This window comes from Rutidosis leptorrhynchoides, chromosome 10 (assembly GCF_046630445.1).
Source record: "Rutidosis leptorrhynchoides isolate AG116_Rl617_1_P2 chromosome 10, CSIRO_AGI_Rlap_v1, whole genome shotgun sequence".
Lineage (NCBI taxonomy): Eukaryota > Viridiplantae > Streptophyta > Magnoliopsida > Asterales > Asteraceae > Rutidosis > Rutidosis leptorrhynchoides.
In genome coordinates this window covers 35095939-35384296 of record NC_092342.1, presented here as the reverse complement: position 1 = coordinate 35384296, position 288358 = coordinate 35095939, and the positions used below count along the sequence as shown (strand labels likewise).

Below are 288358 nucleotides of genomic sequence, written 5' to 3'. Positions count from 1 at the left end.
GAATCCCCAATTAGTTGGAATATTTAACTTCGGGTATAAGAATAATTTGATGAGGACACTCGCACTTTATATTTATGACTGATGGACTGTTTTGGACAAAAACCAGACGGACATATTAAATAATCCAGGACAAAGGACAATTAACCCATGGGCATAAAACTAAAATCAACACGTCAAACATCATGATTACGGAAGTTTAAATAAGCATAATTCTTTTATTTCATATTTAATTTCCTTTATTTTATATTTAATTGCACTTCTAATTATCGCACTTTTATTTATTGTTATTTAATCGCACTTTTAATTATCGTACTTTTTAATTATCGCAAGTTTATTTTATCGCACTTTTATTATTCGCAATTTCATTATCGTTATTTACTTTACGCTTTAATTTAAGTCTTGTATTTATTTTATATTTTACATTAGGTTTTAACTGCGACTAAAGTCTTAAAATCGACAAACCGGTCATTAAACGGTAAAAACCCCCCTTTATAATAATAATATTACTTATATATATATTTGTATTTTTAATAAAAGTAAACTAATATAGCGTTGAGTTTTGTTTAAAGATTTCCCTGTGGAACGAACCGGACTTACTAAAAACTACACTACTGTACGATTAGGTACACTGCCTATAAGTGTTGTAGCAAGGTTTAAGTATATCCATTCTATAAATAAATAAATATCTTGTGTAAAATTGTATCGTATTTAATAGTATTTCCTGCTAAAATTAATAACTATTTTATATACACCTCGCATAACATCAAGTTATTTTTGGCGCCGCTGCCGGGGAACTTATCTTAAAAGCCGGAAGCGCAACGCTAATATAAATAAAAAAAAAAGAAGATTTTTAGTTTACTTTTATTAAAAATTCGTTTTTGTAAAAATACGTTTTAATTATTCAAAAATATAAAAAGAAAAACAAAAATATAAGTATTTTTTTAGATTTTGTTAAATATTTAAGTTTTATAAGTTTCTTTATCTTTATTTTAATTTATAAAAATATAACTTTTATTAAATATCTTTTATATATAGAAAAAAAAAACAGAAAACAGAAAATAAAAAAAAAATAAAGAAAAAACGCGTCGAATATTCAAACCTGTCAGCTGAATTTTGGAACCCCGCGACTCGCGGGGTTTGATGTATTAATTACCGCAACTCGCGGAGCCTTTCTGACAGGCGACAAAAAACCCTAATCCTGCATTAATTACGGGTTATTATTAATTATAATTATTATTTAAACCTAATTATTATTATTATTATTAGTTTTATTTTTATTTTTACTTTTTATTTAATTTATGTATTTAGTATTAATTAGTTTTATTAAATTGTAAAATTAGTAGTTTTATTAAAAAAATAATATAAAAATAATATTTTTATAAAAATTGTACTTTTTACAACTTTTTGTATATTTTTATATTTTGTCCCTTTTTAATCGTTGTAGCATAACTTTTGTATTTTTAGCTCATATTTAATTTTAAACTTAGTTTTTGCTATAGTTATTTTTACTCCTAGATTTTTAGGCTTTGCCGTAGAATTCCTTAAGTGCTTTTTCTTTAGACTAAGATTTAGGTGCTTTAGAATTTTGCGACACCTTTTTAAGTTTTAGTTTCTTTTTAAGTTATTTCCATTTGGGATTTAGTTTTTCCTTGTAAGCTTTAATATTTTTAGACCTTTTACTATGTATCAATTATCATTCCAATTAGTAATCTCAATTTGCGATTATAATTTTAAGTTAGTTGTAGTAATAAGGTTAGGTTAGTCAAGTATTTTTAAGTTTTTATAAGTTTCTTTTATTTTTCCGTCACCTTTTATTTTTCAACCATTTTTTTTTCTTTTTCTACCTTTTGCGACGAACTCTTTTTCTCTCTTATTTCTCGCTATTCTAGTTTTTAGGACTTAGAATTTTTTCTACTTCTTATCTAAATTTCTTAAAATTACGAAAATTTATTTTGAGTGGTTAAATTGATAGACATCAAAAATTTTTGATTCGTAGTAATAGTTGGATTTGTACGTGGACCGGGTTATTGGAGCCAAACAGTCCTCAATTATATTGAGACCAAACGAATCCTGCCCCTCTGCTGCATCTTTTGGCTATTCGAAACGTGGGCAAAATCAGAAAAGTCTATTGATTGGATAACTTATTATAATTTTTCTTTCCTTTTAAAAACTAATAGGATATTCAGTGAATGCACCGAGCAAGACGTTCATCACCTTTTGTACGTTCACCACCTGTAACTAGATCAAGACATTTAGCAAATATAACCGTCGTTGATTTTTCTTTAGAATCGTCATCCAGTAGACCAAGTACTTCAGTTCAAATTTCCGATAATCCATTTTTTGAACCCGACCTCACAATTGAGAATCCGGAAAATATTCAGGAACGGTTCGTAGATCCTGAACCACTAAACTTTCCTCCGGAACCACCAATCATTCAAACAGAGATTGTTGAGGAACGAACCATTAAATCAGAATCATCTAGTGATACCGATTCAACAAATTCAATTATGGAGAATCTGGAACCTTTAAGTATGGAAGACTGAATGAGAGCTAAACGCACTGGCCAAGGTCACGCAATTACTCATCCAGACATTAATGCGCCAGATTATGAAATCAAAGGACAAATTCTACACATGGTGACTAATCAATGCCAATTTAGTGGTGCGCCGAAGGAAGATCCAAATGAACATCTACGTACCTTTAATAGAATCTGCACACTATTTAAAATCCGAGAAGTGGAGGATGAACAGATATATCTCATGTTATTTCCCTGGACTTTAAAGGGAGAAGCCAAAGATTGGTTGGAATCGTTACCTGAAGGGGCGATTGATACATGGGATGTTTTAGTTGACAAATTTCTTAAACAATTCTTTCCTGCATCTAAAGCCGTAAGACTTCAAGCAGAAATTGTTACGTTTACACAGAAACCAAATGAAACTCTATATGAGGCGTGGACAAGATATGGAAAGTTGTTAAGAGGATGTCCGCAACATGGTTTAGACACCTGTCAAATAGTACAAATATTCTACCAAGGATGCGACATCACTACAAGGAAAGACATAGATATAGCAGCTGGTGGTTCTATTATGAAGAAAACCGAAACTGATGCTTACAAAATTATTGATAACACTGCTTCCCACTCACATGAGTGGCACCAAGAAAAAGACATCATTAGATCATCTAAAGCAGCTAGAGCCGATTCTAGCCATGACTTAGATTCCATTTCCGCAAAGATAGATGCTGTGGAGAGACGAATGGAAAAGATGACTAAGGATATTCACTCAATACGAATTAGTTGTGAGCAGTGTGGAGGACCACATTTGACAAAAGATTGTCTCAGTATTGAATTAACAATGGAACAAAGAGAGAATATTTCATACATAAACCAAAGGCCTGGAAATAATTATCAGAATAATTATCAACCGCCAAGACCGATTTACAATCAAAACCAGAATTATAACCGAAATATTCCATACAACAACCAACAAGGTCCTAGCAATCAACAAGTATCCAATAATACTTACAATCAGCAAAGACCGAATTTTCAAAACAAACCACCACAACAAACCGATGATAAAAAGCCGAATTTAGAAGATATGATGACAAAGCTAGTTGAAACTCAAACACAGTTTTTCACATCTCAAAAACAAACTAATGAACAAAATGCTCAAGCATTTAGAAATCAACAAGCTTCTATTCAAAATCTGGAACAAGAAGTGAGTAACCTAGCAAGGTTAATAGGTGAAAGAAAACCGGGAAGTCTACCTAGTGATACAAATGCTAACCTGTCATAACCCGTCCTTAACCATAAGAACGTGTTAGATAACGTATGATTTCATTGCGAGGTATTGACCTCTATATGCGACATTTTTAAAAGAAACTGCATATATTATACATTACAAACCACAACCGTTATTTTTGTTACAAGCTTTAGACAATAAAAAGATGATTATCGTTTAGCGATAATCTTCGACTTACAAACTTTACAAATGATAATAACAACACGGTTTCTAGCATATTTTACAGTACAACATCTCGGATATGCAGTTTTATTTTTGACACAAACATGCGTACGCAAGATCCTGGTTAGATCCAACATGATGCAGCGGAAGCTTTAGAAATCACCTGAGAATAGACATGTTTTAAAAGGTCAACATAAAGTTGGTGAGATATAGGTTTAATACCGGCAGCAATATATATATAGACCACAAGATTTCGTATATAAACAGTTTAATAAAAGTATTCTAAGTGGTTGAGCACTTGGTAACCATACTTAACATTTTCACGTCGCATATTCCCTTTAATATGAAATCTTACTACACCGTACCAAGTGTAGTCACAAAACGAAGTACTGTGCAACCGTTGAATACTGGTCGTCCAGTCCGGTTGGGGTTGTCAGGCCCGATAGATCTATCAACAGGATTCGTGTTTACAATACCGCTGTAAATATTAGTTACCAAGCTACAGGGAAGTATGCCAGTGGTACAACTCAACGTAGAATATATTTTTCAGTTACTTGTGTCCATAATGTAAAACATAAAATACATGTATTCTCATCCCGAAATATTTAGAGTTTAAAAGTGGGACTATATACTCACTCTTGTCTTGATGATATAAATAATTTGACTCGGTCTTCCGGTTGATATCACGAACCTATCCATATATAATATATCAATATGTTTTCATTTTTAAACAAACGTTATAAATATATACTTGTTATACTTTTAATACTTTGAATAATTCCTTAGTCCGTAGTTAGCAGTCCGATGTTAGTAATTCAATTTTAATGGTTCATTTTTAGATGTTTAATATACCCGCAATGAAATAAATAAAACCCCCAACGAAATCAACAAAACCCCATCGTATATGTGTTGGTCGAGATTAATCTTGACCCACGGTACCGGTGTTGTCAAATGACGTGTTGCGTACAAACATGGGATCTTATGATTAATCTTCTCGTATTGTTTACGGGTGATCCTGAACCATATAAAATTGAATTATAAGTACATATATATAAAATATCATGTTATCTTAGAAATATGTGATTTATATCATTTTTTTCCAATTGATCCCGTAGTTGAAATGATCTAGGATAACCAATTTTGTTTCGGTCATAGTTTCTTCGTTACAAATCCGTTTTCGTTGATTCAAATTGCCATCTTCTTGGATCGAGTTCTTCTTTAAGACTATGAACTGTAAATACCTTGGTTTGTATTCAAAATCATACGGCATAAGTGAAACATTAGTGAAACATATGAAGTTAAACATTTTTGTTACAACAAAATCATTTAATGACCATTTTTCTAAAAATACTTATACTTTGAAAAACCAAGTTTTACCTTGTTAAATTAGCATATACATAAGTTATATTACAGGTCTTGAAGTATTTTAAAAGTTAAGTTAGAAGGATCTATTTAGTTTGCAAACAAGTTTGAAAACATTCAAACTATGTTCTTGTTGTTAAACTTTTGTACCACAAAATAAGATAGCTATATATATATGAATTGAATAAGGTTATGAACATAGATTCTACCTCAAGTTCCTTGGATAAGTTTGCTGTAAAAGAGGAGTAAGAAGCTAGAATCAAAAGGGTGATAGAAGTGGATGAAAGATTGGGAGTAAGTTGGTGTTCTTGGAGGGTTTTCTTGAAGTGTTTTTGTATGGTTTTCTTATGGTGTTTTAGTATGGTTTTTGAAGCTAGATCTTCTTGGAAACTTTGCTGAATTGATTAAGGGTTTTAAGGCTATGGAAGAGTGTGTGTTTTGCTAGAAAAATGAGAGTAATACTTGAATCAAAATGAGGTTCCCATGACCCCTTTAAAAACGTGATTATGGAAGATAAGAACAAAAATTTTGTTTGTTATTTTGTATAATTAGTCAATAAGCTTCCAAAATCAATTACCTTATACATAAGGCATTGAACAAGGCTGGTTAGGTGGTGATATGACATGTATATACCAATAGTAAATACGTATAGAAGCTAGGTATGATACGAGTACAAATACTCTAGGTATACGTATAGAAATTTTGTGAAAAATGGAATGAGGATTCAAATATAGCTATCTTTTGTGAATACACTTATATGGTTTTATGTATTTAAGTCTTTAAAAGTAATTAAATACATTACTTATACAATATATGTATAAACATTATAGGTTATAAGTATTTATGTCAAATAACGTTACGTATTGTTATCGTTTTGAAAACTTAAGTTAGTAGTTTCAAAATATACTTATAACTTGTTGTTATTAATACAAAATGAGATATTAAAACATTTATTAATCATGTTAAATATGTATATATACATTTATATACACAAACGTATAATTATCATATATTGTATAGTTCGTGATATCATCGGTCAAACTAGACGGTCAAACGTTGTGTAAAACTCTTTTCGGAAACATAAGTCTCAACAATTTGGATTGCTTATCAAGTTGGTAATGTTTAATTTATGTAAATATCAATCTTATAAGTATAGAACGATCGAAAAAGTGCGGGTCGTTACATTACCTCCCCGTTAAATAAATTTCGTCCCGAAATTTTAAAATTGTACCTATTTTGCGTCATCGAGAAACAAGTGTGGATACTTTTGCTTCATCTGATCCTCTCGTTCCCAAGTAAACTCGGGACCTCTTCTAGCATTCCAACGAACCTTAACAATCGGTATATTGCTCTGTTTGAGCTGTTTAACTTCACGGTCCATGATTTCGATTGGTTCTTCGACGAATTGTAGTTTCTCGTTGACATGGATTTCTTCAAGAGGAATGGTGAGGTCTTCCTTTGCAAGACACTTCTTAAGGTTCGAGACGTGAAAGGTATTATGTACTCCGGCGAGTTGTTGCGGTAACTCGAGTCGATAAGCTACCGGTCCAATGCGTTCGATGATCTTGAACGGGCCTACATATCTTGGGTTCAGTTTACCCCTTTTTCCGAAACGTATTACACCTTTCCAAGGTGACACCTTTAGCATAACCATGTCCCCGACCTGAAACTCTAATGGTTTTCTTCGGACATCGGCGTAGCTCTTTTGGCGACTACGGGCTGTTTTCAATCTCTCCTTGATTTGTACTATCTTCTCGGTCGTTTCGTGTATGATTTCGGGACCAGTTAAATGTCGATCTCCTACTTCATTCCAACAGATAGGAGATCTACACTTCCTTCCGTACAATGCTTCGAATGGCGCAGCTCCAATGCTCGCATGATAACTATTATTATACGAGAATTCTGCTAACGGTAGATATTTATCCCATCCGTTTCCAAAATCGATCACACATGCCCTGAGCATGTCTTCAAGAGTCTGAATTGTTCTTTCACTCTGCCCGTCGGTCTGCGGATGATATGCGGTACTCATATCCAAACGAGTTCCTAATGCCTCCTGTAGTGATTGCCAGAATTTTGAGGTAAATCTACTATCACGATCGGATATAATGGAAATAGGTATTCCATGCCTTGAAACAACTTCCTTTATATACAATCGTAATAGTTTCTCCATTCTATCCGTTTCCTTTATAGGTAAGAAATGTGCAGACTTGGTGAGACGATCAACAATCACCCAAATGGTGTCGTATCCCCAGGCAGTCTTTGGTAACTTTGTGATGAAATCCATGGTAATACCATCCCATTTCCATTCTGGGATTTCTGGTTGTTGAAGTAACCCTGACGGCTTTTGATGTTCTGCTTTGACTTTAGAACAAGTTAAACACTCCCCAACATATGTTGCAACGTCGGTCTTTAAATTAGGCCACCAATAACGTGTCTTAAGATCTTGATACATCTTTCCAACTCCAGGATGTATCGAGTATCTTGTCTTATGTGCCTCGTTCAATATCAACTTCCTTAATCCACCCAACTTCGGTACCCAAATACGATTTGCAAAATACCGAATTCCATCTTCCCGTACAACAAGTTGTTTCTCGTACTTTTTCATTATTTCATTCTTTATGTTTTCTTCATTGAGTGCTTCTCGTTGAACTTCTTTGATTTGTGAGTTGAGATTCATGCGAATTTTTATATTCATAGCTCGAACTCGAATTGGTTCTCGTTCTTTTCTGCTTAAAGCATCAGCCACCACATTCGCCTTCCCGGGATGATAACGAATTTCACAATCATAGTCGTTTATTAACTCGACCCACCTACGTTGCCTCATGTTCAATTGTTTCTGATCAAAAATATGTTGAAGGCTTTTATGATCAGTAAACACAGTGAATTTAACCCCATACAAGTAGTGTCTCCACATCTTCAATGCAAACACGACTGCTCCCAATTCTAGATCATGCGTCGTATAATTCCGCTCGTGAATCTTCAATTGTCGGGATGCAAATGCAATAACTTTCTTCCGTTGCATAAGAACGCAACCAAAACCTTGTCGCGAAGCGTCACAATATATTTCAAAATCATCGTTCCCTTCTGGTAACGATAAAATAGGCGCCGTAGTCAATTTCTTTTTCAGTAATTGAAATGCACTCTCCTGCTCCGAGGTCCATTCGTATTTCTTCCCTTTTTGCGTTAATGCTGTCAACGGCTTAGCTATTCGGGAAAAATCTTGAATAAACCTTCTATAATAACCGGCTAAACCCAAAAATTGGCGTATCTGTGTTGGTGTCTTAGGAGTCTCCCATTTTTCAATAGCTTCAGTTTTTGCTGGATCAACCTGAATTCCTTCGCTATTAACAACGTGACCAAGAAATTGCACTTCTTTCAACCAGAAAGCACACTTAGAAAATTTAGCATAAAGTTGTTCTTTTCTCAACAACTCCAGTATCAACCTTAAATGCTCTTCATGCTCTTGCTCACTCTTGGAATAGATAAGAATATCATCAATGAAAACGATAACAAACTTATCTAAATACGGACTACAAACTCGATTCATGAGGTCCATGAATACAGCTGGCGCATTCGTCAATCCAAACGGCATAACCAAAAATTCGTAATGACCATAACGTGTCCGAAAAGCAGTTTTCGGAATGTCCTCTTCTTTGACGCGTAGTTGATGATAGCCCGATCTTAAGTCGATTTTCGAATAAACACATGATCCTTGCAATTGATCAAATAAGTCATCAATTCTCGGTAGTGGATATCGATTCTTGATAGTTAACTTATTTAATTCACGATAGTCTATACACATCCTAAAAGATCCATCTTTCTTCTTAACAAACAAAATTGGAGCTCCCCACGGTGAAGTACTCGGTCGTATGAATCCACGGTCCAGTAATTCTTTTAACTGACTTTGAAGTTCTTTTAACTCGGACGGTGCAAGTCTATATGGAGCACGAGCCACTGGTGCAGCTCCTGGTACTAAATCTATTTGAAATTCTACCGATCTAAATGGAGGTAATCCCGGCAATTCTTCCGGAAAAACTTCAGGAAAATCTCTTGCCACAGGCACGTCGTTGATGCACTTTTCTTTCTTTTCGACTTTATTAACATGTGCTAAAATAGCGTAACATCCCTTTTCTAAACACTTTTTGGCTTTCAAACAGCTAATGAGTTTTAGCTTTGAATCACCCTTCTCTCCGTAAATCATCACCGGCATTTTATCCTTACCAGGAATACGAATTGCCTTCTTGGCACAAACAACTTCCGCTCCTACTTTGGACATCCAGTCCATGCCGACTATTACATCAAAACTTCCTAATTCTACGGGTATCAAATCAATCTTAAATGTTTCTCCGGCTAAATTTATCTTACAATCACGACAAATTTTATCGGCTTTAATTAGTTTACCATTAGCTAACTCAATCAAGTACTTAGCATCTAGAGGTAATGATGAACAATTCAATTTAGTGTAAAAATTTATACACACGTAACTTCTATCGGCGCCAGTATCAAATAAAATAGATGCTGATAAGTTATTAATGGTAAACGTACCCGTAACAAGCTCCGGGTCTTCTCGTGCCTCTCTAGCATTAATAACAAACGCTCTTCCACGTGCAGGTCCGCCATTCTGATTCGGGCACTGGCTCTTATAGTGACCTTGTTTTCCACACCCAAAACAAGTAATGTTAGCCAAAGCAGTTCTATTTGCGTTGGTAGCAGGAGTCTTGTTACCATTCGTAACGAGAGCCTTACAATCTTCAGCAAGATGACCCTGTCGATTGCATTTGGTGCACAACACACTACAGTAACCAAAGTGATGTTTGTGACAACGGTTGCATAAAGGACTTTGTCCTTTGTAACCAAAGCCTGAACCGCTACCCGCACCTTTCGGGGTTTCTGGTTTCTTAAAAGATTGCTGTTGGTAACCTCGATCATAATTTCCGTTCCACTTCCTTTTGTTACTCGATACCTTCACCTCAGTAGTGAATGCTTTCTTATCCAGAATGACCTGATCCATTAACTCGTTCGCCATGGTTATAGCTTCATGAATTGTCTTAGGTTTCGACGCCGTAACGTTTGCCTTGACCTTCTTGGGCAAACCACCTTTGTACATTTCAATCTTCCGTGCTTCGGTTGGAACCAATTCAGGACATAGTAAAACCAATTCCATGAATCGCTGATTGTAGTTGGTGATTTCAGTACCAACCACCTTCAAACTTCGTAACTCATCTTCTAACTTAATAACCTCATTCCTTGGACAATACTCGGTGATTATCATCGCTTTGAATTCTTCCCATGGAGTATCATAAGCTACATCTCCTCCTACCGCCTTCACATAATTCTTCCACCATGTGAGTGCACTATCTTGTAAAGTGCACGATGCAAACTTGGTCATGTCTTTTTCATCACAACCACTGATTTTGAACACCGTCTCCATCTTTTCTATCCATCGGGTTAAACCGATCGGTCCTTCCGTTCCACTGAATGATGAGGGCTTGCAAGCTTGAAACGTCTTGTAGGAGCATCCTACACGAGGATTTGGATTAACTGCAGCAGCTCTTGCAGCCTCAACCCATAACATTCTGTCGTTCACTCGCTGGTTGATGAGTTCCTCGAGTTCTTGTTCCGTCATTCGATTCAATCGCGCCATTTCCTAATGAAAGAAAATAATTATTCACATGGAATATTATAGATGTAGTGTGTATTTATAGTACATTTATAGCTTGTTAATAATATGAACCAGGTATTATTATAAAAGCCTTTTCTTCTTATTAGCGTTTTATAATTATATCTTGGGTAGTACCTACCCGTTAATGTTCATACTTAATAGCTTAGTACAGAATCAATTACTACAATCTAAATAATACTTAACCATGGAAAATTATTGCATTTCATACTTCGCTATTTTACATATGCTTACATCAAACTTTAAACAAACCACACTAATAATATTATACAAAACATTATGTGATTCCATGGTTTAATACGGCAGCGCATCATTTGGTCTATTTCCCAAAACATTTATGTCCAGGGAATCCCCCAACGCGAATCCTAGCTGTCTCCCTACGTTTTGGCTGAGGTGCCGAAGAACTAGATGCGGGGATAGCACTAATAGGAATAGCGGGGATAGGGGTGGTAGTGTTGAGTGGAATTGGTGCCACTTCATTCTCATTAAACTCGGGATTTGAATTTTCTAATTCATTAGCCTTTCGTTTCTTTCCTAGTTCGAACTCGTCTTTTGTAATTTCCTGTATTTCTTCCTCGGGTTCACTTTCCTCCTCGGGTTCACTTTCCTCCTCGGGTTCACTTTCCTCCTCGGGTTCACTTTCCGGGTTCTCTATAGTTGGTTCATCCGGAATTTGTGAGTCTTCCCCAAAAATACCACTTTCGTCATCGGATATGTTAATGACTGAAACACAATCTGAAGGTTCTGATTCGGAGTCGCTGAATGTGATAATAAGTTTCGAGCCCGACATCTATCACACAACAACTAACCCATTAGTACTTACATAATATTTACACATAAATTTTAACCAACAGTGATAAGCAATGGTTTTTTTTTTAAAATCAGACCCGGTCAAAGTCCAGACTTTACTAATGTATCCTAACGACTTCTCGGTTAGACACACTAATGCAAACCTGGTTCGCTAAGACCAACGCTCTGATACCACATGTCATAACCCGTCCTTAACCATAAGAACGTGTTAGATAACGTATGATTTCATTGCGAGGTATTGACCTCTATATGCGACATTTTTAAAAGAAACTGCATATATTATACATTACAAACCACAACCGTTATTTTTGTTACAAGCTTTAGACAATAAAAAGATGATTATCGTTTAGCGATAATCTTCGACTTACAAACTTTACAAATGATAATAACAACACGGTTTCTAGCATATTTTACAGTACAACATCTCGGATATGCAGTTTTATTTTTGACACAAACATGCGTACGCAAGATCCTGGTTAGATCCAACATGATGCAGCGGAAGCTTTAGAAATCACCTGAGAATAGACATGTTTTAAAAGGTCAACATAAAGTTGGTGAGATATAGGTTTAATACCGGCAGCAATATATATATAGACCACAAGATTTCGTATATAAACAGTTTAATAAAAGTATTCTAAGTGGTTGAGCACTTGGTAACCATACTTAACATTTTCACGTCGCATATTCCCTTTAATATGAAATCTTACTACACCGTACCAAGTGTAGTCACAAAACGAAGTACTGTGCAACCGTTGAATACTGGTCGTCCAGTCCGGTTGGGGTTGTCAGGCCCGATAGATCTATCAACAGGATTCGCGTTTACAATACCGCTGTAAATATTAGTTACCAAGCTACAGGGAAGTATGCCAGTGGTACAACTCAACGTAGAATATATTTTTCAGTTACTTGTGTCCATAATGTAAAACATAAAATACATGTATTCTCATCCCGAAATATTTAGAGTTTAAAAGTGGGACTATATACTCACTCTTGTCTTGATGATATAAATAATTTGACTCGGTCTTCCGGTTGATATCACGAACCTATCCATATATAATATATCAATATGTTTTCATTTTTAAACAAACGTTATAAATATATACTTGTTATACTTTTAATACTTTGAATAATTCCTTAGTCCGTAGTTAGCAGTCCGATGTTAGTAATTCAATTTTAATGGTTCATTTTTAGATGTTTAATATACCCGCAATGAAATAAATAAAACCCCCAACGAAATCAACAAAACCCCATCGTATATGTGTTGGTCGAGATTAATCTTGACCCACGGTACCGGTGTTGTCAAATGACGTGTTGCGTACATAAAGTACCGGTGTTGTCAAATGACGTGTTGCGTACAAACATGGGATCTTATGATTAATCTTCTCGTATTGTTTACGGGTGATCCTGAACCATATAAAATTGAATTATAAGTACATATATATAAAATATCATGTTATCTTAGAAATATGTGATTTATATCATTTTTTTCCAATTGATCCCGTAGTTGAAATGATCTAGGATAACCAATTTTGTTTCGGTCATAGTTTCTTCGTTACAAATCCGTTTTCGTTGATTCAAATTGCCATCTTCTTGGATCGAGTTCTTCTTTAAGACTATGAACTGTAAATACCTTGGTTTGTATTCAAAATCATACGGCATAAGTGAAACATTAGTGAAACATATGAAGTTAAACATTTTTGTTACAACAAAATCATTTAATGACCATTTTTCTAAAAATACTTATACTTTGAAAAACCAAGTTTTACCTTGTTAAATTAGCATATACATAAGTTATATTACAGGTCTTGAAGTATTTTAAAAGTTAAGTTAGAAGGATCTATTTAGTTTGCAAACAAGTTTGAAAACATTCAAACTATGTTCTTGTTGTTAAACTTTTGTACCACAAAATAAGATAGCTATATATATATGAATTGAATAAGGTTATGAACATAGATTCTACCTCAAGTTCCTTGGATAAGTTTGCTGTAAAAGAGGAGTAAGAAGCTAGAATCAAAAGGGTGATAGAAGTGGATGAAAGATTGGGAGTAAGTTGGTGTTCTTGGAGGGTTTTCTTGAAGTGTTTTTGTATGGTTTTCTTATGGTGTTTTAGTATGGTTTTTGAAGCTAGATCTTCTTGGAAACTTTGCTGAATTGATTAAGGGTTTTAAGGCTATGGAAGAGTGTGTGTTTTGCTAGAAAAATGAGAGTAATACTTGAATCAAAATGAGGTTCCCATGACCCCTTTAAAAACGTGATTATGGAAGATAAGAACAAAAATTTTGTTTGTTATTTTGTATAATTAGTCAATAAGCTTCCAAAATCAATTACCTTATACATAAGGCATTGAACAAGGCTGGTTAGGTGGTGATATGACATGTATATACCAATAGTAAATACGTATAGAAGCTAGGTATGATACGAGTACAAATACTCTAGGTATACGTATAGAAATTTTGTGAAAAATGGAATGAGGATTCAAATATAGCTATCTTTTGTGAATACACTTATATGGTTTTATGTATTTAAGTCTTTAAAAGTAATTAAATACATTACTTATACAATATATGTATAAACATTATAGGTTATAAGTATTTATGTCAAATAACGTTACGTATTGTTATCGTTTTGAAAACTTAAGTTAGTAGTTTCAAAATATACTTATAACTTGTTGTTATTAATACAAAATGAGATATTAAAACATTTATTAATCATGTTAAATATGTATATATACATTTATATACACAAACGTATAATTATCATATATTGTATAGTTCGTGATATCATCGGTCAAACTAGACGGTCAAACGTTGTGTAAAACTCTTTTCGGAAACATAAGTCTCAACAATTTGGATTGCTTATCAAGTTGGTAATGTTTAATTTATGTAAATATCAATCTTATAAGTATAGAATGATCGAAAAAGTGCGGGTCGTTACATAACCCCCGGAATGAAACAGCTAAAGCTATTACCACAAGAAGTGGTACAACACTTAAACCACCTGAAATACCTGTAACTTCTGATGAAACTATTCCTACTCCACAAGAACCACAACCTGATCAAGATAAGGAAAAAGAACCGGTAGTTGAAAAGGTTAATGAAAATAACACAGTTAAGGATAAACCTTATGTTAAACCATACCAACCACCACTTCCTTACCCGAGTAAAATGAAGAAAGAGAAACTTGAAGCCGAGCAATCCAAATTTTTGGATATGTTTAAACAGATAAATGTAAATCTTCCTTTCATTGATGTGATTTCAGGAATGCCAAGATATGCTAAATTCTTGAAAGATCTAATCTCAAATAGAAAGAAAATGGAAGAACTCTCGGCTGTTACTATGAATGCTAATTGTTCAGCGGTGCTGTTGAATAAGATACCAGAAAAATTATCTGATCCAGGAAGTTTCACAATTCCATGTTTTCTGGGTAGTCTTAGTTCAATAGAAGCATTGGCAGACTTAGGTGCTAGTATAAATCTAATGCCGTATTCACTATACGCTAAACTAGACCTTGGAGAATTGAAACCAACCAGAATAAGCATACAACTAGCCGATAGATCAATAAAATATCCTAGAGGGATAATGGAGAACATGCTAGTTAAAGTTGGTACTTTAGTATTTCCAGTAGATTTTGTTGTTTTGGACATGGAAGAAGATTCTCAAGTTCCTCTCATATTAGGAAGACCATTCTTAAACACGGCTAAAGCAATGATAGACGTGTTCGGTAAGAAATTGACCCTAAGTATAGAGGATGAGAGTGTTACCTTTTCAGTTGATAGAGCAATGCAACAACCACAATCTGCAGATGATACATGTTATTATATTCAAACTATAGATGCACATGCAGAATTATTAGAAGAATTTCCAGAATTACAAGGAACAGGAGAATGTTCTTTAGGAGAAGGTAATGAACCAATTGATGAAGCTGAAATGTTAGCTACACTTATAGCTAATGGATATGAACCAACAACAGAAGAAATTCAAATGCTAAAAGAAGAAGACAGATATCGATATAAATCATCGATAGAAGAACCTCCGAAATTAGAGTTAAAGCCACTTCCAAACCATTTGGAATACGCTTATTTACATGGTGAATCTGAATTACCTGTAATAATATCGTCTTCTCTTACTGAAAATGAGAAATCACAACTCATTTCTGTGTTGAAAGCTCATAAACCAGCCATTGCATGGAAGATTCATGATATTAAAGGAATAAGTCCTTCGTATTGCACACATAAAATCCTTATGGAAGAAGGTCGTAAAACGTATGTGCAACGCCAACGAAGACTAAATCCTAATATGCAAGATGTAGTTAAGAAAGAGATTATTAAACTGCTAGATGCAGGTTTGATATATCCAATTTCTGATAGTCCATGGGTAAGCCCAGTTCAATGCGTACCTAAGAAGGGTGGCATGACTGTCATTACAAATGAGAAAAATGAGCTTATTCCTACTAGGACTGTAACAGGATGGCGTGTATGTATTCATTATAGAAAATTAAATGACGCCACCAGAAAAGATCACTTTCCCTTACCTTTCATAGATCAAATGTTGGAAAGATTAGCCGGAAATAGTTACTATTGTTTTCTAGATGGATTTTCCGGATATTTTCAAATTCCAATAGCACCCGAGGACCAAGAGAAAACCACATTCACGTGCCCTTATGGTACTTTTGCTTACAAACGCATGCCATTTGGACTTTGTAACGCCCCTGCAACCTTTCAAAGGTGTATGATGGCGATTTTTCACGACATGATAGAAGAATGCATGGAAGTATTCATGGATGACTTTTCAGTCTTCGGTAATACATTTAAATCATGTCTAGTTAATCTGGAACGAATGCTAATTAGATGCGAAAAATCAAATCTAGTACTTAATTGGGAGAAATGCCATTTCATGGTTAAAGAAGGCATCGTTCTTGGACATAAAATTTCAAAAGAAGGAATTGAAGTGGATAGAGCTAAAGTAGATGTAATTGCTAAACTTCCACATCCCACCAATGTTAGAGGAGTTAGGAGTTTTCTAGGGCATGCCGGTTTTTACCGACGTTTTATAAAAGATTTTTCTAAAATTGCCACTCCTATGAATAAACTCCTAGAAAAGGATGCGCCATTCATCTTTTCAGATGAATGTATCAAATCTTTTAATATTCTTAAAGAAAAACTCACTAATGCACCTATCATGATAACACCAAATTGGAATCTACCATTTGAACTAATGTGCGATGCAAGTGATTTTGCAATGGGAGCCGTTTTAGGACAAAGGATTGAAAAATGATTTCAACCAATATATTATGCTAGTAAGACATTACAAGGAGCACAAATGAACTATACAACTACTGAAAAAGAACTCCTTGCTATTGTCTTTGCTTTTGACAAATTTCGATCATATCTCGTTCTAGCAAAAACGGTGGTCTATACCGACCATTCTGCTCTTAGATACCTATTTTCAAAACAAGATGCTAAACCAAGATTAATCCGTTGGATCTTACTCTTACAAGAGTTTGATATTGAAATCCGAGATAAAAGAGGAGCAGAAAATCTCGCCGCTGATCATCTTTCTCTTCTTGAAAATCCCGAATTAGAAGTTCTGAATGAATCGGCCATACAAGACAACTTTCCTGATGAATATCTATTGAAGATAGATTATAAAGAAATCCCATGGTTTGCAGACTATGCAAACTACTTAGTTTGTGGATTCCTTGAAAAAGGATTATCGTACCAAAGACGAAAGAAATTCTTCAGTGATATAAAACACTATTTCTGGGAAGATCCACATCTGTTTAAAAGTTGTCCCGATAGAATAATACGCCGATGTGTATTTGGAGATGAAGCTAGTAAAATTTTAAACCATTGTCACACAGGACCAACAGGAGGGCATTATGGGCCTCAACTAACAGCAAGAAAAGTTTATGAAGCTGGATTCTATTGGCCTACAATTTACAAAGACGCACACTTTCTTTGCAAATCTTGTGATGCATGTCAAAGGGCCGGAAAAATAAGTCGACGTGATGAAATGCCACAAAATGTCATCCAAGTATGTGAAGTATTTGACATTTGGGGTATTGACTTTATGGGTCCATTTCCAAAATCTCATAATAATCTATATATACTCGTAGCCATTGATTATGTATCTAAATGGGCGGAAGCACAAGCTCTCCCAACTAACGATGCACGAGTTGTAGTCAACTTTTTAAAACGTCTTTTTGCAAGGTTTGGAACACCGAAAGCTTTAATAAGTGATCGGGGTACTCATTTCTGTAATAATCAACTTGAGAAAGTTCTTAAAAGATATGGAGTAACTCATAAAATCTCCACCGCATATCATCCACAAACAAGTGGACAAGTTGAAAATACAAACCGAGCTTTAAAACGTATTCTAGAGAAAACCGTAGGATCAAATCCGAAGGAATGGTCCATTAAATTGGAGGATGCACTCTGGGCTTTTAGAACAGCCTACAAAACTCCAATTGGAACCACACCTTTTAGACTTGTTTATGGAAAAGCATGTCATCTTCCAGTAGAAATTGAACACAAAGCATTTTGGGCTTTGAAGACATGTAATCTTGATTTACATGAAGCCGGACGTCTACGATTAAGTCAACTAAACGAATTAGAAGAATTAAGACATGAAGCATACGAAAATTCGTTAATCTATAAAGAAAGAACGAAGAAATGGCATGATAAAAGAATCAGAAGTTCAAAAGAATTTAAAGAAGGAGACAGAGTTCTTCTTTTCAATTCACGATTCAAGCTATTTCCTGGAAAATTGAAATCAAGATGGTCTGGACCATTCATAGTCAAAAGAGTTTTCCCATACGGAACGATAGAATTGATCAATTCAAATGGGATTGAATTTAAAGTTAATGGTCACAGAGTTAAACATTACATACATGGTCCGATGGAAGTCGACAACGAAGTTAATCACAATTTCGACACCACAGCTAACTAAGTGTGGGGAGAATCAAGTCTTTAAAGGATAATATGTATTTCTGTTAGAGTTAGATTGTCTGTTTTCGTGTAGTTCTCGAAAATGGAACACGTATGGTCTTTCCCTAGCAGACCCTAAAGAACTAGTCTTCTCCCCCCATTCTGAATTTTTATTTTTTTTAGGTTTTTACAAAATGAAGACTGCCTGTGAACTAAACCATGGTCTAATGCTACACGCTTTGATCACTAAACGTAATAATGACATACTACCGAGTGAAATAGTATCAGTAATCAGAGAAAGAATGGACGGAGTTAGAAAAGAATCCAGATGCGAAGATAATAAGTTACAATTTGGTAAAGGAAAATCAAAATCCGCAGCGAAAAGAAGAGCACGACACTTAGAACGATGTCACAAATGCGGAAAATGGTCACATGGAGGTAAATGTTCAAATAATCAAACCTATTCAAATACCGAATTTGTTACTTTATGCAGGGACGGACCGTTCATATGTTTAGAAGAAAAGACACTGAATGCTCGAGGGGCGCATATTTTTGATAATATTTGATTGATTAAGGTGGGATAAAAAGACAAAAAAAAAAGATTTTTAAATTTATTTTTACCATGTTTTTAAAATTAATATTTAAATCTTAAATTAATATTGTAAATTTTGTAAAAACAATATAATTAAAATTGTAAATATTTGAACCATAATATAAGTTTGGTATGAATTTATAAATTTTTAAATTAAGTTTGGTGTGAATTTTTAATTTCTAAAATATAAATTTTTAATTTTATGCATTTCAAATTTTAAGTTTGGTGTGAACTTTTAATATAAATTTTGAATTTTATATTTAAGTTGTGTGAATTTAAAAACAAAAATTTACTTTATCTCATTAAGTTAAGAATATGATTTTTAAAATTCGTCGTAAGTTGAAGACTAGGTCTTTGAACCGAAATTGCTTTACCCGAGGGAGGGACGAGAACTTTTAATATCATTATTTTTAATCTTATTGAATTAGAGTATGCCAAAAACATTGAAAAAACCCAAAAATCTTAGCTTTTAAAACAATCGCTACAAAAAGACAAATTTTAAAATTTTGTCGAGGGACGGACTAGGACATCGATCCGAAACGACCTCGTCCTAAATAACAAGAGAAACAAAATTTTAAAATTAAGTACTTAATTGTTTCAAAAGTTAATGATTAAAAAAAAAAAAAAAAAAAAAAAAAAGCAGCGCCGCGAGTCGCGGAATTTGGAGGGTAAATCCCCGCGACTCGCGGAGGGGCCGGATTACAGAAAAAAAATAAAAAGAGCTGCACGATCAGTTTCAGTCCCCAACCCAAAAACTCAAAAACTGCTGCGAAAATAGACCCGAAAAACCCGAAAAACACCCCCAAAAATACCAATTTTTAACCGTTAATCACCAAATTTTTTGCTAAAATCATGTTGAGAAGGATGCTATCTAAGAATTACTCAAGAAAAACGGTAAATTTCTACACCTAAACACCATTTAATCCGAAATTTGATCTTCTTGAGCTATTTTTTCCCCAATTTGATTTTGATGCTTTTTAGTGTAATTAAGCTTAAATTGTTTATGTATTATGCTTGTATAACCTAGATTGATGCTGTTTAACATAATTAGAAGCCTTAAACTTCAAATTTTGAGTAATCTAGGGTTTGTGTTCTTGAGCAAATTTGGGGCTTTTTGATATAAACAGGTTATGGCCGATTTTTGTCATGAATTGTTGCTAAATTGAGTAGTGTAACATGTCTAGGTAGTTAAATGATCCAAACTTTGAGTCTAAACATGATTTTGAGAATTAAAGTGGACTTTTTCAAGTCTAAAATTCATGAACTTGATTTTTGAAAGATAATGCCATTTGAGACTTGTTTAATTGCTAGTAATGATTATTTTGACATGTTATTTGAGTTGAATGCTTATGAACTTGGCGAACATTTTCGTATATGCTTATTTGAAAAAGTGTAGATTTGATGAAAATATGAAAATGAGCTCAAGTTTGATATAAATTGATAATGTCATTGTAATTATTTTGATTGATGATTTTGCTGACACTAATGCATATTTGGATGCACAAAAATTGTGTTTGATGTGTTTTGCAGAATGAAAGGGGTGAATCTTCATCCCAAGCCCGCAATGCTCCTGCTGAGAATTTGGAACAACAGGAGGTGGATAACTACTACAAGCAGGATGTACCTCATCCAGTCATGACCTTTTCTGATATGCACTTGGAAGAGTTGCACCCGAACCTGAGATTTGACAGACTTTGGATAGATTATCCAAAATATCAAAGGGGTTTGCATACTCTTCATTCCAAGGTTGTTGAGATACCGAGGGTCATAGAATGGGGACCCTTAGAAGCTGTAGAATTGGCCAGGCCAATTAGGGAATTACTTGTACAGAGGTATGGTAATTCTTCTTTTAATGACTGGGTACATTTATTCACCATACGTAGACCTGTATATAAAGTATGGTGTGAAGAATTGTTATGTAGTATAGAGTTGAATGATCGGGTAGCTAGTTTAACCGATCGTTCTTTTATTAGATTTTTGTTAGGCGGTTCGATGCGCCACATGTCTTTACTGGACATGGCTCAGGCTTTACGTATATATACGCCTGAGGAATTAGCGTCTGCCGATTGTAGAGGATTGATACTAAACGGTAGAAAGATAGATGAAAATTTTGATACACACGGTGTGTGGAGTCAAATGGCAAGCCATCACCGTTTCAAAGGGGGAAATTACTCTTATTTGGATATAGATAGAGCCGAATTAAGAGTGATACATAGGTTTTTAGCTAATTCGATTACACAAAGGGGTAAAAACAAGGAAAAAGTAAATGAACAGGATTTGTTTTACCATATGTGTATTCGAGACCCACAAAGCGCTGTAAGTATACCATATTGTGTGGGTTATTATTTATCAGCTATGGTTCGAGGGATGCGACCACATAGCATAATAGGAGGTGGTATTTTTATTACTTTGATTGGTGAATATCTCGGTGTGAATATAAGTCGGGGGGGATTATTAGTAGAAGAACCAGAACCCCGCGATACTATAGGTTTAAATGTATACCATGGTGCGAAAGTTTTGAAGAGGCGAAATAACGCCGCAGTACGATACCATGGTAGACATCCACAGGTGGAGAGAAACCAGCAGCAAGGTAATGTAGGAGGGGGGAATGAGATGCAAGAAATGCATAGGTTTATAGCTTCTCAGGAATACGAAAATGCTAGACAGAGAGCATTTGAAGATTGGCAAGTTCATCAGAACCAAATCATAGCTCATTGCCAACATATAGGTAGAAACTATATTCCTACACCGAAACCTGTCTTCCCTCCTTGGTCTATAGAGATGCAGCCACCATATCCTACGTATGACCCTGCCGAAGCATTCTATAGCACTTATGGTTATGCCTGGAACCCCTATTGGTACCAATATCATCCTTAGTTTACTTATTATTTTTTTTTTTTGTAATTTGTAATTATTGATACGTTTAATACTTTTGTTAATATTGTAATCATTTTTATAATTATCTAACTTTTATTCTTAGATTTTAATAATTTTTGAATGTGGGGTAATATACCAAACTTCAAAAATATGTATATATGTTTGCAGTTTATCTTATGTACACAACAGGGTAAAACAACGCATTTTCAAAGACTGGCATTAAGTTCAGCAAAAGCAACTAATTTTGACGACAAGATGCAAAATATATGTGAAATAACAACAAGACGGAATGAACAAATGATGTGCACCATTTATCATTCAGCAAACAAACGCCAATATATTTGGAAACTTTGGTAAAATTTAATCATTTTCACACTAATCACCCTCAATAATTTAAATTGTTACTGATTTCTTGCAAATGAGGGCATTGCAAGATCTTAAGTGTGGGAAGGGGTTAAATTCTTTCGGATTTTAAATTTTTTTTTTTTTACTTTATACACTTGGTTACCATTAAAAATACTAGTAAAGCAGTAGTTGTATTAGAATCTAGTGCTCTCTGATAATAAAGAACAGCCCTAGTCTTATATACTGACTACCCAATTCTAGTAAAATTTTTCAAAATTTTCAATTAAATGAATTCAAAATCATGTTTATACATATTTATGAACGATAAAACTAGGTTTTAACACCGAAATTATTGTTACCTCGAAAAGGACATAAATTAAGAAACAAACTAAAATGTTAAAATTCATTTAAAATGGAATAGAGGACGATAAAAAGGAAAATAAAAGCCAAGTGTGGGAAAATTTACCAAGTTATCTTAAACATATGTCACATATATCTGTAACAAATAACTGAAAATACTTTTGCTTTGAACTAAACTAAACTGTTTTACCCAATGAAAGAAAAGAAGAGATGAATCAACACGATGAATCAATTCCATCATTAAAAGGAAGTAAAGTCTTCCGAAAAAAGACACGCGCTTCTTGATTTAGGTCATGAAGTTGTCGTCCAGACCAGCTGTAGGTTGACGAAAAATCTAGAAAAGTCATCACTAAAATCAGCAGGAAATCCACGGACCTCAGCATTAAACAGGGTCGCCAAGTGGTCAGATTTATCCTAACCATGAGAAGGATTTATCTCGTACAATGGGGGGGGCACCATGCAAATTAGCTGGATAAGACTAATGAATCAGATCCCCAGAAAGGATAATCTCCTTAAAGATTAAAAATCAGCTTTTAAGACTGATATTACTCAATCCTAGAGATTGACCTTAAAGATTGAGAATTACAAACTCATGGAATTCAATGATATCTAAACTCGAGCTTGAACGAGAAAATATTTTGATCAAAATTATAAACCGATTTGTTTTCTGAAAACCCTATTTTCAATGCGTTCATTACCATTGAACGTAAAATCCTAGGAATTCACCTGGAATTCATTAGGTCACCTGAACCAAATCGGGTGTCAACCGTAAGAATGGTGGTTGCATAGTGGTCAAAGACAGGACCTTGTGCCATACCGAAAAATTATAAGGGTGAGCTTTACTATTGCTCCTACCAAGGATAGTAATTGCGTCCGACACGTTATAGACCATAATCAAAAGCATGTCACGGGACATTGCCTTAACAGTTGCTTGTTCAACGCTTTCCTTTCAACCGGACGGTAGTTTACCGAAAGGTAATATACGGGACAAGTAAACTGGACGTGTTGCTTTCCAAATACAAGGTTAGCAAGTGGGTGACACAAAACCGTAAGTTTTGAGCTAAAATTTTCAAATCTGAAACCCACCAAACCCACAAAAATATTTTGCAAACACCGGTAAAGGGTTATTCCGGAAAACTTATCTAGGGTAAAAACTAGATTTAATTTTCAAAAGATCAAATGTTTTCATAAAGATCCAATTTCCTTAATGGATCTAAATTTTTATAGTCATGTGGGACTGTAAACCATATCGTTACTACCATTGTTTATACCGCCGTATAGAAATCATTGATGTACAAAGTGTGAAGAATAAAGAAGTGATTCTAGTATTTCAAGACGATATTGCTTGAGGACAAGCAACGCTCAAGTGTGGGAATATTTGATAATGCTAAAAACGAACATATATTTCATAGCATTATTCCTCAAGAAAGACAAGCTTTTAGTTGCAATTGTTCTATTTACAAGTGATATTCGTTTAAATAATAAAAGGTGAAGACAAAAGACAGATTCGACGAATTGAAGACGCAAACGACCAAAAAGCTCAAAAGAACAAAAGACAATCAAAGAGGTTCCAATTATTGATAAGAAACGTCTCGAAATTACAAGAGTACAAGATTCAAAACGCAAAATACAAAATATAAAATTGTACGCAAGGACGTTCGAAAATCCGGAACCGGGACCAGAGTCAACTCTCAACGCTAGATGCAACGGACTAAAAATTACAAGTCTACTATGCACAAGAATATAATATAATATATAAATAATTATATTAATTATTTATATTTTATATTTATATATAAAATCCGTCGGCAAGAAAGACTCCAAAAGACGTGAGCTGTAATTTCAATCTCCGCGACTCGCGGAGTTTGAAGGCAAAATTCACCGCGAGTCGCGGAGCCCCAAAAATCGAAATTCCCTATAAAGCCAACCGAATTCTGATCACAATTCATATCTTTTTCTTCTCTTATCATACGTAAAATTTATATATATATATAATTTATATTTTAATTTTAATTTTAATTCTAATAATAAGGGTATGTTAGCGAATATTGTAAGGGTGTAAGTCGAAATTCTGTCCGTGTAACGCTACGCTATTTTTAATCATTGTAAGTTATGTTCAACCTTTTTACATTAATGTCTCGTAGCTAAGTTATTATTATGCTTATTTAAAACGAAGTAATCATGATGTTGGGCTAATTACTAAAATTGGGTAATTGGGCTTTGTACCATAATTGGGGTTTGGACAAAAGAACGACACTTGTGGAAATTAGACTATGGGCTATTAATGGGCTTTATATTTGTTTAACTAAATGAAAGTTTGTTAATGTTAATATAAAGATTTACAATTGGGCGTCCCTATAAATTACCATATACACTCAATCGGACACGATGGGCGGGGTATTTATATGTACGAATAATCGTTCATTTAACCGGACACGGGAATGGATTAATAGCCACTAGAATAATTAAAACAGGGGTGAAATTACATTCAAGGGTAATTGGTGTAATTGTTAACAAAGTAGTAAAACCTTGGTTTACACGCAGTCGATAACCTGGTGTATTCATTAAACAAAGTATTAAAACCTTGTTACAATTCGAATCCCCAATTAGTTGGAATATTTAACTTCGGGTATAAGAATAATTTGATGAGGACACTCGCACTTTATATTTATGACTGATGGACTGTTATGGACAAAAACCAGACGGACATATTAAATAATCCAGGACAAAGGACAATTAACCCATGGGCATAAAACTAAAATCAACACGTCAAACATCATGATTACGGAAGTTTAAATAAGCATAATTCTTTTATTTCATATTTAATTTCCTTTATTTTATATTTAATTGCACTTTTAATTATCGCACTTTTATTTATTGTTATTTAATCGCACTTTTAATTATCGTACTTTTTAATTATTGCAAGTTTATTTTATCGCACTTTTATTATTCGCAATTTCATTATCGTTATTTACTTTACGCTTTAATTTAAGTCTTGTATTTATTTTATATTTTACATTAGGTTTTAACTGCGACTAAAGTCTTAAAATCGACAAACCGGTCATTAAACGGTAAAAACCCCCCTTTATAATAATAATATTACTTATATATATATTTGTATTTTTAATAAAAGTAAACTAATATAGCGTTGAGTTTTGTTTAAAGATTTCCCTGTGGAACGAACCGGACTTACTAAAAACTACACTACTGTACGATTAGGTACACTGCCTATAAGTGTTGTAGCAAGGTTTAAGTATATCCATTCTATAAATAAATAAATATCTTGTGTAAAATTGTATCGTATTTAATAGTATTTACTGCTAAAATTAATAACTATTTTATATACACCTCGCATAACATCAAAAGCACAGAAAAAGAGAAGGACTGGAACTGGAAAACGGATTGAGCAAACCCTGAAGGAGGCTGTGGACAAATCAGAAGGACTAAATCTGTCTTCAAAGAATCCAAATGATTTAGTGTCTGTTGAAGTCTTTAGCGAATACCTTGCTCCTTACTCTAAACCCTTGTGGACAATATTCTTCATCATCCTCTGATCTTAGATATTCTAAGATATCATCGTGACTTTCATTATAAATATCCTCCATATTTTTGAAGATATTTTCATAACTATTCTTATCTGAAATCTTTTATCTCTTCGCGCTATCAGTGTTACGTCATAAAGGAAACTGTTTTAGTTTCTAAATCTCAGAAAAATTTAAAATTTAAAATATGAATGTTGTTGAAGTTGTGTTGGGAAATGAAGCACGAGTTAGTATAATATAATGACGCCTGATCAACGTGATTATATTACAGTAAGTCATGCTGAGTTTCTAATGGAACATGCTGATTCATAGACCATACCGTCATCATGCTCTATGTTACACGACTCTTACATTCTACCTAATCTCTAAACGTATCAAGAACATATTTTCTTAATAGTTCTATCTTTTCTCTTGAATTCTGGTAATTTGACTAATCAAGATAGTGCTATTACAAATTCTCTCTTTGAACATTAGTCATGTTCATCTGAAACTTCATACCTACGAATTCCGGACCATTACTCGCTTTACTTAAAATTGAGAAGAGAAAACAAAAGCATGAAGCTTTGAAATAGGAATAGGAGTATAAATCACAGCAAATGGAAGAGAGCAATAACCATGAATGAAAATACACAAGCACAAGAGCTCCGAAATATAAGGAAAAAAATAAGCACGACAACAACACAGAGAATTACAAACCGTGTATATCAATGCGTATAGCAATATAAAGACACGGGAGAACTAAAAACACTATGAACCCAAGAGCATAGTAGAAGTAAACGATTTCCTCGGGTGGTAGATGAAAAAGAAGAATGACAGATGTGATAGTCAAGAATATATCAAGAATTAGAACTGGATGGAGCATATTGACGAATGTTTTGGAAGTATGAATTAAGGAACAAAGTATAGAAGATGAGAGATGTGGAAATAAGGAAATGAAGGGGGGTGTTAATTTATAGCAAAATATCAGACATAGCAATCGAGGCAGATTACGCATCTAATCGAAGAAAATTCTAAATTTCCTTAATTACTGAAGAATCAAATCTTACTAAGATTACAAAGATTTTCTTTAATCCGAAAATCAACCGTGACGACGTCAAAAGTTAAGACAAATCTTTACTTTCCTCATTTCACTATTTTGCGATAGCTTCACTCATACACTTCACATAATCGAATTGTTTTATCCATATTACTCACTAATGATAAAACTCTAATTTTCAACTCGTATTCGTCATGAAAACATACTTATTGTCAGCCATGATGATCTCGATCAAATTTCGGGACCAAATTTCTTTAACGGGTAGGTACTGTAACGACCCGGATTTTTCCGACTACTTGATTATACTATTTACATGATTTAAAAATTCCGACTTGATAAGCAATGAATTTTAATAAGTCTTGAACCTCTGGAAAGATTACACAAGCTTTTGGTCACCCTTTTATTCCGACGACTCACGAACGTCATAACTTGATTTAATTATTTAATTGTTTAATTATTGTGTATATATATGGATTTATATATATTTAACTTGAAAATATGATAATTAAATATCTCATTAAGTATATTAACAAAGTATTATATATATATTTTCATACTACTAATTTAAATAGTTTTTGAACAATATATATGTTACTATTTAAACGACGTAATTAACTTATGTTGAAATGTATTTACATATAATGTATTACGAGTGTAAATACATCCTTACAAGTATTGAATACACTTTATAATATACCAATACATATAAAGGATAGCTATACTCGTATTTTCGTTCAATTTCCTCAAGAATTTTACTCGAATTAATACGCTATTTTTACCCGTATTATACACAGCATCTAGAAGTATTTACTATTGGTACATACCAATAGAAATCTGCAATTATTTGTGTAATACGTCATCCATGACCTAATCAATTTAATATGTCATCCATGACTTTATACATTTTAACTTATCTTAGATATTTTCACTAAAACCCAAATTTTCAAACCTATAAATAAGCTCCATTTCTAACTCATTTTTACACATTCATTTTCCAAATTTTACTTCCAATTTTCACACACTTGCAAGAACTCTCTCAAGTTTTGCTCTAATACTTCTTTCCAGCAACTTTACATTCTAAACTTGAGGTAAAAACTCTACTTCAACTCTTATTCAATTCATATGTCTATAGCTATCTATATAAGAGTTTATAAACTAGAACATAGTTTAGTTAATTCTAAACTTGTTCACAAACAAAGTTAATCCTTCTAACTTAACTTTTAAAATCAACTAAACACATGTTCTATATCTATATGATATACTAACTTAATGATTTAAAACCTGTAAACACGAAGAACACCGTAAAACCGGACATACGCCGTCGTTGTAAAACCAGGGCTGTTTTGGGTTGGTTAATTAAAAACAATGATAAACTTTGATTTAAAAGTTGTTCTTCTGGGAAAATGATATTTCTTATGAACATGAAACTATATCCAAAAATCATGGTTAAACTCAAAGTGGAAGTATGTTTCTCAAAATGGTCATCAAGATGTCGTTCTTTCGACTGAAATGACTACCTCTTACAAAAATGACTTGTAACCTGTAACTCTGACTATAAACCATCACTTTTTCAGTTTAGTTTCACAAATTACAGTTTGTTATGAAACCATAACAATTTTATTCACTCAAAACGGATTTATAACGAAGAAATTATGGGCAAAACAATATTGGTTAGAAATGGATAATTTGATTACGGGATTAATTCATTAAAATCTATACTAACCATATCCTAGCTAACTTTTCTTGTATTATACATGTATCCTAACATGTCATGGTTACACAATACGTCGGATAAATCAAAAGACACCACATACACAATACGTGTAACTACAATAGCGGTATTGTGGGTCATGATTGAGTCTTATACAACACGCGTATACTATGTACTACTAATTATGGACTACTAACTGTGGACTACTAACTGTGGACTACTAATTGTGGACTACTAACGTTGGACTGCTAACTTGACAACTTAAACAATCACACGTGATTGAAAATATAAACTTAAACAATCACACGTGATTGAAAATATGAACTTAAACAATCACATATGATTGAAGATATGATATGAACTTGCTATATTATTTTTGTTCACATGTATTATTATCTGATCGTTATTATTGTTATAGGTTCGTGAATCCAAGGACGACGGCCATATTTTAATAAGTTGAAAACTTATTATTAATATACTTTTACTACCGTGAGTATATAGTCCCATTTTTAAACTCTAAAAATATTTTGGGATGAGAATACATGCATTTTATGTTTTACGTCATGGACACAAGTACTTAAAATATATTCTACGTTGAGTTGTACCACCTTGCATATCTTCCCTAATAGCTTGGTAACTAATATTTACATGTTGTAAGAACATGTAAGCGCGAATCCTATTGATAGATCTATCGGGTTTGACAACCCCAACCGGGCTAGTCGCTCTAGTATCGTAAACGGTTGCATAGTACTTCGTTTTTACTACACTTGGTACAGTGTAGGAAGATTTCATAATAAAGGGAATATGCTACATTAATGGTTAAGTATGGTTACCGAAGCGCTCAACAACTTATAGAATACTTTTATACACTTGCGAGTGTACATATACTTATAACTATGAAATCTTGTGGTCTATATTTATATCGATGCTAAACCTATATATCTCACCAACCTTTGTGTTAACTGTTTAAGCATGTTTATTCTCATGTCCTTAAGAAAGTCTTCCGCTGTTGCATTATCTGAGCAAGCTGTGCATGGAGTCTCATGTTTTTTTTAAATGAAGTGTTGCATTCAATAAAACCTTTGTCATGTATTATATTCGGCTGTTATGTCACGTGTGTAGTATTTAGAAACCGATGTATTATGGGAATTATTTCTTAAATAATCGCCCACTTGTTTAAAACATGCATTATGTATAATAATGGCGTGCTTTTTATGAAACGAATGCAATATTTTCTAAAACGTATCATATAGAGGTCAAATACCTCGCTATGGGACCAATGAATAACGTACTACGTTTATAGTAATATGGACAGATCGTTTCATGTCTATTAATCCATGTGAGTCCAACAAGATATGTCAATCATAATCTTAATAATTGGATAATTGTTATCAGTTTCTCACAAAACAAAACAAAAGAAAAATGAATACATCATAAATTATATCGTGCACTTTAAGCTTACCAATCAATCACACCTTAATAACGATTCTTATATAATATACATTCAATCTTACTCTCAAAAACTACAATTACCCGCATCGCCACCCTTTTTCCCTCGATGACAAGCCCAACCACATCACCTTCGGTTTTCTGACACCTACAACTATCAAAAACATCATGCATATTGATGCTACTTTTGATTCCTACGCTACCACCATCAACCATACACCATCAACTTGAACGATCACCAAAACACTCACTTGTTTCATTGCTATCCGAGAACCCCACCATCGAGCACATATTACTACCACCGGTCACCTTCTTTCTCTCCCTCTCTTCTATTTTCTTTTTTTCTTTCTTGAGCCCACCATAACCAATACCACCCTTCGACCCATTTTCTTATTCATTGTTGTTAGTTTTTGAAATCATCAAACAATCATCACCTTCTATCAGCCATCATATTCACCATTGACCACCACCACCACATAGCCATCGAGTTTGTTCAATACTTCCTGTTTCGATTATCTGTTACAACCGAGACCCAAACTGAATTCCATTCACTGCTTGTTGTTGTTTATTGCTGATGTACTTACTCGACCTGCAACTGCTCGATCTTCTATATTTCTCTTTCCAATCAACATCCCAAAAGCCAAACCCATTTGAATAACTACACAACCGTCACCATTTAAAACCATCACATAATCTACCATTGTTGCTACATGTTTCTGTTTTAAAACAACCATCAACCGAGCGTCATCTCCATCGAGTTCTTACTTCCTGCGACGGTTACAACCATGTTTCTTTGATTCAGTCACTATTGCTGTTATACACCTTCTATTACAGCCTAAGAACCAACCAATCATAGCTGCAATTGCCTTTTTTCTGTCTCCCTTTAAATCAGGAACATATCACTACCTTAAAACCAAACCTGGTATGTGCTACTACTATTCGAACGAACTTTTTATTGTTGCCTGTAGTTTATATTGTAAAACCACCACCAAACCACACACTATCATCATAAAATTTTGGAAACCACCACAACCACATTACAAATCACCTCCTTTCATCATCACCACTCATAACCGACTATCTTCTGCTACTTACTAATACTCGAAGGAAACCTGCTGCTATGATTCTTTATGTTTTCGGTTCAAAAGAACTCCAACATAAACCCATCATCTATTATTATATTTCTATCTTCTGTCCCTCTCCATGATCATCATCAAACAACACCACAACCATCTTAATACATGAATCCACTTAAATATTGATTATGATCCAATCACCTATATATTCTTCTTTGTTATTACTGCAATATCGCTATTACTTCTGTTTCCTTTCGAACTGATTATTGCTGGTGTTCGTCCGAGGATCACACAACACACACACTCATGTTTGATCTTGAATCCACAAACGCAATGTTTAAGGAAGATGATGAATGGTGATTAGAAGATGATAGGAATACGTGATGCTAGGTGATGAAACAATAATGTATGGATGCAACTAGTATTTTTTTCTCTGATTCAAACAAGTTACAGCTATCTCGTAGCCTTTTTCCTTGATTGGCCGACACCCTTTAACAAGTTACCCCCACTTGTGATTAAAATAATTCGACGGCTAAAGTCCTATCAAACCCTTTAAATCGTTCGTATAATTATTTGTATGTTGGGCCGAGATGTAATTAAATAGTTGGGCCAGGATATAGTTGCAATATTGGGCCGAACACTAGTCTCTCTAGTTGGACTGAGAATTAGTCTTTATAGTGGGCCGTGAATTTGTTTATAATTGGACTGGGAAGTATTATAATATTGATTCATGTTAAGTTGATGATGTATTAACATGAAAATATAAATAATGATTAAACATAGATGATTAAGTTATGATGGGTGATGAACAAGGTCGTTATAAGGGTGACGAGGAGATAATGATGATCTTATGATGATATGAACAATGTTGTGGTGATTCGAATAACATGATGAACGAGATCGACATGATGATGATAGAGTAGAGATGATGATAATAATGATGATACGAGTATAATAAAACGATGATTAAATTAATGGAGATAATAATCACGATCATGGTCATGATTATGGTATGATGATGATTGGATTATGAAAATGAAAACAGTTAAAGGTTAAAAGGAAGTTAGGAGATAATTAAATCAGAAAAAGCGGAGTCAGAGGAGTGGTTTAGGATGTTATTGGGTTAGCGGGAGGTCGCGGGTTCAAACCCGGACTTGGGCATTTTTTAAAGGGCTACTTCTTTGAGGTAGTTTACTTATTACTCATCATTATTATTATTATTATTATTATTATTATTATTATTATTATTATTATTATTATTATTATTATTATTATTATTATTATTATTATTATTATTATTATTATTATTATTATTATTATTATTATTATTATTATTATTATTACAACAACAACAACAACAACAACAACAACAACAACAACAACAACAACAACAACAACAACAACAACAACAACAATGCCCAATCCTACGAATGTGGGGTATGGGGGAGTTGGAGTGTAGACAATCATTCCTCGAGCTCTAGAGTAGAAGGAAGTCCCTACTCCACCCGCGGGTATAGAACCCGTGACTAGATAAGATCGTCCCTCCCTCTACTCGAGAGCCAAGAGATTACTTCCTAAAGGACCTCCGGCCAGGAATGCTCCTCAAAACGAAATAGCGCGGGCATACGTACCTGCAAGAGTTATGTGCACCTAGAAAGATGCAACTAAACAAAGTAGCCATAAAAGAAAACACATATAACAGTAATGCACAACAATAAGACAGATATCATGGCTAATATAATGCGCAGAAATATGTAAATCCAAGTAGACATGCAAACAATAAAAAAGCACAATCATACAACCACACGCGCACACACACACACTCTCACACCCACACACCAACACACACACACACTCATAATATATATATATATATATATATATATATATATATATATATATATATATATATATATATATATACATATATACATATATACATATATATATATATATATATATATACACACACACACTCTCTCACACATACATAAGCATGAATAAATACCTATACCTAAACATGTATACATAAAGAGACATTCATAGGTATATATACCTAAGTATAGATACAAACATGTTATTATTAATTATTATTGTTATTAGATTATTACAAATATTAAAAATATAATTATTAGTATCATTCATACAATTAATATTATTATCATTATTGTTAGTATTAGTAATATCATTATTAATATTATTATTATTACTCTTATTATTATTATCATCATTAGTAGTAAAGTTATTATTATTATAGTTATTATTATTATTAGTATTATTAAAATTATTATTATTAATTATTATTAATTATTAGTATCATTTTTACTAAAAACTATCATTTTTTAATAAAAGTATCATTTTTATTATTATTATTATTATTTTTAAAATGAGTATTATTATTATTATAACTACTGATATTATTATTATAAAGATATTACGACTTTTTATTTATTAGTATTATTTTAATCAACTAAATATTAGTTACATAAAAATATATCTAATACATATAACCTAACTCTATTATTATTATTTTTATAATAAGTAAGATATATAAAATAAATATATGTAAGATATTAATGGAATACATAAATCATTTAAATAACAAGTATATCACAAATAATATATAAATTCGTTTGATTACGAGTATATGTGTTAATGTATATATAAATGATATTGGTTCGTGAATCCGAGACCAACCCTGCATTGTTCAGTTCCGTCGTATGCATATTTTTACTACAAAATATCGTATCGTGAGTTCATTTGCTCCCTTTTTACTAAATATTTTTGCAATATATATTTTGGGGACTGAGAATACATGAAATGCTTTTATAAATGTTTGACACAATAGACACGAGCAAAACATTCCTTGAATGAATTATTATACATACAGAAGTTCTGTAAGTTATTATATCGAATATTTCCCCCTGATTATTATAGCTTGGTAACCTAAGAATTAGGGAAATGGCCCCTAATTTATGCGAATCCTAAAGGTAGCTACCGGGTTTAACCATCTCACCCAGAATGTTCACTAGACAGAAGAGCTAGTGGGCATGGTGTTTAGTACTTTGAGGTTTATATATTTATTACAGACTGAAAGTTCTGTTTATTTTTGGGGATATTCATGATGCGCATTAAATGTTAAGGTCGGTTATCAAGCAAAGGTTATATATAGAAGGAATGATTCTATACACAGGTTATGTGTATGTTATTTTATACACGAGATATGTGTACGGTTATTAAAAATCGCGAGGCAACCTACGGGGGAGAAAAGGATACGAACCTACTCTGCCAAGCATTTATGAAAAATGATTTCGTACACGAGATAGGTGTACTGTATTTAAATCTCGTGGTCTATCAAAAATTACTGAATTTTATTGTTTACGATAAACCTATGAACTCACCAACCTTTTGGTTAACACTTTTAAAACATGTTTATTCTCAGGTCTGAAAGAAATCTTTCGCTGTGCATTTTCTCATTTTAAGGATATTACATGGAGTCGCTCATGGCATATTTATGACAGTACCTCGCAATGGGACCAAATGTTGATGACTTCGTCCAGATGGATTAGGATGGGTCGCTTCACTTTCTACTCACATCCGGATCATAATCACCATCAACTCAAACTAAAACCCACTTGGTTTCACTGTTCGAACGACTTACTACTCGTTGCATGTTTTAGTATTGTTTTGGTTATAGCTCAACTCAACCAAACCCCCACCAAGAGCAACACCTTCTGTATTCGATCCTTTCAACTATTTTTTTTTGTTTATTGCTGTTAACAAACAGAAACATATGTAACCGCCATCATAACCAACGATAAATATAAATGTCTTTCTGTTTTTCATCTCGGCTATTACTAAAACGAGCCACACTATGCTTTACTGCAACAATGAAGTAACGATGAAGATGAGGTGAGATTTAATACATTAACGTGTTTTCAATTAAAGGTGGGACTAGATTCAAGCATAATGGCCGACACCCACTAATTAAAAGTGTATATAATAAAAACTATTTTTCTGTTTCAAGCCGTCATGATATATATTTTTTTTAAAACCGAACTCTTTTGAGTGAAATCTGGTTATTGGATCACCTATAATGGGCTGCTATTTATGTTGGATTGCTCTTGGACCGAAGCAAAAGCCCATTTGTTTTATGTTCTTAATCAAATCCCAATCCTCTTTTACTGCAAATGATTCCCTATGCAAAATGTTCATGTTTTCCTTCTTCTATTCGAAGTTCCTGCACTTCTGCTACCAGTTATATATTCCTGTTTCTGTTCGACTCACAACAGTCCCGTCATCACCACACACCAAAATACTGGTTGCTATTATTTGCTGTATTCCTGTTTCGGATTCTATTAAACAATGATGTTAGTGATGACCATGTTACAGTGATGATGTTATGAAGTTTGATGATGTTAATGAACCGAGGTCTAACTTTTTCATTTTTTATATCACCTTTACCTTGTTTATTTGAAACCCACAAAACCTCTTCAGTTTGGTTTACTAAGGTTGCAATTATCAACGAACACCACACATGAACGATATTTATTTCCATTTTCTGATCCGTTCTCCATCAACAAACCATAAAAATAACTTGCTACAACCTACTGCTATTGATCGAAATCTACCCCAATCACCTGTTACTATTTCAATGACTATATCAAAAGACTGAAACTTGCCTTCTGCTTACTATCGAATGAACCATTCAGATACGAACACCTTCTAATTTGTTACTGGACAGCTTAGTTGGTTAGTGGTGTTAGGTATTAGCATTCAGTTTTCATTTGGGCCGAAGCCCAATTGTAATTAGATGATGAGAGTGATTAAAAAAAGATGTACAGAACAGCTTAGTTGGTTAGTGGTGTTTGGTATTAGCGAGAGGTCGCGGGTTCGAGCCCGGGTTGGGGCACCATTATTTTTAAGCCATTTTCTTTTTGAGGTAGAATTTCTATTTATTATTGTTATTATTACTTTTATTATTATTATTATTATTATTATTATTATTATTATTATTATTATTATTATTATTATTATTATTGTTATTATTATTATTATTGATATTGATATTATTATTATCACATCATTATTATTATTAAAGATAAGTATTATTATTACCATTAACATTATTATCATTATGAGTATAAGTATTATTATTATTATCATGACTATTAAAATTACCATTTTTAAAGCTATCATTAGTATTATTATTAGAATTATCATTATTTTTATCATTATTATCTTTATTATTATTTTTATGAATACGATTATTATTATTATTATTATTATTATTATTATTATTATTATTATTATTATTTTTAACATTAATATTATTATTAACATTATTATCATTACTATCATTTTTACTATTACTAGTATCATTATTATTATTATAAAACTTGTAATATTATTATTAACAATATAACTATTAATTTTATTATTATTATTATTACAATTAAAATTGTTATTAAAATACTTATATAAAACATATATAAAAGTATATATATAGATATAAAAATATAAACAATTGAAATAATATATATATTAATATATAATTTGTTCAATTACAATTATGTGTGTTAATATATATATAAATGATATAGGTTCGTGAATCCGAGGCCAACCCTGCATTGTCCAGCATCGTCGTATGCATATTTTTACTACAAAATATCGTATCGTGAGTTCATTTGATTCCCTTTTACTCTTTATATTTTTGAGCTGAGAATACATGCGCTGTTTTATAACTGTTTTACAACTGTTTTATTTAAATGCTTTTGCAATCTATATTTTTGAACTAAGAATACTTGTGATGCTTTTATAAATGTTTGACGAGATAGACACAAGCAAAACATTCCTCGAATGAATTATTATACAGACGAGAGGTTATGTTATTTATTATATCTGAATTAGTTGGACGTTATAATTGCCATTAATTGATGTGAATGTTCCCCCTGATTATTATAGCTTGGTAACCTAAGAATTAGGAAACGGGTATGGCCCCTAATTCACGCGAATCCTAAAGGTAGCTACCGGGTTTAACATGTAGTGACCCGAACTTTTCCATGTTTATATATATTAAATGAAATTGATAATTACATGATTAAGTGTTTCCAATATGTTAAGCAATCAAACTTGTTAAGACTTGATTAATTGAAATAGGTTTCATATAGACAATTGACCACCCAAGTTGACCGGTGATGTTAAAACTTGTAAAAACTATATGATGACATATATATGGTTATATATATAGTTAACATGATATTATTATAAGTAATTATCTCATTAGGTATTTTAACAATGAGTTATATACATAAAAATGAGACTATTGATTTAAGAAACTCAAAAACGATATATATAACGATTATCGTTATAACAACATCTTACTACGTACATATGAATCATATTATGATATTGATAAACTTGGTTAATTATGTTAAATGATAAGTAAATATATCATTAAGTGTATTAACAATGAACTACATATGTAAAAATAAGACTACTAACTTAATGATTTCGAAACGAGACATATATGTAACGATTATCGTTGTAACGACATTTAACTGTATATATATCATACTAAGATATATTATATATTATAATATCATGATAATGTAACAATTTAGCATCTCTTTAGATATAATAAATATTGGGTTAACAACATTTAACAAGACCGTTAACCTAAAGGTTTCAAAACAACATATACATGTAACGACTAACGATGACTTAACGACTCAATTAAAATGGATTTACATGTAGTGTTTTAATATGTATTCATACACTTTTGAAAGACTTCAAGACACTTATCAAAGTACTTCAACTTAACAAAAATGCTTACAATTACATTCTCATTCATTTTCATCAACAATTCTACTCGTATGCACCCGTATTCGTACTCGTACAATACCTAGCTTCTAAATGTATTTACTATTGGTATATATACTCCAATGATCAGCTCTTAGCAGTCCATGTGAGTCAACTAACCATGTGGGAATCATCATTTAACATCTAGCATGAAATATCTCACAAAATTACAAACTAATGGAGACTATAATGCACCCCTAAATTCACGTGAAGCTAGACACACACAAACACTTTCATTTTGCAACTTACATGCATCAAACTACTCTCTCTCAAGTGTTCTTCCATTGTTCTAAGTGTTCTTCATCATCTTCATCAAAATATAGCTCAATCTAGTTCATAAATCCATACATAAACCAAGTTACAAAATAACTACTCAAGAACACACCAACAACACTTCCAAGTTTGCTAGCTTACTTCTAATCTTGCAAATCCACTTTGAGTGATCATCCAACCTCAAGAAATCTTTCTTATTTACAGTAAGATATCTTTCTAATATAAGTTAATACTCATATTCAAACTTTGATTCATTTTCTATAACTTTAACAATCTTATTTCAAGTGGAAATCTTACTTGAATTTGTTTTCGTGTCATGATTTTGCTTCAAGAACTTTCAAGCCATCCAAGGATCCTTTGAAGCTAGATCTATTTTTCTCATTTCCAGTAGGTTTATCCACAAAACCTGAGGTAGTCATGATGTTCTTAACATCATTCGATTCATATATATAAAACTACCTTATTCGAAGGTTTAAACTTGAAATCACTAGAACATAGTTTAGTTAATTCTAAACTTGTTCGCAAACAAAAGTTAATCCTTCTAACTTGACTTTTAAAATAAACTAAACACATGTTCTATATCTATATGATATGCTAACTTAATGATTTAAAATCGGAAAACACGAAAAACACCGTAAAACCGGATATACGCCGTCGTAGTAACACCGCGGGCTGTTTTGGGTTAGTTAATTAAAATCTATGATAAACTTTGATTTAAAAGTTGTTCTTCTGGGAAAATGATTTTTCTTATGAACATGAAATTATATCCAAAAATCATGGTTAAACTCAAAGTGGAAGTATATTTTCCAAAATGGTCACCTAGACGTCGTTTTTTCGACTGAAATGGCTACCTTTACAAAAACGACTTGTAACCTATTTTTTTGACTATAAACTTATAGTTTTTCTGTTTAGATTCATAAACTTAAGTTCAATATGAAACCATAGCAACTTTAAACACTCAAAACGGATTTAAAACGAAGAAGTTATGGGTAAAACAAGATTGGATAATTTTTCTTGTTGTAGCTACGTGAAAATTGGTAACAAATCTATATTAATCATATCCTAGCTAACTTATATTGTATTATACATGTATTCTAATATATTATGAAATCTTGGGATACCATAGACACGAATACAATGTTTTGACATATCATATCGACCCATCTATATATATATTTCGGAACAACCATAGACACTCTATATGCAGTAATGTTGGAGTTAGCTATACAGGGTTGATGTTGTTTCCAAAATATTATATACTTTGAGTTATGATCTAGCCTGAGGCTTGTATATACGAGGTTGTGGATTGATTCGAGATAACATATATTGCTTTATTTCTGTACATCTAACTGTGGACAACTAGTTGTAGGTTACTAACAAGGACAGCTGACTTTATAAACTTAAAACAGTAAAACGTATTAAAAATGGTGTAAATATATTTTAAACATACTTTGATATATATGTACATATTTTTTATAGGTTCGTGAATCGACCAGTGGCCAAGTCTTACTTCCCGACGAAGTAAAAATCTGTGAAAGTGACTTATAGTCTCACTTTTAAAATCTAATATTTTTGGGATGAGAATACATGCAGCTTTATAAATGATTTACAAAATAGACACAAGTACATGAAACTACTTTCTATGGTTGAACGATCGAAGCCGAATATGCCCCTTTTTACTTGGTAACCTAAGAATTAGTAAACCAGTCTACTAATTGACGTGAATCCTAAAGATAGATCTATTGGGCCCAACAAACCCCACCCGTTGTAGCGGATGCTTTAGTACTTCGATGTTGTTTTATCATATCCGATGGATGTCCCGGAATGATAGGGATATTCTTATATGCATCTTGTTAATGTCGGTTACCAGGTGTTCAACATATGAATGATTTTTATCTCTATGTATGGGATGTATATTGAAATATGAAATCTTGTGGTCTATTATTACGATTTGATAATTATATAGGTTAAACCTATAACTCACCAACATTTTTATTGACGTTTAAAGCATGTTTATTCTCAGGTGATTATTAAGAGCTACCGTTGTTGCATGCTAATATATGGACAAGATTTGGAGTCAGCATGCTTGTATAATATTGTTTAAAACTGCATTCGAAATTTACTTTGTTGTAACATATTAATATTGTAAACCAATATGTATTGGTAGTGTGTAAGTGTGATATTTTTAGATTATCATTTCTGATAATCTAGGTGGTGTCCTTTTAACCTTGTCGATAAAATAAAGGTTATGATTTGTTTTAGAAACGAATGCAGTCTTTGAAAAACGTCTCATATAGAGGTCAAAACCTCGCAACGAAATCAATTAATATGGAACGTTTTTAATCAATATGAACGGGACATTTCAGTTGGTATCCGAGCGTTGGTCTTAGAGAACGAGAAATTTGCATTAGTGTGTCTTATCGAGTTTGTTAGGATACATTAGTGAGTCTGGACTTCGACCGTGTTTTCTTTAAAAAACGATTGCTTAACACTTTTGTTGGAAACTATTAACATGTAAATATTATGTGATATATTAACCTCTTAATGTGTTTGATATTGTGTGATAGATGTCTACCACTAGTACAAATCCCATAGACTCACCTAATAATAATGAAGAGTCGAATATACTTTAGGAAGATTCACAAATTCCCGAAGAGGAACCGGAAGAATAGGAACCGGAAGAGGAGGAACCGGAAGAGGAGGAACCAGAAGAGGAGGAACCGGAAGAAGAAGAGGTTTCGGAGGAAGAAATATTGATACCTACTGTAAATCGATTAAATAAAAGAAAATCCTCAACCAACGGACCAAAGTCAATAATGGTCAATGGTGTTTCCGCCAATGAAGCAAAATATTGGGAAGATTACCAATTTTTCGATGAATCGGATCCCGATGAGGATTCCGATGATGTTATATAAATTACCTCGACCCAATTTAATATGGCAAAAGAAAATAATAAGGGAAAAGGTATAAAAATAAAGAAACCCGATTCCAACCCCGATGAACTTTATATGTATCGGCAACGTCCGTATTTCTTAAATTGTAACAATAACCCGGGAACCTCTAAACCACCAGGTTTTTCTAAACCATTGTGGAAAACGACGGCTCGTATTAGAGGAGCACCATATATCCCTAAAAAATTAGGAAAACGAACCAAGTCCGAAGAAGAAGAAATCAGTGATTCAGATTAGAGGGTTGTAATCATGTTGTGTATTATATGTATTATAGTGTGCTTATCCTTTTATGTTCTATGTAAAAATTGCTTGTATTATTTGTTAATTATCTTTTACGAATCTAATCCTTGTCTATTTTACAGTATAAAAACAAAATGGACATTAAGGGTAGACAACTGAATATTTTAGAAGACCTACCAGAGGGTATGATTGAGGAAATCTTGACTAGAGTCGGTCAGAATTCATCAGCACATTTAGTTATGGCGAAATTAACTTGTCAAACATTTGAAAGACTTTCCAGAAATGTCTTGGTTTATAAAAGGTTTTCCTTTGATAGGTGGGGTATATCACATTGGGGAGACTGTAAGCTACGCCGTGTTTTCTTTAAAGCGTTAAATGCGGGGAACCCAAATGCAATTTTACGCTACGGGTTAAGAACCTATTTTGACTCAACATATCTCAACATTGGATTTCGTGAGTTAGAAAGAGCTTCTAACATGCAATATAAAGAAGCATGTTATACTTACGGGTTAGTCATGTTCGCTTCTTACCAAAGTGAGAAAAAGAATATCGGGTTACAACTTTTAAATAAAACTTTTCCACAAGTGACGGATTCAGTAGTTGGGGTGAGAAACAAGGTTTTTAGATTATTGCGAGGCTGTTGGACATTGCGAAACCCTCGTCCTTTTGACGAAATTACAACATGCTGCCTAGCCAAATGTCATAACGGTTACTTTCTACAATACCAAGGATGGGAAGTCGTCTTAGTAAAACCTGAATGCATGACTTGTTTCTGGACTTATCAATTACATGTCTTTATTTCTTTTGCTGAACAACTTGCGTATTAACTAGAATAGCCTTTATAGCTGCCGAGTAGCAAAGATATTATGTGCTATATTTCATCCTATATGTATAATAGTGGTATTGTAAGTTTGTAAAATATTGTATAAAGTTTGAACGCGAAATATTATTGTAATAAGTTTTTCATATAGAATCGTAGTAGTTGAATTGTATAATAGCTGCTAAGTATGAACTTAACGGGTAGGTACTACTCGAATTAAAACTATAAAATGCTAATATGAAGAAAAAGCTTTTATAAATAAGTTCATATTATGCTATGAAATACTATTGACTACTCTTAAATTCTATATGATTAACTCATTTCTTTTGGCTATTTTTGAAGGAAATGGCACCGGCGACTAGTCAGAACTTGAACATGAGTGAGGAAGACTTCCGTGTTTTCCTTGCTGCGAACATAGCCGCAGTGCAGGCTGCGATGCAAAATAACAATAACTCTGGATCTAGCAGTGGAACTAATTCCGCAAGAAATCGTGTAGGATGCTCCTACAAAGAATTCACTGCCTGCAAACCTTTGGAATTTGATGGAACCGAAGGACCAATTGGATTGAAACGGTGGACCGAGAAGGTCAAATCGGCGTTTGCCATAAGTAAGTGTATTGAAGAGGACAAAGTTAAGTATGCTACGCATACCTTCACAGGTACGGCGTTAACATGGTAGAATACCTATCTCGAGCAGGTAGGACAAGATGCTGCTTACGCACTACCATGGACAGCATTCAAGCAATTGATGAACGAGCAGTATCGTCCCAGAAACGAGGTCAATAGGCTCAAGGTAGAGCTTAGAGGATTACGAACGCAAGGTTTCGATATCACCACGTACGAACGACGATTCACAGAATTGTGCCTATTGTGTCCCAAAATGTTCGAAGACGAAGAAGAGAAGATCGACACATTTGTAAAAGGGTTACCGGAAAGAATTCAAGAAGATGTGAGTTCGCACGAGCCCACCTCTATACAAAAGGCAAGTCAAATGGCTCACAAATTAGTGAACCAGATCGAAGGAAGGATTAAAGAACAGGTGACCGAAGAGGCTAACATAAAATAAGTCAAGAGAAAGTGGGAAGAAACCAATGACAAGAGTCACCAATACAACAACAACAACAACAATCATAACCACAATCGCAATAACTATCCCAATAACCGCAACATCAATCGCAACAACAACTTCAATAAACGTCCCAACAACAACTACAATAACCATTCCAACAACAATAACAACAACAACAGCAGCAACAATAACAATCCCAACAACAATCTCAATAACAACAATGGCAACAAAAACCAAAAACAGCCATGCCAAATATGTGAAGAGCATCACCTGGGGTTCTGCACGACATTTTGCAACAGGTGTAAAAGAAACGGCCATAGCGCGAAGAAGTGCAAAATCTACGGACCAATGCATAACAGAACTAAAGGAACAAATAATGTCGGGACCAATAACACCGCCATAGTTTGTTTTAGATGTGGAAAACCGGGCCACTTTAGTAGAAATTGCCCGAATCAGGGGAATACAAATGGGCAGGGCCGCGGAAGCTTTTTCAATATTAATACAGCAGAAGCGCAGGAAGACCCGGAGCTTGTTACGGGTACATTTCTCATTGACAATAAATCTGCTTATGTTTTATTTGATTCGGATGCGGATAGAAGCTATATGAGTAGAGATTTTTGTGCTAAACTAAGTTGTTCACCGATGCCCTTGGATAATAAATTTTTACTCGAATTAGCAAACGGTAAATTAATTACAGCAGATAATATATGTCGGGATCGAGAAATTAAACTGGTTAGCGAAACATTTAAGATTGACTTGATACCAGTAGAGTTAGGGAGTTTTGATGTGATAATCGGTTTGGACTAGTTGAAAGAAGTAAAAGCAGAGATCATTTGTTACAAAAATACAATTCGCATTATACGAGAAAAAGGAAAACCCTTAATGGTGTACGGAGAAAAGAGCAACGCGAAGTTAAATCTCATTAGTAACCTGAAGGCACAAAAACTAATAAGAAAAGGTTGCTATATTGTGCTAGCACACGTCGAGAAAGTCAATTCCGAAGAAAAGAACATCAATGATGTTCCCGTCCCAAAAGAATTTCCCGATGTATTTCCGAAAGAATTACCGGGACTACCTCCACACCGATCCATTGAATTTCAAATAGACCTTGTACCAGGAGCTGCACCAATAGCTCGTGCTCCATACAGACTCGCACCCAGCGAAATGAAAGAATTACAAAGTCAGTTACAGGAACTTTTAGAGCGTGGTTTCATTCGACCAAGCACATCAACATGGGGAGCTCCTGTTTTGTTTGTCAAGAAGAAGGATGGTACATTTAGGTTGTGTATCGACTACCGAGAGTTGAACAAACTTACCATCAAGAACCGTTACCCACTACCGAGAATCGACGACTTATTTGATCAACTACAAGGCTTGTCGGTTTATTCGAAGATTGATTTACGTTCTGGGTATCATCAAATGCGGGTGAAGGAGGATGATATTCCAAAGACTGCTTTTAGGACGCGTTACGGTCAATACGAGTTTATGGTTATGCCGTTTGGGTTGACTAATGCACCAGCTGTGTTCATGGACCTCATGAACCAAGTGTGTGGACCATACCTTGACAAGTTTGTCATTGTTTTCATCGATGACATACTTATTTACTCAAAGAATGACTAAGAGCATGAAGAACATTTGAGAAAAGTGCTAGAGTTGTTAAGAAAAGAAAAACTGTACGCTAAGTTTTCAAAGTGTGCATTTTGGTTGGAAGAAGTTCAATTCCTCGGTCATATAGTGAACAAAGAAGGTATTCAAGTGGATCCAGCAAAGATTGAAACCGTTGAAAAGTGGGAAACCCCGAAAACTCTGAAACACATACGCCAATTTTTAGGGCTAGCTGGTTATTACAGGAGATTCATCCAAGATTTTTCCAAAATAGCAAAACCCTTGACTGCATTAACGTATAAAGGGAGGAAATTTGAATGGAAGGATGAACAAGAAAAAGAATTTCAATTGTTGAAGAAAAAGTTAACTACGGCACCTATATTGTCATTACCTGAAGGGAATGATGATTTTGTGATATGTTGTGACGCCTCAAAGCAAGGTCTCAGTTGTGTATTAATGCAACGCACGAAATTAATTGCTTATGCGTCTAGACAATTGAAGATTCACGAGCAGAATTATACGATGCATGATTTGGAATTAGGCGCGGTTGTTTTTGCATTAAAGACTTGGAGGCACTACTTATATGGGGTCAAAAGTATTATATATACCGACCACAAAAGTCTTCAACACATATTTAATCAGAAACAACTGAACATGAGGCAGCGCAGGTGGATTGAATTATTGAATGATTACGACTTTGAGATTCGTTACCACCCGGGGAAGGCGAATGTGGTAGCCGACGCTTTGAGCAGAAAGGACAGAGAACTCATTCGAGTAAAAGCTATGAATATAATGATTCACAATAACCTTACTACTTAAATAAAGGAGGCGCAACAAGGTGTTTTAAAAGAAGGAAACTTAAAGGATGAAATACCCAAAGGATCGGAGAAGCACCTTAATATTCGGGAATACGGAACCCGGTATGGGGCTGAAAGAATTTGGGTATCAAAATTTGGAGATATAAGAGAAATGGTACTTAGAGAAGCTCATAAAACCAGATACTCAATACATCCTGGAACGGGTAAGATGTACAAAGATCTCAAGAAACGTTTTTGGTGGCCAGGTATGAAAGCCGATGTTGCTAAATATGTAGGGGAATATTTGACGTGTTCTAAGGTCAAAGCAGAGCATCAGAAACCATCAAGTCTACTTCAACAACCTGAAATCCCGAAATGGAAATGGGAAAACATTACCATGGATTTCATCACTAAATTACCAAGGACTTCAAGTGGTTTTGATACTCTTTGGGTAATAGTTGATCGTCTCACCAAATCAGTACACTTCCTGCCAATAAGAGAAGATGACAAGATAGAGAAGATGACACGTCTGTATTTGAAGGAAGTCATCTCCAGACATGGAATACCAATCTCTATTATCTCTGATAGGGATGGCAGATTTATTTCAAGATTCTGGCAGACATTACAGCAAGCATTAGGAACTTGTCTAGGCATGAGTACTGCTTATCATCCACAAACTGATGGGCAGAGTGAAAGGACGATATAAACGCTTGAAGACATGCTACGAGCATGTGTTATTGATTTTAGAAACAGTTGGGATCGACACCTTCCGTTAGCATAATTTTCCTACAACAATAGCTACCATTCAAGCATTGAGATGGAGCCGTTTGAAGCACTCTATGGTAGAAAGTGCAGGTCTCCGATTTGTTGAAGTGAAGTGGGAGATAGACAGATTACAGGTCCGGAGATAATACAAGAAACTACCGAGAAGATCATCCAAATTCAACAACGGTTGAAAACCGCCCAAAGTAGACAAAAGAGCTACGCTGACATTAAAAGAAAAGATATAGAATTTGAAATTGGAGAGATGGTCATGCTTAAAGTTGCACTTTAGAAAGGCGTTGTTCGATTTGGTAAACGGGGGAAATTAAATTCAAGGTATATTGGACCATTCAAGATTATTGATCGTGTTGGACCAGTTGCTTACCGACTTGAATTACCACAACAACTCGCGGCTGTACAAAACACTTTCCACGTCTCAAATTTGAAAAAATGTTTTGCTAAAGAAGATCTCACTATTCTGTTAGATGAAATCTAAATCAACGAAAAACTTCAATTCGTCGAAGAACCCGTCGAAATAATGGATCGTGAGGTTAAAAGACTTAAGCAAAACAAGATACCAATTGTTAAGGTTTGATGGAATGCTCGTAGAGGACCCGAGTTCACCTGGGAACGAGAAAATCAGATGAAGAAGAAGTACCCACACTTATTTCCAGAAGATACGTCAACACCTTCAACTGCTTAAATTTCGGGACGAAATTTATTTAACGGGTAGGTACTGTAGTGACTCGAATTTTTCCATGTTTATATATATTAAATGAAATTGATAATTACATGATTAAGTGTTTCCAATATGTTAAGTAATCAAACTTGTTAAGACTTGATTAATTGAAATAGGTTTCATATAGACAATTGACCACCCAAGTTGACCGGTGATTCACGAACGTTAAAACTTGTAAAAACTATATGATGATATATATATGGTTATATATATAGTTAACATGATATTATGATAAGTAAGTATCTCATTAGGTACTTTAACAATGAGTTATATACATAAAAATGAGACTATTGAATTAAGAAACTCGAAAACGATATATACAACGATTATCGTTATAACAACATCTTACTAAGTACATATGAATCATATTATGATATTGATACACTTGGTTAATTATGTTAAATTATAAGTAAATATATCATTAAGTGTATTAACAATGAACTACATATGTAAGAATAAGACTACTAACTTAATGATTTCGAAACGAGACATATATGTAACGATTATCGTTGTAACGACATTTAACTGTATATATATCATACTAAGATATATTATATATCATAATATCATGATAATGTAACAATTTAGCATCTCTTTAGATATAATAAACATTGGGTTAACAACATTTAACAAGACCGTTAACCTAAAGGTTTCAAAACAACATATACATGTAACGACTAACGATGACTTAACGACTCAGTTAAAATGGATTTACATGTAGTGTTTTAATATGTATTCATACACTTTTGAAAGACTTCAAGACACTTATCAAAGTACTTCAACTTAACAAAAATGCTTACAATTACATTCTCATTCATTTTCATCAACAATTCTACTCGTATGCACCCGTATTCGTACTCGTACAATACCTAGCTTCTAAATGTATTTACTATTGGTATATATACTCCAATGATCAGCTCTTAGCAGCCTACGTGAGTCACCTAACCATGTGGGAATCATCATTTAACATCTAGCATGAAATATCTCACAAAATTATAAACTAATGGAGACTATAATGCACCCCTAAATTCACGTGAAGCTAGACACACACAAACACTTTCATTTTGCAACTTACATGCATCAAACTACTCTCTCTCAAGTGTTCTTCCATTTTTCTAAGTGTTCTTCATCATCTTCATCAAAATATAGCTCAATCTAGTTCATAAATCCATACATAAACCAAGTTACAAAATAACTACTCAAGAACACACCAACAACACTTCCAAGTTTGCTAGCTTACTTCTAATCTTGCAAATCCACTTTGAGTGATCATCCAACCTCAAGAAATCTTTCTTATTTACAGTAAGATATCTTTCTAATATAAGGTAATACTCATATTCAAACTTTGATTCATTTTCTATAACTTTAACAATCTTATTTCAAGTGAAAATCTTACTTGAATTTGTTTTCGTGTCATGATTTTGCTTCAAGAACTTTCAAGCCATCCAAGGATCCTTTGAAGCTAGATCTATTTTTTTCATTTCCATTAGGTTTATCCAAAAAACCTGAGGTAGTAATGATGTTCTTAACATCATTCGATTCATATATATAAAACTACCTTATTCGAAGGTTTAAATTTGAAATCACTAGAACATAGTTTAGTTAATTCTAAACTTGTTAACAAACAAAAGTTAATCCTTCTAATTTGTCTTTTAAAATCAACTAAACACATGTTATATATCTATATGATATGATAACTTAATGATTTAAAACAGGAAAACGCGAAAAACACCGTAAAACCGGATATACGCCGTCGTAGTAACACCGCGGGCTGTTTTGGGTTAGTTAATTAAAAACTATGATAAACTTTGATTTAAAAGTTGTTCTTCTGGGAAAATGATTTTTCTTATGAACATGAAACTATATCCAAAAATCATGGTTAAACTCAAAGTGGAAGTATATTTTCCAAAATGGTCATCTAGACGTCGTTTTTTCGACTGAAATGGCTACCTTTACAAAAACGACTTGTAACCTGTTTCTCTGACTATAAACTTATAATTTTTCTGTTTAGATTCATAAACTTAAGTTCAATCTGAAACCATAGCAACTTGAAACACTCAAAACGGATTTAAAACGAAGAAGTTATGGGTAAAACAAGATTGGATAATTTTTCTTGTTGTAGCTACGTGAAAATTGGTAACAAATCTATATTAATCATATCCTAGCTAACTTATATTGTATTATACATGTATTCTAATATATTATGTAATCTTGGGATACCATAGACATGAATACAATGTTTTGACATATCATATCGACCCATCTATATATATATTTCGGAACAACCATATACACTCTATATGCAGTAATGTTGGAGTTAGCTATACAGGGTTGAGGTTGATTCCAAAATATTATATACTTTGAGTTGTGATCTAGCCTGAGGCTTGTATACACGAGGTCGTGGATTGATTCGAGATAATATATATTGCTTTATTTATATACATCTAACTGTGGACAACTAGTTGTAGGTTACTAACAAGGACAGCTGACTTAATAAACTTAAAACAGTAAAACGTATTAAAAATGGTGTAAATATATTTTGAACATACTTTGATATATATGTACATATTTGTTATAGGTTCGTGAATCGACCAGTGGCCAAGTCTTACTTCCCGACGAAGTAAAAATCTGTGAAAGTGAGTTATAGTCCCACTTTTAAAATCTAATATTTTTGGGATGAGAATACATGCAGCTTTATAAATGATTTACAAAATAGACACAAGTACATGAAACTACTTTCTATGGTTGAACGATAGAAGCCGAATATGCCCCTTTTTACTTGGTAACCTAAGAATTAGTAAACCAGTCTACTAATTGACGCGAATCCTAAAGATAGATCTATTGGGCCCAACAAACCCCATCCGTTGTAGCGGATGCTTTAGTACTTCGATGTTGTTTTATCATATCCGATGGATGTCCCGGAATGATAGGGGATATTCTTATATGCATCTTGTTAATGTCGGTTACCAGGTTTTTAACATATGCATGATTTTTATCTCTATGTATGGGATGTACATTGAAATATGAAATCTTGTGGTCTATTATTACGATTTGATAAATATATAGGTTAAACCTATAACTCACCAACATTTTTGTTGACGTTTAAAGCATGTTTATTCTCAGGTGATTATTAAGAGCTTCCGCTATTGCATCTAATATATGGACAAGATTTGGAGTCAGCATGCTTGTATAATATTGTTTAAAACTGCATTCGAAATTTAATTTGTTGTAACATATTAATATTGTAAACCAATATGTATTTGTAGTGTGTAAGTGTGATATTTTTAGATTATCATTTCTGATAATCTAGGTGGTGTCCTTTTAACCTTGTCGATAAAATAAAGGTTATGGTTTATTTTAAAAACGAATGCAGTCTTTGAAAAACGTCTCATATAGAGGTCAAAACCTCGCAACGAAATCAATTAATATGGAACGTTTATAATCAATATGAACGGGACATTTCATAACACCCCCACCCAGAATATTCACTAGACGGAAGAGCTAGTGGGCGTGGTGTTTAGTACTTCGAGGTTTATATATTTATTACAGACTGAAAGTTCTGTTTATTTTGGGGATATTTATGATGCGCATTAAATGTTAAGGTCGGTTACCAAGCAAAGAAAGCAAAGTGAATGTTATATATCGAGAGAATGATTTTTATACTCAGGTTATGTGTATGATATTTTGTACACGAGATATGTGTACGGTTATTAAGCATTTTGAAGAATGATTTCGTACACGAGATATGTGTACTGTATTTAAAGAAAATCGCATGTACATTACAGGTGGGTGTAGGATTCGGGCCCATTTGTACCATGCACATTTAAATCTTATGGTCTATCAAAATTATAAATTTTATTGTTTATGAAAAACCTATGAACTCACCAACCTTTTGGTTGACACTTTTAAGCATGTTTATTCTCAGGTTTGAAAGAAATCTTCCGCTGTGCATTTGCTCATTTTAGAGATATTACTTGGAGTCATTCATGACATATTTCAAAAGACGTTGCATTCGAGTCGTTGAGTTCAACAAGATTATTATTAAGTCATTTATAGTTTGGATATATTATGAAATGGTATGCATGCCTGTCAACTTTCGTTGAAATGAAAGTTTGTCTTTTAAAAACGAATGCAGTGTTGTGAAATGTATCATATAGAGGTCAAATACCTCGCAATGAATCCTATTATTATGTAACGTTTATAATCGATATGAACGGGGCATTTCACGAACCATTTCCAATGACTTATGTGAAAGACTTTGAAAATGGAACGCCAATCTCGTCAATCTTCGCACATGTTTTATTATATTCACCCAAGTAGTATTATTTGTAGAACATGAAGTGTTATCGAATTCACCCAACCCCCCCGATGACCCGTAAATGCTCGAAATAACTTTGACCCACAAAGAGGTGGGTTCGGTTTTGAACCTCCACCATCACTTGCCAATCAAAGCTAGATTTTTGCTTTTTAAGGAACGCAAGTTTAATCCCCTTCCCCATAAAGTAGTAAAACCTCATCCCATTTAACCCATGCAATTTTAGAATTTGTTCCCGTCCCGCCCAAAAAATAAGAACGTCTTACACTTTCGAGTTTGTTTAACACACAAGGCGGGGCACGGTAGAGCGAGAAGAAGTACAACGGGAGACTATCTAGCACCGATTTAGCAAGAGTCGCACGACCACCAAACGAGATCAAACGTGCCTTCCAATAACTTAACTTTGTTAACAATTTATTAGCTAACTAATCCATATTACTAAATTTTAGACCATTCGCAACTCAGAATAAATTTCTAAATTCAACTTTAATTCATTTAATGTTTTCGTATGTTCTGCAGCTCAATTACCCTATCTCTAATGATGCCCGGTAAGCTTGCTTCCCATTGGGCCACCCATTTAATACATCATTCTTATTGCGCCAAACACTGTTCAACTTTGTTTTTTTTTGAGCCGCTGTTTAATGGGAAAAAGAATAAATATGACACCGTATATTTTTTTTCCGCTGTTTAATGGGAAATTGAAAAACAAAAACACTATGTTTTTACTTAACCTTTGTCTTGCTGTAAAGGGTGATTGGACATCAGCAACGCATGCTCTCCACGTTTACACTTATCTATCATCTTTCAGCTTTTAATCATCCCTATTCTTAATTTTTTTTTGGCGCCAGAACAATCAGCTTTCTTGCTCTGTTTCAATTTCTTCTTCCCTTCAATTTTTACAGGTACTTAAAATTGCTCTTTTGATATGCTTTCTAATGCTTGCAATTTGTTTGCTGTACATACGGAATCCCGTGCTTAATTTACTGGTACATCGATTAGTTTTTTTTTTCTTTCTTTTTTTTTGGTTATTTTGTTATGATGTTCTATTGTTTTCATGCAGCTTTCGTATTTCTCGCTTTATCTGCAACTCAGGTACGATTCTTTCCTCTTTTTCATTGATGTTATTCAATACCTTTAATTGTTGTTTGTTGTCTTCTCTTATGGATACTATGGGCTTCCTTTTATTGATCGATTATTTCCTCCTTTTGGCGCTGTATTTTTTTGTCTTCGTAAATTATTTTGCTGATTTTCATAATGAGACCCTCGAGAAAAAGAAAGAAAGATAATGGTAAGGCGCATGCACTTGATAATTTTGTTCCTTTGTCAAGTGGATGGCCCGTATGGTCTGTTGTTTCCTCCGGACAGGTTGCTAAACGAGCCGCCTTGCATCGTTGCAACAATAATTAGTTGGTGTCGGCTTCTCTGGATTTTAATTATGTTGCCTATGTTAATGGTGAGAATTTTGTTAATTTTCCTTTTTTATGGCTACTTCGTTGTTCTGATTATTATTTTTCTATAATCATGTTTGTGTAGCTGCTGTTATTCTAGGCCTGATGTACAATTGTCTGTCATGTTTGCACACTGAGGAGTTGCGCCACTATACACTTTGTTCGCGTCGTTCGATTGTTCTGGTATGATATTCCGAATTTTTCTAATTCGCACGTACAGTTTGTATTGCTATTAACGGTTACGATGTTGGTTTTTCCCAAATTACTAGTATGTGGTAATTGGTGATTTGTTGTTTAGTATCCGTATTTGCATTTGTTTTTGTAGCTTACTCTTTTTTTTTCCATTATTGTGTCTTTAGTATCAACATATAATCGCCAGTTAGTAGATGGTGTATATAGTTAAACATGGTGTAATGACCCGCACTTTTTCGATCGTTCTATACTTATAAGATTAATATTTATATAAATTAAACCTTACCAACATGATAAGCAATCCAAATTGTTAAGATTTATGTTTTTGAAAAGAGTTTTACACAACGTTTGACCGTCTAGTTTGACCGATGATATCACGAACTATACAATATATGATAATTATACATACATATTTAACATGATCTAAGGATGTTTTAATATCTCATTTTGTATTAATAACAAAAAGTCATAAGTATATTTTGAAACTACTAACTTAAGTTTTCAAAACAATAACCATACGTAACGTTATTTGACATAAATACTGATGATTTATAATGTTTATACATATATCGTATAAGTAATGTATTTAATCATTTTTAAAGGGCTTTTATACATAAAACAATATAAGTATATTTACAAAAGATAGTTATATTTGAATTCTCGTTCCGTTTCCTCAATAATCCTATACGTATATCTAGGGTACTATACACAGCTTCTAGAAGTATTTACTATTGGTATATACCAATAGAAATCTTCAATTATTGGAATAATATGTCATTCATGACATAATAAATTTTAACTTATCTTAGATATTTTCACTAAAAACCAAATTTTCAAGCCTATAAATAAGCACCATTTCTAACTCATTTTTACACATTCATTTTCCAAATTTTACTTCCAATTTTCACACACACTTGCAAGAACTCTCTCAACTTTTATTTTACTACTTCTTTCCAGCAACTTTACATTTTAAACTTGAGGTAAAAACTCTACTTCAACTCTTTTTCAATTCATATATTTATAGCTATATATATAAGAGTTTATAAACTAGAACATAGTTTGAATGATTTCAAACTTGTTCGCAAACTAAATAGATCCTTCTAACTTAACTTTTAAAATACTTCAAGACCTGTAATATAACTTAAAAATATGCTAATTTAACAAGGTATAACTTGGTTTTTCAAAGAACACCTTAAAAACTGTTTTTATGACGTCGGAGTGCAACCGGGGGCTGTTTTGGGTTGGATAATTAAAAACCATCTTAAACTTTGAATTGGAGGTTTATTTTCTGGAAAAATGATTTTTACTATGAATATGATAACACATAAAAATTTCATGATTTAACTCAAAGTATAAGTATTTTTAGAAAAATAATCATTTAAGGTTGTTTACATGATGGAAAATGATTAACTTCATAAGTTTCACTAAAGTTTGACCTATGACCTGTGATTTCGAATACAAACTAAGGTATTTATAGTTCATAGTCTTAAAGAGGGACTCGATCCAAGGAAGTGGCAAGTTGAATCAACGAAAACGGAGTTGTAACGAAGAAACTATGACCAAAACGAGATCGGATATCTAAGACTAGTTTAGCTACGAAAATAATTGGAGAAAATTAAATAAATCACATCTTTTTAAAATAACATGATATTTTATATATATGTACTCATAATTTAATTTTATATGGTTCAGGATCACCCGTAAACAATACGAGAAGATTAATCATAAGATCCCATGATTGTACGCAACACGTCATTTGACAACACCGGTACTTTATGTACGCAACACGTCATTTGACAACACCGGTACCGTGGGTCAAGATTAATCTCGACCAATACATATACGATGGGGGTTTTTATTTATTTCATTGGGGGTTTATTAAACACCTAAAAATGAACCATTAAAATTGAATTACTAACATCGGACTGCTAACTACGGACTAAGAAATTATTAAAACTATTAAAAGTATAAAAAGTATATATATATATGTGACGATTGTTTAAAATAGAAATATATTGATAAACTATATATGGATAGGTTCGTGATATCAATCGGAGACCAAGTCGAAATTACATATCTTCAAGACAAAAGTGAGTATATAGTCCCACTTTTAAACTCTAAATATTTCGGGATGAGAATACATGTATTTTATGTTTTACGTTATGGACACAAGTAACTGAAAAATATATTCTACGTTGAGTTGTACCACTGGCATACTTCCCTGTAGCTTGGTAACTAATATTTACAGCGGTATTGTAAACGCGAATCCTGTTGATAGATCTATCGGGCCTGACAACCCCAACCGGACTGGACGACCAGTATTCAACGGTTGCACAGTACTTCGTTTCGTGACTACACTTGGTACGGTGTAGTAAGATTTCATAATAAAGGGAATATGCGACGTGATTAAATGTTAAGTATGGTTACCAAGTGCTCAACCACTTAGAATATTTTTATTAAACTGTTTATATATGAAATCTTGTGGTCTATATATATATTGCTGCCGGCACTAAACCTATATCTCACCAACTTTATGTTGACGTTTTAAACATGTTTATTCTCAGGTGATAATTAGAAGTTTCCGCTGCATTATGTTGAATTTGAGCAGGATCTTGCGTACGCATATTTGTGTCAAAAATAAAACTGCATACCCGAGGATTTGTGTTGTAAAATATACTAGAAATCGTGTTGTTATCATTATTTGTAAAGTTTGTAAGTCGAAGATTATCGCTAAACGATAATCATCTTTCTATCGTCTAAAGCTTGTATCAAAAATAAGATTTGTGGTTTGTAATGTAAAATATATGCAGTTTTCTTTTAAAAATGTCTCATATAGAGGTCAATACCTCGCAATGAAATCATACGTTATCTAACTCGTTCTTAGGGTTAAGAACGGGTTATGACATGTGGTATCAGAGCGGTGGTCTTAGCGAACCAGGTTTGCATTAGTGTGTCTAACTGATAAGTCGTTAGGATACATTAGTAAGTCTGGACTTTGACCGGGTCTGATTTCAAAAACCATTGCTTATCACTGTTGGTTAAAATTTATATGTAAATATTATGTAGTACTAATGAGTTAGTTGTGGTGTGATAGATGTCGGGCTCAAAACTTATTATCACATTCAGCGACTCCGAATCAGAATCTTCAGATGGTGTTCCAGTCATTAACCTATCCGATGACGAAAATAATATCTTTGGGGAAGACTCAGAAATTCCGGATGAACCAACTATAGAAAATCTGGAAAGTGAACCCGAGGAGGAAAGTGAACCCGAGGAAATTACGAAAGACAAGTTCGAACAAGGAAAGAAATGAAAATCTAATGAATTAGAAAATTCAAATCCCGAGTTTAGGGAGGATGATGTGGCACCAACTCCACTAAACACTACCACCCCTATTCCCGCTATTCCTATTCGTGCTGTCCCGGCATCTAGTTCTTCAGCCCCACCGCCAAAATATAGGCAGACAGCTAGGATAAGCGTTAGGCCATTCATTGGAACTAAACGTCCTAGAAAATAGACCAAACGATGCGCTGCCGTATTAAACCATGGGATCATATAATGTTTTGTATAATATTATTAGTGTGGTTTGCTTAATGTTCGATGTAAGATAAGTATATGTAAAATAGTGAAGTGTGAAATGCAATAATTTTCCATGGTTAAGTATTATTTAGATTGTAGTAATTGGTTCGGTACTAAGCTATTAAGTATGAACATTAACGGGTAGGTACTACCCTAGATATAATTATAAAACGCTAATAAGAAGAAAAGGCTTTTATAATAATACCTGGTTCATATTATTAATAAGCTATAATGTACTGTAAATATACACTACATCTATAATATTCCATGTGAATAATTATTTTCTTTTCATTCTTATAGAAGAATATGGCGCGATTGAACCGAATGACGGAACAAGAAATCCAGGAACTCATCAATCAGCGAGTGAACGACAGAATGTTATGGGTCGAGGCTGCAAGAGGTGCTGCAGTTAACCCAAATCCTCGTGTGGGGTGCACTTACAAAACTTTTCAAGCTTGCAAGCCCTCATCATTCAGTGGAACAGAAGGACCGATCGGTTTAACCCGGTGGATAGAAAAGATGGAAACTGTGTTCAAAATCAGTGGTTGTGTTGAAAAGGACATGACCAAATACGCATCGTGCACTTTACAAGATAGTGCACTCACGTGGTGGAAAAATTATGTGAAGGCTGTAGGAGGAGATGTAGCTTATGATACTCCGTGGGAAGAATTCAAAACAATGTTAATCAATGAATATTGTCCAAGGAACGAGGTTAGGAAGTTGGAAGATGAGTTACGAAGTCTGAAGGTTATTGGTACTGAAATCACCAACTACAATCAGCGATTCATGGAATTAGTTTTGCTATGTCCTGAATTGGTTCCAACCGAAGAACGGAAGATTGAAATGTACAAAGATGGTTTGCCCAAAAAGGTCAAGGCAAATGTTACAGCATCGAAACCTAAGACAATTCATGAAGCTATAACCATGGCAAACGAGCTAATGGATCAGGTCATTTTGGATAAGAAAGCATTCAATACTGATGTGAAGGTATCAGGTAACAAGAGAAAGTGGAATGGAAGCTATGATCGAGGTAATCAACAACAAACTTTTAAGAAACAAGAAACCCCGAAAGGTGCGGGTAGTGGTTCAGGTTTTGGTTACAAAGGACAAAGTCCTTTATGCAACCGATGTCACAAACATCACTTTGGTTACTGTAGTGTGGTATGCAACAAATGTAATCGACAGGGTCATCTTGCTGAAGATTGTAGGGCTCTCGTTACGAATACAAATGGTGCCAAGACTCCTGCCACCAACGCAAATAGAACTGCTTTGGCTACCATTACTTGTTTTGGGTGTGGAAAACAAGGCCACTATAAGAGCCAGTGCCCGAATCCAGAGAAGAATATCGGACCTGCACGTGGAAGAGCATTTGTTATTAATGCTAAAGAGGCATGTGAAGACCCGGAGCTTGTTACGGGTACGTTTACCATTAATAACTTATCCGCATCTATTATATTTGATACTGGTGCTGATAGAAGTTACGTGTGTAGAGACTTTCACGCTAAATTGAATTGTTCATCATTACCTCTCGATGCTAAGTACATGATTGAGTTAGCTAATGGTAAACTAATTAAAGCCGATAAAATTTGCCGTGATTGTAAAATAAATTTAGCCGGAGAAACGTTTAAAATTAACTTGATACCCGTAGAATTAGGAAGTTTTGATGTAATAGTCGGCATGGACTGGATGTCCAAAATAGGAGCTGAAGTTGTGTGCGCGAAGAAGGCAATTCGCATTCCTCGTAAGGATAAAACGCCAGTAATGATTTATGGAGAGAAGGGTAACTCAAAGCTAAAACTCATTAGTTATTTGAAAGCTCAAAAGTGCTTGAAGAAAGGGTGCTATGCTATCTTAGCACATGTTAATAAAGTCGAAACAAAGGAAAAAGTGAAGAGCATCAATGACGTGCCTGTGGCAAGAGATTTTCCTGAAGTCTTTCCGGAAAAGTTGCCGGGATTACCTCCATTTAGATCTGTAGAATTTCAAATAGATTTAGTACCAGGAGCTGCACCAGTGGCTCGTGCTCCATATAGACTTGCACCGTCCGAGTTAAAAGAACTTCAGAGTCAGTTAAAAGAATTAATGGATCATGGATTCATACGACCAAGTACTTCACCGTGGGGAGCTCCGATTCTATTTGTTAAAAAGAAAGATGGATCTTTTAGGATGTGTATAGATTATCGTGAATTAAATAAGTTAACTATCAAAAATCGGTATCCACTACCGAGAATTGACGACTTATTTGATCAACTCCAGGGATCATGTGTTTATTCGAAAATCGACCTAAGATCGGGCTATCATCAACTACGTGTCAAAGAAGAGGACATTCCGAAAACTGCTTTTCGGACACGTTATGGTCATTACGAATTTTTGGTCATGCCGTTTGGATTGACGAATGCGCCAGCTGTATTCATGGACCTCATGAATCGAGTTTGTAGTCCGTATTTAGATAAGTTTGTTATCGTTTTCATTGATGACATTCTTATCTATTCCAAGAGTGAGCAAGAGCATGAGCAGCATTTAAGGTTGATATTAGAGTTGTTGAGAAAAGAACAGCTATACGCTAAATTTTCTAAGTGTGCTTTCTGGTTGAAAGAAGTGCAATTTCTTGGCCACGTTGTTAGTAGCAAAGGAATTCAAGTTGATCCAGCAAAAATTGAAGCCATTGAAAAATGGGAGACTCCTAAAACACCAATGCAGATACGCCAATTTTTGGGTTTAGCCGGTTATTATAGAAGGTTTATTCAAGATTTTTCCCGAATAGCTAAGCCGTTGACAGCATTAACGCAAAAAGGGAAGAAATACGAATGGACCTCGGAGCAGGAGAACGCATTTCAATTACTGAAGAAGAAGTTAACTACGGCGCCTATTTTATCGTTACCTGAAGGGAACGATGATTTTGAAATATATTGTGACGCTTCGCGACAAGGTTTTGGTTGTGTTCTTATGCAACGAAAGAAAGTTATTGCATACGCATCCCGACAATTAAAGATTCACGAGCGGAATTATACGACGCATGATCTAGAACTGGGAGCAGTCGTGTTTGCATTGAAGATATGGAGACACTACTTGTATGGGGTTAAATGCACTGTGTTTACTGATCATAAAAGCCTTCAACATATTTTTGATCAGAAACAGCTGAACATGAGACAACGTAGGTGGGTCGAGTTAATAAACGACTATGATTGTGAAATTCGTTATCATCCCGGGAAGGCGAACGTGGTGGCCGATGCTTTAAGCAGAAAGGAACGAGAACAAATTCGAGTACGAGCGATGAACATAAAAATTCGCATGAATCTCAACTCACAAATCAAAGAAGTTCAACGAGAAGCACTTACTAAAGAAAATATAGGAAATGAAATAATGAAGAAGTATGAGAAGCAACTCGTTATGCGGGAAGATGGAATTCGATATTTTGCAAATCGTATTTGGGTACCGAAGTTGGGTGGATTAAGGAAGTTGATATTAAATGAGGCACATAAGACAAGATACTCGATACATCCTGGAGTTGGAAAGATGTACCAAGATCTTAAGACACATTATTGGTGGCCTAATTTAAAGACAGACGTTGCAACATATGTTGGGGAATGTTTAACTTGTTCCAAAGTCAAAGCTGAACACCAGAAGCCGTCAGGGTTACTTCAACAACCAGAAATCCCAGAATGGAAATGGGATGGTATTACCATGGATTTCATCATGAAGTTACCAAAGACTGCCTGGGGATACGACACCATTTGGGTGATTGTTGATCGTCTCACCAAGTCTGCACATTTCTTGCCTATGAAGGAAACGGATAGAATGGAGAAACTATTACGATTGTATATAAAGGAAGTTGTTTCAAGGCATGGAATACCTATTTCCATTATATCCGATCGTGATAGTAGATTTACATCAAAGTTCTGGCAATCACTACAGGAGGCCCTAGGAACTCGTTTGGATATGAGTACCGCGTATCATCCGCAAACCGACGGGCAGAGTGAAACAACGATTCAGACTCTTGAAGACATGCTCAGGGCATGTGTGATCGATTTTGGAAACGGATGGGATAAATATCTACCATTAGCAGAATTCTCGTATAATAATAGTTATCATGCGAGCATTAAAGCTGCGCCATTCGAAGCATTGTACGGAAGGAAGTGTAGATCTCCTATTTGTTGGAATGAAGTAGGAGATCGACAATTAACTGGTCCCGAGATCATACACGAAACGACTGAGAAGATAGTACAAATCAAGGAGAGATTGAAAACAGCCCGTAGTCGCCAAAAGAGCTACGCCGATGTTCGAAGGAAACCATTAGAGTTTCAGATCGGTGACATGGTTATGTTAAAGGTGTCACCTTGGAAAGGTGTAATACGTTTTGGAAAAAGGGGTAAACTAAACCCAAGGTATGTAGGCCCGTTCAAGATCATCGAACGCATTGGACCGGTAGCTTATCGACTCGAGTTACCGCAACAACTCGCCGGAGTACATAATACCTTTCACGTCTCAAACCTTAAGAAGTGTCTTGCAAAGGAAGACCTCACCATTCCTCTTGAAGAAATCCATGTCGACGAGAAACTACAATTCATCGAAGAACCAATCGAAATCATGGATCGTGAAGTTAAACGGCTCAAGCAGAGCAACATACCGATCGTTAAGGTTCGTTGGAATGCTCGAAGGGGTCCCGAGTTTACTTGGGAACGAGAGGATCAAATGAAACAAAAATATCCACACTTGTTTTCCGATGACGCAAAATAGGTACAATTTTAAAATTTCGGGACGAAATTTATTTAACGGGTAGGTACTGTAATGACCCGCACTTTTTCGATCGTTCTATACTTATAAGATTAATATTTATATAAATTAAACCTTACCAACATGATAAGCAATCCAAATTGTTAAGATTTATGTTTTTGAAAAGAGTTTTACACAACGTTTGACCGTCTAGTTTGACCGATGATATCACGAACTATACAATATATGATAATTATACATACATATTTAACATGATCTAAGGATGTTTTAATATCTCATTTTGTATTAATAACAAAAAGTCATAAGTATATTTTGAAACTACTAACTTAAGTTTTCAAAACAATAACCATACGTAACGTTATTTGACATAAATACTGATGATTTATAATGTTTATACATATATCGTATAAGTAATGTATTTAATCATTTTTAAAGGGCTTTTATACATAAAACAATATAAGTATATTTACAAAAGATAGTTATATTTGAATTCTCGTTCCGTTTCCTCAATAATCCTATACGTATATCTAGGGTACTATACACAGCTTCTAGAAGTATTTACTATTGGTATATACCAATAGAAATCTTCAATTATTGGAATAATATGTCATTCATGACATAATAAATTTTAACTTATCTTAGATATTTTCACTAAAAACCAAATTTTCAAGCCTATAAATAAGCACCATTTCTAACTCATTTTTACACATTCATTTTCCAAATTTTACTTCCAATTTTCACACACACTTGCAAGAACTCTCTCAACTTTTATTTTACTACTTCTTTCCAGCAACTTTACATTTTAAACTTGAGGTAAAAACTCTACTTCAACTCTTTTTCAATTCATATATTTATAGCTATATATATAAGAGTTTATAAACTAGAACATAGTTTGAATGATTTCAAACTTGTTCGCAAACTAAATAGATCCTTCTAACTTAACTTTTAAAATACTTCAAGACCTGTAATATAACTTAAAAATATGCTAATTTAACAAGGTATAACTTGGTTTTTCAAAGAACACCTTAAAAACTGTTTTTATGACGTCGGAGTGCAACCGGGGGCTGTTTTGGGTTGGATAATTAAAAACCATCTTAAACTTTGAATTGGAGGTTTATTTTATGGAAAAATGATTTTTACTATGAATATGATAACACATAAAAATTTCATGATTTAACTCAAAGTATAAGTATTTTTAGAAAAATAATCATTTAAGGTTGTTTACATGATGGAAAATGATTAACTTCATAAGTTTCACTAAAGTTTGACCTATGACCTGTGATTTCGAATACAAACTAAGGTATTTACAGTTCATAGTCTTAAAGAGGGACTCGATCCAAGGAAGTGGCAAGTTGAATCAACGAAAACGGAGTTGTAACGAAGAAACTATGACCAAAACGAGATCGGATATCTAAGACTAGTTTAGCTACGAAAATAATTGGAGAAAATTAAATAAATCACATCTTTTTAAAATAACATGATATTTTATATATATGTACTCATAATTTAATTTTATATGGTTCAGGATCACCCGTAAACAATACGAGAAGATTAATCATAAGATCCCATGATTGTACGCAACACGTCATTTGACAACACCGGTACTTTATGTACGCAACACGTCATTTGACAACACCGGTACCGTGGGTCAAGATTAATCTCGACCAATACATATACGATGGGGGTTTTTATTTATTTCATTGGGGGTTTATTAAACACCTAAAAATGAACCATTAAAATTGAATTACTAACATCGGACTGCTAACTACGGACTAAGAAATTATTAAAACTATTAAAAGTATAAAAAGTATATATATATGTGACGATTGTTTAAAATAGAAATATATTGATAAACTATATATGGATAGGTTCGTGATATCAATCGGAGACCAAGTCGAAATTACATATCTTCAAGACAAAAGTGAGTATATAGTCCCACTTTTAAACTCTAAATATTTCGGGATGAGAATACATGTATTTTATGTTTTACGTTATGGACACAAGTAACTGAAAAATATATTCTACGTTGAGTTGTACCACTGGCATACTTCCCTGTAGCTTGGTAACTAATATTTACAGCGGTATTGTAAACGCGAATCCTGTTGATAGATCTATCGGGCCTGACAACCCCAACCGGACTGGACGACCAGTATTCAACGGTTGCACAGTACTTCGTTTCGTGACTACACTTGGTACGGTGTAGTAAGATTTCATAATAAAGGGAATATGCGACGTGATTAAATGTTAAGTATGGTTACCAAGTGCTCAACCACTTAGAATATTTTTATTAAACTGTTTATATATGAAATCTTGTGGTCTATATATATATTGCTGCCGGCACTAAACCTATATCTCACCAACTTTATGTTGACGTTTTAAACATGTTTATTCTCAGGTGATAATTAGAAGTTTCCGCTGCATTATGTTGAATTTGAGCAGGATCTTGCGTACACATATTTGTGTCAAAAATAAAACTGCATACCCGAGGATTTGTGTTGTAAAATATACTAGAAATCGTGTTGTTATCATTATTTGTAAAGTTTGTAAGTCGAAGATTATCGCTAAACGATAATCATCTTTCTATCGTCTAAAGCTTGTATCAAAAATAAGATTTGTGGTTTGTAATGTAAAATATATGCAGTTTTCTTTTAAAAATGTCTCATATAGAGGTCAATACCTCGCAATGAAATCATACGTTATCTAACTCGTTCTTAGGGTTAAGAACGGGTTATGACACATGGTTATATGCTGGAACTAATTTGTTGTACGTATATGATATAGGATTTGATGTAATATAATTAGTTGTATGGTGTACTGGAGTACATATGATTATGATATATATGAACATAGTATATAATTTGTAGTCTGCTGACTGAATAGATTTTTAGTTTAAAGTTCAACTATGGTTTGTTGCAAGTACACCTACATTTATTCATGTGCAACTTGATTTAATTTCCCTTTCAATCAACGTGGTTGACCTACCGCGCCTATGATCATCTATATAAATACTATCATCTTCGAGAACAACGAGTCTATTTGTTTCTCATGTAACAAATGCCATATTCTTAGGTGTCTGCTGCGCTACTGTTGTCTTGCAACTTCACATACCACTAGCCTTCTTTTAGATATTGTATGTTTTAGTTTCAATTTTTTTTTCTTTTGTTTTTTTAGTTTTATTTTTCTTTTTCGTATAAAAAGCGTGAAAGTCCGATTTTCATCAAACATATTTACATGCCGCAAACGTGATATTTTTACTTATTTTGCTAGCTTATGTGTTTATGCGCATCTACATACCACCAGCTTTCTTTTGTACATAGTACAAACAACATCGTCAACTGCTTTGCGTCAAACACACTTGCATCACACAAATGTGACATATTTCCTGCTGTGCTAGCTTCTCTGTCTGTGTATCATCACTGTTAGTTATGTACATTGATCGTCTTCAGGCCGTTTACTTTGTTATTAATACCTACTGTTTTTGCTATGTTAAAGCTCTTTCACCGCTTTTCTGGTGAGTGTGTCCGCGTTTGCTCGCAATGTGGTGCTCTCTTCTGGCATGCTGAACGTATCAGGTCTAGCGTTAAAGACAAGCAAATACACTGTCATCGCTGTTGTGAAAACGGGCGTGTTTCGTTACCGCGTTATGAGGACCCTCCTGTATTGCTTAAACAGCTGTTGGAAACGCAAGTGTAACATGTACACTTCTGAAAAAATACCAGTAGTATAACCTGTAAATTATGTGTGTATGTGTTATGACCGTAAACCAACGACTCTGTAACTCCAAAAAACTGTCCGTTGTATGTGTGTAATGTAAATTATGTTTGTAATCTAAAGCCAGGGAACCGATCACTAGCAATTTTCAGCCACAACGCGCGCACCATATCATCTTGTTCTACTCAATAACTTATTCTTATGTAAAAAAATTTCATTGACAAAATTTTCTTTAAAAAAAAAAACTTTTAACAAGAAGGTAGAAGAAAATCACGGGAGGACTCCAATGGTAGTTGCATTGCCGATAATCGAAAACAGAAACACCACGACTACACCGAGACTTCTTCAGCTGCCACTAAAATGATCCCGCCCTCAAATACCAGTTCCACCAAAAGCAAAGAAACTCGATCTTCAATAGGGACATCGTCGCCTAGTCCAAGCTCAATGGCAGAACCGGAAAAGAAAGGACCCAAAGAAAATCACGGAAACAAATAACCAAGCCCGTAACCTAAACATCAACTACCACCTCTCCGGACCCCGATAACGACAGGCAACCACCACGAAAGTTTTTTAAAACTTGACTCAAGACTTCATTTAGCATACATTAAGTGTGAAATCATTTAGTGTGGAATCATTAAACATAAAATTAATTAGTTCATTGAAGACTATAATGACATTCTTTAATATTTCACACTACACTACATTACACAACTCTCAATTAAATATTGTAAAAAAAAAACTAACAAACGACTTAATTGAAACAAGGACAACGAAATGTGAAACAAACAAAATAATATTTATGTTACTTAATACTCTATGTCACTACATTACACAAGTCTCAATTAAATATTATAAATTATAAATAAACTATAAACAGACGTTGATTTAATCATGGACAAGACAGCGAACTATGTAACATACATTAATAATATTCTATGATTATTGGTTTATATAATAGATCGATGACAAACACAATCACATAAATACACTACACACAAATTAAAACAGATAGTACCGTAACTACGGTTAACTCATCAAGAACCAACGATGAACTAGTCAAATAGCATATTCTATTAAGTTAGTCAATTGAAGTTAAAATGCTAGTTTGAGACAATTCTTTTGACATTTTAAGTCGTTCATATGTAAAGAACTACATCACTTTGTAGTAAAAATGTTCTACGTAGTACTTAAGTTAATTTTATAGGATGTTACTAGAGCAATATGGAGTCCACCAAGAAAGGTTAGCCAAATCGATATTCGGTGCCATGTCACATGATTATAAATTGTCGAAAGAGAGTGGCTAGTATATGTTACTTTTAACTAAGGTGTACGTATCGATATCCAAGGTGCTTTTTTGACGTGTCACCTAAAGTACTAGACTAGGGATAGACACGGAGGCAGATATATACAAAGGATGCATACGAATGTTCTGCATCCTCCAACTTTTCAAATAAGCGAATTATAGTGTGTTAAAAATTATATATTAATTGTCAATATCTCCAAATAACAAACACATACATTCCTTAAATATCTCGTAGTTACGATGTATGTATGAAAATTTTATGTTTATTTTAATTTTTGAATTAAAATGAAGTAGGAGGGTAGCAAAATCTTAATGAGAAAAAATGTTTGGATTGATGCTAGACCTATTCCAAACACCTTTTACTCATTTTGGAGAGAAGATTATGTAGAGTAATATGTATTTTTTTTTTTATTTAAATCAAACCTTATATATATATATATATATATATATATATATATATATATATATATATATATATATATATATATATATATATATATTGGTAGGATCAAGAGGGAAGTAACCAATCGGGAGAAGCGGGGGGAAGCAATTTTTTTTTCGTTTTTTGAAAAAACTTTGTTCACGAACATTATAGATGAGATGAAAATATGAACATTTAGTAGAGACACTTTGTGATAAATGTTTTTATTTTGGCGGAAAAACGTTCGAAGAAGTAATATATAACAATTATCGTGTTTTTCGAGCGTATTTTGAGGTTTTAGCTATTGAGGTTTAGATATTAGGGTTTATAGGGTTTAGATATTAGGGTTTAGAAATTTAGGGTTTAGGGTTTAGATTTAGGGTTTAGATTTAGAATTTAGATTGAGTTTTTAACACGAACGGTTTAGGGTTTAGGGTTTGGTGTTTTGGGTTTATGGAATAAACCCAAAACACCAAACCCTAAACCCTAAACTCTAAATCGGGCTAAATTTTACTTCACAAAACATGAAGAAAAAAAACGTTCATATTCTTCATGAACAATATTATCTCGAATGTTATTTTTGTCGATCGTTTTTCGCCTAAATAATAACATTCATCACGAAGTGTCTCTTCTAAATGTTCATATTTTCGTGTGATCTTGATGCCGGAAAAAAAAAATTCAAAAAAAAAAACGAAAAAAAAAATTTGCTTCCCCCCGCTTTCCCCCGATTGGTTACTTCCCCATTGATCCTGTATATATATATATATATATATATATATATATATATATATATATATATATATATATATATATATATATGAGGGATCAAGGGGGAAGTGAACATGGACGGGGGAAGTAAAATTTTTACTTTATTTTTTGTTTTTTTCAAAAAAGAAATTTTTACAGACATTATTAAGATTAAGTGAAAATATGAACATTTAAAAAACACATTTTGTGATAAATGTTATTATTTTGGCTGAAAAACGCTCGAAAAAATTAAGATTGATCTTGAAGAATATTACTCCATCCGACCCATATTGATAGTCCAGTATTTCATTTTGGGTTGTCCCAAATTAATAGTTCACTTCTATAAATAGATAAAAATTATACGGTAAAGTTCTATTATGCCCTTAATGTATGTGGATTAGATTAGAAGAGAAAGAAAAAGTAAGGGTAAAACTGAAAAGTAAATAGGAAGTATAGTACTTTTATGACATTTCCTTAAACTGTGTGGTTTTTTGTCCGTGGACTATTAATATGGGACGGATGGGGTATTTCTTCGAGAGTTTTTTTCAGCTTATATGAAGTTTTTTTTTTTTTCAAAATATTGCCCGATTCAGAGTTCAGAGTTTAGTGTTTTGAGTTTAATCCCTAAACTCAAAACCCTCAACTCTAAATCGTTCGTGTTAAAAACTCAATCTAAACCCTAAACCCTAATTTCTAAACCCCAATTGTTAAACCCCAATTTCTAAACTCTTAAAAACGATTGAATAAATAACATTGTTCACGATGAATCTTAATTTCTTCGAGCGTTTTTCCGTCAAGATAGTAACATTCATCACAAATTGTCCTTTTAAAATGTTCATATTTTTGTGTTCTCTTAATGTTGGAAAAAAAAATAAAATTTAGTTTCCCCTTTCCCCGTCCATAGTCAGTTATACCACAACACCTTGGATCACCTTGGCGTAAGCCTCTTTTTATGGAGAATTCACGTGTTGGGCTCCCGTTAACAAGCACCGAAGTTCTAGCAGAGTTTATGCAACCCAAGATCCAGCCACACCAATGAGAAACAAAACCTAAGGATCTCATCATAACCAATAAGTAATCCCAGTTAATCGAATCATACGCTTTCTCGAAATCGACTTTGAAGAGAAGCATCTTATCTTTATTTTTCTTGTACCAACTAATTATTTCACTCAACATCAACGCGTCGTGTCTAAATTCAATTCCAATTCCTTCGGAATTCCATTGAATTTCGTGAGCCAAACGGGGCCTAACTGGTTTTCTAATGGAATTACCAGAGCTTCAAAAATTACCAAAGCTTCAGGGGACCTCTAGAGCCTTATTTCATTAAGCGAAAAAGTAGCACTGAGAAAAGATAATATTTACGCAGTTTAAGATAAGTATGTTAAAGTATGTTTGACTAAGGGCGCGTTTGATAAAACTGAATGATTTAGCGTTGAATCATTCATAATCTGAATGATTCAAATATTCTTAATGAAGTTACATCTGAATGAGAATTACCTGTTTGATAATCATTTTAAACAAATAATGTAAATGATGTAAAATTACCTTATTAACATTTGACAATAATAAAATTTACAATATAGTTGTTCGATGAGTGTTCTTGATATAATTTAAAGAGCATATTACATAAAATTTAGGCTCTTAATGGTTAAGAGATAGTTCCAACTTTGAATGGTTAAGCACTAAATACTGAACCGTTCAGCACCATCTGTCATTCAGAGGTCAGAAACAAACGCGCTGAATACTGAATGATTCATCATTCATCACTGAATCATTCAGTTAAGAGGTAAACAAATGCACCCTAAATATATTTTAAATATGATTGATTAAGAGTAAAAAGTAAGGATAAATTGAGAATTAAATGATGTTTAATACGGAGTAGTAGTTATTTTTTTATAACTAGATAGCAATGTCCGTGCATTGCACGTCTTGTTTTATATTTTAATATTATGTTATTCATGTGAATTGGTATAAGATAAAAATAAACTTGAGGTTATATAATAAGGTTTGGTAATATCATAATGAAGCTGGGGATGTTATAATATTGACTACGGGCAATGTTGATATGAAGTTTGTAAGTGATGAGTTATATAATGTTATGGAATTTGAGTTAAAGTAACTTAATATTCACATGTCATATCAATAGCAAAACCAAAAGTGAAAATTTGAAAAAAGCACAATATTTAAAAATATTTATAGTTATATTTATTGAGAAATTTTATGTATATCCTTACTCAAACTATTACATATTATTAAATACTCTACCAAAAATAGCAATTTAATATAGATTAAATAAAATTTCATTGCAAACGACATTAAGTAATGTATAATTACCTTTCCGTTAAAAAGTAAGAACTATAGATAATGTTTTAAATAAAATACATATATACATTACTTCCGTTACACTTATGTCAATTGATTTTTGTTTAATTTTAATTTATTTATATGTAAAAAGTTAGATATTCTAAATCAATCAAAATATTAGTTACATCCTAAATGTAATTCTTATACAATTTCAATCACCTAACATACAATTTAGATGTGATTAACCTTTTTGTCTCTCATTTTCACCATAGTTATTATTATTGTTGGGTAACCAGAATTGTTATTTATTATCTTTAAACTCCATTCATAAATACATCGTGATGCTTCTACAATATAATATACTAAGATTCAATTCTGATGTCCTTAAACTTTTTTTTGAAAAACATTTTTATCGTAAATTATTATAGGGTAAGCCACATGTATTATCTTTGAGTTCAATACAATATCAGTCTCTTAAGATTAAATGTTAATGTAGCTAAACTCTTTTTTTGTTATTATTTTTACCATAGTTATTATTATGGTGGGGTAAATTATGTTTTTTAAGCTTTAAATTCAATTTATAAATATATCATAATTGTAATTTTTATACAATTCTAATATCGGAAGAGCTTCTATTTTGCATATGACGATGATAATAAATACAAATCTAAAACACAGTACTAATATGTATATCAAAAGTGAACAAATAAATTTATGAGGATTGAAGAACTTACATTTTGCATCTGATGATCATGATGGACGATGACGATGATAATGATGATGATGATAAATACAAATCTAAAACACAACAATAATATTTATATCGAAAATGAACATCTAAAATTTAAACGAAAGTATGAGGACTGAAGAACTTACATTTTGAATATGATGACGATGATGAATACAAATCTAGAACACAATAATGATATATGTATATCGAACGTGAATAATTAAAATTTAAGCGAAAGCATAAAGAACTTACATTTTGCATACGTAGACGATAATGAATACACACCTTAAAAAGTATGAGAAACGATCATCATGAATTTATGAATTATGATTACAAAAATTGTTAGGATGCATCACATGTTAGAATAAATCCTACTATAAAACTGTAGTCTTCATATGGAATTAAATGGAACTATAACATAAATGGAAGCGTACCAGAATCCATAAGTAAAAGCTCCTTGATCCGGCTTGGAGATCGTTCGGGGTTAGGCTTTCCACTTGATATGCAAGCCAATTGTTACACTCTCTATTAATGGGAACTTGAGAGAATAGCGTTGCATACAAATGGGAACCATAACCCTATTTATAAGCATGTAACCATAGTTAGCCCATCATTAACTAAGGTTATTCTTTATGGGTATCTAAACAAAAGTTAAACTTTACACGTTGTATGACGATGTGCCTACTTAATAATAATATCCTAAAAGACCACTATCGAAAGATAGCACTAACATATAATTAATCCATATATTGTCCATATGTATGTAGTAAGTCCATATATCTAACAATCTCCCACTTGGATGATATACTCATGCATATGTACAAACCTTAGAATTATATGTTACATTACAACTTTGTGAGCTCAGTATTGCTATCAAATTAAAATTGTCATGATCAATTCGGTCCATCAATCATATCAACATAGGATCTAAGAGATCTTTGTTACTCTTGCGTAACTAGATCCAACATTGATCACATATATCAATATAACCAACGACATGGATCAAGTATATTTGTGTAGCATGGAAATAACATAAAGTGTGGTCTAAAATAGAATGTCTATTTCCAACTGGTTCATCTTATTGAGATCAATTATAACCATAAGAGTACATAAAATTTTAAGACCGAATATGTGCAGATAAAACCAAATTACCGAATGTACCGTACAATACATAATTGTATAACACAAACTCCCACTAAAACTTATAATCCTCAACTAATTTGACACCCATGCGAGCAACATGCTCATGAAATACTTTGGGTGGGAATCCCTTAGTAAGCGGATCTGCAATCATGGAGTTTGTACTGATGTACACTATGCACAATTGTCCATTTTGTACTCTTTATTTAACAACCCGAAACTTGACGTCCATATGCTTTGCCTTTGTCAAACTACTATTATTGTTAGCATACATGACTGCTGATCTGTTGTCGCACAATAGCATGAGTGGCCTTTTAATACTGTCCACTATACGCAGTCCAGTAAAAAAATTTCGCAGCTATAATCCCTCATTGGATGCCTCATAACATGCCATGAATTCAGCTTCCATGGTGGAAGTTGCCGTAAGAGTTTGTTTGATGCTTCTCCAAGAGGTAGCACCGCCAGCAAGCATGTAGATATAACCTGATGTAGACTTCAGGCTATCTTGACATCCAGCAAAATCAGAATCTGTATACCCGATGATCTCAAGTTGGTCCAATCTCTGATATGTGAGCATGTAATCGTTTGTTCTCTGTAAGTACCGCATGACTCTTTTTGCTGCCTTCCAATGGTCCATTCCCGAATTGCTGAGATATCTGCCCAACATCCCAACAATGTATGCGATATCAGGTGGTGTGCATACCTGAGCATACATCAGACTTCCTACAGCCGAAGCATAAGGTGTCTTCTCCATTTCCATGGTTTCAAAACTATTCTTTGGGCACTGTTTGAGACTAAACTTATCTCCCTTAGCAACAGGGGTGTTACCTGGTTTACAAACCTGCATGCCAAATATTTTAAGAACCTTATCGATATTGCCCTTTTGTGATAGACCGAGAACACCTTTAGAGCGATCTCGGTGTATCTGAATTCCTAATACATAATAAGCATCACCAAGATCTTTCATTTCAAATTTCTTTGAAAGAAATATCTTAGTTTCACGTAATAATCCTATATCATTACTGGCAAGCAGTATGTCATCGACATATAAAACCAAAAAAATATGTTTGCTCCCACTGAACTTATGGTATATACAGTCATCAGCAATATTTGGTTCAAAACTAAAAGATGTAATGATTTCATGAAACTTGTAATACCACTGACGGGAAGCTTGCTTGAGCCCATATATGGATATCTTTAATTTGCAAACCTTTTTCTTTGAATCTCCCGAAACAAAGTTTTCAGGTTGCACCATATAAATTGATTCCTCAATGTCACCATTGAGAAACGATGTCTTAACATCCATCTGGTGCAGTTCAAGATCAAAATGTGCTACTAGTGCCATTATTGTCCTGAAAGAGTCTTTCGATGAAACTGGAGAGAAAGTCTCTTTATAATCAATGCATTCCTTTTGAGTGTAGCCTTTTGCAACTAGGCGAGCTTTATACCTAATGGCATTGCCCTCTGAATCCCTCTTAGTTTTAAATATCCATTTGCAACCAATTGGTTTAATATCTTCGGGCAATGAAACAAGCTCCCAAACGCCGTTATCGCTCATAGACTTCATCTCATCATTCATTGCATCAATCCACTTTTGAGAGTTAGAACCTTTCATGGCTTGATGGAAGTTGATTGGATCATCTTCCTCAAGTCCAATGTCACTTTCTTGTTCTTGGAGAAATACAAAAATAATCATCCGGAATTGCACTTCTCCTCTCTCTAGTGGATCTCCTTAATGGCATTTCAGGTTCTTGAGGCTGTTGAGTTCGATTTTCATCGATAATATCAGAAACTTAATCAGGGAGATTATCAAGATTGTCTTGAACTGGAGTTGTGTGATCCGAGTCAGGAATGAGAACACCCTGATCAAGATCAACAACTGGAGGAAGAGATATTTGTTCTTCCTCAAAGATAAAATCTCTAACTTTATCTCCCCACTCCCCAAAATCAATATCCTCAAAGAATCGAGTGTTACCCGTCTCAAAAATAGTTCTAAAAGTGGGATCATAGAACTTATACCCCCTAGATCTTTCAGAGTATCCAACAAAATAACTACTAACTGTTTTAGAATCCAGTTTCTTTTCATTTGGCCTGTAAGGCCTTGCCTCAGCTGGACACCCCAAATGTGTAAATGCTTTATACCGGGCTTTTTTCCAGTCCAAAGTTCATATGGGGTTTTAATTGTAGCTTTATTTGGAACTCTATTTAGTATATATGCTGCGGTTTTCAATGCTTCTCCCCAGAGCAAGTCTGGCAAAGTAGTATGACAAATCATACTTCTCACCATGTCCTTTAGTGTTCGATTTCATCTCTCAGCTACACCATTCATAGTAGGACTGCCTGGCATAGTGTATTGAGGAACGATCCCGCACTCATCTAGGAATTTGGCAAATGGCACTGGACGTTGTTCACCTGAACCATCAAATCTACCATAGTATTCCCCACCACGACCAGATCTAATGGTTTTAATCCTTTTGCCTAGTTGATTTTCAACTTCGGCCATATATGATTTGAACACGTCTATAGATTGGGATTTCTCATGAATGAGATATAGGTATCTATAACGAGAGTAATCGTCTATGAATGTGATAAAGTATTGTTGATATTTCTACAAGGTGTAGGGAATGGCCCACATATATCTGTATGTATCAATTCTAAGACATTTGAAGCTCTCTGGGCACCTAATCTCCTCGTGTTTGTTTGTTTATCCTTGATACACTCAATGCAAATATTCGAATTTGAGGAATCAAGAGAATCAAGAATTCCATCTGACACGAGTTTCTGAATCCTTTGTTTGGATATGTGACCCAAACGCTTGTGCCATAGTGATAAAGAGTTTTCATTAGATAATTTTCTTTTGGTACCACACAAACTTGTATGCAAAGTTTCATTATGTGAGGTTATTATGTCAAACAAATATAGGATATCATATGCTGATAAAAGACCAGTACCAATAAGATCTGATCCTAGAAAAAGACTCACTTTATTATTATCAAATGAACAAGAATAACCAGATTTGTCCAATTTGGGAACATAAATTAAATTCCGTCTAAAAGACGGTACAACATAAGTGTAACGACCCGTCAAAATCGCTATTGACGCAGCACGTTAATCATTGATTCCACAGTGAGGTTTTGACCTCTATATGATACGTTTTGATAAAATATTGCATTCATTAAAATAAGTGACTTTCTAAACATAGAAAGTTATAAACATGTGGGGGAGTGCTTAGGTATAAGCAAAACCCCAAAATACATAAGTCTTTAATTTACAGGTTGACTTCACAGTCCAATTATTTATTACACAACGCAGTTTTATTTTGAATGCAATAAACTTTGTACAAAGCATGAGAGACTCCGTGCAGGCAACAAGCACATCACAGCGGAAGCATTCTAAGGACCTGAGAATAAAACATGCTAAAAAGTCAACACGAATGTTGGTGAGTTATAGGTTTAATTGCTCGAGTCATAAACATATATAAAGATAGACCACAAGATTTCATCAAAAGTTTATCAATAGATTCTACATAACAGAGCACCCTGGTAAATAAACTTAACGCTATAGTGATAATTACCCCATTCGTTTTAATACACGCAAACCAACGTGTCTTAAACTCAAATAACATACGTCCGTTAAAAGGCTAGCGCTCTAGCTCGGACGGGGATGTCAAGCCCTATGGATCCATATACAATTATTCGCGCCCACCAGTCCATATCCTATGTACTGGCAGCTACTAGTTACCAAAGCTAAGGGATTTTCGGTTTAACTCAGTGTAGAATTTTGTATGTACTTGTGTCTTATTGCGTTTAAAATAAATTGCATATATTCTCAGCCCAAAAATATTTAAAGTATTTAAAAAGGGAGACTATAACTCACAGTTCAATATTACGATTCAATATTGTAGGCAAATTGCATAGACGTAATGATAGTAGACGACTGTATGGTTGGTCTTGGATTCAAGAACAATACCCCAAACAATACCCAATATTTCCTTATTTTAAAACGGTTTGAAACCCGAATTAAAAATACCCTCGAATATACTTTATTATTATTAAACTTAAAATTAAAATTATAATTATAATTATAAATATAAAATATTTAGAGAAAGAACGTAATTGTGTGATATTTTCCGTCGAACAAGCTGGCCTTTTATAGTACTTTTCGATTTACTGTAGCTCATGCGATCGCATGAGTTTTCAGTGTTTTTGCCATGCGATCGCATGGCCGCCTTTTCCGTTTTTGTTTGCTAGTTCGTCCACATCAAATAGTGTTTACTGTAGCAAAGTAATTTTTACTGTAGCAAAATACGGTTTCACTGTAGCAAATAGTGTTTTACTGTAGCAAATAGTGTTTTACTGTAGCAAAGTAATATTTACTGTAGCAAATAGGGTTTTACTGTAGGAAAGTCGTTTTTACTTGTACATATATATATATATACATACATATAATTGTTCATGAATCGTCGAGAGTAGTCAAAGGTAATTGTATATATGAACAGTTCTAAAATTTTGAGACTCAATCTAACAGACTTTGTTTAACGTGTTAAAATAATAAATCGTATAGAGAATTGGTTTAAATAAGTCAAAAATTTTCGCTTCATCACAATAAGTCTCATTTAAATTGTAAGAATCCGAAACTAATCCTCCCGGACGGAGTCTTCAACAGTTGGTTCCATTACAATGATCGACTCTAAGTAATGTCCTTAGTACGAGCTAATGCACAGCGGAAGACTTAATTCGTACCTGAGAATAACATGCTTTAAAATGTCAACATAAAGTTGGTGAGATATATAGGTTTGATGCTAGCAGCGTTATAACTATGGACCACAAGATTTCATATATAAAAATATAATACACTCGCAAGTGTATAAAATCATTCTGCTTATGTTGAGGCCTCAGTAACCAACCTTAACAATAATATAATAAGTCATCTTCGCAAATATGGATATGTACACTCGCAAGTGTATAAATAATCCTCGAAGTACTAAACATCCGCCCACTAGTTCTTATGTCTAGTGCAGCCTACTGGATGGGGGTGTTAAACCCGATAGATCTATCTTTAGGATTCGCGCTTACATGCTATAATAACATATAACTAAATTACCTAGCACATCAATCCGCAGAATATCATTTTTAATCACTTGTGTCCATAACGTAAATCATTTATAAAAACAGCGCATGTATTCTCAGCCCAAAAATATTTAGAGTTTAAAAGGGACTATATACTCACCATACTGTATTTTGTAGTAAAAATACATATAACATCATTGAATAAGTGTAGGGTTGGCCTTCGATTCACGAACCTATATTATTCGTATACTTATTAATACACATAATTGAAGTCGGACAAAACTATATATTATATCTTAAATTGTATACTTTATATATTTAATTTGTATATATTTATTATAGTTATATACGTATACATATAACTATTTTATAAAAAAAAACAAGTTGTTATATGTAAATATTTATAAATAATTATAAATAATCTTATTATATTTAATTAAATGTATTATGGTGGTTGTAAATAATATTCTCTTATATAGAAAATATTCGTTTGTTATAATAATATTGTTAAAAATAATAATGATAATAATCTTAAATGACAATTTTTAGTAATATTGATAACTTTAATAAAAAAAATGTGAAACTTTAGTAGAATTGATATTTTAATGGTAATGATAATGGATTTAAAATGATATATATATTTTTTTTTTAATGATAAAATGATAACTTTTAAATAAAAAAAATGTTAATTTTCATAATAATGTATAATAATAATAATAATTCTAATAATAATTTTACTAAAAAATACTTTTGATAATTTTACTAATAATAATAATTCTACTAATACTTTTAATAATTCTATTAATAATAATAATAATAATAATATTAATAATATTAATAATAATAATAATATTATTAATAATAATAAAGATTTTGACATTAAAAACTACCTCATAGGGTCTTTAAAAAAAAATAGTTGCTGTCTGCAGGGTTCGAACCCGAGACCCCTTGCTACCCCATCACCTCTCTTAACCATTCAGCTAGTCTTACGTTTCTGATACAATATCCATTTTATTTATTTATAACCCGTATTACATGTCTTCTTCTTCTTCATGGTTAATAATCGACAATGAACCAACAAACACCTCATCCATTTTAAATCTCTGTCTCAGTCTTCTATACTAAACTAGATACGACTTATGTGATTAACAGAACAGAAAAAAAAAATTAACAGGAAGAACACCTGCTGCTATTTGCGACGGTTCAACAAAAAAAAAATTGATTTCACTTTTGAGCTAGTTTTGGACAAAGGTTATAACATGAAATAGGTTTTATATCAATCATATAAACTTCTCAAATCATCAATTGGACTTAAAACATTCAAAAGGTATTCGAATTTCTTGATAAACATTCAGTTTGACTTTTGGAACTTAAACTTTGACTCTCGAATTGAAACTTGATAGGACGATTGGAACCTTGAAACTCTACAGATAGATTACATAAATGATTCCTAACAAAATTGCATTTTTACATTTTGTTAATTCATTCAAATTCAAAGTTTTTGTAGATTGAGTCTCAAACAGGGACGACACCTGTTTCTTTTTTTCTTTTTTTTAAAACCGAATAGCAGCAAGTGAAGGGAATTGTTTTAATGTTGGAAAGATACCGTATATTATATAAGTGATAAATTTTTGGTTTGATGTGAAGAATTGAATTGACACTAGTTCACGTGAGGAATAGAAGGAAGAAGCAAAAAAAAATAGAACCGAAAGTGAAAACAATTACGCGTAATTATTGTATCTGTACTCAAAATATCTGCATTTTATATTCATCCGCTTTTTATAAGTTAATCTTAATATTTAACAAATATATTAATAATATTAATACTTTTAATATTATAAATACCAATAATAAAACAATAGTACAATGATAATAACAGAAATAATATTAATTAGTAATAATAAGTAACCATAATAATAAATATGAACATGATAATAATAATAATGATAATACTAATTATATAATTGTATGATAATAATGGTATAAATAATAATAATATATCAATTTATATATATATATATATATATATATATATATATAAGTTATATATTTATTGAAAATAATACTATTAATAATACTGGTTTTAATATTATTATTAATTTTTAACAATAATAGTAAAGGTAATAATAACAATATTAGTTCAACAACAAATTTTTAACTTGATAGTAAAATTTACCATACTAATTTTACACATTATTAAATAACATTATAATGTATTACAATATAATTATCAATTATGTGTTGTAACCTTATATATATATATATATATATATATATATATATATATATATATATATATATATATATATATATATATGTATATATATACAAATATTGTTTCAAGTATTAAGTTTTATTATTTAGATAATTTTATTAATTATTTATATTAAAACAAACAATTCAAGGTATACATTTAATTCTTTGCTACAGCTGACAATTCATGTTCAAAACCATTTATATTCAATATACTCTACATAATCAAATAACATGTTTTAATTATTTTATGTTATCATATAATAGTTCAGTAACATATTTAATTTATTATACATATAATTATTTACATGTATAATCATTCATATATACATTAAAGGTTCGTGAATCGTCGAGGATGGTCAAAGGGTAATTGATTACCTGAATATAGATTTCAAACTTTCTAGACTCTACAATACAGATTTTTGCTTATCGTGTCGGAAACCTATAGGGTTTAAGGTTTAAATTTGGTCGGAAATTTCCGGGTCGTTACAGTACCCACCCGTTAAAGAAATTTCGTCCCCGAAATTTGGTAGAGGTTGTCATGGATAACAATAGAAATGTGTTCATGACGAATATGAGGTAATAATGGAGTTTTATCAGTATTAAGGAATATAGATAAAACAATTTGATTAAATTAAGCGCACGAGTGAAGCTATCACAAAAGAGTGAAAGGAGTAAATAAATGTATTCGTTTCAACTAATGACGTAGTTACTATTGACTTCCTGGATTTAAGGGATTTAAATAAAATCTTACGTATTAAGATTTGATTCTTCGGCGATTTAGGAAATCAAGATCTTCTTTGATTAAATGCAAATACCTATTCCGATTTTTTTTTTTTTTTTTTTGTTGTTGTCGGATATACTACTATAAATCCACCTCTTCGTTTTTCTTATTTTTCACATCTCACATCTTCTATTCTCTCTCTCAATTCATTCCTTAATATGCTCCATCCAACCCTGTTTCTTGATATACTATTAATCCTCACATCTGTCTTCCTTCTTTCTCATCTACCACCGGAAGAATCTATTTACTTCTACTTTACTCTTGGGTTTATAGTGTTTCTAGTTCTCCCGTGTCTTTATATTGCTATATGCATTGATATATACGGTTTGTAGTTTCTGGTTGGTTGTTGGGTTTTATATCCTTCATTATTTTTCGGAGCTTCATGCTTTTGTTTTCTCTTCCCGATTTCGAGTCAAGCGAGTAATGGTCCGGAATTCGTAGGTATGAAATTCAGAATGAACATAGCTAATGCTCTTAGAAGGAAATGGTAATGACACAATTTTGATTTGTCAAATTACCAGAATATCCTGGGAAAAGACCGAGTCATCAAGAGAACATTTTCTTGATATGTTTAGAGATTGGATAGAATGTAAGAGCCGTGTAACATGGCATATGATGATGGTACTGTGAATCATCACATTCCATTAGAAATTCAACATGACTTACTATAATATAATGAAGTTGATCAAGTTTCATTATATTATACTAATTCATACATCAGTTCCCAATACTACTTCAAAACATTCATATTTTAAACTTAGAGATTTCAGAATTTAGAAACTAACACAGTTTCTTTTATGTTGTAACGCAGATATTACCGAGTGATAAATGATTTCAAATAAGGATAGTTATGAAAATATCTTCAGAAATATTGAGGATATTTATAATGAAAGATACGATAATATCTTGGAATTTCTAATATCGAAGGATGATGATGAAGATTTACTCGTAAGGGTTTAGATTCAAAAGCAAGGTGTTCACTAAAGATTTCATCAGAAACAGAATCATCAGGATTCTTTAAATACAGGGTTTGGTCCTTGTATTTGTCCTTGGTTTCCTTCATGGTTAACTCAATCCGATTTTTAGTTCCAAATTTTCTATCGAGTGTTTCTAACACTTCCTTCTTTATCATCAACTTTTGGCCATTAAAACCATCTACAACATGCTGCTTCGTCAGCATTTTCAAAGTTAACGGATCTGGGACATTGATTTTCAAACCGAGGTAGTTTCGGGAGAATAGTGTTTTTAGATGATTAAACGCTGATGGTAGTATGGTGGAACATAAAAGGTTCTACGGTAACGACGGCGAAAAGACAAAGTATATATATCTCGAGGTTATAATAAGGTTTATTCATATGAACCAATGAAGATGATTTGCTGGAGCTGTGACAAAAAAATGGCTACTTTGAAAAGGAGTCATAAGGTTGTTTTTGATAAAGAATTCGACGCGGTTACGGATTAAACTATGACTTTGGGTTCAAGAGTTTTTCATGTGCATAAATCTTTTCTTCCGTAGATGAAATATGGTTGGTTCAACCTTCCGATCGAGGTGTTTTCAAGAATCAAAGATTTGAACGCGGATTGTAACTGTCGAGGTACAATTGAGGTTTAGAATGAAATCAAGTGGCAAGCTTGAAGAATTATTTAGTTTCATATGTTATAATCAATATTTTAATTTAATTCATTTTAATTGTCCAAAGTTAGCAGTCCAATAGTCTGATGGTTCAATGATTCATATATAATTTAATATATAATATTCGAATTAAATAATACGTATCGTGACCCGTGTACCGGTCTCGGTGTCGATCACAACTCAAAGTATATATATATTTTGGAATCAACTCCGACCCTGTATAGCCAACTCCCACCTTCACATATAGAGTGTCTACGGTTGTTCCGAAATATATATATAGATGGGTCGATATGATAAGTCGAAACCTTGCATACGTGTCCCGTTATTTAAAGTGCGTAAGAGTAAATAACAGAAATTAAATGATGATATATAAAATTGCGAGAATGTAATTGCGATAAATTAAATGTTAATCAGTTAGCTGGGAACAGTTAGCCGGAACAGTTAGCGTGAAATCCTATCACAATTCCAATTAATTAATTCGTTTGTTTCTAACACTTTTTATTTTTGTCCAATGTTTTCTTCGTTATGCCACTTGTTGGATTCTGATAGGTCAAAATCCAAATATGAAATTTGAATAGAAATGGTTATTCTGTGGTGAACGGATACGTATATCGGTAGTTGTAAGTAGGATAGTAAATGATCGTTGAATCTGATTCGAAGAATGTACAGTGTAACTTATTAATGTGAATTCTAAATATTCCTCGGGTACTACCCACCCGTTAAAATATTTTCATCATTAATAGATTGTACGAAAGAATTTTTTTTTTTTTTTAATTACAATCTTTATGAAAATATACTTGCATATATATTTTCTTCGGATGTAATCATGGATCTAATGAGTCAATAAGATATTAAACTCATTTGATCTATCGTTAGCACTTGATTACATGATCTCTAAAACATTAGAGATTACATAATCGTCATGTCAAGCGAAGATAAATGAGGTAGAACGATATGTAGAACGAAGATCATACTTGAAGTATAGATGGTAGTATTGAGGTGTGTGGTGTTGATATTCGAGGTACAGATTGTGATATTGAGAGTTACGGCGCGGTTATGGTTTAGAGATGATAAGGGTACTGTCGACGTCGATGATGGTGGTACTGATTATGCTGCTGGTGCTGCTGCTGGTGTTTGTAACCTCCGCACCAGATTCTCCAAAGCTATTACTCGAGCATGTAGTTCGTTAACTTCTTATATTATGTCGAGATGATTGACGATTGAAACGAGCGAGTGGGTAAGATTCGAAATATAGGATATTATATAATCGTGATGGAATATTCTAGAAATGAGAGGGTAAATGATTTCTCGAACAAGTTCGCCAGTAAGTGCTTTCAGGTTCATCGCCAAACGAGTAGTTTGGTGGATGGAAGAGATCGTCGATATGAAATGATTTTCGGATATCAGATGATATTCTAGCTATATAGAATATCCATAACACCAAAGATTTCGTAGACTACAACGGAACCTACGGCATATATCAGGAAAGTCTACAGATACGCTGGGATAGAAATTATCAGATACGCTAAGATATGAAGTTCGTCTATACACTATCGATGCACTAAATGCAGTAGGACGAGTCTAGACTAAAGATTGATAAGCAGGCAATTTCCTAAGGATGATAAGCAGATGATTTCCGACTAGAAATGATAAGCAAAACTTTTGACAGGTAGACACGGTCAAAGTCCAGACTCACTAATGTATCCTAACAACTACCAGTTAGACACACTAATGCAAGGCCTGGTTCGCTAAGACCAACGCTCTGATACCAACTGTAAGAACAGTGGGGACAACCATCCCACCCAGTGCCGTCTCAGCTAACCGCCTTAGTGACCACTGAGCGTATCTCAGACACTGATTTTACAGCCCGCCTCTCGGCAGTACAGCCAACCCTAATAGGGACCGCGAGGGGCAAGAGCCAATGCTTCATCACAGGTAACACTGTGAGAACCCCCTCTACGATTAACCCGCTCATAAACGGCATTAAACCAGCTCTGATGCCAACTGTAAGAATCCGAAACTAATCCTCCCGGACGGAGTCTTCAACAGTTGGTTCCATTACAATGATCGACTCTAAGTAATGTCCTTAGTACGAGCTAATGCACAGCGGAAGACTTAATTCGTACCTGAGAATAACATGCTTTAAAATGTCAACATAAAGTTGGTGAGATATATAGGTTTGATGCTAGCAGCGTTATAACTATGGACCACAAGATTTCATATATAAAAATATAATACACTCGCAAGTGTATAAAATCATTCTGCTTATGTTGAGGCCTCAGTAACCAACCTTAACAATAATATAATAAGTCATCTTCGCAAATATGGATATGTACACTCGCAAGTGTATAAATAATCCTCGAAGTACTAAACATCCGCCCACTAGTTCTTATGTCTAGTGCAGCCTACTGGATGGGGGTGTTAAACCCGATAGATCTATCTTTAGGATTCGCGCTTACATGCTATAATAACATATAACTAAATTACCTAGCACATCAATCCGCAGAATATCATTTTTAATCACTTGTGTCCATAACGTAAATCATTTATAAAAACAGCGCATGTATTCTCAGCCCAAAAATATTTAGAGTTTAAAAGGGACTATATACTCACCATACTGTATTTTGTAGTAAAAATACATATAACATCATTGAATAAGTGTAGGGTTGGCCTTCGATTCACGAACCTATATTATTCGTATACTTATTAATACACATAATTGAAGTCGGACAAAACTATATATTATATCTTAAATTGTATACTTTATATATTTAATTTGTATATATTTATTATAGTTATATACGTATACATATAACTATTTTATAAAAAAAAACAAGTTGTTATATGTAAATATTTATAAATAATTATAAATAATCTTATTATATTTAATTAAATGTATTATGGTGGTTGTAAATAATATTCTCTTATATAGAAAATATTCGTTTGTTATAATAATATTGTTAAAAATAATAATGATAATAATCTTAAATGACAATTTTTAGTAATATTGATAACTTTAATAAAAAAAATGTGAAACTTTAGTAGAATTGATATTTTAATGGTAATGATAATGGATTTAAAATGATATATATATTTTTTTTAATGATAAAATGATAACTTTTAAATAAAAAAAATGTTAATTTTCATAATAATGTATAATAATAATAATAATTCTAATAATAATTTTACTAAAAAATACTTTTGATAATTTTACTAATAATAATAATTCTACTAATACTTTTAATAATTCTATTAATAATAATAATAATAATAATAATAATAATATTAATAATAATAATAATATTATTAATAATAATAAAGATTTTGACATTAAAAACTACCTCATAGGGTCTTTAAAAAAAATAGTTGCTGTCTGCAGGGTTCGAACCCGAGACCCCTTGCTACCCCATCACCTCTCTTAACCATTCAGCTAGTCTTACGTTTCTGATACAATATCCATTTTATTTATTTATAACCCGTATTACATGTCTTCTTCTTCTTCATGGTTAATAATCGACAATGAACCAACAAACACCTCATCCATTTTAAATCTCTGTCTCAGTCTTCTATACTAAACTAGATACGACTTATGTGATTAACAGAACAGAAAAAAAAAATTAACAGGAAGAACACCTGCTGCTATTTGCGACGGTTCAACAAAAAAAAAAATTGATTTCACTTTTGAGCTAGTTTTGGACAAAGGTTATAACATGAAATAGGTTTTATATCAATCATATAAACTTCTCAAATCATCAATTGGACTTAAAACATTCAAAAGGTATTCGAATTTCTTGATAAACATTCAGTTTGACTTTTGGAACTTAAACTTTGACTCTCGAATTGAAACTTGATAGGACGATTGGAACCTTGAAACTCTACAGATAGATTACATAAATGATTCCTAACAAAATTGCATTTTTACATTTTGTTAATTCGTTCAAATTCAAAGTTTTTGTAGATTGAGTCTCAAACAGGGACGACACCTGTTTCTTTTTTTTTTTTTTTTAAAACCGAATGGCAGCAAGTGAAGGGAATTGTTTTAATGTTGGAAAGATACCGTATATTATATAAGTGATAAATTTTTGGTTTGATGTGAAGAATTGAATTGACACTAGTTCACGTGAGGAATAGAAGGAAGAAGCAAAAAAAAAATAGAACCGAAAGTGAAAACAATTACGCGTAATTATTGTATCTGTACTCAAAATATCTGCATTTTATATTCATCCGCTTTTTATAAGTTAATCTTAATATTTAACAAATATATTAATAATATTAATACTTTTAATATTATAAATACCAATAATAAAACAATAGTACAATGATAATAACAGAAATAATATTAATTAGTAATAATAAGTAACCATAATAATAAATATGAACATGATAATAATAATAATGATAATACTAATTATATAATTGTATGATAATAATGGTATAAATAATAATAATATATCAATTTATATATATATATAAGTTATATATTTATTGAAAATAATACTATTAATAATACTGGTTTTAATATTATTATTAATTTTTAACAATAATAGTAAAGGTAATAATAACAATATTAGTTCAACAACAAATTTTTAACTTGATAGTAAAATTTACCATACTAATTTTACACATTATTAAATAACATTATAATGTATTACAATATAATTATCAATTATGTGTTGTAACCTTATATATATATATATATATATATATATATATATATATATATATATATATATATATATATATATACAAATATTGTTTCAAGTATTAAGTTTTATTATTTAGATAATTTTATTAATTATTTATATTAAAACAAACAATTCAAGGTATACATTTAATTCTTTGCTACAGCTGACAATTCATGTTCAAAACCATTTATATTCAATATACTCTACATAATCAAATAACATGTTTTAATTATTTTATGTTATCATATAATAGTTCAGTAACATATTTAATTTATTATACATATAATTATTTACATGTATAATCATTCATATATACATTAAAGGTTCGTGAATCGTCGAGGATGGTCAAAGGGTAATTGATTACCTGAATATAGATTTCAAACTTTCTAGACTCTACAATACAGATTTTTGCTTATCGTGTCGGAAACCTATAGGGTTTAAGGTTTAAATTTGGTCGGAAATTTCCGGGTCGTTACATAAATCCAAATAAAAACCAGTCTTGAATAATAGCCTAAAATTTCCAATAGCCTCAACTTCGACCCTTTTTCCGTCACCAACATAGATGTATCTTTCACCATCACTTGTTTTCGGAAGTTCAAGCAACCCTGCATAGATATACTTATGTGAGTAGTAGCACCAGAATCTACCCACCAAGTATCTTTAGGTACCGAAATTAAATTAACTTCAGAACAAACAAGAGTAGGAGATATACCCTTTTTCGCACACCAAGCGTGGTATTTGGTACAATCCTTCTTCTTGTGATTAGTCCCCTTACAGAGTAAACAACCTGATTCTGTAGTTTCAACCTTATTTTCTTTGTGTTGCTTCTTCTGGGCCTTGAGACCGCAACTACCTTATTTTTTCTTTTCTTGTTGTCTTTAGAAAATGATGCCAAATGAGCACTTTCTGTCTTATCTTGCTTTATTCTCTCTTCCTCTTGCACACAGTGTGAAATGAGTTCATTAAGAGTCCATTTTTCTTTTAGGCATTTGTAACTGACCTTAAACTGATTAAAGTGTGCAGGAAGAGAGATCAAAAGTAAGTACACAAGCAGTTCCTCAGGTAATTCTAACTTGAGTGACTTTAGTTTTGAAGCAATATGAGACATTTCTAAAATGTACTCCCTTATGTTTCCTTTGCCTTTATACCTCATGGAAACAAGTTTACTCAAAAGAGTACTAGTTTTCGCCTTTTCGTTTTGTGCAAAATGCTTTTCAAGGTCCTCAAGGAAAACTTTGGCATTATTTTCTTCAGTCATAGTGCCCCTAAAAGATTCTGGAATTGCACGTTTCATGATCATAAGACTCATGCGATTTGAGCGTTCCCACTTCTCCATCTCCTTCTTTTCATCAGAAGAAGATGTATCCTTAAGAGCAGTAGGTTTCTCAATCCGAAGTGCAAGGTCTAGATCCATGCAACCGAGAACTATCATAATGTTTTCTTTCCATTCCTTAAAATTTGTGCCGTTAAGCACAGGGATGCTGTTAATATTCGCAGATATTGTAGCAGCTGAAGAATTCACTGAAAATTGAAAAAATACAACTTAAAACATGCTTACAATTATTTGTTTGTTTTTTATTTTTTTATTTTAGTTTACGGATTCAAAACAGGCAAATCCCATTACAAGATACCTAGAACAACATTGATTTTAGTCTTTGGACTGAAAATCAACTTGTAATTGGTACTCTTGGTGTAGTAATCAAATATTGACAATAAACTCCTGTCAAATATCAAGCCTTCCATTGGGCCGACTTAATATTCACATGGAAAACTGAATAATTGTCACATATTTATCACCACAAGCATGTTCGAATTCCTGCCAAATAACAACCTTCCTTTAGGCCGGTGTTAAACGCATGGAATACGAACACACATAGTTATCTAATATTTTAAAATTAATCAATCTCCACAAAAGAGGTTACTTTGGCAACATATTGTTTCAATCGACCAGTCTCAAAAATTAGACACAAATAATCAATGCCATATATTGAATTTAAACCGAATAATACATATGGGCCATGTATTGAATATTAATATATATATATATATATATATATATATATATATATATATATATATATATATATATATATATATATATATATATATATATATATATATATACACACACACACACACACGCACCAAAAAATAATCAGTGCATTATCAAACATAAATTGAATTGAATTAATATTATAATATATTATAAGCAAAATACGTTTGTATATTCTTATGTGTTAAATCTTATAATATTAATATTGCAACTAGTATTGATAATTCCATACAAGTGCAATTATGTCTCCAGTAGTGCCCATTAGTCAATGATGAAATAAAGTTTACTTTAGTTGTGGACCAAAACAAAAAACAAAAAAACAAAAAAAAATTCTTTAATAATTGACAAGACACCATTATTTCCACTTAACAGTGATCATTTTGTCTAAATTAATAGTCATAAATAAATTTTGCTTTTAAAGTTAAGTACCTTTTGATAATGGCATGAATCGCATGGCATGAATCGCAATATGCAGAATGTAATAAAATAATTATGGAGCAACTTTATTTTAGTTTATTTTAAGAGACATAATATAAAGGTGACCAATATTTTATATGGTCAACAAAGGAGTACTATACCTTTTGCTTTAACACTATAGTGGCCACATGTGCTTAGTCAAGTATAGTGACCTCAACAAGTCACTCAATACATTCAGAATTTATGGATTAAAAGCATAATTAAATACAATCTTAAATTAAATCATGATTTTAAAATGATAATTTAAAAAAAAAATTAACTCAAGTTACTTAAACTGATCAGGAACCTAGCAAAGATTTAATTGTGTTAAATTCAACTATTGACGAAATTTACACATGAATTATAGAAATAGTTGAATAAAGCAATTCATAATCATGCAATCATAATAAACCAAAACATGTATGGATATTATATAAATGAATTTCTTAAAAGAGAAAACATATAAACAAACAATTACAAGATTTGATTCTCTTAAAGTAATATATCATTTTATTTTTCATAACCGTAAAAATAATCTTTCTACAATATTATTATGAAATTATCTAGAATCGTATCCAAAATTTTACAGATTATTTTAAAAGCAATAAGCGGCAGGGACATAATACCATATGTAAATTGTAATCCATAAAATTATGGTAGTTTCAACTTTAAGAACCCCACACCCAAAACGAATATATTATGTTAATCAAATCACTATTTTGAATGATTTATATGCTATTCAAGAATCAATAAAACATTAAATCATGTCATCATATAATAAAATCCAAAACGTAGGCATGTAGTAAACTTAATTGGTTGATTGGGTTCTAAAAAAAAAATCTAACAATCCTAGATTAAACTTTAACAGTTTATTTTATAAGCAATTTGAATTTCAAGTAACCCAATATGAAGCTAGCTCCGATACCAATTGTTAGAATAAATCCTACTATAAAACTGTAGTCTTCATATGGAATTAAATGGAACTATAACATAAACGAAAGCGTACCAGAATCCATAAGTAAAAGCTCCTTGATCCGGCTTGGAGATCGTTCGGGGTTAGGTTTTCCACTTGATATGCAAGCCAATGTTTACACTCTCTATTAATGGGAACTTGAGAGAATAGCGTTGCATACAAATGGGAACCATAACCCTATTTATAAGCATGTAACCATAGTTAGCCCATCATTAACTAAGGTTATTCTTTATGGGTATCTACACAAAAGTTAAACTTTACACGTTGTATGACGATGTGCCTACTTAATAATAATATTCTAAAAGACCACTAAGTTAGGCCAAACCGAAAGATAGCACTAACATATAATTAATCCATATATTGTCCATATGTATGTAGTAAGTCCATATATCTAACATCACATTCCCCGTTCAATCCATGCCTCTTTTTCAATTCCACACTGATATACCATTCAATTTATGTATTCTCATTTCCTCTTAGTGTTGTCAAATATTTATATGTCATAATAATTGTTTATATGTTGAAGAATATTAAAAGTCACAAAGAGATTAGCCTCTTTTCATCATCCTTTTTTAACACTCATTAACAATTATCATTATTTAATAATGAAGTGACCTTTGGTTGAAACTTTTGGCTAAAACAATTGTTTCTGCTATAAAATATCTAGATTGTGTTATAAAATATCTAGATTGGATGTTAATTTTATTATTATTATATTTCTTGCATAGTAATATTTTATACTATAAATAGACATGTATGGTAACCATTTAAGGTACACCATTTCTCTTGAAATATCAATATCAATATTTCTTCTCTCCTTCTTCTCTCTTTTTCTCTCTTTGTTCTTATAACCATTAAAGGTAGTTATAAGCCTACTGAATTATAACACGTTATCAGCACGAAAAGCTTAGTGTAATTAAAAGATATCTCAAACGATCACGAATCACTAATCAAGGTATGAAATTATTAATAATTTTCAGACTCGAATATATCAAATTTTGGACTACTAACATTTATATTTATGTTATTTAAGTTATATATGGTCGGTTATACCACCTGAATTATATTTCTGTAATCTAACTTTTACTAACTTCACTAACATTTATATTTATGTTATTTAAGTTATATATGGTCGGTTATACCACCTGAATTATATTTCTGTAATCTAACTTTTACTAACTTCACTAACATTTATATTTATGTTATTTAAGTTATATATGGTCGGTTATACCACCTGAATTATATTTTCTGTAATCTAACTCTTATTAACTTCACTAACATTTATATTTATGTTAATAAGACCTCATGATTGTACGCAACACGTCATTTGACAACACGGTACTTTATGTACGCAACACGTCATTTGACAACACGGTACCATGGGTCGAGATTAATTCCGATCAATACGAATACGACGGGGTCTTTATATGTTATCTAACATTTATGATTACTTATGCAATTAATCATTATTTATTTCATGCATACTAATGTTTATTCTTAAATTTATAATTTTAAAAGTTAAAATAAAAAAATAGTTTGTATTTTTATTAAAAGTAAATCTTAAAAGTTAAAATAAGAAAAAGTAGTTTGTACTTTTATTAAAAGTAAATCTTAAAAGTTAAAATACAAAAAGTAGTTTGTATTTTTATTAAAAGTAAATCTTAAAAGTTAAAATAAGAAAAAGTAGTTTGTATTTTTATTAAAAGTATATCTTAAAAGTTAAAGTAAGAAAAAAAAGGGGATGGTAAAATGGAATAGTTTTTTGTCAAAAATGAAGTATTGAAAATGAAGTGGTCTCCTTCTATAACTAAAAAAATATATATACTTTTATCAAATGAATTTTTTTGTGGCCGACAATTTCAAACACGAGTCCGTGTTTAGTTTATCAAGAATATCTCTTGCTTTGGTGAAAGGTCACGATCACGATATCAGGTGTTGTGAAAGAATTAAAAAATTGGTCAAGTGGCCTTTTAAAAACTAGAAAAAAAATTTAAACAAAAAGTTTTTTTTATATATTTATAATTTACGGGTAACGTTGAAAAAAGGAGGTTGAATAATAAAACTTAAAAAATAAATTATTTTTTTAAGAGTGTGCATCAAAATGGCCCGTTTAATAATGGGGAGTAAAAATATAGTCAAATTGTTTCAACGAACAAGGGTTCAATTGGATGTCTCTTAAAAAAAATCCGCGGGTACGGGTGATGGATCCAATGGATCCGCATCCACGACCCGCGGGTGCTATCCCTAATTGTGACAAGTACAAATCAACTAAAAGTCTAAAAAATAAATGCTCTTATAGGGACCAAATGTTCACAATAATTGCCTAAGCTAGATATGAAACAAATAGTTCATAAAAAAAAAAAAAAAAAAAAAAAAGGTCGTTGTGCGTTTTCGGGATGATAGCCGAAATACACTTACAAAAGTAGGTCAGCCGTCAATTCTTTATGGCCATATCAACGTAGATCAATAAAATCATTTATGGTTTTGATAAAAGATTAATTAAAAATTAATTGTTTTTTGGTCTTGGATTCTCGGTAACAAAAGCAAAGGTTGTTTTTGGTTGCCACAACAAACAAGACAGAGGTTGTTGACTTTTGTTGTTAAACATGGCACAAGTGAACAATAACAATATATTATTGTTTTTGAAAAGAATAATGATGCGTTAATTTTATTGTATAAAATAAAATTAAAGAAAATGGTTTTCATTGATGACTATGAACAAACGCAAACAAAGTGTTTGTGGTATTTGGTGATTAAAAAAAAAGTGCATCTAAAGCTTCTACTGAAAATAATATGCATCTAAAGCTTCTACTGAAAATTAGTGTGCAAGGTACAACGTATAACTATATGGTCAAATTCATTTGAGCCTTCGGAGTCACAAGTATATGATGTATATATATATTACTCAATTAACAAAATAGTAAATCTAAATTAATTCATATGAATAGTAAAACGAAATTAATTAATTTACTATTCACATAAAAAAGCGCATATGATAAAAAGCGCATCGCATATGATAAGCGCATATGATAAAAAGCGAATATGATGAAAAGCACAACGCATATGATGAAAATCGCATATGATTAAAAGCGCATCTGGTGAAAAACACAGCGCATATGATTAAAAGCGTATATGGTGAAAAGGATATATGATAAAAAAAAACACATATGGTGATTAATGGAAAGCACATATGGTGATTAATGAAAAGTATATTGTGAAAAAGAATCACAAATGTTTCTTGAAAGAATTCAAGGTAAGATATATGAACCAATTCATCCATCATGTGAACCATTTTGATATTTCATGGTTCTAATAGACGCATCTAGCGGATGGTCTCATATTTGTATGTTATCAAGCCGTAATATGGCATTTGCAAAGTTTCTTGCACAAATTATTAAATTGAGAACACATTATTCTGATTACACCATTAAAAGGATGAGACTTGATAATGCTGGTGAGTTAACATCTCAAGCATTTAATGATCATTATATATCTACAGGGATTGTTGTTGAACATCCAGTTGCTCATGTGCATACACAAAATTAGTTTAGCTGAATCAATAGATAAACGCTTACAGCTAATAACTAGACAATTGATAATGAGTACAAATCTCTCAATATTTATATGTGGACATGTAAATTTACATGCTGCGACATTAATTCGCATTATACCATGTGGAAGTCGTAAATATTTTCACTTAATACTTGATTTTGGTCAAGAGCCAAATATTTTCTACCTTAAAACATTGGTTGTGCAGTGTATGTTCCAATTGTATCACCACAACACAATAAAATGGTTCTTCAAAGAAAGATGATAATATATTTTGGATATAAAACATCTTCAATCATAAGATATATTGAACCCATGATGGGTGATGTTTTTACAGCACGTTTTGCTGATTGTCACTTTAATGAAACATTATTCCCTAGATTAGGGGGAGAAATAAAAAATAAAGAAAATGATGTTTCATGGTGTGAACCTCAATTAATGTATCTTGATCCTCGCACAAAAGAATGCGAGATCGAAGTTCAAAAAATAATGCATATGCAAGAACTTGCAAATAAATTGCCTGATGCATTTACAGATACAAAAAGAGTGACTAAATCATATATACCAGCAGCAAATGCTCCAGCTCGAATTGAAATTCCAAAAACTGGCAATAATGTTATTCTTGAGTCTTTGTCACGCCAGAAACGTGGGAGACCAATTGGTTCCAAAGATAAAAATCCTCGGAAAAGAAAATCAGCTGATAATGAGGTAAAAGAAAGTGTTCAAGAAGAACTACAAATCAATACTCCTTCTGCAGAGGAGATTGATGATGTCAATACGGAATTTTCAATCAATTACGCACATTCAAAAATATTATGGAACCGAAATGAAATGAAAAATCTTGATGAGATATTTTCATATAATGTTGCATATGACATCATGAATGATGATGATGATCCAGAACCAAAATCCGTCATGGAATGTCAAAATAGACATGATTGGGATCATTGGAAAGGAGCAATACGAGCTGAATTTGAATCACTCAATAAAAGAAAAGTTTTCGGATCTATCATTCTCACACCTAAAGATGTGAAACCTGTGGGATATAGATGGGTTTTTGTGCGAAAAAGAAATGAGAAAAATGAAGTTACAAGGTATAAAGCTAGACTTGTAGCTCAAGGTTTTTCTCAAAGACCGGGAATTGATTATGAGGAAACTTATTCTCCTGTTATGGATGCAATTACTTTTAGATACTTAATCAGCCTGGCAGTTTCTGAAAATTTAGAAATGCATCTCATGGATGTTGTGACTGCTTATCTTTATGGATCACTTGATAGTGATATATATATGAAGATACCTGAAGGATTTAAGGTATCAGAAGCAACCAATGCAAAACTCAAAGAAATGTACTCAATCAAGTTACAAAGGTCTTTATATGGGTTGAAACAATCGGGTCGCATGTGGTATAAACGATTAAGTGATTACTTGATAAGCAAAGGGTATACCAATAATCTTATTTGCCCATGTGTTTTCATTAAGAAAACAACATCCGGATATGTGATCATAGCTGTTTATGTTGATGATCTTAATATCATAGGTACAAATAAAGATATCCATGAAGCCATTCAACTTCTAAAGAAAGAATTTGAAATGAAAGATCTCGGAAAAACCAAGTATTGCCTTGGTTTACAAATTGAACATATGCCTAATGGTTTACTTGTACATCAAACAACATATACTGAAAAGATTTTAAAACGTTTTAATATGGACAAGGCAAAACCATTAAGTACTCCTATGGTTGTTAGATCACTTAATGTTGACACTGATCCATTTCGTCCCTGTGAAGATCATGAAGATATCCTGGGACCAGAAGTACCATATCTTAGTGCAATTGGAGCTCTTATATATCTTACAAATTGTACAAGACCTGACATTTCTTTTGCAGTTAATTTGTTGGCAAGGTTTAGCTCAGCTCCTACCAAAAGACACTGGAATGGGATCAAACACATATTTCGATACCTTCGAGGAACTACTGATTTAGGATTATTTTATTCTAACGAATCAAAACAAGATTTGGTTGGTTATGCAGATGCAGGTTATTTATCTGATCCACATAAAGCTAAATCTCAAAATGGATATGTATTCCTAAATGGAGGTACCGCAATATCATGGCGTTCTCAAAAACAAACACTTGTTGCAACATCATCAAATCATGCCGAAGTAATTGCATTACATGAAGCCAGTCGGGAATGTTTTTGGTTGAGATCAATGACACAACTCATTACTGATTCTTGTGGACTAGAACGCAATAAAAGTTCAACAACTATCTATGAAGATAATGTAGCTTGCATAACACAGATGAAAGAAGGGTATATCAAAAGTGACCGAACAAAACACATACCCCCTAGATTCTTCTCATACACTCAAAATCTCATTAAGGACAACCAGATTGAAATGAGATATGTTCAGTCCAGCAAAAACTCTGCTGACCTTTTCACCAAAGCACTTCCAACTGCTATTTTCAGAACACACGTTCATAATATTGGCATGAGGCATGTTCAGAAGATGTAACAACTCAGGCGTTGCCTACTTGAGGGGGAGTCAACTTTATGCTGCACTCTTTTTCCCTTAGCTAAAGTTTTATCCCAATGAGTTTTCTTTAGCAAGGTTTTTAACGAGGCAGTACTAGTTATTCTCTAATAAAATTTTCATCCAAGGGGGAGTGTTATAAAATATCTAGATTGTGTTATAAAATATCTAGATTGGATGTTAATTTTATTATTATTATATTTCTTGCATAGTAATATTTTATACTATAAATAGACATGTATGGTAACCATTTAAGGTACACCATTTCTCTTGAAATATCAATATCAATATTTCTTCTCTCCTTCTTCTCTCTTTTTCTCTCTTTGTTCTTATAACCATTAAAGGTAGTTATAAGCCTACTGATGATGTAGCGTGAGGGTACGAAATAGTATTATTTTTAATACAAAATACTACAAAATATGACACAAGTTTTATTAATTTACGGATGGGATATACCTAAACCTTGCTACAACACTATAGGCAGTGTACCTAATCGTAGAGTAGTGTAGTTTTTAGTAAGTCCGGTTTGTTCCACAGGGAGCTGGTGATACTTACTATATTTTTAACTATATTTATACAAAATATATATAATTATATAAGTAGTAATATTATTATAAAAGGGGAGTTTTACCGTTTAATGACCGGTTTGTCGATTCTATATTTTAAGCGTAAAGATAAATGACGATAATTAAAGTGCGTAAAATAATGACAATAAATAAAATGACAGTAAATAAAATTGCGAGTAATAAAATGACAGTAAATAAAGATACGATGAGAAATATAATGAAAGAATTATGCTTATTTAAACTTCCGTAATCATGATGTTTGACGTGTTGATTTTAATTTATTACCATGGGTTAATTGTCCTTTGTCCTGGTTTATTTGATACGTCTATCTGGTTTTTGTCCATAATAGTCCATCGGTCATAAAAATAAAGTGCGAGTATCCTCGTCAAATTACCCTTATACCCGAAGTCAAATATTCCAACTGATTAAGGATTTAAACTGTGACGCAGTTATCACTTCTGTCAACAATTACACCAGTTATCACTGTATGTAATCCACCCCTGTTTTAATTAGTTTATGAATATTAATTCATCCACTTGATCAGAATGAATAATCAATTACCCAACCCAATTGATTAATTAAATGATTATAACAGATTCCATATGAACATCACTAAATAGGACAACCATAATCATTATTAATTATTAGGTTAATTAATTTGAAGATAGGTTCGACAGACTCCAATGAGTTGTCACTCAATTAGACAATACCCCCCATCTATTAATAGTCAATAGTTCAATTTCCACAAGTGTCGGTCTTTTGCCCAAACCTTAATTATGGTCCAAAGTTCAATAACCCCTTCTTAATATTTTAGCCCAACATCACGATTACTTCGGCTCAAATAAGCATAATAATAACTTAGTTACGATACATTAATGTAAAAAGGTTGAACATAACTTACAATGATTAAAAATAGCGTAGCGTTACACGGACAGAATTTCGACTTACACACTCAAACGATCTCTATCATAAATCTTATTATTATCATAATTTAAAATTAAAATTAAGATTATTGTTATATCTTATTAAGTTAACATTATGATAGAGATATAGAATATAGATATTGATAATTGATATTGATAAATAAGAAAAAGATAGAAAAAGGTGTGTTTTTACATTACGATTACAAAGCCTTTTATAGGCGAATTTAGAAATTGAATTTTCACTTATGACCCCTGAACTATGCTCAATTAACAACTTTTTATTATTTAATATTATTCTTATTATGAATTATTTAAATATTATATTTTATTCTTGTGCATAGTTGACTCGTAATTTTTACACCGTTGCGTCGAGCGTTGAGAGTTGACTCTGGTCCCGGTTCCGGATTTTCGAACGTCCTTGCGTACAATTTTATATTTTGTACTTTGCGTTTTGTAACTTGTACTCTTGTCATTTTTAGACGTTCCTCATCAATAATTTGAACCTTTTTGATTGTATCTTGTACTTTTGAGCTTTTTGGACCTTTGTGTCTTCAATTCGTCGTTTTCGCCTTTTGTCTTCGCACTTATTTAAAATAAACGAATATTACTTGAAAATGGAACAATTGCAACTAAAATCTTGTCTTTCTTGGGGGATTTTGCTATGAAATATATGTTCCTTTTTAGCCTTATCAATATCCCCACACTTGAGCGTTGATTGTCCTCAAGCAATACAGTCTTGAAATAATATAATACATCACACGAATCACTTCTTTATTCTTCACACTTTGTACATCAGTGATTTTGATAGAGCGGTATAAACAATGATAGTAACGATATGGTTAAAGGTGGGTGTGTCATCCACAATTGCCTTGGGTTTAGGACAACGACACTTGCAATCAAATAGCCGATTTACTTTCGGTTTCCAAAGCAAAGTGCACATTTGAAAGGCGGTTTACAGTCCCACATGACTATAAAAATTTAGATCCTTTAAGGAAATTGGATCTTTATGAAAACATTTGATCTTTTGAAAATTCAAGCTAGATTTTACCCTAGACAAGTTTTCTGATTTGATCCATCATCGGTGTTGCAAAATATATTTGTGGATCAATATTTTGGCTAAAACTTTTAGGTTCGTGTAATCCACTGCTATCCCGGTATCGGAAAGTACACATCCAGTTTACTTGTTCCGTATATTATCTTTCGGTAAACTACCGTCCGGTTGTAAAGGAAAGCGATGAACAAGAAACTGTTAAGGCAATGTCCCGTGACATGCAGATGATTATGGTCTTTTAACGTGTCGGATGCTAGAACTATCCTTGGTAGGAGCGATAGTAAAGATCATCCTATGATTTTTCGGTCTGGCACAAGGTCCTGTCTCCGACCATGCTATGCAACCACCGTTCTTACGGTTGACACCCGATTTGGTTCAGGTGACCTAATGAATTCCAGGTGAATTCCTAGGATTTTACGTTCAATGGTAATGAACGCATTGAAAATGGGTTTTCAGAAAACAAATCGGTTTGTATTTTTGATCAAAATATTTTCTCGTTCAAGCTCGAGTTTAGATATCATTGAATTCCATGAGTTTGAATTCTCAATCTTTAAGGTCAATCTCAAGGATTGAGTAATATCAGTCTTAAAAGCTGATTTTTAATCTTTAAGGAGATTATCCTTTCTGGGGATCTGATTCATTAGTCTTATCAAGCTAATTTGCACGGTGCCTCCCCATTGTACGAGATAAATCCTTCTCATGGTTAGGATAAATCTGACCACTTGGCGACCCTGTTTGATGCTGAGGTCCGTGGATTTCCTGCTGATTTTAGAGATGACTTTTCTAGATTTTTCGTCAACCTACAGCTGGTCTGGACGACAACTTCTTGACCTAAATCAAGAAGCGCGTGTCTTTTTCGGAAGACTTTACTTCCTTTTAATGATGGAATTGATTCATCGTGTAGATCCATCTTTCTTTCAAATATATTACAGTAAACCGGGTAAAACTGATTAGTATCATCCAAAACAAAAGTACCTGCAATAATCTTGTACAAAGATATGTGATAGATAATTTTTAATTGAATAACTTGGTACATTCTCCCCACACTTAGTTTCTTTCTTTGCCTTTTTATTCTCCTTTATTCCATTTTAAATGAATTCAAGCATTTTAGGTTGTTTCTCAATTTATGTCCTTTCCGAGGTAACGATAATTTCGGCATTAACACCTAGTTTTATCGTTCATAAATATGTATAAACATGATTTTGAATTCATTTAGTTAAAAAAATTTAAAATTTTCATAATATTTAGAAAATAAGCCAAGTATAAACCCGAGAGAATTTATAACCCTTCCCCACACTTGAGATCATGCAATGCCCTCATTTGCATGAAATCAGACTATAATTATTAATTCATGAGGGTGATTAGTGTAGAAAAGTGATTAAAAATACCCAGTTTGTAATTACAAAGCTCGTCGAATGATAGATGGCGCGCCTCATCGTTCATTCCTTCATTTATTATATCACATTTGTTGTTTTGCATCTTGTCGTCAAAATCAGTACCTTTTGCTGAACTTAATGTTAGTCTTTGAAAGTGCGTTGTTTTACCCTGTTGTTTACATGATAAAATACGAACATATATACATATTTTTAAAGTTGGGTATATTACCCCACGTTCAAAAATTTATAAAATCAAATATATTTTTTTTGGCATACTTTAAATCAATAAAATTAAAAATAATGATGAAAAAATTTTTCGCCCCGCCCTCGGGTAAAGTAATTTCGGCTCAACGGCCTAGTCTTCAACTCACGACGAATTTTAGAAATCATTTTTTTCAACTTAATGAAATAAAGTAAATTTTTGTTTTTAAATTCACACAAAACTTAAAAAGAAAACATATTAATTTCATATAAAACCTAAAAAACAAAAAAAATTCAGAATGGGGGGAGAAAACTAGTTCTTTAGTGTCTGCTAGCGGAAAAGACCAATCGAATTCCATTCTCGGAACTACACGAGAACAGAACAACTAACTCCAAATAGCATTTTCTTTTTAGAATATTTGAATCTCCTCACACTTAGGTAGATGTGGTGTCGAAATTGTGATTAACTTCATCGTCAATTTCTCTTGGACCATAATCAACTTGCATATCTGTGACTTTTGCTTTAAGCCAGTGACCAGCTTTTTCCGTAATATCCACAAATTCAACTAGCTTCGCCTTTTCTTTAGGCGATAGATTGGATACTAACCGGTTATATAACCTAAAGTTTCCCTTACTTTTAGCATCAATAACCCGTTTAAAAAGTTTCTTCATTGAACTGTTAATAACGGGGTTATTTAATTTCGTATCAACTATGGGGTTCTTTATTATCAAGTCATCATTAGGTGTTACTTCATTTTCCCCACACTTAGGCGTTCTATTATTGTTAAGCATTACCGTTGGAGTTGGTAAAACAACATGGTTCTTACCAATCGTTTTTGTCGGTTCAACGGTTTTGGTTTGTGGATATTTAGACTTTCGAATCATAAAGGTGATCGATTTCTCATCATTACTAAGTGTCATTCTACCCTTTCTTACATCAAATAACGCCCCGGTGGACGCTAAGAATGGTCGACCTAAAATTAGAGGAACGTTTGAGTCCTCTTCTATGTCAATGACAATGAATTCGACTAGAAAGGTTAAATTACCTACTTGAACGGGTAGGTTGTCAGCAATTCCAACTGGGTGCTTAATGGTTTGATCAAGGAGTCGAACACTCATATCCGTTGGAGTTAACTCACCTACACCTAATCTCTTATATAATGAAAGAGGCATAACACTCACACTTGAACCTAAATCTGCTAGTGCATCATACATGACACAGTCACTAAGTAGACAAGGAACAATAAATTCACCCGGATCACCTACCCTAGGTGGAGGATTTGGTGGAACTGTCTTCACCGGGTTTACTTCTACTGTTTTTGTTTCTTGCACTTTTTTATTCTTCTTCTTCTTCTTTCCAGAGGTATCACAAACTTTATTACCTATTACTTGCTCATACTCAACTCCTTTTCTTGGAAACGGGATGGGTGGTCTGTATGGTGCCACCACTGGCTTTACATACTCGGGTGGTGGTGGTGGTGTTACTTCTTCATTGTTACTTACATCTAAAACTTTCCCATCTTCTGGTATTGGTTTTTCAGAATTTGTTGATATCATGTTAACATTTTCATTCCGAGGATTTACTTCATTATTACTCGGTAGCTTTCCTTGTTCCCTTTCACTCATCAATCTAACAAGAGTACCTACTTGTTTTTCTAGATTCAAAATGGAAGCTTGTTGAGTTCTAAATGACTGCTCAAACCTCTCATTCGTTTGGGTTTGAGTTTCAATAAATTGTGTTTGAGATTCAACTAGCTTAAATACCACTTCTTCCAGATTTGACTTCTTCTCGTCGGTTTGTTGTGGTGGTTTATACAAGCCAGGTCTTTGTTGATTGAAAGTGTTGTTTTGAGTTGGTTGGTTATTCGGACCTTGTTGGTTATACGAGTTATTGTCGGGTCCTTTTGGATTGTAAAGAATGTTTTGATTTCGATTGAAGTTTGGCCTTGGCGGTTGATAATTATTCTGATAACTATTTTCCAGCCTTTGGTTCATGTAGACAACATTCTCACGTTGTTCCATCGTTTGTTCAATATGACAGTCTTTCATTAAGTGTGGTCCACCGCATTGCTCACAACTGATTCGTATTGCGTGAATATCTTTATTCATCTTTTCCATTCGTCTTTCGAAAGCATCTATTTTTGCGGAAACGGAATCAAAGTCATGGCTAGAATCGGCTCTAGCCGCTTTAGATGAACGAAAAATATCTTTTTCTTGATGCCACTCATGAGAGTGGGAGGCTGTGTTATCAATAATTTTGTAAGCTTCAGTTGCGGTTTTCTTCATAATGGAACCACCAGCTGTTATGTCGATGTCTTTTCGTGTAGCAACGTTGACACCTTGGTAGAATATTTGTACTATTTGATAAGTGTCTAAACCGTGTTGAGGACATCCTCTCAACAACTTTCCAAATCTTGTCCACGCCTCATATAGAGTTTCATTTGGCTTTTGCGCGAACGTAACAATTTCTCCTTGAAGTCTCACGGCTTTGGATGCCGGAAAGAATTGTTTAAGAAATTTTTCAACTAAAACATCCCATGTGTCAATCGCCCCTTCAGGTAACGATTCTAACCAATCTTTGGCTTCTCCCTTTAAAGTCCAGGGAAACAACATGAGATAGATCTGCTCATCTTCCACTTCTCGGATTTTGAATAGTGTACAAATTCTTTTAAACGTACGAAGGTGTTCGTTAGGATCTTCATTCGGTGCACCACTGAATTGGCATTGGTTAGTTACCATGTGTAGAATTTGTCCTTTGATTTCATAATCTGGCGCATTAACTTCTGGCTTAATAATGGCGTGACCTTGGCCCGTGCGTGTGGCTCTCATTCGATCTTCCATACTTAGAGGTTCCGTTACTTCCATAATTGAATTTGTTGAATACGAATCACTAGAGGATTCTGATTTAATGGTTTGTGGCTCAGGAGGAATAATTAGTGGTTCAGGATCTTGGAATTGTCCTTGAATATGCTCCGGGTTCTTAATTGTGAAGTCGGGTTCAAAAGATGGATTATCGGAAATTTGAGTTGGAGTTCTTGTTCGACTAGATGACGATTCTAAAGAAAAATCAACGGCGACAATATTTGCTAGATGTCTTGATCGAGTTACAGGTGGTGAACGTATGAAAGGTGGTGAACGTTTTGCTCGGTGCATTCACAGAATATCCTATTAGTTATAAAAGTAAGAAAAACTTATATAAGTTGTCCAATCAATAGACTTTTCTGATTTTGCCCACGTTTCGAATAGCCAAAAGATGCAGCAGAGGGGCAGGATTCGTTTGGTCTCAATATAATTGAGTACTGTTTGGCTCCAATAACCCGGTCCACGTACAAATCCAACTATTACTACGAACCAGAAAATTTTGATGTCTATCAATTTAACCACTTAAAATAAATTTTCGTAATTTTAAGAAATTTAGAGAAGAAGTAGAAAAAAATCTAAGTCCTAAAAACTAGAATGGCGAGAAATAAGAAAGAAAAAGATTGCGCGTCGAAAAAGGTCGAAAAATAAAAAGGTCGAAAAATAGGCGTCGAAAAATAAAAATAAGAAAGTAGTGCGAAATACGGCGTCGTAAAATTCTAAAGCACCTAAAACTTAATCTAAGGAATAAGCACTTAAGGGATTTTACGGCAAAGCCTAAAAATTCTAGAAGTAAAAATAACTATGGCAAAACTAAACTTAATACTAAAAGTTGCGACTATAGTCTAAAAATCTAAAGGTAATAAAACTAAAAAAAAAACAATTTTTTTTTATAGACAAAATCTTAAAAAAAATATATATATTTTTTTTAATAATTTTTTTTTTTTTTTACGTTTTTTTTTTTTTTTTTTTACGTTTTTGTTTTTTTTTTTTTTTTAAGTTTTTTTTTTTTTTTTTTTTTACGTTTTTTTTTTAAAACGAATTTTTTTTTCTAAAAAAAACGTTTTTTTTTACAATTTTTTTTTTTTTTTTTAAAAATGATTTTTTTTACAAATTAATACTTTTTTTTATAATTATTATTTTTTTTTCAAAACTTTTTTTTTAATTCATTTACTATTCATGAATAGTAAATGAAAAGAAATTAATTAATTTACTATTCACATGAAAGCGACATGATAGAAATTATTAATTACAATTTACATAATATACCCCTGAAGTATTTAATAAATACGACTTTTTAAAACTTTTACGATTCAAAATATATTCTAAAATATTATTATATTATTATATTCTATTTCAATATTATTATATTATTATATTCTATTTCAATATTATTATATTATTATATTTTATTTCAATATTATTATAATTAAAAATATAGCGTTTTAGCGCTCCCCGGCAGCGGCGCCAAAAACTTGATGATGTAGCGTGAGGGTACGAAATAGTATTATTTTTAATACAAAATACTACAAAATATGACACAAGTTTTATTAATTTACGGATGGGATATACCTAAACCTTGCTACAACACTATAGGCAGTGTACCTAATCGTAGAGTAGTGTAGTTTTTAGTAAGTCCGGTTCGTTCCACAGGGAGCTGGTGATACTTACTATATTTTTAACTATATTTATACAAAATATATATAATTATATAAGTAGTAATATTATTATAAAAGGGGGGTTTTACCGTTTAATGACCGGTTTGTCGATTCTATATTTTAAGCGTAAAGATAAATGACGATAATTAAGTGCGTAAAATAATGACAATAAATAAAATGACAGTAAATAAAATTGCGAGTAATAAAATGACAGTAAATAAAGATACGATGAGAAATATAATAAAAGAATTATGCTTATTTAAACTTCCGTAATCATGATGTTTGACGTGTTGATTTTAATTTATTACCATGGGTTAATTGTCCTTTGTCCTGGTTTATTTGATACGTCTATCTGGTTTTTGTCCATAATAGTCCATCGGTCATAAAAATAAAGTGCGAGTATCCTCGTCAAATTACCCTTATACCCGAAGTCAAATATTCCAACTGATTAAGGATTTAAACTGTGACGCAGTTATCACTTCTGTCAACAATTACACCAGTTATCACTGTATGTAATCCACCCCTGTTTTAATTAGTTTATGAATATTAATTCATCCACTTGATCAGAATGAATAATCAATTACCCAACCCAATTGATTAATTAAATGATTATAACAGATTCCATATGAACATCACTAAATAGGACAACCATAATCATTATTAATTATTAGGTTAATTAATTTGAAGATAGGTTCGACAGACTCCAATGAGTTGTCACTCAATTAGACAATACCCCCCATCTATTAATAGTCAATAGTTCAATTTCCACAAGTGTCGGTCTTTTGCCCAAACCTTAATTATGGTCCAAAGTTCAATAACCCCTTCTTAATATTTTAGCTCAACATCACGATTACTTCGGCTCAAATAAGCATAATAATAACTTAGTTACGATACATTAATGTAAAAAGGTTGAACATAACTTACAATGATTAAAAATAGCGTAGCGTTACACGGACAGAATTTCGACTTACACACTCAAACGATCTCTATCATAAATCTTATTATTATCATAATTTAAAATTAAAATTAAGATTATTGTTATATCTTATTAAGTTAACATTATGATAGAGATATAGAATATAGATATTGATAATTGATATTGATAAATAAGAAAAAGATAGAAAAATGTGTGTTTTTACATTACGATTACAAAGCCTTTTATAGGCGAATTTAGAAATTGAATTTTCACTTATGACCCCTGAACTATGCTCAATTAACAACTTTTTATTATTTAATATTATTCTTATTATGAATTATTTAAATATTATATTTTATTCTTGTGCATAGTTGACTCGTAATTTTTACACCGTTGCGTCGAGCGTTGAGAGTTGACTCTGGTCCCGGTTCCGGATTTTCGAACGTCCTTGCGTACAATTTTATATTTTGTACTTTGCGTTTTGTAACTTGTACTCTTGTCATTTTTAGACGTTCCTCATCAATAATTTGAACCTTTTTGATTGTATCTTGTACTTTTGAGCTTTTTGGACCTTTGTGTCTTCAATTCGTCGTTTTCGCCTTTTGTCTTCGCACTTATTTAAAATAAACGAATATTACTTGAAAATGGAACAATTGCAACTAAAATCTTGTCTTTCTTGGGGGATTTTGCTATGAAATATATGTTCCTTTTTAGCCTTATCACCTACTGAATTATAACAGTTTCGTACTTAATTTACTTAAAGCATTAAAGCTATTAAGTTAAAGTATTTTTTTACCAATAACTATTATCATGATTGATAACTTTTGTTTTTACTAATTTATTTATTTATCTTATATACTAATGAACATCTAAAATCAATCGGTTTTGCCCTCCCAAATTGATCAAACAACAAATCCCACACACCCCTTAATTTTCAATTTTCATCCCTCATACAGAGTCCAAATTGTACCGTCCTCATTTTCTCAAGGGCATAAAATGTAAAACTATTATTTTTATTAAAAAAACAAAAACAAACACCATCCAAATTTTTAACGGGACATATGTTCCTCCACACCGAGAGTTAAAAAAAATTTTCGCCACCGTTCAATTCGAAATAATTTTACGAACATAACACAACTCCCTATACGCGAAATGGACGTTTTTTGAAAATTGATAAATGTTGCGGGCTATTCCGTACACAACACACCCGGAGCATCGCGTTCTTGATTATGTAAATAAATAACGTCACGTTAAACATGAGTATGTAACCCGAAAGGCCCCGCAACAACGCGTGGGCCGAATTGTTTTCTATAATAAATTATAGTAAGAATAGTAAATCATATTTATTTTTCTACGACTCAACTTTTATATATATTTAGAAGATTTAGATTAGATTAGATTAGATTAGATTAGATTAGATAGATAGCTAGATATTTGATGGCCAAAATTAAAAATAACATAAGGTTTAAATTTAATAAATGAGATTAACATAAGTCTCTAAATCTAAATTAAATTCATAGATTCAATTACTATAGTAGATATATAGATTTCAAGTTTTTACTATTCTTTACCACCACAATAAATGTGATGGGGTAAATCATACTTAATGATCTAAAACTCAATTATTATATATATATATATATATATATATATATATATATATATATATATATATATATATATATATATATATATATATATATATATATATATATATATATATACTAGATTTTTGAGCCCGTGCGTTGCACGGGTGTGTAAAAAACTGTGCAAAAAACGAAATTTGTAGTTCATATTGCTATGTAAATAGCGATACCAAAAAAAATGAAAAGTATAAGAATTATTTAAGAGCCCGTGGTTTTAACAAATTTTTAAAAAAAAATATTGAGTTTAAGAGCCCGTGATGTTGACAAATTTTAAAAATTTCTTTTGAGTTTAAGAGCTCGCGGTGTTGACGAATCTATCAATGTATAAAATTAGTAAATTTATCAAAAACATTTTTGAAAATATTATCACCCAATAAATATTTATGGTGTGGTGAATGATGAATTTGTTAATGTACATTAATTAAATTAAATGGTCAAGAAATAAAAGGGTAATTAATCAAACTCAGAGGACTCATAATCGATGGTTTGATACCCGTGTATGTAAAATTTTGAACGTAATAATATGGGTAATAATAATATGGGATTTGTAACCAAAATTAGGTAGATCACGACATACCATATGATTTCTAATATAATTAATAATTTGTAATTAATTTAATAATATATATAATATAGATATATAGATACAAACATCCTAAAATAACTTTCAACCACCATTCACAAAAAAAATTTGGTTTATATATATATATATATATAATCTTTAGCTAGATATCAATAATAAAATGGAGAATTATATTTTAAAATAAACAAGGTAGTAAATTGTTAGAGAGAAAGTATAAAATTAAACCCTCAATATCATTGTTCTTGTAAGTTTTGTTTGGTTGTTAGCAAGGTTTTAGTATCGATTTGTTTGTTGAGATTCTCGGAAGTAACCAATATAAATACGCCCGGCCAAATTGAAGGTTGCTGCTACTCATAGTTAGTCAATCAAGGGTGCTGGTAACTTACACAACAAACACATTTTTCTCCGTATAACCATTACCGTGCTTCCTCCGGAGATACGCCCAAATTAAAGGTTGTCTCTCTTTTATCGTTTGTGTGGAAATTTAAGAAAATTGAATTAATTGCATCGATCCTTTATTGCTCATTCCTTACCCTTTTTTTTTTTTTTTTTTTTTTTTTTTTTTTTTTTTTTTTTTATCTTCAGTAACTCACTAGTAAGATATTCATGCACTAATAAAACGTTAATTTGATTGATTACTCATTTCTGCCATATAACTAATTGAATTTGAATTGTAGTAACTCGTAAGCGAATGATCATTACATCAGAATTACAGATAGAAAGTAGCTAGGTGTTTACACACAAAAACTGATCTCCTTTTCCAAGTTTATTATCTCGAGCTAGCTAGTACATATATATAGGACTAACAATCTGCTACTATTAGCTACTAGAGTACTAATCTTGATCACGTGCTAATTAAGCATATATGGTGTTTATATTGAAAGCAACTCATGTGCAGGAGACAGACCAATTGTATATCATATTCCAAGCGTATATGTGACTGTATAACTAAAGCACTTAACCGATATTTGGTCTAGTCTTTGGTAATGTTTATTAGTAGTGCATCATCTTGGAGAAAAATATTAAATTAAATTTCAGTTGATATATACAGTAAATGATTTTTGCATAACCCAAATTTGATTACAAGTCAAACTGCTTTGTTATTTTTTTAGAACAACAAATTTCAATAAAACTGCTTTGTTATTTTGATGTGGTTATAGTTGGCTTTTATAAAAACAAATGATTGTAGCTGTTCCCTTGATAAATTACAATAGCTCTAGCCAGTTGTTTATGGCTGAAACATTCGTGTTGTTTTTTTTTCTCAGGATTATTGTTTGAATCTTTAATCAGTCGTATTAATTACGTACTAATCATGGCTGATGAGCTTAAATGGAACATTCTTGGAGTTACTATTGGTGTTGAAAGAGAAGACCACCCGGTTATCAAATTTTTAGACATTGCTACAAAGACTAAGGCCCATCAGCAGATACATCATTTCGAAACTGAGAAAGAAGTGAATCGAAAGAAGGGAGAGCCTATCACTATTTTTATGTACGTGGGCATATCAAAATGGAACTTTGTCTTCTCTGTCTCCTCAATATGTTTGATAATTGAAGAATGGAAAGACAAGAAAAAAGACAACGGCGGCGTACTGCGCGTGTGGAAAAAATCTGTTGCTCTTGATGATATACCCAGACAAAATGTAGAGTATAAATTGAAAGCGGAACCAATATATGATGAAAGTACTGATTTGAAAACGAGTGGCGGTTACTGCATGTATCGTAGTGACGACGGGGAATTCCATGAGCTTAAGAACAGCAACGACAAGGTATGTACGTAGGCCGGTCGACCTACTCCTTTTTTTTTTTTTTCAATTAAATTTAATTAGAATAAATAATAATGTACATAAGTGCTCCGTATATTGTTAATGGTGAAATGTTTGGTACTTACTACTTAGGTACTATACATACAACAACAACACTAAAACCTTGAATATGAATGGTAATGGTAATGGTAATGGTAATGGTAATGGTAATAGTAATACTGCGTAGTAATAGTAAAGTTTACTCTTTCAAGAAATCACATTAATTACTGATAAGCTAGCTTAGCTTGATCTTTTCAATATCTTCACTTTAGCAGCTTACCTAATTGATATCTCTTGCTATTTTCAGTTACTTCCAAACGGGTTGAGTGATGTAATTCGAATTGCAGGATACGCTTCTTCTTCTTCTTCTTCTGATAAAGTATGGCTGACTGTAAATGCAGATAACCCCTCTGATGAACATGAGTATAAACATGATTTTTTTTTTTTTGAACGGCAAGCTCGCATCAGTCCGGACCGAAGTCTAGTCATCATTTGCACACACACACGCGTTCGGGCAGGAAACCCGAACCACACTCAGGGGATCCGACCCTTAAACCATCCCATACGGGACAGGCGGGCCGGACCTTAGTCCCGGAGCGGGTCGGTAAAACCTTCCCTTTGGGCCACCCTCAAGGAATTTCTTTCAAATAATATCCTTTGTAGGTGACAAGACTCGAACCTGAGACCTCTAGCCCGGCGGGGGTGCTAGGCACCACCACATGTCCACTGAGCCAAAGCTGCGGGGACAGAATATAAACATGAATATGTATATGATAATGGTATAGATAAGCATACGTATGAAATCAAGCTAAAGAGAAGTGTATACCAAGTTTTTTTTGGTTGTAAAGAACGCTGGATCAAGTTTACTGAATTCAAATATGGTGGACATGAAAATTGCAAGCTGTGTTATGGGGAATATAGTTCTCCATTTCATAATACCGTTCCCCAAGTTTCTAATCTTGGTACATATTTGGCCAAAGTTAAGCGTAATGAGGAGGACCGCTGTAACTTAGATGCCGATTCTAAGAGTATATCTAAGAAAGAAACCGTCCTTGGTACGATAATAGAAATGACATGGATTGTAAAAGGTCAAGAAGAAACTGTTGATGAGAGAGTTAAATTGGAGGGTTACAAAAATCACCATAATCATCCCAACATTTTAATTACACATCAATCCGATGACGAGTACTACTATCGTTATGGATCCGAAGATTTTTTCCGTACCTTAAGTGAGTTTCTAAACGACCCAGAGCTTATGAAACCTGATGAGTTGAAGGAAAAGTTTGTCAGGTTAGTAATAATACATCATATCTGTTAATTTCTTGACTAATTCCGAATTCTTATTCTTATTCTTAACTATTTTTACATAAATAATACAGTAGTTTTTACCCATTTTACAAATCCTTTTAAAAACTCCTTAATTAATTTAGGGACATTGTTGAAGGATTCCTGGCTTTGCATAAGCATCAGTATGAGCGTAAAAGGAATCACAAAAATTTAACAGAAAAGAGTGTCAAGATATGCAAAGTCGGTTCGGATACGAATTTCACTTACATTGCAAAGGTTGAAGACCTATCGTATAACTCAGATGAATGTAAGTCATTTTTTTTTTTTTTTTATTTTTTTTAAAGCTAGATAACAGACTGAATCATAATATAATTAACATATAGATTCGGAAGAATCGTTCGAGGGCGAATTAGTTGCTTTAGGGAAGGTGTGTTTCTTCGCTCTCACTGGAGTTGAACTTGGTGACCGCGTATGTTCTGAAAAAGACATAGAAGAATCCAAAAAGTACCCGGAAGCACACGATCTCATCTTTAACGTCCTTGTTCCTTCCAATGGGTATGATGTCTTGTATAGTTTTATTATTATATTATTATTAATTATTAATAATTAATGTCGTAACTAGCTACTCTCAATGTGAATATAATTTGGAATTATTGGACATTGATCATTAATTAATTGTAACTAATTTACATACGCTTTTGTTTGTTACTCCTTATTAGAAAAACAGTTGAACAGGTGGAAGCGCACTCATTCCGTTTTAATCAACTTGAGGCCACCGTTTTTTTTAACGAATCTCGTCATTACCTAGGTGATAAAGTAAACGAGGAAATGGAAGATAAATTGGCACGCAAACTTGGGCCTGAGGTGATATCGAAAGTGATCATTGAGGAAGCGTCGAGAGTGATTAAGGAGGCACCGATAGTGACTGAGGTGTTATTGAAACCAACTGAGGTGTTACCAAAAGTGATTAAGGTGTTATCGGAAATGAATGAGGAGTCATCGAAAGTGACTGAGGTGTTATTGAAAGTGACTAAGGAATTATCGAAAGTGACTAAGGGGAAAGCAATTGGGGTGTTAAAGGGAGTGTTTCAGAAGTTATCGAAAATGATTAAGAAGACACCGAAAGAGACTGAGGTGTTGTTATCAAAAGAGACTGAGGTGTTACCGGAAGAGACTGAGGTGTTATCGGAAGAGACTAAGGTGAAAGTGAGTGAGGTGTTATCCAAAGTCATTGAGGAATTACGTAAAGTGCTTAAGGAGTTACGGAAAGTGACTGAGGTGAAAGTGCCTGAGGTGGACGTGACTGGCGTGTTATCGAAAGTGATTAACGAGTTGCAGAAAATGACTGATGTGTCGTCGAAAGTGATTGAGGAGTTAGGGGAAGTGACTAAGGAGTTAGTGACTGAGGAGTTGTCGATAGTGACTGACGAGTTTGAGTACTTGTCTGAGTTACCGGGGTTTGACTCTGAGGAGTCACCGGAGTTAGGCTCTGAGGAGTTAGTGACTGATAAGTCATCGGAAGTGACTATGAAAGAATTTGAAGCGACTGATGTGTTATTGAAAGTAATTACGGTGTTATCGAAAATGATTGAGATGTTATCGGAAATGATTGATGACTCATCGAAAGTGATTAAGGAGTTAACGAAAGTGACTGATGATGTGGAATCCTCGAAAGTGAATGAGGAATCATTGAAAGCGAAACTGAATAAGGTTTTATCGGAAATGATTAAGGAGTCATCGAAAGTGAGTAAGGAGTTACTGAAAGTTACTAATTATTCGGAAGTGACTGAGGAATCATTGAAAGCGGAAATGATTAAGGTGTTATCGGAAATGATTAATGAGTCATCGAAAGTGACTAAGGAGTTACTGAAAGTGACTGATGATTCGGAATCATCGAAACAGAAAATGATTAACGCGTTACGGAAAATGAAAGTGACTGAGGTGTTATCGAAAGTGATTGAGAAGTTAGAGAACGTTGATGTTGCTTCCCTTTCAAATACTAAATTGAAAGAATGGGAAAAATTGAAAGGTTTTGTTGATGCGCCGGCTACCAGCTTGGTAATAGACGTTAGAAATAGTGTTTCTCACACTAGACATACTATAGAGTCTGCGGGGGAGGTACGTAAAAAGTACCCCACCCTACTTATCAAATTGTACAACGTCATGGCAGAAAAATGTGATGATGTAAAAATCAACAAGGCATATTTTTATTGGAAGCCTAAAAAGGAAGGATCAGCCGAGCCCGATCCCCATCAACTGGCACAAACAAATTAAAGGTAAAAAGGTGATGAAAGGCGGGAAATCAACTGGAAAGTTAATTGGAAACGAACAAGCAACCTAGCTTGTTTGCTTCATAACGATTGATGGATGTTAATTGTGTGGTGTGGAGTTAATTTATGAATTGCTTATCCCTACGTGTGAATGTTATTCTGGTGTTGTGTGAAGTTTATGAATTGTTTATCCCTACGTGTGTATGTTATGACTTAATTACGCCCTTGGTCTCTAAATTTTATTTTTTTTCATCTTTGTCCCTAAAGTATTTTTGTTTCATCTAACCCTTAAAGTTATGATATGGTTTCATTTAAGTCCACAGTTAACGGATTGAGTTAACGACAATTAATCCTGGGGACCTAAATGAAACCATATCATTAATTTAAGGGTTAGGATAAAACTAATATGTTCATTTAGTATATGTTATTCAAAATGATTAACAAAATGTTAATATTAAATATAGGCACACTTATACTGGCCATTGTGACCCATATTCTCAAATTTTGGTCAATTAGGTCAAGATTTCAGGTCAATTGGGTCTTGAGAAAAATTAAGCCCGACAATGTAAATCAAAACCCAAAAAAAAAAAAAAAAAAAAAAAAAGTTTCAATGAGTTTCTCTTTAACATTTTGGGTCATATACAAAATATAAAAAAAGGGTCAAATGGGTATGAAATCTTAAAGCTCAATAAAGACTGACAGGTCAAATTGGTCAAATGGGTCAACTATAACAAGTTCCATTTATGAAAGTATTCATGGTTACATCATTTATTATGTATATTTATACGTTTTTATGTATAAAATATATATAAATAATAAATAATAATAACTAAAATTTATTCTTTACGTGCGTTTTTTCTAAGCAAGTGTGGGATATGGTAAAGAATCATATGGATTTTCCTATCTTTAGTGATGGATGGAGAGATTTTTCGGTTATGATTAGCCCTTTTGCTTCTAGGAATATATCACGCATTACGGTTGTCAAGCTGTTATTTTCGGCTTTGGTGTACTTCATATGGCACGAGAGGAATAACAGGTTTTTTAAAAAGCGAAAGAGATCATGTAGGCAAGTGTATGATGTTATCTACTCTACGGTGTCGGTCAGATTGAAGCTAATGAGTTTTAGATGGAGAAGCTCGCCTCAAGTTCTTCGTCTAAAATCGGATTGGAAGATTTCTTATGTCATCTTTCATGTTAGTTTGTGAGCTATTTGCTCAAGGTGGCATTGTGTGACGCCCCGTACTAAATCATCATGTACGGACCATCATCAACAGGATCATTACAAGGTTAAGTACTATATGCGTTTTAAAAACAGAGTTTGCATTCATTAATAAAAGTGACGTCATAACATACGTCAATTGTTTTACAAATCAAAAGTATGCTTCACTAAGTAGAAGCATTAAATAAGTGTACGTGACCATAATGCTCGTTACATAACATAAGTTCATAAGTAAAAAGTTTGAATGCAACATAAGTAGTCATGCGATAACAACTCTAGGCAGCGGGTTCTACAGCACGACTAGTAAGATAGCGGAAGCGACTTCAAGCACCTGAGAAAATACATGCTTAAAAAGGTCAACACAAAGGTTGGTGAGCTATAGTTTAAGTATAACAGTAATGTAAGTAGGCCACGAGATTTCAGTGCTACAACGAGCGTTTCAAAAGTATGTAAAAGTATATGCTTAACCGTGGGCACCCGGTAACTAACTTAACGTTTAATGTACCCCCTTAAAGTGCACTTGGCAAGTGCGTATAACTTCGAAGTATTAAACACTCGTTAAATGCTAGCGCTACTAGCCCGAGTGGGGATGTCAAACCCTATGGATCCATATCTAAGATTCGCGTTCACGGTTCAAAAACCAATGATTAAACGTTACCGAGCTAAAGGGAATGTTTCTGCCGTTATATAACCCACACATATATAAAGTTTAAGTACTCGTGCCTAGTATGTAAAACATAAAATTCGCATGCATTCTCAGTTCCCAAAATAAGTTAAAGTAAAAAGGGAATGCTATAACTCACAATGATTAGTAGTAATGGTAAGGTAGTAGTCGGAAAGTGGTGTGCAAGTAACGGTCCAAACGTCCTCAACCTAAGTCAAATAGCACTAAGTCAATAAGTCGTCTCAAAAGGTTTACAAGTACGTAATTAAGGTCATAAGGGTCATCATCAATCATCATTAAACAAAAGGTAACAAGTAAGACTCGTTTATGAAAGTCGTTTAAAACAAAGGCTGACTTCGGTCAGTCACCACAGCCTCTACCCTTACTGAATTAAGGTGAGACCAGTGGTCATGGCTCCGTCTATGAGTCTCTTAAGTGTGGTAAAATTTACAGAAGCAAACTCGTCTTGGTTTGACCGTGGCGACGGTCTAAGTGCGAGTAGGTCAGAAATTTCTGCACAACGTTAAAGGACATGGTAACGATCGGAGGGCCATAAATCCTAAACCGTAACTCGGATTAAGACGAGTCCTATATGAAAAGTTATCTACTCGAAAAGTTCTATCTAAAAATCAAGGTTAGAACAGCCCAGGTCTACTGGTCTGTTCCAGAAGCATCAGGTCAGTAGGTTTTGGACAGAACAGTGGGTTTTGGAGAGTTCCGGTTGTCTCGGTGCTTGATGTTCATCACGGTTCTCATTCTTGATGCGTATAGCTTCAAGTGTACAACTCGTTGATGTGTTAACATCATTTTGACCAAGGTTTGTCCATCATAACTCAAGTGCAAGTGTTGTAAGTGTTTGATGAACCAAGGTTACATCAAGGCTTAGTTTCAACACTTACATGAACTTTAGAAGTAAAAACAAGTTATAAACTTAAATCAACAACTAGTAAAGTGTATGTAAGCTTTATAGCTTTTGTTTATGACAATTTAAGAAGACCATAAGCTAGATAACTTAGATCTTTCAAAGGTATTTGAAGTTGTAACTTGTAAGTTACACTTCTATGTTCTTGAAACTCATAAGTTAACTTTTAAGTTCAAGAAGATTATGAGATCAAGTCTAACTTGTAGTACTTGACCAAATAAACTAACAATATGTAAATAAAGTGCATAAATGGAGTAGTAACTTAAGTAAACAAGAAAATGATTCATAGTTGCTCATACTTTTAAAGATTCAACCAAAGTTGATCTTTAAGTGAAGTAACTTCAAAGTTACTTCAAGAACTACAAGTAATGAGTTTATACAACTATGAACTTTAATCTTTTGAAACAAAATATGTAGAACATAATTAGATAGATTATGTTCTTTGAATGTTCTTGTTATAACAAGATAAAGATGAAGAATTCAAACTAGTAAGTTTGTTCTTGAAAGCTAGAAAGTAAGTAACAAATAACAAACAAGTAATCAAAGACTAGTAGCAAGTAAACAAAAGAATGATGATGATGAATGTAGATTTTGGTTTTAAACAAAAAGAAAAGAAGAAGAAGTTGTTGATAATACTTACAAGTAAAGAGAGAAAAAAAAAGAGAGAAAGTAAGTTGTAAGTTTGAAGAGTTTTGTGTGTGTGTTTTTGAGAGAGGATTCTAATAAGTGTAGTAATGCAAAATTGAAACAAAAACACTCCTAAAGAGGAGCTTGGCCGTTGGTTTGGAGCCAAGGAGGGGGAGAGGGAAAGTTCATCATGTAATTGCAAGTAAAGCCTTCAAAAGTTGGTTAAAAGGGTGGTTTTCATGGGGATAGCAAGTAACAAGATTCTAAATGGATGTAACTAACTAGTTACACTTAAGTTTGATACTTGCAAGTCTTAATGGGCTAATTAAGTCCAACTAATAAGTAGGGTGGGCTCTCATAAGTCCATGTACATGTATAAAGCCCAAGTTGTATGCAAGTAACAAGTAAGTCCACTAAATGCCCAAGTAATTAACTAATAGTCTTAGTTAATTAAAATGATTAATAAAATTAATCATGAATGTAAATAATACTTGAAAATATTATTCGTGCAAGTTCCGGGTGTCACAAAGACGTTTCGGGCATTTAAAGTTCAAGTACGGGCAATTAAGGCAACATGTAAATGTAATAACATACATTCGTTTAATCAAGCGTATTAATAATAATAATTATTAATAAATAACGTTGGAAAAACCAGGGTCGTTACACATTGTCATTTTATTTGCTTAGCGTGATTGTTTGAGAGGTTATAGGGTATGTCCTATAGCCATTTTTTACTTATTGTATCTTTTTATATTATCAATATAATTTACCGGGTGATCCCATTACCAAAAAAATAAAAAAATAAAAAAAACTAAAATAATATAATAAATGTAAAAAATCCAATGTAAAAGTATATGACCCGTTTGACCCATTTGACCCATGACATGTTTCAACCCATTACCCAACCTGACCCAATCGGACCCGTTTAAAATTTTAACCGTTTTGACCCGTTACCCAAACCTACCCAACCTAACCCGTTTGCCAGGTCTACCGCACACTGCATATATGTGTCAACATTGTGGTGTCAACTTACGTATGAGATGTTAGATGGGATATGAACTATAATTTACAGGAAGTGTCATATATGGTTCTTCACAGTTCATCTTATATACACTTCCATGTTCTCCTCTGCCCCAACAACTATGTAGGTGACTCGTTCATCTATATCTATGATTAATGGCCGAGAATTGCCACTTTCCTTCAAAAACGCAAACAAATAGAATTAGTTCCATGTGACACTATAATAAGAAACTATCTTTACCTAGGAGAACTTAAAGTGGTTGAAGACCTTGAAGTAAACATTACAGTAGAACATCTGTAATTTAATACTCGATAAATTAATAACTTCGATAAAATTAATAATTTGTTCGGTCCCAACTTGAGACCAGTATAAAATTGGATCCCAATCAATAAAATAATAAGATAATATTTTTTTTTGAAATTCCAATGTAAATATATTGATCCCAGCGAAACTATAAATTAATAATCCTATTTTTTTTTTTTTTTTGAAATCCCAATGTACATTGAACTTGACAAGTTCATTAATGCGTGAATGTACATACATGGGAATTTTGAAGGTCCTTGTTTTTGTTTTATTCAAATAGGAAAAGTGAACGGACAATGGTAATTTCGAATGTCGATGCATTAATCTGAGACTTAATCACAAATATAAGCCAGTTTTTTAAATTAATAAAATATCTCGGTCCCAACATTCTTAATTTATTGAGGTTATACTGTATTTTTAATAGCTAGGTTGATTTGGCACATCTGGACCAATTTACACAATTCTCGTACTGAACCTATAATAAATATGAAAAGAGTGTTATATGAGTCATACTAACTAATGTCATCATTGAATGTAAATTAGTACCCGTTAGCAAATTTTGAAGCCACATTTCATAGAACAAATACCACAATTGCAAGAATTCCTAAACCAATAATGTGATACCGTTGAGCGTAAGGTTCCACGAAGTCCGAACGACCACGTGCACTTAGGAGTCCTGTTTTATTTGAGCCTTCAATGGTGACAAATATTTCATAAAAGAGCACCAGCCCATGATAAATTTAAAAGAGAAGCATTAGTTTTTATTGCTAACTGTATGAAAGTAAACGGAAAAAAGAACTACACATGGTCATTTATCTTCCGTGCTTATTTATGTCCATCATGTCAAAACATTGAGTGATGTCCTCCACCTCATCTGCTGATGTAGGCGTAGCAATTACCTGCAAGTTTGTTGGATAAAGATATTTTCATATTAAGTTATTAACTCATAATACAAAAGGCAACACATTGTTTCATAAACACAAGAATCATGATATAGTGTCCACCACGTCTTCATTCTAAAAGGTGATAGTTTTGGAAAAAACGTGAGGGTAGTCACATCAAGTTCCCGTTTTAGCCTTTTAATGGAACTAACCTGATAAATTCATATTTACAAACATTCAGTTTGCTACTCCACAATACTAAACTGTGTAAGATCTGACAAATATATACAAAAAAAAAAAAAGTTATAACTGTAGGGTGCCAGGTACAACATATAACTATATGGCCAACTTCATTTGAGCCTTCGGGGTCACACACATATTACACCGAGACGTCAAATAAAATATATATATATGATGTATATATATTACTCAAGTAACAAAATAGTAAATCGAAATTAATTCATTTACTATTCATATGAATAGTAAATGAAACGAAATTAATTAATTTACTATTCACATGAAAACGATATGATAGAAATTATTAATTATAAGTTACATAATATACCCCTAAAGTATTTGAGAAATACGACTTTGAAAAAGAAAATTACAAAAGAAGTTAAAACGCGTAAATCATAAATACGACTATCCAAAGAGACGGTCATACTTTTGATCGTAAGTTTCTCTCCGTCTCATCAATTCTCCAAGAAAGGTATATCGTTAACTCATCTTATGATTTAATATTCATGACAATTATTATGGTGTAACTGGATCATTGGGAAAGATTAATCGTGTGCATGTTTCATTAAATAAGTGAAAATTTAATCTTGTTAAATTTTGTGTGACAACCCGGAAATTTTCGAACAAATTTAAACTTGATCTTTATATGTTTCCGACACGATAAGCAAAGGCTGTAATGTTGAAATCTCAAAAAAAAAAAAAAACTTTGAACTATGTTCATGTATTCATTTACCTTTCGACTGCTCTCGACGATTCACGAACAATTATGTGTAAATAGATATAAATGAACATATATATATATGTGTGATTATTAAATTGAGAAATATTAATGAAACATTAAACGGTTTGATTAATATGAAAATAAGTTACGAAATCTATTATATGACTTGAGAACGTTAACAAGGTATTAGATGAATAATATTTTACATGAACGTAATTATTTCAAGATATTTTTCAACGGAATTAAAAGATAATATCAAATGATTGATTTATCAGATACATTGTATGATTACGAGTCTCTGTTGAAAGGTCCACTTTGATTTAGGAAACCTTTCCTTTTTAACGGTATTCGGAATGATTGGTAAAGTGATTTACAAGTAAGAACAAAAGTGTCAATTAACGGTAACTGGACAAAAGTTAGTAGAGATTCCTGCTTAATTTTCAATGCATGCTTTACAATAACTTTCTCGTGACTCTTGATAAGTTAATTATTTAACTTTCATAAAATTAATAGTAAGAACATGAAATGTAAATGGATGTCGATAAAATAAGCAAATGGATATGTTCATTTAAAACGATTTCATACGTTTAATTGTCCATTGGACTTAACCATACGATTCACGAATAAACTGTAAGTAAAAACTGGAAACCATTATGACTTATATATTATATGATTTTACTTTATGAAATGAAAATGTTTTATGATATAACAATTTCTATTATTTAAACCTTTGAATAAAATGATTTTGAATATAAGTAGTTTTGGAAAACTAAACCTTATAGTATTATTTGATTTAGTTTCAAACGTACGAAAACATTTTTTTTCGATATAATAGAATTTGATTATAAAATGTTTTTATGGATTTTCAATGATATGAAAATAAAAATAAAGATAAAATAAAGATTTTTAATGAGCACCAAAAGACTATAACATTTCATCTCAAGATTGCAAGTTAAAATGATGGAAATCACTAAACCTGCGCACTTGCACGAGAAAAATCATAACTAAATCATACTGACTCGAAAAAGGGTGATTCCAGTGTCCAAACGACCGTAACTCAAAAATCTACAACTTTTTTGAAGACACCATAAGCGGATCGCGTACTCATCTACGCGAAACGTGTAATGTTTCAAAACATTACGCAGAATTTGTAAACTTTACGCGAAACGCGTAATGTTTACATAATTGAGGCTGCTTTTGTTAATGTCTACAACTTTTGTTAATGTCGGTTACCAGGTGTTCAATCCATATGAATGATTTTTGCATGCATGCTATTTATGAGAAATGGAAATGAAATTCTTGTGGTCTATTAAAATGATGGAAATGAATGATTATGATAAACTAATGAACTCACCAACCTTTTTGATTGACACTTTAAAGCATGTTTATTCTCAGGTATTAAAGAAATCTCCCGCTGTGCATTTGCTCATTTTAAAGATATTACTTGGAGTCATTCATGGCATATTTCAAAAGACGTTGCATTCAAGTCATTGAGTTCATCAAGATTAATAATAAGTCATTCATAGTTTGGATATATTATGAAATAGTATGCATGCCTGTCAACTTTCGTTGTAATGAAAGTTTGTTTTCTAAAAACGAATGCAATATTTGTAAAATGTATCATTTAGAGGTTAAATACCTCGCAATGTAATCATATGTTATTGTATTCGTCCTTATGGATTAGGACGGGTCGTCTCATGTGGTATCAGAGCGGTGGTCTTAGCGAACCAGGTATGCATTAGTGTGTCTAACTGATAGTCGTTAGGATACATTAGTGAGTCTGGACTTCGACCGTGTCTGCATGTCAAAAGTTTTGCTTATCATTTTTGTCGGAAATTACCTGCTTATCATTCTTAGTCTAGACACACCTTATTGCATTGATTGCATGAATAGTGTATAGACAAAATTCATATCTTAGCGTATCTGCTAATTCATATCTTAGCGTATCTGTTACTGTAAACTTTGCCTGACATATTCCGTAAAATCCTCCGTAATCTACGAAATCTTTTGCTCTATATATATAGATATTCTATGTAATTAGAATACCACCCGATAGCTAAAAAATCATTTCATATCGAAAAATCCTTTATTCAATCGTACGAAATGGAATTCGTCATTAATTCAAGTCCCTCGGATTCTGAAATGGAATCCCACTCAAGCTCCGAAAGCAGTGTGACTGGAATGGATCAACCAATCAGCCATCATCTATTCTGGATGAATTGGGGATGGGTTCGTAGTCTCCTTAATCATTGGAGACAAGAAGAAGGCGATCCTTTTCATCAACCACATTGCCCTCTTGGCGAAGAACCTGAAGCACTTACCGGCGAACCTGTCTGAAACACCATTTTCTCTCTCATTTCCAGAGTATCTCGTCACGATTATATACTATATCAAATTCTAGATCTTATTTATCCTCTTGTCTGAACCGACAATCATCCCGGCGTAATAGAAGAAGTTAACGAGCTTCGCGCTCGGGTAGTGGCTTTGGAGAATATGGTGCAAAGGTTACAAACACCAGCAGCAGCACCAGCAGCATAACCAGTACCACCATCAACAACACTTACAGTACCATCACCACCATCAACAACAACATCTACATCCCATGCTTCAACATCATAAACTACCCCACTAACCTCAACGTCATACACACCATAAAGTACCAACAACAATGAATGATGAAGTATTGATTCATAACTTAATTGAAGAAACATTCCGCGGCGATTATGTAATCTCCGAAGTCTTAGAGATTACTTATTCTAGACCTAACCATAAATCAGATGAGTGGACCAAAATGATAAAAGAAACCCTGACAAGAATGATGCGTGATTTACAAGCTAGACTTGTTTTATCAACAACATCAACAGTACCATAGCATCACCAGCACAGTCAGTGCCGTCAATAACGTCAGAATCAGCAGCACCTATAACATCACAAGCTCCTCCAGTTCAAGGATCACCGTGGACATCATTACGAATCAATAACGTGTATATTGTATCAACGAGTTATGAAGTATTAACTCATTTCCTCTGAAGAAATTATATGTATATATAAATTTTGAGATCAAAATAAATCTTTTCGTACTAAGCTATTATGTATGAATTAAATAAGGGTAGATACTACTCGGTTAATTCATATTACTAATATGCTATAATCCTTCGATTAATGACTTAACCATCCTTAATTACCAAATCTGTTTCAATTCAATGAATTTCAGTTCATAATAAACCAAGTGTATTATTCAAATACATGTTTGATTTTACACCTTTATATTCGATGTACTCGAAACTTTCTAGAAAACATCATTCGTACCTTGCGAAGTTAGCAAGAGTTCTATGAGCATCAACATGATTCACTAAGGAAATATATATAAGAATAAATAATGAAGTATTGATCACATTAGTGAAATTATCTGTGAAGATTATGTAACCTCTAATGTTAGAGATTACTCATTTCTAATTCCAGCCTAAGATCAAATGAGCTTAATTGGGTATTAACTCATCAAATCTGTATTACATCTGCAGAAAATATACACATATATATTTTCATAAAGACTGTAATAAAATTCTTTCGTACAAAATATTAATTGTGAATTTTTTTAACGGGTAGGTAATACCCGAGAGATATATAAATTCACAATTAATATGTTATATTCTTCGAATCTGATTCAGTAATTCAGCAATTATCAACTATACTCACTATTTTCATAACAGTAGACATTCTTTCATAGAAATCAAAACAACCATACTCATTCAAAATCTAATTACATATTATGATTTTGAAATCTCAGAATTCAACTCGAGATATAACCAAAATCATCACTCTTAAATCCTTACATTTTTCGAAGTTATACTTTGACTTTAAAACTGTGTTAGAACATCATATGTATATTAACGATTACAATCTGTGTTCAAACCCTTCGAAATTCCTGAAGACACTTCAAATAATGAGCAATCGAGATGATGATCCAACCACATATTACCCATAGTTATGTACCTGAAAAGCTCTCGAAACCAAAGTCGTCATTCGACACGTATCCGTGTCAGACCCTTTGGCATTTATTAGCTAAAATGACTTTTCAATTCCATTCCAAAGTAGCCAGTTTTATCACAGCTTCAGCAAGTCAACTTCGATTTTTCAGTCGAAACAGCCTTATTATAACCTTGATATATACGTTTCCCTTTCATCATCGTTACCGGAGAATCGTTTATATTCCACCACATTAGCAGTAAACTTATCAACAACCGTAATGATCTAGGATTTTCTGAAAAATCATTATATTTATCAAAACCCCATCATTTACTCATCTGCATCGTGTAACGAGAATTGCCATACGAATCATCGGGAATTAGCAATCAGTATTTTGAAATCCCACAGCATGTCTACGCCAACAGTTATATGTGTATATATTACGTCTATCTTCTGGACTTACATACTTTGAATGTGAAGTTTCTGAAAAACACCCTAAACTGCGAACTAGTTCTTGAAATTTTGAAAAATGCTGATGAAGCAGCAAAAACTGTAAACGATCTTAACAGTAAAAAGTTTGATGATAAAGAATAGTGGGTTGGCAAAGCTCAGAAAGAGAGAAGGTTTGGAACTGGAAAACGGATTGAGCAAAGTATGAAGGAGGCTGTGGACAAATCACAAACATTAAACTTGCCTTCAAAGAATCCAAGTGATTCAGTATCTGCTGAAGTCATTAACGAATACCCTGCTCCTGACTCCAAACCCCTGCGGACAATATCCTTCAGCATCCTCTGATATTAGAAATTCTAAGATATCATCGTATCTTTCACTATAAATATCATCTATATTTCTGAAGATATTTCCATAATTATTCTTATCCGAAATCATCTACCTCTTCGCGCTATCTGCATTACATCATAAAAGAAATTATTTTAATTTCTAAATTCAGAGACCTTCGAGTTTAAAATAAGAATATTTTTGAAGTAGTTTTGGGAACTGAAGCATGAGTTAGTATAATATAATGACACTTGATCAACGTGATTATATTACAGTAAGTCATGCTGAGTTTCTAAATTGAACGTGATGATTCACAGACCATACCGTCATCATGTGCCATGTTACACGACTCTGGTATTCTATTTAACCTCTAAAAATATCAAGAAAATATTTTCTTGATGATTCATTCTTTTTCGAATATTCTGGTAATTTGACAAATCAAGATTGTGCCATTATAATTTCCTTCTTAGAACATTAATCATGTTCATTCCGAAATTCATATCTACGAATTCTGGACCATATTTAGCTTGACTTAAAGTCGGGAAGAGAAAACAAAAGCATGAAGCTTTAAAATATCAATGAGAGTATAAATCACAGTAAATTGGAGAGAGTATTAACTATGGATGTCTGATAAGGCTAAAAAGGAACATATATTTCATAGCAATATCCCTCCTAAATAATAGATTTTTATATGTAATTGTATTATATTTTCATTGTAATTGTTTAAATAAATAAATGTGAAGACGAAGCACGAAGATTAAAGAATTGAAGAAAAAGTGCCACTAAAGCCTGAAAAGTGCCACTAAAGCCATAGTACACTTAAAAGTGCCACTAAAAAGTGAGTAAAAGACTTGCACGGATTTTGAAATTTAAGGAGAACAATTTTTGTGCAAATTACAAATCGCGAAACGTAAAGTGCACGATATAAAATAATACGAAAGGATGTTCGAAAATCCGGAACCGGGACATGAGTCAACTATCAACGCCCGACACAACGGACTAAAAATTACAAGTCTACTATGCACAAGAATATAATATAATATATAAATAATTATATTAATTATTTATATTTTATATTTATATATATAAAACGTCGGCAAAGAAAATCCAAAAGGGTGTGAGCTGTATCCCATTTCCCCGCGACTCGCGGAGTTCTCAGGCACAAAGTGCCGCGACTCGCGGAGCACAGAAATTTCAGAATGCCTATAAAATCTCACGAATTCTGCGAGTAAAAAGAACATAATAATAATAATACTCCGTAGTATAATATAAATAAATATATAATATATATATATATATATATATATATATATATATATATATATATATATATATATATATATATATATATATATATATAATATAGATTAGTGTTATATTAGATTAGTTCGGGTTATGTAAAGGTTATTTTACGGGTTTTAAAGTCGGAGCTCTGTCCGTGTAACACTATGCGATAAATAATCAATGTAAGCTATGTTCTCCTTTTTAAATTAATGTCTCGTACTTAAGTTATTATTATGCTTATTTAAGATGAAGTAATCATGATGTTGGACTAAATATTAAAGACGGGGTAATTGGGCTTTGTACCATAATTGGGGTTTGGACAAAAGAACGACACTTGTGGAAATTAGACTATGGGCTATTAATGGGCTTTATATTAAATTAACGATACCTCGTTAATTTAATATAAAGGTTATGATTTGACGTATCTATATATAACCACGTACGCTTAATCGGACACGATGGGCGGGATATTTATAAGTACGAATTATTGTTCATTTGACCGGACACGGGGATGGATTAATAGTCAATGGACTCATTAAAACAGGGGTGGATTACATTCAAGGGTAATTGGTGTAATTGTTAACAAAGTATTTAAACCTTGGTTTACACACAGTCGATAACCTGGTGTATTCATTAAGCAAAGTATTAAGACCTTGTTACAGTTCGAATCCCCAGTTAGTTGGAATATTTGACTTCGGGTATAAGGTTAAATTTGCCGAGCAGTTTATAATTATGACCGATGAACTATTATGGACAAAAACCAGATAGGTTTCAAATACATCCAGGACAAAGGACAATTAACCCAGGACAATAAATTAAAATCAAAACGTCAAACACATGGTTACGAAAGTTTAAATAAGCATAATATATTTTATTTCATATTTCCTCGTACTTTTATTTATTGTCATTTTAATTATTATTATTTATTTTATATTGTTATTTAAATATCGTCATTTACTATACGCTTCGCTTAAAATATAAATCGACAAACCGGTCATTAAACGGTAAACCCCTTTTATATATTATTATATATAATTATATATATTTTGTACAAATATAGTTGTTTAAAAATATAGTGTGCAATAAGCCCGCTCCCTGTGGAACGAATCGGACTTCCTAAAAACTATACTACTCTACGATTAGGTACACTGCCTATAGTGTTGTAGCAAGGTTTAGGTATATCCCATTTGTAAATAAATAATTAAAACTTGTGTAAAATTGTAGCATATTTAATAGTATTTTCCTGCCAAAATTAATAGTATTTTATACCACTCCGCTACGATATCAAGTTTTTGGCGCCGCTGCCGGGGAATCGGCAAAACTCTATATTTTTAATTCATTTTTGTATAAATATATATTATTTTTAGAAACACAATATAAAATCCTAAAAAAAAAAAAAAAAAAAAAAACGCGTCGAATTTTAAACTGTACCTGAGTTGAAAATTGGAACCCCGCGACTCGCGGAGTTTGCAGCCTCGAATACCGCGACTCGCGGAGCCGCCCTGTCTGACGCGCCTGAAACCCTAAACCAACATTTATTGCGGTATATTATTATTTATTATTATTAATAAACCCTAAATTAGTTAATTAATTTATTAATTAGTTTTAGTTTTATTATTATTTTGTTTATTTAGTTTAATTAGTTTTATTAAATTATAAAATTAATAGTTTTATTAAATAAATAATATAAAAATAATATTTTTAAAAAAATTGTACTTTTTACGGATTTTAGTATATTTTTATATTTTGTCCCTTTTTATTTGTTTTTAGCGTAATATTTGTATGTTTTTCGCTCGTATTTAGTTTTAAGACATAGTTTTTGCCGTAGCTTATTTTTATTTCTAGATTTTTAGGCTTTGCTGTAAAATCCCTTAAGTGCTTTTTCTTTAGACTAAGATTTAGGTGCTTTAGAATTTTGCGACGCCATTTTTAGCTTTAGTTTTAAATAGATTTTAGTGCCTTTAAGTAATTGCCGTTTTCTGAATAAAATTGCATTTACCTTTAGACCTTTAGGCGCAACTTTTTAGATATAATTTTTAGACTTTTAAGTTACGACGCGCTATTTTCTTATTTTTATTTTTCGACGTTTTTCGACGCGCATTCTTTTTCTTTCTTATTTCTCGACGCTTTAGTTTTTAGGACTTAGAAATTTTCTCTATTTCTTATCTAATATCTCAAACGGAAAGAAAAATTATTTAAGTGGTTAAATTAATGGACGTTGATAATTTTCTGCTTCGTAGTAATAGTTGGATTTGTTAGTGGCTGAGTTGTGAGTTTCCGATTTAAAGGGTTCTGGCTCCCTGCTGCATCTTTTGGCTATTCGAAACGTGGACAAAAGCAGAAAAGTCTATTAATTGGACAACTTATATAAGTTTTTCTATTTTTATAACTAATAGGATAATTAGTAAATGCACCACATTGTAGCTAAAATTTGGCCATCGCAATAAAGTGGAAAATTTTGAAAACAAGGCTATGGAAACTCTTTTTGATATCTAAAATCAATTAAATCAATACTCTCAAACGGGTGTTGATGACAATTCGTTCGGTCAATCTTGGATCACGAATGACGAAACAATAACTAGTTGTGAAATCTGTGGAGATTATCACTCAACATGGAAATGTTATTATTACGTTCCTATGGAAAATTACGCACCCACGAAACCTGAATGGAATGATTATGAAGCATACAATTCTAATTGGGATTATTTCCAAGAATATTTCCAAACTCAACAACCAGTAGACGAGGAAAATTACGTGTCTGAAAATTTATTAGACAATATGAAAATCAAACTCGAAGAACTCAATGCTCAAAATGAACAAATGAGAGAGTTTGTAAACCGGCAAGCTGAAACTCTATCAGACTACACACCTGTTGATCTGAGGAGTATTGTGCAAGAAAATATCAGATCATCAAATTTTGATGAATTCGAGAGCTCCGAAATCACCAACTATCCCGATGATACTTTTTATTCAGCTTTACCAATTTCACAACATATCGACACATTAGCCTCTACCGACGAAATCAACGATCCATCAATGGATGAAGAAGAAGTAAGGGTGACAAATTGGTACTCATGGAAAAACGATAACGTTGAAAATTTTACCCCCGAGACCAAAATGGTGGGACCGATTAATGAAGAAGAATTTGCTTCGATCCCGAAATTCACTATTCAACAACCTTCCAACCCAATATTCTCAATAGACGAGTCATCTACCAAAGATGAACTACGAGCTTTAATAAATAATGACACCTCGGATTTCACCCAAATGGGTAATAGAGGTGAAAACTTTGATCCTGAGAATAAACGGAAGGAAATGTTAGGAATTGTCCACCCTATAGTATGTATGTCGGTGTATATCAATCCATTTGACCAAGAACCAGAAAAGAGACATATCCATTTACTAAAAGCTACACTTAAAAAAGAATTAAGTAGTGATAATCGGGCGAGTCTAAACTTTAAACCCATTGATATATTATACACCACCCGAGATGTAAATAACTGGCTCACTACTCTAATTCGTGGAACTTATTCTACCGACTTCACATGTCGTCAGCTAAGAGTGGGGAAGTTTAACCCCACTTAACGTTAAATTAGGGGTTCGGGTTAGTGCATAACTCGTTAATAAAAATGCATGATTAGGGTAAAAGACGCATTTTCAAAAATTATCAAACAGTTCAGAAAAGCAACCGTTTTTGAAGAAAAACATGTGTGATAAAACAAGAAGGAATGAACGATGAGGTGCACCATCTATCATCCTGCAATTTTATGGTATCTTTAACTACTTTCTACACTAATCACCCTCATGAATTTATAATTATAGTCTGATTTCATGCAAATGAGGGCATTGCATGATCTTAAGTGTGGGGATATTGGGAAGGGTTATAAATTCTCTCGGGTTTACACTTGGTTTTATTTGCCAAATTTTGTGAAAATTTGAAAAAATTTCAACTAAATGAATTTAAAATCATGTTTATATATATTTATGAACGGTGAAAACTAGGTGTTAATACCGAAATTATCGTTACCTCGGAAAGGACATAAATTAAGAAACACCCTAAAACGCTTAAATCCATTTAAAATGGAATAAAGGAGAATAAAAAGGCAAAGAAAGAAACTAAGTGTGGGGAGAATGTACCAAGTTATTCAATTAAAAACTATCTATCACATGTTTCTGTAAAGTTTATTGCAGGTGCTTTTGTTTTGGACTAAATTAACTGTTTTACCCGATTTACTGTAATGAAAGATGGATCTACACAATGAATCAATTCCATCATTTAAAGGAAGTAAAGTCTTCCGAAAAAGACACGCGCTTCTTGATTTAGGTCAAGAAGTTGTCGTCCAGACCAGCTGTAGGTTGACGAAAAATCTAGAAAAGTCAACACTAAAATCAGCAGGAAATCTACGGACCTCAGCATAAAACAGGGTCGCCATGTGGTCAGACTTATCCTAACCATGAGAGGATCTGTCTCGTAAAATGGGGAGGGCGCCGTGCAAATTAGCTTGATAAGACTAATGAATCAGACCCCCAGAAAGGATAATCTCCTTAAAGATTAAAAATCAGCTTTTAAGCCTGATATTACTCAATCCTTGAGATTGACCTTAAAGATTGAGAATTACAAACTCATGGAATTCAATGATATCTAAACTCGAGCTTGAACGAGAAAATATTTTGATCAAAATTACAAACCGATTTTTTTTCTGAAAACCCATTTTTAATGCGTTCATTACCATTGAACGTAAAATCCTAGGAATTCACCTGGAATTCATTAGGTCACCTGAACCAAATCGGGTGTCAACCGTAAGAACGGTGGTTGCATAGCATGGTCGAAGACAGGACCTTGTGCCAGACCAAAAAATTATAAGGGTGAGCTTTACTATTGCTCCTACAAAGGATAGTAATTGCGTCCAACACGTTATAGACCATAATTAAAAGCATGTCAGGGGACATTGCCTTAACAGTTGCTTGTTCAACGCTTTCCTTTACAACCGGACGGTAGTTTACCGAAAGGTAATATACGGAGCAAGTAAACTGGACGTGTTGCTTTCCTAATACAAGGTTAGAAAGTGGGTGACACAAAACCATAAGTTTTGAGCTAAAATCTGAAACCCACAAAACCCACAAAAATATTTTGCAAACACCAGTGAAGGGTTATTCCGGAAAACTTATCTAGGGTAAAAGCTAGATTGAATTTTCAAAAGATCAAATGTTTTCATAAAGATCCAATTTCCTTAAGGATCTACATTTTCATAGTTATGTGGGACTGTAAACCGCCTTTCAAATGTGCACTTTGCTTTGGAAACCGAAAGTAAATCGGCTATTTGATTGCAAGTGTCGTTGACCTAAACCCGAGGCAACTGTGGATGACACACCCACCTTTAACCATGGTTCTATCGTTACTATCATTGTTTATACCACCATATCAAAATCACTAATGTACAAAGTGTGATGAATAAAAAAGTGATTCATGTATGTTTTTATTTCAAGTTCTGTATTGCTTGAGGATAAGCAACGCTCAAGTGTGGGGATATTTGATAAGGCTAAAAAGGAACATATATTTCATAGTAATATCCCTCCTAAATAATTGATTTTTATATGTAATTGTATTATATTTTCATTGTAATTGTTTAAATAAATAAATGTGAAGACGAAGCACGAAGATTAAAGAATTGAAGAAAAAGTGCCACTAAAGCCTGAAAAGTGCCACTAAAGCCATAGTACACTTAAAAGTGCCACTAAAAAGTGAGTAAAAGACTCGCACGGATTTTGAAATTTAAGGAGAACAATTTTTGTGCAAATTACAAATCGCGAAACGTAAAGTGCACGATATAAAATAATACGAAAGGACGTTCGAAAATCCGGAACCGGGACACGAGTCAACTATCAACGCCCGACGCAACGGACTAAAAATTACAAGTCTACTATGCACAAGAATATAATATAATATATAAATAATTATATTAATTATTTATATTTTATATTTATATATATAAAATGTCGGCAAAGAAAATCCAAAAGGGTGTGAGCTGTATCCCATTTCCCCGCGACTCGCGGAGTTCTCAGGCACAAAGTGCCGCGACTCGCGGAGCACAGAAATTTCAGAATGCCTATAAAATCTCACGAATTCTGCGAGTAAAAAGAACATAATAATAATAATACTCCGTAGTATAATATAAATAAATATATAATATATATATATATATATATATATATATATATATATATATATATATATATATATATATATATATATAATATAGATTAGTGTTATATTAGATTAGTTCGGGTTATGTAAAGGTTATTTTACGGGTTTTAAAGTCGGATCTCTGTCCGTGTAACACTACGCGATAAATAATCAATGTAAGCTATGTTCTCCTTTTTAAATTAATGTCTCGTACTTAAGTTATTATTATGCTTATTTAAGACGAAGTAATCATGATGTTGGACTAAATATTAAAGACGGGGTAATTGGACTTTGTACCATAATTGGGGTTTGGACAAAAGAACGACACTTGTGGAAATTAGACTATGGGCTATTAATGGGCTTTATATTAAATTAACGATACCTCGTTAATTTAATATAAAGGTTATGATTTGACGTATCTATATATAACCACGTACGCTTAATCGGACACGATGGGCGGGATATTTATAAGTACGAATTATTGTTCATTTGACCGGACACGGGGATGGATTAATAGTTAATGGACTCATTAAAACAGGGGTGGATTACATTCAAGGGTAATTGGTGTAATTGTTAACAAAGTATTTAAACCTTGGTTTACACACAGTCGATAACCTGGTGTATTCATTAAGCAAAGTATTAAGACCTTGTTACAGTTCGAATCCCCAGTTAGTTGGAATATTTGACTTCGGGTATAAGGTTAAATTTGCTGAGCAGTTTATAATTATGACCGATGAACTATTATGGACAAAAACCAGATAGGTTTCAAATACATCCAGGACAAAGGACAATTAACCCAGGACAATAAATTAAAATCAAAACGTCAAACACATGGTTACGAAAGTTTAAATAAGCATAATATATTTTATTTCATATTTCCTCGTACTTTTATTTATTGTCATTTTAATTATTGTTATTTATTTTATATTGTTATTTAAATATCGTCATTTACTATACGCTTCGCTTAAAATATAAATCGACAAACCGGTCATTAAACGATAAACCCCTTTTATATATTATTATATATAATTATATATATTTTGTACAAATATAGTTGTTTAAAAATATAGTGTGCAATAAGCCCGCTCCCTGTGGAACGAACCGGATTTCCTAAAAACTATACTACTCTACGATTAGGTACACTGCCTATAGTGTTGTAGCAAGGTTTAGGTATATCCCATTTGTAAATAAATAATTAAAACTTGTGTAAAATTGTAGCATATTTAATAGTATTTTCCTGCCAAAATTAATAGTATTTTATACCACTCCGCTACGATATCAATGTCAATGATTACAGAAAGACAGAAGCAGAGACATCGAAATATAAGGGAAGATATAAAACCCAACAACAACCAAGAAGTTACAAACCGTATATATCGATGCATATAGCAATATAAAGGCACAGGAGAACTAAAAACATTATAAAACCAAGGGTATAGTAAAAGTAAATAGATTCTTCCGGCAGTAGATGAAAAAGAAGAATGACAGATATGAAAGTGAGGAGTATATCAAGAATCAGAACTGGATGGAGCATATTGATGAATGCTTTAAAGTATAAATTGGGAATGAAAGAATAGAAGGTGTGAGTTGTAAGGAAACAAAGGAGGTGGATTTATAGAAAAATATTCGACAGAGCAATCAAAACAGATGATCGTATTTAAAGCGGATCCTAATTTCCTTGATTTCCGAAGAATCAAATCTTATTACGAAGATTTTCTCCAAATCCTTTGAACTCTGAAAAATCAATCCTATCTACTGTAGTGACCCGAACTTTTCCATGTTTATATATATTAATTGAGATTGATATTTACATGATTAAATGTTTCCAATATGTTAAGCAATCAAACTTGTTAAGACTTGATTAATTGAAATATGTTTCATATAGACAATTGACCACCCAAGTTGACCGGTGATTCACGAACGTTAAAACTTGTAAAAACTATATGATGACATATATATGGATATATATATAGTTAACATGATATTATGATAAGTAAACATATCATTAAGTATATTAACAATGAACTACATATGTAAAAACAAGACTACTAACTTAATGATTTTTAAACGAGACATATATGTAACGATTATCGTTGTAAAGATATTTAATGTATATATATCATATTAAGAGATATTCATACATGATAATATCATGATAATATAATAATTTAAAATCTCATTTTATATTATAAACATTGGGTTAACAACATTTAACAAGACCGTTAACCTAAAGGTTTAAAAACAACACTTACATGTAACGACTAACGATGACTTAACGACTCAGTTAAAATGTATATACATGTAGTGTTTTAATATGTATTTATACACTTTTGAAAGACTTCAATACACTTATCAAAATACTTCTACTTAACAAAAATGCTTACAATTACATCCTCGTTCAGTTTCATCAACAATTCTACTCGTATGCACCCGTATTCGTACTCGTACAATACACAGCTTTTAGATGTATGTACTATTGGTATATACACTCCAATGATCAGCTCTTAGCAGCCCATGTGAGTCACCTAACACATGTGGGAACCATCATTTGGCAACTAGCATGAAATATCTCATAAAATTACAAAAATATGAGTAATCATTCATGACTTATTTACATGAAAACAAAATTACATATCCTTTATATCTAATCCATACACCAACGACCAAAAACACCTACAAACACTTTCATTCTTCAATTTTCTTCATCTAATTGTTCTCTCTCAAGTTCTATCTTCAAGTTCTAAGTGTTCTTCATATATTCTACAAGTTCTAGTTTCATAAAATCAAGAATACTTTCAAGTTTGCTAGCTCACTTCCAATCTTGTAAGGTGATCATCCAACCTCAAGAAATCTTTGTTTCTTACAGTAGGTTATCATTCTAATATAAGGTAATAATCATATTCAAACTTTGGTTCAATTTCTATAACTATAACAATCTTATTTCAAGTGATGTCTTACTTGAACTTGTTTTCGTGTCATGATTCTGCTTCAAGAACTTCGAGCCATCCAAGGATCCGTTGAAGCTAGATCAATTTTTCTCTTTTCCAGTAGTTTTATCCAAGGAACTTAAGGTAGTAATGATGTTCATAACATCATTCGATTCATACATATAAAGCTATCTTATTCGAAGGTTTAAACTTGTAATCACTAGAACATAGTTTAGTTAATTCTAAACTTGTTCGCAAACAAAAGTTAATCCTTCTAACTTGACTTTTAAAATCAACTAAACACATGTTCTATATCTATATGATATGCTAACTTAATGATTTAAAACCTGGAAACACGAAAAACACCGTAAAACCGGATTTACGCCGTCGTAGTAACACCGCGGGCTGTTTTGGGTTAGTTAATTAAAAACTATGATAAACTTTGATTTAAAAGTTGTTATTCTGAGAAAATGATTTTTATTATGAATATGAAACTATATCCAAAAATTATGGTTAAACTCAAAGTGGAAGTATGTTTTCTAAAATGGTCATCTAGACGTCGTTCTTTCGACTGAAATGACTACCTTTATAAAAACGACTTGTAACTTATTTTTCCGACTATAAACCTATACTTTTTCTATTTAGATTCATAAAATAGAGTTCAATATGAAACCATAGCAATTTGATTCACTCAAAACGGATTTAAAATGAAGAAGTTATGGGTAAAACAATATTGGATAATTTTTCTCATTTTAGCTACGTGAAAATTGGTAACAAATCTATTCCAACCATAACTTAATCAACTTGTATTGTATATTATGTAATCTTGAGATACCATAGACACGTATACAATGTTTCGACCTATCATGTCGACACATCTATATATATTTCGGAACAACCATATACACTCTATATGTGAATGTTGGAGTTAGCTATACAGGGTTGAGGTTGATTCCAAAATATATATAGTTTGAGTTGTGATCAATACTGAGATACGTATACACTGGGTCGTGGATTGATTCAAGATAATATTTATCGATTTATTTCTGTACATCTAACTGTGGACAACTAGTTGTAGGTTACTAACGAGGACAGCTGACTTAATAAACTTAAAACATCAAAATATATTAAAAGTGTTGTAAATATATTTTGAACATACTTTGATATATATGTATATATTGTTATAGGTTCGTGAATCAACCAGTGGCCAAGTCTTACTTCCCGACGAAGTAAAAAATCTGTGAAAGTGAGTTATAGTCCCACTTTTAAAATCTAATATTTTTGGGATGAGAATACATGCAGGTTTTATAAATGATTTACAAAATAGACACAAGTACGTGAAACTACATTCTATGGTTGAATTATCGAAATCGAATATGCCCCTTTTTATTAAGTCTGGTAATCTAAGAATTAGGGAACAGACACCCTAATTGACGCGAATCCTAAAGATAGATCTATTGGGCCTAACAAGCCCCATCCAAAGTACCGGATGCTTTAGTACTTCAAAATTTATATCATATCCGAAGGGTGTCCCGGAATGATGGGGATATTCTTATATATGCATCTTGTTAATGTCGGTTACCAGGTGTTCACCATATGAATGATTTTTATCTCTATGTATGGGATGTGTATTGAAATATGAAATCTTGTGGTCTATTGTTACGATTTGATATATATAGGTTAAACCTATAACTCACCAACATTTTTGTTGACGTTTAAAGCATGTTTATTCTCAGGTGAATATTAAGAGCTTCCGCTGTTGCATACTAAAATAAGGACAAGATTTGGAGTCCATGTTTATACGATATTGTGTAAAAACTGCATTCAAGAAACTGATTTCGATGTAACATATTTGTATTGTAAACCATTATGTAATGGTCGTGTGTAAACAGGATATTTTAGATTATCATTATTTGATAATCTACGTAAAACTTTTTAAACCTTTATTTATGAAATAAAGGTTATGGTTTGTTTTAAAAATGAATGCAGTATTTGAAAAACGTCTCATATAGAGGTCAAAACCTCACAACGAAATCAATTAATATGGAACGTTTTTAATCAATAAGAACGGGACATTTCAGTTGTTATCCGAGCGTTGGTCTTAGAGAACCAGAATTTTGCATTAGTGTGTCTTATCGAGTTTGTTAGGATGCATTAGTGAGTCTGGACTTCGACCGTGTTTACTTGAAAAATGATTGCTTAACAAATTTTGTTGGAAACTATATATTTTTAACATGTGAATATTATGTGATATATTAATCTCTTAACGCGTTTGATATTATGTGATAGATGTCTACCTCTAGAATAAGTCCCATTGACTCACCTAATAATAATGAAGAGTCAAATGTAAATTGGAATGATTCGTGGACTGATTCACAAGTTCCCGAAGAGGAACCGGAAGAAGAGTCGGAACCGGAAGAAGAATCGGAACCGGAAGAAGAATCGGAACCGGATGAAGAAATAGAACCGGTGGGGGAAAAAATAAAACGGTTAAGTAAAAGAAAATCCTCAACCAACCGACCAAGGTTAATTATGGTCAATGGTGTTTCCGCCAAGGAAGCAAAATATTGGGAGGATTACCAATTCTCCGATGAATCGGATTCCGACGAGAATTCCGATGATGTTATAGAAATTACGCCAACTGAATTTAAAAAGGCAAAAGAAAATAATAAGGGAAAGGGCATAAAAATAGAGAAATCTAATTCCAACCCCGATGAACTTTATATGTATCGTCAACCCCCGAAGTCCTTAAGTTGTAACAATGACCCGGGAACCTCTAAACCACCAGGTTTTTCTAAACCAATGTGGAAAATTACGGCTCGTATTAGGGGAACATCATATATCCCTAGAAACTTGGCAAAACGAACCAAAACCGAAAAAGAAGAAACAAGCGAGTTGGAATAAGATAGCTGTATTCGTGTGGTGTAATATATGTAATATAGTGTGCTTATGCTTTATGATATATGTAAAAATTGCTTGTATTAATAAGTATTTTTTTTTATGAATCTAACTCTTGTCTATTTTACAGTATAAAAACACAAAATGGATAGACAACCCAATATTTTAAGAGACCTACCCGGAGACATGATTGTTGAAATCTTGTCTAGAGTCGGTCAGAATTCTTCGGCAAAACTATTTAAGGCGAGATCAGTTTGTAAGACATTCGAAGAACGTTCCAAGAATGCCTTGGTTTATAAAAGGCTTTCGTTCGAAAGATGGGGGATATCACATTGGGAAATCCATAAGTTACGATGTGTTTACTTTGACGCATATATTGCGGGGAACCCAAATGCTATTTTACGCAATGGGTTAAGAAATTATTTTGAATCAATATATCCGAATATTGGACTTCGTGATTTAGAAAAAGCGGCTAACATGCAACATAAAGAAGCATGTTATGCTTACGGATTAGTAATGTTCGCTTCTCACCAAAGTGAGAACAAGAACATCGGCCTACAACTATTAAACAAAACGTTCCCACAAGTGACGGAGTCGGTAATTGGGGTAAGAAATGAGGTTTTTAGATTGTTACGGGACTGTTGGACATTACGTAACCCTCGTCCCTTTGACGACGTTACAACACGCTGTCTTATCAACGGCCATAACGGTTATGTTCCACAAGACCAAGGATGGGAAGTAGTCCTAGTAAAACCAGAATGCATGACTTGTTTCTGGACGTATGAATTACGTGTCTTTATTGCCTTTGCTGAACGACTTGTGTACTAGCTAGAATTATCTTCACAACTATCTTGTATCAAAGTTATTGTGTGCTATATTTCATGCTTTATGTAAAATAAGCGGTATTGTAAGTTTGTAAAATATTGTATAAAAGTTTGAACGCGAAATATTATTATAATCAGTTTTTCATATAGAATTGTAGTAGTTGAATTGTATATTAGCTACTAAGTATGAACTTAACGGGTAGGTACTACCCGAATTTAAACTTATAAAACGCTAATATGAAGAAAAAGCTTTTATAAATGAGTTCATATTATGCTACGAAATACTATTAACTACTCTTAATATTCTGTATGATTAACTTGTTCCATTTGACTATTTTGAAGGAAATGGCACCGACTACTCGACACACCGTGAATATGAATGAAGAGGAATTCCGTACTTTTCTAGCTTCAAACATAGCCGCAGTACAGGCTGCGCTACTTACCAACAATAACCTTGGATCTAGCAGTACAGGAAATCGTGTAGGATGCACCTACAAAGAATTCACTGCCTGCAAACCTTTGGAATTTGATGGAACCGAAGGACCGATCGGATTGAAACGGTGGACCGAGAAGGTCGAATCAGTTTTTGCCATAAGTAAGTGTACTGAAGAGGACAAAGTGAAGTACGCTACGCATACCTTCACAGGTTCTGTGTTAACATGGTGGAATACCTATCTAGAGCAAGTGGGACAAGACGATGCGTACGCACTACCGTGGTCAGCATTCAAGCACTTGATGAACGAGAAGTACCGTCCCAGAACTGAGGTCAATAAGCTCAAGACAGAACTTAGAGGGTTACGAATCCAAGGATTTGATATTACCACGTACGAAAGACGATTCACAGAATTGTGCCTATTGTGTCCGGGAGCGTTCGAAGATGAGGAAGAGAAGATCGACGCGTTTGTGAAAGGATTACCGGAAAGAATCCAAGAAGATATAAGTTCACACGAGCCCGCCTCCATACAACAGGCATGTAGAATGGCTCACAAACTAGTGAACCAGATTGAAGAAAGAATTAAAGAACAGACTGCTGAAGAGGCCAATGTGAAGCAAGTCAAAAGAAAGTGGGAGGAAAACGGTGATAAGAATCACCAATACAACAACAACAGTAATTACAACAATAATCGCAACAATTATCCCAACAATCGCAACATCAATCGCAACTACAACAAACGGCCCAACAACAACAACAACAACAACAACAACAACAACAACAGCAACTACAACAATCATCCCAACAACAATAATAACCGCAACAACAACAACAATCAGAAGCAGCTATGCCAAAGGTGTGAAAAGTATCACTCGGGGTTCTGCACCAAATTTTGCAACAAGTGTAAAAGAAATGGTCATAGCGCGGCGAAGTGTGAGATCTACGGACTAGGGGTTAATAGAACGAAAGGAACAAATGGTGTCGGAACGAGTAATGGCGGAGCAAGTAGTGTCGGAGCAAGTTATGCCAATGTAGTTTGTTATAAATGTGGAAAACCGGGCCACATTATTAGAAATTGCCCGAACCAGGAGAACACGAATGGACAAGGCCACGGAAGAGTTTTCAATATTAATGTGGCAGAGGCACAGGAAGACCCGGAGCTTGTTACGGGTACGTTTCTTATTGATAATAAATCTGCTTACGTTTTATTTGATTCGGGTGCGGATAGAAGCTATATGAGTAGAGATTTTTGTGCTAAATTAAGTTGTCCATTGACGCCTTTGGATAGTAAATTTTTACTCGAATTAGCAAATGGTAAATTAATTTCAGCAGATAATATATGTCGGAATCGAGAAATTAAACTGGTTAGCGAAACATTTAAGATTGATTTAATACCAGTAGAGTTAGGGAGTTTTGATGTGATAATCGGTATGGACTGGTTGAAAGAAGTGAAAGCAGAGATCGTTTGTTACAAAAATGCAATTCGCATTATACGAGAAAAAGGAAAACCCTTAATGGTGTACGGAGAAAAGGGCAACACGAAGCTACATCTTATTAGTAATTTGAAGGCACAAAAACTAATAAGAAAAGGTTGCTATGCTGTTCTAGCACACGTCGAGAAAGTACAAACTGAAGAAAAGAGCATCAATGATGTTCCCATTGCAAAAGAATTTCCCGATGTATTTCCGAAAGAATTACCGGGATTACCCCCACATCGATCCGTTGAATTTCAAATAGATCTTGTACCAGGAGCTGCACCAATAGCTCGTGCTCCTTACAGACTCGCACCCAGCGAGATGAAAGAACTGCAAAGCCAATTACAAGAACTTGTAGAGCGTGGTTTCATTCGACCAAGCACATCACCGTGGGGAGCTCCTGTTTTGTTTGTCAAGAAGAAAGATGGTACATTCAGGTTGTGTATCGACTACCGAGAGTTGAACAAACTTACCATCAAAAACCGCTACCCACTACCGAGAATTGACGACTTATTTGATCAACTACAAGGCTCGTCTGTTTATTCAAAGATTGACTTACGTTCCTGGTATCATCAAATGCGGGTGAAAGAAGATGATATTCCAAAGACTGCTTTCAGAACACGTTACGGTCATTACAAGTTTATGGTCATGCCGTTTGGTTTAACTAATGCACCAGCTGTGTTCATGGACCTTATGAACCGAGTGTGTGGACCATACCTTGACAAGTTTGTCATTGTTTTCATTGATGACATACTTATTTACTCAAAAAATGACCAAGAACACGGTGAACATTTGAGAAAGGTGTTAGAAGTATTGAGGAAGGAAGAATTGTACGCTAAGTTTTCAAAGTGTGCATTTTGGTTGGAAGAAGTTCAATTCCTCGGTCACATAGTGAACAAAGAAGGTATTAAGGTGGATCCGGCAAAGATAGAAACTGTTGAAAAGTGGGAAACCCCGAAAACTCTGAAACACATACGCCAGTTTTTAGGACTAGCTGGTTACTACAGAAGGTTCATCCAAGACTTTTCCAGAATAGCAAAACCCTTAACTGCATTAACGTATAAAGGGAAGAAATTTGAATGGAAGGATGAACAAGAGAAGGCGTTTCAATTATTGAAGAAAAAGCTAACTACAGCACCTATATTGTCATTGCCTGAAGGGAATGATGATTTTGTGATTTATTGTGACGCATCAAAGCAAGGTCTCGATTGTGTATTAATGCAATGGACGAAGGTGATTGCTTATGCGTCTAGACAATTGAAGATTCACGAGCAAAATTATACGACGCATGATTTGGAATTAGGCACGGTTGTTTTTGCATTAAAGACTTGGAGGCACTACTTATATGGGGTCAAAAGTATTATATATACCGACCACAAAAGTCTTCAACACATATTTAATCAGAAACAACTGAATATGAGGCAGCGTAGGTGGATTGAATTGTTGAATGATTACGACTTTGAGATTCGTTACCACCCGGGGAACGCAAATGTGGTAGCCGACGCCTTGAGCAGAAAGGACAGAGAACCCATTCGAGTAAAATCTATGAATATAATGATTCACACTAACCTTACTACTCAAATAAAGGAGGCGCAACAAGGAGTTTTAAAAGAGGGAAATTTAAAGGATGAAATACCCAAAGGATCGGAGAAGCATCTTTATATTCGGGAAGACGGAACCCGGTATTGGGCTGAAAGAATTTGGGTATCAAAATTTGGAGATATGAGAGAAATGGTACTTAGAGAAGCTCATAAAACCAGATACTCAATACATCCTGGAACGGGGAAGATGTACAAGGATCTCAAGAAACATTTTTGGTGGCCGGGTATGAAAGCCGATGTTGCTAAATACGTAGGAGAATGTTTGACGTGTTCTAAGGTCAAAGCTGAGCATCAGAAACCATCAGGTCTACTTCAACAACCCGAAATCCCGGAATGGAAATGGGAAAACATTACCATGGATTTCATCACTAAATTGCCAAGGACTGCAAGTGGTTTTGATACTATTTGGGTAATAGTTGATCGTCTCACCAAATCAGCACACTTTCTGCCAATAAGAGAAGATGACAAGATGGAGAAGTTAGCACGACTGTATTTGAAGGAAGTCGTCTCCAGACATGGAATACCAATCTCTATTATCTCTGATAGGGATGGCAGATTTATTTCAAGATTCTGGCAGACATTACAGCAAGCATTAGGAACTCGTCTAGACATGAGTACTGCCTATCATCCACAAACTGATGGGCAGAGCGAAAGGACGATACAAACGCTTGAAGACATGCTACGAGCATGTCTTATTGATTTCGGAAACAATTGGGATCGACATCTACCATTAGCAGAATTTTCCTACAACAATAGCTACCATTCAAGCAATTAGATGGCGCCGTTTGAAGCACTTTATGGTAGAAAGTGCAGGTCTCCGAATTGTTGGAGTGAAGTGGGGGATAGACAGATTACGGGTCCGGAGATTATACAAGAAACTACCGAGAAGATCATCCAAATTCAACAACGGTTGAAAACCGCCCAAAGTCGACAAAAGAGCTACGCTGACATTAAAAGAAAAGATATAGAATTTGAAATTGGAGAGATGGTCATGCTTAAAGTTGCACCTTGGAAAGGCGTTGTTCGATTTGGTAAACGAGGGAAATTAAATCCAAGGTATATTGGACCATTCAAGATTATTGATCGTGTCGGACCAGTAGCTTACCGACTAGAGTTACCTCAACAACTCGCGGCTGTACATAACACTTTCCACGTCCCGAATTTGAAGAAATGTTTTGCTAAAGAAGATCTCACTATTCCGTTAGATGAAATCCAAATCAACGAAAAACTTCAATTCATCGAAGAACCCGTCGAAATAATGGATTGTGAGGTTAAAAGACTTAAGCAAAACAAGATACCAATTGTTAAGGTTCGATGGAATGCTCGTAGAGGACCTGAGTTCACCTGGGAGCATGAAGATCAGATGAAGAAGAAATACCCACATCTATTTCCAGAAGATTCGTCAACACCTTCAACAGCTTAAAATTTCGGGACGAAATTTATTTAACGGGTAGGTACTGTAGTGACCCGAACTTTTCCATGTTTATATATATTAATTGAGATTGATATTTACATGATTAAATGTTTCCAATATGTTAAGCAATCAAACTTGTTAAGACTTGATTAATTGAAATATGTTTCATATAGACAATTGACCACCCAAGTTGACCGGTGATTCACGAACGTTAAAACTTGTAAAAACTATATGATGACATATATATGGATATATATATAGTTAACATGATATTATGATAAGTAAACATATCATTAAGTATATTAACAATGAACTACATATGTAAAAACAAGACTACTAACTTAATGATTTTTAAACGAGACATATATGTAACGATTATCGTTGTAAAGACATTTAATGTATATATATCATATTAAGAGATATTCATACATGATAATATCATGATAATATAATAATTTAAAATCTCATTTGATATTATAAACATTGGGTTAACAACATTTAACAAGACCGTTAACCTAAAGGTTTAAAAACAACACTTACATGTAACGACTAACGATGACTTAACGACTCAGTTAAAATGTATATACATGTAGTGTTTTAATATGTATTTATACACTTTTGAAAGACTTCAATACACTTATCAAAATACTTCTACTTAACAAAAATGCTTACAATTACATCCTCGTTCAGTTTCATCAACAATTCTACTCGTATGCACCCGTATTCGTACTCGTACAATACACAGCTTTTAGATGTATGTACTATTGGTATATACACTCCAATGATCAGCTCTTAGCAGCCCATGTGAGTCACCTAACACATGTGGGAACCATCATTTGGCAACTAGCATGAAATATCTCATAAAATTACAAAAATATGAGTAATCATTCATGACTTATTTACATGAAAACAAAATTACATATCCTTTATATCTAATCCATACACCAACGACCAAAAACACCTACAAACACTTTCATTCTTCAATTTTCTTCATCTAATTGATCTCTCTCAAGTTCTATCTTCAAGTTCTAAGTGTTCTTCATATATTCTACAAGTTCTAGTTTCATAAAATCAAGAATACTTTCAAGTTTGCTAGCTCACTTCCAATCTTGTAAGGTGATCATCCAACCTCAAGAAATCTTTGTTTCTTACAGTAGGTTATCATTCTAATATAAGGTAATAATCATATTCAAACTTTGGTTCAATTTCTATAACTATAACAATCTTATTTCAAGTGATGTCTTACTTGAACTTGTTTTCGTGTCATGATTCTGCTTCAAGAACTTCGAGCCATACAAGGATCCGTTGAAGCTAGATCCATTTTTCTCTTTTCTAGTAGTTTTATCCAAGGAACTTAAGGTAGTAATGATGTTCATAACATCATTCGATTCATACATATAAAGCTATCTTATTCGAAGGTTTAAACTTGTAATCACTAGAACATAGTTTAGTTAATTCTAAACTTGTTCGCAAACAAAAGTTAATCCTTCTAACTTGACTTTTAAAATCAACTAAACACATGTTCTATATCTATATGATATGCTAACTTAATGATTTAAAACCTGGAAACACGAAAAACACCGTAAAACCGGATTTACGCCGTCGTAGTAACACCGCGGGCTGTTTTGGGTTAGTTAATTAAAAACTATGATAAACTTTGATTTAAAAGTTGTTATTCTGAGAAAATGATTTTTATTATGAATATGAAACTATATCCAAAAATTATGGTTAAACTCAAAGTGGAAGTATGTTTTCTAAAATGGTCATCTAGACGTCGTTCTTTCGACTGAAATGACTACCTTTATAAAAACGACTTGTAACTTATTTTTCCGACTATAAACCTATACTTTTTCTATTTAGATTCATAAAATAGAGTTCAATATGAAACCATAGCAATTTGATTCACTCAAAACGGATTTAAAATGAAGAAGTTATGGGTAAAACAAGATTGGATAATTTTTCTCATTTTAGCTACGTGAAAATTGATAACAAATCTATTCCAACCATAACTTAATCAACTTGTATTGTATATTATGTAATCTTGAGATACCATAGACACGTATACAATGTTTCGACCTATCATGTCGACACATCTATATATATTTCGGAACAACCATAGACACTCTATATGTGAATGTTGGAGTTAGCTATACAGGGTTGAGGTTGATTCCAAAATATATATAGTTTGAGTTGTGATCAATACTGAGATACGTATACACTGGGTCGTGGATTGATTCAAGATAATATTTATCGATTTATTTCTGTACATCTAACTGTGGACAACTAGTTGTAGGTTACTAACGAGGACAGCTGACTTAATAAACTTAAAACATCAAAATATATTAAAAGTGTTGTAAATATATTTTGAACATACTTTGATATATATGTATATATTGTTATAGGTTCGTGAATCAACCAGTGGCCAAGTCTTACTTCCCGACGAAGTAAAAAATCTGTGAAAGTGAGTTATAGTCCCACTTTTAAAATCTAATATTTTTGGGATGAGAATACATGCAGGTTTTATAAATGATTTACAAAATAGACACAAGTACGTGAAACTACATTCTATGGTTGAATTATCGAAATCGAATATGCCCCTTTTTATTAAGTCTGGTAATCTAAGAATTAGGGAACAGACACCCTAATTGACGCGAATCCTAAAGATAGATCTATTGGGCCTAACAAGCCCCATCCAAAGTACCGGATGCTTTAGTACTTCGAAATTTATATCATATCCGAAGGGTGTCCCGGAATGATGGGGATATTCTTATATATGCATCTTGTTAATGTCGGTTACCAGGTGTTCACCATATGAATGTTTTTTATCTCTATGTATGGGATGTGTATTGAAATATGAAATCTTGTGGTCTATTGTTACGATTTGATATATATAGGTTAAACCTATAACTCACCAACATTTTTGTTGACGTTTAAAGCATGTTTATTCTCAGGTGAATATTAAGAGCTTCCGCTGTTGCATACTAAAATAAGGACAAGATTTGGAGTCCATGTTTATACGATATTGTGTAAAAACTGCATTCAAGAAACTGATTTCGATGTAACATATTTGTATTGTAAACCATTATGTAATGGTCGTGTGTAAACAGGATATTTTAGATTATCATTATTTGATAATCTACGTAAAACTTTTTAAACCTTTATTTATGAAATAAAGGTTATGGTTTGTTTTAAAAATGAATGCAGTATTTGAAAAACGTCTCATATAGAGGTCAAAACCTCGCAACGAAATCAATTAATATGGAACGTTTTTAATCAATAAGAACGGGACATTTCATCTACATCAAAAGATATGACAAATCTACACTTACTCATTTCACTCTTTTGTGATAACTTCACTCGTACACTTCACTTAAGCAATTTGTTTTATCCATATTACTCGCTGATGATAAAATTCTAATTTTCAGCTCGTATGCGTCATGAAAACATACTTATTGTCAGCCATGACCATCTCAATCAAATTTTGGGACAAAATTTCTTTAACGGGTAGGTACTGTGACAACCTGGAAATTTCCGAACAAATTTAAACTTGATCTTTATATGTTCTCGACACGATAAGCAAAGGCTGTAATGTTGAAATCTCAAAAAAAAAAAAAAAAAAACCTTTGAACTATGTTCATGTATTCATTTACCTTTTGACTTCTCTCAACGATTCACGAACAATTATGTGTAAATAGATATGTATGAACATATATATATGTGTGATTATTAAATTGAGAAATATTAATGAAACATTAAACGGTTTGATTAATATGAAAATAAGTTACGAAATCTATTATATGACTTGAGAATGTTAACAAGGTATTAGATGAATAATACTTTACATGAACGTAATTATTTCAAGATATTTTTCAACGGAATTAAAAGATAATATCAAATGATTGATTTATCAGATACATTGTATGATTACGAGTCTCTGTTGAAAGGTCCACTTTGATTTAGGAAACCTTTCCTTTTTAATGGTATTCAGAATGATTGGTAAAGTGATTTACAAGTAAGAACAAAAGTGTCAATTAATGGTAACTGGACAAAAGTTAGTAGAGATTTCTGCTTAATTTTCAATGCATGCTTTACAATAACTTTCTCGTGACTCTTGATAAGTTAATTATTTAACTTTCATAAAATTAATAGTAAGAACATAAAATGTAAATGGATGTCGACAAAATAAGCAAATGGATATGTTCATTTAAAACGATTTCATACGTTTAATTGTCCATTGGACTTAACCCTACGATTCACGAATAAACTGTAAGTAAAAACTGGAAACCATTATGACTTATATATTATATGATTTTACTTTATGAAATGAAAATGTTTTATGATATAACAATTTCTATTATTTAAACCTTTGAATAAAATGATTTTGAATATAAGTAGTTTTGAAAAACTAAACCTTATAGTATTATTTGATTTAGTTTCAAACGTACGAAATTTTTTTTTCTATATAATAGAATTTGATTATAAAATGTTTTTATGGATTTTCAATGATATGAAAATAAAAATAAAGATAAAATAAAGATAAAATAAAGATTTTTAATGAGCACCAAAAGACTATAACATTTCATCTCAAGATTGCAAGTTAAAATGATGGAAATCACTAAACCTGCGCACTTGCACGAGAAAAATCATAACTAAATCATACTGACTCGAAAAAGGGTGATTCCGGTGTCCAAACGACCATACCTCAAAAATCTAAAACTTTCGTGAAGACACCGTACGCGGATCGAGTACCCATCTACGCAAAACGCATAATGTTTCAAAACATTACGCAGAATTTGTAAACTTTACGCAAAAATTGAGGCGGCTTTACTGTTTTTCACCGTTTTTCACTATTTTACCACGTTATATATATATATATATATATATATATATATATATATATATATATATATATATATATATATATATATATATATATATATATATATATGCATATCGTCGAACTAGTGAATTCATAATTCACATTCATATCTCTCATTCTCTCTCAGTATACATATTAATATTATTATTATTATTATTATTATTATTATTAATTATTATTATTATTATTTTTAATATTAATCATACTATTATTATTATTATTATTATTATTATTATTATTATTAATATTAGTATTATTAGTATTTGTATTTATACATAAAATACTACGACGAGGTCATGAGCGAATTATTTTAAGATGGGTTTTTCGAGTAGGATAGGGCTAAGGAAATTATGGGTTATAACTATGGAGGTTATGGGTATAGTTCGTGGGCATGCTCGTGAGGTCAAACTAGTGTTTATCATCTCCGTTGCGTCTACGTACTTTCCTACAATATTGAATCTCAATATTGATACATGAGCACTCATAACTTATCTTTTATATATTAATAGTGTATCCCTGACTAGTGCTCGAGTATTTAGGATTATGCATGCTTGTATGTTTAATATTGTCGTTAGATAGTTTATGATGAATTTTGAATTTAATACATATGCTACTAGAATAAGTTATATGATATGCATGTCGTTGGAAAGCTAGCAAAAAATTAAGAATTCGTCATTTAGATATCGAATGGTTTCGATGAAAGGATTAGAAGTTATAGGCAACTGAATTTTAGTATTATTGTTAAAATGATTATTATTACTATCGTCGTTATTATTTTTAATAGAAATATCATTGTTATTATAAAATATCATTATTACTATTATGTTAGTATTATCATTTTATCATAATAACATTTTTAGTAAATATAAATATTATTATTTTTATAGAATAATAATAATTATTATTATTACAAAATAATACAACTTTTACTTATTATTATTATGATCAATATTTTTTTATCAAATAAATAGGGGATACACAGATATTTTTCACAACGCGTAATATAATTACATTAATAATACTTACCACTATAGTTTTACGATATTAAGTGAACTTTATAAATTTTACTACTTAAGATATATAAAAGTATATTTTATCATATATAAACGTTAATATAAATTTTTATTAATAAATGACTTTTATTATTATAAAATCTAATAAATATATTTAAATATATAAAACGACTATAGTTAAGTTATATAATAAACACGTATAAATTTTAGAAGTCATTTTGGGTCAAGTTGACTTTTGTTGACTTTTGCATATTAGTCTCGAGCATTAGGATTGTGGTACACTATGACTTGACCAAAAATTGTTAGACAAATATTGACCAACATATAAATATATATAATTAATATAGGTTCGTGAATCCGAGGCCAACCTTGCACTTGTTCAATGATGTCATATGTATTTTTACTACGAAATACAGTATTGTGAGTTTCATTACTCCCTTTTTAAATGCTTTTGCAATATATATTTTTGGGACTGAGAATACATGCGTTTTTATAAATGTTGGACGAAATAGACACAAGTAATTGAAACTACATTCTATGGTTGAATGATCGAAGCCGAATATTCCCCTTTTTGTTTGGTAGCCTAAGAATTAGTAAACCGATCTACTAATTGACGCGAATCCTAAAGATAGATCTATTGGGCCTAACAACCCCCATCCATGGTTGCGGATGCTTTAGTACTTCGATGTTGTTTTATCATGTCCGATGGATGTCCTGGAATGATAGGGGATATTTTTATATGCATCTTGTTAATGTCGGTTACCAAGTGTTCAATCCATATGAATGATTTTTGCATGCATGCTATTTATGAGAAATGGAAATGGAATTCTTGTGGTCTATAAAAATGATGGAAATGAATGATTATGATAAACTAATGAACTCACCAACCTTTTTGGTTGACACTTTAAAGCATGTTTATTCTCAGGTATTAAGGAAATCTTCTGCTGTGCATTTGCTCATTTTAAAGATATTACTTGGAGTCATTCATGGCATATTTCAAAAGACGTTGCATTCAAGTCGTTGAGTTCATCAAGATTAATAATAAGTCATTCATAGTTTGGATATATTATGAAATAGTATGCATGCCTGTCAACTTTCATTATAATAAAAGTTTGTCTTCTAAAAACGAATGCAATGTTTGTAAAATGTATCATTTAGAGGTTAAATACCTCACAATGTAATCATATGTTATTGTATTCGTCCTTATGGATTAGGACGGGTCGTCTCATTTTGTTCATAAAATAATAAAAGATTATTATTTTAACTATCCGCTGCGTTAATCTGATTTGGTAAAAGTACACACGGTTTTTCAACAGTGGTATCCGAGCCGCTTTTACACCATCTTAATTGTCGCGTGATTTTCTTTAGATTTAGCTTTGTGGTGAATTGGTAAAAGTCGAAACCTCTTTGGTTTTTAAAGTCAACACGGTTGATTTAGACTTAACCTTATGACGCTCAAATATGATTGAAAGAATATCACTATTTTAAATTGTAGACTTAATTGTTATGGCTTGAATATTTATTATAATTGTTGATTGTTTTATTCCATGGTAATACACATGCATTGTAACCATGGACAAGCCATATTTAAGTTTAATAATGTCGTTATTAAAATTATGATTGCATACATAGCCCATAATGCCCCGACCTATGTATGATTGTTGTGATTGTTGATTACGGCAATATTAAGTCATATTGATTATTTATTTTTTATAAGAAAGGCCATTTTGAAGCCAAAGTTGTATTATATTTATTTTTCATTTTCATAGTATTATATTTAAGTTTATTCTAAATTGTAAAAGTATTAGATTAGTTTTATTTTTTAATTTTAAATAAATGTAATAAGATGAAGATTAAAGATAAATATGCAACATGGAGTTTGACTTAGAAGATGGCGAACATGTCAAGTTGACAACGATGGCGTTTGTCAAGTTTTCACTTGATTCTTGAATTAAGTGGGAGCTACGATATTACCCTTAGTTTGACCTCTTGATCCCATGTCGGCTCATGGGATCAAGCATAGGATTTTTTTGGGCTAGGTTATGTGTGTGTGATGCATGGTATGGTTGTGTTTTATTTTTACGCATTTATATTTAATTGTTGATTATAATATATGCTAAATGTTTTTGATGAAAACATCAAATAGAACTAGTAACGAGTTTCAAAGGTTAAAATTGATAATTTTAAAAAGTTAAACTCTAACGAGTTTAAAGTTAAATATTTTTTGAACTCAAATAATATATATGGGCGACATCTTTTAAAAATGTTTTAAAATGATACACAATGTGTATTTGTTATTTTTTTTATATAAAATAAAATAACAAACTAGACGCATAAACACGATCGACATATATAAAATTGGTTAAAATGATTTTTAACAAATAGTGTAGCGAATCTTGTGTGCATGCATTATTCGTTAACACAAACATTTTCAAAATACCCGTCAAATTTACGTCATGCCATCCAATGAGCTTGCAAACACTCCTCGTTATTTTTGATTACTGTGAGACCTAATCGAATTATAGCCACGAGGTGAATTTTCAGTTACGAGTGAGACTAGGCTGAATTTCCACTATTTCTAAATTGGACGACTTAATCGTATTCACGGTGAGACCTGAGTTCGAGGCAAGGATGGGACAAACATGCCAATAGATAATAGTGGTTTGTTAGACTACACATCTCTCAAGGTCCCATAAAGATCTAAGAGTTGCACATGTGATGCAATTGGTACTCGCTACCTACCAGTAGACTCTATAACTGCTAGCTGATCAACAGATGTAGTTATGGAACCTCTATGTGGATCTTAGGCTTTCATAAATTAATTGTTTTTAAATATATTAAAACTTGGGTAATTAATTTATTAAAGTATTATATCAAAAATACTAAAATTGAACCTTGTTCTTTTATAGATGTCAAACAATCAAAACGTAAACCAAAACACCCTCCGTTCTTTGTTGAAGAAGGAGAAAATCAATGGTTCAAACTTCCTCGATTGGTACTGCAACCTGAGAATTGTTCTCAAATATGAAGGGAAGTTAAACAAAATTGAAGAACCCTTACCCGAAGCTCCTCTTGAGACAGCTACTGCTGCTCAAAAGAATGCTTATCAGAAGTTGTTTGATGAGCAAGAGAAGATAGCTTTAATCATGCTTGCTAGTATGACTTCTGACCTTCAAAAGGAAATGGAAGATCGTACAGCATATGATATGATGACTGAGCTGAAAAATATGTTTCAGAAACAGGCTAGTCAAGAGTTATATGAAACTTATAAGCTTCTTCAAACATGTAAAATGGAGGAGGGTCAATCAGCGAGCTCTCATGTCTTGAAAATGAAAAGCTACATTGACCGATTGGAAAAACTTGGAATTACCTTGCCGCCTAACTTGGCTGTGAACACGGTTTTGGTTTCACTACCAAAATCGTATCACCAATTTGTAACGAATTACAATATGCAAGATTGGGAGAAATCTCTAGCAGGGGTGCACTCGATGCTCAAAACTGCTGAACAGGATATTCCATATAAGGTTTCCAATCCAGGTGTCCTGATGATTAGGGATGGTAAGGTGAAAAAGAATAAGCCGAAAACTTGGGGAAAAGGAAAGTCAATTGCTAAGAAGAAAATTCCACCACCTCCCAAGAAAGAAAACCCAGCGAAAGACGCCGAATGTTTCCACTATGGAAAAGTTGGCCACTAGAGGAGGAATTGTCCTTCCTACCTATCTGAGTTGAGAAACGGCAAAGCTGGCCAGACCAGCAAATCAGGTATATTTCATATACAGTTATATACTTTTTCTAGTGATTCCTGGATTTTTGATACTGGTTGTGGTACTCACATCTGTAACAATATGCAGGGAATGAGAAGAAGTAAGAGACTGAAGAAAGACACACTAGACTTAAGAGTGGGCAATGGGGCTCGGGCTGCTGTTGAAGCTATTGGCACCTATGAGCTTACTCTACCTAGTGGTCTTATTGTTTTATTGAAACAATGTCATAATGCTCATAGTATTACGAGCAATGTAATTTCAGTTTCTCTTTTGAAAGATGTTGGTTTTGAACTTACATTTACGCACTTTGGTATTTCAGTTTCTAAGAATAATGTATTTTATTTTAATGCTATTCCACATGATGGTATTTTTGAAATTGATATGCATGGTGTTATTTCAAATAATAATTATGTATATACCTGCACTGCCAAACGAATCAAGCAAGACTTGAATAATACCTATCTATGGCATTGTCGTCTTGGTCATATAAATAAACAGCGCATTTCAAAACTCCAATCGGATGAGATTTTGGAATCAACTGGCTCTGAGTCATTTGATTTATGTGAGTCATGTTTATGTGGAAAGATGACAAAGGCTTCTTTCTCCGGTTTAGGTGAGAGAGCTGAAGATCTTTTAGGACTAATACATACTGATGTATGTGGCCCTTTTAGAACTATGTCTAGAAATGGGGAATCATACTTCGTTACATTTACTGATGATTATAGTAGATATGGTTATGTTTACTTGCTGAAACATAAACATGAAGTTTTTGAAACATTCAAAATCTTCCAAAATGAAGTAGAGAATCAACTTGGAAAGACCATTAAAGCCCTTCGCTCTGATCGGGGAGGGGAATATATGAGTCAAGAGTTTTTAGACCACCTGAAGAATCGTGGGATTGTCTCACAATTCACTCCACCTTATACACCACAGCACAATGGTGTGTCGGAGCGGAGGAATCGAACTTTACTTGATATGGTTCGATCTATGATGAGTCTAACTACTCTACCGATGTCTTTTTGGGGTTATGCGTTAGAGTCTACTGTACGCATACTCAATATGGTTCCAACCAAGAAGGTAGAGAAGACACCATATGAGTTATGGCATGGAAAGAGTCCTAAGTTGTCTTATTTGAAAGTCTGGGGTTGTGAAGCGTATGTGAAACGTGACACTTCAAACAAGTTAGAACCCAGAGGTATCAAATGTCACTTTGTGGGATACTCAAAGGAAACAATGGGTTACTACTTTTACTATCAAGCTGAAAACAAAGTGTTTACTGCTCGGTTTGCTGAATTCTTTGAAAGAGATCTTCTCTTACAAGAAGTCGGTGGGAGTAAAGTAGATCTTGAGGAAATTCAAGAATCACAAAGTAACATACCTTCTGAAGGCACTAACCAACCGCACGTTGAAGCTGGACACACTGTTGGTGAGCCAGAACGTGTTGCACCTATACTTCGTAGATCTAGTAGAACTCTTTATCAACCTGAGAGGTTAAATCTTCTGATTAATTCAGATGAACCTCATCTAGGGGATTATGATGAACCCTCTAGCTATGGTGAAGCCATGTCAGATCCATAATCTGACAAATAGGGATATGTTATGAAGGCAGAGATGCAGTCCATGAAAGATAATCAAGTATGGGACTTGATTGATCTTCCACCCAATTGCAAGACAGTAGGCAGTAAATGGGACTTCAAGAAGAAGGCTGACATGGACGGTAATGTAAACACTTTTAAGGCTCGATTGGTGGAAAAAGGTTATACTCAAACTCAAGGAATTGATTATGAGGAAACTTTTTCACCAGTCGCGAGCATTAAATCAATTAGGATACTTATTGCCATAGCTACTTTTCATGATTATGAAATATGGCAAATGGATGTCAAAACTGCTTTCCTAAATAGCGACCTAAGTGAGGACGTATATATGGTTCAGCCAGAAGGGTTTGTAAATCCTAAGCATCCTACTAAAGTATGCAAACTTCTAAAATTTATTTATGGATTAAAGCAAGCATCCAGGAGCTGGAATCTTAAGTTTGATCAGAAAATCAAAGAGTTTGGTTTTTCTCAAAACCAAGATGATCCCTGTGTTTACATTAGAGCTAGTGGGAGAAAAGTTGTCATCTTGATCTTGTATGTTGGTGACATACTACTTATTGGAAATGACATTCCAACTTTGCAAGATGTCAAATCTTGGCTTGGAAAATGTTTTACCATGAAAGATCTTGGAGAAGCTATGTATATTCTAGGAATCAGGATCTATAGAAATAGATCTAAAAGGCTTATTGGTTTGAGTCAAAGTACATACATTGACAAAATCTTACGAAGATTTAACATGCAAAACTCCAAGCGCGGAGCATTGCCCATGCAAAAGGGCATAACCTTGAGCAAGTCTCAAAGTCCTATCACACCTAATGAGATAAGACGAATGAAATGTGTTCCGTATGCTTCAGCTATAGGATCCATTAGGTATGCCATGTTATGTACTAGACCTGATGTCTCGTTAGCCTTGATTTTAATGAGTCGTTATCAATAGAATTCAGGTGAAGAACATTGGATTGCTATTAAGAGCATTTTTAAATATTTACGGAGAACTAAAGATATGTTCTTGGTTTACGGTGATTTGGAAGAAGAGTTGAGTATTGGATGTTATACAGATGCTAGTTTCCAAACTGACCGAGATGATTCTTGATCCCAGTCAGGTTATGTCTTTGTCATGAACGGCGGGGCAGTTGATTGGAGAAGCTCAAAGCAGAGCACAGTTGCATAATCTACAACGGAAGCAGAATACATTGCTGCCTCAGAAGCTGCTCAAGAAGTTGTCTGGATTAGGAAGTTTATTGCTGAACTCGGAGAAGTTCCTAGCATTGAATCCCCTATGGAAATGTACTGTGATAATTCAAGTGCTATTATACTTGCGAAAGAATCACGTGTACGAAAAGGTAGCAGACACATTCTTCGAAAGTTTGACTACATTCAAGAAGTCGTTGAGAGGAATGATATTAGTATTCTTAAGGTTCATACAGATGATAATGTGGTTGACCCGTTCACGAAGCCCATGACACACAACAAGCATGATGATCATGCTAGTAGTATTGGACTTCGTTATGCTACTGATCGTTTTAATTTGTAATTTAGTATTTGGATATTTTTGGAACATTGAACAGTTTCATCATAATGAATTGATATATTGATGATATGATCATTTTCATTTATATCACTGTGTTCTATATTAGCATGTTTAATCCATGAGTAATTGTTGATTATTCAAAATCTCCATAATCAATCATGTTATGGGAATAGCATGAATTAAGATTAATATGAAGTTTTGGTTATATTTATTGATGATAAATAGTTAACTTGTTGAGACCAAAATTCATATGTATTCATTGATGATGAATATTGGAATGACCTAACCATGAGGTGTCACTACATGGATCGTAGTCAGTAGTGAATCTTTTAGTGATTATGTCTTTGTGTCCTTAGACTTGAGATGCACGCCCGTCTTGATGAGTGTAGCTGATAATGCTAAAAACGAACATATATTTCATAGCATTATCCCTCAAGAAAGACAAGCTTTTAGTTGCAATTGTTCTATTTACAAGTGATATTCGTTTAAATAATAAAAGGTGAAGACAAAAGACAGATTCGACGAATTGAAGACGCAAACGACCAAAAAGCTAAAAAGTACAAATTACAATCAAAGTGGTTCCAATTATTGATAAGAAACGTCTCAAAATTACAAGAGTACAAGACGCAAAACGCAAAATACAAGATATTAAATAGTACGCAAGGACGTTCTAAAATCCGGAACCGGGACCAGAGTCAACTCTCAACGCTCGACGCAACGGACTAAAAATTACAAGTCAACTATGCACATGAATATAATATAATATATAATTAATTCTTAAAATTATATATATATATATTATATTATTATATAAAACCGTCAGCAAGAAGAAAACAACAACATGTGAGCTCTCCCAGCTGGCCATGCGATCGCATGGCCAGGAAGTAGAAATGTCATGCGGTCGCATAACCCCAATATGCTGGCCACATCTATAAATTTCGCAGTTTTTGGCCAAATAAAACACATCTTTTTCTCTTCTCACTCTCACGTATTATATATATATATATATATATATATATATATATATATATATATATATATATATATATATATATATATATATATATATATGTATATATATATATATATATATGTATATATATATATATATATGTATATATATATATATATATATATATATATATGTATATATATATATATATATATATATTTTAATTTTAATTTTAATTTTAATAATAATAAGGGTATGTTAGCGAATGTTCTAAGGGTGTAAGTTGAAATTCTGTCCGTGTAACGCTACGCTATTATTAATCATTGTAAGTTATGTTCAACCTTTTAAATTAATGTCTCGTAGCTAAGTTATTATTATGCTTATTTAAGCCGAAGTAATCATGATGTTGGGCTAAATATTAAAATTGGGTAATTGGGCTTTGTACCATAATTGGGGTTTGGACAAAAGAACGACACTTGTGGAAATTAGACTATGGGCTATTAATGGGATTTATATTTGTTTAATTAAATGATAGTTTGTTAATTTAATATAAAGATTTACAATTGGACGTACCTATAAATAACCATATACACTCGATCGGACACGATGGGCGGGATATTTATAAGTACTAATAATCGTTCATTTAACCGGACACTGGAATGGATTAATAGTTAATGGACTTATTAAAACAGGGGTGATGTCAAAGCTAAGGTATACGAAATAGTTTATATTTTACTAGGAAAAACTATTAAATACGATACAATTTTACACAAGATATTTATTTATTTATAGAATGGATATACTTAAACCTTGCTACAACACTTATAGGCAGTGTACCTAATCGTAAAGTAGTGTAGTTTTTAGTAAGTCCGGTTCGTTCCACAGGGAAATCTTTAAACAAAGCTTAACGCTATATTAGTTTACTTTTATAAAAATACAAACATATATATAAGTAATATTATTATTATAAATGGGGGTTTTTACCGTTTAATGACCGGTTTGTCGATTTTAAGACTTTAGTCGCAGTTAAAACCTAATGTAAAATATAAAATAAATACAAGACTTAAATTAAAGCGTAAAGTAAATAACGATAATGAAATTGCGAATAATAAAAGTGCGATAAAATAAACTTACGATAATTAAAAAGTACGATAATTAAAAGTGCGATTAAATAACAATAAATAAAAGTGCGATAATTAGAAGTGCAATTAAATATAAAATAAAGGAAATTAAATATGAAACAAAAGAATTATGCTTATTTAAACTTCCGTAATCATGATGTTTGACGTTTTGATTTTAGTTTTATGCCCATGGGTTAATTGTCCTTTGTCCTGGATTATTTAATATGTCCGTCTGGTTTTTGTCCATAACAGTCCATCAGTCATAAATATAAAATGCGAGTGCCCTCGTCAAATTATTATTATACCCGAAGTTAAATATTCCAACTAATTGGGGATTCGAATTGTAACAAGGTTTTAATACTTTGTTTAATGAATACACCAGGTTATCGACTGCGTGTAAACCAAGGTTTTACTACTTTGTTAACAATTACACCAATTACCCTTGAATGTAATTTCACCCCTGTTTCAACAAGTTTATTAGCTATTAATCCATTTCCGTGTCCGGTTAAATGAATGATTATTCGTACATATAAATACCCCGCCCATCGTGTCCGATCGAGTGTATATGGTAATTTATAGGGACGCCCAATTGTAAATCTTTATATTAACATTAACAAACTATCATTTAGTTAAACAAATATAAAGCCCATTAATAGCTCATAGTCTAATTTCCACAAGTGTCGTTCTTTTGTCCAAACCCCAATTATGGTACAAAGCCCAATTACCCATTTTTAGTAATTAGCCCAACATCATGATTACTTCGTTTTAAATAAGCATAATAATAACTTAGCTACGAGACATTAATGTAAAAAGGTTGAACATAACTTACAATGATTAAAAATAGCGTAGCGTTACACGGACAGAATTTCGACTTATACACTCAAAACACTCCTTAACATAACCTTATTATTATTATTAATTAAAATTAAAATTATAATTAAATTTATTTATGTATTACAAAAGAGAGATAGAAAGATATATTATGGTGTACATAAAATGGATCACGAACTCGCTTTAAATAGAATGTGGCCTGGAAAAGCCCCTCATGCGAGTCGCATGAAAATGGGCATAGGGCCATGCGAGTCGCATGGCCATGAATTCCAGCTCACATTCGTTTGGCTCCTAGCTTGTCGACATAATTTAATAATAATAAATATATAAATAATTTTAATAATTATTTATATATTTATATTATATTTATATGCATAGTTGAGTAGATATTTTTAGTCCGTTACGTCGGGCGTTTCTTCTAGGCTCAGGTCCCGGTTCCGGATTTTAGGACGTCCTCGCGTACTATTTTATATCGTGTACTTTGCGTCTTGTAACTTGTATTCTTGTTATTTTGAGACGTTCCTCATCAATAATTTGAACCTTTTTGATTGAATCTTGTACTTTTTAGCTTTTTGGACCTTTCCGTCTTCAATTTGTCGAATCTGCCTTTTATCTTCACTTTTTAATATTTAAACGAATAGTGCTTGTAAATCGAACAATATCAACTAAAATCTTGTCTTTCTTGGGGAATAATGCTGTAAAATATGTGTTCATTTTTGGCATTATCAATATTCCCACACTTAAGCGTTGCTTGTCCTCAAGCAATATAGTCTTGAAACACTTGAATCACTTCTTTATTCTTCACACTTTGTACATAAGTGACTTCAATACAGCGGTATAAACAATGATAGTAACGATGTGGTTTAAAGGTGGGTGTGTCTTTTATAGTTGCCTCGGGTTTAGGTCAACGACACTTGCAATCAAATAGCCGATTTACTTTCGGTTTCCAAAGCAAAGTGCACATTTGAAAGGTGGTTTACAGTCCCACATGACTATAAAAATTTAGATCCTTAAGGAAATTGGATCTTTATGAAAACATTTGATCTTTTGAAAATTCAAACTAGATTTTACCCTAGGCAAGTTTTCTGATTTGATCCATCATCGGTGTTGCAAAATATATCTGTGGATCAATATTTTGGCTAAAACTTTTAGGCTCGTGTAATCCACTGCTATCCCTGTATCGGAAAGCACACATCCAGTTTACTTGTTTCGTATATTACCTTTCGGTAAACTACCGTCCGGTTGTAAAGGAAAGCGATGAACAAGAAACTGTTAAGGCAATGTCCCGTGACATGCAGATGATTATGGTCTTTTAACGTGTCGGATGCTAGAACTATCCTTGGTAGGAGCAATAGTAAAGATCATCCTATGATTTTTCGGTCTGGCACAAGGTCCTGTCTCCGACCATGCTATGCAACCACCGTTCTTACGGTTGACACCCGATTTGGTTCAGGTGACCTAATGAATTCCAGGTGAATTCCTAGGATTTTACGTTCAATGGTAATGAACGCATTGAAAATGGATTTTCAGAAAACAAATTGGTTTGTAATTTTGATCAAAATATTTTCTCGTTCAAGCTCGAGTTTAGATATCATTGAATTCCATGAGTTTGAATTCTCAATCTTTAAGGTCAATCTCAAGGATTGAGTAATATCAGGCTTAAAAGCTGATTTTTAATCTTTAAGGAGATTATCCTTTCTGGGGATCTGATTCATTAGTCTTATCAAGCTAATTTGCACGGTGCCTCCCCATTGTACGAGATAAATCCTTCTCATGGTTAGGATAAATCTGACCACTTGGCGACCCTGTTTGATGCTGAGGTCCGTGGATTTCCAGCCGATTTTAGTGATGACTTTTCTAGATTTTTCGTCAACCTACAGCTGGTCTGGACGACAACTTCATGACCTAAATCAAGAAGCGCGTGTCTTTTTCGGAAGACTTTACTTCCTTTTAATGATGGAATTGATTCATCGTGTAGATCCATCTCTCTTTGATAGTTTCATTGGATAAAACAGTTGATTATCGTTCAAAACAAAAGTATTTTCAATTGTTTGTACAAAATATGTGATATATGTTTTGAATGACTTGGTAAACTTTTCCCACACTTGGCTTTTATTTATGTTTTTCTTTGCCTTTTTCTCTTCTATTCCATTCTTATTAAATGAATTCTAACATTTTGGTTGTTTCTCAATTTATGTCCTTTCCGAGGTAACGATAATTTCGGCTCAATGACCTAGTTTTCATCGTTCATAAATATGTATAAACATGATTTTGAATTCATTTTGTTAAAAATTTTGAAAAATTTACTAGAAGTGGGTAGTTAGTATATAAGACTAGGGCTATTCCTTGTTATCGGAGAGCACTGGATTCTAACACAACTACTGCGTTACTAGCATTTTTAATGGTAACCAAGTGTTTAAATCAAAAATTTTTATAAATCCGAAAGAATTTAACCCCTTCCCACACTTAAGATCTTGCAATGCCCTCATTTGCAAGAAATCAGAAACAATTTATTGAGGGTTATTAGCGTAGAAAAATGATTAAATTTTACCAAAGTTTCAAACATATTGTTGTTTGTTTGTTGAATGATAAATGGTGCACGTCATTTGTTTATTCCGTCTTGTTTGTTATTTCACACATATTTTGCATCTTGTCGTCAAAATTACTTGCTTTTGCTGAACTTAATGCCAGTCTTTGAAAACGCGTTGTTTTACCCTGTCTTGTAAGATAAACTACAAACAAATATATACATACTATTTTTTTTATTTATAAAACCTTTAACTTATAAAACAAATATTAATTAATTTTAAAAATTTGTTTCTTTTAAGAATGAGGGCGTTTCGGAACGATGCCCTAGTCCGTCCCTCGACAAAATTTTAAAATTTGTCATTTTCAAGCAATTGTTTTAAAAGCTTAGATTTTTGGATTTTTTAATTTTTTTTTGGCATACTTTAAATCAATAAGATTAAAAATAATGATAATAAAAGTTCTCGTCCCTCCCTCGGGTAAAGCAATTTCGGTTCAATGACCTAGTCTTCAACTTACGACGAATTTTAAAAATCATATTTTTAACTTAATGAGATAAAGTAAATTTTTGTTTTTAAATTCACACAATTTAAATATAAAATTCAAAATTAATATTAAAAATTCACACCAAACTTAAAATTTGAAATGCATAAAATTAAAAAATTCATATTTTTTAAAAAATTAAAAATTCACATCAAACTTAATTTAAAAATTCATATTATAAATTCACACCAAACTTATATTAATTTTTCAAATATTTACAATTTTAAATATATTGTTTTTACAAAGTTTACAATATTAATTTAAGATTTATATATTAATTTTAAAAATATGGTAAAAATAAAATTAAAAATCTTTTTGGCTTTTTATCCCACTTTAATCAATCAAATATTATCAAAAATATGCGCCCCTCTTTTGGGTAAAGCAATTTCAGTTCCGTAACCTAATTTTACTCATGATGAATTTTTGAAATATTTTGGTTTGATTGATTAAAGATATTTATACCTTAAGAATAAACGTTAAATTTCGCAGTGATGTAATAAATTTTTGAATGATATCAATAATTTCGGTGGCCAAACCTAATTTTATTCAATACCAATTTAATACTTTTTAGCGAACAAATTAGCGTTTATTATCAAAAGGTTAAAAAATAAAAAAAAATAAAAATAAAAACTGTACAGACATACCTGTGAGATAGATTTCTTAGTTATATGATCTATCCCATTCATAAGATAGTCGGTTTAATTGGTTTTCCATGGCTACATAGGCGTAACCTCGAGCATTCAGTGTCTTTTCTTCTAAACATATGAACGGTCCGTCTCTGCATAAAGTAACAAATTCGGTATTTGAATAGGTTTGATTATTTGAACATTTACCTCCATGTGACCATTTTCCGCATTTGTGACATCGTTCTAGGTGTCGTGCTCTTCTTTTCGCTGCGGATTTTGATTTTCCTTTACCAAATTGTAACTTATTATCTTCGCATCTGGATTCTTTTCTAACTCCGTCCATTCTTTCTCTGATTACTGATACTAATTCACTCGGTAGTATGTCATTATTACGTTTAGTGATCAAAGCGTGTAGCATTAGACCATGGTTTAGTTCACAGGCAGTCTTCATTTTGTAAAAACCTAAAAAAAATAAAAATTCAGAATGGGGGGAGAAGACTAGTTCTTTAGGGTCTGCTAGGGAAAGACCATACGTGTTCCATTTTCGAGAACTACACGAAAACAGACAATCTAACTCTAACAGAAATACATATTATCCTTTAAAGACTTGATTCTCCCCACACTTAGTTAGCTGTGGTGTCGAAATTGTGATTAACTTCGTTGTCGACTTCCATCGGACCATGTATGTAATGTTTAACTCTGTGACCATTAACTTTAAATTCAATCCCATTTGAATTTATCAATTCTATCGTTCCGTATGGGAAAACTCTTTTGACTATGAATGGTCCAGACCATCTTGATTTCAATTTTCCAGGAAATAGCTTGAATCGTGAATTGAAAAGAAGAACTCTGTCTCCTTCTTTAAATTCTTTTGAACTTCTGATTCTTTTATCATGCCATTTCTTCGTTCTTTCTTTATAGATTAACGAATTTTCGTATGCTTCATGTCTTAATTCTTCTAATTCATTTAGTTGACTTAATCGTAGACGTCCGGCTTCATGTAAATCAAGATTACATGTCTTCAAAGCCCAAAATGCTTTGTGTTCAATTTCTATTGGAAGATGACATGCTTTTCCATAAACAAGTCTAAAAGGTGTGGTTCCAATTGGAGTTTTGTAGGCTGTTCTAAAAGCCCAGAGTGCATCCTCCAATTTAATGGACCATTCCTTCGGATTTGATCCTACGGTTTTCTCTAGAATACGTTTTAAAGCTCGGTTGGTATTTTCAACTTGTCCACTTGTTTGTGGATGATATGCAGTGGAGATTTTATGAGTTACTCCATATCTTTTAAGAACTTTCTCAAGTTGATTATTACAGAAATGAGTACCCCGATCACTTATTAAAGCTTTCGGTGTTCCAAACCTTGCAAAAAGACGTTTTAAAAAGTTGACTACAACTCGTGCATCGTTAGTTGGGAGAGCTTGTGCTTCCGCCCATTTAGATACATAATCAATGGCTACGAGTATATATAGATTATTATGAGATTTTGGAAATGGACCCATAAAGTCAATACCCCAAATGTCAAATACTTCACATACTTGGATGACATTTTGTGGCATTTCATCACGTTGACTTATTTTTCCGGCCCTTTGACAAGCATCACAGGATTTGCAAAGAAGGTGTGTGTCTTTGTAAATTGTAGGCCAATAGAATCCAGCTTCATAAACTTTTCTAGCTGTTAGTTGAGGCCCATAATGCCCTCCTGTTGGTCCTGTGTGACAATGGTTTAAAATTTTACTAGCTTCATCTCCAAATACACATCGGCATATTATTCCATCGGGACAACTTTTAAACAGATGTGGATCTTCCCAGAAATAGTGTTTTATATCACTGAAGAATTTCTTTCGTCTTTGGTACGATAATCCTTTTTCAAGGAATCCACAAACTAAGTAGTTTGCATAGTCTGCAAACCATGGGATTTCATTATAATCTATCTTCAATAGATATTCATCAGGAAAGTTGTCTTGTATGGCCGATTCATTTAGAACTTCTAATTCGGGATTTTCAAGACGAGAAAGATGATCAGCGGCGAGATTTTCTGCTCCTCTTTTATCTCGGATTTCAATATCAAACTCTTGTAAGAGTAAGATCCAACGGATTAATCTTGGTTTAGCATCTTGTTTTGAAAATAGGTATCTAAGAGCAGAATGGTCGGTATAGACCACCGTTTTTGCTAGAACGAGATATGATCGAAATTTGTCAAAAGCAAAGACAATAGCAAGGAGTTCTTTTTCAGTAGTTGTATAGTTCGTTTGTGCTCCTTGTAATGTCTTACTAGCATAATATATAGGTTGAAATCGTTTTTCAATCCTTTGTCCTAAAACGGCTCCCATTGCAAAATCACTTGCATCGCACATTAGTTCAAATGGTAGATTCCAATTTGGTGTTATCATGATCGGCGCATTAGTGAGTTTCTCTTTAAGAATATTAAAAGATTTGATACACTCATCTGAAAAGATGAATGGCGCATCCTTTTCTAGGAGTTTATTCATAGGAGTGGCAATTTTAGAAAAATCTTTTATGAAACGTCGGTAAAAACCGGCATGCCCTAGAAAACTCCTAACTCCTCTAACATTTGTGGGATGTGGAAGTTTAGCAATTACTTCTACTTTAGCTCTATCCACTTCAATTCCTTCTTTTGAAATTTTATGTCCAAGAACGATGCCTTCTTTAACCATGAAATGGCATTTCTCCCAATTAAGTACTAGATTTGATTTTTCGCATCTAATTAGCATTCGTTCCAGATTAACTAGACATGATTTAAATGTATCACCGAAGACTGAAAAGTCATCCATGAAAACTTCCATGCATTCTTCTATCATGTCATGAAAAATTGCCATCATACACCTTTGAAAGGTTGCAGGGGCGTTACAAAGTCCAAATGGCATGCGTTTGTAAGCAAAAGTACCATAAGGGCACGTGAATGTGGTTTTCTCTTGGTCCTCGGGTGCTATTGGAATTTGAAAATATCCGGAAAATCCATCTAGAAAACAATAGTAACTATTTCCGGCTAATCTTTCCAACATTTGATCTATGAAAGGTAAGGGAAAGTGATATTTTCTGGTGGCGTCATTTAATTTTCTATAATCAATACATACACGCCATCCTGTTACAGTCCTAGTAGGAATAAGCTCATTTTTCTCATTTGTAATGACAGTCATGCCACCCTTCTTAGGCACGCATTGAACTGGGCTTACCCATGGACTATCAGAGATTGGATAAATTAAACCTGCATCTAGCAGTTTAATAATCTCTTTCTTAACTACATCTTGCATATTAGGATTTAATCTTCGTTGGCGTTGCACATACGTTTTATGACCTTCTTCCATAAAGATTTTATGTGTGCAATACGAAGGACTTATTCCTTTAATATCATGAATCTTCCATGCAATGGCTGGTTTATGAGCTTTCAACACAGAAATGAGTTGTGATTTCTCATTTTCAGTAAGAGAAGACGATATTATTACAGGTAATTCAGATTCACCATGTAAATAAGCGTATTCCAAATGGTTTGGAAGTGGCTTTAACTCTAATTTCGGAGGTTCTTCTATCGATGATTTGTATCGATATCTGTCTTCTTCTTTTAGCATTTGAATTTCTTCTGTTGTTGGTTCATATCCATTAGCTATAAGTGTAGCTAACATTTCAGCTTCATCAATTGGTTCATTACCTTCTCCTAAAGAACATTCTCCTGTTCCTTGTAATTCTGGAAATTCTTCTAATAATTCTGCATGTGCATCTATAGTTTGAATATAATAACATGTATCATTTGCAGATTGTGGTTGTTGCATTGCTCTATCAACTGAAAAGGTAACACTCTCATCCTCTATACTTAGGGTCAGTTTCTTACCGAACACGTCTATCATTGCTTTAGCCGTGTTTAAGAATGGTCTTCCTAATATGAGAGGAACTTGAGAATCTTCTTCCATGTCCAAAACAACAAAATCTACTGGAAATACTAAAGTACCAACTTTAACTAGCATGTTCTCCATTATCCCTCTAGGATATTTTATTGATCTATCGGCTAGTTGTATGCTTATTCTTGTTGGTTTCAATTCTCCAAGGTCTAGTTTAGTGTATAGTGAATACGGCATTAAATTTATACTAGCACCTAAGTCTGCCAATGCTTCTATTGAACTAAGACTACCCAGAAAACATGGAATTGTGAAACTTCCTGGATCAGATAATTTTTCTGGTATCTTATTCAACAGCACTGCTGAACAATTAGCATTCATAGTAATAGCCGAGAGTTCTTCCATTTTCTTTCTATTTGAGATTAGATCTTTCAAGAATTTAGCATATCTAGGCATTCCTGAAATCACATCAATGAAAGGAAGATTTACATTTATCTGTTTAAACATATCCAAGAATTTGGATTGCTCGGCTTCAAGTTTTTCTTTCTTCATTTTACTTGGATAAGGAAGTGGTGGTTGATATGGTTTAACATAAGGTTTAGCCTTAGCTGTGTTATCTTCATTAACCTTTTCAAATACCGGTTCTTTTTCTTTATCTTGATCAGGTTGTGGTTCTTGTGAAGTAGGAATAGCTTCATCAGAAGTTACAGGTATTTCAGGTGATTTAAGTGTTGTACCACTTCTTGTGGTAATGGCTTTAGCTGTTTCATTTCGGGGGTTAGCATTTGTATCACTAGGTAGACTTCCCGGTTTTCTTTCACCTATTAACCTTGCTAGGTTACTTACTTCTTGTTCCAGATTTTGAATAGAAGCTTGTTGATTTCTAAATGCTTGAGCATTTTGTTCATTAGTTTGTTTCTGAGATGTGAAAAATTGCGTTTGAGTTTCAACTAGCTTCGTCATCATATCTTCTAAATTCGGCTTTTTATCATCGGTTTGTTGTGGTGGTTTGTTTTTGAAAATTTGGTCTTTGCTGATTGTAATTGTTATTAGATACTTGTTGATTGGTAGGACCTTGTTGGTTGTTGTATGGAATATTTCGGTTATAATTCTGGTTTTGATTGTAAATCGGTCTTGGCGGTTGATAATTATTCTGATAATTATTTCCAGGCCTTTGGTTTATGTATGAAATATTCTCTCTTTGTTCCATTGTTAATTCAATACTGAGACAATCTTTTGTCAAATGTGGTCCTCCACACTGCTCACAACTAATTCGTATTGAGTGAATATCTTTAGTCATCTTTTCCATTCGTCTCTCCACAGCATCTATTTTTGCGGAAATGGAATCTAAGTCATGGCTAGAATCGGCTCTAGCTGCTTTAGATGATCTAACGATGTCTTTTTCTTGGTGCCACTCATGTGAGTGGGAAGCAGTGTTATCAATAATTTTGTAAGCATCAGTTTCGGTTTTCTTCATAATAGAACCACCAGCTGCTATATCTATGTCTTTCCTTGTAGTGATGTCGCATCCTTGGTAGAATATTTGTACTATTTGACAGGTGTCTAAACCATGTTGCGGACATCCTCTTAACAACTTTCCATATCTTGTCCACGCCTCATATAGAGTTTCATTTGGTTTCTGTGTAAACGTAACAATTTCTGCTTGAAGTCTTACGGCTTTAGATGCAGGAAAGAATTGTTTAAGAAATTTGTCAATTAAAACGTCCCATGTATCGATCGCCCCTTCAGGTAATGATTCCAACCAATCTTTGGCTTCTCCCTTTAAAGTCCAGGGAAATAACATGAGATATATCTGTTCATCCTCCACTTCTCGGATTTTAAATAGTGTGCAGATCCTATTAAAGGTACATAGATGTTCATTTGGATCTTCCTTAGGCGCACCACTAAATTGGCATTGATTAGTCACCATGTGTAGAATTTGTCCTTTGATTTCATAATCTGGCGCATTAATGTCTGGATGAGTAATTGCGTGACCTTGGCCAGTGCGTTTAGCTCTCATTCGGTCTTCCATACTTAAAGGTTCCAGATTCTCCATAATTGAATTTGTTGAATCGGTATCACTAGATGATTCTGATTTAATGGTTCGTTCCTCAACAATCTCTGTTTGAATGATTGGTGGCTCCGGAGGAAAGTTTAGTGGTTCAGGATCTACGAACCGTTCCTGAATATTCTCCGGATTCTCAATTGTGAGGTCGGGTTCAAAAAATGGATTATCGGAAATTTGAACTGAAGTTCTTGGTCGACTGGATGACGATTCTAAAGAAAAATCTACGGCGGTTATATTTGCTAAATGTCTTGATCTAGTTACAGGTGGTGAACGTACAAAAGGTGGTGAACGTCTTGCTCGGTGCATTCACTGAATATCCTATTAGTTTTAAAAAGGAAAGAAAAATTATAATAAGTTATCCAATCAATAGACTTTTCTGATTTTGCCCACGTTTCGAATAGCCAAAAGATGCAGCAGAGGGGCAGGATTCGTTTGGTCTCAATATAATTGAGGACTGTTTGGCTCCAATAACCCGGTCCACGTACAAATCCAACTATTACTACGAACCAGAAAATTTTGATGTCTATTAATTTAACCACTTAAAATAAATTTTCGTAATTTTAAGAAATTTAGATAAGAAGTAGAATAAAAATCTATGTCCTAAAACTAGAATAGCGAGAAATAAGAAAGAAAAAGAGTTCGTCGCAAAAGGTCGAAAAAGAAAAATGGTTGAAAAATAAAAGGTGACGAAAAAAAAAAAAAATAAAAGAAACTTATAAAACTTAAAAATACTTGACTAACCTAACCTTATTACTACAACTAACTTAAAATTATAATCGCAAATTGAAATTACTAATTGGAATGATAATTGATACATAGTAAAAGGTCGTCTAAAAATATTAAAGCTTACAGGAAAAACTAAATCCCAAATGGAAATAACTTAAAAAGAAACTAAAACTTAAAAAGGCGTCGCAAAATTCTAAAGCACCTAAATCTTAGTCTAAGGAATAAGCACTTAAGGGATTTTACGGCAATCCTAAAAATCTAGGAGTAAAAATAAAAACTACTGCAAAAACTAGACTAAAATCTAAGTACGAACAAAGAAAATACAAAAATTACGCTAAAAACGACTAAAAGATAAAATATAAAAGAAATTAAAAAGTTAATAAAAATTGTTAGTTTTTATAAAAATATAATTTTTTTATATTAATTTTATAATAGTATTAAGTCTTATATATAATAAAACTTAAATATAAAAGTAAATAAAACTAATAAAATTAAAAGACTTAATTATAATAATAGTAAATGGTTAGGGTTTAAAATAATAATAATAAATAATACGTAATTAATGCAAATTTAGGTTAAAAATGTGGCCTTGTCAGACCCCTCATGCGACTCGCCTGGATTCAGGGGAAAAGGTCATGCGAGTCGCATGACCTGCTGAGCCGGTTCAAATGGGGGTTCAAACAACAGGTTCAGTTCGTAATATTTTAAATATTTATTAATTGTATTAATATTTTCTGTTTTAAATTTAAAATAAAATATATATATAATTTAAATAAAAAATTAATTTTAAAAAAAAACTAAAAAAAAATAATACTTTATAATTTTATAAATAATAAAAAAAACTTAAAAATAGATTTTAATATATATTTTTTTTTTCGGTTTTAATAGATTTTAAATTTTTATATATTTTTTTAATTAAAAACTAATTAAGACTTAATAAATTTTTTTTTATATTGACGTTTCGCTTCGGCGTTCCCCGGCAGCGGCGCCAAAAATACTTGATGTCAAAGCTAAGGTATACGAAATAGTTTATATTTTACTAGGAAAAACTATTAAATACGATACAATTTTACACAAGATATTTATTTATTTATAGAATGGATATACTTAAACCTTGCTACAACACTTATAGGCAGTGTACCTAATCGTAAAGTAGTGTAGTTTTTAGTAAGTCCGGTTCGTTCCACAGGGAAATCTTTAAACAAAGCTTAACGCTATATTAGTTTACTTTTATAAAAATACAAACATATATATAAGTAATATTATTATTATAAAGGGGGGGGGGGGGGTTTACCGTTTAATGACCGGTTTGTCGATTTTAAGACTTTAGTCGCAGTTAAAACCTAATGTAAAATATAAAATAAATACAAGACTTAAATTAAAGCGTAAAGTAAATAACGATAATGAAATTGCGAATAATAAAAGTGCGATAAAATAAACTTACGATAATTAAAAAGTACGATAATTAAAAGTGCGATTAAATAACAATAAATAAAAGTGCGATAATTAGAAGTGCAATTAAATATAAAATAAAGGAAATTAAATATGAAACAAAAGAATTATGCTTATTTAAACTTCCGTAATCATGATGTTTGACGTTTTGATTTTAGTTTTATGCCCATGGGTTAATTGTCCTTTGTCCTGGATTATTTAATATGTCCGTCTGGTTTTTGTCCATAACAGTCCATCAGTCATAAATATAAAATGCGAGTGCCCTCGTCAAATTATTATTATACCTGAAGTTAAATATTCCAACTAATTGGGGATTCGAATTGTAACAAGGTTTTAATACTTTGTTTAATGAATACACCAGGTTATCGACTGCGTGTAAACCAAGGTTTTACTACTTTGTTAACAATTACACCAATTACCCTTGAATGTAATTTCACCCCTGTTTCAACAAGTTTATTAGCTATTAATCCATTTCCGTGTCCGGTTAAATGAACGATTATTCGTACATATAAATACCCCGCCCATCGTGTCCGATCGAGTGTATATGGTAATTTATAGGGACGCCCAATTGTAAATCTTTATATTAACATTAACAAACTATCATTTAGTTAAACAAATATAAAGCCCATTAATAGCTCATATTATAATTTCCACAAGTGTCGTTCTTTTGTCCAAACCTCAATTATGGTACAAAGCCCAATTACCCATTTTTAGTAATTAGCCCAACATCATGATTACTTCGTTTTAAATAAGCATAATAATAACTTAGCTACGAGACATTAATGTAAAAAGGTTGAACATAACTTACAATGATTAAAAATAGCGTAGCGTTACACGGACAGAATTTCGACTTATACACTCAAAACACTCCTTAACATAACCTTATTATTATTATTAATTAAAATTAAAATTATAATTAAATTTATTTATGTATTACAAAAGAGAGATAGAAAGATATATTATGGTGTACATAAAATGGATCACGAACTCGCTTTAAATAGAATGTGGCCTGGAAAAGCCCCTCATGCGAGTCGCATGAAAATGGGCATAGGGCCATGCGAGTCGCATGGCCATGAATTCCAGCTCACATTCGTTTGGCTCCTAGCTTGTCGACATAATTTAATAATAATAAATATATAAATAATTTTAATAATTATTTATATATTTATATTATATTTATATGCATAGTTGAGTAGATATTTTTAGTCCGTTACGTCGGGCGTTTCTTCTAGGCTCAGGTCCCGGTTCCGGATTTTCGAACGTCCTCGCGTACTATTTTATATCGTGTACTTTGCGTCTTGTAACTTGTACTCTTGTTATTTTGAGACGTTCCTCATCAATAATTTGAACCTTTTTGATTGAATCTTGTACTTTTTAGCTTTTTGGACCTTTCCGTCTTCAATTTGTCGAATCTGCCTTTTATCTTCACTTTTTAATATTTAAACGAATAGTGCTTGTAAATCGAACAATATCAACTAAAATCTTGTCTTTCTTGGGGAATAATGCTGTAAAATATGTGTTCATTTTTGGCATTATCAAGGGGTGAATTATATACAAGGACACTTGGTGTAATTATAGTTTAAGTCCCCAATTAGTTGAAATATTTGTCTTCGGATATAAGAATAAGACAAAATTACGCGCGTCGTCCCTGAACTTGTTTCCAGCCTTCTCACGTCATCCTGATTCTTTTTTTTTTGCTTGCGTCATCCCTGTTCTTGTAAAATATAACATAGGTCGTCCTTCTGTATACATTCCGTCCAATATCTCCGTTAAAGTCAATCATGTGCGAATCATGTGAGGGTATTTCAGTCTTTTAGTAACTTGAGGGATGACGCGCGTAATTTTGTCTAATAATAATAATTTGAGGGACGACGCACGTAATTTTATTTAATAATAATAATTATAATAATAATAATAATAATAATAATAATAATTGTTATTATTATTATTATTATTATTATTATTATTATTATTATTATTATTATTATTATTATTATTATTATTATTATAATTACTATAATAATAATAATAATAATAATAATAATAATAATAATAATAATAATAATTATTATTATTATTATTATTATTATTATTATTATTATTATTATTATTATTATTATTATTATTATTATTATTATTATTATTATGTGCTTATTATAATAATTGTTTTTCGACACGCAATTTCGACGCGCGATTTCGACGCGAGTTTTAGAGGTGTGTTTTTCGACACGCGATTTCGACGCGCGTTTTTCAGGCGTGTTTTTCGACGCGCGTAATTTTGTCTTATTATTATTATGTGCTTTATTATTATTATTATGTGCTTATTATAATAATTGTTTTTCGACACGCAATTTCGACGCGCGATTTCGACGCGAGTTTTAGAGGTGTGTTTTTTGACACGCGATTTCGACGCCCGTTTTCGAGGCGTGTTTTTCGACACGCGATTTTCAGGCGTGTTTTTCGAGACGCGTCGAAAACGCGTGAAAAACACGCATTGAAAACGCACGTCGAAATCGCGTGTAGAAAAACACGCCTCGAAAACGCGCGTCGAAATCGCGTGTCGAAAAACACAGCTCTAAAACTCGCGTCGAAATCGCGCGTCGAAAAACACGCCTGAAAATCGCGTGTCGAAAACGCGCGTCGAAATCGCGTGTCGAAAAACACACCTCTAAAACTCGCGTCGAAATCGCGCGTCGAAAAACACGCCTGAAAATCGCGTGTCGAAAACGCGCGTCGAAATCGCGTGTCGAAAAACACACCTCTAAAACTCGCGTCAAAATCGCGCGTCGAAATTGCGTGTCGAAAAACAATTATTATAATAAGCACATAATAATAATAATAATAATAATAATAATAATAATAATAATAATAATAATAATAATAATAATTATTATTATTATTATTATTATTATTATTATTATAGTAATTATAATAATAATAATAATAATAATAATAATAATAATAATAATAATAATAATAATAATAATAATAATAATAATAATAATAATAATAATAATAATATAATAACAATTATTATTATTATTATTATTATTATTATAATTATTATTATTAAATAAAATTACGTGCGTCGTCCCTCAAATTATTATTATTAGACAAAATTACGCGCGTCATCCCTCAAGTTACTAAAAGACTGAAATACCCTCACATGATTCGCACATGATTGACTTTAACGGAGATATTGGACGGAATGTATACAGAAGGACGACCTATGTTATATTTTACAAGAACAGGGATGACGCAAGCAAAAAAAAAAGAATCAGGATGACATGAGAAGGCTGGAAACAAGTTCAGGGACGACGCGCGTAATTTTGTCTAAGAATAATTTGACGAGGACACTCGCACTTTATATTTATGACTGATGGACTGTTATGGACAAAAACCAGACGGACATATTGAATAATCCAGGACAAAGGACAATTAACCCATGGTAATAAACTAAAATCAACACATCAAACATCATGATTACGAAAGTTTAAATAAGCATAATTCCGTTATTTCATATTTAATTGCACTTTTAATTATCGCACTTTAATTTATTGTCATTTTAATTATTGTACTTTTTAATTATCGTCATTTTATTTATCGTCATTTTATTTATCGCACTTTTATTTATCGCAATTTCATTATCGTTATTTACTTTACGCTTAAAATTAAGTTATATTTATTTTTAATATTTTACATTATGTTTTAACTGCGACTAAAGTTTTAAAATCGACAAACCGGTCATTAAATGGTAAAAACCCCCTTTTATAATAATAATAATAATACTACTCATATATATATATTTTTATACAAATATAGTTTTTAAAAATATAGCGTTTAACTTGGCGAGTTCCCTGTGGACGAACCGGACTTACTAAAAACTACACTACTGTACGATTAGGTACACTGCCTATAAGTGTTGTAGCAAGGTTTAGGTATATTCACTCTATAAATAAATAAATAATTTGTGTAAAATTGTATCGTATTTAATAGTATTTTGTAGTAAAAATATAACTATTTTGTATACACCTCGCATAACATCAAGTATTTTTGGCACCGCTGCCGGGGATAAACAACGCCGAAAGCGAAACGCTATATATATATATAAAAAAAAGATTCTTAGTTTACTTTTGTAAAAATACGTTTTAATTATTAAAAATACAAAAATATAAAAACAAAAACAAAAAAATTATATATTTTTAATAGTTTGTTAAATATAAATAAAATTATAAAGTTTCTTTATTTTTATTCTTAAAATATAAGTTTTTATTTATATAAATATTTTATAAAAATAGAAAATTAAATTTAAATAAAAAAAAATATAAGTAATCACTCGGCCTGGTACTGTAGAAGCCCAACTTCTGAACTGGATCCGTGCACCATGCGACCGCATGGATTTACAACATTCAGCTCATGCGATCGCATGATCTGATCTGACACGCCACATCTGACCTGGTACTGCAATAATTACGAAGTATTAATTATTATTATTATTATTCTAAACCCTAATTAGGGTTAATTAATTAAATAATTAATTTAGTTTTTAGTTTTAATTTGTATTTTTAGTTTAACTAGTTTTATGAATATATAAAATTAATATTTTTATAAAATAAATAATATAAAAATAATATTTTTATAAAAATTGCACTTTTTACAACTTTAAGTTTATTTTTATATTTTGTATATTTTTATTTGTTTTAGCGTACTATTTGTATTTTTCGTTCGTATTTAGTTTTAAGTCATAGTTTTTGCCATAGTTATTTTTATTTCTAGATTTTTAGGCTTTGCCGTAAAATCCCTTAAGTACTTTTTCTTTAGACTAAGATTTAGATGCTTTAGAATTTTGTGACGCCGTTTTATAAATTTTAGTACTTTTTAAGTTATTGCCGTTTTGGAGATAGTATTTCTTTTAAGCTTTAATACTTTTAGACGCAACTTTTAATTCTTAGTTTTTAGACTTTGAAGTTTCGACGCGCTACGTTTTTTTTATTTCTCGATGCTCTAGTTTTTAGGACATAGAATTTTCTATTTCTTCTCTAAAATTTCTTTAAATTTCAACGAAAAATTATTTTAAGCGGTTAAATTGATAGACATCCAAAATTTTCTGGTTCGTAGTAATAGTTGGATTTGTTAGTGGCGAGTTGTGGACTTCCGATTTAAAGGGTCCTGGCTACCTGCTGCATCTATTGGCTATTCAAAACGTGGGCAAAATCAGAAAAGTCTATTAATTTGATAACTTATATAATTTTTATTTTTATAACTAATAGGATATTCAGTGAATGCACCGAGCAAAACGTTCACCACTTTTCGTACGTTCACCACCTGTAACTCGATCAAGACATCTAGCCAATATTGTCACCGTTGATTTTTCTTTAGAATCGTCATCCAGTCGACCAAGTACTCCAATTCAAATTTCCGATAATCCATTTTTTGAACCCGACCTCACAATTGAGAATCCGGAGGATATTCAGAGACAATTCAGAGATCCTGAACCATTAATCTTTCCTTTGGAACCACCAATCATTCAAACGGAGATTGTCGAGGAACAACCCATTAAATCAGAATCCTCTAGTGATTCAATTTCAACAAATTCAATCATGGAAAATCTGGAGCCTCTAAGTATGGAAGACCAAATGAGAGCTAAATGCACTGGCCAAGGTCACGCAATTACTCAACCAGACATTAATGCACCAGATTATGAAATCAAAGGACAAATCCTACACATGGTGACTAATCAATGCCAATTTAGTGGTGCGCCGAAGGAAGATCTAAACGAACATCTTCGTACCTTTAATAGGATCTGTACTATATTTAAAATAAGAGAAGTGGAGGATGAACAGATATATCTCATGTTATTTCCCTGGACTTTAAAAGGAGAAGCCAGAGATTGGTTAGAAACATTACCTGAAGGGGCGATTGATACATGGGACGTTTTAGTTGATAAATTTCTTAAACAATTCTTTCCGGCATCTAAAGCCGTAAGACTTCAAGGAGAAATTGTTACGTTCACACAAAAGCCAAACGAAACTCTATATGAAGCGTGGACAAGATTTGGAAAGTTATTGAGATGATGTCCACAACATGGTTTAGACACTTGTTAAATAGTACAAATATTCTACCAAGGATGCGACATCACTACAAGAAAAGACATCGATATAGCAGCTGGTGGTTCCATTATGAAGAAAACCGGAACTGACGCTTACAAAATTATTGATAACACTGCTTCCCACTCACATGAGTGGCACCAAGAAAAAGATATCGTTAGATCATCTAAAGCGGCTAGAGCTGATTCTAGCCATGACTTTGATTCCATTTCCGCAAAGATAGATGTTGTCGAGAGACGAATGGAAAAGATGACTAAATATATCTACTCAATACGAATTAGTTGTGAGCAGTGTGGAGGACCACATTTAACAAAAGATTGTCTCAATATTGAACAAACAATGGAACAAAGAGAGAATGTTTCATACATGAACCAAAGGCCTGGAAATAATTATCAAAATAATTATCAACCGCCAAGACCAATCTACAATCAAAATCAAAATTATAACCGAAATGTTCCATACAACAACCAACAAGGTCCTAGCAATTAACAAATATCTAATAATACTTACAATTAGCAAAGACCTATTTTTCAAAATAAACCACCACAAACCGATGATAAAAAGCCAAATTTAGAAGACATGATGTCGAAGCTAGTTGAATCTCAAACACAGTTTTTCACATCTCAGAAACAAACGAATGAACAAAATGCTCAAGCATTTAGAAATCAACAAGCTTCTATTCAAAATCTGGAACAAGAAGTGAGCAACCTAGCAAGGTTGATAGGTGAAAAAAACCGGAAAGTCTACCTAGTGATACAAATGCTAACCCCCGGAATGAAATAGCTAAAGCCATTACCACAAGAAGTGGTATTACACTTAAACCACCTGAAATACCTGTAATTTCTGATGACGCTATTCCTACTCCACAAGAACCACAACCTGAACAAGATAAGGAAACATAACCGGTAGTTGAAAAGGTTAATGAAGATAACACAATTAAGGCTAAACCTTATGTTAAACCATACCAACCACCACTTCCTTACCCGAGTAAAATGAGAAAAGAAAGACTTGAAGCCAAGCAATCCAAATTCTTGGATATGTTTAAACAAATAAATGTTAATCTTCCTTTCATTGATGTGATTTCAGGAATGCCTAGATATGCTAAATTTCTGAAAGATCTAATCACAAATAGAAAGAAAATGGAAGAACTCTCGGCTGTTACTATGAATGCTAATTGTTCTGCAGTGCTGTTGAATAAGATACCAGAAAAATTATCTAATCCAGGAAGTTTCACAATTCCATGTTTTCTGGGTAGTCTGAGTTCAATAGAAGCATTGACAGATTTAGGTGCTAGTATAAATTTAATGCCATATTCACTATACGCTAAACTAGACCTTGGAGAATTGAAACCAACACGAATAAGTATACAACTAGCCGATCGATCAGTAAAATATCCTAGAGGGATAATGGAGAACATGCTAGTTAAAGTTGGTACTTTAGTATTTCCAGTAGATTTTGTTATTCTGGACATGGAAGAAGATTCTCGAGTTCCTCTCATATTAGGAAGACCATTCTTAAACACGGCTAAAGTAATAATAGACGTGTTCGGTAAGAAACTGACCTTAAGTATAGAGGAAGAGAGTGTTACCTTTTCAGTTGATAGAGCAATGCAACAATCGCAATCTGCAGATGATACATGTTATTATATTCAAACTATAGATTCACATGCAGAATTGTTAGAAGAATTTCCAGAATTACAAGGAACAGGAGAATGTTCTTTAGGAGAAGGAACTGAACCAATTGAAAAATCTAAAATGTTAGCTACACTTATGGCTAATGGATATGAACCAACAACAGAAGAAATTCAAATGCTAAAAGAGGAAGACAGATATCGATATAAATCATCGATAGAAGAACCACCGACATTAGAGTTAAAGCCACTTCCAAACCATTTGGAATATGCGTATTTACATGGTGAATCTGAATTACCTGTAATAATAACGTCTTCTCTTACTGAAAATGAAAAATCTCAACTCATTTCTGTGCTAAAAGCTCATAAACCAGCTATTGTATGGAAGATTCATGACATTAAAGGAATAAGTCCTTCGTATTGCACACATAAAATCCTTATGGAAGAAGGTCATAAAACGTATGTGCAACGCCAACGAAGACTAAATCCTAATATGCAAGATGTTGTTAAGAAAGAAATTATTAAACTGCTAGATGCAGGTTTAATTTATCTAATCTCTGATAGTCCATGAGTAAGCCCAGTTCAATGCGTACCTAAGAAGGGTGGCATGACTGTCATTACAAATGAGAAAAATGAGCTTATTCCTACTAGGACTGTAACAGGATGGCGTGTTTGTATTGATTATAGAAAATTAAATGACGCCACCAGAAAAGATCACTTTCCCTTACCATTCATTGATCAAATGTTGGAAAGATTAGCCGGGAATAGTTACTATTGTTTTCTTGATGGTTTTTCCGGATATTTTCAAATTCCAATAGCATCCGAGGACCAAGAGAAAACCACATTCACATGCCCTTATGGTACTTTTACTTACAAACGCATGCCATTTGGACTTTGCAACGCCCCTGCAACCTTTCAAAGGTGCATGATGGCGATTTTTCACGACATGATAGAAGAATGCATGGAAGTTTTCATGGATGACTTTTCAGTCTTTGGTGATATATTTGAATCATGTCTAGTCAATCTTGAACGAATGCTTATTAGATGCGAACAATCAAATCTAGTACTTAATTGGGAGAAATGCCATTTCATGGTTAAAGAAGGCATCGTTCTTGGTCATAAAATTTCAAAGGAAGGAATTGAAGTGGATAGAGCTAAAGTAGATGTAATTGCTAAAATTCCACATCCCACCAATGTTAGAGGAGTTAGGAGTTTTCTAGGGCATGCCGGTTTTTACCGACGTTTCATAAAAGATTTTTCTAAAATTGCCACTCCTATGAATAAACTCCTAGAAAAGGATGCACCATTCATCTTTTCAGATGAATGCATCAAATTTTTTAATATTCTTAAAGAAAAACTCACTAATGCACCGATCATGATAACTCCAAATTGGAATCTACCATTCGAACTTATGTGCGATGCAAGTGATTTTGCAATGGGAGTCGTTTTAGGACAAAGGATTGAAAAACGATTTCAACCTATTTATTACGCTAGTAAGACGTTACAAGGAGCACAAACGAACTACACAACTACTGAAAAAGAACTTCTTGCTATTGTCTTTGCTTTTGACAAATTTCGTTCATATCTCGTTCTAGCTAAAACGGTGGTCTATACCGACCATTCTGCTCTTAGATACCTATTTTTGAAACAAGATGCTAAACCAAGATTAATACGTTAGATCTTACTCCTTCAAGATTTCGATATTGAAATCCGAGATAAAAAGGGAGCAGAAAATCTCGCCACTGATCATATTCTCGTCTTGAAAATCCTGAATTAGAAGTTCTAAATGAATCGGCCATACAAGATAACTTTCCTGATGAATATCTATTGAAGATAGATTATAGTGAAATTCCATGGTTTGCAGACTATGCAAACTACTTAGTATGTGGATTCCTTGAAAAAGGATTGTCATACCAAAAACGAAAGAAATTCTTTAGTGATATAAAACACTATTTCTGGGAAGATCCACATTTGTTTAAAAGTTGTCCCGATGGAATAATACGCCGATGTATATTCGGGAATGAAGCTAGTCAAATCTTAAACCATTGTCACACAGGACCAACAGGAGGGCATTATGGGCCTCAGCTCACAGCAAGAAAAGTTTACGATGCTGGATTCTATTGGCCTACAATTTTCAAAGACGCACACCTTCTTTGCAAATCCTGTGATGCATGTCAAAGGGCCGGAAAAATAAGTCAACGTGATGAAATGCCACAAAATGTCATTCAAGTATGTGAAGTATTTGACGTTTGGGGTATTGACTTTATGGGTCCATTTCCAAAATCTCATAATAATCTATACATTCTCGTTGCCATTGATTATGTATCTAAATGGGCGAAAGCACAAGCTCTCCCAACTAACGATGCACGAGTTGTAGTCAACTTTTTAAAACGTCTTTTTGCAAGGTATGGAACACCGAAAGCTTTAATAAGTGATCGGGGTACACATTTTTGTAATAATCAACTTGAGAAAGTTCTCAAAAGATATGGAGTAACTCATAAAATCTCAACCGCTTATCATCCACAAACAAGTGGACAAGTTGAAAATACCAACCGAGCTTTAAAACGTATTCTAGAGAAAACCATAGGATCAAATCCGAAGGAATGGTCCATGAAGTTGGAGGATGCACTCTGGGCTTTTAGAACAGCCTATAAAACTCCAATTGGCACCACACCTTTTAGACTCGTTTACGGAAAAGCATGTCATCTTCCAGTAGAAATTGAACACAAAGCATTTTGGGCTTTGAAGACATGTAATCTTGATTTACATGAAGCCGGACGTCTACGGTTAAGCCAACTAAACGAATTAGAAGAATTAAGACATGAAGCATATGAAAATTCGTTAATCTATAAAGAAAGAATGAAGAAATGGCATTGTAAAAGAATCAGAAGTTCAAAAGAATTCAAAGAAGGAGACAGAGTTCTTCTTTTCAATTCACGATTCAAGCTATTTCCTGGAAAATTGAAATCAAGATGGTCTGGACCATTCATAGTCAAAAGAGTTTTCCCATATGGAACAGTAGAGTTAATAAATTCAAATGGGATTGAATTTAAAGTTAATGGTCACAGAGTTAAACATTACATAGATAATCTAATGGAAGTTGAAGATGAAGTTAATCACAATTTCGACACCACAGCTAACTAAGTGTGGGAAGGTTCAAATATTTTTAGGATAATATATATTTCTGTTAGAGTTAGATATTCTGTTTTTGTGTAGTTACCGAGAATGGAATCCGAATGGTCTTTCCCTAGCAGACCCTAAAGAACTAGTCTTCTCCCCCTATTCTGAATTTTTATTTTTTTTAGGTTTTACGAGATGAAGAATTTCTTTGATCTGAACCATGGTCTAATGCTACATGCTATGATTACTAAACGTAATAATGACACACTTCCGAGTGAACTGGTATCATTCATAAGAGAAAAAATGGACGGAGTAAGAAAAGAACTCAGAAAAGATCATCATAAGATACATTTCGGTAAAGGAAAATAAAAATCTACAACAAAAAGAAGAGCACGACACCTTGAAAGATGTTATAAATGCGGAAAATGGTCACATGAAGGTAAATGTTCAAATAATCAAACATATTCAAACACCGAATTTGTTACTCTATGCAGAGAAGGACCATTCATATGTTTAGAAGAAAAGATATTGAAGATTCGAGGTTATGCTTATGTAGTTATGGAAAACCAAATCACACGACTCTCCTATGAGTCGGCTAAAGCAGGTCTCTGAGAATTCTTTCTCATAGGTAAGTATGTACAGTTTTTATTTTTTATTTTTATTGATTTTAACCTTTTGATAATAAACGCTGAATCGTTCGCTATAAAGTATTAAATTGGTATTCAATAAAATTAGGTATGTATAATCGAAATTATTGATATCATACAAAAATTTATTACATCACTGCGAAATTTACCGTTTATTCTTAAGGTATAAATATCTTTAATCAATCAACCCAAAATATTTCAAAAATTCGTCAGGAGTAAAACTAGGTTATGGAACCGAAATTACTTTACCGAAAAGAGGGGCGTATATTTTTTGTAACATCCCGCCTTTTTTCGTCTACTTTTCCGTTTAACTATTTTAAACTCCGTTATATGTTTATAACATCTCCCGTTAATACGCGTTTCAAATTATCTCGTTCAGGTAATTTAACGCACCCGACTACAACTTGAGGGACTTGTTTTGCCAAAACCCCAAAATGGTGACTAGCACTTGACTAGTCAACCATCTTCCACCTCCATTTTTCATTTTCTTTTCTCTTTTCATTCTCTACTTTCATATTTTCTTTAAATTCATCAAAAAGCAAATCATCATCCATACTAAATCGATCAAGCTTCGAGCCAAACAAATTACATATTTGAACTCCTCGTGATCTCCTCTTCGATTCCATACCAATCTCATTGCATTTTGGTAACTTTCTAAAATCACTAATTTTTGTGTTCTTGAGATTTTTTGAGTTACAAGGTTGTTAATTAGTGTCTATGGCTCTAGTCTAACAAGATTATGTGTTTGAATTGCTTGATTTGTTGTTTGGAAGTAACTTGCATGAACTAGCAAAATGGGTGTGTTTAATCTTGAGTTTTAGATGATTAAATGTTGTTAAATGTTATAAATGCATGTATTAAATGTGTTCCTAGTGTTACTAGCTTCATTTTGATGTATAGGTTGCATGAGAAAACTCTAAGAACTTGTTTAGTGATTTTTGGTGGAATTGAGCTAGGGTTTAATGAACTTGAAATGATTATTTGATGCATTGATTGCCATGATTTGTTGTTAGTAAGTTGTTAGTTGTATTGTATGCTCAATTACCTACAAAATGGCATGTCATATGTATGCATTGAATGCCTAAATCATTAAATGTGCATTGGTGAGTTTGAAGCATTAATGTGTGCATTGAATGATCACTTGGTTTGAAAACTCGGTTGTTACAAATGAGGTTTTTGATTGATGAATTGTGTTTAGTTGCATTCTACGTCAAAAGAGCTTTCCAACGATATAAGGTGCGAGTCCTAAGTGTTAGCGGTTTGTGTTTTATGCACAAAAAGGTTTTGGATTGAGACTTGAACATTTGGGACTGGCCAGGCACCAGCACCCGGCCTTTGCCGCGGCGCGGCCCTTTCCTGTCGCGGCGCGACATATAAGGGGGCCAGGTTCTGACCTCCTTGTCCCAAATGTGAAAAATGTTTGGCCCGTTCTAGACCTCCAATTCACATGCAACTTGTTCTAACATGCTTATATATGAATAATTAGCATAGAAAATTTGTTCGGGACCCGACCCGAACATGTTGACTTTTTCGTTGACTTTGACCGACCAAAGTTTGACTTTTTTTCAAACTTAACCAATTGATTATGCAATCTTTCTAACTTGTTTCTATACATGTATCTTGCATGAAACTTGACTATTTGCTTCACATGCTTCATAATCGAGTCGTGTTGAGCCATAGGACTAATTGAGCAACTTTGACCCTTCGTGACTATCGTTATTGATACAACCTATTTGTTTAGGTCGAGACTAGCGTTGTCCTTTGCGCACATTACTTGTTGAAGTACTTATTTACTCTTGCAATCAAAGGTGAGATCATAGTCCCACTTTTACTCTTTTATACTTATATTTGGGATGAGAAAACATAAACGTTTCATTTTACAAAGTGAACACAAGTACGAAAACAAACATTCTACGTACGAGTTAGAACAAAAAGCCTCAATTCAATTATCATTAGTTACACTTGCAGGGTGTAAGCGAGAACTTATGTTGTGTGGCCATACGGGTTTGACAAACCCTCATTCGGACGGTTCGCTACCGTTAATCGGATGAAATATATTTTCGGGGATAAGTGTATGTTCTGACACTATATTAATGGGGTTTCGTGATAGTTAAGCCTTGATAATTGAGTGCTCGTGATATCAACTTTTAGAATGGTTTATTATTATTTCAACGTGACAACACTTGTGGTTCAACTTACTTACTCACTTACTTACTTACTAAACCTATGATTTCACCAACGTTTTCGTTGACAGATTCTCTATGTTTTTCTCAGGTCCTTGAACTTAGGTGATACATGCTTCCGCTCATACTTTTGATACTTGCATTGGATGTCGAGTATACTTGCATACGTGGAGCGTCTTTTTGGCTACTTTAAACTATGTCGCACGTGTTTCATATGAACTATAACTTTTGATATGTACTTGTCTTGGGAATTACTTTTGTAAACATTGAAACATCCTTTTATGAAATGAATGCGACATATTTTGGTCAAAAGTCATAATAAAGACTTATGACCACGCAACGGGACCGAAGTAGACGGCGCCGTCAAACATGATTTGGTCGGGTCGCTACATTTTTGATAATATTTAATTGATTAAAGTGGGAAAAAAGACCAAAAAGATTTTGAATTTTAACTTTTTTACCATGTTTTTAAAATTAATATATAAATATTAAATTAATATTGTAAAACTTTTTAAAATCAATGTAATTAAGTTTGTAAATATTTTAAAAATTAATATTTTTAATATAATTTTGTATGTATAAAAACAAAAATATAATATAAATTTGGTGAATTTTTAATTTTAAAAATATGAATTTTTAATTATATGCATTTTAAATTTTAGTTTGGTGTGAATTTAAAAACAAAATTTACTTTATTTTGTTAAGTTTAAAATTCGATATTTAAAATTCGTCGTGAGTTGAAAACTAGGTCGTTGAACCGAAATTACTTTACCCTAAGGAGGGACGAGAACTTTTATTATCATTATTTTTAATCTTATTGAATTAAAGTATGCCAAAAACATTTAAAAAACCCAAAAATCTTTGCTTTTAAAACGACGCTTAAAAAGTAACAAATTTTAAAACTTTGTTGAGAGACGGACAAGGACAACGATCCGAAACGCCCTCACTCCTAAAAAGAAACAAATTTTTAAAATTTTATTAATTTATATTTCAAAAGTATAAGGTTTTTATAAAAAAAAAAAAAAAAAAAAAAACAGACCCCATGCGATCGCATGGGGTTTCCCCTTAAAATCCATGCGGTCGCATGGACTCAAAAAACTGGACAGAATCAAATAAGTCAGCGAGCTGCTCTGTATCACCACAAACACACACATACTCGAACACACACTCAAATCCTCACCAAAAATTCTCATTTTTTTTTACCAAATTCAACCAAATTTCTCGTTATAATCCGCTCTAATCATGAATTTGATAAGAAGTTTATCAAGAAGGGTAACAATTACATCCCTAAACCTCTTTAAATTTGATTTTTAGTGTTCTTGAGCTATAATTTACCTAATTTGATTTTGTTAATTTCTAGTGTAATTAGAGTTAAATTGTTAGTATATTATGCATGTATAACCTAGATTGATGCTATTTAACATGATTTGAAGCTAAAAACTTCAAAATTTTTAGGAATATAGGGTTTGTGTTCTTGAGCAATTTGGGGCTTTTTGATATAAACAGGTTATGGCCGATTTTTTTCTGAATTATTGCTAAATTAAGTAGCGTAACATGTTTAGGTACCTAAATGATCCAAACTTTGATCCAAAACATGATTTTTGAGAATTAAAGTGGACTTTTTAGGTATAAAATTCATGAACTTGATTAAATTGATTTAAATGCCATTTGAAACTTGTTTAATTGCTAGTAATGATTGTTTTAGCATGTTATTTGAGTTGAATGCTTATGAACTTTGTAAACATTTTCATATATGCTTATTTGAAAAAGTGTAGAATTGTTAAAATTGTGAAAATGTGTATAAGTTTAATTTTGATTAAACATGTTATTGTAATTGTTTCAAGTTGTTATTTTGCTAACACTAATGCATATTTGGATGCACAAAATTTGTGTTTAATGTGTTTTGCAGAGATTTACTAATACTGATGGTGCATCATCATCATCATCTAGACAACCTGCTCCAGAACCTGAACCAGAAATGCAATATGAACCTGAACCGGAGCAACAACAGGAACAGCAACAACAACCTGATCAACACGTTCCATATTATGATCCGCAACTAGAATATATTGATGCCTACGTAGTATTTCCGATGCATCCGATAGTACAACACCCAATGATTCATGAAGAACAGTTGCATCCTAATCTGAGGTTTGATCGAAGTTGGAGAGATTACCCGACATATCAAAGTAACAAATTCAAACTGGTAACGAAAAATGTAGAAGTGCCGAGAGTAATCGATTGGGAGCCTTTGGAAAGGGTCCAACTTGCTAACTCAGTTAGACAGCATCTGATCCAAAGGTATGGCAGCTCTTCTTTTCCCGATTGGGAATGTTTATTAACTATTCGTAGGCCTGTATATAAGGAATGGTGTGTTGAGCTTATGAGTACTATTTCACTTAATGCGAATGTAGTTAGATTAGATGATAGAAGTTTTATTAGATTTATACTTGGCTGTAGGATGTACAGGATGTCCATGCTGGACATGGCCAGGGCTTTACAGATATATACGCCCGCTGAATTACTACTACCCGAGTGTATGAATTTGATTTATCATGGTGAAAGGGTAAATAGGAATTTTGATGCTAACGCCGTCTGGAGGCGTATGTCAGATTATAATATTTTTGGGCGGGCAGAAACACATACCTACTTACTGTAGTGACTCGAACTTTTCCATGTTTATATATATATTAAATGAAATTGTTATTTACATGATTAAGTGTTTCCAACATGTTAAGCAATCAAACTTGTTAAGACTTGATTAATTGAAATAGGTTTCATATAGACAATTGACCACCCAAGTTGACCGGTGATTCACGAACGTTAAAACTTGTAAAAACTATACGATGACATATATGTGGTTATATATATAGTTAACATGATTTTATTATAAGTATGTATCTCATTAGGTATTTTAACAATGAGTTATATACATAAAAATGAGACTATTAATTTAAGAAACTCGAAAACGATATATATAACGATTATCGTTATAACAACGTCTTACTAGGTACATATGAATCATATTAAGATATTGATACACTTGGTTAATTATGTTAAATGATAAGTAAATATATTATTAAGTGTATTAACAATGAAATACATATGTAAAAATAAGACTACTAACTTAATGATTTCGAAACGAGACATATATGTAACGATTATCGTTGTAACAACATTTAACTGTATATATATCATACTAAGATATATTATATATCATAATATCATGATAATATAACAATTTAACATCTCATTTGTTTAGGTCGAGACTAGCGTTGTCCTTTGCGCACATTACTTGTTGAAGTACTTATTTACTCTTGCAATCAAAGGTGAGATCATAGTCCCACTTTTACTCTTTTATACTTATATTTGGGATGAGAAAACATAAACGTTTCATTTTACAAAGTGAACACAAGTACGAAAACAAACATTCTACGTACGAGTTAGAACAAAAAGCCTCAATTCAATTATCATTAGTTACACTTGCAGGGTGTAAGCGAAAACTTATGTTGTGTGGCCATACGGGTTTGACAAACCCTCATTCGGACGGTTCGCTACCGTTAATCGGATGAAATATATTTTCGGGGATAAGTGTATGTTCTGACACGATATTAATGGGGTTTCGTGATAGTTAAGCCTTGATAATTGAGTGCTCGTGATATCAACTTTTAGAATGGTTTATTATTATTTCAACGTGACAACACTTGTGGTTCAACTTACTTACTCACTTACTTACTTACTAAACCTATGATTTCACCAACGTTTTCGTTGACAGATTCTCTATGTTTTTCTCAGGTCCTTGAACTTAGGTGATACATGCTTTCGCTCATACTTTTGATACTTGAATTGGATGTCGAGTATACTTGCATACGTGGAGCGTCTTTTTGGCTACTTTAAACTATGTCGCACGTGTTTCATATGAACTATAACTTTTGATATGTACTTGTCTTGGGAATTACTTTTGTAAACATTGAAACATCCTTTTATGAAATGAATGCGACATAATTTGGTCAAAAGTCATAATAAAGACTTATGACCACGCAACGGGACCGAAGTAGACGGCGCCGTCAAACATGATTTGGTCGGGTCGCTACAGATGGTATCAGAGCGTTGGTTGTAGGGATTTAGAGTTCATTGGTGTCAACCCCGAGTCATAGGGTACATTGGTGAGTCTAGACTACAACTGGCATATAGACTTGAAGTAGGAATTACTTGACTATTTGTGCATTTATACTCGAACGCTTCTACTCATATCTACTCTTATTTCATCTAAATCTCACGTTGTTTAATTTGATTGACACGCCACCTTGACTATATGAAATAATGTCGAATGCACATATGAATCAGGGTAATATAATTTCCGGGATTATTTTACGGTGACTCATATGAACATTCCGACATTATGACATAAAGAATTTAAGGCGAGTCAAGGAAAATTTTCTCTCTATCTTTATTCCATATCACGGTTAGTATTATTTAGAATACTAACCAACGGTATTCTTTTGTTTTGAAGGAACAATGCCTCCTCGTCGTGCACCACGCCGTGAAACACTCGAACAAGCTCTACAACGCATGATAGCCACCGCCGTAGATGCGGCCATGGCCGGTCACTCATCCAACAACAATAACAATAATAATAACAACAACCAAAACAACAACAACAACAACAATGGAGCCGGTAACTCAAACGAGGGATGCTCCTATAAAGCCTTCATGGGGTGCAAACCTCACACTTTTGATGGAACCGGGGGACCGGTTGTGCTCACCCGATGGTTTGAGCAAACGGAAGCCGTCTTTAGCATAAGTGGTTGTCGGGACCAAGACAAGGTCAAATACTCCACTCACACTTTCGCCGGTGTCGCTCTTACATGGTGGAATACTTATGTACAATCGGTGGGTACCGATGAAGCTCACGCCCTCTCTTGGGCCGATTTAAGGGAAAAGATGGTCATCGAATATTTCCCTCGCGAAGAAACCCGAAAGCTCGAACAAGAGCTAAGAACCTTGGAGGCGGTCGGAAACGATCTCAATGCCTATAATCAACGATTCGCCGAACTATCCTTGATGTGCCCAAACCTCGTGAACCCCGAATCTCAAAGGGTCGAACTTTATATGTATGGTCTTCCAAAGAGCATCAAACAAGGGGTGATGTCATCCAAACCCGCTAACCTACAACAAGCTTTGAACATGGCCCGCCAATTGATCGAAACGGTTGACGAAATCGTAGTACCGGCGCCTAAAGCCGAGGACAAGTCGGGTAACAACAAAAGAAAATGGGAAGCCCCTCAATCAAGCAACAACTACAACAACAACTTCACCAAAAAGCCTTTCACCTCCGACGCCAAGAAAAGTTATGGCGGAAATAAACCCTTTTGCAACAAATGCCACAAACACCACTATGGTGAATGTAGCAATCTATTTTGCCACCGGTGCCAAAGGGGTGGTCATGTGGCCAACGATTGTAGAAGTGCCGCCCCCGTCGCTCAAAAGGTGCCCAATGCACCAAAATCGGGTACTTGTTATGAATGTGGCCAAACGGGTCATTTTAGAAATGCCTGTCCGAAGAAGAAAGCCAACCCCAACACACGCGGCCGAGCTTTCAACATCAACACCGAGGAAGCCCGAGATGACAATGAATTAGTCACGGGTACGTTTCTCCTCAACAACACTTATGTTACTTGTTTATTCGATTCGGGTGCCGATAAGAGTTTTGTATCCAAGACTTTGACTCATTCTTTTAGCACTCCACCACTTCCACTAGATACCACTTATACCATTGAAGTGGCTAACGGGAAACTATTAAGTGCCGACACATATTACCGGGGGTGTACGTTAAACATTTTGGGTAAGGAATTTGAAATTGACTTGATACCCATGGAACTAGGAAGCTTTGATGTAATAATCGGTATGAATTGGTTAGTCAAAACGAAATCTCACATCCTTTGTGATCTTAACGCAATCTGAATTCCTATCGAGAATGGTGAACCTTTGATTTTTTATGGCGATAAGAGTTGCACCAGACTCAACCTCGTTTCGTGCCTTAAAGTTAGAAAACTACTCCGTAAGGGTTGTTTTGCGATCCTTGCCCACGTTAAGAAAGTCGAGTTCGATGAGAAGCATATCGATGATGTGCCTATTGTTAGTGACTTTTTCGATGTATTTCCCGACGAATTGCCGGGTCTTCCACCCCATCGACCGGTTGAATTCCAAATCGATCTTATTCCGGGAGCCGCACCCGTAGCACGTGCACCATATAGACTCGCTCCATCCGAAATGCAAGAATTGCAAAGTCAAATCCAAGAACTACTTGATCGTGGTTTTATCCAACCTAGCCATTCACCTTGGGGCGCTCCGATTTTGTTTGTTAAAAAGAAAGACGGATCCCTACGAATGTGCATTGATTATTGTGAACTAAACAAATTGACGGTTAAGAACCGATATCCTCTTCCTCGCATCGATGACCTCTTTGATCAATTACAAGGGTCTTGCGTATATTCAAAAATCGATCTCCGCTCGGGTTATCATCAATTAAGGGTTAAGGGGGAAGATGTCTCCAAAACCGCTTTCCGAACTCGTTATGGTAGTTATGAATTTCTTGTAATGCCATTTGGTCTCACTAACGCACCGACGGTGTTCATGGATCTTATGAACCGCGTGTGCAAACCGTATCTTGACAAATTCATTATCGTGTTCATCGATGATATTTTGGTCTATTCAAAAAGCGAAGAAGAACACGAGGAACACCTCCGACTTGTGCTTGAACTTTTAAGACAAGAAATACTCTATGCCAAATTCTCCAAGTGTGAATTTTGGTTGAAGGAAGTTCAATTTCTTGGTCATGTTGTAAGTGACCAAGGTATTAAAGTCGATCCATCAAAAATCAAAGCCATTAGTAAATGGGAAACTCCTACTACTCCGACTCACATTCGTCAATTCTTGGGTCTCGCCGGGTACTATCGTAGATTCATCGAAAACTTCTCTTTGGTTGCACGTCCTCTAACCGCATTAACTCACAAGGGAAAGAAATTCATTTGGGCGACCGAGCAAGAATCCGCGTTCCAAATCTTGAAGACAAAGCTTACCACCGCTCCTATCTTGTCACTTCCCGAAGGCAACGATGATTTTGTTGTGTATTGCGACGCCTCGAAACATGGTTTTGGGTGTGTGTTGATGCAACGAACGAAAGTCATTTCTTATGCTTCTCGACAACTCAAAATTCATGAACAAAACTACACGACACATGATCTCGAACTCGGAGCCGTTGTCTTTGCACTTAAAATGTGGAGACACTATCTTTATGGAACCAAGAGTACTATCTTTACCGATCACAAAAGTCTCCAACACATCTTCGATCAAAAGCAACTAAACATGAGACAACGAAGGTGGATTGAAACCTTAAACGATTACGATTGCGAACTTCGTTACCATCCCGGGAAGGCAAACATAGTAGCTGATGCCTTAAGTCGAAAAGAAAGAGCGGTGCCTCTTCATGTCCGAGCCTTAAACATCACCATCCACACCAACCTTAATAGCCAAATTCGGGTAGCCCAAGATGAGGCTCTCAAGGATGAAAACGTTTCACACGAGCTCTTGAACATTCTCGTCTCTCGATTCGAAACTAAGGAAATCGGACTCCGATATTTCGCCGGAAGGATTTGGGTGCCTAGTTATGGGAACCTACGAAGTCTCATTTTAGATGAAGCCCATAAGTCACGATACTCGATCCACCCCGGAGCCAATAAGATGTACCATGACCTTAAAGAACAATATTGGTGGCCGAACATCAAAAAGGAAGTTGCTAGATACGTTGCCAAATGTTTGACTTGCGCAAAAGTCAAAGCCGAACACCAAAGACCGTCCGGGTTACTTCAACAACCCGAGATCCCGCAATGGAAGTGGGAAAGGATCACGATGGATTTAATCACCAAACTACCAAAAACGTCGGGCGGTTATGATACTATTTGGGTCATTGTCGATCGCCTCACCAAATCCGCGCACTTTCTCGCCATGAAAGAGACCGACAAAATGGAGAAACTTGCACGACTTTACATTAAGGAGATTGTAGTCCGACACGGTGTACCTTTATCGATTATCTCCGACCGAGATGGTCGTTTCGTTTCTAGATTTTGGCGTACTTTACAAGAAGCGTTGGGAACGCGTTTGGACATGAGCACCGCATATCATCCTCAAACTGATGGGCAAAGTGAACGTACAATACAAACCTTGGAAGATATGCTACGAGCTTGTGTTGTTGATTTTGGAAAAGCTTGGGACAAGCACTTACCTCTCGCCGAGTTCTCTTATAACAATAGTTATCACGCGAGTATTAAGGCCGCACCTTTTGAAGCATTATATGGCCGAAAATGTCGCTCTCCTCTTTGTTGGGCCGAAGTGGGTGACGTGCAAATTTCCGGGCCCGAACTCATTCATGAAACCACCGAGAAGATCCTTCAAATCCGAGATAGGCTTCGGACGGCCCGGAGTCGTCAAAAATGCTATACCGACAAAAGACGTAAAGACCTCGAATTTCAAGTCGGTGACCGCGTCATGTTAAAAGTCGCACCTTGGAAAGGTGTCATCCGTTTTGGGAAACGTGGGAAACTAAATCCACGGTATGTTGGTCCTTTCGAAATCTTAGAGCGTGTTGGAACCGTTGCGTATCGTTTGGATCTTCCGCCTCAACTAAGCTCCGTCCATCCTACTTTTCATGTATCTAACTTGAAGAAATGTCTTGCCGAGCCTGATATCGTCGTCCCTCTCAAGGAACTTACTATTAATGACAAACTTCATTTTGTGGAGGAACCGGTTGAAGTTGTGGACTACGTCGAGAAGGAATTAAAACAGAGCCGGATCCCGATTGTTAAGGTCCGATGGAACGCCAAAAGAGGACCCGAGTTTACTTGGGAAAGGGAAGATCAAATGCGAAAGAAATACCCTCATCTATTTCCGATTCCGGAATCGTCGGATTCAGAGGAAGAGATAACGATTACTACGCATGCTTAATTTCGGGACGAAATTTCTTTTAAGGAGTAGGTAATGTAACATCCCGCCTTTTTCCGTCTACTTTTTCGTTTAGCTATTTTAAACTCCGTTATATGTTTATAACATCTCCCGTTAATACGCGTTTCAAATTATCTCGTTCAGGTAATTTAACGCACCCGACTACAACTTGAGGGACTTGTTTTGCCAAAACCCCAAAATGGTGACTAGCACTTGACTAGTCAACCATCTTCCACCTCCATTTTTCATTTTCTTTTCTCTTTTCATTCTCTACTTTCATATTTTCTTTAAATTCATCAAAAAGCAAATCATCATCCATACTAAATCGATCAAGCTTCGAGCCAAACAAATTACATATTTGAACTCCTCGTGATCTCCTCTTCGATTCCATACCAATCTCATTGCATTTGGGTAACTTTCTAAAATCACTAATTTTTGTGTTCTTGAGATTTTTTGAGTTACAAGGTTGTTAATTAGTGTCTATGGCTCTAGTCTAACAAGATTATGTGTTTGAATTGCTTGATTTGTTGTTTGGAAGTAACTTGCATGAACTAGCAAAATGGGTGTGTTTAATCTTGAGTTTTAGATGATTAAATGTTGTTAAATGTTATAAATGCATGTATTAAATGTGTTCCTAGTGTTACTAGCTTCATTTTGATGTATAGGTTGCATGAGAAAACTCTAAGAACTTGTTTAGTGATTTTTGGTGGAATTGAGCTAGGGTTTAATGAACTTGAAATGATTATTTGATGCATTGATTGCCATGATTTGTTGTTAGTAAGTTGTTAGTTGTATTGTATGCTCAATTACCTACAAAATGGCATGTCATATGTATGCATTGAATGCCTAAATCGTTAAATGTGCATTGGTGAGTTTGAAGCATTAATGTGTGCATTGAATGATCACTTGGTTTGAAAACTCGGTTGTTACAAATGAGGTTTTTGATTGATGAATTGTGTTTAGTTGCATTCTACGTCAAAAGAGCTTTCCAACGATATAAGGTGCGAGTCCTAAGTGTTAGCGGTTTGTGTTTTATGCACAAAAAGGTTTTGGATTGAGACTTGAACATTTGGGACTGGCCAGGCACCAGCACCCGGCCTTTGCCGCGGCGCGGCCCTTTCCTGTCGCGGCGCGACATATAAGGGGGCCAGGTTCTGACCTCCTTGTCCCAAATGTGAAAAATGTTTGGCCCGTTCTAGACCTCCAATTCACATGCAACTTGTTCTAACATGCTTATATATGAATAATTAGCATAGAAAATTTGTTCGGGACCCGACCCGAACATGTTGACTTTTTCGTTGACTTTGACCGACCAAAGTTTGACTTTTTGTCAAACTTAACCAATTGATTATGCAATCTTTCTAACTTGTTTCTATACATGTATCTTGCATGAAACTTGACTATTTGCTTCACATGCTTCATAATCGAGTCGTGTTGAGCCATAGGACTAATTGAGCAACTTTGACCCTTCGTGACTATCGTTATTGATACAACCTATTTGTTTAGGTCGAGACTAGCGTTGTCCTTTGCGCACATTACTTGTTGAAGTACTTATTTACTCTTGCAATCAAAGGTGAGATCATAGTCCCACTTTTACTCTTTTATACTTATATTTGGGATGAGAAAACATAAACGTTTCATTTTACAAAGTGAACACAAGTACGAAAACAAACATTCTACGTATGAGTTAGAACAAAAAGCCTCAATTCAATTATCATTAGTTACACTTGCAGGGTGTAAGCGAGAACTTATGTTGTGTGGCCATACGGGTTTGACAAACCCTCATTCGGACGGTTCGCTACCGTTAATCGGATGAAATATATTTTCGGGGATAAGTGTATGTTCTGACACTATATTAATGGGGTTTCGTGATAGTTAAGCCTTGATAATTGAGTGCTCGTGATATCAACTTTTAGAATGGTTTATTATTATTTCAACGTGACAACACTTGTGGTTTAACTTACTTACTCACTTACTTACTTACTAAACCTATGATTTCACCAACGTTTTCGTTGACAGATTCTCTATGTTTTTCTCAGGTCCTTGAACTTAGGTGATACATGCTTCCGCTCATACTTTTGATACTTGCATTGGATGTCGAGTATACTTGCATACGTGGAGCGTCTTTTTGGCAACTTTAAACTATGTCGCACGTGTTTCATATGAACTATAACTTTTGATATGTACTTGTCTTGGGAATTACTTTTGTAAACATTGAAACATCCTTTTATGAAATGAATGCGACATATTTTGGTCAAAAGTCATAATAAAGACTTATGACCACGCAACGGGACCGAAGTAGATGGCGCCGTCAAACATGATTTGGTCGGGTCGCTACATTTTTGATAATATTTAATTGATTAAAGTGGGAAAAAAGACCAAAAAGATTTTGAATTTTAACTTTTTTACCATGTTTTTAAAATTAATATATAAATATTAAATTAATATTGTAAAACTTTTTAAAATCAATGTAATTAAGTTTGTAAATATTTTAAAAATTAATATTTTTAATATAATTTTGTATGTATAAAAACAAAAATATAATATAAATTTGGTGAATTTTTAATTTTAAAAATATGAATTTTTAATTATATGCATTTTAAATTTTAGTTTGGTGTGAATTTAAAAACAAAATTTACTTTATTTTGTTAAGTTTAAAATTCGATATTTAAAATTCGTCGTGAGTTGAAAACTAGGTCGTTGAACCGAAATTACTTTACCCTAAGGAGGGACGAGAACTTTTATTATCATTATTTTTAATCTTATTGAATTAAAGTATGCCAAAAACATTTAAAAAACCCAAAAATCTTTGCTTTTAAAACGACGCTTAAAAAGTAACAAATTTTAAAACTTTGTTGAGAGACGGACAAGGACAACGATCCGAAACGCCCTCACTCCTAAAAAGAAACAAATTTTTAAAATTTTATTAATTTATATTTCAAAAGTATAAGGTTTTTATAAAAAAAAAAAAAAAAAAAAAACAGACCCCATGCGATCGCATGGGGTTTCCCCTTAAAATCCATGCGGTCGCATGGACTCAAAAAACTGGACAGAATCAAATAAGTCAGCGAGCTGCTCTGTATCACCACAAACACACACATACTCGAACACACACTCAAATCCTCACCAAAAATTCTCATTTTTTTTTTTACCAAATTCAACCAAATTTCTCGTTAAAATCCGCTCTAATCATGAATTTGATAAGAAGTTTATCAAGAAGGGTAACAATTACATCCCTAAACCTCTTTAAATTTGATTTTTAGTGTTCTTGAGCTATAATTTACCTAATTTGATTTTGTTAATTTCTAGTGTAATTAGAGTTAAATTGTTAGTATATTATGCATGTATAACCTAGATTGATGCTATTTAACATGATTTGAAGCTAAAAACTTCAAAATTTTTAGGAATATAGGGTTTGTGTTCTTGAGCAATTTGGGGCTTTTTGATATAAACAGGTTATGGCCGATTTTTTTATGAATTATTGCTAAATTAAGTAGCGTAACATGTTTAGGTAGCTAAATGATCCAAACTTTGATCCAAAACATGATTTTTGAGAATTAAAGTGGACTTTTTAGGTATAAAATTCATGAACTTGATTAAATTGATTTAAATGCCATTTGAAACTTGTTTAATTGCTAGTAATGATTGTTTTAGCATGTTATTTGAGTTGAATGCTTATGAACTTTGTAAACATTTTCATATATGCTTATTTGAAAAAGTGTAGAATTGTTAAAATTGTGAAAATGTGTATAAGTTTAATTTTGATTAAACATGTTATTGTAATTGTTTCAAGTTGTTATTTTGCTAACACTAATGCATATTTGGATGCACAAAATTTGTGTTTAATGTGTTTTGCAGAGATTTACTAATACTGATGGTGCATCATCATCATCATCTAGACAACCTGCTCCAGAACCTGAACCAGAAATGCAATATGAACCTGAACCGGAGCAACAACAGGAACAGCAACAACAACCTGATCAACACGTTCCATATTATGATCCGCAACTAGAATATATTGATGCCTACGTAGTATTTCCGATGCATCCGATAGTACAACACCCAATGATTCATGAAGAACAGTTGCATCCTAATCTGAGGTTTGATCGAAGTTGGAGAGATTACCCGACATATCAAAGTAACAAATTCAAACTGGTAACGAAAAATGTAGAAGTGCCGAGAGTAATCGATTGGGAGCCTTTGGAAAGGGTCCAACTTGCTAACTCAGTTAGACAGCATCTGATCCAAAGGTATGGCAGCTCTTCTTTTCCCGATTGGGAATGTTTATTAACTATTCGTAGGCCTGTATATAAGGAATGGTGTGTTGAGCTTATGAGTACTATTTCACTTAATGCGAATGTAGTTAGATTAGATGATAGAAGTTTTATTAGATTTATACTTGGCTGTAGGATGTACAGGATGTCCATGCTGGACATGGCCAGGGCTTTACAGATATATACGCCCGCTGAATTACTACTACCCGAGTGTATGAATTTGATTTATCATGGTGAAAGGGTAAATAGGAATTTTGATGCTAACGCCGTCTGGAGGCGTATGTCAGATTATAATATTTTTGGGCGGGCAGAAACACATACCTACTTACTGTAGTGACTCGAACTTTTCCATGTTTATATATATATTAAATGAAATTGTTATTTACATGATTAAGTGTTTCCAACATGTTAAGCAATCAAACTTGTTAAGACTTTATTAATTGAAATAGGTTTCATATAGACAATTGACCACCCAAGTTGACCGGTGATTCACGAACGTTAAAACTTGTAAAAACTATACGATGACATATATGTGGTTATATATATAGTTAACATGATTTTATTATAAGTATGTATCTCATTAGGTATTTTAACAATGAGTTATATACATAAAAATGAGACTATTAATTTAAGAAACTCGAAAACGATATATATAACGATTATCGTTATAACAACGTCTTACTAGGTACATATGAATCATATTAAGATATTGATACACTTGGTTAATTATGTTAAATGATAAGTAAATATATTATTAAGTGTATTAACAATGAAATACATATGTAAAAATAAGACTACTAACTTAATGATTTCGAAACGAGGCATATATGTAACGATTATCGTTGTAACAACATTTAACTGTATATATATCATACTAAGATATATTATATATCATAATATCATGATAATATAACAATTTAACATCTCATTTGTTTAGGTCGAGACTAGCGTTGTCCTTTGCGCACATTACTTGTTGAAGTACTTATTTACTCTTGCAATCAAAGGTGAGATCATAGTCCCACTTTTACTCTTTTATACTTATATTTGGGATGAGAAAACATAAACGTTTCATTTTACAAAGTGAACACAAGTACGAAAACAAACATTCTACGTACGAGTTAGAACAAAAAGCCTCAATTCAATTATCATTAGTTACACTTGCAGGGTGTAAGCGAAAACTTATGTTGTGTGGCCATACGGGTTTGACAAACCCTCATTCGGACGGTTCGCTACCGTTAATCGGATGAAATATATTTTCGGGGATAAGTGTATGTTCTGACACGATATTAATGGGGTTTCGTGATAGTTAAGCCTTGATAATTGAGTGCTCGTGATATCAACTTTTAGAATGGTTTATTATTATTTCAACGTGACAACACTTGTGGTTCAACTTACTTACTCACTTACTTACTTACTAAACCTATGATTTCACCAACGTTTTCGTTGACAGATTCTCTATGTTTTTCTCAGGTCCTTGAACTTAGGTGATACATGCTTTCGCTCATACTTTTGATACTTGCATTGGATGTCGAGTATACTTGCATACGTGGAGCGTCTTTTTGGCTACTTTAAACTATGTCGCACGTGTTTCATATGAACTATAACTTTTGATATGTACTTGTCTTGGGAATTACTTTTGTAAACATTGAAACATCCTTTTATGAAATGAATGCGACATAATTTGGTCAAAAGTCATAATAAAGACTTATGACCACGCAACGGGACCGAAGTAGACGGCGCCGTCAAACATGATTTGGTCGGGTCGCTACAGATGGTATCAGAGCGTTGGTTGTAGGGATTTAGAGTTCATTGGTGTCAACCCCGAGTCATAGGGTACATTGGTGAGTCTAGACTACAACTGGCATATAGACTTGAAGTAGGAATTACTTGACTATTTGTGCATTTATACTCGAACGCTTCTACTCATATCTACTCTTATTTCATCTAAATCTCACGTTGTTTAATTTGATTGACACGCCACCTTGACTATATGAAATAATGTCGAATGCACATATGAATCAGGGTAATATAATTTCCGGGATTATTTTACGGTGACTCATATGAACGTTCCGACATTATGACATAAAGAATTTAAGGCGAGTCAAGGAAAATTTTCTCTCTATCTTTATTCCATATCACGGTTAGTATTATTTAGAATACTAACCAACGGTATTCTTTTGTTTTGAAGGAACAATGCCTCCTCGTCGTGCACCACGCCGTGAAACACTCGAACAAGCTCTACAACGCATGATAGCCACCGCCGTAGATGCGGCCATGGCCGGTCACTCATCCAACAACAATAACAATAATAATAACAACAACCAAAACAACAACAACAACAACAATGGAGCCGGTAACTCAAACGAGGGATGCTCCTATAAAGCCTTCATGGGGTGCAAACCTCACACTTTTGATGGAACCGGGGGACCGGTTGTGCTCACCCGATGGTTTGAGCAAACGGAAGCCGTCTTTAGCATAAGTGGTTGTCGGGACCAAGACAAGGTCAAATACTCCACTCACACTTTCGCCGGTGTCGCTCTTACATGGTGGAATACTTATGTACAATCGGTGGGTACCGATGAAGCTCACGCCCTCTCTTGGGCCGATTTAAGGGAAAAGATGGTCATCGAATATTTCCCTCGCGAAGAAACCCGAAAGCTCGAACAAGAGCTAAGAACCTTGGAGGCGGTCGGAAACGATCTCAATGCCTATAATCAACGATTCGCCGAACTATCCTTGATGTGCCCAAACCTCGTGAACCCCGAATCTCAAAGGGTCGAACTTTATATGTATGGTCTTCCAAAGAGCATCAAACAAGGGGTGATGTCATCCAAACCCGCTAACCTACAACAAGCTTTGAACATGGCCCGCCAATTGATCGAAACGGTTGACGAAATCGTAGTACCGGCGCCTAAAGCCGAGGACAAGTCGGGTAACAACAAAAGAAAATGGGAAGCCCCTCAATCAAGCAACAACTACAACAACAACTTCACCAAAAAGCCTTTCACCTCCGACGCCAAGAAAAGTTATGGCGGAAATAAACCCTTGTTACTTTGTTACTAAATCCATTCCAAGTAATCACCAAAAAGCCTTTCACCTTCACCAAGTTTATTTCCAAGTTTTCTAAATCCATTCCAAGTAATCATCCAAGATCAAGAAACCTTTGTTACTTATAGTAGGTTATCTTTCTAATACAAGGTAATAATCATATTCAAACTTTAATTCAATTTCTATAACTATAACAATCTTATTTCGAGTGGAAATCTTACTTGAAATTGTTTTCGTGTCATGATTCTGCTCCAAGAACTTTCAAGCCATCCAAGGATCCTTTGAAGCTAGATCCATTTTTCTCATTTCCAATAGGTTTATCCAAGGAACTTGAGGTAGTAATGATGTTCATAACATCATTCGATTCATACATATAAAGCTATCTTATTCGAAGGTTTAAACTTGTAATCACTAGAACATAGTTTAGTTAATTCTAAACTTGTTCACAAATAAAAGTTAATCCTTCTAACTTGACTTTTAAAATCAACTAAACACATGTTCTATATCTATATGATATGCTAACTTAATGATTTAAAACCTGGAAACACGAAAAACACCGTAAAACCGGATTTACGCCGTCGTAGTAACACCGCGGGCTGTTTTGGGTTAGTTAATTAAAAACTATGATAAACTTTGATTTAAAAGTTGTTATTCTGGGAAAATGATTTTTATTATGAACATGAAACTATATCCAAAAATTATGGTTAAACTCAAAGTGGAAGTATGTTTTCTAAAATGGTCATCTAGACGTCGTTCTTTCGACTGAAATGACTACCTTTACAAAAACGAATTGTAACTTATTTTTCCGACTATAAACCTATACTTTTTCTGTTCAGATTCATAAAATAGAGTTCAATATGAAACCATAGTAATTTGATTCACTCAAAACGGATTTAAAATGAAGAAGTTATGGGTAAAACAAGATTGGATAATTTTTCTCATTTTAGCTACGTGAAAATTGGTAACAAATCTATTCCAACCATAACTTAATCAACTTGTATTGTATATTATGTAATCTTGAGATACCATAGACATGTATACAATGTTTCGACCTATCATGTCGACACATCTATATATATTTCGGAACAACCATAGACACTCTATATGTGAATGTTGGAGTTAGCTATACAAGGTTGAGGTTGATTCCAAAATATATATAGTTTGAGTTGTGATCAATACTGAGATACGTATACACTGGGTCGTGGATTGATTCAAGATAATATTTATCGATTTATTTCTGTACATCTAACTGTAGACAACTAGTTGTAGGTTACTAACGAGGACAGCTGACTTAATAAACTTAAAACATCAAAATATATTAAAAGTGTTGTAAATATATTTTGAACATACTTTGATATATATGTATATATTGTTATAGGTTCGTGAATCAACCAGTGGCCAAGTCTTACTTCCCGACGAAGTAAAAATCTGTGAAAGTGAGTTATAGTCCCACTTTTAAAATCTAACATTTTTGGGATGAGAAAACATGCAGGTTTTATAAATGATTTACAAAATAGACACAAGTACGTGAAACTTTATTCTATGGTTGAATTATCGAAATCGAATATGCCCCTTTTTATTAAGTCCGGTAATCTAAGAATTAGGGAACAGACACCCTAATTGACGCGAATCCTAAAGATAGATCTATTCGGCCTAACAAACCCCATCCAAAGTACCGGATGCTTTAGTACTTCGAAATTATATCATATCCGAAGGGTGTCCCAGAATGATGGGGATATTCTTATATATGCATCTTGTTAATGTCGGTTACCAGGTGTTCACCATATGAATGATTTTTATCTCTATGTATGGGATGTGTATTGAAATATGAAATCTTGTGGTCTATTGTTACGATTTGATATATATATATATATAGGTTAAACCTATAACTCACCAACATTTTTTGTTGACGTTTAAAGCATGTTTATTCTCAGGTGAATACTAAGAGCTTTCGCTGTTGCATACTAAAATAAGGACAAGATTTGGAGTCCATGTTTGTATGATATTGTGTAAAAACTGCATTCAAGAAACTGATTTCGATGTAACATATTTGTATTGTAAACCATTATGTAATGGTCGTGTGTAAACAAGATATTTTAGATTATCATTATTTGATAATCTACGTAAAGCTTTTTAAACCTTTATTTATGAAATAAAGGTTATGGTTTATTTTAAAAATGAATGCAGTCTTTGAAAAACGTCTCATATAGAGGTCAAAACCTCGCAACGAAATCAATTAATATGGAACGTTTTTAATCAATAAGAACGGGACATTTCAGTTGGTATCCAAGCGTTGGTCTTAGAGAACCAAAAAATTTGCATTAGTATGTCTCATCGAGTTTGTTAGGATGCATTAGTGAGTCTGGACTTCGACCATGTTTTCTTTAAAAATGATTGCTTAACATTTTTGTTGGAAACTATATATTATTAACATGTATATATTATGTGATATATTAATCTCTTAACATGTTTGATATTGTGTGATAGATGTCTACCTCTAGCACAAATTCCATTGACTCACCTAATAATAACGAAGAGTCGAATATATATTGGACTGATTCACAAGTTCCCGAAGAAGAACTGGAAGAAGAATTAGAACCGGAAGAAGAATCAGAACCGGAAGAGGAGGAACCGGAGGAGGAAATAGAACCGGTGGGGGAAATAATAAAACGATTAAGTAAAAGAAAATCCTCAACCAACCGACCAAGGTTAATTATGGTCAATGGTGTTTCCGCCAAGGAAGCAAAATATTGGGAGGATTACCAATTCTCCGATGAATCGGATTCCGACGAGAATTCCGATGATGTTATAGAAATTACCCCAACTGAATTTAAAAAGGCAAAAAAAAAAATAAGGGAAAGGGCATAAAAATAGAGAAATCTAATTCCAACCCCGATGAACTTTATATGTATCGTCAACCCCCGAAGCCCTTAAGTTGTAACAATCACCCGGGAACCTCTAAACCACCAGGTTTTTCTAAACCGTTGTGGAAAACGACAGCTCGTATTAGGGGAACATCATATATCCCTAGAAACTTGGCAAAATGAACCAAAACCGAAGAAGAAGAAACGAGCGAGTCAGAATAAGATAGTTGTATTCGTGTGGTGTAATATATGTAATATAGTGTGCTTATACTTTATGATATATGTAAAAATTGCTTGTATTAATAAGTATTTTTTTTTTATGAATCTAACTCTTGTCTATTTTACAGTATAAAAACACAAAATGGATAGACAACCCAATATTTTAAGAGACCTACCCGGAGACATGATTGATGAAATCTTGTCTAGAGTCGGTCAGAATTCTTCGGCACAACTATTTACGGCGAAATCAGTTTGTAAGACATTCGAAGAACGTTCCAAGAATGTCTTGGTTTATAAGAGACTTTCGTTTGAAAGATGGGGGATATCACATTGGGAAACCCATAAGTTACGATGTGTTTACTTTGACGCATATATTGTGGGGAACCCAAATGCTATTTTACGCAACGGGTTAAGAAATTATTTTGACTCAATGTATCCGAATATAGGACTTCATGATTTAGAAAAAGCGGCTAACATGCAACATAAAGAAGCATGCTATGCTTACGGGTTAGTAATGTTCGCTTCTCACCAAAGTGAGAAAAAGAACATCGGGCTACAACTATTAAACAAAACGTTCCCACAAGTGACGGAGTCGATAATTGGGGTAAGAAATGAGGTTTTTAGGTTATTACGAGACTGTTGGTCATTACGTAACCCTCGTCCCTTTGACGACGTTAAACACGCTGTCTTATCAACGGCCATAACGGTTATGTTCCACAAGACCAAGGATGAGAAGTAGTCCTAGTAAAACCAGAATGCATGACTTGTTTCTGGGCGTATGAATTACGTGTCTTTATTGCCTTTGTTGAACGAATTGTGTACTAGCTAGAATTATCTTCACAAGTATCTTGTATCAAAGTTATTGTGTGCTATATTTCATGCTTTATGTAAAATAAGCGATATTGTAAGTTTGTAAAATATTGTATAAAAGTTTGAACGCGAAATATTATTACAATCAGTTTTTCATATAGAATTGTAGTAGTTGAATTGTATATTAGCTACTAAGTATGAACTTAACGGGTAGGTACTACCCGAATTTAAACTTATAAAACGCTAATATGAAGAAAAAGCTTTTATAAATGAGTTCAAATTATGCTACGAAATACTATTAACTACTCTTAATATTCTGTATAATTAACTTGTTCCATTTGACTATTTTGAAGGAAATGGCACCGACTACTCGACACACCGTGAATATGAATGAAGAGGAATTCCGTACTTTTCTAGCTTCAAACATAGCCACAGTACAGGCTGCGCTACATACCAACAATAACCTTGGATCTAGCAGTACAGGAAATCGTGTAGGATGCACCTACAAAGAATTCACTGCCTGCAAACCTTTGGAATTTGATAGAACCGAAGGACCGATCGGATTGAAACGGTGGACCGAAAAGGTCGAATCGGTGTTTGCCATAAGTAAGTTTACTGAAGAGGACAAAGTGAAGTACGCTACGCATACCTTCACAGGTTCTGCGTTAACATGGTGGAATACCTATATAGAGCAAGTGGGACAAGATGATGCTTACGCACTACCGTGGTCAGCATTCAAGCACTTGATGAACGAGAAGTACCGTCCCAGAACCGAGGTCAATAAGCTCAAGACAGAACTTAGAGGGTTACAAACCCAAGGATTTGATATTACCACGTATGAAAGACGATTCACAGAATTGTGCCTATTGTGTCCGGGAGCGTTCGAAGATGAGGAAGAGAAGATCGAGGCGTTTGTGAAAGGATTACCGGAAAGAATCCAAGAAGATATAAGTTCACACGAGCCCGCCTCCATACAACAGGCATGTAGAATGGCTCACAAACTAGTGAACCAGATTGAGGAAAGAATTAAAGAACAGACGGCTGAAGAGGCCAATGTGAAGCAAGTCAAAAGAAAGTGGGAGGAAAACGGTGATAAGAATCACCAATACAACAACAGCAATTACAATAATAATCGCAACAATTATCCCAACAATCGCAACATCAATCGCAACTACAACAAACGGCCCAACAACAACAACAACAACAACAACAACAACAACAACAACAACAGCAACTACAACAATCATCCCAACAATAATAACAACCACAACAACAACAACAATCAGAAGCAGCTATGCCAAAGGTGTGAAAAGTATCACTCGGGGTTCTGCACCAAATTTTGCAACAAGTGTAAAAGAAATGGTCATAGCGCGACGAAGTGTGAGGTCTACGGACCAGGGGTTAACAGAACGAAAGGAACAAATGGTGTCAGAACGAGTAATGGCGGAGCAAGTAGTGTCGGAGCAAGTTATGCCAATGTAGTTTGTTATAAATGTGGAAAACCGGGCCACATTATTAGAAATTACCGAACCAGGAGAACACGAATGGACAAGGCCGCGGAAGAGTTTTCAATATTAATGCGGCAGAGGCACAGGAAGACCCGGAGCTTGTTACGGGTACGTTTCTTATTCACAATAAATCTGCTTACGTTTTATTTGATTCGGGTGCGGATAGAAGCTATATGAGTAGAGATTTTTGTGCTAAATTAAGTTGTCCATTGACGCCGTTGGATAGTAAATTTTTACTCGAATTAGCAAACGGTAAATTAATTTCAGCAGATAATATATGCCGGAATCGAGAAATTAAACTGGGTAGCGAAATATTTAAGATTGATTTGATACCAGTAGAGTTAGGGAGTTTTGATGTAATAGTTGGCATGGACTGGCTGAAGAAGGTGAAAGCAGAGATCGTATGTTATAAAAATGCAATTCGCATTGTACGAGAAGAAGGAGAACCCTTAATGGTGTACGGAGAAAAGGGCAACATGAAGCTACATCTTATTAGTAATTTAAAGGCACAAAAACTAATAAGAAAAGGTTGCTATACTATTTTAGCACACGTCGAGAAAGTACAAACTGAAGAAAAGAGCATCAATGATGTTCCCGTCGCAAAAGAATTTCCCGATGTATTTCCGAAAGAATTACCGGGACTACCTCCACATCAATTTGTTGAATTTCAAATAGATCTTGTACCAGGAGCTGCACCAATAGCTCGTGCTCCTTATAGACTCGCACCCAGCGAGATGAAAGAACTGCAAAGCCAGCTGTAAGAACTATTAGAACGTGGTTTCATTCGATCAAGCACATCACCATGGGGAGCTCCTGTTTTGTTTGTCAAGAAGAAGGATGGTACATTTAGGTTGTATATTGACTACAGAGAGTTGAACAAACTTACCATCAAAAACCGTTATTCACTGCCGAGAATTGATGACTTATTTGATCAACTACAAGGCTCGTCGGTTTATTCGAAGATCGATTTACGTTCTGGATATCATCAAATGCGAGTAAAGGAGGATGATATTCCAAAAACTGCTTTTAGGAATCGTTATGGTCATTACGAGTTTATGGTTTTGCCATTTGGATTGACTAACGCACCAGCTGTGTTCATGGACCTTATGAACCGAGTGTGTGGGCCATATCTTGACAAGTTTGTCATTGTTTTCATCGATGACATACTTATTTACTCAAAGAATGATCAAGAGCACGAAGAACATTTGAGAAAAGTGCTATAAGTATTGAGAAAAGAAAAACTGTACGCAAAGTTTTCAAAGTGTGCATTTTGGTTGGAAGAAGTTCAATTCCTCGGTTACATAGTGAACAAAGAAGGTATCCAGTGGACCCGGCAAAGATCGAAACCGTTGAAAAGTGGGAAACCCCAAAAACTCCGAAGCATATACATCAATTTTTAGGATTGGCTGGTTACTACAGAAGATTCATCCAAGATTTCTCCAAAATAGCAAAACCCTTGACTGCATTAACGCATAAAGGGAAGAAATTTGAATGGAAGGATGAACAAGAGAAGGCGTTTCAATTATTGAAGAAAAAGCTAACTACAGCACCTATATTGTCATTGCCTGAAGGGAATGATGATTTTGTGATTTATTGTGACGCATCAAAGCAAGGTCTCAGTTGTGTATTAATGCAACGAACGAAGGTGATTGCTTATGCGTCTAGACAATTGAAGATTCACGAACAAAATTATACGACGCATGATTTGGAATTAGGCGCGGTTGTTTTTGCATTAAAGACTTGGAGGCACTACTTATATGGGGTCAAAAGTATTATATATACCGACCACAAAAGTCTTCAACACATATTTAATCAGAAACAACTGAATATGAGGCAGCGTAGGTGGATTGAATTGTTGAATGATTACGACTTTGAGATTCGTTACCACCCGGGGAAGGCAAATGTGGTAGCCGACGCCTTGAGCAGGAAGGACAGAGAACCCATTCGAGTAAAATCTATGAATATAATGATTCACACTAACCTTACTACTCAAATAAAGGAGGCACAACAAGGAGTTTTAAAAGAGGGAAATTTAAAGGATGAAATACCCAAAGGATCGGAGAAGCATCTTAATATTCGGGAAGACGGAACCCGGTATAGGGCTGAAAGGATTTGGGTACCAAAATTTGGAGATATGAGAGAAATGGTACTTAGAGAACTCATAAAACCAGATACTCAATACATCCTAGAACGGGGAAGATGTACAAGGATCTCAAGAAACATTTTTGTTGGCCGGGTATGAAAGCCGATGTTGCTAAATACGTAGGAGAATGTTTGACGTGTTCTAAGGTCAAAGCTGAGCATCAGAAACCATCAGGTCTACTTCAACAACCCGAAATCCTGGAATGGAAATGGGAAAACATTACCATGGATTTCATCACTAAATTGCCAAGGACTGCAAGTGGTTTTGATACTATTTGGGTAATAGTTGATCATCTCACCAAATCAGCACACTTCCTGTCAATAAGAGAAGATGACAAGATGGATAAGTTGGCACGACTTTATTTGAAGGAAGTCGTCTCCAGACATGGAATACCAATCTCTATTATCTCTGATAGGGATGGCAGATTTATTTCAAGATTCTGGCAGACATTACAGCAATCATTAGGAACTCGTCTAGACATGAGTACTGCCTATCATCCACAAACTGATGGGCAGAGCGAAAGGACGATACAAACGCTTGAAGACATGCTACGAGCATGTGTTACTAATTTCGGAACCAGTTAGGATCGACACCTACCGTTAGCAGAATTTTCCTACAACAACAGTTATCATTCTAGTATTAAGATGGCGCCGTTTGAGGCACTTTATGGTAGAAAGTGCAGGTCTCCGATTTGTTGGAATGAAGTGGGGGATAGACAGATTACGGGTCCGGAGATAATATAAGAAACTACCGAGAAAATCATCCAAATTCAACAAAGATTGAAAACCGCCCAGAGTCGACAAAAGAGCTACGCGGACAGTAAAAGAAAAGATATAGAGTTTGAAATTGGAGAAGTGGTCATGCTTAAGGTTTCACCTTGGAAAGGTGTTGTTCGATTTGGTAAACGGGGGAAACTAAATCCAAGGTACATTGGACCATTCAAGATTATAGATCGTGTCGGACCAGTAGCTTACCAACTGGAGCTACCTCAACAACTCGCAGCTGTACATAACACTTTCCACATCTCAAATTTGAAGAAATGTTTTGCTAAAGAAGATCTCACTATTCCGTTGGACGAAATCCAAATCAATGAAAAACTTCAATTCATTGAAGAACCCGTCGAAATAATGGATCGTGAGGTTAAGAGACTTAAACAAAACAAGATACCGATTGTTAAGGTTCGATGGAATGCTCGTAGAGGACCCGAGTTCACCTGGGATAGTGAAGATCAGATGAAGAAGAAATACCCGCATTTATTTCCAGAAGATACGTCAACACCTCCAACTGCTTAAAATTTCGGGACGAAATTTATTTAACGGGTAGGTACTGTAGTGACCCGAACTTTTCCATGTTTATATATATATTAAATGAAATTGTTATTTACATGATTAAGTGTTTCCAACATGTTAAGCAATCAGACTTGTTAAGACTTGATTAATTGAAATAGGTTTCATATAGACAATTGACCACCCAAGTTGACCGGTGATTCACGAACGTTAAAACTTGTAAAAACTATACGATGACATATATATGGTTATATATATAGTTAACATGATTTTATTATAAGTATGTATCTCATTAGGTATTTTAACAATGAGTTATATACATAAAAATGAGACTATTAATTTAAGAAACTCGAAAACGATATATATAACGATTATCGTTATAACAACGTCTTACTAGGTACATATAAATCATATTAAGATATTGATACACTTGGTTAATTATGTTAAATGATAAGTAAATATATTATTAAGTGTATTAAGAATGAAATACATATGTAAAAATAAGACTACTAACTTAATGATTTCGAAACGAGACATATATGTAACGATTATCGTTGTAACGACATTTAACTGTATATATATCATACTAAGATATATTATATATCATAATATCATGATAATATAACAATTTAACATCTCATTTGTTATAATAAACAATGGGTTAACAACATTCAACAAGATCGTTAACCTAAAGGTTTCAAAACAACATTTACATGTAACGACTAACGATGACTTAACAACTCAGTTAAAATATATATACATGTAGTGTTTTAATATGTATTCATACACTTTTGAAAGACTTCAAGACACTTATCAAAATACTTCTACTTAACAAAAATGCTTACAATTACATCCTCGTTCAGTTTCATCAACAATTCTACTCGTATGCACCCGTATTCGTACTCGTACAATACACAGCTTTTAGATGTATGTACTATTGGTATATACACTCCAATGATCAGCTCTTAGCAGCCCATGTGAGTCACCTAACACATGTGGGAACCATCATTTGGAAACTAGCATGAAATATCTCATAAAATTACAAAAATATGAGTAATCATTCATGACTTATTTACATGAAAATAAAATTACATATCCTTTATATCTAATCCATATACCAATGACCAAAAACACCTACAAACACTTTCATTCTTCAATTTTCTTCATCTAATTGATCTCTCTCAAGTTCTATCTTCAAGTTCTAAGTGTTCTTCATAAATTCAAAAAGTTCTAGTTTCATAAAATCAAGAATACTTCCAAGATTGCAAGTTTACTTCCAAGTTTTCTAAATCCATTCCAAGTAATCATCCAAGATCAAGAAACCCTTGTTAATTACAGTAGGTTATCTTTCTAATACAAGGTAATAATCATATTCAAACTTTAATTCAATTTCTATAACTATAACAATCTTTTTCGAGTGGAAATCTTACTTGAAATTGTTTTCGTGTCATGATTCTGCTTCAAGAACTTTCAAGCCATCCAAGGATCCTTTGAAGCTAGATCTATTTTTCTCATTTCCAGTAGGTTTATCCAATGAACTTGAGGTAGTAATGATGTTCATAACATCATTCGATTCATACATATAAAGCTATCTTATTCGAAGGTTTAAACTTGTAATCACAAGAACATAGTTTAGTTAATTCTAAACTTGTTCGCAAATAAAAGTTAATAGTTCTAACTTGACTTTTAAAATCAACTAAACACATGTTCTATATCTATATGATATGCTAACTTAATGATTTAAAACCTGGAAACACGAAAAACACCGTAAAACCGGATTTACGCCGTCGTAGTAACACCGCGGGCTGTTTTGGGTTAGTTAATTAAAAACTATGATAAACTTTGATTTAAAAGTTGTTATTCTGGGAAAATTATTTTTATTATGAACATGAAACTATATCCAAAAATTATGGTTAAACTCAAAGTGGAAGTATGTTTTCTAAAATGGTCATCTAGACGTCGTTCTTTCGACTGAAATGACTACCTTTACAAAAACGACTTGTAACTTATTTTTCCGACTATAAACCTATACTTTTTCTATTTAGATTCATAAAATAGAGTTCAATATGAAACCATAGCAATTTGATTCACTCAAAACGGATTTAAAATGAAGAAGTTATGGGTAAAACAAGATTGGATAATTTTTCTCATTTTAGCTACGTGAAAATTGGTAACAAATCTATTCCAACCATAACTTAATCAACTTGTATTGTATATTATGTAATCTTGAGATACCATAGACACGTATACAATGTTTCGACCTATCATGTCGACACATCTATATATATTTCGAAACAACCATAGACACTCTATATGTGAATGTTGGAGTTAGCTATACAAGGTTGAGGTTGATTCCAAAATATATATAGTTTGAGTTGTGATCAATACTGAGATACGTATACACTGGGTCGTGGATTGATTCAAGATAATATTTATCGATTTATTTCTGTACATCTAACTGTGGACAACTAGTTGTAGGTTACTAACGAGGACAGCTGACTTAATAAACTTAAAACATCAAAATATATTAAAAGTTTTGTAAATATATTTTGAACATACTTTGATATATATGTATATATTGTTATAGGTTCGTGAATCAACCAGTGGCCAAGTTTTACTTCCCGACGAAGTAAAAATCTGTGAAAGTGAGTTATAGTCCCACTTTTAAAATCTAACATTTTTGGGATGAGAATACATGCAGGTTTTATAAATGATTTACAAAATAGACACAAGTACGTGAAACTACATTCTATGGTTGAATTATCGAAATCGAATATGCCCCTTTTTATTAAGTCTGGTAATCTAAGAATTAGGGAACAGACACCCTAATTGACGCGAATCCTAAAGATAGATCTATTGGGCCTAACAAACTCCATCCAAAGTACCGGATGCTTTAGTACTTCGAAATTATATCATATCCGAAGGGTGTCCCGGAATGATGGGGATATTCTTATATATGCATCTTGTTAATGTCGGTTACCAGGTGTTCACCATATGAATGATTTTTATCTCTATGTATAGGATGTGTATTGAAATATGAAATCTTGTGGTCTATTGTTACGATTTGATATATATAGGTTAAACCTATAACTCACCAACATTTTTTGTTGACGTTTAAAGCATGTTTATTCTCAGGTGAATACTAAGAGCTTCCGCTGTTGCATACTAAAATAAGGACAAGATTTGGAGTCCATGTTTGTATGATATTGTGTAAAAACTGCATTCAAGAAACTGATTTCGATGTAACATATTTGTATTGTAAACCATTATGTAATGGTCGTGTGTAAACAGGATATTTTAGATTATCATTATTTGATAATCTACGTAAAGCTTTTTAAACCTTTATTTATGAAATAAAGGTTATGGTTTGTTTTAAAAATGAATGCAGTCTTTGAAAAATGTCTCATATAGAGGTCAAAACCTCGCAACGAAATCAATTAATATGGAAAGTTTTTAATCAAAAAGAACGGGACATTTCACTTACATATTCACAGAGCCGAGCTTCGTATAATTCATAGATTTCTGGCTAACTCGATTACACAGAGAGGTCACAACAAGGAGAAAATTACCTTACATGATTTATTCTACCTTAAGTGTATTCGAGACCCAAGAGGCTTTGTTAATATCCCATACTGTGTTGGTTTTTATTTGTCTAAGATAGTGGAAGGAATATAGGAAGGGGGAATAATAGGAGGAGGTATTTTTGTTACTATCATTGGAGAGTATTTGGACGTAGATAGGGATCAAGGGGGTCCACTCTTGGTTTGTAGGGAACAGGATGATACTTTAGGATTGAAAGTCTATCAGGGTGCTAAGGTATTGAAGAGCAGACGCAATCAGGCAGTACCCTATGTTGGTCGTCATCCACAGGTAGAGAGAGGTTCAGATGAGGAAATGGAGGAAGCAGATGACATTAGGGATGTCATTAGGGAGGCTATGACTGACGTCTACCAGCGTATAGATGAGGTAGAAATGACAAACCAGGATAGACATAATCGATATGAGCACTGGCAAGCCCGGAATGAGTACGAGCATTACAGGCAACGACAGCATGATAGATGGGACTATCATCAGCGTTAGATCATGAGTCGGCTATCACCTCAAGATCACTACGTACCGACCCGACCCGCTTACTATCCTCCACACCAGCCCGAGATGAGACCACCATTTACTCTCTACGACCCTAACCAGGCCTACCAGTACACCTATCACCAACCATGGAACCCGACTGACGACATGAACTGGAACCCCTATCCAGATTGATATAGTTCCCGTTGGTGATTTCTATGATTTTTATTTTTTTTATTATTTCTATTTATTTATGTTTAAACCTATGATATTGTGATACTTTTATTGTAATGTTTAATATTTTTTTACTAATATTTCATATTTGATTTGAAAGTGATATGTTAAGTCCCATTTCAAATTATCATGCATGTTATTATTTGTATATATACATATTGTCAATTGTACACAACAGGGTAAAACAGCGCATTTTCAAAGACTGGCATTAAGTTCAGCAAAAGCTACTAATTTTGACGACAAAACGAAAAACAAATGTGATGTAACAACAAGACGGAATGAACAAATGATGTGCACCATTTATCATTCAACAAACAAACGCCAATATGTTTGGAAACTTTGGTAAAATTTAATCATTTTTCTACGCTAATAACCCTCAATAATTTAAATTGTTACTGATTTCTTGCAAATGAGAGCATTGCAAGATCTTAAGTGTGGGAAGGGATTAAATTCTTTCGGATTTTTAAAATTTTAACTTATACACTTGGTTACCATTAAAAATACTAGTAACGCAGTAGTTGTATTAGAATCTAGTGCTCTCTGATAATAAAGAACAGCCCTAGTCTTATATACTGACTACCCAATTCTAGTAAAATTTTTCAAAATTTTCAAATAAATGAATTCAAAATCATGTTTATACATATTTATGAACGGTAAAACTAGGTGTTAACACCGAAATTATTGTTACCTCGGAAAGGACATAAATTGAGAAACAACCCAAAATATTAGAATTCATTTAAAATGGAATAAAGGACAATAAAAAGGAAAAGAAGAGAAAATAAAAGCCAAGTGTGGGAAAAATTTACCAAGTTATTTAAAACATATATCACATATTTTGGTACAAATAACTGAAGATACTTTTGTTTTGGACAATTTTATCTGTTTTACCCAAATTTCTTATAATATATTTGAAAGAAAGATGGATCTACACGATATAGACCATAATTAAAAGGATAGTAATTGCATCCGACACGATATAGACCATAATTAAAAGCATGTCAGGGGACATTGCCTTAACAGTTGCTTGTTCAACGCTTTCCTTTACAACCGGACGATAGTTTACCGAAAGGTAATATACGGAGCAAGTAAACTGGACGTGTTGCTTTCCTAATACAAGGTTAGCAAGTGGGTGACACAAAACCGCAATTTTCGAGCTAAAATTTTCAAATTTGAAACCCACCAAACCCACAAAAACAATTTGCAAACACCGGTGAAGGGTTATTTCGAAAAACTTATCTAGGGTAAAAGCTAGATTTAATTTTCAAAAGATCAAATGTTTTCATAAAGATCCAATTTCCTTAAAGGATCTAAATTTTCATAGTCATGTGGGACTGTAAACCACATCGTTATTATCATTGATCATACCGCCGTATAAAAATCACTGATGTACAAAGTGTGAAGAATAAAGAAGTGATTCTAGTATTTGTATTTCAAGACTATATTGCTTGAGGACAAGCAACGCTCAAGTATGGGAATATTTAATAATGCTAAAAACGAACATATATTTCATAGCATTATCCCTCAAGAAAGACAAGCTTTTAGTTGCAATTGTTCTATTTACAATTAATATTCGTTTAAATAATAAAAGGTGAAGACAAAAGACAGATTCGATGAATTGAAGACGCAAACGACCAAAAAGCTAAAAAGTACAAATTACAATCAAAGTGGTTCCAATTATTGATAAGAAACGTCTCAAAATTACAAGAGTACAAGACTCAAAACGCAAAATACAAGATATTAAATAGTACGCAAGGACGTTCAAAAATCCGAAACCGGGACCAGAGTCAACTCTCAACGCTCGATGCAACGGACTAAAAATTACAAGTCAACTATGCACATGAATATAATATAATATATAATTAATTCTTAAAATTATATATACATATATATTATATTATTATATAAAACCGTCGGCAAGAAGAAAATAACAACATGTGAGCTCTCCCAGCTGGCCATGCGATCGCATGGCCAGGAAGTAGAAATGTCATGCGTTCGCATGACCCCAATATGCTGGCCACATCTATAAATTTCGCAGTTTTTGGCCAAATAAAACACATCTTTTTCTCTTCTCACTCTCACGTATTATATATATATATATATATATATATATATATATATATATATATATATATATATTAATTTTAATTTTAATTTTAATAATAATAAGGGTATGTTAGCGAATGTTGTAAGGGTGTAATTCGATATTCTGTCCGTGTAACGCTACGCTATTATTAATCATTGTAAGTTATGTTCAACCTTTTTAAATTAATTTCTCGTAGCTAAGTTATTATTATGCTTATTTAAGCCGAAGTAATCGTGATGTTGGGCTAAATATTAAAATTGGGTAATTGGGCTTTGTACCATAATTGGGGCTTGGACAAAAGAACGACACTTGTGGAAATTAGACTATGGGTTATTAATGGGCTTTATATTTGTTTAATTAAATGATAGTTTGTTAATTTAATATAAATATTTACAATTAGACGTACCTATAAATAACCATATACACTCGATCGGACATGATGGGCGGGATATTTATAAGTACTAATAATCGTTCATTTAACCGGACACGGGAATGGATTAATAGTTAATGGACTTATTAAAACAGGGGTGAATTATATACAAGGACACTTGGTGTAATTATAGTTTAAGTCCCCAATTAGTTGGAATATTTGACTTCAGATACAAGGATAATTTGACGAGGACACTCGCACTTTATATTTATGACTGATGGACTGTTATGGACAAAAACCAGACGGACATATTGAATAATCCAGGACAAAGGACAATTAACCCATGGTAATAAACTAAAATCAACACGTCAAACATCATGATTACGAAAGTTTAAATAAGCATAATTCCTTTATTTAATATTTAATTGCACTTTTAATTATCGCACTTTAATCTATTGTCATTTTAATTATTGTACTTTTTAATTATCGCAATTTTATTTATCGTCATTTTATTTATCGCACTTTTATTTATCGCAATTTCATTATCGTTATTTACTTTACGCTTAAAATTAAGTTATATTTATTTTTAATATTTTACATTAGGTTTTAACTGCGACTAAAGTTTTAAAATCGACAAACCGGTCATTAAACGGTAAAAACCCCCTTTTATAATAATAATACTACTCCTATATATATATTTTTATAAAAATATAGTTTTTAAAAATATAGCGTTTAACTTGGCGAGTTCCCTGTGGACGAACCGGACTTACTAAAAGCTACACTATTGTACGATTAGGTACACTGCCTATAAGTGTTGTAGCAAGGTTTAGGTATATCCACTCTATAAATAAATAAATAACTTGTGTAAAATTGTATCGTATTTAATAGTATTTTGTAGTAAAAATATAACTATTTTGTATACACCTCGCATAACATCAGTAGCATTGTATTTTGATATGGTTAAACGCTGTCCTGAATAAGGCTGTTATAAAGGCCATTATTGGGTATAATGTAAAGCTCGTGATAGACACGTGTATACAATATAGGATTTGTTCCTCTAAAATGTTTGGAGTTAGATACTTTTTGAGCTCCTCCATGAATGAATAAGATATTTGTGTGGCCGCACCCAGATATAATTAAGATGATAATTAATTTGGTGATCTAATTCAGTTCTAAGATCGAGAAACAAAATTGTTAAACAAATGAGAATGACGGATGATCCATATCTCAAGTTTAACTAAAGTATCTGAAACAAAAGGACGAATGACATTTAAAACTTACCATAAACAGTTTCGAGAAACTACCCTCACGTGAATTTGGGGACAATGACGTGTTGCTAGACGCTTACCATTGTTTGTATAGTTACTTAGTCACATCAAGTTCTCGTTTTAGCCTTTTAATGGAACTAACCTGATAAATTCATATTTACAAACATTCAGTTTGCTACTCCACAATACTAAACTGTGTAAGATCTGACAAATATATACAAAAAAAAAGTTATAACTGTAGGATTAATGTGCAAGGTACAACATATAACTATATGGCCAACTTCATTTGAGCCTTCGGGGTCACACACATATACACCGAGACGTCAAATAAAATATATATATGATGTATATATATTACTCAAGTAACAAAATAGTAAATCGAAATTAATTCATTTACTATTCATATGAATAGTAAATGAAACGAAATTAATTAATTTACTATTTACATGAAAGCGATATGATAGAAATTATTAATTATAAGTTATATAATATACCCCTAAAGTATTTGAGAAATACGACTTTGAAAAAGAAAATTACAAAAGAAGTTAAAACGCGTAAATCATAAATACGACTATCCAAAGAGACAGTCATACTTTTGATCGTAAGTTTCTCTCCGTCTCATCAATTCTCCAAGAAAGGTATATCATTAACTCATCTTATGATTTAATATTCATGACAATTATTATGGTGTAACTGGATCATTGGGAAAGATTAATCGTGTGCATGTTTCATTAAATAAGTGAAAATTTAATCTTGTTAAATTTTTGATAATGCTAAAAAAGAGCATATACTTCATAGCATTATTCCTCAAGAAAGACAAGCTTTTAGTTGCAATTGTTCAATTTACAAGTGATATTCGTTTAAATAATAAAAGGTGAAGACAAAAGACAGATTCGACGAATTAAAGAGGTAAACGACCAAAAAGCTCAAAAGTACAAAGTACAATCAAAGTGGTTCAAATTATTGATGAGAAACGTCTAAAAATTACAAGAGTACGAGTCGCAAAACGCAAAGTACAAGATATTAAATAGTACGAAAGGACGTTCGAAAATCTGGAACCGGGAAATGAACCAACTTTCAACGCGCGACGCAACGGAGCTAAAATTACAAGTCAACGGAGTACAAGAATATAATATAATATATAATTAATTATATATAATTAATTATATTATATTATAAATATTATAAAAATCCAGCAGCCACGTTTTGGAAGCTTTGTGACCAGGAAAAAGTGGCCATGCGATCGCATGGCCAGGCAGTGTAAATGTCATGCAGTCGCATGGTGCACAGTATCAGCTCAGGTCCTATAAATTGCAAAGTTTGGTCGACGAATTTTGCATCCTTTTTCTATCATCTCACTCTTTACGATATATATATATATATATATATATATATATATATATATATATATATATATATATATATATATATATATATATATATATATATATATATATATATATATATATATTTTATAATTTTAATTTTAATTTTAATTTAATAATAATAAGGGTATGTTAGCGAATGTTGTAAGTGTGTAAGTCGAAATTCTGTCCGTGTAACGCTACGCTATTATTAATCATTGTAAGTTATATTCAACCTTTTTAAATTAATGTCTCGTAGCTAAGTTATTATTATGCTTATTTAAGCCAAAGTAATCGTGATGTTGGGCTAAAATATTAAGACGGGGTAATTGGGCTTTGTACCATAATTGGGGTTTGGACAAAAGAACAACACATGTGGAAATTAGACTAAGGGCTATTAATGGGCTTTATATTTGTTTAATTGAATGATAGTTCGTTAATTTAATATAAAGATTTACATTTGGACGTACCTATAAATAACCACATACACTCGATCGGACACGATGGGCGGGATATTTATAAGTACTAATAATCGTTCATTTAACCGGACACGGGAATGGATTAATAGTCAATGGACTTATTAAAACAGGGGTGAAGTACATACAAGGAAAATTGGTGTAATTATAGTTTAAGTCCCCAATTAGTTGGAATATTTGACTTCGGATATAAGGATAATTTGACGAGGACACTCGCACTTTATATTTATGACTGATGGACTGTTATGGACAAAAACCAGATGGACATATTGAATAATCCAGGACAAAGGACAATTAACCCATGGTAATAAACTAAAATCAACACGTCAAACATCATGATTACGAAAGTTTAAATAAGCATAATTCCTTTATTTTATATCTCATCGCATTTTTATTTACTGTCATTTTATTTATTGCACTTTTAATTATCGTACTTTTTAATTATCGCAATTTTATTTACCGTCATTTTATTTATCGCAATTTTATTTATCGCAGTTTAATTATTGTCATTTACTTTAAGCTTTAAAGTAAGTTATATTTATTTTTAATATTTTACATTAGGTTTTAACTGCTACTAAAGTTTTAAAATTGACAAACCGGTCATTAAACGGTAAAAACCCCCTTTTATAATAATGATAATACTACTTATTTATATATATATATATATATTTATACAAATATAGTTTTTAATATAGCGTTAAACTTGGCTAGATCCCTGTGGAACGAACCGGACTTACTAAAAACTACACTACTGTACGATTAGGTACACTGCCTATAAGTGTTGTAGCAAGGTTTAGGTATTTTCACTCTATAAATAAATAAATAACTTGTGTGAAATTGTATCGTATTTAATAGTATTTCGCAGTAAAAATATAACTATTTCGTATACACCTCTATGCACATCAATTTTGTTCATAAAATAATAAAAGATTATTATTTTAACTATCCGCTGCGTTAATCTGATTTGGTAAAAGTACACACGGTTTTCCAACAATAACAAACAGGTCAAATAATTTTTGATTATATAACAGGTCAACTAAGTTAACAACCGTATCAGACATGTCAAAAGTTTCTTAAAGCAAACTTTCAACGAACAATACCTCCTAATCCATCTCATTTAAAAAATTTGATTAAGACCCGCGAATTCATGAAAGTTTTTTTTTAGAATCGAATTTTTAAGTTGATTAGAAAGCAAAATAATATTAAAAAGGGTTAAATCCACAAATTGGCTATATACTTACTCAAATGTCCTGATGTCGCCTATATACCCATTTGCGTCTCACTGTCATCTACAAAATTTTAAAAAGTGTACCAATATCAACATTTTGTAGTTTTGACCTGTTAAATACTAATTTTGACCTTTATTATTATTATTATCAGCAGCCACATTCAGGAAGAAGCAGGCACCATTATACACCAACAATCATTTCCATTTTTCTTTTAAACACCTGCAGCTCCATTTGTATAGAAGGTGCAGGTCACGTGACCTACAGCTCGGCCTGTACAAGATCTAGGAGAAGAACGCTAAGTATCAAATCGCATATTCATCCTATATCTTCATCTTCCCCGATTCTAAACCCTAAAACTAATATTAAATTAAAACAACATATAAATAAAATCCATATAACTAGTTACGATACATAAATCAATTCAATATTCATACACATATAACTAGTTACCAATTTTAACATATGCAGAAATGTCTCAAGTTCAATAACTTAAAATCCATAAGAAAATCAACAATATCAAAGTTTCGTCTGATCACAATAAAGATCAATAAATCACCTTTAGATCAATATATATCTACAAATTCTAATGGAAAATAAAACGGATAATTGAAATCGATGGAAAAGAAATACCTACAGCTAGAAATCGATAATCGAAATCGATGAAAAAGAAAATCGGATTTGCCCTTTCGTTGGCCAGTCCACAAATCAATAAAAATGGAGGCAGGAGATGTTTTAAAGGTAAGTTTGTAAGGATCATATAGCCCAAACACAATGTCCTGCAATATAAGCCCAAGAGTCCATCCTTTATTAAAACCAATTGGTGATAGAGGGACTTCCCCTTAGACTTATATACATACATTTGTTTTGTCTCATGACCGATGTGGGACTTTAGTTTACACCCTTACAAACCTCCCCTCAAACCCAAGTCCATCTGGGCCTCCCCTCCAACGATAGTCTGGATCCAACCTTTACCGCCGCCAACTCGGAACTCTCAACCTGGTGGGAGGGCAGGGAGATTTCGATACAACGATTCCAGGATCAACTCATCGTGCCAGGGTTCCCTCGAACGATAGATGGGTCCACTCATCGCTGACAACACCGAGGGGTGCGCCACGTCACACCGTACGCTCAGGGGTGTGCCCTACTGTAACACCCGCGTTTTGGGCCTAGCTGAAATAACCCTTTTGACCTTGAGCGTGTTTGTATGTTATTATAATAATTATGTGTTATAATAATTATTTGGTTATTTAGTTGAGACCATTTTGTGACAAGGGTCACAGAACAAGTTCGTTTGTTTAATTTGGACTCCGTTAGGGCCTCCCAGCGAGGTACGAAAGATATCAGATAATTGGTAAATACCCGTGTGTGATGGGGTATGAGATTTTAACCTCAAATAAGTGTAGCGAGCTACATTTTGTTACCAATTTCTCCATCCCTCTAGAATCTTCACCAAACACAGTACCTTCATCCCTCCCATCTACCAAACCCTAATCCTTAAACATTGATCTTGAGCTCAAATTGGTGTTAGAATCGTGTTTGTTAGCGTTTACTGAGTCTATCAAGGTAAGTAACATGTGTTTTTGTATTCAATTCTTTGTTAATTTCATGGTTTTGTGTGAGTTTTGTAAAAAGCTTGAATTTGTGTCAAAACAAGTGATTTAAGTGTTGTTATGGTCAAATTGTTGTGGGTTTTGAGTCTATAACAAGTAGTGAACAAGTTGTGGTCGATTTTGGTGTTTAAAACGAGCTCTAGATCGAGATTTGAGGATTTCATCGTGAAGTCCGTAGCCTTTGTTCAGTTTCTGAGGAAGATGAACACAGTCGGCCGACTGTCGGTCGACAGTCGACCAACTGAGGGTTCAACCGACCGATTGTTTAGTGAACCGACCGACTGAGATTTACCTTTGGCCGACTGATGTAATACCAAATGAATCGATCGACTGGAAAGGTCAGTTGACCGGTTGTGTCGATAGTCGACCGACTAAGTGTCCAGGGCAGAATATTTACCAAAGTGCCTTTTTCTAGCTGTTATGCTGCCCGTTTGTATTTTTGTGTTCAGAATGTAAATTTTGAAAGTGCATAAGTGTTAGGTGGACTTTTAGCGGCGCTTTTTGTGACTGATTTATGTACTGTGTTGTTTTGTGTTAACGGATAGAAACTAACTTGATTTGCCTTATGTTCAGGTGATAAGGATAAGGAAGAAGCTCAGTGATAGTTTATCTGAGCTGGTTGCTGGTAATCGGTGAGTGGGATTATCTCTGGGTGTAGTATAGAGTAGCAAGTTGCGCTACTATGTTTATATTGTTGATAGTTGCCATGATTAGTAGTTATGTTGTATAGTTGATCGACGTTAAGGTTGCCATGCTTTTAGTAATATTAGTTGCATGTAGTAGTAGTTGTTGACTGGTTGTATGTGCACAAGTTGTTGTTGTTGTTGTTGGAACCTATTGTTGTTAGGTTCAGCTCAGAGAGGTCAACCTAGTTGTGGTTGGGTCTAGTTGGCTACTGTTTGTTGAGTATAGTGCTGAATGACGCATCACCTGCGTGTGGATGACTATACTGGGGATTCAGTAGTAAAGACTATCGGTAGATGCTAGACTGATCAGCTAGTGGTCGTGTGCCCGTACAAGCCGCCGATCCTCTAGTTGGAGCACAGTTGCTAGTTGTTGTTTATTGTATGTGGTTGCATATAGCTGTTGATATAGAAGTACAGGCTGGTACTGTATGCTATACCTTTTGATAGTTCCATTCACTTAGCCTTGTGCTAACCCCTCACCTCCTCCCTTACAGGTTTTGGATCTTAGTGCTGGTAGGGACGGGAGTCGGGCTGACGATATGTTTGACAAGACGAACTCTGATGTTTTAAGTTTTGTAAATATGTAACTAGTCGTTTAACGTAACACCTGTGGTTTGTAATAACGTAATTAACTTATGATTTGTGATAATCATGTTTGTAACTAACTAAGGGTATTTATATAAACTCAGTCTTCCGCTGTGATTTAAAAAAAAAAATTAAGGTGTTACAACTTGGTATCAGAGCATAGGTTTGGCCGCATGTACATTGTGTTGAATGTCATGTTCCCAAACCTTGTGTTTTGTCAAACATATCTGACGGGACGGGTTAAGTGAATGTAGGGATTACATGCGTTAGTTGATAGGTACTAACATGTTTTCCACTAAGCGTTTGTGTGAGTTGTTGTGGTAGTGCAGATATGGCAGATAATACAGGAAACGCAACTAGTCCGTCAGCCCCCGGAACATTCAGAGCCCCAGATGAAGACGGGTATGTGTCAGAAGAGGATCCGCAGGAACAAATTCTAGATTTAGAAAGTAAGTTAAAGGAAGCACGTGACCGAATAAGGGAATTAGAACAACGCCAGTTAACAGTGAATCCCGGTGGTAGTGTACCGAATCAGATGTTTAGTGGGTATCCGATGCAGTCAAATATTTACCAGCAAACGGGAAGTGCTTTCCAACAACAACAACAATGGTTACCACCTCAGTGTCACTTTCCTCAACAGTATCAGGTGCCACCTCAGTTTAATCAACATTTTAAAAATTAGATGTGGGGTCAGTATCAGATGCCGATGTTTCAACAACTGAAGAAATGTACCTTCAAACAGTTTCAACAACCAATTGGTGATAGCAGGAAACTCACACGAAGCTTCCACGAAGTTGTTAGGAAACTCACATGTAGCTTCCACGAAGTTGTTAGGAAACTCACATGTAGCTTCCATGAAGTTGTGAGAAAATTCACATGTAGCTTCCACGAAGCTATCAGGAAACTCACATGTAGCCTCCATGAAGCTGTCAGGAAACTCACATGAAGCTTCAAGGAATTGTTTTTAGCTTACTCCTTAAACCATTCTATAAATAGACCCTCTTGTAACTCATTGTAAACACACCACAAATATTCAATAAATACATTCTCTAGTTGGTCTGTGGACTAAAGCAATCACAACGATTGCATATAACCATGTTATCTCTTGTGTTGATTTACATTTATTGCATTTATAATCTTTTGTTCATTAAGTGGGTTAGTAATATTGTAGAATTACTATCGGTGAGTGATCTTGTTGAATCACTTGCGTTGTTTTGGGTCCTAATATCCTTATAACTGGTATCAGAGCTCAAGGTTTTGACTTTGGGAATGATGGCGGAAGACGGAAAGTTTAGAATCGACCGATTCAATGGGAGAGACTTTGCCTTTTGGAAGATGAAAATTGAAGATTACTTGTATCAAAAGAAGCTACATCAACCTCTGTTAGAGACCAAGCTCGAAAGCATGAGCGATGCCGATTGGACGCTTTTGGATCGTCAAGCTTTGGGTGCGATTCGTCTTTCACTTGCTAAGAACGTTGCATACAACGTTATGAATGAGAAGACGACGTTTGCATGCATGAAAGCACTCTCTAACATGTATGAGAAACTGATATTGCTCAAAATGAACATATTTTTAGTCGCAATATCAACTCGAAACAATATGATTTTAATTGTAATTATGTAATTTTGAGTTGTAATTTATATAAAATAAATAAGAGTGAAGATGGAGTGCGAAAATGAAGATTTAAACAAGAAAACGTCAAAACGCAAGAGAGTATAAACAGCAGAGCATGACGTACAAGAGAATGAAGCTTAAATAAAAACCCATGAATTATTAGGTTTTGCACTTCATGTACGATTGAATAACATATATCAAATGTTAGGTCATGAGCTGGATTTGGAGTATTAAAATCAATAAAGGCAGATCAAGTTCAAGGGATTTGATGGAATATATTAATTGATGAGGGAGTATTATAATTCTCTACACTACACTAAACACTCAAGTGAGAAATATCATAATCTGAGACTTGCATCACTGTAATTTAAAAATCATAAAATTAAGTCATGGTGTGCTACTCTACAAATTATCATAATAAAAAAATTAAAAGTTAGGCCAAGGGTTATGATATTTATGTTTTCAAATGCAAAAGTGGAGAACTGGTGGGAGAATTCACAAGTTGAGGAGACCTAGTCAACATGTGCTTCTTGACACATTATATTGAAATTCAAATGCAAATTCAGAGATATATATATACTCCGTACGAACCAACAAAGAGGGGAGGGGGAGAAAACACACACAAGTTTGCTGTAATACTCCGTAATAGTAATATTTAGTAGTTTATTATTTACTCCATAGTACAAAGGGTGAAGGTTTCTAATATTGTTATTATTTGGTATTGTACGGGTGTTGAATTTGAAGTTTTCTACCGCGTTGAATTAATGGAAGCTAAGAAATTTTGTGTAAGTTTTATTTATCTTTTTACCATGTCTAGTAACTAATTTGTTATTATGCTTATTTAACCTAAGTAGTTATGATGTTTGACTAAAAATAGGAAATGGGTTAATTTATTTTGTACAACGGTTAATATTTAGATAAAGAACGACCTTAAGGAAGATTGGGGTTTTAACTATTAATGGGTATGGTAAAATAATTAAGTGACAACTTGTTAAATTACCACTATTTATAATTTACTATATGTATAAATAATCACATACGTTGACCGGACACGGAAGACGGGTTATTTACATATATGGTAAATTATTCATTGAAACGGACACGTGAATGGATTAATGGTTAAAAGACTAGTTAAAATTAAGGTGGGTTACATTCAGTGACAACTGGTGTAATTATTGACATACGTGACAACCGCGTCAAACCATCTAAATAGTAATTAGTTAGAATATTTAACTGTGGTTACAAGATAAAATGACGAGGACACTCACATTTGATGGTTGTCATCATAGGACTGCACTGGACAACTCCATGTGGACATATTAAATATTCTACGGGTATAAAGGAAAATTAACCCAGGGTAAAAAGTAAAAAGTAAAAAAGTAAAAGTCAAACATCGTAACTACGGAAGTTAAATAAGCATAATACTCTTTTTATTGTATTTTCATCTCGTTTAGTTAAAGTTACTTTTATTTATCGCAGCAATTTTTATTTACTTTATTGCTACAATCTAGTTTAAATTTACTGTCTTGTTGTCTGATTAAAAAGAAAAGCCAAAAAGACAAACCGATCGTTAAACAGTAAATCCCCCAAAGCTACCTATAATTACTATATATTACTAAATCTAGTTTAACTACTTAATTAACTAATTTAACCTAGTAAAGCACCCAATAAAAGTGTCCATGGATCGACCTCCCGGACTTTACCTTAGCTATATTACTATACGATAGGTATACTTGCCTAGTGTGTTTTAGTTTAATTTTAGGTGATTTCCTGTAGTAAATAATATAAAACTGATAACCGTTTCGTACACCACTAAAAAACACATCAAGTTTTTGGTGCCGCTACCGGGGACACTTTTAGTGTCTTAACGGGTTATTTTAGGAAATTAATTAGTTAAGTTAAATTGTGTAAAATATATTAACTTTAGGTAAGTTTAATTAGTAATTAGTAATTAGTAATTAATAAGTAAAACAGGTCATTTAAGTTTTATTGATAGATTGTGTAAAATATATAAAGTTTATATAATTGTAATTAGTAATTAGTAATTAGTAATTAATATTTTTTTTTTTAAAAAGGCTGAGCATGCACCCGGTTTCACACACCTCTAGTGTAGTAGTTAGATAAAGTTAGATAATTTTAAGACATAAAGCGCACAAGTTTCTAAAAAAAAAAAAAAAAGGTTTTGTATTAAATAAAATTAGACAACTAATATAGAAATTAAAATCAACTTGGACTCATTAAGTGTAAATTTTATTTTTGTTATCTTTATAGTTTTTGTATAAATTTAGTGTTAGTTTAATAAATTAGTTTAGATAGTTAATATTGTAGGCTAAATCTAGATAACTAAGTTAATTATAATTAGTGCATAAAATTTAAATCTTAAAAAAAAAATTACAAAAATACTATAGATTTAGAATTCCTTAGTTTTTAGTTTTTACGTAGTATTAATTGCCTTAGTTTTAAGATTAGTTTCCTAGACAATTTTAAGTAATCTAGACTATGCTCCTCACAGCCTATACTCATCACATTCGTACTAAAGAAATTCGATTATTTTTCTAAAACTCTATCAACGATTAGATACGTAGATACCGTTTTTTTCTTTTTCGTAGTAATAGCTTGGCTATTCAGACGTGGGCAAAAGTAGAAAATTTTTATATATTTATTTGAGAAATTGATAGAATTAGGAAAAATAGATATACGGATAGGTAATGAATGTACAAACTGAAACAATCACCATTACGTTCACCACCCGTAACACGATCTAGGAGTCTAGCTAATCCCAATAAGTTAAACTTTTCGTTAAGATCATCATCTAATAGTGCGTCCTCGCCGATTCAACTTTCCGAAAACCCGACTTTTGAACCAGAAGCAATCATTGAGCACCCGAAGGATATTCAAGGACAATTCAGAGATCCTGAACCTCTAATCATTACTCCTGAACCACCAATCATTCAACCAGAGGTTGTCGAGGAAGAAACCATTAAATCAGAATCCTCTAGTGATTCAGATTCAACAATTTCAATCATGGAAAATCAGGAACCTCTAAGTATGGAAGATCGAATGAGAGCTACACGCACTGGCCAACGTCATGCCATTACTCAAACAGATATTAATGCACCAGATTATGAAATCAAAGGACAAATCCTACACATGGTAACTAATCAATGCCAATTTAGTGGTACGCCAAAAGAAGATCCAAACGAACATCTTCGAACCTTTAATAGGATTTGTACTCCATTTAAAATCATAGAAGTTGAGGATGAACAGATCTATCTCATGTTGTTTCCCTGGACTTTAAAGGGAGAAGCCAAAGATTGGTTAGAATCGTTACCTGAAGGAGCGATTGACACATGGGATGTTTTAGTTGAGAAATTTCTTAAACAATTCTTTCCGGCATCTAAAGCCGTGAGACTTCAAGGAGAAATTGTTACGTTCGCACAAAAGCCAAACGAAACATTATATGAGACGTGGATAGGATTCGGAAAGTTGTTGAGAGGATGTCCTCAACATGGTTTAGACACTTATCAAATAGTGCAAATATTCTACCAAGGATGCGACGTTGCTACAAGAAAAGACATCGACACAGCAGCTGGTGGTTCCATTATGAAGAAAACCGCAACTGAAGCTCACAAAATTATTGATAGCACTACCTCTCACTCACATGAGTGGCACCAGGAAAAAGATATCCTTCGATCATCTAAAGTGGCTAGATCCGATTCTAGCCATGACTTTGATTCCATTTCCGCAAAGATAGATGCTTTCGAGAGACGAATGGAAAAGATGACTAAAGATATTCACTCAATACGAATTAGTTGTGAGCAGTGTGGAGGACCACATTTGACGAAAGATTGTTTCGGTGTGAGCAAACAATGGAACAACGTGAGAATGTTTCCTACATGAACCAAAGGTCGGTAAATAATTATCAAAATAATTATCAACCGCTAAGGAATAATTTCAACCGACCTTACAACACCCCTTACAATCCAAATGGGCCCAAAAATAACTCGTATAACCAACAAGGTCCTAGCAATCAGTAAAGACCCGGTTTTCTTAATAAGCCACCACAAACCGACGAGAAAAAGCCAAACATGGAGGAAATGATGACAAAGCTTATGGAATCCCAAGCACAGTTTGTTGCATCTCAAAAACAAACAAATAAACAAAACTCACAATCATTCAGACACCAACAAGCTTTTATCCAAAACTTAGAACAAGAAGTAAGTAACCTAGCAAGGTTAATTGGTGAAAGAAAGCCAGGGAGTTTACCGAGCGACACAAATACCAACCCTCGAAATGAGGCAGCCAAAGCAATTACCACCCGAAGTGGTTTGACGCTTACGCCACCTGTTATACCAGTCATTTCTGATTATCCTGTTCCATCACCACAACCAGAACCAGAGAAGGCGACTGAACCAGTAATTGAGAAAGCCAATGAATAACAAGCTGAAATCTCAGAAGGTTCAGTACGACCTAAACCATACATTAAACCATATCAACCACCGCTTCCTTACCTGAGCAAACAAAGAAAAGAAAGACTCGAAGCCGAACAGTCAAAGTTTCTTGACATGTTCAAACAAATAAACGTTAATCTTCCTTTTATCGATGTAATTTCAGGAATGCCAAGATATGCAAAGTTTTTGAAAGACCCGATCACAAACAGAAAGAAAATGGAAGAACTTTCAGCTGTCATAATGAATGATGCATGTTCGGCAGTATTATTGAACAAGATACCCGAAAAACTCTCCGACCCCGGAAGTTTCACAATTCCATGTTTAATGGGTAGTCTTGATTCAATAAGGGCATTAGCAGACTTAGGTGCTAGTATTAACTTAATGCCTTATTCATTATACGTTAAACTAGGCCTTGAAGAGTTAAAACCAACATGAATGAGCATACAACTAGCTGATCGATCAATCAAATATCTTAGAGGGATAATGGAAAATATGCTAGTTAAAGTTGGTACTTTAGTATTCCCAGCAGATTTTGTGATTCTGGATATGGAAGAAGATTCTCGAGTTCCTCTTATCTTAAGAAGACCATTCTTAAACACGGCTAGAGAAATAATAGACATGTCTGGTAAGAAATTGACTCTAAGTATAGATGACGAGAGTGTGACCTTTTCTGTTGATAAGGCCATGTAACAACCTCAATCTGCAGATGATGCATGCTATTATATGCAAACTATAGATGAACATCAAGAATTGTTACAAGAATTTCCAGAATTATAAGGAACAGGTGAATGTGAGATGACCCGTCCTAATCCATAAGGACGAATACAATAACATATAATTACATCGCGAGGTATTTGACCTCTATATGATACATTTTACAAACATTGCATTCGTTTTTAAAAGACAAACTTTCATTTCATCGAAAGTTGACGGCATGCATACCATTTCATAATATATCCAACTATAATTGACTTAATAATAATCTTGATGAACTCAATGACTTGAATGCAACGCCTTTTGAAATATGTCATGAATAACTCCAAGTAATATCTCTAAAATGAGCAAATGCGCAGTGGAAGATTTCTTTCATACTTGAGAATAAACATGCTTTAAAGTGTCAACCAAAAGGTTGGTGAGTTCATTAGTTTATCATAAACATTCGTTTCCGTCATTTTAATAGACCACAAGAATTTCATTTCCAGTTCTCATAAATATACGTCCCATGCATAGAGACAAAAATCATTCATATGGTGAACACCTGGTAACCGACATTAACAAGATGCATATAAGAATATCCCCTATCATTTCGGGAAATCCTTCGGACATGATAAAACAACATCGAAGTACTAAAGCATCCGCTACAACAGATGGGGTTTGTTAGGCCCAATAGATCTATCTTTAGGATTCGCGTCAATTAGTAGACTGGTTTACTAATTCTTAGGTTACTAAGTAAAAAGGGGCATATTCGGCTTCGATCATTCAACCATATAATGTAGTTTCGATTACTTGTGTCTATTTCGTAAAACATTTATAAAAATTGCGCATGTATTCTCAGCCCAAAAATATAAAGGGTAAAAAGGCAAATGAAACTCACAATCCAATATTTTATAGTAAAAATATTCATACGACGAAACTGAACAATGCAGGGTTGACCTCGGATTCACGAACCTATATCATTTGTATATATATATTAAAACATATAATCGTAACTGAACAAATTTATTTATTATAACTTTAATTTATATATTATGTATGTTTAATTTGTGTATATATTCATAATGGTTAATATTTATATAGTTATATTAATATATCCATATTTATATACATAATTATTTAACGTTATATTTAAAATCGATAATTTGTTATTTGTATGTATTTATATAAGTATTATTAATAGGTTTGATATATATATATTGTCATGTGAAATTTTAATATAATTATAATATATATGTAACAAGTATATTTTATGTACAAAATATTTATCTATTCAAAAGTAGTTTTTGATATTAATAATGGTAATATTAATAATCATATTACTTAATATTAATTCTTATACTGATAATAATATTAGTAATAACTATAATGATAATAATAATTATAATTGTAACTAGGGTTATGATAATAATAATAAATGATAACTAATACTTACATTAGTAATAATAATAACAATAATTAATGTTCGTAATACTTAATAATAATAATTCAGATACTTAATGATAATAATAATAATATCCTAATCATTAAAAGTACTTATATCAATATTACTAATACTAATAATAATAACACTAATAATATTTAATGATGTTACTTGATAACAAAATGATGATAGTATTAATCATAGTATTTATTTTTACATAATAATAATGATAGTACATATATTAGTCGTTAATAATAATACTAATAATAATAACAATAACAATATTCCTACTTATAACTATAATCATACTAATAATAATGATAATATCAATAATACTTGATAATGTTAATAATTGGTAACTTTTATGGATACACCTATATTAGTAATAATAATAAGGATAATAGTAATTATAACTATAATACTTGTAATGATAACAATTAATTAATATTATGAATAACAATAATAATAACAACAATAATAATAATGATTAATAATAATAATAATAATAATAATAATAATAATAATAATAATAATAATAATAATAATAATAATAATAATAACAATAATAATAGTATTAATAATAAAAACTACCTTAGAGACTCCACTTAAAAAAAATGCTCGAAGTGGGACTCGAACCCTTGACCACTCGCTCACCCGACACCCTCCTAAACCATTCTGATGTGCTTGTCTTTCTGGTTTATAATGCGAATCATATATCTATATCTAGTATCTGTTTGCAGTCTTATTCATCATCTCCTTCACTAAATCAATCGATTCAACACCATCTAAATCTTATTAACAATTACAAAATCGGTTTTAATATTTAACAGCTAACATTGAATCAATTATTTATGATCAATTGGATTGGGAAAAAAAATAACAACGAATACCACAAGAACAAAAGCTGCTGTCGCAGTTTTCTAAAAAAAAATATATAATGATTTTCATTTTAAGGAGTTTTTAGATCATGAGTTTAACATGAAATAGTTTTTAAATTATTTACAGAAACTGTTGGAATCCTTAATTTAATTGGAGAGGTTAAAACGAACCTGGATTTCATCAAGAACAAAACGTTTGACTTTTGACAATCTATCTTTGACTCGAAAATTTGTGTTTGATATAAAGAATTGGAATCGGGGACTTTGCAGAAAGATTAAAGGAAGGATTCCTAACATGATTGCATTTATAGATTTTGTAATTTGTTGAAAAATCGAGTTTTTTAGAAAATGAGGTTTGAACAGAGGAGACGACTGGTTCCTTGAGTTTTCTGTTTTAAGTTTTCGATTTGCATTGTAATGATAGAGTTATTTATGGAGAGAAATCGAATATTTGTTGCAGTAACCTTAATTGTCTGTATTGTAACTTGATTTTGACGTATAACCAAATTGAGACAAGAAATTCAATCAGTAAAAAAATAAATAAATAATAAAAAAAATTGTGATTACAATGGCTACCAAAATTCGTAGTTTACTGTTATTGATTTTTATCAAATTCAGACAAGAATCTAAATTGAATAAAGTTTGAAAGGAACGTGACTGATTCTTATCTCCAAATCCAGATTTACGAATTATTTTATATAAAAGATTTTAATAAATAATAATTATAATAATAATAATAATCAAAATACTAATAGTAACAATAGTATTTATAATTAATAATAATAATAATAATAATATTACTAATAAGTCTCAATAACTATAATATTAATGACGATAATAATAATATTATTAATGATTCTAATAATAATACTAATTACAATAATATTAGTAATGACAATATAACATTTTTCATTTATATCCATTTTCATAATAATATAACAATACTAATATAGATATTAATATTGAAAGTAATAATATTATTACTATAACAATTTATAGTTTAACTTATAATTAAATTTATTATATTAAATATTAATATTACATGTTATTAATTTTATGATATATATAATAACATTAATAACAATAATTCTTATTGACAATACTTAATATTAATAATCTTTAATTTAAATGATTAAATTTTTATTATTTCCAATTCCTACATTTATATTTATTTATATGTATGTATGTATGTATGTATGTATGTATGTATGTATATATATATATATATATATATATATATATATATATATATATATATATATATATATATATTTATAGTTATTTGCAACAATTGTCCGTGAATCGTCGAGGTTTGTCAAAGATTGAAGTGTATCCATGTAAATAGTTCCAAAGTTTTCGAGACTCGACATTACAGACTTTGCTTATCGTGTCGGAATCATATAAGATTAAGTTTAAATTTGGTCGGAAATTTCCGGATCGTCACAGAATGTTCTTTAGGAGAAGGAACTGAATCAATTGATGAAGCTGAATTATTAGCTACACTCATGGCTAATGAATACGAACCGACAACAGAAGAACTTTAAGTTCTAAAAGAAGAAGACAGATACAGGTACAAATCATCGATTGAAGAACCACCAACATTGGAATTAAAGCCACTTCCAAACCATTTGGAATACGCATATTTGCATGGTGAATCTCAATTACCTGTAATCATCTCATCCTCCCTTTCTGAAAACGAAAAATCTCAATTGATTTCCGTGTTAAAAGACCACAAACCAGCTATTGCATGGAAGATCCAAGATATCAAGGGTATAAGTCCTTCATATTGTACACACAAAATTCTCATGGAAGATGATTTCAAACCTTGTGTGCAACGTCAACGAAGACTAAACCCTAACATGCAAGATGTGGTGAAGAAAGAGATAATTAAACTACTTGATGCAGGTTTAATTTATCCCATCTCTGATAGTCCATGGGTAAGCTCGGTGCAATGAGTACCTAATAAAGGTGGCATTACCGTGATCACAAATGAAAAAGATGAGCTTATTCCTACTCGGACTGTAACTGGATGGCGTGTTTGCATTGATTATAGAAAATTAAATGACGCCACCAGGAAAAGATCACTTTCCATTACCTTTCATCGATCAAATGTTGGAAAGGCTAGCAGGAAATAGTTACTATTGTATGTGCACCCATTACGAATGGGCTGGATAACCGGTAGTGGTGGAGCTTGGGGGTTCATTTCCGCTAAAGCTGCGGCGACTCGTTCATTAATCATTTCCTCGATTTGGGCTGCGGTCGGTGTTGATCTTCCGTTGGCCATGATGTTCTAAACAAAAATTTTGACTCAAGTCAAAATCCATCATTCAAATAGTAATAATACAGTATATGGTAACCATCATGGAATCAACACAATACATGCTAATTAAGTAACGCAAATAGATTCAGATACCACAAAGTCATCACACAGTAACGTAAATAGAATACCGTGCAAGAATTAAACAACACAAAGTTCCATTCATTAATAATAAGTTGCATACATCCTCATAGGTTCGTACAATACATAAGTGAAACATAAAACTATAAATGAGATTACATAATGAAATCTACTACAAAAGGCCTAAGGTGACGGTGGGTGTAGGATGTCCAATACGTGGGACATCTGGTCCTCGAGCTCAGTTACCCGATCACGGAGGATCTCCACCTCCCTCATCAGTTCCTCGACAGAGGGAGATGGTGGGGCAGGCAGTGCAGTCGATACGGGTGGTGCTGGTGGAACTGGTGGTGCAGACAGTCCGGCTCCAGAAGTAGAGGCTGCAAAGCGGTAAGGCTTACGCATAAAAGGATTAGCAGGGTACGGCACAAGCCGCTTACGGGTGGTAACCCTACGACGCCAACCATGAGCGTCAATGAATGGTCGACCTCCATTAATCCCTGGAATGACGGTACCATCGAAACGATACCGCTTCTTCGGCGGGGTGGAGGGTGGCTGTACAGCTGCATCATCAGGGTCCTCATCTGAATCCTCGTCACTAGATTCGTCAGAGGATGAGTCGTCGGATGAAGAATCGACGGATGATGGGTCGTCTAGATTGGCTGAGGGTGGCTGCACGGGTGGCTCTCCTCGAGCGGCCATCATCTGTCAGTATCTGGTGGGTCCGATCGGCACGAGACGTCCATCAGGAAGGCGTCGGCACCAATGATTATGCTCATTATGGACTGGACCTTCCCCAAGTTCCGTGGGAATCACAGCACCACCGGGATGGTGCTGTGGCTCCGGAGGTAATGGGGCAAGTGGAGCTGGAATCTCTGGTGGGTCTACGGCGCCATCTGAGGTAATCACTGGGCCGGGTGCATGGCTACTAGCTCCGGAGGACGAAGCACCTGAGTCACTGGAGGGTGTCAACGACGGGATCTGAGAATCGGCAACGATGGCAGGTGAGGTGGCTGATGAGTCTGTGTCACTGTCCAAAATGATGACAGGTGGGATATCCGACATCTGAACAAGGAAAAATAACTTTTTACATGTCAGTAAGTCATAAAGCAAGCACGTATTAGGCAAAGTAACTACGACAGTCTAAATCATGTGTAACAGTAAGTAGCATGGCAATAACGGCAAGTATTGTAGTGACCCGAACTTTTCCATGTTTATATATATTAATTGAGATTGATATTTACATGATTAAATGTTTCCAACATGTTAAGCAATCAAACTTGTTAAGACTTGATTATTTGAAATATGTTTCATATAGACAATTGACCACCCAAGTTGACCGGTGATTCACGAACGTTAAAACTTGTAAAAACTATATGATGACATATATATGGATATATATATAGTTAACATGATACTATGATAAGTAAACATATCATTAAGTATATTAACAATAAACTACATATGTAAAAACAAGACTACTAACTTAATGATTTTTAAACGAGACATATATGTAACGATTATCGTTGTAAAGACATTTAATGTATATATATCATATTAAGAGATATTCATACATGATAATATCATGATAATATAATAATTTAAAATCTCATTTGATATTATAAACATTGGGTTAACAACATTTAACAAGATCGTTAACCTAAAGGTTTCAAAACAACACTTACATGTAACGACTAACGATGACTTAACGACTCAGTTAAAATGTATATACATGTAGTGTTTTAATATGTATTTATACACTTTTGAAAGACTTCAATACACTTATCAAAATACTTCTACTTAACAAAAATGCTTACAATTACATCCTCGTTCAGTTTCATCAATAATTCTACTCGTATGCACCCGTATTCGTACTCGTACAATACACAGCTTTTAGATGTATGTACTATTGGTATATACACTCCAATGATCAGATCTTAGCAGCTCATGTGAGTCACCTAACACATGTGGGAACCATCATTTGGCAACTAGCATGAAATATCTCATAAAATTACAAAAATATGAGTAATCATTCATGACTTATTTACATGAAAACAAAATTACATATCCTTTATATCTAATCCATACACCAACGACCAAAAACACCTACAAACACTTTCATTCTTCAATTTTCTTCATCTAATTGATCTCTCTCAAGTTCTATCTTCAAGTTCTAAGTGTTCTTCATAAATTCTACAAGTTCTAGTTACATAAAATCAAGAATACTTTCAAGTTTGCTAGCTCACTTCCAATCTTGTAAGGTGATCATCCAACCTCAAGAAATCTTTGTTTCTTACAGTAGGTTATCATTCTAATACAAGGTAATAATCATATTCAAACTTGGGTTCAATTTCTATAACTATAACAATCTTATTTCAAGTGATGATCTTACCTGAACTTGTTTTCGTGTCATGATTCTGCTTCAAGAACTTCGAGCCATCCAAGGATCCGTTGAAGCTAGATCCATTTTTCTCTTTTCCAGTAGGTTTATCCAAGGAACTTAAGGTAGTAATGATGTTCATAACATCATTCGATTCATACATATAAAGCTATCTTATTCGAAGGTTTAAACTTGTAATCACTAGAACACAGTTTAGTTAATTCTAAACTTGTTCGCAAACAAAAGTTAATCCTTCTAACTTGACTTTTCAAATCAACTAAACACATGTTCTATATCTATATGATATGCTAACTTAATGATTTAAAACCTGGAAACACGAAAAACACCGTAAAACCGGATTTACGCCGTCGTAGTAACACCGCGGGCTGTTTTGGGTTAGTTAATTAAAAACTATGATAAACTTTGATTTAAAAGTTGTTATTCTGAGAAAATGATTTTTATTATGAACATGAAACTATATCCAAAAATTATGGTTAAACTCAAAGTGGAAGTATGTTTTCTAAAATGGTCATCTAGACGTCGTTCTTTCGACTGAAATGACTACCTTTACAAAAATGACTTGTAACTTATTTTTCCGACTATAAACCTATACTTTTTCTATTTAGATTCATAAAATAGAGTTCAATATGAAACCATAGCAATTTGATTCACTCAAAACGGATTTAAAATGAAGAAGTTATGGGTAAAACAAGATTGGATAATTTTTCTCATTTTAGCTACGTGAAAATTGGTAACAAATCTATTCCAACCATAACGTAATCAAATTGTATTGTATATTATGTAATCTTGAGATACCATAGACACGTATACAATGTTTCAACCTATCATGTCGACACATCTATATATATTTCGGAACAACCATAGACACTCTATATGTGAATGTTGGAGTTAGCTATACAGGGTTGAGGTTGATTCTAAAATATATATAGTTTGAGTTGTGATCAATACTGAGATACGTATACACTGGATCGTGGATTGATTCAAGATAATATTTATCGATTTATTTCTGTACATCTAACTGTGGACAACTAGTTGTACGTTACTAACGAGGACAACTGACTTAATAAACTTAAAACATCAAAATATATTAAAAGTGTTGTAAATATATTTTGAACATACTTTGATATATATGTATATATTATTATAGGTTCGTGAATCAACCAGTGGCCAAGTCTTACTTCCCGACGAAGTAAAAATCTGTGAAAGTGAGTTATAGTCCCACTTTTAAAATCTAATATTTTTGGGATGAGAATACATGCAGGTTTTATAAATGATTTACAAAATAGACACAAGTACGTGAAACTACATTCTATGGTTGAATTATCGAAATCGAATATGCCCCTTTTTATTAAGTCTGGTAATCTAAGAATTAGGGAACAGATACCCTAATTGACGCGAATCCTAAAGATAGATCTATTGGGCCTAACAAACCCCATCCAAAGTACCGGATGCTTTGGTACTTCGAAATTTATATCATATCCGAAGGGTGTCCCGGAATGATGGGGATATTCTTATATATGCATCTTGTTAATGTCGGTTACCAGGTGTTCACCATATGAATGATTTTTATCTCTATGTATGGGATGTGTATTGAAATATGAAATCTTGTGTATTGATATATAATATATCTTAGTATGATATATAATCGTTACTTTTCTCGAGTCAACTTTACTACTACTTTTCCACTATGAGTTATAGCATCCATTTTTACTTTAACTATTTTGGGAACTGATTAAAAACATTCCATTTTAATTGATTTCGTTGCGAGGTTTTGACCTCTATATGAGACGTTTTTTAAAGACTGCATTCATTTTTAAAACAAACCATAACCTTTATTTCATAAATAAAGGTTTAAAAAGCTTTACGTATATTATCAAATAATGATAATCTAAAATATCCTGTTTACACACGACCATTACATAATGGTTTACAATACAAATATGTTACATCGAAATCAGTTTCTTGAATGCAGTTTTTACACAATATCATACAAACATGGACTCCAAATCTTGTCCTTATTTTAGTATGCAATAGCAGAAGCTCTTAGTATTCACCAGAGAATAAACATGCTATAAATGTCAACAAAAATGTTGGTGAGTTATAGGTTTAACCTATATATATCAAATCGTAATAATAGACCACAAGATTTCATATTTCAATACACATCCCATACATAGAGATAAAAATCATTCATATGGTGAACACCTGATAACCGACATAAACATGATGCATATATAAGAATATCCCCATCATTCCGGGACACCCTTCGGATATGATATAAATTTCAAAGTACTAAAGCATCTGGTACTTTGGATGGGGTTTGTTAGGCCCAATAGATCTATCTTTAGGATTCGCGTCAATTAGGGTGTCTGTTCCCTAATTCTTAGATTACCAGACTTAATAAAAAGGGGCATATTCGATTTCGATAATTCAACCATAGAATGTAGTTTCACGTACTTGTGTCTATTTTGTAAATCATTTATAAAACCTGCATGTATTCTCATCCCAAAAATGTTAGATTTTAAAAGTGGGACTATAACTCACTTTCACAGATTTTTACTTCGTCGGGAAGTAAAACTTGGCCACTGGTTGATTCACGAACCTATAACAATATATACATATATATCAAAGTATGTTCAAAATATATTTACAACACTTTTAATATATTTTGATGTTTTAAGTTTATTAAGTCAGCTGTCCTCGTTAGTAACCTACAACTAGTTGTCCACAGTTAGATGTACAGAAATAAATCGATAAATATTATCTTGAATCAATCCACGACCCAGTGTATACGTATCTCAGTATTGATCACAACTCAAACTATATATATTTTGGAATCAACCTCAACCCTGTATAGCTAACTCCAACATTCACATATAGAGTGTCTATGGTTGTTCTGAAATATATATAGATGTGTCGACATGATAGGTTGAAACATTGTATACGTGTCTATGGTATCTCAAGATTACATAATATACAATACAAGTTGATTAAGTTATGGTTGGAATAGATTTGTTACCAATTTTCACGTAGCTAAAATGAGAAAAATTATCCAATCTTGTTTTACCCATAACTTCTTCATTTTAAATCCGTTTTGAGTGAATCAAATTGCTATGGTTTCATATTGAACTATATTTTATGAATCTAAACAAAAAAAGTATAGGTTTATAGTTGTAAAAATAAGTTAAAAGTTGTTTTTGTAAAGGTAGTCATTTCAGTCGAAAGAACGACGTCTAGATGACCATTTTAGAAAACATACTTCCACTTTGAGTTTAACCATAATTTTTGGATATAGTTTCATGTTCATAATAAAAATCATTTTCCCAGAATAACAACTTTTAAATCAAAGTTTATCATAGTTTTTAATTAACTAACCCAAAACAGCCCGCGGTGTTACTACGACGGCGTAAATCCGGTTTTACGGTGTTTTTCGTGTTTCCAGGTTTTAAATCATTAAGTTAGCAAATCATATAGATATAGAATATGTGTTTATTTGATTTTAAAAGTCAAGTTAGAAGGATTAACTTTTATTTGCGAATAAGTTTAGAATTAACTAAACTATGTTCTAGTGATTACAAGTTTAAACCTTCGAATAAGATAGCTTTATATGTATGAATCGAATGATGTTATGAACATCATTACTACCTCAAGTTCCTTGGATAAACCTACTGGAAATGAGAAAAATAGATCTAGCTTCAAAAGATCCTTGGATGGCTTGAAAGTTCTTGAAGCAGAATCATGACACGAAAACAATTTCAAGTAAGATTTCCACTCGAAATAAGATTGTTATAGTTATAGAAATTGAATTAAAGTTTGAATATGATTATTACCTTGTATTAGAAAGATAACCTACTGTAAGTAACAAAGGTTTCTTGATCTTCGATGATTACTTGGAATGGATTTAGAAAACTTGGAAGTAAACTTGCAATCTTGGAAGTATTCTTGATTTTATAAAACTAGAACTTTTGGAATTTATGAAGAACACTTAGAACTTGAAGATAGAACTTGAGAGAGATCAATTAGATGAAGAAAATTGAAGAATGAAAGTGTTTATATTTGTTTTTGGTCGTTGGTGTATGGATTAGATATAAAGGATATGTAATTTTGTTTTCATGTAAATAAGTCATGAATGATTACTCATATTTTTGTAATTTTATGAGATATTTCATGCTAGTTGCAAAATGATGGTTCCCACATGTGTTAGGTGACTCACATGGGCTGCTAAGAGCTAATCATTGGAGTGTATATACCAATAATACATACATCTAAAAGCTGTGTATTGTACGACTACGAATACGGGTGCATACGAGTAGAATTGTTGATGAAACTGAACGAGGATGTAATTGTAAGAATTTTTGTTAAGTAGAAGTATTTTGATAAGTGTCTTGAAGTCTTTTAAAAGTGTATGAATACATATTAAAACACTACATGTATATACATTTTAACTGAGTCGTTAAGTCATCGTTAGTCATTACATGTAAATGTTGTTTTGAAACCTTTAGGTTAACGATCTTGTTGAATGTTGTTAACCCATTATTTATTATAACAAATGAGATGTTAAATTGTTATATTATCATGATATTATGATATATAATATATCTTAGTATGATATATATACAGTTAAATGTCGTTACAACGATAATCGTTACATATATGTCTCGTTTCGAAATCATTAAGTTAGTAGTCTTATTTTTACATATGTATTTCATTGTTAATACACTTAATAATATATTTACTTATCATTTAACATAATTAACCAAGTGTATCAATATCTTAATATGATTCATATGTACCTAGTAAGACGTTATAACGATAATCGTTATATATATCGTTTTCGAGTTTCTTAAATTAATAGTCTCATTTTTATGTATATAACTCATTGTTAAAATACCTAATGAGATACATACTTATAATAAAATCATGTTAACTATATATATAACCATATATATGTCATCGTATAGTTTTTACAAGTTTTAACGTTCGTGAATCACCGGTCAACTTGGGTGGTCAATTGTCTATATGAAACCTATTTCAATTAATCAAGTCTTAACAAGTTTGATTGCTTAACATGTTGGAAACACTTAATTATGTAAATAACAATTTCATTTAATATATATATATAAACATGGAAAAGTTCGGGTCACTACAGTACCTACCCGTTAAATAAATTTCGTCCCGAAATTTTAAGCAGTTGGAGGTGTTGACGTATCTTCTGGAAATAAATGCGGGTATTTCTTCTTCATCTGATCTTCACGCTCCCAGGTGAACTCGGGTCCTCTACGAGCATTCCATCGAACCTTAACAATCGGTATCTTGTTTTGTTTAAGTCTCTTAACCTCACGATCCATTATTTCGAAGGGTTCTTCAATGAATTGAAGTTTTTCATTGATTTGGATTTCATCCAACGGAATAGTGAGATCTTCTTTAGCAAAACATTTCTTCGAATTTGAGACGTGGAAAGTGTTATGTACAGCCGCGAGTTGTTGAGGTAGCTCCAGTTGGTAAGCTACTGGTCCGACATGATCTATAATCTTGAATGGTCCAATGTACCTTGGATTTAGTTTCCCCCGTTTACCAAATCGAACAACGCCTTTCCAAGGCGAAACCTTAAGCATGACCATTTCTCCAATTTCAAACTCTATATCTTTTCTTTTACTGTCCGCGTAGCTCTTTTGTCGACTCTGGGCGGTTTTCAATCTTTGTTGAATTTGGATGATTTTCTTGGTAGTTTCTTGTATTATCTCTGGACCCGTAATCTGTCTATCCCCCACTTCACTCCAACAAATCGGAGACCTGCACTTTCTACCATAAAGTGCTTCAAACGGCGCCATCTCAATGCTTGAATGGTAGCTGTTGTTGTAGGAAAATTATGCTAACGGTAGATGTCGATCCCAACTGTTTCCGAAATCAATAACACAAGCTCGTAGCATGTCTTCAAGCGTTTGTATCATCCTTTCACTCTGCCCATCAGTTTGTGGATGATAGGCAGTACTCATGTCTAGACGAGTTCCCAATGCTTGCTGTAATGTCTGCCAGAATCTTGAAATAAATTTGCCATCCCTATCAGAGATAATAGAGATTGGTATTCCATGTCTGGAGACGACTTCCTTCAAATACAGTCGTGCTAACTTCTCCATCTTGTTATCTTCTCTTATTGGTAGGAAGTGTGCTGACTTGGTGAGACGATCAACTATTACCCAAATAGTATCATAACCACTTGCAGTCCTTGGCAATTTAGTTATGAAATCCATGGTAATGTTTTCCCATTTCCATTCCGGGATTTCAGGTTGTTGTAGTAGACCTGATGGTTTCTGATGTTCAGCTTTGACCTTAGAACACGTCAAACATTCTCCTACATATTTAGCAATATTGGCTTTCATACCTGGCCACGAAAAATGTTTCTTAAGATCCTTGTACATCTTCCCCGTTCCAGGATGTATTGAGTATCTGGTTTTATGAGCTTCTCTAAGTACCATTTCTCTCATATCTCCAAATTTTGATACCCAAATTCTTTCAGCCCAATACCGGGTTCCGTCTTCCCGAATATAAAGATGCTTCTCCGATCCTTTGGGTATTTCATCCTTTAAATTTCCCTCTTTTAAAACTCCTTGTTGCGCCTCCTTTATTTGAGTAGTAAGGTTAGTGTGAATCATTATATTCATAGATTTTACTCGAATGGGTTCTCTGTCCTTTCTGCTCAAGGCGTCGGCTACCACATTTGCGTTCCCCGGGTGGTAACGAATCTCAAAGTCGTAATCATTCAACAATTCAATCCACCTACGCTGCCTCATATTCAGTTGTTTCTGATTAAATATGTGTTGAAGACTTTTGTGGTCGGTATATATAATACTTTTGACCCCATATAAGTAGTGCCTCCAAGTCTTTAATGCAAAAACAACCGTGCCTAATTCCAAATCATGCGTCGTATAATTTTGCTCGTGAATCTTCAATTGTCTAGACGCATAAGCAATCACCTTCGTCCATTGCATTAATACACAATCGAGACCTTGCTTTGATGCGTCACAATAAATCACAAAATCATCATTCCCTTCAGGCAATGACAATATAGGTGCTGTAGTTAGCTTTTTCTTCAATAATTGAAACGCCTTCTCTTGTTCATCCTTCCATTCCAATTTCTTCCCTTTATGCGTTAATGCAGTCAAGGGTTTTGCTATTTTGGAGAAATCTTGGATGAATCTTCTATAGTAACCAGCCAATCCTAAAAATTGACGTATATGCTTCGGAGTTTTTGGGGTTTCCCACTTTTCAACGGTTTCGATCTTTGCCGGGTCCACCTGGATACCTTCTTTGTTCACTATGTGACCGAGGAATTGAACTTCTTCCAACCAAAATGCACACTTTGAAAACTTAGCGTACAGTTTTTCTTTCCTCAATACTTCTAGCACTTTTCTCAAAAGTTCTTCGTGCTCTTGATCATTCTTTGAGTAAATAAGTATGTCATTGATGAAAACAATGACAAACTTGTCAAGATATAGCCCACACACTCGGTTCATAAGGTCCATGAACACAGCTGGTGCGTTAGTCAATCCAAACGGCATAACCATAAACTCGTAATGACCATAACGCGTCCTAAAAGCAGTTTTTGGAATATCATCCTCCTGTACTCGCATTTGATGATATCCAGAACGTAAATCGATCTTCGAATAAACCGATGAGCCTTGTAGTTGATCAAATAAGTCGTCAATTCTCGGCAGTGGATAACGGTTTTTGATGGTAAGTTTGTTCAACTCTCTATAGTCAATACACAACCTAAATGTACCATCCTTCTTCTTGACAAACAAAACAGGAGCTCCCCATGGTGATGTGCTTGGTCGAATGAAACCACATTCTAATAGTTCTTGCAGTTGGCATTGCAGTTCTTTCATCTCGCTGGGTGCGAGTCGGTAAGGAGCACGAGCTATTGGTGCAGCTCCTGGTACAAGATCTATTTGAAATTCAACAGATCGATGTGGAGATAGTCCCGGTAATTGTAAAGACCCGTCCTTATCCACCTGGACGAAGTCTTCATCATTTGGTCCCATTGCGAGGTACCGATCTAAATATGCCATGAATGACTCCAAATAATATCTTTCAATTGAGCAAATGCACAGCGGAAGACTTAATTCGTACCTGAGAATAAACATGCTTAAAAGTATCAACCAAAAGGTTGGTGAGTTCATAGGTTTATCATAACAATCTTTTCAATATATTAATAGACCACAAGATTTCATTATTTATAAACATAATACACTCGCAAGTGTATGTAAAGCATTCTAAGTGGTTGAGCACTTGGTAACCATACTTAACATTTAATCACGTCGCATATTCCCTTTATTATGAAATCTCACTACACCGTACCAAGTGTAGTCACCGAAACGAAGTACTGTGCAACCGTTGAATACTGGTCGTCCAGTCCGGTTGGGGTTGTCAGGCCCGATAGATCTATCAACGGGATTTGCGTTTACAATACCGCATGTAAATAGTAGTTACCAAGCTACAGGGAAGTATGCCAGTGGTACAACTCAACGTAGAATATATTTTTAAGTACTTGTGTCTATTTCGTAAACATTTATAAAAGCAGCGCATGTATTCTCAGCCCAAAAATATATATTACAAAAGTAATTAAAAAGGGAGCAAATGAAACTCACCATACTGTATTTTGTAGTAAAAATACATATGACAACATTGAACAAGTATAGGGTTGGCCTCTTATTCACGAACCTATATCATTTATATATATATTAACACAAAATAGTTATCGAACAAATTTTATATATATATTAAATTATATATTATATACATTTAATTTGTATGTATCTTTAAAAATGACTAATATTTATATAGTTATATTAATATTTATATATGATTAATATTATATTAAAAATACGTCATTTGTTATATATGAATGTTTATATAAAAATATGGTTATTATAAGTAATATTATTATAAGTAAAATTTTATATGCATAATATTTATTTGTTATAAAAATAATAATAATGATAATACTAGTAATAAAAATAATGATGATAATAATAATGATAATAATTTTTAATAATAATAATTCTTATGTTCATAATGATAATAGTAATAATCATAATAATAATAATAATAATATTGAAAACTACCTTTAAGCTTTTTCTAAAAATAAATGCCCATGCCTGGGCTCGAACCCACGAGATCTCCCGCTAACCCTCTAACCACTCAAACCATTACGCCATGTCAGGGTTTATGAATTAAATCATAACCCATTTATATATATAACGCGTTCTATCTATCTCAGCCCACTAATAAAACAGAATTCGGCCCACTAACAATTTCATGACCCAACTAACAAAACAGCCCAACATTAAAGCTTAGTGACCCAATTCATTTGACTTATAAATCGTAACATATTCGGTTTCCTGGTAACAGTCAAATAATGAGCCACTTTGATTCTTTAATCATCATCATCGCATCATCACTTACATTACATGAAGAATCACGTCACACTCCATCATTCTATAATACTTCAATCATTTTCTAATCCTAACCGCCATCATCATCATGGACATCATTTGGCACTTTCATAATTATAATCATAATCTTACCCTACCACTACAACAAAGGTACCAATTTGATAACACTACTACCTAATTCATCTAGGATTCGTTTAAACATGTCCCCACAATTCTCTATCATACAATTCATTCGGTGGTTTCAAGCATGTTTTGCTTTCTTATTATTTTATTTTATTTTGTTTTATTATTTTTTTTATACATGTCGACCACCATAAATAGACAGAATACGCAAAGTTGCCTAATACTATTACCACGTGTTCGGCCATACCAATTTACGTGGCCCAATCAACCGAACAAACCTATTTCTATATCCTAAAATTGGGCAGCAAGTTGGCAAGTGGGAATAGAAAATATCGGCCATAATTTGCCTTGTCCCACCAGATTAGTTATTAAATCCCATCATCCTAATGTAATCATTTAACAGCAACAAACACAGGAATAATCAGCAGTATCTGTCGACGATTTCTAGATGTGAAACTCAAATATATAGTGATGGTGTTGGTGATTAAATGGGTGATGATCCTCGGTGGTTTGTTATGGTGGTTCGAGAAGAGAGAGAGAAAGTGGTTGATGGATTGAGGGTGGCATCTGTGGTGGTTGTATTCCTTGATCGAACCTGAAACAAAATAGCAACGTAGCAGTGTTAGCTAATTATGGTTGCAGGTGGCGGTTTTGATAGGATGGTGGTTTCGTGATGTAAGGTGAAGGTTGTTGAAGGTGATGGTGATTGTGGTGATTAGCAATGGTGGAGTGGGTTTTAGATGGGTGGTGTGTGGGGATCGTTCGAACAGTAGTAGAAGACATAAGAGGTGTCGGTTGTAAAACTTGCAGCAACAAGTTGCAGTAATTTAATAGGTTCACTGTTTGTTTAGTGTTGGTGTTAATAGAATGATCCAAAAACAGATTAATAGTAACAATAGAACGAGGTGTTTGGCCTGAGGTTTATGGTAAAGGTGGTTGTTTATGGTTCTCGGTTATTGTTGTGGTTTAAGGTAGTAAAAGGGTGGCCGGTTGTAGGTGGTTAAGTGAATCGTGGTGTGAGGATGATATGGTGGTGTGGTTATTTCATGATCATCATTCGAAAGGAATAGGAACCCGTAGAAACATCAAGAGGTTCGAATTATAGCGTGGTTGGATGTTCTCGAGTGGGTTTAATCAGACCAGAGAAAGAAATGGGTACGGGACTGCATTAGCAAGTGATTAACATAGTAGTGGAGTGGTGGTTCGAATGGAGGACAGTGATGATGAAGTGGTTGTTTGCAAAGTGGTGTTGTGTTGTCCATGGTAACAGGAGGTGGTGGCGATTTGTAGCCCACGGTGGTTGACATGGTGGTGATATAAGGTGGTCGATCTAAGTGAGTGTGAGGTGAGTTTGATTTGTGTGTGTGCTTTATTGTGATTAATATAAAAGAAAACCGAGGTGGTGATGGTTCATCGATGGAATAGTGGTTTTAGGTGTCTCGATGATAGAGTTCTTGTTGAGATTATGTGTTGATGATTATGCGGTTGCAGCAGGGATGATGGTGGAAGATGGTTGAGGGTTCATGACGGTGATGAGGAGATGATGGTGAACTAGGTGACATGAGGGAGATAAGGATTCAACATATGTATATGTATATAAATATACATCTTTTATGCACATGTATTAAATAAGGATAAAAATTAAGATAGATAGAAAAAGTACTACAAAATCCCAATCTCAATTATCACGGATGAATAGTAAGCAGAGGAAAAAGAAAACATTTGATCTAGACAGTTAACAGATTTTGGATTCATATTAGTGTCTAATACTCTGATTTGTACGAAGAATTAATTATCTATAGTTAAATAACGACTTCAACTGGTTTCTGATCTTAAGTCATGCTATACAATTTATTTTTATGAATATTATCAATTAATAATTAATAATTAATAATTATAATTATATAATAATCTTAAATAAAAATAATACAGATTTCCTAATATATATATATCTATATTTAATTCGCAAATTTTAGAAATTAATTGGTACAATTATATTAAGGCTAATAATAATATTACTAATAACAATAATATTTTTAACAAAGGAATTAATAATAATATTTGGTAAATAATAATATCACCTGGTAATAATTAAATTACAATTATAATATATTCATAAAACTAATTTTGATATTGATATTAATATTAATAATGAAAGAAATGATAAGGTTATTATGATAACTATATTCTTAACTTGTCTTTATATTTAATACATGCAAATTATTTTTACATAATTAATTTCTAACAATTACATCATAAATTATATTTCAATTCATATATATATTTATTTAAATATATACATACCTATTTACAAATAGTTGTTCGTGAATCGTCGAGAACAGTTAAAGGTTAAATGAACATATGAAACAGTTCAAAATTTTGAGACTCAACCTAACAGCTTCTCTTCTTATCGTGTCAAAATATTAAATCGTATCAAGAGTTTGGTTTAAAATTAGTCGAAATTTTCCGGATCGTGACAGTACCTACCCGTTAAAGAAATTTCGTCCCCGAAATTTGAGTGAGGTAGTCATGTCTGACAATAAAAACGTTTTCATGACAAATATGAGTTGATAAATAAAGTTTTATCCTTGTTGATTAAGATAAACGATTCGATTATGTGAAGCGTACGAGTGAAGCTGTCACAAAAGATTGAGATAGAGATTTAACTTTTGACGTAGTCACGGTTGATTTTCGAAATTCAAGGAATTTAAGGAAATCTTCTTATCATAAGTAAATGTAATAGCACGATTTATTAGCAGACTGTTGGAATTACGGAAGAACAGAAATATCAAAGAAATATTTCCGTGATATGCTTAGAAATTAAGTAGAATGAAAGAGTTATGTAACATGGAACATGATGAGGGTGCGATCTATGAACCTTTATCACGTTCCATTAGAAACTCAGCATGACTTACTGTAATATGACCACGTTGGCCTGACGTCATTATATTATACTAACTCATGCTTCAATTCCCAACACTTCTCTAGGAAATTCATTCATAATTTTAACTCGATGGTTTCAGAATATAGAAACTGAAACAGTTTCCTTTATGATGTAATATAGATAGCACGAATAGATAAATAATTTCGGACAAGAATAGATGTGAAGGTATCCTCAGGAATATCGAAGATATTTATAACTAAAGATACGCTGGTATCTTAAAATTTAAAATATTTAAGATCAGAAGATGATGAAGAAATTCATCCGCAAGGATTTAGAATAAATAAGGAGTAAGGTATTCGCTAAAAATTTCATCAGCTTTTTCAAAACTCAGAAAAACTGATTCATAGACTAAAGCGCTTTTCAGAAATTCAGAATTGAAGATTTGTAAATCCAGGATATATATATATATATATATATATATATATATATATATATATATACTTATATATATATATATAATTGTTGTCGTAGAATCGCTGAGGAATTCGAGATTATCGATTGATGCCCCCCGGTATTTGGTATGGTAATTATCGTTACAAGATGCCGATGAGTTCATGATAAGACTTCAATAGATAAATATAGTGATTTGTCAGAGAGATTTAAACCAAGGTGCAACGAGGTTGCTTGTACATCTGCTGGTAATATGGGGGAATATAAAAGGCTCTCCGGTAACAATAAAAGAGCTTGCATATATATCAAAGTTATAATAAGATTGTTTCGAACGAAAAGTCGAAGTTGACTTGCTGGAGCTGTGACAAAATTTGCTACCTTGAAAAGGGATTGCAAAGTCATTTTCGGTAATAACAACACCAAAGGAGTTAGCACAGACATATTTTAAACGTTTACTCAGGTTCCGAGTGTTTTCAGGTACATAACTATATGCATAAATCTTTTCTTCCGTAAATGAAGTGTGGTTGGTTCATCCTCTCGGTTGAGGTGTTTTCAAGAATCATAAAAGGTTTGAGCGCAGATTGTAATCGTCAGGATACAAATAAGGTTTAAGATGAAATCAAGTGACAAACTTGAAGAATTGTTTAGTTTCATATGTTATAATCGATATTTTAATTCATTTTAATTGTCCAAAGTTAGTAATCCAATAGTTCATATATAGTTTAATATAACATTTGAATTAATTAATACGTATCGTGACCCGTGTACCGATCTCAGTATTGATCACAACTCAAACTATATATATATTTTGGAATCAACCTCAACCCTGTATAGCTAACTCCGTCATTTGCATATAGAGTGTCTATGGTTGTTCCAAGATAGATATATAGATGGGTCAATATGATATGTCGAAACCTTGTATACGTGTCCCGTTATTTAAAGTGCGTAAAAGTAAATAACAGAAATTAAATGACGATAAATAAAATTGCGATAATTAAATTGCGATAAATAAAATGTAATCAGTTAGCTAGGAACAGTTAGCTGGAACAGTTAGCGTGGATTCTTAACAAAATTTCAATTAGTTAATTCGTTTGTTTCTAACAAATTTTATTTTATCCAATGTTTTCTTCATTATGCCACTTGCTAGATTTTGATAAGTCAAAATCCAGTTATGAAATTGAATGAAAAGGGTTATTCTGCGGTGAACGGATACGTATATTGGTGGATGTAAGTAGGATAGTAAATGATTGTTGAATCAGATTCGAAGAATGTACAGTGTAACTTATTAATGTGAAATCTAAATATTCCTCGGGTATTACCTACCCGTTAAAATATTTTCACCATTAACAGTTTGTACAAAAGAATTTTTAATTACAATCTTTATGAAAATATACTTGCATATATATTTTCTGCAGATGTAATCATGGATTTAATGAGTCAATAAGATATTAAACTCATTTGATTTATCATTAGTACTAGATTACATAATCTCTAAAACTTTAGAAATTACATAATCGCCATGTCGAGCGAAGATAATCAATGTAGAACAATATGTAGAACGAAGATAAAGTAGATAGAACGATACGTAGAACGATGATTATGTTAGAGGTACAGAATGAGATGTTGAGGCATGTGATGTTGAAACTTGGGTTGTTGGTGGTACTGTTGGTGCCGGTGATGTTGTTGGAGCTGTTAAGTTTTACACTATATTCTCCAAAGTCACTACTCGAGCGCGAAGCTCGTTGTCTTCTTCTATTATTCCGAGATGATTGTAGGTCGGAACGAGCGGATGAATAAGGTTTAGAATTTAAGATAGAATATAATCATGACGAGATATTCAGGAAATGAGTGTGAAAATGATGTTTCGGACTGGTTCGCCGGTAAGTGCTTCAGGTTCTTCGCCAAGATGTGAATTTGGTTAGTGGAAAGGATCACCTTCTTCTTGCCTCCAGTGATTCAGTCGACTACGAACCCATCAGATGAATTGGTTGGTCCATTCTTGTCATACTGCTTTCGGTGCTAGAGTGGGACTCCATATCGGAATCCGAGAGGCTTGAACTAGTGGTGAGTTCCATTTTGCTCAGTTAGATAAAGAGTTTTTGGTATGAAATGAATTTCGGATATCGGATGATATTCTAATTACATAGAATATCTATGTATAGTACAGAAGATCTCGTAGATTACGGAGAGAATCAAGGAAACGTGTCAGACAATATTTAATGTGATGGGATATGAATTTGTCTGTACACCATCTATGCATTAAATGAAATAAGACGTGTCGAGACCGACAATGATAAGTAGATATTTTTCGACAAATGGTGGTAAGAAAAAACTCTTAACATGCAGACCAGGTTCAAGTCTAGACTCATTAATATAACCTAACAACTACTAGGTCGAAGTCCAGACTCATTAATGTATCCTAACAACTCCTAGTTAGACACACTAATGCAAGACCTGGTTCGCTACGACCACCGCTCTGATACCACCTGTAAAGACCCGTTCTTATCTACCTGGACGAAGTCTTCATCATTTGGTCCCATTGCGAGGTACCGATCTAAATATGCCATGAATGACTCCAAATAATATCTTTCAATTGAGCAAATGCACAGCGGAAGACTTAATTCGTACCTGAGAATAAACATGCTTAAAAGTATCAACCAAAAGGTTGGTGAGTTCATAGGTTTATCATAACAATCTTTTCAATATATTAATAGACCACAAGATTTCATTATTTATAAACATAATACACTCGCAAGTGTATGTAAAGCATTCTAAGTGGTTGAGCACTTGGTAACCATACTTAACATTTAATCACGTCGCATATTCCCTTTATTATGAAATCTCACTACACCGTACCAAGTGTAGTCACCGAAACGAAGTACTGTGCAACCGTTGAATACTGGTCGTCCAGTCCGGTTGGGGTTGTCAGGCCCGATAGATCTATCAACAGGATTCGCGTTTACAATACCGCATGTAAATAGTAGTTACCAAGCTACAGGGAAGTATGCCAGTGGTACAACTCAACGTAGAATATATTTTTAAGTACTTGTGTCTATTTCGTAAACATTTATAAAAGCAGCGCATGTATTCTCAGCCCAAAAATATATATTACAAAAGTAATTAAAAAGGGAGCAAATGAAACTCACCATACTGTATTTTGTAGTAAAAATACATATGACAACATTGAACAAGTATAGGGTTGGCCTCTTATTCACGAACCTATATCATTTATATATATATATTAACACAAAATAGTTATCGAACAAATTTTATATATATATTAAATTATATATTATATACATTTAATTTGTATGTATCTTTAAAAATGACTAATATTTATATAGTTATATTAATATTTATATATGATTAATATTATATTAAAAATACATCATTTGTTATATATGAATGTTTATATAAAAATATGTTTATTATAAGTAATATTATTATAAGTAAAATTTTATATGCATAATATTTATTTGTTATAAAAATAATAATAATAATGATAATACTAGTAATAAAAATAATGATGATAATAATAATGATAATAATTTTTAATAATAATAATTCTTATGTTCATAATGATAATAGTAATAATCATAATAATAATAATAATAATATTGAAAACTACCTTTAAGCTTTTTCTAAAAATAAATGCCCGTGCTTGGGCTCGAACCCACGAGATCTCCCGCTAACCCTCTAACCACTCAAACCATTACGCCATGTCAGTGTTTCTGAATTAAATCATAACCCATTTATATATATAACGCGTTCTATCTATCTCAGCCCACTAATAAAATAGAATTCGGCCCACTAACAATTTCATGACCCAACTAACAAAACAGCCCAACATTAAAGCTTAGTGACCCAATTCATTTGACTTATAAATCGTAACATATTCGGTTTCCTGGTAACAGTCAAATAATGAGCCACTTTGATTCTTTAATCATCATCATCGCATCATCACTTACATTACATGAAGAATCACGTCACACTCCATCATTCTATAATACTTCAATCGTTTTCTAATCCTAACCGCCATCATCATCATGGACATCATTTGGCACTTTCATAATTATAATCATAATCTTACCCTACCACTACAACAAAGGTACCAATTTGATAACACTACTACCTAATTCATCTAGGATTCGTTTAAACATGTCCCCACAATTCTCTATCATACAATTCATTCGGTGGTTTCAAGCATGTTTTGCTTTCTTATTATTTTATTTTATTTTGTTTTATTATTTTTTTTATACATGTCGACCACCATAAATAGACAGAATACGCAAAGTTGCCTAATACTATTACCACGTGTTCGGCCATACCAATTTACATGGCCCAATCAACCGAACAAACCTATTTCTATATCCTAAAATTGGGCAGCAAGTTGGCAAGTGGGAATAGAAAATATTGGCCATAATTTGCCTTGTCCCACCAGATTAGTTATTAAATCCCATCATCCTAATGTAATCATTTAACAGCAACAAACACAGGAACAATCAGCAGTATCTGTCGATGATTTCTAGATGTGAAACTCAAATATATAGTGATGGTGTTGGTGGTTAAATGGGTGATGATCCTCGGTGGTTTGTCATGGTGGTTCGAGAAGAGAGAGAGAAAGTGGTTGATGGATTGAGGGTGGCGTCTGTGGTGGTTGTATTCCTTGATCGAACCTGAAACAAAATAGCAACGTAGCAGTGTTAGCTAATTATGGTTGCAGGTGGCGGTTTTGATAGGATGGTGGTTTCGTGATGTAAGGTGAAGATTGTTGAAGGTGATGGTGATTGTGGTGATTAGCAATGGTGGAGTGGATTTTAGATGGGTGGTGTGTGGGGATCGTTCGAACAGTAGTAGAAGATATAAGAGGTGTCGGTTGTAAAACTTGCAGCAACAAATTTCAGTAATTTAATAGGTTCACTGTTTGTTTAGTGTTGGTGTTAATAGAATGATCCAAAAACAGATTAATAGTAACAATAGAACGGGGTGTTTGTCCTGAGCTTTATGGTAAAGGTGGTTGTTTATGGTTCTCGGTTATTGTTGTGGTTTAAGGTGGTAAAAGGGTGGCCGGTTGTAGGTGGTTAAGTGAATCGTGGTGTGAGGATGATATGGTGATGTGGTTATTTCATGATCATCATTAGAAAGGAATAGGAACCCGTAGAAACTTCAAGAGGTTCGAATTATAGCGTGGTTGGATGTTCTCGAGTGGGTTTAATCGGATCAGAGAAAGAAATGGGTACGGGACTGCATTAGCAAGTGATTAACATAGTAGTGGAGTGGTGGTTCGAATTGAGGACAGTGATGATGAAGTGGTTGTTTGCAAAGTGGTGTTGTGTTGTCCATGGTAACAGGAGGTGGTGGCGATTTGTAGCCCACGGTGGTTGACATGGTGGTGATATAAGGTGGTCGATCTAAGTGAGTGTGAGGTGAGTTTGATTTGTGTGTGCTTTATTGTGATTAATATAAAAGAAAACCGAGGTGGTGATGGTTCATCGATGGAATAGTGGTTTTAGGTGTCTCGATGATAGAGTTCTTGTTGAGATTATGTGTTGATGATTATGCGGTTGCAGCAGGGATGATGGTGGAAGATGGTTGAGGGTTCATGACGGTGATGAGGAGACGATGGTGAACTAGGTGACATGAGGGAGATAAGGATTCAACATATGTATATGTATATAAATATACATCTTTTATGCACATGTATTAAATAAGGATAAAAATTAAGATAGATAGAAAAAGTACTACAAAATCCCAATCTCAATTATCACGGACGAATAGTAAGCAGAGGAAAAAGAAAACATTTGATCTAGACAGTTAACAGATTTTGGATTCACATTAGTGTCTAATACTCTGATTTGTACAAAGAATTAATTATCTATAGTTAAATAACGACTTCAACTGGTTTCTGATCTTAAGTCATGCTATACAATTTATTTTTATGAATATTATCAATTAATAATTAATAATTAATAATTATAATTATATAATAATCTTAAATAAAAATAATACAGATTTCCTAATATATATATATCTATATTTAATTCGTAAATTTTAGAAATTAATTGGTACAATTATAGTAAGGCTAATAATAATATTACTAATAACAATAATATTTTTAATAAAGGAATTAATAATAATATTTGGTAAATAATAATATCACCTGGTAATAATTAAATTACAATTATAATATATTCATAAAACTAATTTTGATATTGATATTAATATTAATAATGAAAGAAATGATAAGGTTATTATGATAACTATATTCTTAACTTGTCTTTATATTTAATACATGCAAATTATTTTTACATAATTAATTTCTAACAATTACATCATAAATTATATTTCAATTCATATATATATTTATTTAAATATATACATACCTATTTACAAATAGTTGTTCGTGAATCGTCGAGATCAGTTAAAGGTTAAATGAACATATGAAACAGTTCAAAATTTTGAGACTCAACCTAACAGCTTCTCTTCTTATCGTGTCAAAATATTAAATCGTATCAAGAGTTTGGTTTAAAATTAGTCGAAATTTTCCGGGTCGTGACAGTAATTCTTTCGGAAATACATCGGGAAATTCTTTTGCGACGGGAACATCATTGATGCTCTTTTCTTCAGTTTGTACTTTCTCGACGTGTGCTAGAACAGCATAGCAACCTTTTCTTATTAGTTTTTGTGCCTTCAAATTACTAATAAGATGTAGCTTCATGTTGCCCTTTTCTCCGTACACCATTAAGGGTTCTCCTTCTTCTCGTACAATGCGAATTTCATTTTTATAACATACGATCTCTGCTTTCACCTTCTTCAGCCAGTCCATGCCAACTATTACATCAAAACTCCCTAACTCTACTGGTATCAAATCAATCTTAAATATTTTGCTACCCAGTTTAATTTCTCGATTCTGGCATATATTATCTGCTGAAATTAATTTATCATTTGCTAATTCGAGTAAAATTTACTATCCAACGGCGTCAATGGACAACTTGATTTAGCACAAAAATCTCTACTCATATAGCTTCTATCCTCACCCGAATCAAATAAAACGTAAGCAGATTTATTGTCAATAAGAAACATACCCGTAACAAGATCCGGGTCTTCCTGTGCCTCTGCCGCATTAATATTGAAAACTCTTCTGCGGCCTTGTCCATTCGTGTTCTCCTAGTTTGGACAATTTCTAATAATGTGGCCTGGTTTTCCACATTTATAACAAACTTCATTGGCATAACTTGCTCCAACACTACTTGCTCCGCCATTACTCGTTCCGACACCATTTGTTCCTTTCGTTCTGTTAACCCCTGGTCCGTAGACCTCACACTTTGCCGCGCTATGACCATTTCTTTTACACTTGTTGCAAAATTTGATGCAGAACCCCGAGTGATACTTTTCACACCTTTGGCATAGCTGCTTCTGATTGTTGTTGTTGTTGCGGTTGTTATTGTTGTTGGTATGATTGTTGTAGTTGCTGTTGTTGTTGTTGTTGTTGTTGTTGCGCCGTTTGTTGTAGTTGCGATTGATGTTGCGATTGTTGGGATAATTGTTGCGATTATTATTGTAATTGCTGTTGTTGTTGTATTGGTGATTCTTATCACCGTTTTCCTCCCACTTTCTTTTGACTTGCTTTACATTGGCCTCTTCAGCCGTCTGTTCTTTAATTCTTTCCTCAATCTGGTTCACTAGTTTGTGAGCCATTCTACATGCCTGTTGTATGGAGGCGGGCTCGTGTGAACTTATATCTTCTTGGATTCTTTCCGTAATCCTTTCACAAACGCGTCGATCTTCTCTTCCTCATCTTCGAACGCTCCCGGACACAATAGGCACAATTCTGTGAATCATCTTTCGTACGTGGTAATATCAAATCCTTGGGTTCGTAACCCTCTAAGTTCTGTCTTGAGCTTATTAACCACGGTTCTGGGACGGTACTTCTCGTTCATCAAGTGCTTGAATGCTGACCACGGTAGTGCGTACGCATCATCTTGTCCCACTTGCTCTAGATAGGTATTCCACCATGTTAACGCAGAACCTGTGAAGGTATGCGTAGCGTACTTCACTTTGTCCTCTTCAGTACACTTACTTATGGCAAACACCGATTCGACCTTCTCGGTCCACCGTTTCAATCCGATCGGTCCTTCGGTTCCATCAAATTCCAAAGGTTTGCAGGCAGTGAATTCTTTGTAGGTGCATCCTACACGATTTCCTGTACTGTTAGATCCAAGGTTATTGTTGGTATGTAGCGCAGCCTGTACTGCGGCTATGTTTGAAGCTAGAAAAGTACGGAATTCCTCTTCATTCATATTCACGGTGTGTCGAGTAGTCGGTGCCATTTCCTTCAAAATAGTCAAATGGAACAAGTTAATCATACAGAATATTAAGAGTAGTTAATAGTATTTCGTAGCATAATATGAACTCATTTATAAAAGCTTTTTCTTCATATTAGTGTTTTATAAGTTTAAATTCGGGTAGTACCTACCCGTTAAGTTCATACTTAGTAGCTAATATACAATTCAACTACTACAATTCTATATGAAAAACTGATTATAATAATATTTCGTGTTCAAACTTTTATACAATATTTTACAAACTTACAATACCGCTTGTTTTACATAAAGCATGAAATATAGCACACAATAACTTTGATACAAGATAGTTGTGAAGATAATTCTAGCTAGTACACAAGTCGTTCAGCAAAGGCAATAAAAACACGTAATTCATACGTCCAGAAACAAGTCATGCATTCTGGTTTTACTAGGACTACTTCCCATCCTTGGTCTTGTGGAACATAACCATTATGGCCGTTGATAAGACAGTGTGTTGTAACGTCCTCAAAGGGACGAGGGTTACGTAATGACCAACAGTCTCGTAATAACCTAAAAACCTCATTTCTTACCCCAATTACCGACTCCGTCACTTGTGGGAACGTTTTGTTTAATAGTTGTAGCCCGATGTTCTTTTTCTCACTTTGGTGAGAAGCGATCATTACTAACCCGTAAGCATAGCATGCTTCTTTATGTTGCATGTTAGCCGCTTTTTCTAAATCATGAAGTCCTATATTCGGATACATTGAGTCAAAATAATTTCTTAACCCGTTGCGTAAAATAGCATTTGGGTTCCCCGCAATATATGCGTCAAAGTAAACACATCGTAACTTATGGGTTTCCCAATGTGATATCCCCCATATTTCAAACGAAAGTCTCTTATAAACCAATACATTCTTGGAACGTTCTTCGAATGTCTTACAAACTGATTTCGCCGTAAATAGTTGTGCCGAAGAATTCTGACCGACTCTAGACAAGATTTCATCAATCATGTCTCCGGTTAGGTCTCTTAAAATATTGGGTTGTCTATCCATTTTGTGTTTTTATACTGTAAAATAGACAAGAATTAGATTCATAAAAAAAAATACTTATTAATACAAGCAATTTTTACATATATCATAAAGCATAAGCACACTATATTACATATATTACACCACACGAATACAACTATCTTATTCCGACTCGCTCGTTTCTTCTTCTTCGATTTTGGTTCGTTTTGCCAAGTTTCTAGGGATATATGATGTTCCCCTAATACGAGCTGTCGTTTTCCACAACGGTTTAGAAAAACCTGGTGGTTTAGAGGTTCCTGGGTCATTGTTACAACTTAAGGGCTTCGGGTTCTTCTTCGGGAACTTGTGAATCAGTCCAATATATATTCGACTCTTCGTTATTATTAGGTGAGTCAATGGGATTTGTGCTAGAGGTAGACATCTATCACACAATATCAAACATGTTAAGAGATTAATATATCACATAATATATACATGTTAATAATATATAGTTTCCAACAAAAATGTTAAGAAATCATTTTTAAAGAAAACACGGTCGAAGTCCAGACTCACTAATGCATCCTAACAAACTCGATAAGACACACTAATGCAAATTTTTGGTTCTCTAAGACCAACGCTCGGATACCAACTGAAATGTCCCGTTCTTATTGATTAAAAACGTTCCATATTAATTGATTTCGTTGCGAGGTTTTGACCTCTATATGAGACGTTTTTCAAAGACTGCATTCATTTTTAAAACAAACCAAAACCTTTATTTCATAAATAAAGGTTTAAAAAGCTTTACGTAGATTATCAAATAATGATAATCTAAAATATCATGTTTACACACGACCATTACATAATGGTTTACAATACAAATATGTTACATCGAAATCAGTTTCTTGAATGCAGTTTTTACACAATATCATACAAACATGGACTCCAAATCTTGTCCTTATTTTAGTATGCAACAGCGGAAGCTCTTAGTATTCACCTGAGAATAAACATGCTTTAAACGTCAACAAAAATGTTGGTGAGTTATAGGTTTAACCTATATATATCAAATCGTAACAATAGACCACAAGATTTCATATTTCAATACACATCCCATACATAGAGATAAAAATCGTTCATATGGTGAACACCTGGTAACCGACATTAACAAGATGCATATATAAGAATATCCCCATCATTCCGGGATACCCTTCGGATATGATATAAATTTCAAAGTACTAAAGCATCCGGTACTTTGGATGGGGTTTGTTAGGCCCAACAGATCTATCTTTAGGATTCGCGTCAATTAGGGTGTCTGTTCCCTAATTCTTAGATTACCAGACTTAATAAAAAGGGGCATATTCGATTTCGATAATTCAACCATAGAATGTAGTTTCACGTACTTGTGTCTAATTTGTAAATCATTTATAAAACCTGCATGTATTCTCATCCCAAAAATATTAGATTTGAAAAGTGGGACTATAACTCACTTTCACAGATTTTTACTTCGTTGGGAAGTAAGACTTGGCCACTGGTTGATTCACGAACCTATAACAATATATACATATATATCAAAGTATGTTCAAAATATATTTACAACACTTTTAATATATTTTGATGTTTTAAGTTTATTAAGTCAGTTGTCCTCGTTAGTAATGTACAACTAGTTGTCCACAGTTAGATGTACAGAAATAAATCGATAAATATTATCTTGAATCAATCCACGACCCAGTGTATACGTATCTCAGTATTGATCACAACTCAAACTATATATATTTTGGAATCAACCTCAACCCTGTATAGCTAACTCCAACATTCACATATAGAGTGTCTATGGTTGTTCCGAAATATATATAGATGTGTTGACATGATAGGTCGAAACATTGTATACGTGTCTATGGTATCTCAAGATTACATAATATACAATACAAGTTGATTAAGTTATGGTTGGAATAGATTTGTTACCAATTTTCACGTAGCTAAAATGAGAAAAATTATCCAATCTTGTTTTACCCATAACTTCTTCATTTTAAATCCGTTTTGAGTGAATCAAATTGCTATGGTTTCATATTGAACTCTATTTTATGAATCTAAACAGAAAAAGTATAGGTTTATAGTCAGAAAAATAAGTTACAAGTCATTTTTGTAAAGGTAGTCATTTCAGTCGAAAGAACGACGTCTAGATGACCATTTTAGAAAACATACTTCCACTTTGAGTTTAACCATAATTTTTGGATATAGTTTCATGTTCATAATAAAAATCATTTTCCCAGAATAACAACTTTTAAATCAAAGTTTATCATAGTTTTTAATTAACTAACCCAAAACAGCCCGCGGTGTTACTACGATGGTGTAAATCCGGTTTTACGGTGTTTTTCGTGTTTCCAGGTTTTAAATCATTAAGTTATCATATCATATAGATATAGAATATGTGTTTAGTTGATTTTAAAAGTCAAGTTAGAAGGATTAACGTTTATTTGTGAACAAGTTTAGAATTAACTAAACTATGTTCTAGTGATTACAAGTTTAAACCTTCGAATAAGATAGCTTTATATGTATGAATCGAATGATGTTATGAACATCATTACTACCTCAAGTTCCTTAGATAAACCTACTGGAAATGAGAAAAATAGATCTAGCTTCAAAGGATCCTTGGATGGCTTGAAAGTTCTTGAAGCAGAATCATGACACGAAAACAATTTCAAGTAAGATTTCCACTCGAAATAAGATTGTTATAGTTATAGAAATTGAATTAAAGTTTGAATATGATTATTACCTTGTATTAGAAAGATAACCTACTGTAAGTAACACAGGTTTCTTGATCTTGGATGATTACTTGGAATGGATTTAGAAAACTTGGAAGTAAACTTGCAATCTTGGAAGTATTCTTGATTTTATAAAACTAGAACTTTTGGAATTTATGAAGAACACTTAGAACTTGAAGATAGAACTTGAGAGAGATCAATTAGATGAAGAAAATTGAAGAATGAAAGTATTTGTAGGTGTTTTTGGTCGTTGGTGTATGGATTAGATATAAAGGATATGTAATTTTGTTTTCATGTAAATAAGTCATGAATGATTACTCATATTTTTGTAATTTTATGAGATATTTCATGCTAGTTTCCAAATGATGGTTCCCACATGTGTTAGGTAGCTCACATGGGCTGCTAAGAGCTGATCATTGGAGTGTATATACCAATAGTACATACATCTAAAATCTGTGTATTGTACGAGTACGAATACGGGTGCATACGAGTAGAATTGTTGATGAAACTGAACGAGGATGTAATTGTAAGCATTTTTGTTAAGTAGAAGTATTTTGATAAGTGTCTTTAAGTCTTTCAAAAGTGTATGAATACATATTAAAACACTACATGTATATACATTTTAACTGAGTCGTTAAGTCATCGTTAGTCGTTACATGTAAATGTTGTTTTGAAACCTTTAGGTTAACGATCTTATTGAATGTTGTTAACCCATTATTTATTATAACAAATGAGATGTTAAATTGTTATATTATCATGATATTATGATATATAATATATCTTAGTATGATATATATACAGTTAAATGTCGTTACAACGATAATCGTTACATATATGTCTCGTTTCGAAATCATTAAGTTAGTAGTCTTATTTTTACATATGTATTTCATTGTTAATACCCTTAATAATATATTTACTTATCATTTAACATAATTAACCAAGTGTATCAATATCTTAATATGATTCATATGTACCTAGTAAGACGTTGTTATAACGATAATCGTTATATATATCGTTTTCGAGTTTCTTAAATTAATAGTCTCATTTTTATGTATATAACTCATTGTTAAAATACCTAATAAGATACATACTTATAATAAAATCATGTTAACTATATATATAACCATATATATGTCATCGTATAGTTTTTACAAGTTTTAACGTTCGTGAATCACCGGTCAACTTGGGTGGTCAATTTTCTATATGAAACCTATTTCAATTAATCAAGTCTTAACAAGTTTGATTGCTTAACATGTTGGAAACACTTAATCATGTAAATAACAATTTCATTTAATATATATATAAACATGGAAAAGTTCGGGTCACTACACAGGTAATCTGATCAGACCCGAAAATAGTAGGTTTAGTGTTCCAGTGGGTTCTTGGTGCTCGATGCTCATCACGGTTCTCATCCTTGATGCGTATAGCTTCAAGTGTACAACTCGTTGATGGGTTTGTATCATCTTAGCCAAGTTTTGACCATAATAACACTAGTGTAAGTCTAAGATAAGTTGCACAACTCACTTAAGAGTTGTATGTAGTTTGATGAACCAAAGTTACATCAAGATCTTAGATCCGACACATACATGAACTCTAAAAGTAATATTAAGCTACAAACTTGAAAGTAAACTAACTAATCAAGATCTTAAGTTGTAGAACATAGTTCTTAGTAAGATCTTGAAGATCTAAGACCCAAAAGTCTAGATCTAAAATTCCTAAGTTAAATCCTAAGTCATAACACTTGAATCTTTACTTTAATGAAACCATAAGTTATGAAACTTAGATTCTCATCTTGTAAAGTGTATGTAAGCTCATAAGCCCTTGTTTACAACAAAAATAGAAGACCATAAGCCATATAAACTTAGATCCAACATAAGTATATGAAGTTATAACTAGAAAGTTATACTTCCATGTTCTTGAACTTATAAAGTTAACTTTTAGTTTCAAGAAATATGAGATCAAGATTAACTTGTAATACTTGATCGTTAAGACTAAAATCACGAATTCAAAAGTGCATAATATGAAGAGATAAACTAAATAAACAAGTAATAAGTTTATGGTTGTTCATACTTTTAAAGATTCAAGCCAAGGCTTTGATATTTAAGAAAGTAAACCTTAAGTTTACAAACATGAACACAAGTAATGATTTTACAACTCATGAACTTTCTTTCTTTAAAACATTAAATGTACAACCATAAACTAGAAAGTTTAGGTTCTTGTTTGTTCTTGAAATGACAAGATAATATGAAGAATAAACTAGGAAGTTTGATTCTTACAACTAGTAAGTAAACAATCAACAAACAACAAGTAACTTCAACAAGTAAAAGATGATGACGATGTATGAATATGTTACGGTTTTTACAAGAAGAAGGAGAGGAAAAGAAGCCTTGTAACTTACAAGTTTAGGAGAGAATGAAGAGTAAATGAAAGTGCAAGTAACTAGTGTGTGTAAAAATGAAATGATACTAGAGAATAAGTAATCAAAAAAAAATGACAACAAAACCTCCCTTTACCCACCTAAAGGGGACGGTTTCAAGGAGCAAAAGGGGAAGGGAAAAGCCCACTAGTTACATGCATGTATTGGTGAATATGCCATCTAAAAATGGTAATAAAGCAAGCTTGCATGGTAAAGATGTGTAATTGTATAAGTAACTAGTCTCCTTACAAGGTAATTAATCTTGTTAAGCCTTAAATGTAATACTTACATGAAAGATGGGTTAAATAGTCCATTAAGTGTGTAGGGTGGGCTTCTAAGTCCATGTACATTTATAAAGCCCAAGTATGTAAGTAAGTAACAATTAAATAAACAAAGCCCAAGTAATTAACTAGTAACCTTGGTTAATTAGAAATGATTAATAAAAATTAATCATGAATGTAAATAATATTTGAAAATATTATTCGTGTAATGTACGTGTGTCACAAAGATGATTCGGGCCATGTAAAGTCATGTACGGTAACAAGTAAATGCATAAAAATACATTTATTAAATCACAAGCATTAATAATAAATATTATTAATTAAACGTTGGAAAATCCAGGGTCGTTACATTACCCACCTGTTAAAGAAAATTTCGTCCCGAAATTTTAAGCTGGGGTAGATGGAGGAGTCGGGAAAAGGTGAGGATACTTCTGCATCATTTGATCCTCTCGTTCCCAGGTAAACTAAGGTCCTCGTTTGGCATTCCATCGAACTCGGACGATCGGAATCTTATTGTGTTTCAAAGTCTTGACCTCACGATCCATAATCTCGACAGGCTCTTCCACAAAGTGGAGTTTGTCGTCAATTGTAAGTTCCTCCAATGGTATGACATGTTCTGGTTCAGCAAGACACTTCTTCAAATTCGATACATGAAAAGTAGGATGAACGGAGCTCAATTGAGTTGGAAGATCCAAACGGTAAGCAACGGGTCCAACACGCTCCAAGATTTCAAAAGGACCAATGTATCGCGGGTTGAGCTTCCCACGTTTTCCAAAACGGATCACACCTTTCCAAGGTGCGACCTTCAACATTACACGGTCACCCACGTTGAATTCAAAGTCTTTACATTTTAGGTCGGCATAACTCTTTTGACGATCACGGGCAGTCTTAAGTCTCGCTTGAATTTGAGCAATCTTCTCCGTTGTTTCATGGACTACCTCGGGTCCGGTGATTTACTTTTCGCCTACTTCGGCCCAACAAATAGGAGATCGGCACTTGCGGCCATACAACACTTCAAAAGGTGCGGCATTAATGCTCGAGTGATAACTGTTGTTGTACGAGAATTCGGCTAGCGGCAATTGCCTTTCCCAAGCCTTTTCGAAATCAATGACACATGCACGCAACATGTCCTCCAATGTCTGAATTGTGCATTCACTCTGACCATCGATCTGTGGGTGATAAGCAGTACTCATGTCGAGACGAGTTCCCAAGGCTTCTTGCAAAGAACGCCAAAATCTAGAAGCAAAATGGGGATCACGATATGAGATGATCGATAAGGGTACACCATGACGAGATACAACCTCTTTGATGTATAGTTGAGCGAGTCTCTCCATCGTATCCATTTCCTTCATAGCTAGGAAGTGTGCAGATTTGGTAAGATGGTCAACGATAACCCAGATGGTATCGTATCCACCCACCGTCTTTGGTAGCTTAGTAATGAAATCCATTGTGATTCTTTCCCACTTCCATTGCGGGATTTTCGGTTGTTGAAGTAATCCAGAAGGCCTCTGATGCTCGACCTTAACTTTCGAACAAGTCAAACACTTACCAACATAAGTTGCAACGTCTTTCTTAAGATTAGGCCACCAGTACTGTTCCTTAAGATCGTGGTACATTTTGCCCGCTCCGGGATGAATCGAATATCTCAACTTGTAGGCTTCATCAAGTATAAGGTTTTGTAGATCTCCATAACAAGGTACCCAAATTCTTCCGGCGAAGTACCGAAGTCCTGTCTCCTTAACCTCGAATCGAGAAACGAGAATGTTCAAGTATTCATGAGATATATTCTCCTCCTTGAGAGCCTCATCTTGGGCTGCTCGAATCTGGCTGTTGAGGTTCGAATGAATGGTGATGTTCAGTGCTCGAACATGGAGAGGTGCCATCCTCTCCTTTCGGCTCAAAGCATCAGCTACAACATTGGCCTTTCCAGGGTGATAACGAAGTTCACAATCATAGTCGTTCAGTGTCTCGATCCATCGACGCTGTCTCATATTCAGTTGCTTCTGATCGAAGATGTGTTGGAGGCTTTTATGATCGGTGAAAATAGTACTCTTAGTTCCATACAAATAGTGTCTCCATAATTTGAGCGCAAAGACAACGGCTCCAAGTTTGAGATCGTGAGTAGTGTAGTTCCGCTCGTGAATCTTCAATTACCGGGAGGCGTAAGCGATAACCTTTGTGCGTTGCATCAGTACACAACCAAAACCACTCTTCGAAGCATCGCAATAAACGACGAAATCGTCACTGCCTTCACGAAGTGATAAGATAGGTACGGTGGTTAACTTCTTCTTCAAGGTTTGAAATGCTGATTCATGTTCGGGTTCCCAAATGAACTTCTTCCCTTTGTGAGTCAGCGCGGTTAAAGGACGCGCAATCAGAGAGAATCCTTCAATAAATCTTCGGTAGTAACCGGCGAGACCTAAAAATTGGCGGATATGAGTCGGAGTAGTGGGGGTTTCCCACTTACTGATAGCTTCAATCTTGGTGGAATCAACTTTGATACCCTGGTCGCTCACAACATGACCCAGAAATTGGACTTCCTTCAACCAGAATTCACACTTGGAGAATTTGGCATAGAGTTGCTCTTGTCTCAAGAGTTCAAGCACTAGTCGAAGATGTTACTCATGCTCTTCTTCGCTCTTGGAGTAGATGAGGATATCATCTATGAAGACGATAATTAACTTATCCAGGTATGGCTTGCAGACACGATTCATGAGGTCCATGAACACGACAGGTGCGTTGGTTAAACCGAATGGCATCATGAGAAACTCATAATGACCATAATGAGTTCTGAATGCAGTCTTCATCACGTCGCTCTCTTTCACCCTCAACTGGTGATAACCGGATCGCAAATTGATCTTAGAGTAAATGCTTGATCCTTATAGTTGATCAAAGAGATCGTCAATTCGGGGAAGAGGATACTGATTCTTGATCGTCAATTTGTTGAGTTCACGGTAGTCGATACACATGTGGAAGGATCCGTCCTTTTTCTTCACAAACAAAATAGGTGCACCCCAAGGCGAAAAACTTGGTTGGATAAATCCACGATCTAGCAGTTCTTGTAATTGGCTCTGCAACTCTTGCATTTCAGAAGGTGCGAGTCGAAAAGGTGCGCGAGCTACAGGTGCAGCTACTGGCACTAAATCAATCTGAAACTCTACTGCTCTCGGTGGCGGTAATCCAGGCAATTCCTCTGGAAAGACATCGGAAAATTCGTTCACAATTCGTACGTCATCCACGCTCTTCACCTCAATTTCTAACGTTTTCACATGTGCCAAAACAGCAAGACGTCCTTTCTTCATGATCTTTTGCGCTTTCATGCAACTAATGAGATTCAGTTTCGAGCTACATCTCTCTCCGTAAATGACCAGTGGTTCATCGTCTCCGTGTGGTATACGAAGAGCTTTATCTCCACAGATAATGTCAGCCCTTATCTTGGTCAACCAGTCCATACCGACAATAACATCAAAGCTTCCCAACTTAATGGGTATCAAGTCAATCTCGAAATCCACACCAGCTATGTTGATAATGGCTCCTCAGCTAATATGGTCAACTTTCTCAAGTTTTCCATTGGCTACCTCTACAAGCATACTCTCCTTTAAAGGAACTAACGACCAATTTATCTTATCGCAAAAGTGTCTACATACATAACTTCTATCGGCACCAGTATCAAATAGGACAGAAGCTAATAGATTGTTGATAGTGAATATACCTGTCACCAAGTCGGGGTTCTCACGAGCATCCCTTGCATTTACATTGAAAGCTCGTCCACTCAGTGGTCCGCCGTCCTTTCGCTTATTGGGACACTCATTTCTGAAGTAGCCCATCTGTCCGCATTCATAACACTTTCTCGGTCCATTGGGGTTCGGCTTCCCAGTCATGGTGGTGATCTTGCAGTCTCTTCCAATGTGCCCGGTCTTTTTGCACTTTTCACAAACAATGTTACAATACCCGGTATAGTGCTTGTAGCACCTCTTGCACTGTGGTAGAGTACCCTTGTAGTTAGGGTTCGAGTTGGTGTTCGGATTGGGGTTTCCACCATTGTTGTTTCCCTTAAAACCCTCATGTCGCTTTGCCGGGTTTTGATCATAGGCTCTCCCTTTATTGTTGTTGTCCCACTTGCACTTATCACTACTACCCGCTTCGGATTTTGCCTTCTCCGGTTCATCGATGATGATTTGGTTCATTAAGGTATGCGCCATGCGCATTGCTTCCGGGACATTGGGTGGCTTAGACGAGGTGACATTTCCCTTAATGGACTTAGGAAGTCCCCACAAATACCTTTCCATATGCTTAAACTCCGAGGTAACCATGGTAGGACACATCAGGGCTAATTCCAGATATCTACGGTTGTAACCATCGAGATCGTTCCCACAACCTTCAACTGCATAAACTCAATCTCCATCTTCTGGATCTTTGTCCTAGGACAATACTCTTCAATCAAGGCCCCTTTGAACTCCTCCCATGGGGTAGCAAATGCCTCATCAATACCCTTTGCTTGAGCCAATGTGTTCCACCAAGTTAGTGCGCCGTCAGACAGCGTACATGAAGTATACTTGGTTTTGTTCGCCTCTGAGCAGTTACTAACTCGAAACACAGATTCTAATTTCTCAAACCACCTAGTGAGACTAACTGGTCCCTCAGTTCCGCTAAAGTTATGGGGCTTGCAGCTTTGAAACTCTTTGTATGTGCACCCATTACGAATGGGCTGGATAACCGGTGGCGGTGGAGCTTGGGGGTTCATTTCCGCTAAAGCTGCGGTGACTCATTCATTGATCATTTCCTCGATTTGGGCTGCGGTCGGTGTTGATCTTCCGTTGGCCATGATGTTCTAAACAAAAATTTTGACTCAAGTAAAAATCCATCATTCAAATAGTAATAATGCAGTATATGGTAACCAGCATGGAATCAACACAACACATGCTAATTAAGTAACGCAAATAGATTCAGATACCACAACGTCATCACACAGTAACGTAAATAGAACACTGTGCAAGAATTAAAGAACACAAAGTTCCATTCATTAATAATAAGGTACATACATCCGCATAGGTTCGTACAATACATAAGTGAAACATAAAACTACAAATGAGATTACATAATGAAATCTACTACAAAAGCCCTAAGGTGACGGTGGGTGTAGGATGTCCAATACGTGGGACATCTGGTCCTCGAGCTCAGTTACCGGAGCACGGAGGATTTCCACCTCCCCCATCAGTTCCTCGACAGAGGGAGATGGTGGGGCAGGCTGTGCAGTCGGTACGGGTGGTGCTGGTGGAGCTGGTGGTGCAGACAGTCCGGCTCCAAAAGTAGAGGCTGCAAAGCGGTAAGGCTTACGCATAAAAGGATCAGCAGGGTACGGCACAAGCCGCTTACGGGCGATAACCCTACGATGCCGACCATGAGCATCAACGAATGGTCGACCTCCATTAATCCTTGGAATGACGGACCATCGAAATGGTACCGCTTCTTCGGCAGGGTGGAGGGTGGCTGTACAGGTGCATCATCAGGGTCCTCATCTGAATCCTCGTCACTAGAGTCGTCAGAGGATGAGTCGTCGGATGAAGAATCGGTGGATGATGGGTCATCTAGATTGGCTGGGGCTGGCTGCACGGGTGGCTCTCCTCGGGCGGCCATCATCTGTCAGTATCTGGTGGGTCTGATCGGCACTAGACTTCCATCAGGAAGGCGTCGGCACCAATGTTTATGCTCATTACGGACTGGACCTTCCCCAAGTTCTGCGCAAATCACAGCACCACCGGGATGGTGCTGTGGCTCCGAAGGTCCTGGGCAAGTGGAGCTGGAATCTCCGGTGGGTCCACGGCTCCGTCTGAAGTAATCACTGGGCCGGGTGCATGGCTACTAGCTCCGGAGGACGAAGCGCCTGAGTCACTGGAGGGTGTCGACGACGGGATCTGAGAATCGGCAATGATGGCAGGTGAGGTGGCTGATGAGTCTGTGTCGCTGTCCAAAATGATGACAGGTGGAATATCCGATATCTGAACAAGGAAAAATAACTTTTTCCATGTCAGTAAGTCATAAAGCAAGCACGTATTAGGCAAAGTAACTACGACAGTCTAAATCATGTGTAACAGTAAGTAGCATGGCAATAACGGCAAGTATCATGCAATCAAAAATAGATAATAGCATGTAGTAGCGAAGTCATGTAGTAGCATACGGCATATAGCAGTAAAAGTAAGCAGCATCATGCAGCAAGTTCCGCAGAAACAAGTAAACTAGCAAGTTGTAGATTAGTCCTATTAGTGAATCCTACTCGGGTCGGTCCAGACTCACTAATGCAACCTAATTCCCTACAACTAATGCTCTGATACCAAATGTGATGCCCCGTACAAAACCATCATGTACGAATCATCAACAACAGGATCATTACAAGGTCAAATACTATATGCGGTTTCAAGAGAAGTTTGCATTCATGAATAAAGGTGATGTCTTAACCAACATCAAATGTCTTACAACAAAAGTATGCTTCAATGAACAGAAGCAACTAGTAATAGTACGTGACCCAATGGTCATTACAATTCATTGTTTCAAAAGGTAACATAGTTTGAATGCAAATAAAATATTTCATGCGGTGACAACTCTAACAAGTGCAGCGGGTGTCTACAAGGCATGACTAGTACAATAGCGGAAGCAAGCAACCTTAAGCACCTGAGAAAAACATGCTTAAAAACGTCAACACAAAGGTTGGTGAGCTATAGTTTAAGTATAACAGTAATGTAAGGTAGGCCACGAGATTTCAGTGCTGCAAACAGCGTTTCAAAACAGTATGAAAAGTATATGTATAACCGTGGGCACTTGGTAACTAACTTAACGTTTATCACCCCCTAAAAGTACACTTGGCGAGTGCGTATGTTTACGAAGTATTAAACACCCGTTAAATGCTAGCGCTACTAGCCCGAGTGGGGATGTCAAACCCTATGGATCCATATCTAAGATTCGCGTTCACAGATTCAAAGACCAATGACTAAACGTTACCGAGCTAAGGGGAAAGTTTATGCCGTTGTATAACCCACACATATATAAAGTTTAAGTACTCATGCCTAGTATGTAAAACGTAAAATACGCATGTATTCTCAGTTCCCAAAATAGTTAAAGTAAAAAGGGATGATATAACTCATAGTGGAAAAGTAGTAGTAAAGTTGACTCGGGAAAAGTAAGCAAGTACGTTTGTCCAAAAGGTCCTCAACCTAATTCAAAAGTTACTAAGTCAGTAAATCGTCCCAATAGGTTTAAATGTATGTAAATTAGGTCTTAAGTATCATCATCATTCATCATCAAGAAAAAAGTATAAAGTAAGGTTCATTCTAGAAAAGAGTTTAAAACAAAGGCTGACTTCGATCAGTCGCCACGGCCTCTATACAAACTGAATTGAGGTGGGACCAGTGGCCATGGCTCCATATATGAGTCCTTTAGTTTCTGTAAAAATTCCGGAACCAAACTCGTCTTCGTTTGACCTTGGCGACGGTTTAAGTGCGAGTAGGTCAGAATTTTCAGCACAACGTTAAAAGGACATAGTGACGTTCGGAGGGCCATAGATCCTAAACCGTAACTAGGATTAAGACGAGTCTTAAACAAAAAATTATCTACTCAAACAGAACTAACTGAAAATCAACTTTATAGTAGCCTAGGTATTCTGATCAGACCCGAAAACAGTAGGTTTAGTGTTCCGGTGGGTTCTTGGTGCTCGACGCTCATCACGATTCTTATCCTTGATGCGTATAGCTTCAAGTGTACAACTCGTTGATGGGTTTGCATCATTGATGTTAAAGCGAAGGGGTACAAAATAGTAGTATTTTTATTACGAAATACTATTAAATACGATACAATTTTACACAAGTTATTTATTTATTTATAGAGTGGATATACCTAAACCTTGCTACAACACTTATAGACAGTGTACCTAATCGTACAGTAGTGTAGTTTTTAGTAAGTCCGGTTCATTCCACAGGGAGCTAGCCAAGTTTAACGCTATATTTTTAAAAACTATATTTGTATAAAAATATATATATAGGAGCAGTATTATTATTATAAAAGGGGGTTTTTACCGTTTAATGACCGGTTTGTCGATTTTAAAACTTTAGTTGCAGTTAAAACCTAATGTAAAATATTAAAAATATAAAAGACTTAATTTAAAGCGTAAAGTAAATGACAAAAATTAAAGTGCGATAAATTAAAGTGCAATAAATAAAATGACAATAAATAAAATTGCGATAATTAAAGAGTACGATAATTAAAAGTGTAATTAAATAAAATGACAGTAAATAAAAGTGCGATAATTAAAAGTGCAATTAAATATGAAATAAAGTAATTATGCTTATTTGAACTTCCGTAATCATGATGTTTGACGTGCTGATTTTAGTTTATTACCATGAGTTAATTGTCCTTTGTCCTGGATTATTCAATATGTTCATCTGGTTTTTGTCCATAACAGTCCATCAGTCATAAATATAAAGTGCGAGTGTCCTCGTCAAATTATCCTTATATCCGAAGTCAAATATTCCAACTAATTGGGGACTTAAACTATAATTACACCAAGTGTCCTTGTATGTAATTCACCCCTGTTTAAATAAGTCCATTAACTATTAATCCATTCCCGTGTCCGATTAAATGAACGATTATTAGTACTTATAAATATCCCGCCCATCGTCTCCGATCGAGTGTATATGGTTATTTATAGGTACGTCCAATTGTAAATCTTTATATTAAATTAACAAACTATCATTTAATTAAACAAATATAAAGCCCATTAATAGCCCATAGTCTAATTTCCACAAGTGTCGTTCTTTTGTCCAAACCCCAATTATGGTACAAAGCCCAATTACCCAATTTTAATATTTAGCCCAACATCACGATTACTTCGGCTTAAATAAGCATAATAATAACTTAGCTACGAGACATTAATTTAAAAAGGTTGAACATAACTTACAATGATTAATAATAGTGTAGCGTTACACGGACAGAATTTCGACTTACACACTTACAACATTCGCGAACATACCCTTATTATTAAAATTAAAATTAAAATTAAAATTATAATATATATATATATATATATATATATATATATATATATATATATATATATATACACACGTTTGAGAGATGGAGAAAGAAAAAGATGTATTTTTGTTCGACCAAAACTGCGAAATTTATAGATGTGGCCAGCATATTGGGGCCATGCGATCGCATGGAAATTGCACTGCCAGGCCATGCGATCGCATGGCCTGCTTTTCCAGCTCACATGGATTTGTTTTCTTGTTTGCCGACGGTTTTATTAAATATATATAATATATAAATAATTTTAAGAATTATTTATATATTATATTATATTTATGTGCATAGTTGACTTGTAATTTTTGCTCCGTTGCGTCGCGCGTTGAAAGTTGACTCTGGTCCTGGTTCCGAATTTTCGAACGTCCTTGCGTACAATTTAATATCTTGTATTTTGCATTTCGCGTCTTGTACTCTTGTAATTTTGAGATGTTTCTCTTCAATAATTTGAACCACTTTGATTGTACTTTGTACTTTTGAGCTTTTTGGTCGTTTGTGTTTTCAATTCGTCGAATCTGTCTTTTATCTTCACCTTTTATTATTTAAACGAATATCACTTGTAAATAAAACAATTGCAACTAAAAGCTTGTCTTTCTTGAGGGATAATGCTATGAAATATATGTTCGTTTTTAGCATTATCAAATATTCCCACACTTGAGCGTTGATTGTCCTCAAGCAATATAGTCTTGAAAATAAAAATACTAGAATCACTTCTTTTATTCTTCACACTTTGTACATCATTGATTTCTATACGGCGGTATAAACAATGATAGTAACGTTGTGGTTTACAGTCCCACATGACTATGAAAATTTAGATCCTTAAGGAAATTGGATCTTTATGAAAACATTTGATCTTTTGAAATTTTAATCTAGCTTTTACCCTAGATAAGTTTTCTGGAATAACCCTTCACCGGTGTTTGAAAAATGTTTTTGTGGGTTTGTGTGGGTTTTAAATTTTAAAATTTTAGCTCAAAATTTGCGGTTTTGTGTCACCCACTTGCTAACCTTGTATTGGGAAAGCAACACGTCCAGTATACTTGCTCCATATATTACCTTTCGGTAAACTACCGTCCGGTTGTAAAGGAAAGCGTTGAACAAGCAACTGTTAAGGCAATGTCCCATGACATGCTTTCAATTATGGTCTATAACGTGTCGGATGCAATTACTATCCTTTGTAGGAGCAATAGTAAAGCTCACCCTATAGTTTTTTTGGTCTGGCACAAAGTCCTGTCTTTGACCATGCTATTCAACCACCGTTCCTACAGTTGACACCCGATTTGGTTCAGGTGACCTAATGAATTCCAGGTGAATTCCTAGGATTTTACGTTCAATGGTAATAAACGCATTAAAATGGGTTTTCAGAAAACAAATCGGTTTGTAATTTGATCAAAATATTTTCTCGTTCAAGCTCGAGTTTAGATATCATCAAATTCCATGAGTTTGTAATTCTCAATCTTTAAAAATCAATCTCAAGGTTTGAGTAATATCAGTCTTAAAAGCTGATTTTTGATTTTTAAGGAGATTATCCTTTCTGGGGATCTGATTCATTAGTCTTATCAAGCTAATTTGCACGGCGCCCTCCCCATTTTACGAGACAGATCCTCTCATGGTTAGGATAAGTCTGACCACTTGGCGACCCTGTTTGATGCTGAGGTCCGTGGATTTCCAGCTGATTTTCGAGAAAACTTTTCAAGGTTTTTCGTAGACTCTACAACTGGTCTGGACGACAACTTCCTGACCTAAATCAAGAAGCGCGTGTCTTTTTCGGAAGACTTTACTTCCTTTTAATGATGGAATTGATTCATCGTGTAGATCCATCTTTTCTTTCAAATATATTATAAGAAATTGGGTAAAACTGATAAAATTGTCCAAAAGAAAAGTATCTTCAGTTATTTGTACAAAAATATGTTATATATGTTTTAAATAATTTGGAAAATTTTTTCCACACTTGGCTTTTATTTTCCTTTCTTTGCCTTTTTATTGTCCTCTATTCCATTTTAAATGAATTCTAACATTTTGGGTTGTTTCTCAATTTATGTCTTTTCCGAGGTAACAATAATTTCGGTGTTAACTCCTAGTTTTATCGTTCATAAATATGTATAAACATGATTTTGAATTCATTTATTTGAAAATTTTGAAAAATTTTACTAGAATTGGGTAGTCAGTATATAAGACTAGGGCTGTTCTTTATTATCAGAGAGTACTAGATTCTAATACAACTACTGCGTTACTAGTATTTTTAATGGTAACCAAGTATTTAAGTCAAAAAAATTTAAAAATCAGAAAGAATTTAACCCCTTCCCACACTTAAGATCTTGCAATGCCCTCATTTGCAAGAAAATCAATAACAATTTAAATTATTGAGGGTGATTAACGTAGAAAAATGATTAAATTTTACCAAAGTTTTCAAACATATTGGCATTTGTTTGCTGAATGATAAATGGTGCACATCATTTGTTCATTCCGTCTTGTTGTTACATCACATTTGTTTTTCGTTTTGTCGTCAAAATTAGTAGCTTTTGCTGAACTTAATGCCAGTCTTTGAAAATGCTCTGTTTTACCCTGTTGTGTACAATTGACAATATACATACATACAAATAATAACATTCATGGTAATTTGAAATGGGACTTAAAATCTCACTTTCAAATCAAATATGAAATATTAGTACAACATAATAAAAATATTAAATTTACATAAAAGTATCAATATTTGTATGTTTAAACATAAAATAAAAATAATAAAAAGATAAAAATCATAGCAATAACCAACGGAACTATATCAATCTGGATAGGGGTTCCAGTTCATGTTGTCGGGCAGGTTCCATGGTTGGTTATAGGTGTACTGATAGGCCTGGTTAGGGTCGTAGAGAGTAAATGGTGGTCGCATATCGGGCTGGTGTGGAGGATAGTAAACAGGTCGGGTCGGTACGTAGTGATCCTGAGGTGATAGCTGGCTCATGATCTGATGCTGATGATAGTGCCATCTATCATGCTGTCGTTGCCTGGAATGCTCGTACTCATTCCGGGCTTGCCACTGCTCGTATCGACTTTGTCTATCCTGGTTTGTCATTTCTACCTCATCTATACGCTGGTAGACGTCAGTCATAGCCTCCCTAATGACATCCCTAATGTCATCCGCTTCCTCCATTTCCTCATCTGAACCTCTCTCTACCTGTGGATGACAACCAACATATGGTACTGCCTAATTGCGTCTGCTCTTCAATACCTTAGCACCCTGATAGACCTTCAATCCTAAAGTATCATCCTGTTCCCTAAATACCATAAGTGGACCCCCTTGTTCCCTATCTACACCCAAATACTCTCCAATGAGAGTAACAAAAATACCTCCTCCTATTATTCCCCCTTCCTGTATTCCTTCCACTATCTTAGACAAATAAAAACCAACACAGTAGGGGATATTAACAAAGCCTCTTGGGTCTCGAATACACTTAAGGTAAAATAAATCATGTAAGGTCATTTTCTCCTTATTGTGACCTCTCTGTGTAATCGAGTTAGCCAGAAATCTATGAATTATACGAAGCTCGGCTCTGTTAATATGTAAGTAGGAGTGTGTTCTTACCCGCCCAAAAACATTATAATCTGACATACGCCTCCAGACGGCGTTAGCATCAAAATTCATATTTACCCTTTCACCATGATAAATCAAATTTGTACAATTGGGTAATAGTAATTCAGTGGGCGTATATATTTATAAAGCCCTGGCCATGTCCAGCATGGACATCCTGTACATCCTACGGCCAAGTATAAATCTAAGAAAACTTCTATCATCTAACTTAACTACATCCACATTAAGTGAAATAGTACTCATAAGCTCAACGCACCATTCCTTATATACAGGCCTACGAATGGTGAATAAATATTCCCAATCGGGAAAAGAAGAGCTGCCATACCTTTGGATCAAATGCTGTCTAATTGAGTTAACTAGTTGGACCCTTTCCAAAGGCTCCCAATCGATTACCCTTGGCACTTCAACATTTTTCATTACTAGTTTGAATTTGTTACTTTGATATGTTGGGTAATCTCTCCAACTCTGATTAAATCTCAAATTGGGATGCAACTGTTCTTCATGAATCGTTGGATGTTGTACTATCGGATGCATCGGAAATACTACGTAGCCATCAACATATTCTTGTTGCGGATCATATTAAGGTACGTGTTGATCAAGTTGTTGTTGTTGTTCCTGTTGTTGCTCCGGTTCATATTGCATTTCTGGTTCAGGTTCTGGAGTAGGTTGTCTAGTTGATGATGATGCACCATCAGTATCGGTAAATCTCTGCAAAACATATTAAACACAAAATTTGTGCATCCAAATATGCATTAGTGTTAGCAAAATAACAACTTGAAACAATTACAATAACATGTTAAATCAAAATTAAACTTATACGCATTTTCACAATTTTAACAATTCTACACTTTTTCAAATAAGCATATATGAAAATGTTTACAAAGTTCAAAAGCATTCAACTCAAGTAACATGTTAAAATAACCATTACTTGCAATTAAACAAGTTTCAAATGGCAATTACATCAATTTAATCAAGTTCATGAATTTTATACCTAAAAAAAAGTCTACTTTAATTCTCAAAAATCATGTTTTGGATCAAAGTTTGGATCATTTAGCTATCTAAACATTTTACACTACTTAATTTAGCAATAATTCATGATAAAAATCGGCCATAACCTGTTTATATCAAAAAGTCCCAAATTGCTCAAGAACACAAACCCTAGATTTCTAAAAATTTTGAAGTTTTTGGCTTCAAATCATATTAAATAGCATCAATCTAGGTTATACATGCATAAAATACTTACATTTTAACTCTAATTACACTAGAAATTAACAAAATCAAATTAGGAAAATTATAGCTCAAGAACAATAAAAATCAAATTTAAAGAGGTTTAGGGGTGTAATTGTTACCCTTCTTGATAAACTTCTTATCAAATTCATGATTAGAGCGGATTATAGCAATAATTTGGTTGATTTTGGTGAAAAATTGATGAAAATTGAGAGGATTTGGGGAGTATGTTCGTGTATTTTGTGTGTGTGTTTGTGAGGAGCAGACTGCTCGTGGCCTTTTGATCCTGTCCAGATTTTTCACTCCACGCGACCGCATGGATTTTAAGGGAAAACCCCATGCGATCGCATGGGGTCTGTTTTTTTTTTCTTTCTAAATTATACTTTTTAAAACAAATAATTAATTTTATTTAAAATTTTGTTTCTTTTTAAGAGTGAGGGCGTTTCGGATCGTTGTCCTAGTCCGTCCCTCGACAAAATTTTAAAATTTGTCACTTTTTAAGCGCGGTTTTAAAAGTAAAGATTTTTTGGTTTTTTAAATGTTTTTGACATACTTTAATTCAATAAGATTAAAAATAATGATAATAAAAGTTCTCGTCCCTCCCTTGGGTAAAGCAATTTCGGTTCAACGACCTAGTTTTTAACTCACGATGAATTTTAAAAATCACAAATTTAACTTAATGAAATAAAGTAAATTTTTTTGTTTTTAAATTCACACCAGACATAAATTTAAAATGCATTAAAATTAAAAATTCATATTATTAAAATTAAAAATTCACACCAAACTTATATTATATTTTTGTTTTTATACATACAAATTTATATTAAAAATATTAATTTTTCAAATATTTATAAACTTAAATATATTGATTAAAAAGTTTACAATATTAATTTAATATTTATATATTAATTTTAAAAACATAGTAAAATTAAAAATTAAAAATCTTTTTGGTCTTTTATCCGACTTTAATCAATCAAATATTATCAAAAATATACGTCCCTCTTTTCGGTAAAGTAATTTCGGTTCCATAACCTAGTTTTACTCCTGACGAATTTTTGAAATATTTTGGGTTGATTGATTAAAGATATTTATACCTTAAGAATAAACGATAAATTTCGTAGTGATGTAATAAATTTTTGTACGATATCAATAATTTTGGTTACGCATACCTAATTTTATTGAATACCAATTTAATACTTTATAGCGAATGATTCAGCGTTTATTATCAAAAGGTTAAAAGCAATAAAAATAAAAATAAAAACTGTACATACTTACGTGTGAGAAAGAATTCTCAGAGACCTGCTTTAGCCGACTCATAGGAGAGTCATGTGATTTGGTTCTCCATAGCTACGTAAGCATAACCTCGATTCTTCAATATCTTTTCTTCTAAACATATGAACGGTCCTTCTTTGCATAGAGTAACAAATAAGGTATTTGAATATGTTTGATTATTTGAACATTTACCTTAGTGTGACCATTTTCCGCATTTATAACATCTTTCAAGGTGTCGTGCTCTTCTTTTTGTTGCGGATTTTGATATTCCTTTACCAAAATGTATCTTATGATGATCTTTTCTGAGTTCTTTTCTTACTTCGTCCATTTTGGCTCTTATGAATGATACCAGTTCACTTGGAAGTGTATCATTATTACGTTTAGTAATCATAGCGTGTAGCATTTGACCATGGTTCAGATCAAAGGAATTCTTCATCTCGTAAAACCTAAAAAAAATAAAAATTCAGAATGGGGGGAGAAGACTAATTCTTTAGGGTCTGCTAGGGAAAGACCATTCGGATTCCATTCTCGGAAACTACATGAAAACAGAATATCAAACTCTAACAGAAATATATATTACCCTAAAAAGATTCGAACCTTCCCACACTTAGTTAGCTGTGGTGTCGAAATTGTGATTAACTTTATCTTCAACTTCCATTAGATTATCTATGTAATATTTAACTCTGTGACCATTAACTTTAAATTCAATCCCATTTGAATTTATTAACTCTACTGTTCCATATGGAAAACTCTTTTGACTATGAATGGTCCAGACCATCTTGATTTCAATTTTCCAGAAAATAGCTTGAATCGTGAATTGAAAAGAAGAACTCTGTCTCCTTCTTTAAATTCTTTTGAACTTCTGATTCTTTTATCATGCCATTTCTTTGTTCTTTCTTTATAGATTAACGAATTTTCATATGCTTCATGTCTTAATTCTTCTAATTCGTTTAATTGACTTAACCGAAGACGTCCAGCTTCATGTAAATTAAGATTACATGTCTTCAAAGCCCAAAATGCTTTATGTTCAATTTCTACTGGAAGATGACATGCTTTTTCGTAAATGAGTTTAAAAGGTGTGGTTCCAATTGGAGTTTTGTAGGCTGTTCTAAAAGCCCAGAGTGCATCCTCCAATTTCATGGACCATTCCTTCGGATTTGATCCTACGGTTTTCTCTAGAATACGTTTTAATGCTCGGTTGGTATTTTCAACTTGTCCACTTGTTTGTGGATGATAAGCGGTTGAGATTTTATGAATTACTCCATATCTTTTGAGAACTTTCTCAAGTTAATTATTACAAAAATGAGTACCCCGATCACTTATTAAAGCTTTCGGTATTCCAAACCTTGCAAAAATATATTTTAAAAAGTTGACTACAACTCGTGCATCATTAGTTGGGAGAGCTTGTGCTTTCGCCCATTTAGATACATAATGAGATTATTATGAGATTTTGAAATGTAGAGATTATTATTAGATTTTGGAAATGGACCCATAAAGTCAATACCCCAAACGTCAAATACTTCACATACTTGAATGACATTTTGTGGTATTTCATCACGTTGACTTATTTTTCTGGCCCTTTGACAAGCATCACAGGATTTGCAAAGAAGGTGTGCGTCTTTGAAAATTGTAGGCCAATAGAATCCAGCATCGTAAACTTTTCTTGCTGTGAGTTGAGGCCCATAATGCCCTCCTTTTGGTCCTGTGTGACAATGGTTTAAGATTTAACTAGCTTCATCTCCGAATACACATCAGCGTATTATTCCATCGGGACAACTTTTAAACAAATGTGGATCTTCCCAGAAATAGTGTTTTATATCACTAAAGAATTTCTTTCGTTTTTGGTACGACAATCCTTTTTCAAGAAATCCACATACTAAGTAGTTTGCATAGTCTGCAAACCATGGAATTTCACTATAATCTATCTTTAATAGATATTCATCAGGAAAGTTATCTTGTATGGCCGATTCATTTAGAACTTCTAATTCAGGATTTTCAAGACGAGAAAGATGATCAGCGGCGAGATTTTCTGCTCCCTTTTTATCTCGGATCTCAATATCAAACTCTTGTAAGAGTAAGATCCAACGAATTAATCGTGGTTTAGCATCTTGTTTCGAAAATAGGTATCTAAGAGCAGAATGGTCGGTATAGACCACCGTTTTAGCTAGAACGAGATATGAGCGAAATTTGTCAAAAGCAAAGACAATAGCAAGGAGTTCTTTTTCAGTAGTTGTGTAGTTTGTTTGTGCTCCTTGTAACGTCTTACTAGCATAATAAATAGGTTGAAATCGTTTTTCAATCCTTTATCCTAAAACGGCTCCCATTGCAAAATCACTTGCATCGCACATGAGTTCAAACGGTAGATTCCAATTTGGAGTTATCATGATCGGCGCATTAGTAAGTTTTTCTTTAATAATATTAAAAGATTTGATGCATTCATCTGAAAATATGAATGGAGCATCCTTTTCTAGGAGTTTATTCATAGGAGTGGCAATTTTAGAAAAATCTTTTATGAAACGTCGGTAAAAACCAGCATGCCCTAGAAAACTCCTAACTCCTATAACATTGGTGGGATGTGGAAGTTTAGCAATTATATCTACTTTAGCTCTATCCACTTCAATTCCTTCCTTTAAAATTTTATGACCAAGAACGATGCCTTCTTTAACCATGAAATGGCATTTCTCCCAATTAAGAACTAGATTTGATTGTTCGCATCTAATAAGCATTCGTTCAAGATTAACTAGACATGATTCAAAAGTATCACCGAAGACTGAAAAGTCATCCATGAAAACTTCCATGCATTCTTCTATCATGTCGTGAAAAATCGCCATCATTCACCTTTGAAAGGTTGCAGGGGCGTTGCAAAGTCCAAATGGTATGCGTTTGTAAGCAAAAGTACCATAAGGGCACGTGAATGTTGTTTTCTCTTGATCTTCGGGTGCTATTGGAATTTGAAAATATCTGGAAAAACCATCAAGAAAACAATAGTAACTATTTCCAGCTAATCTTTCCAACATTTGATCAATGAAAGGTAAGGGAAAGTGATCTTTTCTGGTGGCGTCATTTAATTTTCTATAATCAATACAAACACGCCATCCTGTTACAGTCCTAGTAGGAATAAGCTCATTTTTCTCATTTGTGATGATAGTCATGCCACCCTTCTTAGGTACGCATTGAACTGGGCTTACCCATGGACTATCAGAAATTGGATAAATTAAACCTGCATCTAGCAGTTTAATAATTTCTTTCTTAACAACATCTTGCATATTAGGATTTAGTCTTATTTGGCGTTGCACATACGTTTTATGACCTTCTTCCATAAGGATTTTATGTGTGCAATACGAAGGACTTATTCCTTTAATATCATGAATCTTCCATGCAATAGCTGGTTTATGAGCTTTTAGCACAGAAATGAGTTGAGATTTTTCATTTTCAGTAAGAGAAGACGATATTATTACAGGTAATTCAGATTCACCATGTAAATAAGCATATTCCAAATGGTTTGGAAGTGGCTTTAATTCTAATATCGGTGGTTCTTCTATCGATGATTTATATCGATATCTGTCTTCTTCTTTTAGCAATTGAATTTCTTCTGTTGTTGGTTCATATCCATTAGCCATAAGTGCGGCTAACATTTCAGTTTCATCAATTGGTTCAGTTCCTTCTCCTGAAGAACATTCTCCTGTTCCTTGTAATTCTGGAAATTCTTCTAACAATTCTGCATGTGAATCTATAGTTTGAATATAATAACATGTATCATCTGTAGATTGCGGTTGTTGCATGGCTCTATCAACTGAAAAGGTAACACTCTCGTCCTCTATACTTAGGGTCAGTTTCTTACCGAATACATCTATTATTACTTTAGCCGTGTTTAAGAATAGTCTTCCTAATATGAGAGGAACTCGAGAATCTTCTTCCATAACAAGAATAACAAAATCTACTGGAAATACTAAAGTACCAACTTTAACTAGCATGTTCTCCATTATCCCTCTAGGATATTTTACTGATCGATCGACTAGTTGTATGCTTATTCGTGTTGGTTTCAATTCTCCAAGGTCTAGTTTAGCGTATAGTGAATACGGCATTAAATTTATACTAGCACCTAAGTCTGCCAATGCTTCTATTGAACTAAGACTACCCAGAAAATATGGAATTGTGAAACTTCCTGGATCAGATAATTTTTCTGGTATCTTATTCAACAGCACTACAGAACAATTTGCATTCATAGTAACAGCCGAGAGTTCTTCCATTTTCTTTCTATTTGTGATTAGATCTTTCAAGAATTTAGCATATCTAGGCATTCTTGAAATTACATCAATGAAAGGAAGATTTACATTTATTTGTTTAAACATATCCAAGAATTTGGATTGCTCGGCTTCAAGTCTTTCTTTTCTCATTTCACTCGGGTAAGGAAGTTGTGATGACCCGGGAATTTTCGACCAAATTTAAACTTGAATCTTATTTGATTTCGATATGATAAGCAAAGTCTGTAATGTTGATGTTTCAAAAATTTTGAAATTTGTTATAAAATCATTTACCCTTTGACTACTCCCGACGATTCACGAACAATCGGTTGTAAATAAATGTATAGATAAATATGAATACAAGTATACATAGATATTATTATGAACTAATAAAATGCATTCCAATCAATTGGAATTAATAATGTGAAAATAAAATACAGAATAAACAAGTTATTATTAATATATATATATATATATATATATATATATATATATATATATATATATATATATATATATATATATATATATTTATATGAATTCTGGACATAAATAATATTATATGGATTGTAAACTATAAATATTAAATATTAAATATAAGTTATTATATAATATATTATATAATTAGTAACTAGGATAAAATTTATAAATTGTGAGATATTAAATTACATGTATAGTTGTTACATCATTACATTCAATATTAATAATATTATTAAGACTTATACATTCGAGTTAATATAATTACTAATATTATTGTATCATTGTTAACATCATTATTATTATTAATCTCTTTATCAATAGTATTATTATTATTAACAATATTATTATCAGTAGTATAAATAGTATTAATATATTTGTATTAGTGACTTATTAAGAATTTAGAATTAGATATTAAAATTAAGAAGTAGATATTTAAATACAGAGATATAAACAAGTATGTTGATACAGATACATACATATATATATATATATATATATATATATATATATATATATATATACACACATATATGAAATACATTATATATATAGATATAACACCGTTATATAAATAAATATGGATATATATATATATATATATATATATATATATATATATATATAATACAGTTAAAAATATATAAATTCATATATAGGTATATATATATATATATATATATATATATATATATATATATATATTTTTAAATACGAGTATATTACATATATACTTAATATCAGATACATATACGTATATACATACCAGATACTTGTGTATATAAATTCAATACATTAAACAGATAAAGATAAATACATGTATATATCAATACAGAAATTTTTAAATATAATAAAATTATTTACAGATATATATGTCATCTTATGCGTATTTTTTTTTTCTCTTTTTAAACCCACATCTCTTACCTATCACAATCCCATTTTTATTTTTTTCTGCTTTTTTTCTTCTTTTAACCAGGAACCTGTCGACTTGATTTTTTTGCCATAAAACAATGATTTCTTCATATCATTGGAAAGATTATTCGATTACTCACTTCTGTATCAAATATATATATACACATACAGCAAAAATTAACCAGGTATTTTTATTACAGAAAATTTATATGGCTCGTTTATTCTATCTTGTACTCCAAATATCAAAAGCTCGATTTCATATTAATTTTTAAAATCTAAAATTGTAGTTGTGTTAGGAATCCTTACACCAAACTGTCTGCAAAATTACACGATCAAATTTCTTAAATTGAGGTTTAATTTCGGAGTCAAAGTTATAATTTAAAAAGTCAACCGAATCGTTCTTCGCAAAATTCGAGTTTGTGTTGATACCTTTAGTTAAATTGATGATTTCATAGTATTATAGAAGTGATTTAGAAAATAATTCGTGAAGAAACCATGATCTAAAAACGCTTAGAAATCAAAGTTTATTTTTTTTCTTAAACAATAGCGAACAGCAGCAGCCTTTTTTCCACAATTTTTTTATTTTTTTGTTGTTGTTGTTTTAAATAAGTAACAAGTCTCTAAATCTTTCTGTTTCAAATTATAAGGCAAAAACCGAAGTAAAAATTTGTTGAGATGTTTTTTTTTTTGGGTTCACTGTCGATGAGTTCTTGGAGAAGAAGAAGAAACCTCACAGAATAGATAAGGGTTATAATAATTGTAGAGGGTTATAAAACAGGAAAATGGGCGATAGCCCAATGGTTAGAGTGTTAGTGAGTTAACGAGAGGTCGCGGGTTCGAACCATGGCAGGGACGGTTTTCTTGTTTTTAGACAGTTTATTACTTGAGGTAGTCTCCTCTTTTTAATTATTATTATTATTATTATTATTATCATTATTACTATTATCATTGTTACATTATTATTATTATTGTAAATGCTAAGGATAACATTATGTTATATGAAATTTGTATGATAAGTATTATTAATTTGAAATATGAAATTGAAAATATATAATATGAAAGTGATTGTAAATAATAGATGAGTAAAAAGAATCGGGAATGAGTATATGTATGAATATAGGATAAGTAATGTGTTAGTACATAAAGTTTATAATATAATATGAGATAATATGATAAGATAGCTTGAAGATTAGGATTTCGATGATTAAAAATATATAGTTATATATATATATATATATATATATATATATATATATATATATATATATATATATAGATGTATAGAAAACTCATAAGGTTAAACTTTAAATGAACTTATTTTAATACATAACGACTGTTATAACCTTAAGGCGTAAATGTTAGTTACATAAAAACTTGGCATATATTAAGGTATAGAATATATTACGACTATAAATGAGAATGGTGTATAAATATATATATATATATATATATATATATATATATATATATATATATATATATATATATATATATATATATATATATATATATATATATATATATATATATATATATATATATATATATATATATATATATATATATATATATATATATATATAGCTTAATATGGATTAATAAAACATTAGTAAAAATGGTAAATACAATTATGAGTTTTGACTTATAAATATAACTAATGTTTATATATATATAAATATATATACTTATATATGAACAAATATATTTATATATAAAATACTTAATTTTTGGATAAAACCTATGCTATTA

At 33.3% G+C, this 288358-nt stretch overlaps 1 protein-coding gene across 1 annotated transcript; it reads left to right on the top strand.

Annotated features, from left to right (window-relative positions):
• The first annotated feature begins 111438 nt into the window (after positions 1-111438).
• LOC139870187 (uncharacterized) lies at positions 111439-113595 on the top strand. Its single transcript, XM_071858028.1, has 3 exons — positions 111439-111628; positions 111705-111876; positions 112130-113595. The coding sequence occupies exons 2-3, from the start codon at positions 111873-111875 to the stop codon at positions 113593-113595; spliced, it is 1470 nt and encodes a 489-aa protein (XP_071714129.1). The 5' UTR covers positions 111439-111628; positions 111705-111872.
• The last annotated feature ends 174763 nt before the right edge of the window (positions 113596-288358 follow it).